At 45.6% G+C, this 258,815-nt stretch overlaps 1 protein-coding gene across 2 annotated transcripts; it reads right to left on the bottom strand.

Annotated features, from left to right (window-relative positions):
• Nucleotides 1–15,504: 15,504 nt before the first annotated feature.
• On the bottom strand, nt 15,505–136,788 carry LOC136358260 (runt-related transcription factor 1-like). 2 transcript variants are annotated; one of them, XM_066314239.1, is made up of 5 exons: nt 136,559–136,788; nt 136,224–136,337; nt 43,228–43,481; nt 37,054–37,210; nt 15,505–15,652 (listed from the first exon to the last, which is right to left on the bottom strand). In XM_066314239.1, the coding sequence occupies exons 2-5, from the start codon at nt 136,276–136,278 to the stop codon at nt 15,540–15,542; spliced, it is 579 nt and encodes a 192-aa protein (XP_066170336.1). In that variant the 5' UTR covers nt 136,279–136,337; nt 136,559–136,788; the 3' UTR covers nt 15,505–15,539. The 2 variants fall into 2 exon arrangements, with proteins under 2 accessions (XP_066170336.1, XP_066170337.1); XM_066314240.1 differs by lacking the exon at nt 136,559–136,788 and having other exon boundaries at nt 136,224–136,507.
• Between the last annotated feature and the right edge of the window lie 122,027 nt (nt 136,789–258,815).

Raw genomic sequence — 258,815 nt, 5'->3', positions numbered from 1 at the left:
TTTCCCGTATTTCCTTTCAAATTTCAATTCTTAAAACTCTTAAATTCATCATATTAAATTGTTAATTATTCAACTATTAAACCCATGAGGTTGGTTTTTTTTTCCCCCCAATTTCCCTCCCCATCCCACCATGGAAAGTGGAGGCTCAGTGTGCTTTAATTACTCCTGGGATTAAACTAAACAGGGGAATTTAATGAAGCTGAGCTTTTGTCCTGATTCTCCCCCTCCTCTGCTTTTTCCCGTGAAAAAGGAAATTTCACACACCAAAGTGGATTATTCCCAGGAAAACTCAGAGCCTTTACCAAAGTAAGGAATGAGTTTAAAGAATCCTGTTTGCTCTTGAGGCACTTGGACCTTCTCAGGGCTGGTTTTTACTCAGGGCTTTGGGTTGGCTCCCGCTTTAGTGAGACAGAAAATCACCCAAAATTCCTATGTCCAGAAAATCAGTGTTGAACATTGTTCTTGCCTCGGGGCTGAAATTAATTGTGATTATTTGTCCATAGTGATGAGAGGAACATGCTCGTATCACTCTGTTTAGTCCAAAAAATTAATAAATTCTTGTAAAAAATGGATTCCTCAGCCACAAAGTGTTCATGGACAGGGCATGGAGCACCCTGGGATTGTGAAAAGTGTCACTGCAGGGCAGAGGTGGAATGAGAGTTGTAAGTTAAGGCCCCCCCAAACCAATTTTGTGTTTCTATTATTAAAATAGAATGCCTATATTATTGCCAAGCTGGGAAATTCTCTAAATATAAATGCTTGCAAATATATATGCTTGCAAACAAGCATCTTTATTTTGCTAACAATTCCTAAACGTGGTTTTCCTGCAGCCCAAATTGTAAAATCCTTTCCCCTGCTCTCCTCTGTCACATCACAAGGACCAGCTCAGTTCAGAGCTCACCAACCACATCTCCAGTGTCCAAAATAATGTCAAAACTGTCTAAAAATGGGCTTAGGCACCCTGCAGGATATCTGGGGTTTCCTCAGTGACAAACAGGATTGCTGTGGGGAGCACAATTAGACAGGCAGAGTTTCAGCAGCAATCACGTCTATTATTATTATTATTATTCTTTTTTTTTGTTTTTTTTTTTTTTTTTTTTTTCCTTTTTTTTCTGTAAGTGCTGTGTTGGGGGGGATGAATCAGGGAAACCTTATAAATATGATTGCTTAGCAAAAAGAATTCTGAAAATATGAAACCTGTAATGGAAATAGAAATGAAAGCTGACTGTGAGTTGTAGGATACTGAGTCTTAGTTCCCATAGAACCTGAAAACAATGGTCCTAGCTGCAGGAGAATCCCTTTGGATTGAACAATCCCTTTCTGCTGGCTGAGGGATCCAAAGGTCAGTGCAGCAAAACAGAAAAAGTCTAAAGAGTAGTTTTTTAGAGTTTAAAATATAACACAGTGTGGTGATATAGTAGTTCTTAACAGGCTTGTGTAGATCCTATAGGATTTTGTGTCTTGTGTTGGTTGGTCACTGAAAATTAGAATATTCATCACAAAAGGAGATAGAATGGATTGTAACAAAGACCTCAGGCTCTTAACTCTCTTAACTCTCTTACCTCTTAACTCTTACTCTTAACTCTCCTCTTATCTCTCCCCCTTCCTCTTCCCCCTGCTCTCGCTCTCTCCTGCTCTCTCCCCCTGCCCGTTGCTCTCTCTCTCCCTTCTCTCTCAGCTCTCCCCCTGCTGTTCTCTCTCCCTCTCTCTTTGGGATCCCCTCCAGCCCAGGCTGGGGGCTGAAGGCAAGGCCCTTTTACCCCTGCAATAAACCCACATGTTCTGGAATATCCAGGTGGGCAGAATTCCTTGTCCCAGCCGTCCATGGATTCGCCTACAGTGCTGGACATCACAAGCCTCATTTTCCAGCCAGAAGGAACATGGTGGCCGACAGGAGATTATCCCAATATTCCCAATGCCCTGCCCTGTAATTAGCAGCAGGAGCAATCAGTGTTGGTGTTGGATAAATGTGGGAATGAGGCTCCATGACCAGGTTGATCCAGAGGAGCTCTGGGACATTGGGAAACTCTCCCAGGGGAATTCTCTCATCCCTTCCCCTTCAGAGCTCACCCTGCCTGCGAAAATCTGCTCCTCACTTGGAACAACTGCAGCTAAAATCATGTTTAAGGTGCAATCCTGTGCTGAGCATTGAAGTTTCCCACCAGTGATCCCGTTTTTTCTGTGATTTCCAGATTCCTGCTCTCCCTGTTTTACCTGGAAAACCCCAGGGAGCTTCTTGCACCTCCTTTGGAAGTTCTGGGATTTTTTTTTTTCCTTGTGTTTTTTAACAGTAGTTGAACAATATTTCGACAAAATACTTTTGTGTAGTTTTTCTTTTTAAAATCATATTTTTAAATAATTATATAAAAATATATAAAAAATAAAATAATTTAAAAATTATTTTAGGATTTTTTTTTTCTTTTTTTAAACATAGATATTTTAGGTAGAGGAAGAGTAGTAAATAGAAGAAATTCTGTCCCAGGATAAACCAGAGCAGTCCAGATTAATCCTCTTGCCTGATATATTCTACAAAATGAACTTCAGTTCACAAATCCCAGAATTTTCAGGGATTCACAATATTTTGACAAAATAGTTTTGCATAGTTTTTCTTTTAAAATAATTTAAAAAATATTTTTAGATTTTTTTTAGTACAGATATTTTGTGCAGAGGAAAATGTGTAAAAAGAAGAAATTCTACTCCAGGATAAACCAGAGCAATCCAGATTAATGCTCTTGCCTGATATATTCTAGCAAATGAACCTCAGCTGACAGAATCTCAGAATTTTCAGGGATTCACATTATTTTGACAAAATATTTTTTGCCTAGCTCTTATTTTTAAAATAATTTAAAAAGTTATTTTAGATTACTTTAAAAAAAAAAAAAAAAAAAAAAAAAAAAAAAAAAAAAAAAAACCAGGTATTTCAGGTAGAGGAAAATGTGTAAAAAGGAGAAATTCTGACCCAGGATAAACCAGAATAATCCAGATTAATCCTCTTGCCTGATATATTCTAGAAAATGAACTTCAGCTCTCGGAATTTTCAGGGATTTACAATATTTTGACAAAATATTTTTGCATCATTTTCATTTTAAAAATAATCTCTAAATTATTTTAATTTTTTTAAAAATACGGATATTTTATGCAGAGGAAAATGTGTAAAAAGGAGAAATTCTGTTCCAGGACAAACCAGAGCAGGTGGGAGAGTCCAGATTAATCCTCTTGTCTCATATATTTTAGCAAATGAACCTGAGCTCACAGAATCCCAGAATTTTCAGGGTGGGAAGGGATTCCTGGAGCTCAGCCAGAGTGACCTGGAGCCCTGAGACACGAACACATCCACGTGGGTTTGGAATATCTCCGGAGATGGAGACTCCACGCCCTCCTTGGCCTCCCAATTTCCGATTCCCTGCTCTAATCTCAGGCTGGGAGCTCTGCCCATCACCACGATGGGTCTCTCCTGCTCTTTCCCTCCTCTTGATGAACACACAAAATCCTCAGGTTTTCTCCCAAGCCCAGAAAAAGCAATCCTGACACGTTTCCGAGCCAGGAATTTTTTTTCCTCCTCTCCCCCAGCTCTTCTAAAGCTCAGCTGTTATCTCCACTCAAACCACAAGTGTTTTGTTTTGGTTTTTTTGTGTAAGATTCACCTGAACTTCTGCTGAATGTGTGCCCCTGTCTCTTGTGGAAGTGTAATTATTCCCTGGAATTCACCCCAGGAATTAGGTCATGGCAGTGAAGTAAAAGTCACGGAGGGTTTGGAGGGGAAGAAGTTGATCACGAAAATTAAACGAGTTTGCAAAGTCACACACAACCTTTGCTTTTTTTTCCCCTTTTCCCCATCTCAGCTTCTGAAACCCCAAGCCCTTGACGATGTTTGAACGAGTCCCAGCTCAAGCCCTGCTTTGCCAAAAGCCTCTTTTGATGGTGTTTTTTTCTGCTTTCCATCTTCCCAAAGTGCCCCAGGAATCTCCTGCAGCCACAGCTGGAGCTGGAGATTTCTCTTGAGGAGAAGGGGCAGAATGAGGCCAAACCAGCCAAGCACCAGCTTGGGGAGAAACCAAGACAAAAAAATATAAAATACAGACACAAAAAATTTGTTTCCCCTCTCCTCTCCAAGGGAAAGCTGATGATTTCAAGGGAAAGCTGGAAACACGTGGAATGCTGGAATATCCTGAGCGAGGAGGGCTCCACAAGGATGATCCAATTCCAGGTTTTGCCCAGACCCCCCAACAATCCCATCCTGGCATCCAAAGGCTCCTGGAGCTCTGGCAGCCTTGGGCTGTGCCCATTCCCTGGGGAGCCTGGGCAGAACCTCTGGGGGAAGAGCCTTGTCCTAAAATCCAACCTGAACCGCTCCTGGCACAGCTCCATCAGGAACTGCAGCCCAGGGAAGCTCTGCCCTCAGTGTCCTCTCCTCCAGCTGGACAAACCCAGTGCCCTCACCCCCTGCAGACCCTTCACCACCTTGGTGGCCTCTTTGGGACCTTCTCCAAGAGCTTTTGATCTTGTGTTGAGACACCTCAAACTGCCCCAGGGCTCGAGGTGGACACTGATACCTCCCTGAGGCACCTCAATCCCCATTTCCCTCCTCACCCTGAGCAGGAGAAGGGCAGGGCTGAGGACATTTGTCACCTCTGCAGTGACTCTGAGCAGGGCAGAGGTTGTACAAACAGCAGAGGAATTGCTCAGGCAGGAACATTTCGTCATGGATATGTCCAGGCAGTGAAAGGTCCCCATCCCTCACCCTCAGACGGGGCTGGACCCAAAGGTCACAAGTCCTGTGCCCAAATTTAGTGCCCAACACCAAATTCAATTTACTCCCTGACTACTGAGCCTCTGAGCACTCGGAGCTCTGCTCCTGCCCAAGGGAAGGGTTTCACTGGGGCTGCTCACCTCCCTGGGATGAGGAGCTTGGCTTTTTTACCAAATCCACGCCTGCTGTTGCCACACTAGAGCTGAAAAGCCCTGCCTTTGCACAGAAATGAGTTTGGCTATTTAAATCTGTCCATTCCTCCTCTGCACTGTGAACCCATAAATTTCAGGTGGCTCTGCCTGGATTTTATTTTAACTTCTGGAACCTTTTTTTTTTTTTTTTTTCTTTTACTTTTTAATTTTTTTTTTAATTATTTTTTTTTCTTCCCTGATTTTTCCTCTGCAGCTGCAGGGGAGATATATAGTGAGCTCTGTGGAGCACTCTGAAAGCAGGCCTCTGAGAAGTTTCCAAAGTGGAATACAAGCAGGTTATTCTTTGCCTTGTTTTCCTTGGCTCGGCCCAGGCGGCGCAGGGTGACTCAAACTGGGATTAACTTTCGAGAGGGAAGTGGTTTTGGTCAAACCCAAACTGTTTGTGGTGAGATTGGGCAGATCCGTGGGGCAGGTAATGAGGAACAGCCCGTGGTGCCAGCTGAAGGGAGGGATCAGACAAACAGAACCCTTAATAATTAAATTAAACGTCGTCTCGTAAATGGTTTTTTGTTGGTTTGGTTTTTTTTTTGTTTTGGTTTATTATTTTTTTTTTTCTTCCTGCAGTTTTATGTGCTGAGGGTTTTATGTGACACAGCCCGGATTTTCTGGACTGGTCAGTCCCACAAGGATGGCCTGGTGGATTTGGGGTTTGAAAGGACTCAAGGTCCAAACCCAAAGGAAGAATAAAAGAACAAAAGGTCAGGCGCTATTAAATACATAAAACTAAAATGTCTCCGTGTTTTGGTTATGACTGGGGAAATTCTTTCGGCTGTCTCCTCCCGTTTTTACACGCTGTTCCTAATCTGTTCCACGATTAAGGAAGGCTGGGAAGATGTTCCCATCCTGCTGTCTCTCTAGGAGGTGTTTAAGGGATTTATGAGGACATCATGTCCTTGTGGGACAGACAACTCCTGCCCTGGTGATTCCTGAGCAGAGCTGAGATTGCCTCTCATGGAATCACGAATGGTTTGGGTTTGGAAGGGACCTTAAAGATCCCAGCATGGGCACGGACATCATCCACTATCCCACGTTACTCCAGTCTGTCCTTGGATGTTGCTTTTTGTCTTCCTATCCCTAATTTTAGGCAAATCAGCTGCACAGGGAGGGAGGGTTTGGGCTCCTGATGGAATCCCCCCAGCAGGAATCCCCCCAGCAGGAATTCACAGCTGGTTTTTTATTGCTGAGTCACCCATGACCCAGCACAAAAGGGATTGTGGGATCATGGAATGATTTGGGGTGGAAGGGATTAAAGATCATCCAGCTCCACCCCTGGATATTTCACAGGGATTCCAAGAGCTGCAGAGAGCAAAGCTCTTCTGAAATGTCCCACGGTGTCTGGAGAGACAAGGAGAGCTGGAATTGTCCTGGGTCACAGCCCCTGTCCTCAGGTGATTTACCACAGAAATGTTCTTTGATGGAAAATCATGGAATGGGTTGGATTGGGAGGGAGCTTCACATCACCCAGTGCCACCCCTGCCATGGCAGGGACACCTCCCACAGGCTGCTCTGCAATGAATTTTTGTTCAGAAATTACTCAGAGAAACCTTTAGGAAGGGCTGGAGAGGCTCTTCCCCAGTCTCTGATTTCAGACAAGTAAAAAAAAGCTGAAAAACAAAAATGCAAAATGTGTGGTGGGAAGATTCCAAAACATAATGAAGAGACAAGGAGAGCTGGGATTTTCCTGGGTCACAGCCCCTGTTCTTGGGTGATTTACCTCAGAAACGTTCTTTGATGGAATCATGGAATGGTTTGGGTTGGGAGGGAGCTTCAAATGATCCAGTGCCACCCCTGCCATGGCAGGGACACCTCCCACTGTCCCAGGTGCTCCAAGCCCCAGTGTCCAGCCTGGCCTTGGGCACTGCCAGGGATCCAGGGGCAGCCACAGCAAATCTGGGAATTCCATCCCAGCCCCTCCTCACCCTGCCAGGGAACAATTCCTGCACAAGATCCCATCCAGCCCCATCCATCATCAGCTTAAAACCCTTCCCTGTGTCCTGCCACTCCATCCCTTGTGAAAAATCCCTCTGCAGCTCTCCTGGAGCCCTTTTAGGCACTGCAAGAACACAATTCTCCCCCAGGAATTCTCTCCCTCCTGCTTTGCTCATCCTCAGAGACAGGATCAGCCCAATCTGAGATTTCTCACGAGAGAAAATGAATTCCCTCGTTGCAATTCCCCAAGAGCAGGGGCACAAATGGAGATGCAGAGCAAAAGTGAAGCTTTTTGTTCATTGTTCACCACGATGAAGCAAAAGCTTGTGGTGTTTTTGTGTGTGCCTGTGAGGGGGGAATGCTCCAGCTGATAATCCAGGGCAGGAAAAGCTGGGAGGAACTGCAGTGCAGGTGGGTTTCAAGAAGCAAAATAGGGACTGGCCACTGAAAATGCTTCCTCCATCCTTTCCCTTACACACGTGGTGTTTTGGGGAGCTCCTAAATAAGGAATCTCCTTAAAACAAAAACAAAAACAAAAAAATAAAAAACAAAAAAAAACAAAAAAAACCAAAAAACAACAACAACAACAAAACCAAAAAATACCAAAAAAACCCCAACAAAAACAAAACCAAAAAAACCAAACCAACAAACAAAAAAAAACCCAAAACAAAACAAAACAAAAAACCTGAGGTTTTCAAAAAAGCCCTGCACTGCCAAAATCTTCTTGAGCAAAGAGAAGTGTCTGAGCTCTCCCATGAGGGGTGGAAGTTTCCCTCCTCCCAGCCCCCTTAGGAGCTGAGGAAAACAGTGTCTTGTCAAATTATTGTTCAACTACTGTTAAAATGCACACAGAAAAATATCCCAGAACTTCCAAAGGAGGTGCAAGAAGCTCCCTGGGGTTTTCCCAGGTAAAACAGGGAGAGCAGGAATCTGGAAATCACAGAAAAAAACGGGATCACTTGGTGGGAAACTTCAATGCTCAGCACAGGATTGTACCTTAAACGTGATTTTAGCTGCAGTTGTTGCAAGTGAGAAGCAGATTTTTGCAGGTGGGGTGAGCTCTGAAGGGGAAGGAATGAGAGAATTCCCCTGGGAGAGTTTCCCAATGTCCCAGAGCTCCTCTGGATCACACCCTGTGTCCCATCACAGAGGGAAGGAAATCTCGGAAGGAAAACTTCTCATCTGCCTGTGCTGAGGGATTGATGCTCCAACAGCTCAGCTTTGGCAGCAAATATCCTTCTGGGAAGGGGAAATGCAAAATAAATCCCTCAACCCCACACAAGGCACCTCCACTGCAGGATCCAGCTCCAAGCCCATCCTTTCCCAGCCCCAGCATCTTCAAACCTCCTGTTCCCTCATGTTTGCCTATTCCAATTGTGGAAAATGTTCTCCTCCCAAAAGATCTTCATCGTGCTCACTGCTTTTGACAGCTACAAAAGCTTTGGAGTGAGTGCAGCCAGCAAGAGAAAGTGAGACCTAGTGAGACACGTTCAAAAATAATCCCCATTCACCTGCTTCTGGTTTGTCACAGCTCAGAGCACTTCCCCCCTGTTTCAGAGCATCAGGAGGGTCACCAAAAGGATTGGACTGAAAATCACCTTAATTCAAATGAGTAGATTGAAAATCACCCGAATTCAAATGATTAGTTTGAAAATCACCTTAATTCAAGAGTGAAAAAAGAGCTGTGTGGGATGAAGTGATTAAGAAAAGGAGTTGAAATAATTTCTATAATTTCTATAATTTCTATAATTTCTACAGGACTGGGCCTTAATTCAAATTATTAGATTGAAAAATCACCTTAATTCAAATGATTAGACTGAAAATCACCTTAATTCAAGAGGGGTGGGAAAAAAAAAAAAAAAAAAAAAAAGGAGCTGTGTGGGATTAAGTGATTAAGAAAAGGAGTTGAAATCATTTCTATAATTTCTATAATTTCTACAGGACTTGGCCCGGCTTAACTCCATTCCTAACCCACAGTGCAGCAGCTCTGGCTTCCCATGTCCTTGTTTTCTCAAGGAAGGAGCTTGTCTTGTCAACTCTTCTGCGTTTCATTTAAAAAAATACTCCAAAACTAATTTGGGGAGCAATTCTATGGGATCTGCTGCACTCCCAGAAAAGCAGTGTTGTCACCAGGTTTCCTGCTCCACGTACTCGACCATTTCATTGAACTAAATAAATTACAAATTCCCCACCTCACATCCCCCAGTCTCAACTCTCCAGCCTCAGTAGAGAGAGGGATAAATGCCAAGGGAAAGAATCCCATTCCATCTGGAAAAAGCTGGGATAGGAGCCTTAAAAACCAACTGAGGTTCAACTTATTGATAAGGACATCAAGGATCCTCACCATCGCTGCTCTGTGCCAGATATTCCTATAAATTTAATAATGCTTTGCATTGGCAGTCGGATAAATTCCATAAATACATCAAGGGGCTACAAAAATGCTGGAGAGGGATTTTCACCATGGCATGGAGTGACAGGGCTTCAAACAGTCAGAGAGCAGGGTTAGGTGGGATATTAGGAAGAGAAGCTTAGGAGAGTGCCATGAAATAACCACATTTCAGTTTTACCTCCACACAAAAAGTCTTGAAACAAATAAATCCTGTCTTTCCTTAATGAGATCCTTTATCTCTTAGAGATTTGTGAGTTTTGTTCAAAATTAAAAAGAGAAAAAGCGGGAGCATGTGTTGGAGAAGAGGTGACTTGACTTTCTTAAAGAATTAATGTCATTGAATGGTTTGGGTGGAGAGGAATTTAAGGATCATCCAATTCCACCCCTGCCATGGCAGGGACAACCTCCCACTGTCCCAGGCTGTGGACACTGTCCCCAACATCCAACCTGGCCTTGGGCACTGCCAGGGGATCCAGGGGAAGCCGCAGAAAATCTGGGAATTCCAGCTCAGCTCCTCCTCACCCTCCCAAGGAGGAAATTTTCCCCAATATCCCATCTAAACCTGTAATTTCTCAGTGTGAAGCCATTCCCTGTGTCCTGTCCCTGCAGCCCTTGGGAATTGTCTCTCTCCAGGTTTCCTGGGGCTCCTTCAGGCCCTGCAAGGCCACCCTGAGCTCAGCCCAAAGCTTCTCCTGTCCAGGCTGAACAATCCCAGCTGTGGCAGCCTTTCCTCCCAGCAGAGCTGCTCCAGCCCTCTGCTCATCCTGGAGCCTCCTCTGGGCTCTCTGCAGCAGCTCCACGTCCTCCCTGGGCTGGGAATTCCTTCATGTCTTTTCTCCTAAGAAACTCTCAGCCCCTGTAACTCCAGGTGAGTGGAAGGATCTGCTAATCCATCAATGAAATTCATAAATTGGATATTTTCCAATTATAAAAAGGGTAATTTTTAATGGTTTCTAAGCTGGTATTTGGTATAGTTCAGCCTCAGTTTCCAAAGTGAGGAACTTGCAGCAGAAAGTGAGCAGGGAATAAAGGCATTAATGTGATTTCGGCCCACTGAAATAACAAAGCATTGCCCATTGTTATTCAGAAATAAGGAAAAATGTTTTCTTGAGAAAGTTTGACTATTATTATTAATAATAATAATAATAATAATAATAATAATAATTATAGGAAAATATTCCTGGGGTTTCCCTAAAAACGACCTCAGGCAGGACAAGATTTCCTTCAGAACAGAACCAGCAGCTTTTTAGGCTCCTTCTCAACTCCTGCTCAGGAATATTTTCCCTCTCTCCCCACCCCTCCGCATCCCACTCTTGAATATTTTATTTTCCCCCAAAATATTTGGGAAAACTCATATCCAACAGGGAATAATCACATTTAATGCCTATTTTAACTTTAGACTGAGGCTAAACCCACATAGTCTTTTTCCTTTCCCATCACTTTCAGGCACCTGGGCCATCAGTGAATTTTTCAGAGTTATGCAGGTTAAAACAATTCAATGAGGAAAAGCAGGAAAAAAATCAGTCAAAAGAAGAAAAAAAATCCCCTAATTTTTCAGCAGATGTACACAGCAGGTCAAATGGCCTAAGGGAAATATTTAATTTAGGACTCAGACTATTTCTACCAAGTTTCCTAACCAAAAGTATTTTCATCGGGAGCGCTACTCTTGATCTGGTTTCTGCTAATGATTTTCCCCGTGGAGTTTGCTCATAAAAACAGAAATTGCTTTATGAATCATAGAATCAGAGAAGCTGGAGAAGAAAATGATGGGTTAGGTCATCCTGCCCTTCTCCCTGACAGTGCAGCAGGATTTCTTTTCAGAAAAAAAAAAAAAAAAATCCATTTTGAAAATAAGCATTTATTCAGAAGTGGGGAATAAAAATGCTCAGTTCAAAAGAGGTTTTAAAAATCCATAATGAAAGCAGGGGAGGAAGAGCCAGGATTTTAAGTGCCTTGGCTCTCTTTACGAGCTGTGACAACTTGAGAAGTTTTCTCTGGGTAGGCACAGACAGGAATCCAGTGGGAAAAAACGACCCCAGAAAATGTGGAATTCCCACAAATGGAGATTTGTCACAATTTGAAGTGCAAATTTAGATGTGCTGCTGGACAAAGACCTGACACTCCAGCAAAGAGGACATGATGAAGGATGGGGACCCTGTGACAGTGTTATTGTCACCTCTTGTCACCTCCACACATGCCAGAGAGCCCAAAAACCTTAGAAAGGCTTTTCCAGAAAGGAAAGGAATTCCAGAAAGATGGGAAACGCCCTTTGGGATCACCCAGTGCCACCACCAGCATCACCCCAATCCATGTCCCCAAGGGCCACCTCCAGACTCCTCTGGGACAATTCCAGTGGCAGGGACTCCATCACTCCCCTGGGCAGCTCATCCCAAGGCCTGACCACTCTGCCGATGGAAAAATTGTTCCTAATCCTTAATCTGGACCTCCAGGGCTCGGTATTTTTGTTATTGGAACCCAGGCTGTCTGAGAACCATCAAAACCATGAAGGAAATGAATCAAAAGCTGTTGTTGGAGTTGGGTTTGGACCTCAGCAGGTTTTTCTCCATCTCTGGAAGACAGCAGGATCTCATTTTGTTCCCACTGCTGTCACAGATCTCCGGGGAATCAGGAGAAAACACATCTTGGCTGTCTGGAATTCCTTCAGCTCAAGTGACTGAGTCATGGATCGAGGGGAATGTTCCCAAATATCCATTACTGAGACTAAAACACTCAAAGCCAGCAGTTTTTTTTGTTCTGATTCCCATCCCAATCCAAGGAGGTCGATATCCTGAATCCCTCCCTGGTTTGACAGGGCCCACCACAGATCCCAACTCTTGTCTCCATCAAAGGAATTTTGGGAAAAGACATCAGAGTTATCGTGGCTGTGGCTCTAATCTGGAAAATCTTGGTGAGAAGCCAAATTTGAGGACTTTGAAGCACATTTTAAAAATGAAAGGAGCAAAATATAATATTGGGAAAGCTGGGAGAGCTTGGGGTCTTCGGCCTGGAGAGGAGAAGGGGCTCCAGGGACATCTCAGAGCCTTCCTGAGGTTGTAAAAAGGAAGGAGAGGGACTTTCTCTGCAGGCAGAGAGTGACAGGAAAAAGGGGGAATGGTTTTATAAAGAGATGTCAAGGTTAGATGAGATCTTGGGCAGGAATTGTTCCCTGGCAGGGTGGGGAGGAGCTGGGCTGGAATTCCCAGATTTGCTGTGGCTGCCCCTGGATCCCTGGCAGTGCCCAAGGCCAGGTTGGACACTGGGGCTTGGAGCAGCCTGGGACAGTGGGAGGTGTCCCTGCCATGGCAGGGGTGGCACTGGGTGATGTGAAGCTCCCTCCCAATCCAACCCATTCCATGATTTTCCATCAAAGAACATTTCTGTGGTAAATCACCCGAGGACAGGGGCTGTGACCCAGGACAATTCCAGCTCTCCTTGTCTCTCCAGACACCGTGGGACATTTCAGAAGAGCTTTGCTCTCTGCAGCTCTTGGAATCCCTGTGAAATATCCAGGGGTGGAGCTGGATGATCTTTAATCCCTTCCACCCCAAACCATTCCATGATCCCACAATCCCTTTTGTGCTGGGTCATGGGTGACTCAGCAATAAAAAAACCCAGCTGTGAATTCCTGCTGGGGGGATTCCTGCTGGGGGGATTCCATCAGGAGCCCAAACCCTCCCTCCCTGTGCAGCTGATTTGCCTAAAATTAGGGATCTGAATTCCAAGGAAGCCTTTGCATGCATTTGGGTCGGGCAGATCCGTGTGCTGCTTCCTTGTGGATCATATCTCCACTTCCTCTTCAAAAACGCACCAGCTCATTAAATATTAACTCTTCTACCAACTGAAGGATTGATTTCCAGCAGAAGCTTTGCCTGCAGGAGGATTTTGTTTCAAGCAGATGCATATTCAAACAAGTGGAGTTTATTCATTGTCTGCAAACCCTGAGCATGCCCAGGTAGCTGCAGATGCAAATCTGGAATTTGCATACACAAATGTCTTTCTTTTTTTTTTTTTTTTTACGTGTGCAGCTGCTGAGGATATTTTTTCAGACGCAATTCGACCACAGTGTAAATAAAAAAAGCCCCAAACAACAAACCGAAGAAAGAAGAATAAATAAATAGGAGCCTTATGCTGACAGAATATTTGTTTCAAGGCCTGTCCTCAAATCCAAAAACGTGTTTTTTAAGTAAAAACATGGATCACGATGCAAATGAGGGGTCCAGAAGAAAACCTGAGTGCTCTAAACTATTTCAGCTGAAGTATGAAGCGCTTCTTTCCTGGTTAAGCAGCCCCAAGCTGTGAGCCTCATTCCCTGGAGGGTCTTTGAGCCCTGCTGCTCTGTTCTCCAGGGACAATTCCACTTAAGCAACATCCAGAACTTCTGCCAAGAGAGTGGGAGGGGTGCAAGCAACTCCTTCCAAGCCTCAATTTACATTTTGATAACAATATGCAAATGCCCCATTGGGGTAGTGACTGAAGCCAAGGATTGCCTCTGGTCACCAAGAGACTCTGGAATTCCCAGCCCAGGGAGGACGTGGAGCTGCTGCAGAGAGCCCAGAGGAGGCTCCAGGATGAGCAGAGGGCTGGAGCAGCTCTGCTGGGAGGAAAGGCTGCCACAGCTGGGATTGTTCAGCCTGGACAGGAGAAGCTTTGGGCTGAGCTCAGGGTGGCCTTGCAGGGCCTGAAGGAGCCCCAGGAAACCTGGAGAGAGACAATTCCCAAGGGCTGCAGGGACAGGACACAGGGAATGGCTTCACACTGAAAAATTACAGGTTTAGGTGGGATGGTGGGAAAAAATTCCTCTCTGGGAGGGTGAGGAGGGGCTGGGCTGGAATTCCCAGATTTGCTGTGGCTGCCCCTGGATCCCTGGCAGTGCCCAAGGCCAGGTTGGACACTGGGCTTGGAGCATCCTTGGAAGGTGTCTGGAGGTGGGAATGAGATGATCTTTAAGATTCCTTCCTTCCCGAAGGAAATCATTCCCTGGTGCTGGGATCTCTCCTCGCACATCTGCTCCACCCTCACTCCATTTCACCCAGACAGAATTGTCTGCTCTCAGTGAACCTGAACAGAACAACTCCCTGTGTGCAGGGCTCAGGAATTCCCTGGGAATATCAAATCCTTCAGCTGCTCCTTGTGCTTTATTCCTTTAAAAAAAGGGAAGGAGAGAGAAAGGAAGGAAAGGAAAGGAAAGGAAGGAAAGGAAAGGAAAGGAAGGAAAGGAAAGGAAAGGAAAGGAAAGGAAAGGAAAGGAAAGGAAAGGAAGGAAAGGAAAGGAAAGGAAAAGTAAAGGAAAGGAAAGGAAAGGAAAGGAAAGGAAAGGAAAGGAAAAGGAAAGGAAAGGAAAGGAAAGGAAAGGAAAGGAAAGGAAAGTTAAGGAAAGGAAAGTAAAGGAAAGGAAAGGAAAGGAAAGGAAAGGAAAGGAAAGGAAGGTAAGGGAAAGGAAGGGAAGGGAAGGGAAGGGAAGGAAAGGAAAGGAAAGGAAAATGAAAGGAAAGGAAAGGAAAAGGAAAGGAAAGAAAGGAAAGGAAAGGAAAGGAAAGGAAAAGGAAAGGAAAAGGAAAGGAAAGGAAAAGGAAAGGAAAGAAAGAAGAAGAAAGATAGAAAGAAAGAGAAATAAAGAAAAAGAATGAAAGAAAGAAAGAAAGAAAGAAATAAAAATAAAGAAAAAAGACAAAGTAAGAAAGAATGAAAGAATGAAAGAAAGAGAAAGAAAGAAAGAAAAAGAAAGAAAAAAGAAAGAGAAAGAAAGGAAGAAAGGAAGAATTGGCTGTCTGTGCAAATAAATGGGTTCTCCCAACCTGTCCACAGGTTCAGGGAGCTCCAGGAAGCAGCAAACCATGGGATTTCTCTTTCATTGCAGAGTGGCTGGGCCTGAAGGGTTTGATCAATGCCATATTGCTTTCCAATGCTTTACAATTCTCTTAACATTGGAAAAGCCAGAAATGATGTGCAAGGTATTCTGTGCCCACCTTTTACCAGCATCCCTCCTGTCAGCTCCTGGCCACGAGCCAAGCCAGGCCTGCCTGGGTGTCTCAGAAATGCAAAGTCACTGGATCACCAGCGAGAAAGAAAACCTTCAGGAAGGCAGGGCTAAAACCATTTTTAAAGCTTAAAAAATGCTAAAAAACCATTAAAAACGTATTTTTTTTTAACATAAAACGCGTTAAAAAAACGTTCCCCGAGTTTCTCCACACGCTGCTGGGTTTGGTGTGGCTGGGGACACACTAGATGAGTGTGTCCCTCTGGAAATTCTCCCCTGAGCTCACTTACTTCGGGGTTCCCGAGGTCCATCCACCGTGATCTTGATGGCTCTGTGGTAGGTGGCCACCTGGGGAGGATTGGTGAAGACTGTGATGGTCAGAGTGAAGCTTTTCCCTGCAACAGGAGAGAAAGAAAATGTGACTGAGCAAAAAAAAAAAAAACCACCCAAAAAACCCCCAAACAACAAAAACAATGCCCTGAGCAAGTGCTGAGAAAAGCAAACTCCTCGTTTCTGGTAGAGCTCGAACACCCTGCAAGGCACTAAAAGGTTTTTCTGGGGTGTAGAAATCCTGGATTCATTCCCCTCCGTGGCAACAGCTCAAAGCTTTCGCGGAAAACAAAATTAATTTCTATTTAAATCATCGACGCTCTGTTTGTATTTAAAAAAAAAAAAGGAGGTTACCCTTAAGAGTCAGGGTTTATCTGATGTTCCTGACTCTGGGCTGTTATCTGTGCTCTCTCCAAAGGGAGGTTGGGAAATCGTGGCTGTCTTCTTTTCCAAAACTGCCACGGGAATTGGAGCAGCAGCACTTGTTAAAATGAAAGAGAAGTGGGTGCTCAGCCCCCCCAGGCAGCTGTAAAATCCCAAACTCCGTGCCTGAGGCCAGCACAGGAGATCAATTCCGTCCTGTGCAGCAGAGCCCTCTGAAAATCATCTGCTGCTGCAAGGCCAGGAAAGAAAGAAATGGAAATAATAATAATAATAATAATAATAATAATAATAATAAACCCCAAAAAACCCAACCAAAAAAAAAAAAAACCAAAAAAACCACAACAAAAAAAGAAAAAAACCACCACCACCACAACAACCAGAAAAAAAACCAACCAACCAACCAAACAAACAAAAAAAACCCCAAAAAAACCCAAAAAACCCCTACAGCTCGTCCACAGAGAAGTAAAACATTTTATGAAGCCACAGCAGAGGGTCAGGCTCAGTTTTTCTATTATTCAGCAAGAAAAACTGCGAGGGCCTTTTCCAGGTTTTTCTGTGCATGGCATGGCTCCGTTTTGGGAAAAGCTCTGCTACCCCTGGATTTACTGCTGGCAGTTTTTGCCAGAACAAAAGCAACATTCTGCATCTTTGCTGAGATCTCAGAGGATGGTGCTGGCCTTGGCAGCAGGGAAAACATTGCCTGGCAGCAGCTTCAGCATCAGAGGACTGAGAGACTGACAGGAATCTCTGTCACCAGCCAGAGACATCAGGGGACATCAGTGGGATAACCAGGAATTGTTGGGAGAAAATTGAGAATTCTTCCTCCCTCTCCCTCGTTTTTACCGCCTGGCTCCAGCCCCAGTGTGGAATTTCTTCCCTTCCACCCCTTTTTACTGTTTGCTTCTATATCTCTATAGTTTTATCTCTATAAATGAGGCTAAATTGAAATAAAAATTGAAATGGAAATATTCGTGGCAATTGCATCCTGCCCTTCACTCAGCCCCCAGAAATTCTCTGCAGCCACTTCAAACCCTGCTCCTGGAAATTGTCCTCATCCCACCCCTGGGAATTCGGGGCTCAGCCTCCCCACCCTGAGGATGAGGAGCTGTGGGAGGTGAAGAGCCTTGGCCAGGATCTCTCAGAGATGGGGAAACTTTGGCTGCTGCAGCTAAACCAGAATTTAAACCAACCCAGTGTCCTCCCACATCCACATCCTGGTTAAAGAAACAATCCAGGAGATGGATGGGATTGTAAATGTCACTTCACATCCCTCTCCCGGGGCATTTGGTGCTGCATCCACCCCAAATGAGGATGGCTGAGCTCCTGACATCCTTTAAATGCAGATTTTCGTGATAAAGCTTTACAGCTTTGTGCATCTTTCCCTGTCGGGGCAACAGGAGAGGCATCAGGAGCAAAGTTTGATCAATTCCGTCCTAAAAAGACTTATCACTTATCAAGGAGGCACCTGGAGATCACAGAATCACAAATTATTCTGTGTTGGGACACACAGGGATCCCCAAATCCAGCTCTCAGGGGAACAGGGATTTTCCTTCTTTCCAAAATATGATTCCCTGTGTCACTAAATGGAACACCTAAACCACTAAAACAGGCAGAGAATGGAAAAATATACTTAATTTCCTGGACTAATCTGCAGTATTTTCATCTTACTCCCAATTTTTGTGACAACTGCTGTGCTATAACACATAATCAATATAATTCAGAGAAACTTCTGGGGAAGTTTCTATGTAGAAAATAAAAGCAGGAGAAAGCCCAAACAACAACAGTGAAATGCAGTAAAAACGTGGCCATAATCCCACTCTCTAAAACCAGAATAAAGAAGAAGAGGGAGAAAATTTAAATTTTAAAAATTTAAAAGTATACTTCATTTACTGGACTAATCTGCAATATTTCCATCTGACTTGCAGTTTTGACACCTGCTGCTCTGCTAGAACACATAACCCATTTATTTCTTTAGAAAGATCTGGAGAAGGTTTTATATGGAAAATAAAAGCAGGAGAAACTCCAAACAACAACAGTGAAATGCAGTAAAAACCTGGCCATAATTCCACTCTCTAAAACCAGAATAAAGAAGGAGAGAAAGAAAATTTAAATTTTAAAAATTTAAAAGTATACTTCATTTACTGGACTAATCTGCAATATTTCCATCTGACTTTCAGGTTTTTGTTGGTTGATTTTTTTGTCAACTGCTCTGCCAGAACACAGTGTCAATTCATTTCTTTAGAAGGCTCTGGAGGAGTTTCTATGCAGAAAATAAATGGAGGAGAAACTCCCACAACATATAGCAAACCATGGCCCTGATTCCAGCCTCTAAAACCAGAATAAAGAAGAAGAGGGAGAAAATTTAAATTTTAAAAATTTAAAAATATACAAATATACTTCATTTACTGGATTAATTTGCAGTATTTCCTTCTGACTTCTAATTTTTGGTGGGTTTTTTTTTTTGTTTTGTTTTTTTGTTTTTTGTTTTGTTTTGTTTTGTTTTTGTTTTTTGGGGTTTTTTTTTGTGTCAACTGCTCTGCTAGAATGCAGTGTCAATTCATTCTTTAGAAGGCTCTGGAGGAGCTTTTACACAGAAAATAAATGCAGGACAAACCCCAACAGCAATGTAGCAAACCATGGCCCTGATTCCAGCTTCTAAATCCAGAATAAAGAAGAAGAGGGAGCTGATTTATTTTTGTTTTAATGATTTTTCCCCAGAACAGACTCGAGTGGGGCAGTGACATGAGCTGTGACACTTGGGTTGCTCCTTGTTGCTCATGAACCACATCCTGCTTAACCACAGCCCCCAAAACCATGAACCTGAGTGTCCCTCACCGACAATTCCCCCTCCTTTTTATCCCCTGCTCCTTCTGCCCCGTCTCCATCCAGATTAAAAGGTTTTATGGCTCCTGAATTATTCACCCTTTTTATGGGGCTGGTTAACCAAAGGTTGGGTTGGAGGGGTTGGGAGGGAAGTGTGGGGTTTATGGGCATTGTTTTGGGGTGGCAGCAGGGCCTGAAACACCCCCTGGGTTTTATGTGGGGTGATTTTATTTCTAGAAACGCCGGCACGATGCCCCCAGAGTGTCTGCACAGAGAGACTGCCCAAATCTGAGCCAGGCAGAGAGGACCTGACCTCGCTGGGGACTGGAAACAGGCATTAAACAGCCCCAAAAAGTCATCCCGAAACTGTGGCCTTGTTTGGATGCCTCCAAAAGTCACCCTGAAAGGGTCACAGCACTCACAGCAAAGCAGCAGCCTGAGCCAACACCAAAATCCAGGAGCCTCTGGGTTCAACATTCCCGTAAATCGATGGAAAACCCACCCAGAAATCAGCTCAGGGATGGAAGTCAATCGTTCTGGGGTTATCCTGGGAGTCTTTGGTGAGGATAAAAGGGGGGTTTGGGGTGCAAGAGCCTCCTCTTTTAGAAAAGATTAGATGTGGCACTTGGTGGTTTAGTTGGGGTTAGGGTTGGGTTGGACTTGATGATCTCAGAGGTCTCTTCCAACCTAATGATTCTGATTCTGGTTCTGGGTCTGATTCTCATTCTCATTCTGATTCAGATTTTGATTCAGATTCTAATTCTGATTCTGGTTCTGATTCTGATTCAGATTCAGATTCTGATTCAGATTCAGACCCCGTTTCTCTCTAGGACTGTCCCTGGTGGTTCCTAATTCTGATGAGCACCAGGATGAAACCCTGCAGAGCTGGGACAGGCCTCTGCCTTTGGAAACCCTTCCCATGGACATCAAGGTCTCAAATTGTGTGAGGGCACAGCTCAGGATTCACTGCTCCCATCAGCCCTTCCCTCCCAGCCAGGGTGGGAAAAATCTCTTGGGAATGTTGGTTGTTGCAGGAGGTGTCAGGTCAGAACCTTCCCAGGAAAAGCAACAGGAATCCTGGCTGAGTTTGGAAATCCTGGGATCATGGCTGAGTTTGGAAATCCTGGAATCCTGGCTGAGTTTGGAAATCCTGGAATCCTGGATGAGTTTGGAAATCCTGGAATCCTGACTGAGTTTGGAAATCCTGGAATCCTGGATGAGTTTGGAAATCCTGGAATCCTGACTGAGTTTGGAAATCCTGGAATCCTGACTAAGTTTGGAAATGTGATCTGGACGCTGTTGTGGGGTTTAGTAGAGACTGGAATCCAAAAGTGCCTTCAAGTGTCAGCTGAAGTCGTGGAATTCCAGAATCCCTGAGGCTGGAAAAGCCTCTCAGGGAGTCCCAGTGCCCACCTTGTCCCCAGCCCAGAGCTCTGAGTGCCACCTCCAGGGATGGGAACTCCACCACCTCAGACGGATCCTGAGTTGTCCCCACATTTATGGGATTGCTCAGGACGTCCCCTGAGATTTGGGCAGGACTGAGACAACTCCAGAAAGTTCAGGGTTCAAGAGGGAACGGCCTCAGGCTGGCCCAGGGGAGGCTCAGCTCGGCCAGCAGCAGGAATTTCCCCATGGAAAGGGTGCTCAGGCCTTGGCACTGCCCAGGGAGCTTTGGAGTCCCCATCCCTGCAGGTGTCCCCTGGAGGTGGCACTCAGAGCTCTGCGCTGGGGACAAGGTGGGCACAGCTGGCCTGGGAGGGATTTTCCAGCCCCAGGGATCCTGGAATTCTGTGATATTGTCCCTTCAATCCAGGCAATTCCACGATTCCACGATCACTCTCCAAGATCAAAGCCTCTGCCTGTGCCCTGCCCTGAAATCCAGGGATTTGAAGCCCCCATTCCATGGAGAGGCTGGAGCAGAACCAGCTCCTCTTCAGGAGCTCCTCAGTGGTCTCCTGCAGGATCTCAGCATCTCCTGAGGGATCTAAGTGTCACCTGAGGGATCTCAGTGGTCTCCTGAGGGACCTCAGTGGTCTCCTGCAGGACCTCAGTGTCTCCTGGAGGATCTCAGTGTCACCTGAGGGACCTCAGTGGTCTCTTGAGGGACCTCAGTGGTCTCCTGAGGGATCTCAGTGTCACCTGAGGGATCTCAGTGGTCTCCTGAGGGATCTCAGCATCTCCTGAGGGATCTCAGTGGTCTCCTGCAGGACCTCAGTGGTCTCCTGCAGGATCTCAGCATCTCCTGAGGGACCTCAGTATCTCCTGAGGGACCTCAGTGATCTCCTGAGGGATCTCAGTGGTCTCCAGAACTGCCCTGAGGAGCTCTAGAGGGAGCAAGAGGCTCTTGAACCGCAGCCCCTGGGAATGTCAGAGAGGAACCGAGGGGAAAACAGGGATCCTGGGTGACACCAGGGTCACATGAAGCTCCTGTGTCCTGCCTGAGTCATCCCCGAGTGGTGTCACCATCAGCTGGGGCTGCAGGGGGGAGGAACAATTCCAATAGAAGTGTTTTCACGGGCAGAGGGAAAAGGGAGGGAGGAAGTGGTTGGGAAAAGGAGCCACAACTTGAACCTCTGGCTTCATTTTGATCCTTTGGAAAAGCCATTCATGGATAAAAGGTCATCCCAGTGGGAACAGGAAGAAAAAATGGAGTGAAACCTGAAATTTGGCTGTGGAGGGGGGAGAAAAAAGCAAAGAGATGAGGTTGGTGTAATAATTGCTTTTTATGGGCTTTGTGCCATTACAGTTGGTTTGGTTGTTGGGGTTTTGTTTGGTTTCTTTTTTTCCTTCTTCTTTAAAAAAATAAATTGTTACACTGAATTATTAAATAAAAAGAAGAGGGAGGGGAAATAAAAAAAGAAGGAAAGAGGCCGAGAATGTCTGTGCTGACAGGGACAAAAAGGTATAAATGGCCAACTCTGAAATGTAAGGCCCAAATGCAACTCAAATGACATTACAGACCTTTTTGTTCTATTAAGGAGAGAATTCCATGTTTCTATTAAGGAGAAAATTCCGTGTTCTAGGCAGAAAGGGGATGATTTTATTTTGGAGGGGTTTTTTATATCCAGCCTCTACCTTTTAGCCCCTTTGCACTGACATTAAACCACATTAAATGCTCGATTTTCCTGCCTCCTCACAGCATCTCCCTGCCTCTCTGCCCAAGCCAGGATTTAAACATCTCCAGGACGCCATCCCCACGTTCCATATCCAAAAATCTGACTAATTTGGGCTGGTTCTTATCTCTGAGCCCTCCAGTAAGTTGAAAAGGGCTGAAATCACTTCATGAACTGACAGCTGCTCATCCCAGTTTTTGCAGGTGTTCAAAAAACCTGCACCAGGCAAAATTCTGTGCTCAGGTGGTGGCTTTTTTTATTTTATTTTATTTTTTGTTTTCTGCAGCCACCCATTCAGGGTTTGGCACAGAAGCAAATTTTGCCTCTTGTGTTTGGTCTGGTGCTGTTTCCAAAACAAAAAAATAAAATAAAATAAAATAAAATAAAATAAAATAAAATAAAATAAAATAAATAAAGCTGCAGCTGGAGCAAAAGGCATCAAGGAAAGAAAAAAAAAAAAAAAAAGAAAAAAGAGCACCTGATTTGTTTACCGGCAGCACCACAGATGCCACTGGATTTAAATATGAAATAAAGCTGTTATTCATCTCAGCTCTACACGGTTTCTAAATTGTCACCAACGGTCCAAACACCCAAATGAGGGTGGTGACCTGAAAAAAAAAAAAACAAATGCACCAGGGAGAACTTTGAGCTTTCCTCCAGGGCCTGAAGGAGCTCCAAAACAGACTTGGGACACGGGCTGGAGGAGCAGGAATGGTCTGAGGTGGAGGAGAGTGGGGTTAGATGGGATTTTGGGGAAGAATTCCTCTCTGTGAGAGTGCAGTGGCCCTGGCAGAGAAAATACAGAAAAATTGTGGCTGTCCCACCCCTGGAAGTGTCCGAGGCCAGCTTGGAGCAGTGGAAAATATTCCTCCTTATGGATGATTTTTAAGGTCTCTCCCAACCCAAACCATTCCATCATTCCAAGATCTGCCCCTGAGGATCAGGAACGGGAGGAAACGGAGCTGGTCCTGGATTTTTATGGATTTTTGATTTTTTTTCTCAGCTTTAAGCACGTGTCCAACTGGAAATTTGGGAGCTACACCCCCTTCTGCTACATCTCCTGCCAAAGCAGCCTGCCTGGGATAAAGCCGACCTTGGGAACATTCCTCAGTGCAGGAAGTTTGCACAGCAGCTCTTTACCCAGAATTAAATCTCCAGAGCTCAGAATCAATCCATGGCTTGTCCTGCATTTCCACGGGGCCAAAAGGGCTCCTGGTGCAAACTGCAACCCCCAGAAATACTGCACTGGGTTGTTTTTTTTTTAATAAAAGTGGAAAAGCACCTTTATTTGACATGTTTGGTGCTGTTTTTTTCCTTTTCCTTTCCTCCCCAGCTCCCAAAACCTGAGTTTTTTTGGTAATAAGGGTGGGAAAAACCAGGAAAAATAAGTTTTTTTGGTAATAAGGGTGGGAAAAACCAGCTCGTTCCTGCAGGGATGTGATTGATCCTGGCTTTTCCCTTTTCCTTTCCTCCCCAGCTCCCAAATCCTGATTTATTTGGCTTTTTCCCCACAATATTTGTGGGAAAGCAGCTCATTCCTGCAGGGACATGGTTGATCCCGGATTTTCCTTTTTCCTTTCCTCCCCAGCTCCCAAATCCTGATTTTTTTAATGAAATAAGTTTGAAAAAGCTGCAAAAACATGACTGGTCCTGGCCTTCCCCTTCTCCTTTCCTTTCCAGCACTGAAATACTGATTTTATTTTATTTTATTTTATTTTATTTTATTTTATTCACAATATTTGTGAGAAAGCAGCTCATTCCTGCAAGGACATGGTTGATCCCAGATCCCCAGCTCCCTGCAGCACTCCAGCCATGCCCTTCACACTCTTTTCCTCCCTTTTCCCCACGTTTTTGGTTTTTTTTCCTGGCTAACAATTCTAAATCTGGGCAGGAAAAGCTGCTGTGAGATTCCCAGAGCAGGCAGGGAGACTGTCAGAAGGTTCATGTCTCGAGGTGGAATCCCTTCCAAATTATTTTAGTGAAGCCCAAATAACAGTGCTCAGCCAAAACACACCAATTATTTGAGTGCTCTGAACCTTGGGCAACACAAGAATTCCATTGAGCAACCCCAATGACATCGCTGAGATCAAGTAATAGAGACATTGTCAAGTTTTTTACCTCCTGTGGGTGATCAGGGAAGTCCCTGTCGCTTTTGGGGGGAGATTTTCCCTGATCATTTGTTTCTTTTTGGAAGTCAAAAAAACACCATCCTGAGCTGCAGGCAATGAAATACTGCCCCAGGCAGATGTGGAAGCTGCTGCTGCTGCTCTCAAATCAGGATTACTCAAGCTCTGAGTTTTGCTGCCAGCTGGGATCTCAATTCCTTAGAGGAGAAAAGATTCCCCCCAAAAAAATAAAAATAAAAAAAAAAAGCTTGGGAGATGCTGCAGGTTCCATGAAAAGAGAAAAAAAATCAGCCCAAACAAGAGGCTGGGGCTGCTAATTGGGACAGCAAGAGCCTGAATCAGGGGAGGATAAAACTCCTCAGAGGAGTTTCAGGTGGATCCCAGGACACTAAAACAGCACAAATATCTTGGGCAACTTCCCTGGAGAGCTCTGGGGCTGCTCCCTGAAATCTCAGCTGCCTCAAGGAGATGGGAGGGAGCTTCTAAAGTCACTTTCCCCCCTTTTTTTCCTCGAGCTACAATTGTCCCAACAATCCAACCTCTTTCCTCAGAGAACCATCCTCCTGATGGGATGAACCCCCCCAGAGTGGCAGAAATGTGTCAGAGCGGATTTAAAACCACATTTCTGCTTCACTGCTGCTTTTTGTCCCTTTAAAACAAAGCAGAATCCTCTCCCTTGCACAAAAGGTTGGGGAACGTTGCGAGGGTGGGACTGAGCTCACCAAAACAGCCACAATTTTTCTGTCTGTGAAAAGTTTTTGGTTTTTCTTTTTTTTTTGGAGGGGAGGGGACAGATGTTTACGCTCAAATGTGACAATTTGTGTGCAGCCAGTTTCACTTCTGCCCTGCTGAGGGGTTTCACTTCCCCCAGGGCTCTGGTGGTGACACCATCCCATGCTGATCCCTGACTGGGGTGGAAAAGGGCAGCCTGGTGGCACCTGATGGACCTCCTGTCCCCTCCAGCAGCTCGGGTTGGATGGGAATTCCTTGGAAAAGTCGGTGGCTGGGGTGTAAAACAGGAGTCTCAGCTGGGTTCCTGCTCTCCCTCCCTCAGGCTGCTGCTCCTGCCACCTTGGTGTGCTTCTCCCTGGGAATGTGCTTGGGCAGAGATGCTCCAAAAGCAAAATTTTTTGGTGTTTGGAAAATATGTGGCATCTCAGCTGCAAGGGCAGGAAATGGTCATGGCCATTGGTCAGGAAGGAGAAAATGAGTGAGAGACTGGGAGAGGAGAGAAATAAGAGGAGAGAAATAAAAGAGGTGGGAAAACAGAGGAGGCTCTGAGGACAAGGTGCCCCTACAACAGAATCCCAGAATGGTTTGGGCTGGAAGGGACATTAAAAACCATCTCAGTGCCTCCCCTGCCATGGCAGGGACACCTCCCACTGTCCCAGGCTGCTCCATCCCCAATGTCCAACCTGGCCTTGGGCACTGCCAGGGATCCAGGGGCAGCCACAGCAAATCTGGGAATTCCAGCCCAACCTCTCCCAAGGAAAAATCCCTACCCAAGATCCCATCTAAAAGTATCACTTTTTCAGTGTGAAGCCATTCCCTGTGTCCTGCCCCTGCAGCCCTTGGGAATTGTCTCTCTCCAGGTTTCCTGGGGCTCCTTCAGGCCCTGCAAGGCCACCCTGAGCTCAGCCCAAAGCTTCTCCTGTCCAGGCTGAACAATCCCAGCTGTGGCAGCCTTTCCTCCCAGCAGAGCTGCTCCAGCCCTCTGCTCATCCTGGAGCCTCCTCTGGGCTCTCTGCAGCAGCTCCACGTCCTCCCTGGGCTGGGAATTCCAGGGCTGGGGCAGCTCTGCAGGTGGCTCTCACCTGAGGGGGCACAGGGACACAAAAGCCACTCAAGGGTGACACCCAGGAGGTGACAAAGTCACGAGTGACCTCTGCCAACCCCAACAACCCCCAGGAATTCCCTGTGTGCTGCTGGCCAGTTCCAGAGTGGGACTCTTTGGAGCTGTGGCAGGAATTTGGCTGCCAGGAGCATCATTTGTGTCTCAGCACCCTGAGGTCCTGTGGGAATCCCAGGGTTTGGGTTTTGTGGATGTGGTTTTGGGTTTTGTGGATGTGTCTGTGCACCAGATTTACACCAACCTCTGCTGGATTGGGTGAGTTTTATCCTCAAAAACAACCCCAGGGACCTGCTGCAGCCGAATTTGTTTTGGGGGGTGAGATGCTGCCTGAGGCTTTAAGCCTGCAGCTCAGGTTTCCAAAACGGAATAAAAGCATTCAATCCATGGAGTGGGGTGTGAGGGAGGGAAGATATTTTAATGGAAAAGCCGAACAGCCTCTACCTGGAAGCGGAGCTGCTGCAATAACCACCATAAAATTCCCAGGAACTTGGGTGGGGACAATAATTACAGGCCAGCAGCAATGAAGGGCTTGAGGTGCCTGGCCCCTGCACAAGTGGCAGCACGAGGAGATCTCAGCCCTTAGAAACAGGAATTATTATTAAAAATATCTGAAGGCTTAAAATAGAGATGCTCAATCACCACGAACATAATGTTTGGACACACATTTCATTAATTAAATGATTAATTTAGAAATTATTCGTTAAATTTTTTTTTAATAAAAAATATTCGTTTAAAATTTTATTTTTTTCCCCCAGAAATGGCTCTAATGGAAATTTCTAATCTTCTAGATATCGAGAATCTAGATTTTAGATTTTCTAATTCTTAATCATGAGAAGCATGATATGATCTAAATCATAGAAGCATCATTAGAAAATTCTAGGTTATTTAAAATCTAGATAATTAGGATCTAAATTTAGAATCTGAATAAATGAAATCGAAATAATTCTAGATTATTTAGAATTTTCTAGTTGTGCTTCTAGGCATGGGCTCCCCAAAACTCAAATTTTGCTTCCGAGCTGGGATCTAAATATCAAGGAATTTTGATTATTTTTTTTTCTTTTTTCTAAGTGCAAAATCATTTTTTTACTTGAAGTAAAGTGCTCGTCTGGAGCAGAGCTTGGGGCTGTTTGTGGAGTGCTCAGAAATGACCTGAGCTCCACAAAGTGCCTCCAGCTCTGCCCACAGACTGTCCTGAGTGCTGTGTCCCTGCTGAGGAGTCCAGGGAAAGGGAAAAAAACCAGGATGAGCAGGTGGAAAGGACCAGCTCAGGATGAAACGGCCCCAGTGCAAAGCTTCTCCCACCTTCTCCCAAAAAATGCCTGGGCATCCTTAAGCCTAATGATAGCCCTGAGCCCAGCTATAACTTCAGACCATTCATCAGCTTTTTTTTTTAATTTTTTTTGAGGTAGAAATTATCCCCCAGACTTTATGGGGATGACAGAGACGTGGAAAAGGTTAAGGCCCAGCTTCACGAGCGGGTTTATCCGTCTGAAGTGGGATTAAGTCCAAAATTCCACCTCTGACCTCTCCCCTTCCCCCAAATCCAGGGGGATTTCTGATGGGGCTTCTCCTGAAAAACACTCCCAAGGTTTTTTGGGTTTTTTTTTTTTGTGGGTGGCCTCAAGCTCAGGCCCTCAGAGGGGTCACTTGGCCTTGACCTGCAGCCTCTGTCCCCTTCCTGTGGTTTGTGAGCTTCTCCAAGGAATGGAGAGAGACAATTCCCGAGGGATGGAGGGACAGGACCCAGGGAATGGCTTCAAAGTTGGATTTGATGGGAGATTGGGAATCAGGAATTGTTCCCTGGCAGGGTGAATTCCCAGATTTGCTGTGGCTGCCCCTGGATCCCTGGCAGTGCCCAAGGCCAGGTTGGACATTGGGCTTGGAGCACCTGGGACAGTGGGAGGTGTCCCTGAACATCCAGGAATAGCACTGGGATGATCCTTAAATTCCCTCCCAACCCAAACCATCCTGGGATTCTCTGGCTGCTTTTCTGCTTGAACCTGTGGGTTCTTCTCCCCTCCAAGCACTTTTCCCATCATTGGCCTGATCCTCAGAGCAGGCAAACCGTGCCACGGCTCTTGTGGTTTTGGGCACATCCCATTCCGAGGCACATTCATGGCTCGGTGCATTGTCCTGGGAATCTGGAAAAATCCCTTGGAGACCTGGTTTTTTCCTCAGTCCCTCTCCCTTCTGCAGTGCCAGGAAAGGGGAATGGTTCAGCCTGGACAGGAGAAGCTTTGGGCTGAGCTCAGGGTGGCCTTGCAGGGCCTGAAGGAGCCCCAGGAAACCTGGAGAGAGACAATTCCCAAGGGCTGAGGGACAGGACACAGGGAATGGCTTCCCAGTGCCCGAGGGCAGGGCTGGATGGGATCTGGGGCAGGAATTGTTCCCTGGCAGGGTGGGGATGTGCTGGGCTGGAATTCCCAGATTTGCTGTGGCTGTCCCTGGATCCCTGGCAGTGCCCAAGGAAACCTGGACACAGTTCTGGGCAACCTGGGATAGGGAATAATGTCCCTGCCTGTGACAGGGGGTTTGGAACGAGTTGATTTTTACAGTCCTTTCCTTCCCAGCCCATTCCATGATTGCACAGCACAGGACTGGGAACAAACCCTCTCCGTGCCCTGAAGGAGCACTGGTGACCCCTGGGCACAGCTGCAGGCCCCAAGGAGCAGGAGTGGTGGGGAAGGATTCCCTGGAAGAGCGAGGAGGAAAGGCAAAGAACATTCCCATCGCCATTGGGGCCATCCCAGCAGTGAGGAATTTCTCCTGAAGCTGATCAATCCCAGCCTGGCCACTCCTCCAGAGGCTCTCTGAGCACTTCAGCTGCCCTGGGATTGTGTCCTCAGATCTGATGTGTTTGGAGCAAGGATTCTCCGTGCTGTCATCCCACTAATGCAGCTCCCACGGATCCCAGAGCTTGGAAAAGCCCCGGGGTCGCTCCGTGGATAACCCAAGGAAGGGGAAAATGAAAATTCTCCCGTTACCAACCTGCAAACTGCCAACTTCCAGCTCTGTGCCCTCAGAGGTGGACAAGGCTCTGTGCACAGAGCCCAGCCTGTGGAAAACCTGTGGCTTTGCCAAAGCTTTTCCCTTCAGTTCTTCCCGAAATTTCAGGGAGTTGATGTGGACACAGAGCTCCAAACATCGCCCTGATGGCACTGAGACACCCAGAACCTCCTTCCTCCCTTACACAGGTTCAGGGGGAAAAGCCAACAGGAATTTAGGATCCTGTTCCTCACATCCCTTTTTCTCTGAATCCCAAACCTGCCCTGGTGCTAAAGGTTTGCACGGAATTCCCACCCTGTGCCCAGGAATATCATCCAGAGAGGGAAGAAAGGGGAAAAAGATAAAGGGAAAAATTATTTGGAAAGGCTGAGAAAACTCTGTAGAAATAATATGGTGGGAAAAACATTGGGGAGCAGGATGGAGGCAAAAAAAAATTGGAGAGACGCAGCATTAAGATAATAAAAAAATAATTTAAAAGTCTATTTTTAATATTTTTTTTCCTCCTTCTAAAGGGGTTTTGGAAGGGAACAGAGACTGTTTGAGCCGGATGAGGGTTTATGCACATGACTGTGCTGGAAAAGACTCTCTTGACAGCGATTGTGAGGCACTGATTTGCAGCATCCTCACTCCTGCTCCAGTTCTCTGGCCAGCCCAAAGCCTAATTTATCTCCCAGCAGGATTTTATTTTGGTGACAAAATAGCTGCTCTTATTGGAGTTGGGCTGTGGGGACACACATGCCCACAAAAATCAGTGTGTTTTGACCAGAACTCCAGGAGTTCTGAAGGGTGGCACCAAAAAAAAACCCCAAAACAAACCAACACAACCAAACAGTAGAATTAAAAACAAATTTGAAAATATAAAATATATAAAGCCAACAAGAAAAAACCAAACGAAAACAAAAAACAAACAAAAAAAAAGCTGCAGGGCAAACAGCTCTCACGAAACTATGTAACCTTTTCATCTAGAGAGGTACTTTGTTTTCCCTAAACAACCTTCTGGGAAGCCCTTTTATCAGAGCAAAAAAAGAGAAAAACCAAAAAAACCCAAAAAAAACTTGGGAAAACGCTCCCAGGGTGGCGCCTGCCTCATCCTCGCCACTGCAAAAAATGTCCAAGCCGAGCTGTGCAGAACCAAAAAATAGATTTATTGTGATTGGACTGAGGGCAGTGGTTCAGCACTTGGCATGGCCACTGTTTACAGCAGGAACGCTCCCGGAGACAGGAAGTTCTCCGAGCCCTCTGCCATTATTTTTCTCCTGTTGACGCGTTCGGAGCGGGAGTTTATTCGCCCTGATGAAATCTTTAGTGCCGTGGCAGAAAGATGGGATTTTTTTTTTTTTTTTTGGGAGCTGGTAGAGCTGCTGCAGCCATGCTCAGCCTCATCCCACGGGGTGGTTTTGGGGAGTCCAGCCCCTGGGAGGAGCAACATCATCCATGGGGTTCATTCCACGATGGGAGATTTGCTGCTCGGAGCAAGCCCAAGGCACCTCAGGCACTGGGAAAGGATTTTCCTTTCCTTTCCTTTCCTTTCCTTTCCTTTCCTTCCTTTCCTTTCCTTTCCTTTCCTTTCCTTTCCTTTCCTTTCCTTTCCTTTCCTTTCCTTTCCTTTCCTTTCCTTTCCTTTCCTTTCCTTTCCTTTCCTTTCCTTTCCTTTCCTTTCCTTTCCTTTCCTTTCCTTTCCTTTCCTTTCCTTTCCTTTCCTTTCCTTTCCTTTCCTTTCCTTTCCTTTCCTTTCCTTTCCTTTCCTTTCCTTTCCTTTCCTTTCCTTTCCTTTCCTTTCCTTTCCTTTCCTTTCCTTTCCTTTCCTTTCTTCTGTTACTTCCCTGCCAAGGTTTCCATCCCTTTGGAGGGCTGGGTTTGCTGCTCAGCCTCATCCCACAGGATATTTTATGGAAGCCCAAGCCCTGCATGGGGAAGCATCATCCATGGGGTTAATTCCTCAATCAGGGATTCCTAAATTCAGCTTTTCCAGAGAAAGCCCAAGGCACCTCAGGCATTGGGAAAGGACTTTTCCCTCTTCTCCTGCAGCTACATCCCTGCTGAGGTTCCCACCCCTTTGGAGGGCTGAGTTTGCTGCTCAGCCTCATGCTGCAAGACGTTTTTTGGGAGTCCAACACCTGCATGGAGCACCATAATCCATGGGGTTGATTCCTCACTCAGGGATTCACAAATCCGGCTGCTCAGAGCAAGCCCAAGGCATCTCAGGCACCACAAAAGGATTTCCCCCTCTTCTCCTGCAGCTGCATCCCTGCTGAGTGAGGTTTCCATCCCTTTGGAGGGCTGAGTTTGCTGCTCAGCCTCATCCTACTGGATGAATTTTGGGAGTTCAACCCCTGTGAGGAGCAGCATCATCCGTGGTTTTGATTCCACATTCAGGAATTCACAAATTTGGCTGCTCAGAGCAAATGTGCCCACAGAACCCTGGGCACTGGGAGAGGCTTTTCCTCTCCCTTCTCCTGCCATTACATCCCTGCCAAGGGCCAGTCTCATCCCACAGGATGGTTTTTGGGAGTCCAACCCCTGCATGGAGCAGCTTCATCCACGGGGAATTCCACAATTGGGGATTCATATCCCTGGCTGCTCAGAGTGGGAACTCTGAGCACTGGGAAAAGCTTCTCTCCTCTTCTCCTGCCACTACATCCCTGCTGAGGTTCCCACCCCTTTGGAGGGCTGGGTTTGCTGCTCAGCCTCATGCTACAAGATGTTTTTTGGGAGTCCAACACCTGCATGGAGCAGCATCATCTGTGGGTTTAATTCCACAATCAGGGATTTCTAAATCCAGCTACTGAGAGCAAGCCCAAGTCCCCTCAAGCACTAGGAAAGGATTTTCCCCTCTTCTTCTCCTGCCATATATCCCTGCTGAGGTCCCCAGCCCTGCTCAGCCTCATCCTACAAGATGTTTTTTGGGACTCCAACACCTGCATGGGGCAGCATCATCCAGGGGTTTAATTTCTCACTCAGGGATTCACAAATCCAGCTACTCAAAGCAAGCCAAAAGCACTTCCAGCACTGGGAAAGGATTTTCCCCTCTTCTGCTCCTATATCGTTGCTAAGGTTTCAATCCCTTTGCAGGGCTGGGTTTTCTGCTCAGCCTCATCCCACAGGATGATTTTTGGGAATCCAACCCATGTGAGGAGCAGCATCATCCATGGGGTTCATTCCACAATTGGAGATTTGCTGCTTGGAGCAAGCCCAAGGCACCTCAGGCACTGGGAAAGGATTTTCCTCTCCTTTCCTTTCCTCTTTCCATTACTTCCCTGCCAAGGTTTCCATCCCCTTGGAGGGCTGGGTTTGCTGCTCAGCCTCATCCCACAGGATATTTTATGGAAGCCCAAGCCCTACATGGGGAAGCATCATCCATGGGGTTAATTCCTCAATCAGGGATTCCTAAATCCAGCTACTCAGAGCAAGCCCAAGGCACCTCAGACATTGGGAAAGGCTTTTCCTCTCCTTTCCTCTCCTCCTTCCATCACTTCCCTGCCAAGGTTTCCATCCCGGTGGAGGGCTGGGTTTGCTGCTCAGCCTCGCTGGGATTGCACAGAAATCTTGGCTCAAATTAATGACGCAACCAAGCCGCCCTAAATGACTTCAAAATAAATTTCTCGCTCCTGGCCTCTGTTTTTTAGGGGGAAATTCACCGTTCAGAACAGAATAGAGGGAGAAGAGTTCATGGAAAAAAGTCATGGAAGATGAGCTTCTAACACACACCGCTTCCTTTCACTGAGCTGTGAAATCATGGAATGATTTGGGATTGGAAAGAAAAATAAATATCGTCCAATTCCCTGGGCAGGGACACCTTCCCGTAGCCCGCGTTGCTCCAGCCTGGTCTTGGACACTTCCAGGGATCCAGGTGCAGCCACAGCACCTCTGGAAGATCCATTCCAGCCCCTCCTCACCCTCACAGGGAAGAATTTCTTCCCAATATCCAAAGAAAATTCCCATTCCCTTGCGCTGGCTGTAACATCCTTCAAATGCCACATCCTTATCAATCCAAACTCCAAATAAATGTATTATTTAAAACTCTATCAACTGAGGTTTTTTCCCAGTTGCTGATGGATTTTCTCCTGTTTTCATCCCATCTGGCAGCACTCTGCTGGTTGTGACTCCAGGATCTGATCCCACGTCCCCTGCAGCATTCCAAAGGCTTGGAGCAGAACCTGGACGCCTGCTTAATACTGGTTTTACGACCCTGCTGAAGGGCAGCATCCTCTGTTTTGCACATACTTTTAGAATTTTGAGTGCATTTTGGTCAAAAAAATAAAATAAAATCAATTTCAACCAAGTGCTCAAATATCGCTGCCTGCAAAGAAGGAGCAAAATTCTGGCTTGGGAAGACCAATAAAAATAATTGGATTTGGAATCCCGGCCAGTAATTTTTTTGGAGTTCGAGTATTTTTGAGATTTTTGCCTTAGAGTGAATTTTTTTTTCCCTGGGAATGATATCCAGAGGGAAGAGTCCTGACGGCAGAAATCGTGCCTGGTGAAATCTCTAATGTTCTACAAAGCTACTACACCTGTTTTGGCTCTCTGGATATTGAAAAACACCACAAAATTTACCCCAATTCCTCTAATCCTGAGGAAACATGGATTTAATTTTCCACCCTTTCCAAGGTGAAGGTTTTAAAACTCTCCTGGAGCTCCAGCTCTCAGGTTTAGATTGAGATCTCCTGCAGCAAGCCAAGACTCTTCTCCATTAGCTACTCTAAGGATAAGCCATTAATAATCATGTTCATCTGGAAAACATGTTTATTTGTTGGGATTTTTTGGAATCTTACATCCTCCGAGGAAGATAGGAGCTGGGATTAATGATTCCATGAGGAAAATATTTCACGTTCCCCAAGCCACGGAGCTTTTCCCTCTCCAACATAACTATTTATTTTTAATTTTAGCCAATAAACTTCTACGGTGTCAGGCTTTTTTTGCATCAGATCCATTTCATCAGAGTGACCTAAACCGGTTCTTTATCCACTAAAAAAATACAGGGATACGTTGCAGCAGGAGCAGTTGGAAGCTTGGAACGCTCACGAAACGGAGGGCGAAAAATCAAGATTAATTTTGTTTTAAGCAGGTAATCAGGCCAAGGGGAGCAGGGGGAGGCTGAGATTGGCTGGAGTTTTAAAAGGACATTTTTCTTCCCGAAATGACTCGGTGGGGCTCCCGAGCCAGACGGGCAGGTTTGCCCAGTAGCATTCTCCAACTGGGCTGAGGAATCGGAGCCTTGGATCCCGGCCAAATCCAATGGAAATCTCTTCGGTTGAGGGGAAAAAAATAAAATAAAAAAAAAAAGCCAAATTGCTTTTACACCACATCTCCAGGTTTTGGGTGACCTGTGATGGTCTCGCTGCTATTTTTGGGTGGGAAGAAAATAAAATGTTTGGGGTTTTTAACTCTAAACAAGGCCGAGCAGCACTCGGGGCAAACTCTGAGTGTTGGGCACGGAACGAGGCTGAAACTTCGGCTGATATTTGGAGCCGAACATTGATGAGGGGAAATCGGCCCCCAGATCAGGGGGATTTGCTGTGACCCTCCCCAAACCAGGAGGAAATCATGGAAAATAATGTTCGATACAGGTTTGTCCTGCTGGATTTCATGGAAGACGTTGAAATTACTTACGAAGAGCGTCAAGAACGCGAATTTCCTGCTCGGAAGGGACAGAGCTGTGGCTGCTGAGGGGATTTTAATGAGGTTTTTATGATCACCACTCAAAACCACTCCTGATTCTCCATCAGGGATTTAAAAGGAGGATTTTAAATCCCCTGAGGGACACAAGGAGGAGCCTCCACCGTGGCCTGAACCAAGGTGAACTCCCAGCCCCTGCTCGCACAACGCCCCTGGCACCGCATTATCACCGGTGGCACTGAGCTGATCCCAGCTCAAATATTCCACGGCAAACAAAGTCGGGGCTCATTTTCCTGCAGCCGAGTATCAAAGGCAGCAGTGCCCTTTGAAGCAGCCACCTTCTGCTGCAGGCTTTGTGCGAAATGCCGCAGAACAGCAGCTCCCGAAAAATCCCGCACGAAGGCAAACAATCCCCGCCTTTGGAAAACAATCCCCTGGCGGAGGAGTAAACAAAAGCATCCATTAGTCACCGCCCCAAAGATGGGCAGGTGAGGATGTTGAACCTGACTAATAGCACGCAGCATTCCCAAATCCCTCCACTTAAAGGATCCTCGGCACCTGAGTCGGGATATCACAGCTGGAATTCCCGGGTTGTTGCCCATGAGCGGCTAAAGGAGCGGGGTAAGGGCTCCCTATTCCCAAGAAATAGGGCCTGCTTTGTCCCAGCTGCTGGATTTTGACCTTGAGGCTCCCCTCAGTTCCCTGTTATGATTTCCAGCCTCATTACCATGGCCAGGAACTGAACTACAGGTTTGTTTTTATGAGCTTCTCCAGCGCTCTGCCAGCTATTCATTTGAATCTTCTAAACAGTCAGCTCTGAATCATAATGCAAATTCCATTTACTGAAAAGGTGGTACCTTTAATATTCCAAATGACCACGTTTTAATGACTGATACTTTTAGACATTACAGCATCTCTCATGTTTTCAGTAAATGGATATAATTTGCTCTGCATTACCCTATTATTATTCCTCGCTGGCATTACAAGGCGACGTTCTCAGCTGCGGGTGTTTTCCATTTGAAGACGGCCCAAACAACAGGATTTGCTGCCTCTGTACCCTCAGCTAAAAAACCCTGCAGGATCCAGGGGGAAAAAAAAAAAAAAAAAAAACAACTGGACGGGGGATTTTATTCCTAAAATGTATTTAGGGCTCCGTCAGGGCCGCACTTTCGCGGCGTTGTGACTGTGTTTGTGTTGGAAGGGTGTCCACGGGTGCTTTTCACTTCAAAGGAGAGGAAAGGCTGTTGTGTATAATCAGGAGAACTTCCTCGCTCTCCAGCCTGACACATCTCCCGTTTGGAATAAAAGCCACAAGTGGGTCAGCTCTGGGACTCTCCTGAAAATCAGGAACCCGTGTGTGGAACCAGGACACAGCTCGGGCGTCTCATGGGAACGGAGGGAGGGGAAGGGGCAGCAATTCCTGACTTCTGAGGGATGCCGGAGCACAAACTGCTCCTAAATGAGGCCTCCTGAAGTTCAGGAGGTGCTGCCCTGTCACTAAATTGGCCTGGAATTACGCTGGAATACCATCATGCCCCATTCCAATTTTAAAGACAAATTAAACAGAAGGAAAATACGTAATAAAGTAAACTACCTTGAGTCCACACTGGAGATGTGACGGATTTTCATCCCTGACCTTAAAAGAGAGAGGCTGCTTCTTCTCCCACAACTCGCTGGCTTCCCTTTGGGAGTTTGACTGAACCTCCCTGAATTCCCCTCACCATTCTGCTGGTTTATTTCAAGTGCTTCTCTTGGAATTGATGGGATTTAGGAGTAAGGGGTGAAGTTTTAAAGGGAATTCTGCTGATTTTTTTTTTTTTTTTTGATGAAACTTTGTGCACCTGCCCACTCACGGGCCACACATCAGGTGCTCTTTGCAGCTTCCTAATATTTTTACATAGTCCCACTCTGATCAACTTCAACTTTTATTTGTTATTTATGCTCCAAAAGCCTTTTTATTTCTGCCAGTAACTAATGGTTATGGCAGAGAGAAATCAGATTTTAAACCACTCAGTCCTGCCTGATTTCTCCTCTCTGTGTCACAGGAGACAACAACTACCGTGACTGTTGAATTTTGAAAGAAAAAAAGGTCAGAGAAAGAGCCTTCAGCAGGTCACAAACCTGTGAAATTTTTAGGTCTGTGTGGTAATTATTTGTATTTTTAACCCTGACTCTTCCTGTTGCAAAGATCAGTTTTTATAGAGAACTCTGGGGAGCCCCGAGATGACCACAACCTGAAAATTCTCCCTTCAAACTGAAAATCTGCCACTTAAACCTAACCACAGGTAATATTTCACTGCCTAAATCACCAAGGGCACCTGCCAGAGTCCAAATGTCACCCTCTGGGCGGCTTCTCACATTTTTTTTTTCCCCCAACGAGATTTCACCGTTTAAAAATCACGAGCGACGCAGAAACACAGAAACGCGGGAACCCACCCAGCTCATCCCGTGGATGGAGCTGCTACATTTCCCAGTGGATAAAAAAATCCCCAACTCCACGTTCAAGGAGCAGGAGATGGAGCTGGAACATGCCCCTCTCATACCTCTGCCGCTCCTGCCCACGAAGCGCAGGTCGTTGAACCGCGCCACCTGGTTCTTCATGGCGGCCGTGGCGTTGCGCAGCTCCGCCGAGTAATTCTCGTCATTCCCGGCCATCACCGTCACCAGGGTCCCGTCGGGGACGTCCCCAAGGGCCACCACCTGCGACAGCAACAGCACAACCCTCAGTTTCTGGAAGGAAACCCCTCATCGTTTCGTGGGAAGGTAAAGCCCAGGGGGGAAGAAAGCGGCGGTGAAAATCTGGGTGGGCCAAGGGGGTGTTGGAGGAGGTGGGAATCGTTCCCGGTTTGCTGGAATGGGAATCTTCTTCTTCCACCCAATGTTGTCCCCTTTGCTGTTCTCTAATCAAGGGATTTTTTTTTTTTTTTTTTTCCATTTTGCTGACAGAATCTGAACTCTGAAATGATAAATTCCAAACGGCGGATTTGTTCCTGCCCTAAGATGTTTTCCCATCCAGATAAAAAAATTCCTCTCCCCAGTTCCTGGAGAACCAAAGGACTTCAGAGAGTGAATTTTAAAACCATCATTACATTTTTAAAACATCGTTATACCATAATTTATATTCTTTAAAATGCATCTTTTTTTTTATTCTTCGTCATGAATTTCTACCGTTTTTAAACCAAATTTTTCCTAATGGTTGGACAGAGATTTTTTCCTTCCTTCGTGCACCTCGGAAACACCCAGCATGGTGTGAAATGAAAAATGCTCTGAGGTGAAAAATACAGAAAATGAGCTTTCCAAAATCTCTGTAATTGTCAATAAATAAATTCAAGTGGCGGCCCTCGATGGTTTGATTTATATCAGGAGCTCTTCACAGAACTGCCCAAGCAGAAATCCAGAGCAAGGCCGTGGAAAATCAGGCCTCATTTAAATGTTTAATCCCAATTTACTGAACAATTCATCTTTTTTTTTCCTTCAGGAGCACAAAGCAAATAATTTTCAGACCTCACTCTCGAGTGGATGGATGGAAATCATGACCTGAGCTAAGGACTTTCCCCTTTTCCCAAAATATTTGTGCTCCTTGGTGCCAGAATCCATCAAACTTTTAGGAACACAGGATTCACTGGGGTTTTTGGTGAGAAACACAAAGATTCCTGAACTTAAATATTCTGTTCACACTGGTTTAATGCTGAAAAACTTAATTTTTCTTGTATCTTTCTTGAATTCCCCGAACAAATTCAACCTGCTGGAATTCCATGGATGTCTGGGATCTCTCCTCGTGCCCTCTGACAAAAATCAGAGCTTGAATCACTTTGTCTGATTTTCTTCAGAGCCCACTGCTGTTCCCCCAATTCTACAGCGCTACCACCACCACAAAAAAACCCAAAAAAACCACGAAAAACAAACCCAGAGATGAAAAACCAGCTTGTTTTTAATTCCTCTTTTGCCCTCTGGAAGAGGAACCAGCCCTGCACTGCGTCCTCTGAGCTGCAGCTCGAGATTTTCCTTCCTCTTAACATTTTCTGACTTCACTCCAGGCAGTTACAATCGGCTGAAGTTCGTCACAGGCTGATTTTATTTCTCTTTTCTGCTCTGTTTGCTCTTTAAAAACAGGAGCAGCAGCTCCTTTACTTGATCCAGCCCTGATTTTGATTCCCCAGCCAAAGCCACCTCCCAAAATATGAGAGAATTCCCCATTTTCAGGTATTTCCCAGTTGTTTTTTTTTTTCCTTCCACAGGAGGCTGAGCTTTTCACTTCTGTCCTCTCCCTTTTCTCACCCCTAACCCTGATTTTCACTTCCACATGCAAAGCTAAAATCTCTGGGTCAAAATTCCCTCTTTACATCTCGATTTCAACTTCCTCTTTCCCTGTTCCTCCCCGGCCCTGATTTTTTTTTGGAGGGGTTTTTGTTCTCCTCTCTGTGCTGTAATTTGGGGGTTTTTTGGGGCCTACTCTCAGCTGGGCTTTTTGGATTTCCCTGATTTTGGCAGAAACAAGGCCCTGCTGGAAGAACACTGGAGCTTGGAAATCGTCACGAAATCCGCGATTCCGCGGCCAGTCCTTAAAAATTCCTGCAAAACCTTGATGCATCCACATCTAACAGAGGGAAAAGAGGGAAAAGAGGGAAAAGGAGAAGCCAGGGCATTACCCTGCCATGCAAATATTGAATTTAAAGGGATTTATGCCAGGATTTTAAGCCTTCATAAAGTTTTTTTTTCACAGATCCAGGGTCAGTTGTCTCTGACTAATTTAAAGCTTTCAAATCCCAACCTTGGTGATAAAAAAGGGGAAGAAAATCTGAAAAAAAAAAAACACCCAAACCCGAGTCAAAAACTGACCCAGCCCAGAAAAGAAACCAGACTTGAAAGTCACAGACAATAGAAACAGAAATACAAATATTGACATTAGAAAAAAGACTAAACAGATAAGCTGGGACTTGTTACTGGAGTTATCAAGGACTTTGTTGTACTTTTTACCTCTAAAAATTTGTATTTCCAGGGGAGCGAGGAGAATGTCAGGCTTGCAGCGCTGTGGGGTATCTAAATTTACTTCTCCTGCACCAATTAATCCAAATTGGCCTCTTAAATTAGGATTTGGATCCTTAACGGCGTTTGGACAATGAATTTACACGGCGCCTTATTGGTTATTGCGAGTTATTTTTTAAAAGTCTTTGAGAATCACTCTTAAATTTAGGAGAAACCAGTGAAAATGGATCGTTTTGGTTTGAGATAATATCCCAATCCCGCAGATTTTTCTTAATGGATTTTGCTAAATGTGAGGAGAACACTCTCTGCCCACCTCTTTTTATTCCAACAATGAATAAAACCAACAAATACTCGACAAAACTCAGCGTTTTTAGTCAGGTGCAAACTAAAATATTGACAGCGGGGGAATGATCTGAACTGATATTGGGGTTTTTTTTCCCCTGGGCCAAACGATCTGAAAACACCCTGATTTTGAGAACAGCTTTGCAAATACTTCACATTTAGCAGAAAACCACCGAGATGTGGTAAATTCTTTTAGGATTTATCTCTCAGGAGAGAGGATTTGGGGGGTTGAAGATGAGGAAAAGCAGCAGGTGCCTCCCAGGCTCTGCTAATGAAAACTTTTCCTAATTTTGGGGGGAGTTGGATTGATTTATTTTTTTTTTTCCTCCTGGCTATTTCCGGGTGAAATTATCCCAGTTTTCCAAACTCCTGAAGAAGCTGCAGAGGGGGAAACGCTGAGGCTGCAGGTGGGGACAGAAAGTGGCTTTGAGCATCCCTGAAACCCCCTGGAATTATATACATATGTATATATATATTTTTTTTTTTTTTTCCTCAGGGAAAATTTCCACATTCCCAGCTCCTGTCCTTTCTCTACCACGCCGGGATGCGACCAGGAAAAAAAAAAAAAATCCAGGAAAAAACCCCCCCGGTATTCCTCTTATCTCCCTTCCCGGCGGGGCGGAGCGCTTTTTTTCCCTCCCGAATTTCTGCCTTCCAGCAGGAAAACTCGGCTAATTACCAGCCCGCTGCGTGGGGAAGAGTGTAATAATTAATCTAAATGTGGGAATTTAGGAAGTGACCCCGTGATCGAGTTCCTCCCTTCGCCCCGCTCTTATCTGCGGAGAACAAGAAGCAGACACAATAAAACTCTTTTTTTCTTTTTTTTTTTTTTTTTCTTTTTTTTTTTTTTTTTTTTCCCTCCCCTAGTCAGCAGCAAATTCCCGATTCTGAGCTGATTCCCTTCTCCCCAAAACAGAGGGAAAACTCGAGTCTGGTGGCCTTCAACACAAAATAAAACAAGCAAAAAAAAAAAAAAAAAAAAAAAAAAAAAAAAAAAAAAAAAAAAAAAAAAAAAAAAAAGTTACGCCGAGGCAGTCGGGAGGGTTTAGCGATGACCGCAAAAAAATAAAATTAAAATAATAATAATAAAAAAAAATAAAGTCTAGGCTTGACAAATCCCGATCCTAAATAGAGCCCCGGGGCTCCCGGGAGCGGCGTGTCCGTGCGGCTCCCGGCTTTTGGAAAAGGAGAACGCCAAGAATTCCCTTTTTTTTTCCTCCCCTCGCTCGGGAGAGAATCTGCGGGAGCAGCGAGAAAAAGCTGCGAGTTCAGAGAGTCAGCGACAGTCCCGGGGCAAAACTACAGCGAGAGACAGGCCAGGAGGGGTGGACTGCAAGGGAAGGATTTTACTCCCAGGGAAGAGGATTTTACTCCAAGGAGGAGGATTTGACCCCAAGAAAGATAATTTTACTCCCAAGGAAGTATGATTTTACTCCAAGTAGGATGATTTTACTCCAGAGGAGGATTTTACTCCAAGGAGGATGATTTTACTCCAAGGGAGGAGGGTTTGACTCCAAGGGAAGATGATTTTACTTTCAGGGAAGGATGATTTTATCCAAGGGAAGAGGATTTTCCTCCAAAGGAGATGATTTTACTCCGAGGGAGATGACTTTACTCCGAGGAGGAGGATTTTTCTCCAAAAGATATGATTTTACTCCAAAGGAGGAGGATTTAACTCCAAGGAAGGAGGATGATTTTACTCCAAGGAAGGATGGTTTTCCCGGGAGCCGGGTAACGGGAGGGGTGACAAGCACCACAAGCATCGCCCGCACCGCCGGGGACGGGAGGAGAGCCGGAATTTTCTCTCCCATTCCCTTCTCCTCATCTTTTCCCGGATTTTATTTGGATTTTAGCAAAGGGACTCTCTGGACACGGTTCTGCCCGGGTTTAGGCCGCGGCTTCTGCTGTCGTTTAAAGGCGGCCAATAAAAGAGGAAATGCGGTTTTTGGGGATGGTGACCGGGTTGTTTTGTGGTGTTCTTCTCCCTCCCGGAGTCCCCCGTGGGTGGCAGAGGGACAGAGGGACAGAGGGACAGAGGGACAGAGGGGACAGAAAGACAGAGGGACAAGGGGACAGCAGGACAGAGGGGACGGGGGGCAGAGGAGCAGAGGGACAGCGGGACACAGGAACAGAGGGACAGAGGAACACGGGGGCAGAGGGACAGAAGGACAGAGGGGACAGCGGGAAGAGGGACAGAGGGACAGAGGGAGAAAGGGACAGAAGGACAGAAGGACAGAGGGACTGAGGAACAGTGGGACAGAGAGAGAGAGGGGCAGAGGGACACGGGGACAGAGGGACAGAGGCGCAGAGGGGCAGAGGGGACAGAGGAACAGAGGGGCACAGGGAGAAAGGGACAGAAGGACAGAGGGACAGAGCGGACAGAGGGACAGAGCGGACAGAGGGACAGTGGGACAGAGGGGACAGAGAGACCTGCCACCACCCTGAGTGACTTCTGGGGGATCCCGCGGCTCCTCCAGTTCCGAGCATCTGCTCCCCAGCGCAGCCAAACTCCGCGGGGCAGGAATTTGGAAATAAAACGCGTTTATTTCTAAATTTTCCGCCTTCCTTTTGAGCAGAGCCGCCTCTCTCTGCCGGAGTTATGAATGGCGAGGAGCTTTTCCCAAACCCTTCACATTCCCCGGCTGCTTCTGCTCCTGCCCCGAGAGCGGCTGGAACGGGACGGACGGAAAGGATGGAGAGAAAGAGGGGAAAAAGGATGGAAAGAAGGAAGGAAAAGGTGGAAGGAAAAGTAAAAGGAGGGAAAGGAAAAGATGGAAAGAAGAGACGGAAGGGATGGAAGGAGGGATAGAAAGGATGGAAAGAAGGAAGGAGAGGATGGGAGGAAGGAGAAAAAAGGATGGAAAGAAGGAAAGGGTGGAAGGGAGGAGGTGAAGGACGGAAGGAGGGAAAGGAAAGGATGGAAGAAGGAATAAGATGGAAGGAAGGAAAGGGTGGAAGGAAGGAGGGAAAGAAAGGAAGGATGGATGGAAGAAAGGAGAGAAGTGATGGAAGGAAAGAAGGAACGATGGAAGGAGGGACAGAAAGCATGGAAGGAAGGAAGGAAGGAGGGAAAGAACGGCAGGAAGGAGGGGAAGGAAAGGATGGAAGGAAGAATGGGTGGCAGAAAAGAGGGTAAGGATGGCAGGAAAGAGGGAAAGGACGGCAGAAAAGAGGGTAAGGATGGCAGAAAAGAGGGAAAGGATGGCAGGAAAGAGGGAAAGGATGGCAGGAAAGAGGGAAAGGATGGCAGGAAAGAGGGAAAGGATGGCAGAAAAGAGGGAAAGGACGGCAGGAGCGCAGCGCGGCCGCAGATCCCCATCCCCGGGACGCGCATCCATCCCCCGATTTCTCGCCCTCCATCCCCTCACCCATCCCATCCCAAACCTTACCTTGAAGGCGATGGGCAGCGTCTTGTTGCAGCGCCAGTGCGTGGGCAGCACGGAGCAGAGGAAATTGGGGCTGTCGGTGCGCACCAGCTCCCCGGGGTGATCCGCCAGGACCTCCACCATGCTGCGGTCGGCTCCTCGCAGTTTCCCGGCCAAAGCGCCGCCGTGCTCGGCTCCGGGCAGCGCCAGAGGCTCGCTCATCTTCCCCGGGCTCAGCGTGGTGGAGGGCGGCGTGAAGCGGCGGCTGGTGCTGGTATCTACGGGGATACGCATCACAACAAGCCTTTAGGGCCACACAACACCTCCGCTGAGTTCCTACAGAGCGCAACTCCTCGGCGAGCCGCTCTCTGGGGACCAACATAAACGGGCGAGGGGTGAAGTTGTTCTTGTCTTCCCCCAGAGTTAATTTTTTGGGGTTTTTTGGGGGGTTTTTTTGTGGGGGGGTTTTGCTGATAGTCTTAACTCTCGGCTTGCTGGCCAGGCGGAACAGATCCCGTTAATCCCATAAAGCGCGAGGGTCGTGCGGGCGCGGCTTTACCCCGGGTGTGGAAAGTGAGAGGGGCTGGAGCTCATCCCCAACTCCCAAGGGGGAAAAAATTATAATAAAATAAAAATAAAAGGAATAAATAGGGAGCCTGCGCTTCCCGGTTTTCTTCCAGGTGATTTCTCTCTCCGGTCCCAAGAGAAACAAAACGCGCCGGAGTCTTCTGGAGACGAAAAAAAAATTTTTTTTTTTTTTTTTTTTTTTTTAAAAAAGGAAAAAAAAGTCGCTCTTTGAGGGAAATTCGGGGTTGTTCTCCGGAGGAGGCGGATCGCGAGCCCGGCTCGCCGAGCAAAGGTCAGCCGGCTACAAGTGGGGATAAATTCACGGCCACGCACTCAGCGCACACGCGCATCTACCGGACTTCATCAAATATTTACAAGAGAATCTGTAGAGAATTTAAACACAACAGGAATCCATTAATGTTCTCCGCGAGATTTTTCCTCTTTTTTTTTTCTTTTTTCTTTTTTTTTTTTTTTTTAAAGCAGCCTTGAAAATGAGCTTCAGTAGTTCGGTGGGAGTCGCTCTAAGAGCGCTCGTGTCGTGACCTTTCAGTCATTCTTGCGCAAAAAGGAAGGGAGAAAAAAAAAATAAAAGGAAAAAAGCTCAGTGCATGGCGTTCAAGCTTCAAATCTCTGTCTTTGGTAAAAAAGCTTTTCATTAATTTAAGGCAAAGTCGCGGCCGATGGGCGAGAGCCGAGCTCAGAGGTCCGACAGCTGCGAACTGGGGGCCGGGGATGTTGGTTAAATTGTGGGTTCTCTCTGCGGTTTTGTGTGTGCAACAGCGCTCTCTCTCTCCCGCTCGCCTCCTGCTCGGCAGTCAAACCCACAGTCTGCAACAACTTCGGCGCTCCTTGCCAATTCTATTTTTTTTTATTTTTTTCGGTATCTCAGACAGTCTTCCTCTAATTCGGCCACAGGAACCGGCTGCTGAACGCTATTGGAACCGCAGCAGGTGGAAGCCCGCTTTGGCAAGCATGGGTTTTTTCTTTTTCTGCTTTTTTTGTTCCTCCTCCCCTCTCGTCCTTGCGGGATGGACCCGCCGCGCTCACCGCCGAAACCCCAAAAAAAATCACCGGCGACCAGGAGAAAAATCAAAATTTGAAAAAAAAAAAAAAACCCACAACAAACCAAAACCAAACCCAACAAAAAAAACCAACAACCCCTCAACTCAGCCAAATCGCTACTTTTAGAACGGGTGGAAAATCTTTCCTTCCGCGGAACGACGAGACGGTTGGAGAAGAAACGAAAGCACCGATGGAGCCCCGAAAGTTGCTGCGGTTTAGAGGAGCAGCTCCGACCTCCAGCTCGTTCCCAGGGCCCGTGGGGGAAGGAGAGAATTCCTGCCGGGATGCGCGGCGGGGAACGCGCCCGGCCGGCGGCCGCCGGGGCTGCCTGGAGGTGGCCGGGAGCGAGTCGGGGCTGCGGAGGCGTGCGGAGGAATGTCATTCCCCCGGTGCTTTGCATACGGGGAGGGCACCGGCCAATCACCGCCTTACCGGGGCGCGGCCGCCCGGCCGGGGGCTCCCGGCATCGCCCAGGCACCAGCGCCGCCGCCTCGGTGGGGACATCGCTGCTCCGTGTCCCCCCGGGGACACACCGCGGTCACCGGGACCCTCCGGCTGTGCTCGCCCGGCTGCTGCTGCCCGTGGCTCACGGAGAGCCCTCGGTGCCCGCAAAGTGCCCGCAAGGTGCCCGCAGACACCGCCCTGCCACATGCCCGCCCTTCTCCGGTGGTCCCCGCTCCTCTCAGGTGGTCCCTACTCCTTTTCCAGTGCCCCCTGCTCCTTTTCCAGTGTCCCCCGCTCCTCTCCGGTGCCCCCCGCTCCTCCCTGGTGGGAGAAGGTCCCGGCGCTCTCGGGTTTTTTGGGGGGCACACCCCGACACGGTCACAGCCGCTTTGGTGTCCCCGCTGTCCCCGAGGGGCGCCCGCAGCCGCTCGGTTTGCTGGGGCGGTGGCGGCGCTCCCAGACAGGGCCATCCCTCCCTGCCTTCCTCCTCCTCTTCCTCCTCCTCCTGCTGCTGCTCTGCACAGACCGGCCGTGGGGACAGCAGCGCCGGGGACAGCTCGGGGACAGCCACACGGCCACCTCGGCTCGCTCCGGGCCCGCGGAGCCGGTAGCGAGGATGCCGGCTGGAGGCGTGGCTGGCGGGATTTTGGGATTTTGGTGGCTTTCTTTCTTTTTATTTTTTGTTCTTGGGTTGCTTTTTATGCTGCTCCGCGAGCCGAGCGCAGAGCGGGAAGGCGGAGACCCCGAGCCGTCCCCGCCGCGATCTCGGCGCTGTATTTGCGCTTCCCTCCGCCAAATGTCATCCGCTTTCCCCGCCGCGTCCCCGCCCCGCCGTCACCGCGTCAGCTCAGGAGGGATGGAGGGATGGAGGGATGGATGGATGGATGGAGGGAGGTATGGATGGAGGGAAGGAGTATGGATGGAGGGATGGAGGGATGGACGGAGGGATGGAGGGATTGATGGAGGGATGGGTGGATGGATGATGGACGGACGGGTGGTTGGATGGATGATGGATGGATGGAGGGATGGACGGATGGACGGATGGAGGGAGGGAGTATGGATGGATGGATGGATGGAGGGATGGAGAGATGATGGATGGATGGATGGAGGGATGGATGGACAGAGGGATGGATGGAGGGATGGACGGAGGGATGGATGGATGGAGGGATGGAGAGATGATGGATGGATGGAGGGATGGATGGACAGAGGGATGGATGGAGGGATGGATGATGGACGGAGGGATGGATGGATGATGGACGGACGGGTGGGTGGATGGATGGATGGATGGATGGATGGATGATGGATGGAGGGATGGATGGATGGATGGACAGACGGACGGACATTGGTGTTCGCGGGGCGTTGCATGCAGTTCCGGCTGCGGCCGCTGGAGGGCGCGCGCCGCCCGCAGGCTGAGCTGCACCGGGAGAGGGATCGGGGAGACCCCGGGATTGGGAATTTGGGGTCGGGATTGGGGATTTGGGGTCGGGATTGGGGATTTGGGGTCGGGATTGGGGATTTGGGGTCAGGATTTGGATTTGAGCGCGGCCTCTGCAGCCTCGGGAGCTGCGCTCACCCCGGCCCCTGCTGCCCCCATTGCGGCTGGGACCTCCCGCACAGCCCGGGACAGAGCCCGGGATTTGGGATTTGGGATTTAGGGCTGGGATTTGGGGCCGAGCGGCTTCTAGAGCCCCGGGAGCTGCTGCCACCTGTCCCCACAGCAGCTGAGACCCTCCCGGGACATCCCCCCGCGCACCCACGGCCCCAGTTGGGTTCGGCTTTACCGGGAGCCGCTGCGGGGAGATGCGGGGACACAATCACTGCCTTTGATACTGCGGGATTTAACGCGATTAAACCTCAAAAAAAACATTAAATCTATAACCAATAAAACCGGCGGGGAGAACTCGGCGCCTGCTGCCGGGACAGGGATGCTCCGAAGGCCCCGAATTCCCGGCAGGAGCGAAGTTTTCCCGCATCCCGCCGGGCTCCGGGTGCTCCCTGTCACTTTGTCCCTTGGCCGAGGGACCCGAGGATGCTCCTCCTGGTCCTGCCCACCCCGGCACTGCTCAAAATGATGGATTTTCGGCTTTTATCCCCTCCCAAAAAAGCTCCAGCCCGCCGCTCTTGCAACAGGTCGCTGTTTTTAAGCCGCCGAGTTTGATGCTTCAACTATTTCACGCCAAGTCTCTAACTTTTTCTAAGTTTAAAAATTTTTTCTTGTTTTTTAAATTTTTTTTGTTTTTTTTTTTTCCTCCCTTGTTTTCCGCTTTCTGGCATGCAACGATCCCGAATTTAAATTGCTTTTCTATTTTAAGGGGGAAAAAAAGAAAAAAAGAGTAATATCCAGGCGAATGGCTGTTACAAACCACAGCTTAAAAAAAAACCAAAAAACCCCATCTGGGCTCTATTAGAGGCTGATAACTTTTCACGGGGCATGGCCGAGATAAGAAAAGTTCTTTTACTGATGCGCGTCCATCTGCGAGAATTAATAAAAAAAAAAAAAAAAAAAAAAAAAAAAAAAAAAAAAAAAAAAAGCGCGTTTAATTGGTGCTTTTTTTTTTCTTTTTTTCTTTTTTAAATCAGGAGGCGGGGAGGATTTCAAATTTAAATTGATGAATGCTTTGAAGCTTTCACTCCCTGCTTTGCATCGCGCCCTAATTCCTTGCAAACACAAAATAAACACCAAATAAACACAAAAATAAACGCTAAATAAACACGAAATACACAAAATAAACGCGCGTGGAGACACCCAGAAAACGCCCCGATTCAGCAGAGACGCAGCAAACCCGCCCTTATTCACATTTTTTTTCCCCCCATAAATTCCCGGCCTTTTTAAGACTTTAATGCGAATTAAAGGCGATAATTTTTTTTCTATTTCTCTGCGCGGGAGCTTTTGCGAAGGAAATCGAGGAGTTAAAGGAGAAAAAAAAGGGCCGGGAGGAGATTTCGGTGCACCTCGAGCTGTTTATTTTACAGCCCCATTAGCACCGCCTTTGGGGTTATTTATTGGTTTTTTTTTTTTTTTTTTAATTCAATGGATTTTTTTTTTTTTTTAATGCCGGTTTTATTCATGATTTTATTTTTGCGTGATGAGGAGAGCAGCTCTGCGCGGTATTGAATTGTCCTCGCCTGCAGGTGCTTTGGAAAAAAAATGGGAATTCAGCAATTTGGGCGTAGGAAACGAGGCGAAGCTGACGCTGCTTCTCCCCAAATTAGGCTTTTTTATTATTATTTTTAGCATCCTTAAATCCCTAAATTTAATACAGGCGCTCGGACGGGGTTTTGGGGATCCTTTTTGGGAACCTGCAATTTCCCAAATTTGTATTTTGACACCGATTTTTCTCCGCTGGGAACAACCCCCGAGGGAATCTCCATCCTCTCCGGAATTCCTCGAGCACAAAATCCCGATATATTTGGGTTTTTTTTTCCCCCAAATCGCAGCTTTGGAAGTGCCAGAGAGGGGCAGCAACAATTTCAGGGTGAATTTTAACAACGCTGGTAAATATTCCCTGGCCGAATTCTTCCATTTTCCCCTGAATTCTTTTAATTTATGCCCCAAAAATCCCCGATCCTAAAAATTTCATTTGTTCCTGAAGCTGCTGGTTCATCGCTAGAAGCAAAACACGCTTAAAATTCCACTATAAATATAATTTTTTTTTAATCAGGTTGTTGAATTTTCTCTGCAAATATTGACTGCATTGGAGCCACTGCCGGAAATGGGGGAAAAAAAAATTCCTATAAATCTAAATTAAATAATTAAAAATCATGAAACATCGCACGGGGAAAACCAACAGATAAATCACGGAAAAGGTGATTTTTGGTGAGGAGACAGAAATAAACCCGAGTTCATTCGAGAATTTAAACTCTAGTGAGGGATTAGTTGGGATCCTGGAAAAAATTCCCAAGGACTTGCAGCCCCTTTAGGACACTCAGGTGATAACTGTGGGTAAAATCCCAAATCTTTTAGGACACTCAGGTGATAACGGTGGGTAAAATCCCAAATCTTTTTGGATCCTCAGGTGATAACTGTGGGTAAAACCCCAAATCCTTTAGGTTCTTCAGGTGATAATTCCTAAAACCCCCATCACTTTTAGGATCAAGTCATAACTGTGGGTATGACATAGGTCAAGTGATAACTGTGGGTAAAACCCCAAATCCTTTAGGATCCTCAGGTGATAATGACTAAAACCCCAAATCCTTTAGGTTTTGATAATGGCTAAAACCCACTGGCTTTTAGGATCCTCAGGTGATAACTGTGGGTAAATCCCCAAATCTTTTAGGATCCTCAGGTGATAATGGCTAAACCCCATCACTTTTAGGATCATCAAGTGATAACTGTGGGTAAAATCCCAAATCTTTTAGGATCCTCAGGTGAAAATGCCTAAAAACTCAAATCTTTTAGGATTTGATAATGGCTAAAACCCACTGGTTTTAGGATCTACAGGTGATAATGGTAGATAAACCCCCAAATCCTTTAGGATTTGGCTAAATCCTTTATGAATGGCTAAAATCCCATTGCTTTTAGGATCCTCAGGTGATAACTGTGAATAAAATCCCAAATTATTTAGGATTTGGCTAAATCCTTTATGAATGGCTAAAAGCCCATTGCTTTTTAGGATCCTCAGGTGATAACTGTGAATAAAATCCCAAATTATTTAGGATTTGGCTAAATCCTTTATGAATGGCTAAAAGCCCATTGCTTTTAGGATCCTCAGGTGATAACTGTGGGTAAAACCCCAAATCCTTTAGGATCTTCAGGTGATAATGCCTAAAACCCCAAATCTTTTAGGATTTGATAGTGGCTAAAACCCATTGGCTTTTAGGATCTACAGGTGATAATGGTGCGTAAAAATCACAAATCCTTTAGAATCCTCAGTGATAACTGGGTAAAACCCGAAAGCTTTTAGGATCCTCAGGTGATAACTGTGGATAAAACCCCAAATCCTTTAGGACACTCAGGTGATAATGGCTAAAACCCCAAATACTTTATAATTTGGCTAAATCCTTTGTGACTGGCTAAAACCCCATCACTTTTAGGATCTTCAAGTGATAACTGTGGGTAAAATCCCAAATCCTTTAGGACATTCAGGTGATAATGGCAAAACTCCCAAATCCTATAGGATCCTCAGGTGATAATGGCTAAAACTCCAAATCCTTTAGGATCCTCAGGTGATAACTGTGGGTAAATCCCCAAATCTTTTAGGATCCTCAGGTGATAATGCCTAAAACGCCATCACTTTTAGGATAGTCAAATGATAACTGTGGGTAAAACCCCAAATCCTTTAGGACACTCAGGTGAAAATGCCTAAAACCCCAAATCTTTTAGGATTTGGCTAAATCCTTTATGAATGGCTAAAACCCTATTGCTTTAGGATCCTTAGGTGATAATGGCTAAAAACCCATCACTTTTAGGATAGTCAAATGATAACTGTGGATAAAACCCCAAATCCTTTAGGATTTGATAATGGCTAAACCCACTGGCTTTTAGGATCTACAGGTGATAGTGGTGAGTAAAAATCCCAAATCCTTTAGGACACTCAGGTGTTAACTGGGTAAAACCCCATCCCTTTTAGGATCCTCAGGTGATAACAGGGGGTAAAACCCCATCACCTTTAGGATTTGATAATGGCCAAAACCCACTGGTTTTTAGGATCTACAGGTGATAATGGTGGGTAAAAATCCCAAATCCTTTTGGATCCTCAGGTGATAATGGCTAAAACCCCATCACTTTTAGGATCTTCAAGTGATAACTGTGGGTAAAACCCCAAATCCTTTAGGATCCTCAGGTGATAATGCCTAAAACCTCAAATCTTTTAGGACACTCAGGTGATAATGGCTAAAACTCCATCACTTTTAAGATCCTCGGGTGATAACTGTGAATAAAATCCCAAATCCTTTAGGATCTACAGGTGATAATGGTAGTTAAAACCCCAAATCCTTTAGGACTCTCAGGTGATAATGGCTAAAACCCCAAATCCTTTATGATTTGGCTAAATCCTTTATGAATGGCTAATACTCCAAATCCTTTAGGACACTCAGGTGATAACTGTAGATAAAATCCCAAATCCTTTAGGATTTGATAATGGCTAAAGCCACTGGCTTTTAGGATCTACAGGTGATAATGGCGGGTAAAACTCCAAATCTTTTAGGATTCTCAGGTGATAAATGGCTAAAACCCCAAATCCTTTATGAATGGCTAAAATCCTATTGCTTTAGGATCCTCAGGTGATAATGCCTAAAACCCCATCACCTTTAGGATTTGATAATGGCTAAACCCACTGGCTTTTAGGATCTACTGGTGATAATGGTGAGTAAAAATCCCAAATCCTTTAGGACACTCAGGTGATAATGGCTAAAACCCCATCCCTTTTAGGATCCTCAGGTGATAACAGGGGGTAAAACCCCATCACCTTTAGGATTTGATAATGGCTAAACCCACTGGCTTTTAGGATCCACAGGTGATAATGGTACATAAAACCCCAAATACTTTAGGACACTCAGGTGATAAAGGCTAAATCCCCATCACTTTTAGGATCATCAAGTGATAACTGTGGGAAAAACCCCAAATCCTTTACGATCTTCAGGTTATAATGGCTCCAAATCCTATTTTGGGATTATTATCTATATTCTTCTTATTATTATTATAGGGGAGTTTAATTATTAATCAGGATCCAAAATATACAAATATTTTTCCCAGTTCTACTTCCTTTTGCCACCCCAATCCCATATTATTATTATTATTATTATTGTTATTGTTATTGTTGTCATTATATTTTTCTAATATTTTATTTTTATAGTATTATAAGATTTTAAAATTTTCAATCAGGATCCAAAATACACAAATATTTTCCCCAGTTCTACTTCCTTTTGCCACTCCAATCCCATTTATTTGTTATATTATTACAATTAATATTATTATTATTATATATAATATATTTTTATAATATTATATCTTGTTTTTATTATCATAGTATTCTAAGATTTTTAAATTATTAATCAGGATCCAAAATATACAAATATTTTTCCCAGTTCTACTTCCTTTGGCCACCTTAATCACAGTTTAACACAGAAATTTTGTTTACAGCTCGATTATTTCAGGGCTCTCCTACAATTAAATAAATCCAGAGATTCCCAGGATTTTGTGGAGGGAAAGATGAGCTTAAAATTCAGGGAGGAAGAAAAAGAATTCCCTTGGTGAGCGGAGAGAATTCCTGGGGATTTCCCAGGGGATGATCCAATCTCAATTTAACACACAAACTTCATTTACAATGGTATTATTTCAGGGTTCTCTCTCAATTTGATTATTTTAAGGGACTCCTGAGTCTTCCAAACCATCCAAATCCTGAATTTTCTTATTTCCCAGGGCAATTTGAGCATCTGGAAGCACCAGAGGATAACTCTGATACCCACAGATGGACAAATTATGGATTTTTAAGGAAGAAATCTCCCTAAGATGGGATCAGAGGAGGGATTTGGGCGCCAGGACGGGATCAGAGGAGATCCCATATCCCAGTGAGGATCCTGAGGAATCTCCCGTCTCTTTTCCAGGGAATTTTTAGGGAATTTTCAAGGAAGTCATCCTCTCTGGTGCCTCATTGTCCCCAAAATCTGATCTTTATCTTGTCCCTGATTCTCTGCTCCCTCAACTCCACCCAGTTTGTGAGAAAACTCTGGAATTTCAGCTTTTCCCATCCCCTTTCCCTGCCCCAAACCCATCCCAACCTCACAGATTATTCCAGAATTATTTTGATTTCTAACACACAACTCCCTGAACACCAACTCCAAACAATGGCCACCAGTTTTCAAAGGGGTTTTTAGGTCAGAATAATCTGAATTATTGCCACAAAATCAAATCTGTGCTCAGCAATATTCCCAAAATATTTGGTTCATTCCCTGCACAAACCACTCCAGCGGAAAACCCTGGAATACTGGATTTATCTCCTGGATTTGCAGTGTCCTGGGCAGGGATTTTATTCCAAAACTCTTCCCAACCTCAGCCAGGGTGGGAAATTCAAGATTACTCCAGAATTATTTTGATTTCCAACACACAAATCCCCAAACACCAACTCCAACCAGGTTAGGAGTTCAAATTCCAACACCCAATTCCCTGTTTTTAAAGGAAATTTCCTCAAAGCTGAGCAGGCTCAGCCTCAGAGCAGATTCCAGGTCCTGTTCTCCAAAATACTGGATTTCTAAAAACTGGATTTCCAAAATCCAGATGCTGCATTTGACACCCACGAGGCAAAATCAATGACAAAGTTCAGTTTAGAATCTTTAAATCTGATTTTCCAACAGTTCATCTGCACAGAGATGAAATTAGGGACTGTAACCACCTCAATTTCAGCTTTTTTTAGCCAGAAAAAAGAATTCTGGCAGGGTTTTTAGGTGGGAAAAATCTGAATTATCACTACAAAATCAAATCTGTGCTCAGAAATATTCCAGAAATATTTGGTTTATTCCCTGCACAAACCACCCCAGCTGACAGCCACAGAATATTGGATTTATCTCCTGTATTTGCAGTGTCCTGGGCAGGGATTTTATTCCAAAACTCTTCCCAACCTCAGCCAAGGTTGGAAATTCAAGTTTATTGCAGAATTATTTTTATTTCTGACACACAAATCCCCGAACACCAACTCCAAACAATGACCACCAGTTTTCAAAGGGGTTTTTAGGTGGGAATAGTCTGAATTATCGCCACAAAATCAAATCTGTGCTCAGAAAAATGACAGAAATATTTGGTTCATTCCCTGCACAAACCACCCCAGCTGACAACCCTGGAATATTGGATTTATCTCCTGGATTTGCAGTGTCCTGGGCAGGGATTTTGCTCCATAACCCTTTCTAACCTCAGCCAGGGTGGGAAATTCAAGATTATTCCAGAACTAATTTTATTTCTAACACACAAGCCCCTGACCACCAACTCCAAACAATGGCCACCAGTTTTCAAAGGGGTTTTTAGGTGGGAAAAATCTGAATTATCGCTACAAAATCAAATCTGTGCTCAGCAATATTCCCAAAATATTTGGCTTATTCCCTGCACAAACCACCCCAGCTGAAAACCCTGGAATATTGGATTTATCTCCTGTATTTGCAGTGTCCTGGGCAGGGATTTTGCTCCAAAACTCTTCCCAACCTCAGCCAAGGTTGGAAATTCAAGTTTATTGCAGAATTATTTTTATTTCTGACACACAAATCCCCAAACACCAACTCCAACCAGGTTAGGAGTTCAAATTCCAACACCAAATTCCCTGTTTTTAAAGGAAATTTCCTCAAAGCTGAGCAGGCTCAGCCTCAGAGCAGATTCCAGGTCCTGTTCTCCAAAATACTGGATTTCTAAAAACTGGATTTCCAAAATCCAGATGCTGCATTTGACACCCACGAGGCAAAATCAATGACAAAGTTCAGTTTAGAATCTTTAAATCTGATTTTCCAACAGTTCATCTGCACAGAGATGAAATTAGGGACTGTAACCACCTCAATTTTAGCTTTTTTTAGCCAGAAAAAAGAATTCTGGCAGGGTTTTTAGGTGGGAAAAATCTGAATTATCACTACAAAATCAAATCTGTGCTCAGAAATATTCCAGAAATATTTGGTTTATTCCCTGCACAAACCACCCCAGCGGAAAACCCTGGAATATTGGATTTATCTCCTGTATTTGCAGTGTCCTGGGCAGGGATTTTATTTCAAAACTCTTCCCAACCTCAGCCAAGGTTGGAAATTCAAGTTTATTGCAGAACTAATTTTATTTCTAACACACAACTCCCTGAACACCAACTCCAAACAATGACCACCAGTTTTCAAAGGGCTTTTTAGGTGGGAAAAAATCTGAATTATCACTACAAAATCAAATCTGTGCTCAGAAAAATGACAGAAACATTTGGTTTATTCCCTGCACAAACCACTCCAGCTGACAGCCACAGAATATTGGATTTATCTCCTGGATCTGCAGTGTCCTGGGCAGGGATTTTGCTCCGAAACCCTTTCCAACCTCAGCCAGGGTGGGAAATTCAAGATTATTTCAGAATTATTTTTATTTCTAACACACAAATCCCCAAACACCAACTCCAACCTCTTCGGGAGTTCAAATTCCAACCCCCAGTTCTTCCTGTTTATCCCAAATTCACGACAGAGGAAAACTTTGGGGATAGAAAAGTGAAAAATGAAAAATGGAGCTAATTGAAAAATGATTTTTAAAGGTTGTTTTATCTTCACCCACAATTTCTGCTGTTAAACTCAACTCCACCACAAAGGGAAACTTTGAGAAAAGAAAATAACGAATTTTTATCAGATACAATAAAGAGATTTTACCAAAGAAAAGAAATTTTGCTTTTCTTCATCATGTACATGGCCCAGGACAGGGAAATGCCAACTCAAAGTTAATTTTTAGGGTTCAGAGATCCCCAAACCCTGCAGGAACCTCCCCAATTCTTGCTGTTTATCCCCACCCCATAACAAAGGAAAACTTTGGGAAAAGAAGAATCTCTACCAAAGAAAATAGAGAATTTTTACCAAAGAAAAGAAATTTTGCTTTTCCTCATCAGGTCCCTGTTCCAGGACTGGGAGATCCCAACCCAAAGAGCTCAAAGATCATTTTTGGGGTTCAGAAATACCCAAACCCTGCAGGAACCCCCCAGTTCTTCCTGTTCATCCCCAATCCACAACAAAGGAAAACTTTGGGGATAGAAAGGTGAAAATTGAAAAACGCAGCTAATTGAAAAATGATTTTTAAAGGTTGTTTTATCTTCACCCACAATTTGGGCTGTTCAGCCCAACTCCACCACAAAGGGAAACTTTGAGAAAAGAAAATAACGAATTTTTATCAGATACAATAAAGAGATTTTACCAAAGAAAAGAAATTTTGCTTTTCTTCATCATGTACATGGCCCAGGACAGGGAAATGCCAACTCAAAGTTAATTTTTAGGGTTCAGAAATACCCAAACCCTGCAGGAACCTCCCCAGTTCTTGCTGTTAATCCCCAATCCATGACAAAGGAAAACTTTGGGAAAAGAAGAATCTCTACCAAAGAAAATAGAGAATTTTTACCAAAGAAAAGAAATTTTGCTTTTCCTCATCAGGTTCAGGACAGGGAAATGCCAACCCCAAATGCCAACTCCAAAACGATTATTGCTGTTTATCCCCACCCCACAACAAAGGAAAACTTTGGGAAAAGAAGAGTCTTTACCAAAGAAAAGAAAGAAGTTTTACCAATGAAAAGAGTTTTCACCAAAGAAAATAAAATATCTTTACCAAAGAAAATAAAGAGGTTTTACCAAAGAAAAGAAATTTTGCTTTTCCTCATCAGGTCCATGGTCCAGGACAGGGAAATGCCAACCCAAAGTGCCCAAAATCCATTTTTAGAGTTCAGAAATACCCAAACCCTGCAGGAACCTCCTCAATTCTTGCTGTTAATTTCCATTTCATGACAAAGGAGAACTTTGAGAAAAGAAAAGAAAGAATTTTCATCACAGAAAATAAAGAATCTTCATCAAAGAAAAGGATTTTTAACCAATGAAAATAAGGAGGTTTTACCAATGAAAATAAAATATCTTTACCAAAGAAAAGAAGGGAGTCTTTACCAAAGAAAATAATTTTTACCAAAGAAAGTGAAGATTGTTTTTACCAAAGAAAATAACCTTTATCTATGAAAACATGGAACATTCATCAAATAAAACAGAGAATTATTACCAAAGAATCCCGAGGCTGCTCTGCCTTTCCTCATCATATACATGGTCCAAGACATGGAAATGCCAACCCAAAATTCATTTTTAGGGTCCAGAGATGCCCAAACCCTACAGGACCCCAGGACCCCCCCCCCCCCAATTCTTGCTGTTTTTCCCCATTTCATGACAAAGGAAAACTTTGAGAAATGAAGGAGCAAATTGGAAAATGGAGCAAATTGAAAAATGACTTTTAGAGGGTTTTTTTCCCCCCCATAATTTTTGCTCTTAATCCCCACTCCACCACAAAGGAAAACTTCGGGAGAAGAAAATTTTAAAGGATCTTTACCAAAGGAAATAAAGAGTTTTTACCAAAGAAAATAAAGAGTTTTTGCCAAAGAAAAGAGATTTTTTTTTTACCAAAGAAAAGAAATGATACTTCTCCTCAAGTACATAGCCCGGGACACGGAAATGCCAACCCAAAATTTATTTTTAGGGTTCAGAGATGCCCAAACCCTACAGGACCCCCACCCAATTCTTGCTGTTAATCCCCATTTCATGACAAAGGAGAACTTTGAGAAAAGAAAAGAAAAAATTTTCATCACAGAAAATAAAGAATCTTCATCAAAGAAAAGATTTTTTACCAATGAAAATAAAGATTTTTTTTACCAATGAAAATAAAATATCTTTACCAAAGAAAATATTTTTTACCAAAAAAACCCCAAATTTTTTTACCAAGGAAAATAACCTTTATCTACGAAAACATGGAACATTCATCAAATAAAACAGAGAATTATTACCAAAGAATCCCGAGGCCGCTCTGCCTTTCCTCATCAGGTACACGGTCCAGGGGAGGGGATTTGCCAGCCCAAAGTTCATTTTTAGGGTTGGGAGATGCCCAAACCCTGCAGGAACCCCCCCAATTCTTGCTGTTAATCCCCACTCCATGAGAAAGGAAAACTTTGGGAAATAAAGGAGCAAATTGAAAAATGGAGCAAATTGAAAAATGACTTTTAGAGAGTTTTTTCCCCCCATAATTTTTGCTCTTAATCCCCACTCCACCACAAAGGAAAACTTCGGGAGAAGAAAATAAAGGATCTTTACCAAAGGAAATAAAGAGGTTTTACCAAAGAAAATAAAGAGGTTTTGCCAAAGAAAAGAGAGATTTTTTTTACCAAAGAAAAGAAATGATACTTCTCCTCATGTACATGGCCCGGGACACGGAAATGCCAACAAAAAATTCATTTTTAGGGTTCAGAGATGCCCAAACCCTACAGGAACCCCCACCCAATTCTTGCTGTTAATCCCCATTTCATGACAAAGGAAAACTTTGAGAAAAGAAAAGAAAGAATCTTCATCAAAGAAAAGAATTTTTAACCAATGAAAATAGGGAGGTTTTACCAATGAAAATAAAGATTTTTTTTTTTTTACCAATGAAAATCAAATATCTTTACCAAAGAAAAGAAGGGAGTCTTTACCAAAGAAAATAATTTTTACCAAAGGAAATAAAGGTAATTTTTACCAAAGAAAATAACCTTTATCTATGAAAACATGGAATATGCATCAAATTAAATAGAGAATTATTACCAAAGAATCCCGAGGCCGCTCTGCCTTTCCTCATCAGGTACACGGTCCAGGGGAGAGAAATGCCAACCCAAAACTCATTTTTAGGGTTCAGAGATGCTCAAACCCTACGGGAATCCCCACCCAATTCTTGCTGTTAATCCTCATTTCATGACAAAGGAGAACTTTGAGAAAAAAAACCAAAAAAAAAAACCAAAAAAAAACCAAAGAAATTTTCTATCAAATATCTTTATCAAAGAAATGAATTTTTACCAATGAAAATAAAGAGGTTTTACCAATGAAAATAAAGATTGTTTTTACCAATGAAAATAAGGAGGTTTTAGCAATGAAAATAAAGATTATTTTTACCCAAGTAAATAACCTTTACCTAAGAAAACATGGAATATTCATCAAATCAAATAGAGAATTATTACCAAAGAATCCCGAGGCCGCTCTGCCTTTCCTCATCAGGTACACGGTCCAGGGGAGGGGATTTGCCAGCCCAAAGTTCATTTTTAGGGTTGGGAGCTGCCCAAACCCTGCAGGAGCCCAGCAGAACTAACCCCGGTCAGGGCAGAGCTTTTCCTTTTCCCTCCTCTCCTCACCCTGGAGATCGTTATTTAACCAGGAGCAAATTGAAAGATGACATCCAGCCATACTTAGGTTGGGTTTTTATTTATTTTTTCCCCCCTTCTCCACTAACCAAACTCACAGGAGATTTCCCATCCTCCCGTTCTCTCTCTCTCCTTGTTTTATTTGCCTCGGGCATTTCTAGATGAGTAATTCTCATTTCAGTTCCTCTGATGATTTTTATTTTTTTTTCCCCTGTTTGGTCCCAGTGGAAGGAGGTGAGGATTTGGAGTTTCAAGTTGGGTTTGGGAGGGAGAAATCTGAATTTTCCCCAGTTTTTTGGCACTTTGGGAGGTTCAGGGATGTCCTTCCAGTAATTAATGCCACGGAAAATTATACTCACAATTGTTTTTAGGCCCTGACAGGGCACTGGGATCATGAAAATATCTTAAATATTTTTAAATAATTCTTGAAACTTTTAAAATTAAATTATTTATTAAAACTATTTAAAAATAGTTTTTAAAAAAGATAAAGAAAAATATTATGTTATATATTATATAATGCATTATATATTGTATGTTATATAATATATATTATGTGTTATATATAATATATTATGAATTCTATTTAGTATATTATGTCTTATATCTAATATATTATCTATCTAATACAATTTATTATCTATCTAATATACTATATAATATATAGTATATTATATATTATGTATTATGTATTATATATTATATACTATGTTTTATATAGTATAACATATAATATATATTATATATTATATATAACACATATTACATATGTTATATAATACATATAAAGCATATATAACATATTGTATATTAATAAAATAGATTATAGCATTATATTATACATTATTTTATTATATTATATGAAAATATATCTAAATAAAATTTTTTAAAAAAATCGAAAATACAATTTAAAAATAAAAATTAAACATATAAATTAAAAATAAAGGGAATATTTTTTTTTTTTTCCCCCCTCAGCCTCATTCCATGGGAATCATTCCAGGGCATGGGAATGTTGAGTGAGGAAATGAATTCCTAAATGTGAGTCAGGATCTACAAAAACTGAAATTCTTCTGTGGGAAAAAAAAAAAAAAAAAGATTCCACCTCTCTAAGCTCTGGGGTTTGAAGGGAATTTCTCCTTCCTGGGTACAAATTCTGTCACATTTTTATGGAATTCAGCAGTTCCATGGGAATTCATGGAGGAACAAACACAGGGAGGAATGGAGGAAGGAAAGGATGGGAAATTCAGATCCCGAAATGTCAACCCAGGAACAATTAAACAATCCAGAAAAAAAATTTAAATCTGAATTTTTTTTTCCCATTTTTTGCCTCCATTTCCAAAGTGCTGCAGGCACTTGAAGAGTGAGAAAAGCTGGAGAATGACCAAAATCCAATTTAAATTTAGATTTCCAGAGCTTCTCCTGCACTTGCTGATCCCTGGAGGATCCCTTCCCTCTCTCTTTTTTATTTTATTTTTATAAAGGAAAGTCAAATTTATTCCCTCATCCCACCTCATCTTTCCTGACCTATTTGTCCTCCGAAATATTTGAGAGATGATCTCAGGGATAAGAAGACACCAAATCGAGGAGGAGAAATTGTTTCTGGGTAATAAAAAAGTTGCCAAATTTGTGGTCGATGTGAGGAGAGAGTCTTGTTATTTTAGGGGTTTTTTTTTGGATGGAAAATCAGATCCCAAAGTGTTAATCCAGAAACAATTAAATAATCCAGAAAAAAAAATTAGAATCTGAATTTTTTTTCCATTTTTTTGCCCAACTTCCAAAGTGCTGCAGGCACTGGAGGAGTGACAAAAGCTGGAGAATGACCAAAATCCAATTTAAATTCAGATTTCCAGAGCATCTCCTGCTGATCCCTGGGGGTTTGGGGAACTATTTTCCTTTGGGGTTTTTTTGGCTTGTGTTTTCCAAAATTCCAGGATTTTTCCAATGAACAAGAAGAGGTGGAGTTTGCACATTTCAGGGATAGAATTTTAAATATGATTTCCTACAAAAAACACTCAAACCTCACTTGCCAAACTTACAGTTCCCTACAAACGCTGGAAAATAGGAGGGGAAAAAAAAATAGTGTTTCAACTTTTCCAGGGAATAACTAAAGCTGGCCCACCCCAAAATAATAATAATAATAATAATAATAATAATAATAATAATAATAATAATAATAATAATAATTAACAACCAAAAGGAAAAGCCTTTTCCAGGAAAACTCAAAAAATTCCACTTTCTGAGGATCCCAAGAAATTCTTTCACCGCGGTGGAAAGAGGAATGCCAAAAAAAATCAGATTTTTTGGGGAAAAACCCACCCAGAAATTCTTTGCTGCTCTGCCAACGAACAGGAAAATAAAACAAAAAAAATCGGAAAATACGAAAGAATTTTTGTTGTTTTGAAGGGGAAAATGAAGGAAAAGAACGGGAAAAGAAGAGAAAAAAAGGCAAAGAAATGAAATAAACCCACCCAAAGTCTCCCCTCTTGGCCAACCCTGGGCTGTGACATTATTTATCTGTCACATTTAAATAATTGGGGTGAAATTTCATCAGCTGCCCCCAAGATGTTTCCTGACCTTTACAAGATCCCCTCTGCTCCAGGGCAGATAAATCCTGAAGCTGCTATCTCCAAAATTCCTGGGTTTTTTTTAATAATTATCAGTTTTCACCTCCTTTTTCCCTTTTGTTATCGATGTGGGGGCACCCTGGGGATATTTGCATGAAGATAAGGGAAAATAAGGAGTGGTGGGGCTGGGAGAGGGAAAAGCAAATTGCAGCCCCCCAGGAGGGATTGAAATTCGTGAAAATAAAGATAATTTATTTTCAAGTTTATTGAAAATAAAGATACTTCGTAAAAATGATGAAATCCATGAAAATTAAAATATCTGGCAGGGAACTCCTTCAATAAAATTCCTGACAGAGAAATCCTTAAATAAAATATCTGAAAGAGAATTTCTGACAGAGAATTCCTTAAATAAAACACCTGACAGAGAATTCCTTAAATAAAATTCCTGACAGAGAATTCCTCAATAAAATACCTGCTAGAGAATTCCTTAAATAAAACACCTGACAGAAAATTCCTTAAATAAAATACCTGACAGAATTCCTTAAATAAAATTCCTGACAGAGAACTCCTTCAATAAAATATCTGACAGAAAATTCCTCAATATCTGACACAGAATTCCTTAAATAAAATTCCTGACAGAGATCTCCTTCAATAAAATACCTGACAGAGAATTCCTTAAATAAAATTGCTGACAGAGAATTCCTTAAATAAAATTCCTGACAGAGAACTCCTTAAATAAAATACCCAAGAGAGAATTCCTTCATAAAATACCTGACAGAGAATTCCTTAAATAAAATACCTGATAGAGAATTGATGAGACTGAAAAAAACCCCATTTTTTTCCCTCGTTTTGTTTGATTATTTTTGGGGTTTTAGGGAAAAAATTATGAGGAAACTGCTTCTAGACTCTCTGTGAGTGCAAAGGTGAACAAAACAAGTGAAATTCCAGCTCAGTTTTGTCACTTTGGATATTCCAAACTCAGCCTGGCACTGGCAGGGACAGAGGGAAGGTTTTGAGAGCTGAAAATTTTGAATTATTCTTATTTTTTTCCCTTTTTTTTACACTTTTTTCCGGCTGAAAAAAATGAATTTTTTCCCAGGTTTTTTTTCCAGGTTTGTTTCAGAATTTTATTTGTGAGCCAATCCTTACTGAAGGAAAACTGACATTTTGGCAGCTTTATCACCTGGTTTTAAACCATTTGCCTGAAAGAAAAAAAAAAAAAAGTGGAAGAAATTGGGAATTTTGTGCCTTTTGATGGGAATTGGAAAAGGGAAAGTGGATTTCACTTGGAGCTTTCCAAAAGAATAAAAACCAGCCATGCTCAAATCAAAAATCAGGATTTTATCTCTTCAAATATTGCAGGGCACATGTCCCAACGATTCCATGCCAATTAAACCTTTTTTTTTCCTGGAATATTCAAGGCAGGAAAGCTGCAAAGTGATGGGGTTCCTATAAAAATCCTTTTTAATTTTTGAATGAACAGGTTTCTTTAATAAAATTCCTCAAAATGAAGGTTTGGGCTCAAAAACCAGCCAAAATAATAGGAATTTAACTTTTCCTTCCAGGAATATTCAAGTCAGGAAAGCTGGGAAGTGATGGGGCTTCTATAAAAACCCTTTTAATGCTTGGATAAATTGAGATTTATTTAATTTAAATATATTTTAATATATTACACTTCTCAAACATGAGAGCTTGGGCTTCTTATTGAAATTTTAATTCCTGTGGGCTCTGATACCCCAAAAACCAGCCCGAAAAAGGTAATTTAATTTTTCCTTCTTGGAATATTCAAGGCAGGAATGCTGGGAAGTGATGAGGTTCCTACAAAAATCCCTTTTAATGCTTGGATAAATAGAGATTTCTTCAATTAAATTTCTAAAATATGAGGGTTTGAACTCCATATAGAAATGCTGGATTTCTGTGGGCTCTGATATCCAAAAAAACCAGCCAAAAATGGGAATTTAACTTTTCCTTCTTGGAATATTCAAGGCAGGAATGCTGGGAAGTGATGGGGTTCCTATAAAAACCTTTTTTAATGCTTGGATAAATCGATATTTATTTCATTTAAATATATTTGAACATATTACACTTCTCAAACATGAGAGTTTGGACTCCTCGTTGAAATGTTAGATTTCTGTGGGTTCTGATATCCCAAAAAAAAAAACAACCAAAAAACAGCCAAAAAAAAAAAAATGGAATTTAATCTGCTATTTCTCTCCATTTCTCTCCCCTCTTCACCTCCAGCCCATCTCCTTTCAGGGACATCACCCAACCAACCAAACCCTGTGAGTTCCACCCCACCAGCATAAACATTTTTTACGCTCCTCTGAGCAAAATTTCTGCTTGTTTTTTTTTTGTCCAAAAACAACCACATCGCTCAGCCCCCCCCAAAAACCCCAAAAACTAAGAGTGAAACAGGATGAGCACACGTCCTGTTTGTGACACGGAGCCCCACCTCCTTTTTGAAACCCTTTTTTTTTGGAGAAGGTCGTTCCTCTGGAAGAACAATTCTGTGCCCAGGGAATTCCCCAGCTCAGGGATGAGGGTGGATTTCCTTGGGGAGATGGGAATTTTTTTGGGGATAAAGTGATATTTCTGTGTGTTTTCACTCTGAAATGCTGGAGCTGGATAAGGTCTCCTGAAGGAAAAGGAGCTCGGTGAGATTTGGGAATGACAGCTGCAATTCCATTGGTCTGGAGCTGCATGTGATGCTCTTAAAAATGAGCAAAAACTTTTTTATTCCCTTTTATTTCTGTCGTGGCCAGTCCTTCCATCACCATCTCCTCCAATAAAGCCTGAGAGTTAGGAAATGTGAAATTCAGGATGTGAAATTTAGGAAATGAGGGAGCTTTGCAACTTGGGAATGCCTCTGAAGACTTGCAAAGCTTCCGACAAAACTCCAATTTCAATTTTTAAATTTCAATTCATTTCTGGGATGTTTTCTGAGCAGACTCTGCTGGAATCAGAGCAGAAAATGACATTTTCTGTCAGCTCAGCTTCCCTCCTGCCCCTGCAGCTGGACCAGCATAGAAAATAACCCAGAAATCAAACTGGAAAAAACAAGCCTGGGAATGGTTTGGGTCGAGAGGGATTTTAAGGATCATCCAATGCCACCCCTGGAAATAAATCCAAACCGAGCCAACCACTGCTCCTGTTTCACAGAAAATTATGGTTTTTTCATTGTTGTTGTTGTTAGAATTTTATTCTTGATTTCATCTTAGAATCATGGAATGGTTTGGGTTGGGAAAAGTCCTTAAAGACAACTGAATTTCAAGTCTGTGCCATGGGTGGGGACAGTTCCCTCTATCTCAGGCGGCTTCAATCCCTGGCCTTGGGCACTGCCAGGGATCCAGGGGCAGCCACAGCTGCTCTGGGAATTCCAGCCCAGCCCTTCCCCACCCTCCCCGGGAGGAATTCCTTCCCAAGACCCCAGCTAACCCTGTTCTGTCCCTATAAAAACTCCCTCTCCCTCCTTTTTAGGCGCTGAGCTAAAATAACCCCACGAATAACCCCACCTGGATTTCAAGAGGCCACCAACATTTCTGTCACCATCCTGGAGCCCTCCCATCTCTGAGTTTTGGGGTTTGATGCAAAGATCCGTGCCCTGCCCGCCTGTGATCCCACAGGAAGTTTTCCTCCTGGATTTAGGCTTTCCCTGTGTTTCAGGTTTCTCGTGTTGTTTATTATTTGATATCTCAGAATTTTCTCTGCTCCCAGCCAAGGTCTGGACAGCAGCTGGGACACGAGGCCACTGCCCACAGATGGGACATTCCCTAACATTTATACAGATAACTACGTGTGGGTTATTTACTATTTTGTGCCAATGCCCAGTGCCCACACTAAAAGTGACATTTCTACTTTGACCCAATCCACTCTGACCACTTTGTGCCATCAACACCCCAAAAGATGGAGGACGAGGAAGAAGGAGAAGTACATGAGGCACCACCCAAATTCTCCCATCTTGTCCCCATTTACCTCTCTTCTATGAACTCTAAAACTACTGAATTTTGTATCGTCTACTGTGCTAAACTACTATTTTCACATCCCAGTGGTTTGTAATTCCTCTCACTGTGTCGGGAGTCTCTCCAATGGATTAAAATCAAACCTGGTGTTTTCCTGGTGCCAAGGTCTCTGACCCCCTGGACCAGCTCCACACCCCCCTGTCCAGGGCTCCAATTCCCTTCCTCGGGTCCCAGGTCATCCAAGGGGATGTCCTGGACTCCAACACCTGTGGATCTGGGATTGGTGCATGTGGCCAGGATGAGGTGAAGGCTGCTGGCCACGGAGGAGGTGAAGCTCTCCCAGCTCCTGCTGGCTGCAGGAATTCCAGGAGCAGGCACATCCCGGCAGAGCTGCAGGGTATTCTCAAATTAAACCCAACACCCCACAAGATAAAAACATTTCCAGTCAAAACCAATCCCTATTTTTCGGGTGAAAAGCTGAAGTTTTTATGAGCTGACTTTTCTTTTTGCCTGGGGCATCCTCAGGGTAGGATTTTTTTCATTAAGCTCCTTGGATGGATTTTTTTTTTCTTTGCCCACTTGGAAGAGAAAAGGATCAAGGTTTGAAATCCAGAGTTTTGCTGGAAGGGTCCAGGTTGGGGTTGGCTGTTTCAAAGGTCTGCTAATTAGCAGTTTATCATCACCTGAGAGGCCAGAAAACACCATCAGAGACAAATATTCATCAGGAATTTGGGTCATTTGATTTCTACCATGCCTGGAAACACCAGAGCCCTGGGAATTCTGAACCCTGCAGAGCCAGAATTCCCACTGAGCACAGAGAGGAAAAATCACAGGTATATCACCAAGTTTTGGAGCAAGCCCCATTCCTAATGCTCCATGTAGCAATTTTCCAGGCTTCAAATGCTGCTGGAATTTTGGTGAGGGGCTTAAAGGCAGGACTGAACCCCCCAGGGATCAAAGCTTAGGGTCTGTGCTGGAGCTGGAGCCTAAACCCACCCAGGGCTGAAATATTTGGGTGCTCAGCTGCTCTTTGCTCCCATTCCAACATTTCCCGAGCTGCTGGCAGAGGGAAGGGAGAAAACTGAGGGTTGTGTTCTCCATCACAGATTTGGGTGCACAAACAACATTGGGCTGAGGAGAGAGAACAAGAAGGATGGGACTGCATCACCTGGGGCTGGAACTGGACAATTCAACCCCAATGTGCAAATGGAACAAAACTTATCAAAGTGGGAGACCTCGTGACTGTTTGTCCATTTTTGTGACTATTTTGTGACCATTTTGTGTCCATTTTGGGTGTAGCCCTGGCCAGGCTCTTGTCCTGCCCAAGGTGTGTCCTTAAAGGCCTTTTAATAAATATCTACTTTATTCTCCAGCTCTGCCCAGTCTCCAGGCATCAGCACCCTCCAGACTTATCTCACTGAAGGTTTCCACCACAAGGAGAAAGCAAATCTGAAATCCCAACCCCAATCCCACCTCAGAACCACCTTCCCTGGTTTCTTCCCCCACAGAGCAACTCTAACAGACCAAGCTACAGGAAAAGCAGGAGGTGATGCCCCAGCCAGGCTGTGTCCACTCAGCAATCCAGGGACAACCCAAATGCCTTGGGAGGGCTGAGCTGGAACAGAGACTGGACAGAGCTGGAGAATAAAGTAGGAATTTATTTAAAAGCCTTTAATGATCCAACTTGCACAGGACAAGAGCCTGGCCAAGGCTACACTCAAGGTGGACCCAAAGTGGTCACAAAATGGACACAAAATGGCTACAAAATGGACCCCCAGTCAGGAGGTCTCACACTTTTATAAGTTTTGTTCCATTTGCACATCGGGGTTGAATTGTCCAGTTCCAGCCCCAGGTGATGCAGTCCCATCCTTCTTGTTCTCTCTCCTCAGCCCACCCTTGTTTGTGCTTTGGGGCCTGAAAACTTGTCCCAGGTGTCCTTGGTGTGCAGCAGGAGAAGGATTTGTTTTGTGTCCCTGCTGTGTGCAGAGCTGAGTGACACTGACTGTGAGCTCAGAGCTGCAGCCCTGGGCTCCACAGAACCTGGGATACAGCAAAGGGAAAACTGAAGGCATCACCCCAAGTGACAATCTCCAACGAGGAGGGCACAAAGACCCGTCAGGGAAGCTGTGGAAGGGCTTTTTCTGTCCCAAGTTCCTTTCCATTACTCCCACCCGGAGAACTGCGCCTCCAGAGAAAGGAGAACCCGTGGAGCCATCCCAGGTCTCTGGTGCTTTGCTTTGGGAGGCAGAATCCTCCCTTTTCCCCCCGCTTTTGGCTCCTGCTCCCTGCCCAACAGCGTTGATTAGGCTCGAGGGCAGGAGCAGCATTTTGCACTTTCTCCCGAGCCGGGGTTTCGACAGCGGAGCGAACTCACCCCGGCTTTTCTTTAATAATTCACAGGGCAGGATTGTGTGGGTACTCTGAACTGCTACTTAAAAGTAATTAATTGATTTTCTGACATATCAGCTAACGACCTATTGCGCTGACGTGAAGTTGGGGGCTCTGCTCTTGGTTGGGCTCAGGAGCCGAGCTGGAAACGCTCCCAATTTATCCTGCTATAAAAGGAAAAGCATTTTCCACCCAGTGTCGTCTCAAACTCTGCTCCACACTCTGCCTCTGACGCTGGCAGGGAAGAGGGTTTCATTGTTGTTTATAGGAGGCTGAGAGGATGTAAATTTAGGACATCCAGGAGGTAACAAAACACAATTCCTGCCAGCAGCACGTGTGGAGAGGGGGAGCTGCGGGAGGATTTTTGTGTGGTCAGAAACTGAGAGAGGTTTGGGGCATCTCCTTTCTCCAAGCTGTAGGAAACCCAGAGATCTTGATGAGCCTGAAGTGGGAGGACAAAGGAACAGAACCCATTTTTCAGTGGGGTTTTTTTTGGTTTTTTTTTACAGCTTTTTTATATTTACAGGAGGTCAGCACTTTTAATAAACGGGTTAAATAAATTATTCTGCTCCAAAAGTTCCAACCAGCAATATTCTCTTATATTCTCTTATAGGCAAGCTACAGAAGATTTCTTTGGTTTTAATGAAATTTAGGAGCCTTTTTATAAACCCCACAATCCCAAATTCACAAATCTCCCGTTTATAGCTCGGGCTTGAAAGCTCTGCCCTGGATAGATGAGGGAAACTTCTGGAAAAATTCCCAATTTTTTTTTTTTTTATAGAGGATATGAATTTACTCGCCTGTGATCTCTGCTTTGATATAGGAAATCCCATCATGGATAACTTAGGAGGTCACATCCCTACTTTTATGTGTTCCAGGATGCTTCACGTGTTGAACACTGCTTGGCTCCTGTTCTCAAAGAGGTTTTTCCTCCTTCCTCCCCTTTCTATGAACCACCACAGAGGAATTATTGAGGAACAGAGCAACTCTCCCCATCTAAAAGCATTTTTAAATTGATATTTTATGTGAAAAAGCTTATAAGGGAGCTGCAGGTGCTTTTGTTGTATTTTCTGCTGCTGCTCCCAGTTCTTTTCCTCCATATTCCACCCCAAAATCCTGCCATTTTTATCAAAATCCTGCCATTTTTATCAAAATCCTGCCATTTTTCACCTCCTGTTTGTCAAGAATATCAGAGCATCTCTTCCCCACCCTCAGCCTCGTCACCAGATCGAGAAAGCTGCTACAGGAAATTAATTTGCCCCAGACCATCCTGTTTATGCAATTACAGAATTAGTTGCCTTCACTTCTGCGTGCAGAGTCTCACACCGTGAAACAACCTCCACCCTCTGACTTATTTGCACACCAATCACTGAGATTTCCTCCTTAAAAAAAAAAAAAAACACACCTTCAACCCCTCTCAGCACCTTATTTTAACTTCTAGAAAACTGAAATGCTTAAAAGCATTTCCAGAGCCAGCACAGAGAATTTTGTGGGGTGTTTATGTTCAGGGAAGAAAAAGAAAAAAAAAAAAAAAGAAAAAAAAAAAGGAGTTTTGAAGAAGAGGAAAGGCCATGAATTATTAAGAGCCCAGGGAAAGTGTCAAGATTTTGCTGAAGTCACGGATTGATTTTCTGACACAACTGTTGGGGAAGATGTGGGAGCAGCCACTTGGATGGAGGTGTCAGATATCCAAGGCACCAGGAGATGGGATTGCTCCTCTCCTCCAGAAAAAGTGGGCAGGAAAAGTGGGGCAAAGGAGGCAACAATTTGGAGGGTGGATGAATAAAAATTAAAGAAATCCTGTTTGGTAGAGCTGGGTAAAATTTTAGGGGCAAAATATTACTTTTTTTTTTTTTTCCTCACTGAAATAATGCAGATTTTGGCCAAATGGCTATTTCATGGGTTTGTGGCTATTATTAAACTTAGAATCAGAAAATGGAATCCAGGAATGCTTTGGGTTGAAGGGATTAAAAAAAAAAAACCTGTGGGCAGGGCCACCTCCCACTGTCCCAGGTGCTCCAAGTGTCCAACCTGGCCTTGGGCACTGCCAGGGATCCAGGGGCAGCCACAGCAAATCTGGGAATTCTATTCCAGCCTCTCCCCACCCTGCCAGGGAACAATTCCTGCCCCAGATCCCATCAAATCCTACTTTGAAGCCATTCCCTGGGGCTGGTGTGGATGAAGCTCTAAACCCAAATGTTGTTGCTCCAACCTAAACCCAAACCCTCTGTGAGCTCGAGGAGAGATTTTCCCCACTCCCCTGAAGGAGCTCTCTTTTCTTATCACCATCAAACAATTCCTTCCCTGCAGCAAACATTATTCTTGCCATAAAAGCAACAAAAGCTGTGAAGCTCCAGCAAAGAAAGTTCTGGAGGAACAGGAATGGGTTTTCCCCTTATGGATTGCCTCAGGATTGAATCCAGGTCTTCCGATTCATGGAATGGTTTGGGGTGGAAGGGATTGTTGGGATTATCCAACCCATCCCAGCCATGGCAGGGACACCTCCCACTGTCCCAGGCTGCTCCAAGCCCAACCTGGCCTTGGGCACTGCCAGGGATCCAGGGGCAGCCACAGCAAATCTGGGCAACCTCTTTTTCCCAATTATGTTTCATGAATTTTGTTCTAGTGAAGGCAATATGTGTGAAGAGGAAGAATTTTTTAATCCAGATGCTCCCAAATCACCTTGACTGCCTTCAGAATCCTGTTAAAGTGCTCCCTGCCGTGAGCTAGTGCAAACCACTGACATAATTTGTCCTGAATTAGAGCAGGAATGATCCCACTTGGCTCCCACTGAGGTCTGTTGCTGCTTTCCTTCCATCTAAAGGGTGTAAAGGAGAAAATTACAGAATCTCAGTGCCACCCCAGTGCCACCAGCATCACCCTAATCCTGTCCCCAAGGGCCACCTCCAGACTGTCCCTCTAAAGCTCACCTGAACTTCATCTCAGCCCTTTGGCTCTGGAGGAACCTGCCCTTGGGATGGGAGGGACCATCCTGGAGACTCCTCACAGCCCTCAAGGGGCTGAGGCTGGGAGCAGATGAATTGGGAGTTGTGGCCCCCTGAACATTTGGGGGATGTGCAGGTGCCTTGGGCTTGGATTCCATGGAATGCCCAAGGTGGGAAGAGCCCCTCAGGATCCCCCAGGGCCACCCCAGTGCCACCAGCATCAGCCCAAGGCCTGTCCCCAAGGGCCACCTCCAGACTGCTCCTGAACACTCCACAGACAGTGACTCCAAACCTCCCTGGGCAGCTCATCCCAAGGCCTGACCACTCTGCCAGGGAAATTTCCTTGCCCAATCTCCCCCCTGAGCCTCCCCTGGTGCCATTGGAGCCATTTCCTCTCCTCCTTTCCCTGCCCCTCCTGGCAGGGACTTGTGCAGAGCCACCAGCTCCCCCCTGAGCCTCCTTTTCTCCAGCCTCAGCCCCTTCCCAGCTCCCTCAGCCCCTCCTGGGGCTCCAGCCCCATTCCCTGCCCTGTTCCCTGCCCTGGAGAGCACCAGGGAGAGGAGAACCAGGCTGGCAGGTGCAGATGGGAAGGTGAAGCCCCACCAGAGCTGGGAACCCCTTTCCCAGCCCAGCCAAACCCTGGGACACCCTTCAGGAAAGTCTCAGGCAGGGATGGCGCTGGAATTTGTGCCAAAAGGGATTTGCAGAGCTGGGAATCAGACCAGGGGTGTCAAACAATGGTGTAAAAATAAAGGTTTTACAAAATTTACCAAAACTGATTTTTTTGCAGCACAGAAACCCCACGGTTCTGATGGCAGACAGAAGTGAGGCAGAGCCTGGCCTTAAAAAGGCCAGGGAAAAAAAAATTAAAACCACGTTGGAAGGATGGATTAATCCCAATTTTACCAAGAATTCTGATGTTTAAAACCAAAGCAATGAGAGATCCCTCAGCACTGAGCAGAAGATGAAGAATCTGGTGCAAAATGTGCCCAACTGGGAGGCTGAATTCCAGTCTCCTGGCTCCTTGTTTTTAGCTGCCTGTGGAGGAGGGTTTTTTTTTTTTGGTGGTCTTTGTCCAGTTCTCAGTGGTTTGGATTTGGATCCCACCACACGTCTGGCTCCTTTCCAGGGGAAAATAAAAAAGAAATCCTTTAACAATTAGGAGAGAGATAACAGGATTTCCTCCTCCAGTTGGGTGGTCTCTTTTAGAGCCCAGACTAAATTAGATCCAGGAGAGGACAGGTATTGCTGAGGCTGCAGCTTGACAGCGCGGAGCTGAAAAATCAGGAGGATGTGTCCCAAATTTTTTAGGAAGATGGAGGCTTGGGGGTTTACAAATGCCTGGAATGGGCTGGAAGGAAGAGGAGAGAGGATTATTCTGACTCTGGGGAAGACACAGGGCTCATTCCCATCCCATTCCTGCCTGGGTTTATTCCCCAATAAAGGTGTAAACTGCACTGTTTACACAGTGAGAGACAGGCAGTGAAGCCCCAGCCCAAAATTTGGGATACAAAAAGGACGTGGAGCTGCTGCAGAGAGCCCAGAGGAGGCTCCAGGATGAGCAGAGGGCTGGAGCAGCTCTGCTGGGAGGAAAGGCTGCCACAGCTGGGATTGTTCAGCCTGGACAGGAGAAGCTTTGGGCTGAGCTCAGGGTGGCCTTGCAGGGCCTGAAGGAGCCCCAGGAAACCTGGAGAGAGACAATTCCCAAGGGCTGCAGGGACAGGACACAGGGAATGGCTTCAGCCTGAGAAATGACAAGTTCAGGTGGGATGTTGGGAAAAAATCCTTCCCTGGCAGGGTGAGGAGGGGCTGGGATGGAATTCCCAGATTTGCTGTGGCTGCCCCTGGATCCCTGGCAGTGCCCAGGTTGGACACTGGGGTTGGAGCACCTGGGACAGTGGGAGGTGGCCCTGCCATGGCAGGGGTGGGAATGAGATGATTTTTAACGTCCCTTCCAGCCAAAACCATTCTGGGATTCTGTTGTAGGACACCCAGTTCTTAGAGGCCTCCTCTTTTTTACATCCTCTTTTATTTCTCTCCTCTCCCAGTCTTTCACTCATTTTCTCCTTCCTGATCAATGGCCATGACCATTTCCTGCCCTTGCAGCTCAGCTGCCACACACTTTAAGGCTCTAAACACCACAAATTTTGCTTTTGGAGCATCTCTGCCCAAGCACATTCCCAGGGAGAAGCACACCAAGGTGTCAGGAGCAGCAGCCTGAGGGAGGGAGAGCAGGAGCCCAGCTGAGACTCCTGTTTTACATCCCAGCCACCAACTTTTTGACAGTGGAGGGTGTCCCTGCCCATGATTTTTAAGGTCCCTTCCAGCCCAAACCATTCCATGATCCCAGGAATGTCAGGAAAAGTGGAGCTTTAAGCACACCCACTGCTGACTGATTATCTTCTGCTTTGATAAAAGCTAAAGGCCAGATAAGTAAAGACCAACATTTTCTGCTCACTTCTTTGTGGTGAAATCCTGAAATCCCGAAGCCACTGAAATCCACACCAAAGCTCTCCCTTTCCTGAGGTGACCCCTGGCATCAGGGATGTGCTGGGGAGTTCAGGATTGCTCCAAGGGACAGAGAACAGCTGGAGTGACCTCTGCAGGTCTCTTCCAGCTTGTTTTCCTCAAATATCCCCAAGTTTTTCATATAAATGCAGCGAGCTGGGCTGGGATCGCTCTGTTGGAGCCCTGATTCCAGGCTGGGATGCTCCATGTGTGTCCCATCCGTGTGTGGCTGCTACTACACGTGTCTCTGGGAGTAACGCACTTGATCTTTCTTTACAACAACTTTTCCCCCCTGCTCATCCCAGAGCGAGTGCTGAACACAGATCCCACGTTTAAAAAAAAAACCCCTCTGTGCTCACTTACTTTACACATTTGTACTCCCTTCCTTCCCCTGAATAATTCCCTTTTTTTTTTTTTTTTCTGTTGTTTTTAACAACCCCTTCCATAAAACGGCTCGGATTAGAGGAGACCCTGGCTAAATTTAGCTTTTATGGGGGGAGAGGAATAAAGCAGAATTAACTGTTTCAAGGGCAAAACCCAAACCACATGAAGGCGCAGAAGTTGTTGGCCAGGAATCTGACAGCAGGGCTTGGTAGCAAAAACGTCTCCTGGGGAACAGATGTTGGGGATTTTCACACCAAAACCAGAAACTCCACGGCTTTGCTGCCTGCAGAACTGACACACCCTGGGTGGGCACCACCAATTTCCAGGTTATCCATGAAAAATGGGAAGGAATTAAAGCCAAACAGCGGCAAAGTGTTATTGACTGATTTTTAAGTTTGGTTGATTTTTTTTTTCCCCCAAGCAAATCCCCGACCTAGAGATGTCTCTCTCAGCCTCCAGGCAGCTTTTAGTGCAGTCTGAATGGTTAATTATTGCCAGCAGTGATGGAAAAGCTGCTCTGGAGCCACTGGAGTCCCCTGGAAGCATCAGGCTGTGTTTGGAGCAGAGCTGGGCACAACTTTCTGTAAATTCTATAAATTCTGCTCAAACAAACTTATTACCCTCCTACCCCTTTGGTTTATAAACTGTTAAGGTGGAGAAAGTAGAAAAACACGCCAAAAAATCAACTCCTTTGGGTGGTTTGGGCTCATTTCTCATCAGGAGAAGGGAAATTCAGCAGCCTGATTTCCAGAGGGGGCTGCAATGAGGGGGTGTAAAATGGAAATGCCTCTTCCAGGCCTGCAGGTCGTGGCTTTTAGGGGCAGCAGCAGAGTGGGAAAAGAAGGAATTGGAACTGGAGCAGCACCTTTGGGTCCCTGGAGCAATGTTTGTGCAGAGCTTGAGTGGGTGGACTCATTATAAAGGGATTTTTTGTCACCAGCACAAGAGAGGGAACGACCTCGAGCTGTGCCAGGGCAGGCTCAGGATGGACATCAGCAGCAATTTTGTCATGGAAATGGAGGTTAAACATTGGAATGGAGTTCCCAGGGAGGGGCCCAGCCCTGGAGGTGTCCAAGGAAGGTCTGGATGTGTCCAAAGGCACTTTGGGACAGATGTCCACCAGTGGAGAGTTCTCCTAGACACTCTTGACCATGACCAAACCTCTCTTGCCCCAGAATTAAACCAGATTAAAAACACCAAACCCTCTGCCAGAGTCTCCGTGAATTTTCTAAGTGGAATCAGAAATCACCACAGAATTAAATGTACCAGAATAAAGAGAAATCAAACCCCTTCTTCCTCTTCTCCATGGATTTTCAAAGTGGATGGAATCAAAGATCACCCCAGAATGAAAACAATCAGAATGAAGAGAAGTCAACCCCCTGGAAGCTTCTCCATGAATTTTCCAGGCAGGTGGAATCAAAAATCATCACAGAATTAAATGTACCAAAATAAAGAGAGATCAAAACCCCTGACAGATTCTGCCTGAATTTTCCAAATGGAGTCAAAAATCACCACAAAATTAAATCCACCAGAATGAAGAGAAACAACCCCCTCTGGAAGTTTCTCCATGAATTTTCCAGGCAGCTAGAATCCAAAAATACCACGAAATTCCATCACCAGAATAAAGACAGATCAAAACCCCTCCCCATAAATTTTCCAAGTGGATGGAATCCGAAATTAAATCCACCAGAATAAAGAGATGGAACTCCCTGACACACTCTGCATGAATTTTCCAAGCAGATGGAATCAGAAATCACCACAGAAGGAAACCCACCAGAATAAAGAGAGATCAAACACCTTCTCCATGAATTTTCCAAGTGGATGGAATCTGAAATTCAATCCACCAGAATAAAGAGAGACCAAACCCCCTGGAAGCTTCTCCATGAATTTTCCAAGCAGATGGAATCAGAAATCAACACGGACTTTCTGCAGCTCCCTCCAAAGAAAGACATCACTCCCTGCCACACACCGAGCTGAGCAGATGTCCCAGCAAGCCCCATCTCACCAAAACATCCCAAAAATCAAAATAAAACCCATCAGGTCCTCCTCCCATGTGTGCACACACCACTTTCACTTGGATCCTCCATTTCCACATCTGCTTCCCTCTCTCCCTCCTCCCACTTCCCCTCTCCATATTATTTCCAACTGGAAAAAAAAACCCCAAAACAATAAATTTGGATTTAAATGTTGCCCCTACCCTGGGCACTGAAGGAAAATGGGAAAGCCAAAAGCAAAGGGAAGATTTGAAGGGAAATCCTAAAACCTTGTAGCATCTTAAAGGAATTCTAAAAATTATCAAGAGGGGCTTTTTATAAGGATAAAGGGTGACAGGACAAGGGGAATGGTTTTAAACTGAGCCAGAGCTAAATGAGATTTTAAGAGGAAATCCTTTCCTCAGAGAGTGGTGAGGAAATGGACAGTTTGCCATGGACTCCTCATTCCTTGAAAACAAACCCTAGGGCAGAATTTAAGTGGAGGATTAATTTAAGGTCGACAGTCCCATGATCAGGGAGTTTTCATGGTTGAGTTACCACTCACATTAATGTTTTAATAATCACATTAATATCTTTATCTGCTCATTTGGACACCTGAAACAGCAAAAGGAGCCAAAGACAAAGACAAATTTGTCTTTGGCAAAAAAGACAAAGGCACAAAGACAATTACCCCCCCCAAAAATCCATGAGAATTCTGTGGAACACAAACCTGGCCCATTTTCCAAAAGGTTTTCCTCATTGTATTACATTTTATAGTGTTAGAGAGCAGGAATTTAACATAAAAAAATGCAAAATTTTTGGGAGGAAAAGGCTTTTTTAGTGTAGGAAGAGAAGCAGGATTTGTTTCTGTACAACTGGAACTCTCTCAGAGCTGTTCCCAGATGTTTTTGGAAAGCTCCTGAGTTGCTCCATTCTCAGCCTTTCTCAAACCTGAATTAAAACGAGGCAAAATTTAGGAATTTGGCCCTCAGTGGTTGAATGAGCCCAGTCTCATTTCAGTGCCTGGTGAAATGATGGAGATTCTTCCTGTAATTATTGAAAAACACCCAGAAAACCACCCAGTCATCGAGCATGGAAAAATCCTGCCTAATTAACGGAATTTGGACAATGCTCTTGGGGGCAGAGTGGGATTTTGGGGGTGTCTGTGCAGGGCCAGGAGCTGGGCTGGATAATCCTTGTGGATCCCTTCCCACTCAGGATATTCCCATAATCTCTTCTGCACTTCTGTTCCTCTCAGGAACCAGCAGATTTTTTTGTTGAATGGAGAGGAAAAACTAAATAAAAGAGTGATTTCTTTTTAGTTTAAGGTCTCATTTCCTCAGCCTGGAATGAATCTGGGCATGTCCATCTCCTTTCCTAAATTAATGAATTAATTAGAAAGAGCTGGCAGTGCTGGAAGTGCATCTTATAATAATTATGTCCCCAAATCTCCTACTGTAAATTCCTGCCGATTTTATTCAGTTTTGCTTCTTCCCACATGTAAATTTATGCAAATTTGCTATTGCTCGACGTCCTCCAAATGTGCAATCCAAGGAAAAACTTAGCCCTAAAAATGTGGGGTTTCCAAACCTCTTCCTGCAAATGGAATTTTAGCAGGATATCCCAAATTAATTTTCCTTTATGTCGCTCTCTTTTCCCAAAGGATCCCAGGGAATCCCAAATAATCCCTAGAAATCCCAAGGAACCCCAAGGGACCTCAAGGAACCTCAAGGAACCCCAGGGAATCCCAAGGAATCCCAAGGAATCCCAAGGGATCCCAAGGAATCTCAAGGGATCCCAAGGAATCTCAAGGAATCCCAAGAAATCCTGAGGAATTTTGTTAGGTGTTTCTGATCCTGGAGGATTTGGAGGCACCTAAAGAGGAGCAGCCACATCTGAGGTAAAATTTGGGAGTTTTTTAAGGTGAAGAGGAGAAATTCCTTGGCAGGTTATAGGGAGAAGTCTGGGGCCACCACGGGGTGTCCCATTCCTAAAATTTATGGATATTTCCAGCTATGGGGTCTGACTGTGGGAACAAAGGACAGGACAAGAGGGAATGGCCTCAGGCTGGGCCAGGGGTGGTTTATGGTGGATATCAGGAAAAATTTCCTCATGGAAAGGGTGGTCAGGCCTTGGCAAGAGCTGCCCAGGGAGGGCTGGAGCGTGCCCATCCCTGGAGGGGCCCAAGGGACACCTGGAGGTGGCCCTCAGTGCTCTGGGCAGGGTGACAAGGTGGGCACCGGGCACAGCTGGGACTGCCTGGCTGGGAGGGCTTTTCCAGCCTCAGGGATTTTGGGATTTTGGGATTCAGATCCACATCCAACCTGGAGGACTCCTCCTTGAGTCTCCACCTCTGCTCGCAGCTGGAATCTTGGAATCCTTCTGAGAAGAAGGAAAAGCAGAACCCAAGGGAAGGATTGGCCCGACCTTGGATGTCTTTGGGATCCTTAACCCCAAATATCTTCCCTCCACTGGATAAATCCATCAGGAGCCCCAAATAATGGGGAGCACCAAAGGAAAGCTGGAATAAAAGCAAAGGGATTCCAGTGGGAGTCGTTTGCACTGAATTTGGAGATGTTGAGGGCATTTTCTTGGCAATTTTGGGAGGGCACTGAGTCCAGTCACCGCCAGTTTGGGGTCTGGGGTGTTGTTGTCACCCTTGGGGACATGGAATGGGCACAGGGCAGGACCCTCCCTCCTTGTAAAATTCCCTCCTGCCTGGAGCCCTGGAACCAGACCAAGGAGATTAAAAGAGTGAAGAGCCACCAGTGCAAAAGTCAATTAATTTAATTTAATTTAATTTATTAAAAACTTCCCATTTTCCTGGCACTGCAGCCCTTTGGAGCTGATCCACAGGCTCAGCCTGACTTCCACACTTCCCTCTTCCCTATTCTTGATGGAGAAACAATTCCTCCCTCCCAGTCCTGCAGCATTTTCAGCCTGAAGGAGCTCCTTTACTTTTATTTTATTTTATTTTATTATATTTTATTTTATTTTATTTTATTTTATTTATTTCATTTCATTTCATTTCATTTCATTTCGATCTATTTTTAATTGATTTAATTTAAATCTTATTTTAAATAAAATTAATGATTATTTATTATTACTATTATTTCTAGCAATATTATACTCTTGGTTTTATTTTTATTTTTTATTATATTTTAATTTTTATTTTATTTTAAGTTTTATCTATTTTATTCTAATTAATTTAAATTGTATTTAAAATCAAATTGATTACTGTTAATTATTATTATTACTATGATTTCTACTCATATTTTAATCTTGATTTTATATTATGTTAATTTTTATTTTTATTTTATTTTATTTCTCCCTCCAATTCGTTTGGGAAAACCCTCTGAGTCTGCTTCTTCCAGACGACTTGGAAAAGAATTATTTTCATTTCCACAGCTGATGTGCCCTTACCTGTATCCTCTCCACGACACAATTTCATAATTGTGTCATATTTATAAAACTATAAATATTTTATTTATTCACTGACTTTACCGCCTTCAGACCATCCCATGCATTTCCCATTAAAATCTGGAGATTTCCCCTAAATGTTTCCAAGCTTTTTTATCTCCCAGCCTTTTAAAATCCCTGCTCCAGCCAGGGGGGGGGACTTTTTTTGTTGCTTACAGTAAAAGCAGAGAATTCTCTTAAATGTCAACCTGCAAAACCCTCAGCGCTTCATCCCCAAAAAACTCCTTTTGAAAGTCACTTAACCCCACCCCAAAGACAAGTGGGATTAATGGCAAAATTCTTGGTTTTTAATGGTCTAAAGAGCTGCTGCTGGTGGTTTTAATTGTTCAGCGTTTGGTTGGGGACAACGATTTTGGGGTGGGTTTAATCCTGAAGATCAGGGATTGGGTCCCAAATGAAAAACATCTGTTGGAAGTTCAGTTTAGGAAGTTAAACCCGGCTCTGTGTCCTACAAAATTCAGCTCAATCCTTTGATTTACTGTTGGGATTTTGAATTATCTGATCCAGTGGTAGAGACCCAAAAAAAAAAAAAAAAGAAAAAAAAAAAAAAAGAAAAAAAGCTTGGAGTTCCTACATCAAAGAAACTCAAATATTTTTATTCATAGGTCTGACCAAGCCTTTGGTGCTCGATTGTTGTTGGGAGGGTTTGTAAAATTTCCTTTCCAAGGCGACAGAATGTGAATTAATGACCACAAGAACCACATTTCAGTCACTTCTCCACGATGGTGTTACCAGACATGAAGCAATTTCACCTCATTTCATTCACTTTCTATTTCACTGAAGAGAAACCCCTCAGTTCTGAAGATTTAAAGTCCAACCAGAGAGTGGAAGTTGAGTTTTAGGGCTTTGTAGGGGAGTGAAAGTTGAATAATCAGGGCTGTTACTACCCTGAAAATGCTGCAGGATTTAATTGCAGTTAATTAACCTGAAATAACTTCTTTTAAAATTTATTCCTTGTAATATTTTATGTATTTTTAATGTATTATGAGGTTTTTTTATGTATTAATATGAATTTCAGGCACGATTTTACTGCTTTTATTTTAAATTCTCTGCCTAATTTTCCACATTTTCCTGCTAAAACCTGAAATGCCACAGGCTCGGTTTAATCCATGGGAATTTTTTTATTCCTGGCACCCAAAACCACCCAGATTTTTTGTTCCCCTGCCTTTCATAATGGAAACACTTCCTCTTTTTTTGCCTCCATCAAAATATATTTCAATGTGAAAAATATATTTTGGGTCCTCACTGAAAATTAGAGATTGGAGGGAATTTTTTGTAGAGGAAAGAAGGACAGAATAAAGAACTGGAGTAAAAGAATAAAGAACTGAAGTAAAAAAAATAAAGAACAGGAGTAAAAAAATATTGGGGGGGAATTAAAAGAAACACTATTCAGGAATTATTCAAAGTAAAAAAAAAATCCTGCCAAAATCTTTTAAAAAATGGGGAATTCTCCTCTAATCACAGCAGAAGAAAAATGCTGATTGCAGCAGGAAAAAAAAACACAAATCAGCCAAATTCCTTCAATTTTCAACTTCAATTTCATGGAAGTTTTCCATTATCCAGCCCATTTTTCCTGTTTGAATCCCTGGGGGGTTTTAGGGACAGAGTTTTAAGGGTAATTAATGGTGCCAAAGCACAAATGTTCCCTCTATTCCTGTCTATTCGATAAACTGTAATATTTATATTATTGTAATAATTATATTGGTATTGTATTTTTGCAACTGAAGAAATTTAAGGCTTGTGATTGCCTCAGTTTGCAAAGTCAGCTTTGCCAATTATCTGCCCCCAGGAATGAAAAATGATAATGATAATGACATAATAATGATGATATAAAGATTTTTAATTAATATTATTATATTAGTATTATTGATAATATTATTAGTTATTATATACAATCTAACACAATATAATATCTAATATCTGACATATAATATCTAACATATAATAACTAATATCAAATATAGAATATATATTTTATATTTTGTATTTTATGCTTATATATGTCATGTGTTATATGTTATATACATAATACGTATTTTATATAGTTATATTTTATATAATATGATATGATATAATATAATATAATATAAGCATTATTACTGGCCCTGACTTCTCCCTATAACTTGCCAGGGATTTTATCTTCTTCACCTTAAAAAACTCCCAAATTCTACCCCAGATGTGGCTGCTCCTATTTCGGTGCCTCCAACACCTCCAAGATCACAAACACTCAACCAAATAACTTGGGATGAGAAGAAAGGCATTAAAAAAAATAAAAAATAAAAAATTGGGTTATTCTCCTAAAATCAAAGGGTTATTCTCCTAAAATTGAAGTCAAGGAATTTTTCCTTTTGCAGAAAGAGGTTTGGAAACCCCACTTGTATGGGGCCAAGCTTTTCCTCGGATTGCACGTTTGGAGGACATCAAGGAACACCAAATTTGCATAAAACTTGCATACGGGAAGAAGCAAAACTGAGCAAAATCGGTGGGAATTTAGAGTAGAAATCTGGGGACAAGACTGATGCTGTTTTACACCACAAGGAGACAAAAACTCTGACTTCAGAAGGCTGAAAATGACTCCTTGATTTTTGGGATGTGTCTCCCTTTTATACTATTTCACACAGACCAATTGGATTGGTGACAAAAGGCAAAACCTCTTCACTGCCATTGGTCAGAGCAGAGGGACATCAAGAAGTCCCTCCTAGGAGAAGAAATTAATAACAAAGTTACAGTTTATAAAAACATTTCTCCTGCTTGCAGAAAATTCCCTGGGAAAGGAATTTCAGAAAACCAAAACACCTCAGGCACGGGACCAGGGCTACACAAGATTATTCTGAGATGCCCTTCCAGCACTTCCAGATTTTTTTAATTTATTCATTCCCAGTGCAGAGCAATGAGGTCCTCCCTGAGCCTCCTTTTCTTGGGGCTGAACCCTTTTCCCAGTTCCCTCAGGAATTCTCCAGCCCTTTCCCAGCTCTGTTCCTATTCCTGCTCGCCCTTTTTCCGGCTCTCATTCCAGCAGCACGGCCTGGAGGAGCAGCACAGGGAATTTGGGATGAGTAACCCAGTGCTGATGACCTTTTCTCTCAGGACCTGGGTTTCCTCTCCCAGTTCTGTTTCCCTCCATCTCCCAGTGCCATTCTGGTGTCACTGGGAATCCAACGAACCAGCTCAGGACCTCTCCCTCTTTCCTTATTAAAATTCTTATCCCTTCTTTTTGAAAAAATATTCTGCTTTAGAATCTCCTGATGCTTGAAAAGGCATCTCCAGGTGAGAGGGAACAGCACAGACCACCCCAGCCCAGCCCTTGGTGGGGACATTTGATCTCCTGCTCCAGCATCAAAGCCTTGCTGTGACATCCAATCCCACTGCTCCACCTGAGCTTCCCACCCTGGGTTCTTTCCCCTTTTCCCTGATATTTTTCTTCTCATTTGCGCCACTTAAAAATGCTCTTCCCAAGGCATAGGTTGGTTTTTGTCCTCCTTTCTTTTCTTTTAAAATGACTGTTAGTCATTTCTTTTTGTATCTATATCTATTTTTATCTATATGTTTATATCTATGCCTCTATATCTATACCTATATATGCATTTATATCTATATCTATGTCTATATATTTCAATAGATATTTATATCTATTTTATATCAGTTTATATCTCTCTATAGATTTATATTTCTTTTTGTATCTATATTTTTTATCTGTAAGTTTATATCTATATCCATATCTATATATCTACATCTATATCTATACATCTATATCTATATCAAATCTATACATGTATATGTATATGTATATGTATATGTATATGTATATGTATATGTATATATCTATTTATATCTATTTTATACCGATTTATATCCCTGTATAGATTCATATTTGGTTTTATATCTATATGTTTCAGTCTATACATCTACATCTAGATATGTACACTTACATCTCTATCTCTATCTCTATCTCTATCTCTATCTCTATCTCTATCTCTACATCTATATCTATATCTGTCTATATCTATTTATATCTATGATTCTATCTATATATCTACATCTATGTTTGTACGTATATCTGTATACATATTTATATCTATTTCATATCAATTTATATCTCTCCATAGATTTATATTTCTTTTTGTATCTTATATTTCTTTATATCTATATATTTATCTATATCTGTATCTTTACACTTATGTTTCTATATCTATATATTTCTATTTACATTTCCATTTATACTTCCATTTATATTTATATTTATACTTATATTTATATTTATATTTGCATTTGCATTTGCATTTGTATTTGCATTTACATTTACATTTACATTTACATTTACATTTACATTTACATTTACATTTACATTTACGTATCTGTATCTATATCTGTGTATGTCCAATGCCAGCCTCCCTTGTCCAGGTTTCCTGGGAAGATCAGGACAAGAAGCTGGATAAGGGCCCACCAGCATCAGCCCAAGGCCTGTCCCCAAGGGCCACCTCCAGACTCCTCCTGAGCACTCCACAGACAGTGACTCCAAACCTCCCTGGGCAGCTCATCCCAAGGCCTGACCACTCTGCCAGGGAAATTTCCTTGCCCAATCTCCCCCCTGAGCCTCCCCTGGTGCCATTGGAGCCATTTCCTCTCCTCCTTTCCCTGCCCCTCCTGGCAGGGAACTTGTGCAGAGCCACCAGCTCCCCCCTGAGCCTCCTTCTCTCCAGCCTCAGCCCCTTTCCCAGCTCCCTCATGTTCTCCCCATGTTCTCCAGCATGGTGGGAGTTGCCCTCCAGAGGTTCCATCCCGATCCCAACAAAATCCCAGTGAGGATCCATCCCTCTGCCTTGGAGCAAACAGTGAGGGGGATCCTAAACCGAGCTTTTGAGACGGGGCTGGTTTTGCCCTCAGGATAGTTTAAGGGAGCTGGAAATGGATCCCCATTTCCCCAGGAGATGAGCACAGTGCCACCACCTCTCCCTCAGCCCCTGGCTACAAAACTGGCCATTTAAAACCACCAAATCCCTCTTTTTCTTGACGGAATTCAAACACTTGGAGGGTTTGGAGGTGGAACTTTCCGGGGTGGAACTTCCCCACTGACCCATCTCTAACTCCAAACGCTGCCGAGCTCGTTGGCCACCTCGAAATAACACGACTTGACTTAAATGGAGGATTTGATGGAAAAAATCAGCATGTGCTGCATATTCAAGAATTAAAACCCTCCTGGCAGCTACTGGGAAAGGAAAAGGTCATTCCCATCCGGCTGAAATCCCTCAAGGCTCCTCCGGGTGCGCTGATGGAGGAGCGTCAGTGACCATGCAAAGATGTGGTCAGGGGCTGACCACCAGCCCTCAGAGCTGCCTGCAGTGTTATCGACAGCTTTATGGCTTCTCCTTGTCGTGGTTAGGGAATGGAAAGCCTTGCCCTAATCAAGTAATTGCATTAAAGCAACTGCTGGGAACATTTGGGTTTTAGATTTGTCGCCTGTCAGGAGCTGTTTCGGTCACATTTCTTTTTGGAGTAAAAGGATGTCTGTCCTCACAAGTCAAAAGTTGGGGCTTGGTGAACTTGGTGAAGTCCAAAGGCCAAGGAGAAGTGTGGGGAATGCTGGAGGAGCTGTGAGAGGAAGGCCAGGGAAGGGAGTTCTGAGGAGGATGAGGCACTAAACAGGGAGAAAGGCAAAGCAAAGAGAGTTCTGGGGAGAATGAAACCCTCACCAGTGAATCTGGAGTAATAATAATAATAATAATAATAATAATGGTAATAATATGAAAACAACCCCAACCACATCAAGTGGTTGCAACTGAAGCCATGAAATTCCTGGGAGATTTTGGACAGTGAGGATACGATTTTTCCTTTTCCTTTTCCTTCCTTTTTCCTTTCTTTCTCCTTTTTCCTTTTCCTTTTTCCTTTTCCCTTTTCCTTTTTTTTTTCTTTTCCTTTTTTTCCTTGGTTGTTCTTTTCCTTTTCCTTTGTCTTTTTCCTTTTCCTTCCCTTTTTTCCCTTTTCCCTTTTCCTTTTCCTTTCCTTTCCCTTTCCCTTTTCCTTTCCCTTTTCCTTTCCCTTTCCCTTTCCCTTTCCCTTTTCCCTATTCTTTTTTTCTTTTTCCTTTTTCCTTTTCCTTTCTTTCCCTTTCTCTCCTTCTCCTTCCTCCTTCTCCTTCTCCTTCTCCTTCTCCTTCTCCTTCTCCTTCTCCTTCTCCTTCTCCTTCTCCTTCTCCTTCTCCTTCTCCTTCTCCTTCTCCTTCTCCTTCTCCTTCTCCTTCTCCTTCTCCTTCTCCTTCTCCTTCTCCTTCTCCTTCTCCTTCTCCCTTTTCTCTTCCCACTGGATGTGATGGGATGTGAAATAACACCAACAAAAACAGGAACAGGAACAGCTTTGGGTGCAAACCAGGCTCCAACAAACTCAGGGAATGTCCAGGACACAGGAAAACCCCTTCCACATCCAGAGGTTTGCCAGTGGATCCACACAGCTGCCACAGCAGGACAGTGACAACATTTAACCCCAATGTTTAAAGCTACAAAAAATCCAGATCACCACAAAGAATCCCTGGAGCTGAGCCTTGTCCTGCCTGCCCAAACTCCAAATAACCCTGCTGAGAGCCCTCGCTCCTGTTCTCACCTGGATGAGTTTGTTTAATCTTCTCCAAACAAAATCAAAAACATTAAAAAAATATTTTGGTGACAACTAAAAAATGCCTCTGAGCCCTTTCCTTATCATTTTTCCCCTCTTATTTAACAACTGCAAAGTTAAACGTTCTTCCTGAGTTCCTCTTTCAGTATTTTGAGGGTGTCTGGCAGCTCTTTAATTTCATTTTTCTGCTCTTGTGTTCCACGCTCTGATGTTTTCTCCTATGAAATTGCCCAGCTGCTGGGATGTGCTTTTTCCAGCCCAAAAATGCAGAATTAAGTATTTAAAGCTGAACTTGGAATGCACGGGGAAAATGCAACTGCTAAAAATATCCCTTCCAATAAGTTTGATTTAGGATGGGTTTTCCACAGTTTTTTCCTTTGATTGGTGGGATTTATTTCTGTTTAGCAGCTAAATTTCAGTTCTGGGGCAAGGAATTATTAGGGATTCTTAATCAAGCAGCCAATTTTGTTTATACAGATTCAAGTTGGGCAACTCCTTCAATAAATACACCAAAAATGCAGCTTTGAGAGCAGGAACAACTACACCCCCCAAATCTCTCCTGGAAAATAGGAAAACCTGGGATTTCCTGGTTATATCCACATTTGTGGTCATTATTCGAGGAGAAACCTACTTTGGTTTTTCACAAACATCAAATCTGTTTCCTGCTTTGAAGAGAATCCCCAAATTTCCAGAGGGCAGATGCGGAGAAAAGACAAGAAGGGGTTTTTGTAGGAAAACGGATCATTTCTACAGCTCTGGACTTTTTTCAAACTGCATTCTGCTTTTAGAAAATTGGAATTTTTTGGGATGGGCTTTAGGCAAGACCAAGATGGGGTCATTGCACCCATCATGGGATGAATGATCCTGGATATTCCCAGGAGAAAATCAAAGTGCTCCCAAAAAACTCCCTCAGATGAGGGGCTGGATTATACTTTTTTCTGACCCAGAGATGGGGTAATGAGAGGCAATTTAAGAACATTTTATTCCGTTTTCGGTCTCATGTGAAGGGTGAGACAGTGCAGATGTCATAACTTATGCCATCACAATTAGAAGCTAAAATATTTCTCAATTACAATACATTGTAAGTGTTTCTTGGCTTATTGTACTATTACTAGCACTGTTATTATAATAATTAATATATAAAAACTTTTTAAAATTTTATTATATATTTGTTATATATTATTTTATCATCCATTATTACTATATAAAACTTTATGTTTATTTATAAATTATATAAATTTATTAAAAATTTATAATTATTTAAAACTATGGGGCAGATCTTTATTTTTGAAATAAATCATTTAATTATGATTCATTGTTTTTTTCATGATTTGAGATGTTAAAATCCCATTTCCCACAATGAGGGAGTGCTCAGCTCTCTCCTTTTTATATTACAGAGACATTTGGTTTGCAAGGAAACTCCAATAATTTGTGTATTTTCGGGAGTCCAAACCTCTGGTGTTGTTAAAAATACCATGAAAGGCATTCCTAGAGGGAAAAAAAATATTAAAAAAAAAAACAATTCCTGGATAATTATTTTTGTTTGGAAGGAGGTGACGATTGCGGGGAATGTTTACCCCACAGTCCAGGTTTAGTAAAACACATTTCTGAGGAAAAATATTCCAGAATTCACTGGCAGGGAAACACAGCAGGATGACAGGCAGGCAGGATTTGGGGAGGGGGAAATAAAAACGAAATTCCACAAACCCAACCCCAGTGCTAACAGCTGATCCCAGCTCCTTCCCCAGCCAGCAGGAGAGAAAGAGAAGATGAAAAGAGGAAAACCTCGGAAAAAGGAAATGAAAAGAGCTTTATTAGTGAGGTTCTTCTCCTGCCTGACCCAATTATCAGATTTTGCATTTAAGTTTAAGACAGCAGATCAAACAAGCAGAGCCACTTTGTACTCGTGCCAGGAGCCCAGATGAGATCTCTCAGGGACTCTCCTGCACGCCAGGAATAAGAAACTCTGCCTCTCCTCGAGTTTTTTTGGGATGTTTTTTGGTCTACATATGGTGCAACGTGCAAAAAACCAGCTCAGTTCTGGACTGGATGGATGGAGACCAGGATTTATGGCACTTTATCAGCTGGGCTGGGATGGGGCAGCAGGAGGAAGAGGAAAATCTAATTATAAGTTTCCCCAAATAAGCTGAAAATAATTGCAGAGAAGGCGGAGAAAGGAATGAGCGGTTTGGGATGTTCAGCTCCAAATTTTCTTGGGAGATTTGGGAAATTTTTTTATTTTTTTCTTTTGGTCAGGGATAGAAATTCACCTCAAACATTTCCAAGGTGAGAATTCTGAGACACCTTCTGAACCCCCCAGGCTTGGGGGGTGTTGAGAACTTGAAATCAAAGAACAAATGGAACAAAAAGCTCTGGGAGAGGAGATGTGATCAACCAAAATTGAAAGAAAAAAAAAAAATTCTGCAAATGGAGTGACCACAATCAACTGGACTGAGGTGAAATCAAGTGCAGTGAAAAGGACTGAAAAATTGCCAGAATCATTCCTGTCGAAATCCCAAAATCAGGCCAGAAAGAAGAATTCCTGTAAGAGACTCTCTGTCTCTCTGGGTAGCAGCTTGGGAGGTTTTAGGGCTGAGGTGGGATTTGGGATTGAATGAGACACGAGATGCCTTGAAAGGGTTTTTCCTTCCCTCATCTTTGCTTTCCAGAGCACTGGAAGCCCCTCTGCCTTTGCTCGGAACTCATTTGTGGGCCATAAAAAAATAATCAGGGTCGCTTTCACTTGTGCAAATAAAAGCAAAGAACAGCAAAGATCCGGGAGTTAACGGGGCCTGAGCACATCCCTTTAAACAAAACCAGAGACCAACTTTCCTGGGAGAGTTTAAACTCGGCTTTTCCACAGAAAAGAGTTTCCTCTCTTGCCTCCTGCGAGAGATGTTCTGGCTGTTAATACCTGCACTCATTTTCCCAGCTGGTCGTGAGCCTTTGGCACCTTTATCCCTGAATATTCGTGGGGTTTTTGATGCATTTCATCACCACCTGTGCTCCTGAGTGCTGCTCCAGCCTTGTTTTTCGGGAGACAACTGCAATGCGTTTATTATCCCCTTTGGGCTGGAGCCACTTCTAATGGACTTTATTATTATCCACCACATTCCTCGGGAGGAAACATCCAGCCCAGACTTGGCTGCCTCGGTCCTAAACTTCTTCCACAGGGAGTTTTTTTTTTTTGGAAAAGGAGGCCAGGACTGTTTTTATCCTCCTGTTTTCCTACCTGTTTTCCCTGCAGCTCAAAGCTGTTTCTCGCTTTTCTCTGTCGTCATTCGGCGGCGAACACGAGCAGAGCCCTTGTTGCTTTTTATAATTTCCCTTCACACAAATATTTAGGGACGACCTAAATATCCTGCTTTGTCCAGATGTGAAGTGGCCACTTGTGAGCCAGATGTTTTTGCATCCCGTTTTCTCCTCCTCTTGGGGACCAAAAAAAGCCTCAGCATGCGTAGAAAAAGAATGGAAGAGAGAGGTCTATAAAATCATAAATACAGGAACAAGAGTGAGGATGAATATTATTCACTCCAGAGCAAAAAAAAATGCCAGGCAACTTTCCTGAAATGACTTTTTCACACGGTTTTTAATTAAATCCTGGAATTTTTTTTTCCCACAGGAGGCTGCAGAGGCCAAACTGGAAATAAATCCAAAGAAGTTTAGACACATTCAATGACTGTGTTGGAGGGAGCCATGGAAGGGAAGCTCTGTTGCTGTCTATAAGAATTTATCAGCAATTCCCAGCTCCCAAACAATCCCAATTCCAAGTCCAGCTTCTCCTGATCATCACACAAGGTAAGGGATTCTTTGGTGTCATGGGATTATTTTGACAAGGAAAGGACAAACCAGAAGGGATGTAGAGGACAGAACAACCTCTCACACAGCAGCAAAGCTCTAAAGAACATTCCTGATCTCCAAGCTCTAAAGAACATTCCTGCTCCTGGAGGCTGAGCTTGGCCAGGGAGGGAAAACCTTAGTTTTCCTTTCAGGAATCCCAAATTCTGCCTTTCCCATGGACTCTTCCCTTGCTGGAACAAAGACACCATCAGGTGACTGCTGGGAAAACCTCTCCTGAGCTGAACGAGCTGGGAGAACTTTGCTCTGGAAGGGGAAATATCTGGAAGGGGAAATATCTGGAGCTGACATTCCCAGCTCCATCCCCTCCCCAGCTGGAAGCAGTGCTGGGAGAAGCTGTGGCACGTGAGGACAACAAATCCATCCCCTAAACCCAACAACAACTCTACAAGGTGTGGGAGGTGCTGCTCCCTTAAAGCTCCGATCCCATCCCACAGGAATGTTCCTTCTCTGTCAGGATGAGTGGCTGATAATTAACAATCCTTAATTAGCAATTTGAATTAGGAACCTTTGCTCTTAAACCTGCTCCATCTTCTTTCCACCTCATCTATAACAGCATCAACACCGACACGGGGCTGGAGAGGGAATAATTTTTCTTGGAAAATGGGAATCATTTTTCTTTGGCTCATCCACAACAGCTCCTTGTGTTGCAGCGTTTTGTGTTTCTTGGTTAAATCCTGCTCATTGTTTGCTCTATTTTTTTCCCTTCCCCCCCCCCCTTTTTTTTTTTTCCCTAAGCCACGTTGGAATAAGGAAACACAAATATATAAAAAGCAGCTGTTGAAATGTAATTAAAGAACAGATGGGGCCTCGTGCCAGGCCTGCTGAGGGAAAGGAGAGCCTGAACCCTCCTCTGGGCACGTCCCAGAGCTGAGATGCAGCTACTGGAAACAATCCCTGATGGTGGAGGGGGAGCGGACAAAGGAGAATCCAGAGGGGGAGCAGGGAAAGGAAGATCCAGAGTGGGAACAGACAGATCCAGGAGGGGAGTAAAGATCCAGAGTAGGAATGAAAACAGATCCCAAGTGGGAAAAAAGATCCCAAATGGGAACAAGGGCAAATCCAGAGTGGGAGCAGAGAAAAGCAGATCCAGAGTGGGAGCAAAGGCAAATCCAGAGAGGGAACACACAAACACAGATCCAGAGTGGGAGCAAGGAAAGGAAGATTCAGAGTGGGAACAGAGAAAAGCAGATCCACAGTGGGAGCAAAGGCAAATCCAGAGTGGAAGCTAGGAAAGAGAGATCCAGACAAGAGACAGATCCACAAGGGGAGCAAAGATCCAGAGTGGGAACAAAGACAGATCCCAAAGGGGAACAGGGCAAATCCAGAGTGGGAACAAAGAAAAGCAGTTCCAGAGTAGGAGCAAAGGCAAATCCAGAGTGGGAACACACAAAGGAAAATCCAGAGTGGGAGCAGAGAAAAACAGATCCAGAGTGGGAGAAAAGGCAAATCCAGAGTGAAAGCTAGGAAAGAAAGATCCAGACAAGAGACAGATCCACAAGGGGAGCAAAGATCCAGAGTGGGAATGAAAACAGATCCCAAATGGGAACAAAGATCCCAAATGGGAACAAGGGCAAATCCAGAGTGGGAGAAGAGAAAAGCTGATCCAGACTGGGAGCAAAGGCAAATCCAGAGAGGGAACACACAAACACAAATCCAGAGTGGGAGCAAGGAAAGGAGGATTCAGAGTGGGAACAGAGAAAAGCAGATCCACAGTGGGAGCAAAGGCAAATCCAGAGTGAAAGCTAGGAAAGAAAGATCCAGACAAGAGACAGATCCACAAGGGGAGCAAAGATCCAGAGTGGGAACAAAGACAGATCCCAAAGGGGAACAAAGATCCCAAAGGGGAACAAGGGCAAATCCAGAGTGGGAACAAAGAAAAGCAGTTCCAGAGTGGGAGCAAAGGCAAATCCAGAGTGGGAACACCCAAAGGAAAATCCAGAATGGGAGCAGAGAAAAGCAGATCCAGAGTGGGAGCAAAAGCAGTTCCAGAGTGGGAGCAAAGGCAAATCCAGAGTGGGAACACACAAAGGAAAATCCAGAGTGGGAGCAGAGAGACGCAGATCCAGAGTGGGAACAAAGGCAAATCCAGAGTGGAAACAGACAAAGGGAAATCCAGAGGGGGAACAGAGGCAGATCCAGAGTGGGAGCAGACAAAAACCTGGAATGGGAACAAAGTGAGGTCCATAGCGGGAATAGAAAAAAGGTAAATTCAGAGTGGGGAAAAAAGAAAAATCCAGAATGGGAACAAAGGCAGATCCAGAGGGGGAATAGACAAAGGCAGATCCAGAGTGGGAATAGAGGCAGATCCAAAGTTGGAACAAAAACAGATCCTGAATAGGAACAAAGGCAGACCCAGAGTGGAAACAAAGAAAAATCCAGAGTGCGAAAAAAGAAAAGTCCAGAGTGGGAATAGACAAGGGATAAATCCAGAGGGGGAAAAGATAGAGGCAGATCCAGAGTGGGAGCAGAGAAAAGAAAATCCAGAGTGGGACTAGAGGCAGATCCAGAATGGGAACACAGAGATCCAGATCCAGAGAGGGAGCAGACAGAGGCAGATCCACAGTGTGCATCAGTCCTGCCATGTGGCTGCCTCAGCTGGATCAAAGGAGAAGTAAATTATATTTTCATTCCTACTAAACAAAGCTGTTTTCTTCCAAACCAAATGTTTAGGAACTGGTTACATAAAGGAAGCCTGAGCCTGCCCTCTCTGTGCTGGTGGATATTTCACAGGGATTCCACAAGCTGCAGAGAGCAGGGAAATGTCCCACGGTGTCTGGAGAGACAAGGAGAGCTGGAATTGTCCTGGGTCACAGCCCCTGTCCTTGGGTGATTTATAACAGAAATGTTCTTTGATGGAAAATTATAGAATGGTTTGGGTTGGGAGGGAGCTTCAAATGATCCAGTGCCACCCCTGCCATGGCAGGGACACCTCCCACTGTCCCAGGTGCTCCAAGCCCCAGTGTCCAACCTGGCCTTGGGCACTGCCAGGGATCCAGGGGCAGCCACAGCAAATCTGGGAATTCCAGCCCAGCCCCTCCTCATCCTCCCAGGGAACAATTCCTGCCCAAGTTCCCATCCAGCCCTGCCCTGGGCACTGGGAAGCCATTCCCTGTGTCCTGTCCCTGCAGCCCTTGGGAATTGTCTCTCTCCAGGTTTCCTGGGGCTCCTTCAGGCCCTGCAAGGCCACCCTGAGCTCAGCCCAAAGCTTCTCCTGTCCAGGCTGAACAATCCCAGCTGTGGCAGCCTTTCCTCCCAGCAGAGCTGCTCCAGCCCTCTGCTCATCCTGGAGCCTCCTCTGGGCTCTCTGCAGCAGCTCCACGTCCTCCCTGGGCTGGGAATTCCAGGGCTGGGGCAGCTCTGCAGGTGGGCTCTCACCTGAGGGGGCACAGGGCACAATCCCAATCCCTTTCCTGATCCCTACACTGGGCTCAGGAGGTTCAGGGCTGGGGCAGGTCCAGCTCTCCCAGAGCTGCTCCATCTGCTCATCCCAACCTGGACTGACTCACGTGCAGCTCCTGGCCCTGCTTAACCCCATGAAATTCCCACTTCCCGAGCTTCTCCATGTCCCTCTGGATGTCCCCACCCCTCAGCAGTGTCACCACAACCCTCACCTTGGTGCTGGCCCTGCCCAGGGAAATGGCCGAGAATTTCCATTTCATTTTTCTAAATATATCCCCCATTTTTTTTCTGTCTGCAAAACAATTCCCTGCAAGCATCCCAAATCCTGCCTTGGCCAAACCAAACCAGTGGTGAGGAAAAACCGAGGCTGAAGCATTTCCAGATGGTTTTGCCTTTCCAGTGGTGCCACACAACCTCTCTTATGTTCTGGAAAACACCACCTGGGCACTTATTTCTTGACAGATTCTCTATTTTCCCCTCACCTGCTGAGTATCCCAAAGTTTTGGCTCCTCCAGCCAATGCCCTAAACTTGAAAAGGTCAAGAAAATTTAAAAAACAAGGAGTTTTCTCCTCCAAACACCTCCAAAAAAGCAGGGCTGAAATATAAAATGTAATCTGGGATTTTATTTCTGGTTCACGTTGTCTTCCAAGCTCACCTCTAATATGCCAGAGGGAACAGTTTTTCTCCTGATGGATGGAAATTTAAGTCTCCTCATAGGAAGGGTTTCCCTTCCAGAGAATGAAAACTTCAGGAAATAAAAAAAAAGGTATCAGACAACACAAAGGAGCAGCATTTTCCAAAGATTTGGCTGGAATAATCACTTTGTTTTACATGGCAAAACCTGTGCTGAGAAGAAAACACCAAGGTGTGGAAAATGCAGAAGCTGGATTTGGTTCTAAGGGTCAATTTTAGGGGCAGGGTTGGAAATCCAGGATTATCCATGTGCTGATAGGTGAAGTCACAAAAATAAAGGGGAATTCGACAGAAATTTCAGGATTAAACGGAGCCTAAACGTTAAACAAGAGGATGTGGCTGTCATCAGAGGGGTGAAAAGTGAACTTTGGTGGGAAACAACAACAATTTATCTTCCTCATTTTAATGGAAGTGTCCTTGCGTGATTGCAGCAGAAATTTTGGTTGGTCTCTCTCCAAACTCCTCATGAAGGGATTGCCCTCATCTGAGAGCTGCAGAAACCCCCCAAATTCCTTCCCAGCCTTTGTTAACTAAAATGTTAAAGTGCTAAAATGGATTTATTCAGACTTCTACCCACGGTTTTTCTCTTTGGATGGGAATTCCCAGTAAATACTGGAGCAAACAAAGAGATAATGTCATTATCTCTTCTGGGCACATGGGAGATGGAGTTGGAGGAAGGGGGATCTTATCAGCTCAGAGTTCAGCCCTGGCTGATTAAACCCAGCCTATCTACGAGTCCAACAGCAGCAGAATTTTGGAGTGGGGTTTTGGGGGATGTCATTTGGGCAGGCAAGAGAAGAAAATCATCCTGGGTTTGCCCTGCCAGGCTGAGCTCTCTGTCCTGCTCAAGAACAAACTTGACTTTCTCTAAGCTGATTGTCCCCTTGAATTCAGCAGGACAAAATAAAGTTAAAGCAGTGCTTGAAGGAGCGCTTTGGTAGGGTTGAGCCCTTTGGAGTCACCAAAACAGCACAAATGGAGAAGAACTCACTTCAAACTAAGATAAACCCACTCCCAACCTCGGCAGGGCCTGGCTGGAGGGATCCCTGAAGGAATAAACCAACCCCAAAACTAAATAAATCCTGGAATTTTTATTTTTTCCCCACAGGAGGCTGCACAGGCCAAATTGGAAATGAATCCAAGGAAGTTCAGACACATCCACAAGGTGTTGGAGGAAGCCAGGGAAGGAAAGCTCTGTTGCTGTCTATAAGAATCCATCAGCAATTCCCAGCCCCCCAAAAAAATCCCAATCCCAAATCCAGATTCTCCTGACCAGCAAGACAAGGGATTCTCAGGTGTCACAGGATGATTTTGACCAGGGAGGGACAATCCAGATGTGACACAGAGGACAAAACAACAATTAATTCTGTATCCTCTGAGCGGCACCAGCCCCACTCAGAGGCCACAAAATCCACAATTATTTCACACCACGAGTGCTGCCCTCCCTCAAAGGCAGCCAGACCTGGAAGCCCCAGGAGAAGCAGGAATTACTGAGAAATTCCCAAGGGTTTGGAGCTCCTGGTTGGTTGTGCCAGAGACACAGGGCTGAAATGAAATTCCTTCCGGCCCAGATGTGCTGGAAGGAGGAGAAGCAGGCAGGAAACTCCACTTTTCCAACAGATTTATTTAGTCCAGACATCGTCCACCCCCTGGGCACAGTTTGGAGAGGCAGGTGAGGACACGGTGACACAATTATTGCTCAGGGACACTGCTCAGGGCCACCAGCACCTCGGGGACACGGCTGGCACCAAGCTCTGCAGGATCCAAGATTCCCTCTGGGAATCCTTATCCAGGTGCAATTCCCTCTTTGTGGGAAGTGGATTTGTAGAGAATCCTCAAAGCCTGACAGAAGGCTCACATAATGTGCATCTGTGTGCAAACCTTGAGACTAAAAATGCCAACTTAGAAAAGCCGTGGAACAGGATGGACATTGCTGAGAGAGAAATAGGACTGGAAACAAGTTGTAAATAAGACTGGATACTTTGGAGAAATAAAACTGTGAAAGGTGCATTGTAGTAGGACCCACGAGGGGTGATTTAGTTGATTTGCTTTAAAGCTTTAACAGCATTGTGTAGCAAAAGCTGATAGGCCAAGAAACGCTTCTAATGGATTGTAATTAAAGAATAGTTCGGCTTCTGATTGTGATGGTGTGGATTGTAACATCTGTATTGTCTCACCCTTCACATGAGACTGAAAATGGAGTAAAAGTTTTAAAACTCCTCCCAGTTGCCCCATCTCTGGGTCAGAAAAGGGACAATCCGACACCTCCTGAGCACAGCAGGACACCCAACTGCGAGCATGAGGTCTGCTAAACCCGACACCCAAATTAAATGTTCCGCTCCTGGCACTTCTCCCAGTCTGGGGAAGGCATGGGAGAGGGAGCAGATCCTGCAGGATCCACATTTCCTGGATTCTCCATCCCTGGAGATGTCCCAGGACAGGTGGGACAGGACAAGAATCAACGTGTGATAGCAGAAATCGTCCCTGCCCATGGCAGAGGGTGGAACAAAATCATCTTTAATGTCCCTTCCAACCCAAACCACTCGGTAATTCCATGCTCCGTGCCCTGGAGCCAGCTGGAATCCTGGGCTGGAATTCCACCCTAATGGAGCACAGACAACGCTCTGCTGCAGCAGCAAGTGCTGACACCATCAGCTGCCACTGGTTTAATTGGATTTTCTCCCGCGACTGCCTGGCTGCTCCTCACGAGGCTCACATGGGATGCAGAACTCAGGATTCACTTTGGACCTTGTGGAAAGGCAGGGCCTTAAATTTTTGGATATTCCCAGCACGAGGCTGAGAAATACCCGTGGAATGAACCAGCTGGGATTAGCAAGGAAGGAGATGGGGGCTTTGACACCTCTGATTAATCTTCCCTTACCAAAACTGTGCTTGTGTGACAGGTTTAGCCACCGCTGAATCACAGATTTTGGGTGGAAAAAGCTGAATTGGAGCTTTTTGGGCTGCAGTCATTGAAAGGAGGGGAAAAAATGCAGGAAGAGGAGGAAAAAGCTCCAAGAACAGGAAAATTTCCAGGCAGCAGCAGAGTTGATTTGCTCTACTGCCTGAGTACAAGGGAGCTCTGTGTGCTGCAGCCCGTGCTGAGATTCCTGCAGGGATCTGTGCACAGGGAGAGGCTGGAAAAGCAGCTTCAGCTTATCACAGCCTCCACCTGGGAACTGGGAAAACCAGGAAAACCAAATCCGGGTCATTATTTATATCTGTATTTATAGTTGTAGTTATAATTACATATTCGTATATTTAGAATATAATTATATAGATTATAATATACAACAATGTAAATATTTATTCCTATTTTAGATATTTTATATTATATATCATATAAAATATAATTTTGTATTTACATATAATTTAGATAATATATAAAATAATATAATATAAATATATATTATATATATTATATTTATATATATTTACATAATCTATTTTATATATTATATATGTTATATAGTATATATATTCTATATTTTATATGACATTTTATGTATGTTTATATAGTGTACATTATATACATTATATATATTATATACTATATACTTATATATAATTTATATATGGGTATATATATATATGGTATATTATCCATATAATATATATGGTATATTATATGGTATATTATATGGTATATTATATATATATGGTATATTATATATATTATATGGTATATTATATATATGGTATATTATCCATATAATATATATAATTTAGTATGCATTTACATATTATATATTATTATGCATTTTATATACTATTTAATATATAATTAATATTATATATTATTATATGTTTATATATTTATTTGATATTTATTTAATATTTACATACTTATATTTTAAATGTATCTATAAAAATGTATAAAATATTTCGATGGGCACGTGGATTTCTCCTCCTGCCCCCAGCACTGTCCCTGTCCCACAAAGCAGCAGCTTTCCCAAGCTGTGTGAAACCCCCAGATTTGTGTCCCGTTATTTTTATCCTGTTTTTTTCCCCCCAGGGAAAACGGGATCGGTGCTGTTGGATGGGAGAAAACGGCATTTTCCTGGTGGGAGAAGCAGGAGAAACGTGGAGATGCTCTCCACGGCCAGAGTCATGGACATACCATGGGAAATCCAACCCCGCAGGAAAAACCATTTTAGGAGAGATGGGATTTATCCTAAAGGATCAACCAACAGCAGCTGAGCCGGGTTTAAAGGCAGAACTGTCCCCAAACTCCCCTGGATGCTCCACCACAGCCAAGCCACCCTCCCTGCTCCTCCTGGAGGTTTGGAATTGCCATTTCAGGGCTGGTTCTCTCCTGCCTGGCTCCTGCTGCACACTCAGGGCTTTGTTCAGGGAGCCACCGCCTAAAGCTGGAATTAAATCCTGAATTAAATCCCTGTAGCCTGCTCCAGAGCCACGTGTCCCTGTGTTTTCAGAGGGCAGGGATATCCCAAAGCAAAGAGGGAAAACAGAACAAAACCAAACCAGCAGCATTAAAACCAACCCTCACCTAAAACCGCTGTTGAATTTTGGGAATAGGGGAGTTGTGAAGAGAGGGAAGGAGGGAAAAGCTGCAGGTTGTGGTTTGGCTGATGGGCTTGGAGGTTATTATCCTGGGAAAATGAGCACATCCAGCAGGACGTGAGACTGCTCAGACAATTCCCCCACATCCCAAACTCCTTCCCAAGCTCCGACCTCCTTCTCCAGGCTCCAGTGAGGAGCAGAAAAGCTGAGCTTGGTTAGCTCAAAGGGGTGATAATTTGGTTTAAGTCCTGGGGTGACTTTGTGATGTTTGTGTCCCCAATTTTCTCTTCTGTTTGTGCTGCATGTGAAATTCTACACCTTGAAAACTGATTCCACTGCTTTAAAACTGGTTCTGAGAGCCAAAAGGAAGAAGAACCACGAGGTTTGTTTTCAAAAACTAGACTGTGTTCATCTAAAGCACAAACAGCAAAACAAAAATCTGCTTCAATTAGTTTTAACTAGTTAAAGCAAAAAAAAGCTCCCTAAACTATTTTTTCTCTTTCTTAAGTGTTTAAACCGACTCTAAACTAAATACCAAAAAAAGCACCAAAAGCTCACACCTGTTACCCACCAAAAGCCAAGACAACACTTTTCCAGCCTCCAAAAAAACAAATAAAAAACTAAACTAAGCTACACCCACAAAAACTTCTTAATTTTGCCATTTCCTCTCCAAACAACAAAACCTTCCATTGTTTCGTATTATCCATTCTCTATGGGTGTAAGCACTTTGTTTATTATATAAATAACTTTTCCCACTTTTCTAGAGAAAGATTTTTTCCAAAGTAATTTTAAAAAAGCCATTTAAATTTACTTAAAAAAAAAAAAAAAAAAAAAAAAAAAAAAAAAAACAAACAAAAAAAAAACCACAAGCATTCAATAGTTTCCTCCAAAATTTACCCTGAACCAAAAGAAATGCAAAATTTACCCTGAACCAAAAAAAACCAAAAAGAATGTGCTCTGGGTTGGGATGAAATGTTTATTTTGGGATGTGGCAGCTCAGGTTGGGAACTGATTCCTTCCAGGACCAGCCCAGGTCCTCACTCCAGGCCTGGCAGGGCTGGGGGATTGCCTTTGGAAATCCCCACGCTGGAGCAGGGAATTCCCACTCCTTTCCTTGGAAAGAAACGAATCTAAACCAGGTTTGGGAGCCTCAGAATGTGCTGGGTGAGGAAAAGCTGAAATTGGGAAAAATCCAATTTTCTGCTGCCCTGAAATCCAACCCAACCTGAGCATTGCTCCTTTTTGGTAGAAACTCAGGATATTTTTGTGGAATCATGAATCATGATTGAATCCTGCAATCATGGAATGGTTTGGGGTGGAAAATCCCTTAAAGATTAATTAATTCTAAGCCTCTACCATGGGCAGGGACACCTCCCACTGTCCCAGGCTGCTCCAAGCCCCAGTGTCCAACCTGGCCTTGGGCACTGCCAGGGATCCAGGGGCAGCCACAGCAAATCTGGGAATTCTATCCCAGCCCCTCCTGACCCTCCCAGGGATGAATTTTTTCCCCAATATCCAAACTAACCCCACAATCTTTTTGTTTGAAGCCATTCCCTGTGTCCTGTCCCTGCAGCCCTTGGGAATTGTCTCTCTCCAGGTTTCCTGGGGCTCCTTCAGGCCCTGCAAGGCCACCCTGAGCTCAGCCCAAAGCTTCTCCTGTCCAGGCTGAACAATCCCAGCTGTGGCAGCCTTTCCTCCCAGCAGAGCTGCTCCAGCCCTCTGCTCATCCTGGAGCCTCCTCTGCTTTGCTCCAACAGTTCAGTCTCAGCCCTCCGTGCCCTGTTTTTCCCTCATTTTTAGGATGTGCTGAATTAAAAACACCTCTGTGTGAGCCAGAGGTCCCAATTTCAGGTGTCTTTGCTCCTTTTTCCAGGTTTATGGGGCAGCCCCCTCCCAATCCTTCTCATTCCTGTGACAATTCCAAGTTTCAGGCACGTCCATGTGGAGAGGGAAAAAGCAGCTCTTGAGGTTTTGGGGTGTTCCTACTCCCAGTCCAGGGCCTCCCCACCCTCCCAGGGAACAATTCCTGCCCAAGATCCCACCTAGCCAACCCTGCCATCTTCCAGCTTAAAATTACTCCCCCTTTTTCTATCCCTCCATTCCCTTCTCCAAAATCCCTCTCCAGAGCCCTCGTAAGCCTCCATTATGATTTGGAATATTCCCACCACACTTTGTATTTTTTTGTTTTCCAGCTTTTTTCTTTTTTTTTCCCTTCACTTTTCTGCAATCAGAGATTGGGGAAGAGCCTCTTCAGCCCTTCCTGAAGGTTTTCCTGGGTCATTTCTTCACAAAAATCCATTGCAGAGCAGCCTGGCAGGGTGGGAGTGTCCCAGTCCATGGCAGGGGTGGCACTGGAGGAGCTTTAATGTCCCTTCTGACCCCAAACCAGGCTGGGATTTCGTTTTATGGTTCCCTGCTGGGTGGGGAGAGCCACTTTTGGATGTACCAGGGGTGACAAAATCCCTCAGGGATCACTGGGGCAGATTTCTGGTGCACAACCAAATCCACATTTCCCTCCGAGTGGCACAAAATCCTCAGAGAAAGCAGCAGCAAACAGGGAGAAACCCCAAGAAAAGAACAGAAAAAAACCCCAAACTCTTCATAAAAGATTTCCTGCTCATCTGTGTGATATAATTTAATAATAACTGAATCCTGAAGTTATTACCATTAATTTTTAGTTATAAATCTCTACAGCAGCACATCTATTCTTTTATTTTTTTTTTTTTAAATTTTTGCTCTCCCAAGCCAGGTCAGCCTGGGAGGTTCCAGCTTTAGCCCTTGGATGGAGCAAGGAAAGCTTTTTTGGACCAGATCTGTGAGGCTGACAAGGAACACAGTGTGCAGGACATGTGCAGGCGCTCGAACAAAAATGCAAATCCAACTCTCCAGTCTCCAGCTTTTCCGGCCGGAAAGAATTGCCAGAAAATAACTCCAGTCAGGGAAAACATAAAAAAAAAAAACAAAAAACAACTCATTTTCTTTTTGGGATAAGTGAGGAGAACATCAGGACACAGATCCTGGATTCTCTCTCCCTGCTCTGGGCATGGAGCTGCTCCAGCCTGCAAGGATTTGAGGAAAAAAAAATTTTAAAAAAAGCGCTCAAATCAGCTGGGAATGGCCCAAATTTTCCAACTTTCTGGCAGAAATATCCCTTTGCCAAACCAGGGTAAGCAAAAAAAAAAGAAAAAAATAAAAATAATAATAATAAAAAAATCCTTGCTGTGTCTTCCTGAAGTACCTGCAGGTTTCAGGGAGCAGATGGAATTTTGGCTGGAGCAGTCGGGGTTCTCATTCCATGTTCTGAGGGCCTTGGGGTTTTTTTATTAATTAATTAACAAAGAAATAGTAATAGCCATGATAATGATAATAAAGATGCTAATGATAATAAAGATGATAATGATAATAAAGAGGATAAAGATCCTTTGGAATGAAATCCCAGGCTGTGGGGATTCTTCCTGCCCTGACAGAGCTGAGCTCAGCCAGGCAGGAGAAGGGAAAAGCCCAGGTGGGGCTCAACAGTCAAAAATCAGGGAATCACCAAATAATTTGGGAAAAAAGGGACCTAAAACCACCTAATTCCACCTCCTGCCCCTGCCAAGGACCTGTTCCACCATCCCAGGTTTTTCCAAGTCCTGTCCAGCCTCAACTTGGACACTTCCAGGGATGGGAACACAGACTCTGCCACACTCAAAGAGGTTGGATTTTTTTTTTTTTTTTTTGGCCCTGAAGGATTTGGGAAAAACCTTTTTTGGGAAATGGATTATTTGGGAATAACCTTTTTATTGGGGGGGATAGATGAGAAGGTAAATTCCAGGAAATCAGAGGAGCCCAGAGCCAGCAGAGAAGGGAGGGATGGAAAAGGAAAATCCCATGGGAGCTTCCACCGTTGGAACCACCAGCAAAGGAACCAAAGGAACATAAATTTGGTTTTCACTGTCCCCAAAAACTCCTGGAAAATCTCAATCCTTCCAAGCCACTGTCCCCAAAAAATCCTGGGAAAACTCAATCTCTCCAAGCTACTGTCCCCAAAATCTCCTGGAAAAACTCAATTTCTCCTAGTCACTGTACCCAAAATCTCCTGGAAAAACTCAGTCCCTCCAAGCCACTGTCCCAAAACAACTCCTGGAAAGAACTGGCCAGAGAGGCAGGAAAATAAATCAGGATGTGCAGCAGCTGTCAGGGACAGGAATCCTTCCCCGCCAGGTCTAATTCAGGAATGAGCCAGTCTGAGCTTGGATATCATGAAAGGACAGAGGTAAACAGCTAAAAGGAGAATTATTTAGGTTGTAAAGACACAGGGAAAAAAAAAAAAAAAAAACAACTTAATTTTGACCTGAAACTTCAGCCAGAATCTCGTGCTGATGTAGCTGGGTAAAAATCTAAACAAATAACGTGAATTTCCTGAACCAAAAGGTGCATCCCAAAGCCTCCTGCTCCTTTTCAGGAAGGAAACTTCATCTGCTCTCATCAAGCAGTGGAGGACCTTTGAGTTTTTTTATGCCAAGCAAATAAACACAGAAACAAACAGGAGGAAAATTGAGATCAGCTGGAGCCTAAAAATCCTTTTTCGGCACAGACGGTTTGGGGGGATGAAATCCATCAGCTCTGCAAAGTCTGCCCTGTGCTACTCACGGAGATCAAGGAGCTCCAGATGATTCCGATTTCTGCCTTCCCTTCAAAAGAAGGAGCCACAAAAAAAAATCCCCAAAAAAATCTTCTGGATTTTTGTAGATGGATGGAATTGGTGGCCCAGACTCCCTGGTTATTAATAACCCCACTGGAATCACCCTGCTGACGAGATTTGGGGATGGTTTGTGAGGTCATAGCACAAAGATACCAACTGGAAATTCCCCCCCCAAAAATTCATTGATAAATTCAAATTAGCTTTAAAATTTTCCTGGTTTAAACACAGCCCAGATTTTCCATAGGAAATCCAATAATGAACTTACAGGGCAGGAATTATTTTGGATTTCAGTTTTCATTTATTCAGTGGACAGCAGGGCGCTGATCTTTGCATCATTTTCCCAATCTGATGCAAATTCATCCCTTAATTCTGATTTTTCCTCTGCCCACAGGATCTGGCCTGAAAAGGGGCTAAAACTAAAAGGATAAGAGAATGAACATAAAATCAGCTGATTTCTAGATCAGCATTCCTCATTAGAGGAGGAAATTTCATGTTTTCAGACTAAGCTTTGTAACAAATGGTTCCTCCAATAGCTGGGAAAATCAAATTGGGTTTGAAAGAACGTGAAAATCAAATGGAATTTAAAGGAACCTGCAAATAAATTTGCATTTGCTCTGCATCTCTTAATATTACAATGCCAAAGGGCCAAGAACGGCCACCAGCCAAATATCAAAACAATAATTTAAAAAAAAAAAGGGGGAAAATACGGTTTTTCCAGAGTGAGGTGATTAATTCCCAGAGTTAATTAGAGAGAGAAATAATATCTCCAGAGGATTGAAAGGGACTTTCCACATAGCCATGGAGTGATAGGAAAAAGAGAAATGGCCCAGTTTGGACATTTTTGGGGATGAAGAAACCACAGCTTCACTGGGAAATCCATTCCAGGGAGGAATTTCTTCCCAATACCCCATTTAATCCTTCATTTAAAGCCATTCCCGCTCATCCCATTTTCCCCCAAGGAAAATTCACTTTTCCAAGCTGATTTTATGGTCGGCACAATTGGGACAGGCAGGATTTAAGGCAGAGGTGCCAAATCCTTTGGGACAAACCCTTTCCCTCCCCACCTGGAAAACTCCTGGGCGATCCCAGCTTTGTGACAACTCCAGCCCAGTCTTGGATGCCCTAAAAACCATGCTCGTTTCCCAGAAATATTTTGGAAAACTCGACGACAAGGCGCTGACAGCTCCCCCCTCATCCCGCCGGGATGCTCCCGGTGATGACAGGAAAAAAAAAACAAAACCCAAAACTAAAAACCAGGGAAAAAAAAAACCAGATCCAAACAAACTGCTCTCTAGGACTGCTGGCAACAATATTTTTTCCCAATTTCCAATGTCACTTTGGAGTTTGTAAACTAAAGCGCTGCAACTGGAACCCAAACAATTCCAAATGTCACTGGCACCGATATTTTTTTCCCAATTTCCAATGTCACTTTGGAATTCGTAAACTAAACCTCCCGAACTGGAACCAAAGCAACTCCAAATGTCACTGGCATCGATATTTTCTCCCAACTTCCAATGTCACTTTGGAGTTTGTAAACTAAACCGTTGCAACTGGAACCAAACCAATTCCAAGGGGAACCCATCCAAAGGGATTTGATGAGGGGACAAAGATTGGATTGGATTCCTGGAAAAAACTCTTCCTGAAAACTGGCGAGTGCGCCCTGCCCGCCTAACCTCGGGATTAGCTGGCTCTGGAGCAGTGGAAGTCAGGCAATTAGGAGGTGATGGAGATAATTAAGCTTTCCTAGAACTGCAGAGGAACTGGCAGCCTCTGGAATTCCAGGAATTTCGCCCTGCAGGGCGGGAGAGGTAGATAAGAGAAGAGACAAAGGATCTGTCAGGGCTTTTTGCCCTTGCCAAAATTCCCTTTTTTTTTTTTTTTTTCCTTTTTTTTAACAGCCAGGCTAAAAATCCATCCCGCTCCAAATCCTGCATTTATTATCCAGGAGTACTTTGGGCCGGATTAAAATTTCGGAGAGGCTCCGGTGACCCCTCCATGAGGTGGGAATTTGACATCCCAAGGATGACGGAGCCTGGAAAAAGTGACGTCCTTGAGCTCAGATTCCCCAACCCCACTGCTGTGTCTGGCTCCAAATTTAGGACGGGCTAAGCCTGAACTAATTTTAGCCCTGTCTTGTCTAAGCCAGTCTAAACTCGGCTCCTTTCTAGCCCGGGAAGGTTGGGAAGGCACTTCCAGAGGGTGATTCAAGCTCCTTATCCCGAAGATTTATCTTGGGATGGGAACAAACCCTATAAGGAGCTGCCTCTCTGCTCCTCTTTTCACCCCACATTAACAGGGAATAAACTGATGGAGTTGGATTTTCCCATAAAATCAGCCTCATCCTCAGTCTTTCTCCCTTTAAAAGTCTCCCTTCCCGGGGTATTTTTGGGAATTTGAAGCTTTCAGGAATCCAACAACATTAATGTCATTACCCAGGGAACAGGGAATAAACTGATGGAGTTGGATTTTCCCATAAAATCAGCCTCATCCTGAATCTCTCTCCCTTTACAAGTCTCCCTTTTCCTGGGCATTTTTTAGGAATTTGAAGTCTGCAGGCAGGTAGGCCCTGAGCATACCTTGTAGATAAGCAGGGCTGGCATAAATTTGAAATATTTATTATTTATAAATATAAAATACATAAAAAAATATAAATATTTTTCCCCAAGAGTTGCATAAACTAATCCAACAACATTAATGTCATGTCCTCACATTACCCAGGGAACAGGGAATAAACTGATGGAATTGGATTTTTCCATAAAAAGAACCTCATCCTTTGCCAGTCTCCTCTTCTGGGGCATTTTTTGGGAATTTGAACTCTCCTGCAAAGCAGACCCAAAGCACAACTTGCAGGATCAACATAAATTTGAGATATTTCCTATTTATCCCACATGGAATTTTTTTTTTTCTTTCTAAGAGCTGCATAAGCTGATCCAACAACATCAATGTCAACATTATTCCAACAGGGAATAAACTGATGGAGCTGGATTTTCCCATAAAAAAGAGCCTCATCTCAAACATCTCATCCTTTACCAGTCTCCTTTTCCTGGGCATTTTTTGGGAATTTGAACTTTCTTGGAAAGCAGACCCAAAGCACAACTTGCAAATAAGCAGGACCAGCATAAATTAGAGATATTTCTTATTTATATTGGAATTTTTTAATCTTATTAATCTTGGAATTTTTAACCTTATTTATTTTGGATTTTTTATCCTTGTTTATTCTTAGATTTTTTTTAAATCTTATTTTCTTGGAATTTTTAATCCTATTTATTTCAGAATTTTTATCTTATTTATCTTTGATTTTTTTTTTCTTATTTACCTTGGATTTTTTCCTTTCCAAGAGCTGCACAAGCTGATCAGCATTATTACCATTATTCATGACTAAAAATATTTATTTTTCTCCTTTTTCTTTTTCCCTAAGCCTTCATTACAAGTGATTACAGCACCAATAAAACGAGAATAAAACCCTTCCATCAGGACTAAATTCTCCTTAAAACTTCCAAAAAGAATCCCTCAAGGTTTTGGATATGAACTTTCCATGAGAGGAATTTTACAGATTCACACAATTCTTTGGGAATTTGTGTGTCCCGAGGATTTTTCCTGCCTGCAAAAGCAGTCCCGGCACTGGAGTTTTAACATGGAATAGAATGAAACCCCCGAGGTGGATCCCGCACAATGCGAAAAGATTAGATAAAGATCTAATTTCGGGAATTCTATCCCTCCATCCCCTTTTAGCCCTGTCGGAGCAGGGAGACAGCTGGAAGTGAAATCACCGGGACACATGGGAGTGAGTCAGGCAGGAGAAAGGGGAACGGGAGACTCCCACAAGCGGGAAAATCTCAGGATGCAGAGGCCAGAGGAATTTATTTCCATTTATTTCCAAGCGCACACAGCTTTGGTGCCTGGAGTGAACGCCAGGGGAAGGAGCTGCCCGTGAGACGTGACTCATCCAGAATTCTCCTTGGAAAAGACAAGGAGAGAAAATAAAACAAAAATTAAAAAAACACAAAATCCCACCCCGTGGAAGAGTTCTGCTGCGTGACATCGCCTCGGGGAGGAGCGGACGTGGAAACGCTCCTCGGTAATTCCAGGGATGGGGAACTGGGGGATGCTGGAGTCCGGGATGATCCTGTTTATGGGATACATGGGGATAACACAGGGCCTGGGTAGATCTTGACACAGAGGAGAAGGAGGAGAAAGAAGGAGAAGGAGAAGGAGAAGGAGAAGGAGAAGGAGAAGGAGAAGGAGAAGGAGAAGGAGAAGGAGAAGGAGAAGGAGAAGGAGAAGGAGAAGGAGAAGGAGAAGGAGGAAAAGGAAAAGGAAAAGGAAAAGGAAAAGGAAAAGGAAAAGGAAAAGGAAAAGGAAAAGGAAAAGGAAAAGGAAAAGGAAAAGGAAAAGGAAAAGGAAAAGGAAGGAGGAGAAGGAGGAGAAGGAGGAGAAGGAGGAGGAGAAGATGACAAAAAAGATGAAGGAGAAAGAGAAGGAGAACAAAAAACAGGAACAAGAGCAAGAACAAGAGCAAGAACAAGAATAGGAAGAAATTGCCCTTTTTTACTTTTTATCATTTTTTATATGCGCAGGAAGAATGCCCTAAACTGCTCAGGGGATTCTACCCCGGCTTTAGAAAAAGATTTCTGTCCTGGAAAATCTGATTTGGAAAAGGAATTGCAAAGGGAAAGCCCCAATCTTTTTCCTGAGAAGATGAGCAGTGTTTCAAAACTGCAGAGCCGGGAGAGATTGTCCTGCCCAAACCAGAGGAACTCACAGGCTTGTCTTGGAATTCCCACTTAACTTTAGCAAGGATTTAGACACAGACTCATGAACACAGCTGGAATTCAAAAAGAAACGCCTCAGGGACAGGTTCCTGAATGCCAGCAAGTTGGAATCTTGGAATTATGGGATGGTTTGGGTTGGAAGAGACCCTAAAGTTCATCTCATCCCATTCCCATGGGCAGGGACACCTCCCACTGTCCCAGGCTGCTCCAAGCCCCAGTGTCCAACCTGGCCTTCGGCACTGCCAGGGATGAGAACTCCACAACCTGGGCAAATCCCAAACCTCTCTGAGCAAATTCCAGCTCGTCCCTCACCTTCTGCTGCCAATCCATGATTTGGGACTTTCTGGACTGGGATGTTCTCCCAGCTCCTGTGGCTGGACATGGCCATGGCCACCACAATCCACCACTGTGGCCTACGGAGGAAATCCCCAGTTTTTGGGCAGAATCTGTGGGATGGGGCATCCTGTGGAGGATCCCACCACATTCCTGGTGGCTTGGAGTGTCCCTCCAGACCTTGGGGACAACCGCGGTCACCAGAGGGCAGGAGGTGACCCCACACACCACCAGTGGTCAGCCCTGCACTGATTCCCTGCACTTTTGCCTCCTGAATCCTTGATCCAGCTCCTGAAATCCAGACTCCTCACGGATTGAGGCTGCAGGGGTGACCCAGACCCAGGAGTTCAGCCATGGAGTGGCCCAGGAACTCATTCCTTTCCTTGTTTTTCCCCAAAATCTCCTTATCTGGAGTGAAAGGTGCTGGAAAGGCACTCTCAGGGCTGAACAAGGGAAAACACCCTGGGCAAGGCCACGGGATGTCCCAAATCTCCATGGTCGATTCCATGGTGACTTTCCATGCATTCAATGGGGTTTTTCAACATCTTTGGGAGGATTTTGGTGAGAACAGAGCAAGCCCAGGTTGGGCTTTATCTCAAATAATTTCTCACCCCTCCAAAACTCACAGTGGGGGCCTTTTTGAACAGGATTGTTTTGCTGTCTGACCTTTTAGCAGGGATAATTCCAACTTGGAAACTCGAACACTGGAGTTTGGCATTTTATCACAGCTCCACATCCCTGTGTAGGGTCCGTTCTTCTCGAAACAGGTTCTCCCCTGCCAAAAATCAGCTGAGGGAAGGAAGATGAAACCCTTCCAGGGTGGTTGGGGTTTCTGTTTCCAGGAACAAACCCAAGGAAAGCCGCAGTGGATATTTGATATTCCGACATCTCCAGGAGAGATGTGGGGATAATCAGATGGACAATCTGGTGGGCTGAGAGGGAGGAGGCTTCTGGGGAAATGGAAGAGGGAGGTCAGAAAAGACACCCAAGAAGTTCCACCTCACTTTGGAGCTCTGGAACCCTCCTGGCTAGGAAAACAGCTCCAGGATTTAAAGGTTCCCTCCCCAGAGCATGAGGCAGCACAAAGGACAATTCTTTGGATTATCATCCATGGACTTAATCCTTGCCATCATCTCCAGGAGAGAGCCTGGGACATTCCTGAAATCACAACCAGGCGTGGGGTACTTCCATATCCTCCATTCCCCTTGGGATTTCATTTGGATGACCAGAAACTTCCAAATCTGGAAGCCAAATTTGGAGCCAAATCTCCTCCAAAAAATACAAATAAACCAAAGGTACAGGAAATTTACTGTAGGTTTGGGTGTGGGTTGGGTTGGGTTTTTTATGTTTTCTTTTTAATTAAAGATGGAGCCTCTGGGTTCATTCTGGGAATTTTTTTTATCGGAAATATTTCCCATCAGCTGCCTTGGAAGGTGCCGTGTTCCGATGGATGTTTGTGGTGTTGGCACAGGGAGACATCAACCATGGCACCAAGGCTTTCCTGTAAAGCAGCATTCTTGTGGCTGGGTGGATTTATTACATGTGAAAGGTGACTCAGGGAAAGCTGTGAAGACTCAGATCCATGAAAAAGAGGGAAAGCCGAAGATTTTTCCCACTCCCAATTCACCAGAATTCACCAGGAGCTGCTCCAGGGGGAAGAGGGAACCCTACAGGACACAGAGAGAGACCAGACCCTGCTGGGACTGCCAGGAAACAGATCCACACCTGGGATAGGAAGGAGCCAACTCATTCCTCATCTCCCTGATCCAGCAGTTTGTGCCTTCCCTTCCTGCCCAGGGAATGGGCACTGCCAGAGCTCCAGGAGCCTTTGGACACCCAGGGATGCCCAGGGGGATTGTTGGGGTGGGACTGGATCTTTGGGGGGGCCCTTCCCACTCAGGATATTCCGTGATCATTCCTCAAACTTTGGCAGGATTGGATTCAAGTGCCTCAGGCTGTTCACACCAACAGTTTCTTAACTTCCTACATGGAATAATTTGGGTTAGAGGGACCTCAAAGGCCATCCATGGGCAGGGACACCTCCCACTGTCCCAGGCTGCTCCAAGCCCCAGTGTCCAACCTGGGCACTGCCAGGGATCCAGGGGCAGCCACAGCAAATCTGGGAATTCCAGCCCAACCTCTCTCAAGGAACAATTCCTGACCAAGATCCCATCTAAACGTATCACTTTTTCAGTCTGAATCCATCCCCTGTGTCCTGTCCCTGCAGCCCTTGGGAATTGTCTCTCTCCAGGTTTCCTGGGGCTCCTTCAGGCCCTGCAAGGCCACCCTGAGCTCAGCCCAAAGCTTCTCCTGTCCAGGCTGAACAATCCCAGCTGTGGCAGCCTTTCCTCCCAGCAGAGCTGCTCCAACCTGGCCTTGGACACTTCCAGGGATGAGCAGGGATTTTCCTCCTTATCCCATGTGGGCTGTCCATTTCCTTGGGAATAATACTGGGAGAATTTCCCCTTCTCCCTGCTGCTGGAAACCCTCAGGAGATCAAGCCAGGCTAATAACCCAGGGATGTTTAATTGGAATTACCACGTGCACAAACCAATGGGCGAAGCCTTGCGGTGGCAGCCCAATTCCATCAGCCTCTCAAGGAAGAATTTTTTTTTCACCCAGATTTAGGGTGCAATAATCTGCTTTTGGGATTCCCTGGATTCAACCCCACTGTTATTATCCCAGAATTCCCATTGCTGCACATCCCCAGAGCTCTCTCTCTCCACGGACAGAGCCAGGGGCAGGAGCTGTGCCTTTGAAGTGGCTCTTACAGGACATTACAAATCCCCTGGAAACTGGCCAAAAGCTCCAGTTTATTTTGAAATGTTTCAGTTTTTGAGTCAAAAGCTTGTCTGCAGTCCTGGAAACACCATTAGGGGTCTGTGTGACTCAATTTATGACTCAGGAAACTGCTGCTTCTGTCTCTCAAAGCAGCACATTTTGAGACCCAGACTTCAGTCAAATTGAAGGCAGATCAAGCTGAATTTTTTTTCCTCCCTCTCTGAGTAATTTAATTTGTCTGCACATCTAAAAAAAATCAAAAAGTTAAAAAAAAAGGGAATAAAATAAAATAAATCTGCACTTTTGTACTAAATGTCCACTGGACACTGAGACAATGGGATTGTTTATCCCATGTCTTGGTTTCTCTTCACACTGCCTGTCTAAAATGGGCATTTTGATGTCTCATTATTCGATATTTTATTTTACATGCCCACAAATCCGAGGTGCAGCTGTGTCCTCGCAGGTCCTGCCTGCAGGGAAGTCCCTTTGGAATGTCCCTTTGGAATGTCCCTTTGGAATGTCCCTTTGGAATGGGGCTCCTGCATCTCCTCAGCACCCTGAGCTGTGAATCCTTCCCCAGACAACCCAGAAAACTCCCTCTGCTACAAGAACTGTGTCGCTGCACAGCCTTCACTTCATGAAACAGGAAAAATTTGGGGATTTTAGGATTATTCTGGGGTTTTTTTTTCCCCAAGTCCTCTCCTTCTTGAGCCAAACTGAAGCACAGCTCACGAGTTTTAATCTTTTTAAGTTCCACCAGCTCTTGACACAGAACTTTCCTCTCCAAACTGGAGATGCGCAGAGTTAAATCCTCATTTTCCTGCCTGCTCCTGCCCTGAGACTCTCCCCAGGCACCACAATGACCCTTTTTTCCCACAAGGGCAGAGTGGTTTCTCATGCTCTGTGCCCTCCTTGGCCAACCCCATGTCCTTGCAAAAAAAGGAAAAAAAAAAAATAAAATAAGGGAGATAAACAAACCCCGGTTTGTTCAGCCAGGGATTGAAGAGGATTCCAGAAAACCCCATCAGTTCTAGGATTTAACTCTCTTGGAGCCCTTTTAGGCACTGGAAGGGCTCTGAGGTCTCCCTGACCCTTCCCAGCTTTTCCAGAGGAGAAAACCAGGCCTGAGAGTCTCATTTTCGTGCTTTCCACACCATCTCACAGCAATACCTAAATTCAATTTACGCTCCCAGATTCTCATCTGTTGCCTATAAAATGAAATTATCTGTGGCTTGATGAAAGCCTTGAGTGGCAAAGCCATTGACTGAGGTCATCTCCACCTGATTCCACCTCATTTGCAGGAAACTTCCCTTAAAACCGGGGTTAGAACCAGCTCTAAGCAAGATTTTCCCTCCTCCCTTTCACTTTAGGCAGTTAACTTTGCCCAAAACTTGGTTTAGAACCAGCTCTAATTAATATTTTCCCTCCTCCCTTTCATTTAAGGCAGTTAACTTGCCCTAAATCCTGGTTTAGAACCAGCTCTAGGCAAGAATTCCTCTCCTCTTTTCACTTCAGGCAGTTAACTTTCCCCAAAAGTGGGTTTAGAACCAGCTTGAAAAAAGATTTTTCTCTCCTCCATTTCAGTTAAGGCAGTTAACTTTGCCTAAAACTTGGTTTAGAACCAGCTCTAATTAATATTTTCCCTCCTCCCTTTCATTTAAGGCAGTTAACTTGCTCTAAATCCTGGTTTAGAACCAGCTCTAGGCAAGAATTTCTCTCCTCCTTTCACTTCAGACACTTAACTTCCCCTAAAACCTGGTTTAGAACCAGCCCTAAGCAAGATTTCCACCCCTTCCTTTCACTTTAGGCAGTTTCTCTTTCTATTTTATTTTATTTCCAGCACAAATCTGCCAAATCCAGAAGAACAGGAGGAGAAACTCCTTCCTTCCCCCTACCCTGGACTGAAATATTTTAGAGAAAGTGCCTTGGGCTCCATTTGTTCTGTGCCTGAAGCGGAATGCAGAGTTTAGGGAAGCCTTGGGGATGTTTTTGGGAGGATGGGGTGATGCTGTGGCTGGAATGAGGAGGAAGGAGAAGCCAATTAAACCCAGGAGGTCGATGAGCTGCTCCCCTAAAGGAGAAGAAAACTGTTGGAAGCAGAGGAAATGAGGCTGTAGTAGGGAAAGCCTTGGCTTTGCTCCACGTGTGGGTTTTGTTTTTCTTTTTTAGGATGATGTTGGAGAGGGTAAGAGAAGCTTTTGGTGAGTTTCCAACACTCTCAGAGCTCTCAGCAGCCCGGGCACGCTCCTCACACCCAAGGAATGCACCTGTGCTGGGAAAAGCTGTCCCAGTTTCCAGCAGGAAAGCTGAGCCCAGCCCCTGCAGCTCCTCTGGCTGCTCCAGCATCATCACCTCCTGTCTGCATCCAGCACGGGATCAGACCCTGGGGAATGAAATCCAGCTGAACTTGTGGAAAATTCTGTTTGGACTGCAAAGCAGGGAATCATCCCTGAGCGGGGAGGGATCCACAAGGAAACACGGAGTGAGACAATTCCCAAGGGCTGGAGGGACACAGAGGACAGGGCTGGGTGGGATCTGGGGCAGGAATTGTTCCCTGGCAGGATGAGGAGAGGCTGGAATAGAATTCCCAGATTTGCTGTGGCTGCCCCTGGATCCCTGGCAGTGCCCAAGGCCAGGTTGGACACTGGGGCTTGGAGCAGCCTGGGACAGTGGGAGGTGTCCTGTGGATGAGCTTTAAGGTTCCTCTAACCCAAATTATTCTATGTGGGAAGTTGAGAAGCTGTTGGTGTGAACAGCCTGAGGCACTTGAATCCAATCCTGCCAAAGTTTGAGGAATGATCACGAAATATCCTGAGTGGGAAGGGCCCCCCCAAAGATCCAGTCCCACCCCAACAATCCCCCTGGGCATCCCTGGGTGTCCAAAGGCTCCTGGAGCTCTGGCAGTGCCCATTCCCTGGGGAGCCTGGGCAGTGCCTGAACCCTCTGGGGGCAGAGCCTGGCCCTAAAATCCCCCCTCAATCCCTCCTGGAACAGCTCCAGCTGCTCTCTGGGTGCTGTCCCTGACCCTGGGGCAGAGATGGAGCTGTCCCTCTGACGAGCTGCAGCCCTTGAAGAGTTTCTCCTCACTCTCCTCTCCTCTAGCTGGACATTCCAAGCACCCTCAGCTGCTCCTCCTCCTCTCCACACTCTTCCCCATATTTTTTTTTCCTCATTTAGATTTTCTCCAACAGTTTAATATCTTTTTAAAATTATTATTTATTTCTTGTGGTGCTCATGACTTGCCCAGACATTGAGGTGAGGCAGCCAGAGGAGGCCAATCCCTCCCTTGCCCAGCTGGAAATAAATCCCATCCTTTTCTCAGTTCTTGCTCTCCCTGTCTCCCAAGGGATTTATGGCTGGAAGCTGCAGAGCCTGAAGCATTTGGTAGTGCCCAGGACAAGGGGATCAGGAAGGCAGAGGAGGAAAGAGGAGGAAAGAGAAGAAAAGAGGAGAAAAGAAAAGAAAATAGGAAGAAAGAGAAGAAAAGAGGAGGAAAGAGTAGGAAAGAGGAGGAAACAGAAAAAAAGAGGAGGAAAAAAAAGAAAAGAGGCGGAAAGAGAAGAAAAGAGGAGAAAAGAGGAGAAAAGAGGAGAAAAGAGGAGAAAAGAGGAGAAAAGAGGAGAAAAGAGGAGAAAAGAGGAGAAAAGAAAAGAAAAGAAAAGAAAAGAAAAGAAAAGAAAAGAAAAGAAAAGAAAAGAAAAGAAAAGAAAAGAAAAGAAAAGAAAATAAAAGAAAAGAAAAGAAAAGAAAAGAAAAGAAAAGAAAAGAAAAGAAAAGAAAAGAAAAGAAAAGAAAAGAAAAGAAAAGAAAAGAGAGGAGGAAAGACAAAAAGAGAGGAGGAAACTCTCCAGCCTCAGCAGCAGCAGATCCCTGCACATCATCCAAGAGTTTCCAACTCTGTGAAAACACCACGAGGGAAAACATCCACTCCAGGCTTTTCCAAACACAGCAACTGCAGCTTCTTGGGAAGTTAGCAAGGGATTTTTTTTTTCTTTTTTTTTTTTTTTTTTTGTTTTGTTTTGTTTTGTTTTGTTTTGTTTTGTTTCTAGCTCCCCTCCTGAGCGCAGAGGGCTGCCCACACCTCAGCTGCTGACTGGAAAAGCAAACACAGACACAAGTGTGAATTAGCCAGCTCCTGATGGGGCAGGACTCAGCCAGACTCTGAGTCAGGCTTTATAAAAAAAAAAAAAAAAATGGAATATTTTGGGGGGGTTTTGAGAAGGAGATTTTAGGCCTGGCCACCAGAGGGTGGACCCTGGATCATCCTTTGCTGTGCCAACAGCACCTGGGGGCTGGCAGGGCTTTGTGTGACAAAATATGGAGAAATTTGGGATCCAGTTAAAGGTTTCATTCAAGGCCATGGGGTTTTTTTGGTTTTTTCTTTTGCTTGTTTGGGGTTTTTTGGTTGGTTTTTTTTTTTTTTTTTTTTTTTTGTTTGTTTGTTTGTTTTGTTTTGTTTTGTTTTGTTTTGTTTTGTGGTTTTTTTGGTTTTATTTTGGGGGTTTTTTTGGGGGGGGGAGAGGTTGGGGTTTTTTGTTTGTTTTGGTTTTTTGGTTGGTTGGTTGGTTTGGTTTGTTTGTATTTTGTTTTTTGCTTGGTGTTTTTTTGGGTGGTTTTTTGGTTGGTTGGTTGGTTTTTGTTTTTTTTTTTTTTCAAACTTTATTTTATTATTTTTTTGTGGCTGCCCCTGGATCCCTGGCAGTGCCCGAGGTTAGAGAACCTGGGACAGTGGATGGTGTCCCTGCCCATGGTTGGAATGGGATGAGCTTTAAATTCCTTTCCACTTCCATTTCCTCAGCACATTCTGGGATCTCACGATTTTTTTGACTCTTTTAACTCTTTTGACTCTCTTTTTGACTCTTTTAAGCTCATCAGTCCTCAGTTCCAAGCCCCAAATCCTCATTTCCAAACTGAAAGCATCCTAATGGAAAAGAGGGAATTCTCTTAGAAATAAGAAATGAGGGTATTCCCTCAGAAATAAGAAATAAGGGAAAATCAGGGTTTTTTTCTCCCCTTGCTCAAAAATCCACCTCCAGGTCTCTCCCAGAGTTCTTCTCCCATAAATCCAGCAATCCCTGTCCCTCCTGGATTCCAGATTTTTTTTTAATATCCTGAGGAAACTCAGCCCAGCCCGACTCCATCTATCCCAGTACCTGCCCTCGACAAGGTAATTCCACAATTAATTAACCAAATGAAAGGCCTCCAGTGATTAAGCACCGTAATTAATGGGTTTGAACAGGACAGGATTAGGGAGCAGGAGAAAATTTGTGTCTATAAAAACTCCCCAGGGAAATCCTGAGCATCCCAGGGAGGGCCAATGTGTAACTTGTCAATTCTCTTTTAAAGAAAACAATTCATAGACACGGAATAAAAAACACGGAATGGAGAAATTCAGGATATTTTTGCAAATGTTCCCAAGTTTATCCAAATCTAAAGAGATTTTAGGATGCTTAAAAGCTCCATTTTTTAGGCCATCGTAATTTCCAATAAATTTTTTGTATGTGTAATTAATTATACACAATATATAAAATATATAATATATAATATATAATATATAATATATAATATATAATATATAATATATAATATATAATGTAGAATATTGAATATTGAATACATAGTATGTTATATGTTATGTTATATATTCTATATTACGTATTATATATTTTAAATTTTGTATTATATAAAATATAAAACATACAATAGATTGATAATAGATAACATATAATATCTATTATATTGTATATATCATGTAATATATTTTATCATATATAATATAATATAATATAATATAATATAATATATATTACATATAATCTATTATATGTTATATATTATATATGATATATTTTACATTCTAAATTTTATAGATTTCATAGGTTATAAATATTATATTGTATATTATATACCTATTTGAACTCCCCATGGAAATTCAGAGCATCACAGGGGGTCCATATTTCCCCAAAAATGAATAATTTCACCTCAAATCAGCTGGGAATGGCCCAAATTTTCTAACTTTATGGCAGGAAAATCTCTTTTCCAAGCCAGGGGAAGCAAAAACTTCCTTGCTGTGTTTTCCTGAAGTCCCTGCAGGTTTCAGGGAGAAGATGTGGGAGCAGATGGAATTTTGGCTGGACCTGCCAGGGCTCTGATTCCGTATTCTGAAGGTCTTGATTTTTTAAAAAAAAAAAAATTGTAATAAATAATGGCAAAATAATAATCATAGTAGTAATGATGCTAATGATGATGATAATAATAATAATAATTAGTTTTTAAATCAAAATATAATATTTTAATTTTTTGTTTTAATTTTTATTTATTTTTCATTATTTCTATTATTTATTTATTTATCTATTTTTAATTTATTTTTTTAAATTTATTTTTTATCATTGTATTGTGGCTAAAATTTGAATTCCTGAGGCCTGGAATCCCTCTGGAGCTGGGCAAGATTCCCTAAATGGATTCAGAAAAGATCTGGAACAAGTCGGCACCAAAACTATTAAAAGTGATGGAAGATGAGCTCCTAAATCCCTTGGGAATCTCAGGAAATGTGAAATTGTTATTGTTTATAACTTCCTACCACACTTTGTTGTTCCTGTATCATGGAATCATGGAATAATTTTGGAGGCAAAGACCTTTCAAATTTAATTCCCTCCCACTGTGCCAGGCTGCTCCAAGCCCCAGTGTCCAACCTGGCCTTGGACATTCCAGGGATCCAGGGGCAGCCACAGCAAATCTGGGAATTCCAGCCCAGCCTCTCCCCACCCTCCCAGGGAACAATTCCTCCCATCTAAAGCTCCCAATTCCAAGAAAAACTGAAGAGTTCAGCTTTGAAATGAACTCCCTGGAAAGGCACAAGAGTGACCTGCTCCCTTTTTTTTCCTTGGGAAACCTGAGAATTCCAGGGAGCAGCTGCCTGTAACAGGAGCCCACGCTCCCTTTTGTGCATGGATCCCAATAAAAAGGGATATTGGATGTCCTCGGGCAGGTGTTACTGGATTAAAGGGGATTAATTCTGATCTGGGTGTTTTTAGCACCACTTAAATCGATATTATTGAGTGTGTAACCTCCTTTACCAGCAAAAGAGGTTTTTTTGGGGGGGGATTTTTTTTTGCAGATGTATTTTATTAAAAACAATATCAGCAGAGTTTTGTTAAAAATAGACATAATTCCAGGAGCTGAAGGAGCTGACAAGAAAGATGGAGAGGGACTATTTCTGGTGGGTAGAGGGACAGGACCTAAGGAATGGCTTCAAATGGAAAGAGGGCAGGGCTGGATGGGATTTTGGGAAGAAATTCCTCCCTGGGAGAGTGGGAAGGGGCTGGGATGGAATTCCCAGAGAAGCTTCTGGATCCCTGGCAGTGCCCAAGGCCAGGTTGGGCTTGGAGCACCTGGGACAGTGGGAGGTGTCCCTGCCATGGCAGGGATGGGTTGGGATAATCCCAACAATTCCTTCCACCCCAAACCATTCCATGAATCTGAAGACCTGGATTTAATCATGAGGAGAAAACCCATTCCTGTTCCTCCAGAACTTTCTGTGCTGGGAGCTTCACGGCTTTTTGTTGCTTTTATGGCAAGAATAATGTTTGCTGCAGGGAAGGAATTGTTTGGTGGTGATAAGAAAAGAGAGCTCCTTCAGGGGAGTGGGGAAAATCTCTCCTCGAGCTCACAGAGGGTTTGGGTTTAGGTAGGAGCAACAACATTTGGGTTTAGAGCTTCATCCCCCTTCACATCTTTTTCTGTCTGCAGATACTGATCCTCCTCTGTGGAAGCTGCATCCCAGAATTTCCAGGGTAGGAAAATTCCAGGTCTGGCCACATCCAGACTCCTGAACACTCCCAGAGACAGTGACTCCACTGTGGGCCACTAATTCCACTTCCTGACTGCTCCTGCTGGGGAAAAAAAATCTCAAATCTCTTTTCAGAACCTCCCCTGGTGCATTTTAGGTCCATTTTTTTGTTGTTTTCATCTTTTCACTTGAGTTGTGATGTCTCAGAGTCTGCAGACAGAAAACTGGATGTGGCCTTTGGGGACAGGGTTTGGGGTGGGATTGGGTGATCCTGGAGCTCTTTTCCCACCCTGGAAATTCTGGGATGCCACAGGGGAGGATCAATATCTGCAGAGGGAAAAAGTTGTGAAGGAGGATGAAGCTCTAAAACCAAATGTTGTTGCTCTTACTTAAAAACAAAACCCTCTGTGACCTCGAGGAAAGATTTTTTGAGATCTTTGCCTCACTGATGGCCCAGAAAGGCTCTTCAGTCTGTGTCACCAATCCTGATCCCCTCCAGAAATGCTCTGAGCGTTTCTGGAAAGCCAGAAATGGGTTAGGCTCAGCCTAAAGACGAGCTTGGGGACATCAGGCTGGCAGGGTGACACGTGTGGGCACAAACTCTCCAAACCCCAAACTGCGGCAGCTCCACGCTCCCAAATCCAATTTTTTTTAATTCAGCAGTGTGAGGAAGGAAGAGAAACAATTCCCGAGAATTCCACAGAAAATCTTTAAAGGGAACATTAAGAACATTTATTTGCAACCTCCCCCAGCATCCAGCCTCACAGGAGGGGAGAGCGCCTTCAGAGAAACCAAATTAACTGGGAAATAAAAAGAAATATTAAAAAAAAAAAAAAAAAAAAAAAAAAGTGAGAGAGAGAAAGAGAGAGAGAAAAGGACAGGAAAGCACCGGGGGAGGGGGAGGAACTGCTGCAAGAGTCAGAGCCTTATCAGCCCCAGGCAGCGGCTGCGGTTTGCTCGCTCTCGCAACCCTCCTGCAACTGCCGCTCGCTTTCCTACAAACAGGATGCCCCAAAGGGGCCAGCAGCTGGCCCAGGGCACAGCCAGCTTTTTGGGGTGTTTTATGCCTCCTTGGAGCCTCTGGTTGGTTTTTTTTTTAGCCCCTCTGGAGGAAAAGTGAGTGCAAGGTGTGCCCCGAGCTCCTTCCTGAGCGAAACGAAAAACAAAAGTCGTGGTTGTGTCAGAGTGGGGGAGAGGCTGAGCTCCTGCTCTGCTCCTTTTTTGGGGTGATTCCACCTTAAATTTGTCCTTGAGGAAGGGGTTGTGCTGGGTTGAAATGCCAAAGGGATATCCCAGAAGGATTGAGGATGCTCCAACTCTGGAGCTGTCCAGGGCCAGGTTGGATGGGGCTCGGAGAGACCTGGAGAGTGAGGCAGGGATGAAATGGGCTTCAAAATCCCTTCCAACCCAACCCATTCCACGATTCCAGGCAGATTTCCATGATTTCTTTGCTGTGCAGTCCCCCCTTGGCTGAATTAATGGAAATGCTGCTAAAAAAGCCAAAGGAGGCACTGGAGGTGTCCAAGCAAAGCCTGGAGGTGGCACTCGGAGCTCTGGGCTGGGGACAAGGTGAGGATCAGGCACAGCTGGGACTCTGTGGTCTCACAGGGCTTTTCCAGCCTCAGGGATTTGGGATTCTGGGATTCTGTCCTCACAGCCTGTGGATTTTGACACCATTTCCACCCTCCTTGTCCCAAATTTTGCAGCTGAAGCTCCTCGAGGAGCACATTCTGCTGCTCTCCAAGGTCACTGGGGCTGTCCCCACAGAGAAACCTGCCCTGCAAACACACCCAGCACCAGCCTGGAATCTTTTACCCAGAAGGGAGATACCAGGAAAACCAAAACAAGCTCTGCCCCTGCTCTGATAATTCCCTGGGCAAAGGTTATTCCCTGTGTTATTCCAGACGTGGAGCCTTTCCCAAACAGCAGCTCTGGCTTTGCAGCAGAGCTCTGCACCCTACAAACATCTCTAGAACTTCTCAGATCAAAGCAGGAGGAAAAAAAAAAAAAAAAAAAAAAAAGTCAGCTCTGGAATTAATTTTTTTTAATGAAGTTTTACTTTTTAATTTTCTGGAAAAAAAAATTAAATGCACAAATGAAAGTCTCCATGTGCCACAAGAAGCTCCTGCTCTGCTGGAGCCTGGCAGGATTTTAGGGAGTCTATCAAGAAAAGAATATCCTGAGACAGAAAGGACTCAGCTTGATGGCCACAAACAGCTTTTAGCATTTTCAGGTTCTCCAGCTGCTCCAAAGTAACTGGAGAATATTTTTCCCCCTGGATTTTCCTTTGTGGATTTTATTTGAACTGGATTGCAGCTGGAGAGGTGCAATATTAGAGCCCTGAAATAATGTGTGGCACTCAGGAAATTTCTGATTAAAACATCAGCTCGAATTCAGTCTGAATTCTGAGGTAAACACGAGATCTTTTGGGAGATAGTTTGGGCTCAGGACCGTAAAACTGAAACTCTCAGAAGGGCTGAACTTACGAGCTGATCATTCTTCATCCGTGAGGACGAGGAATATCCCATTCTCAGGGGGATTTAAGCGTTTCAGGATGGATTTGACTATCTCTGGGTGTCACTGGGGCCAAACTGAGCTGCAGACTCCTCTCCCAGGCTGCTTTTGTGGAGGCAGAGCTTGTGTGATCACTCCTGGTTCCCTCTGGCCCTGCCCCAGCTCCTGTGGTTTGCGGGCCAACTTTACTAAAGTTGATAGAGCAGAAGTGGGCTGAAGTTCCTCTGGCTTTCATGAAACGTGGCTGAGGCTCTGTCAGAGCTCACTCACAGCTGAGGGGAGCTTTTGGATTCCTCCAGAAAGGAAAAACCTTCCATCAGATTAAATCCCTCCGGGGTTTCAGAGACCTCAGGCACAAAGTCCTGCAGTCTGTAGGAAATCAGCTTCCCTGGCTCTGCCCAGGGCAGCATCTCCTGCCTTTTTAACTGCATCAAACCACGCTTGTCTTGAATTCAGGTGATGCTTCAACCTGAAATTTTTACCCTCCAAGGAGAAGACTTTTAGTGGCTTTGCAGGTTTTCAATGAAAGCTTTTTGGAATTTCCCACTCAGAAAAGGCTTAGCTAGAAAAATGACAAATTCTCACGAGAGAAGCGGGAGAGGTTTTCACCACATTGCACAGGCTCTGGGGAAGGTCCACAATTAACAACATTTGGATTCCATGGAATTGGTATCCATGGAGTAATTCATTACAAAAATGCAGTGTAAAAATTAATATCCATGGAGTCACTGCCTGGGGTGTTCAAGGCAATCAATCCATCCCCATCCCAACTGCTTCTCCAGCATCTCCCTCAAAACAAGACCAGCTCAGGGAATGATCCAGCCCTGGGGGCACCTCTGGGTGCTGTGCCCAGCCCGGGCTCCTCAGCCCAGCAGGGACAGGAGCTCCTGGAGCTGAGGAAGGGCCTGGAGCATCTCTGTGCCCAGGAGAGGCTGAGGGAGCTGGGGCTGCTCAGCCTGGAGAGGAGCCCCAGGGAGAGGGGCCTCGGTGTCCCTGGGTGTCACTGAGTGTCCCTGGGTGTCCCCAGGTGTCCCTGGGTGTCTCTGGATGTCCCCTCTCTGTCTCTGGGTGTCCCCGTCTATCCCTGGGTGTCCCCGTGTCTGTCCCCATGTCTGTCTCTGTCTCTCCCTGTGTGTCCCCATGTCTGTCCCTGTGTCTGTCCCCATGTCTGTCCCTGTGTCCCCATGTCTGTCCCTGTGTGTCCCCATGTCTGTCCCTGTGTCCCCATGTCTGTCCCCATGTCTGTCCCTGTGTGTCCCCATGTCTGTCCCTGTGTCCCCATGTCTGTCCTTGTGTCCCCATGTCTGTCCCTGTCTGTCCCCATGTCTGTCCCTGTGTCCCCATGTCTGTCCCATGTCAGTCCCCGTGTCCCCATGTCTGTCCCTGTGTCCCCATGTCTGTCCCCGTGTCCCCATGTCTGTCCCTGTGTCCCCATGCCTGTCCCTGTGTCCCCATGTCTGTCCCTGTGTCCCATGTCTGTCCCTGTGTCCCATGTCTGTCCCTGTGTGCAGGGAGCACAGAGCAGCCCCAGGCTCTGCTCCAGGCCCAGCGATGTCCCCAGAGCCCCGGGCAGGGCTGAGCCCAGCAATTCCCTGAAATCCTGCCCTGCTCTAATCTGGACTGGAACCAACCCTTTTGGCTCAACACCTTCCTCACTATTTTTTTTAATCTACCACATCACAACTTGCATCAGAGAGCTCTGACACAAGCTGCCTCCTGAGTTTCACATCTATTCAAGTGAAAAAAAAAAAAAAGCAACAACGAAGAAACCAGTTTAGAAATAATTCTCTCTCTCTCTTTTTTTTTTTTTTTTTCCCTACCGTCTCCTCCCTCCCACGCCCAGCACACGCCAACTTTCGAGTTTTGGGTTACCAAAATTAATGTTGATGTGGCTGCATCACTGAAATGAACAGGCCCAGGCTCCTTCCCATGCAGGAACCTTCCAGGACAGCCTGGAAAAAGGGAATTAAGATCCCACAGGAAGCTCTGCTGATTCACTGGGATCCATGCACAGTCCTGAACTTGAGATTTTGGGGCAAAAAATCAGGAATTTTGGAGGGGTATTCAGCACTTGTTGACTCAGAACTCTGTGGGAACACAGAAATTAAAGAGGAGGAGTGCACAGCAGCTCCAGGAGAAGCCAATCCTTCCATCCCAGAGAATTTGTGCATTTCCCATCCCTGGAAGTGTCCAGGGGCAGGTTGGATGGGACTTGGAGCAGCCTGGGATAGTGGAGAGCCCTCCGTGGAAAGTGGTTGAAAATGAGATGATTTTTAAGGTCTCTCCAAACCCAACCCAATCCCTGATTCCATGATGCCTCCCTGACTTTCTAAAAAAGCTCCAGGAATCAGGATCAAAGAGAGGAATTCCTTGGGCCGCCTGCATCCCTCTGATCCCAACCACAGCGGGAAGACACCAGGGAAGGAAAGGACAATGATTTAATAACCCAGAACAATGGGAGATTGACTTCAAACACCGAGCTTCCAAAAAAATCCCAAAAAACCCCCACCAAAATCCTGGAAAAATGCCAGTGGATTATTCTGGGAGCAGCAGCTGGGAGGAGTTTTCTCTATTCCTTTATGTTAACTCAAGGGCAAAGGCAGCTCCAAACACCTGTGTCTCAAATATCAGCAGCTGGGCCTCAGATTTCCACCACCCAACCAATTCCCTGAAATCCCGGCAGGGAATATGCCCCATTCCAGCTGGAAAATGCAGCTGGAAAGAGAGGGCAGCAGAGGAAAAGTGGCTTTGCTGTTCAAGGGCTAAATCAGACACACACGATGAGAAACTTCTTCCCCTTCCTGATTTTCTCACCCTCTTTTCTGCACCGAATTCTGGTAAAAAAATTCAAATATTTAATTTAAATATATATAAATACAATATAATTTTTTTCCAGGCAAATCTTTAATCCCCTCATTTTTTTGGGCTTTTTTTGGGGTTTTTTTTGCCTTCATTTTATGATAACTCAAAGCACATTGGGTCTCCAGCTGCAGAAATGCAAACCAGCAGCAAAATTTGCAACCTAAGTCATGAGCTAGAAATGTTTGGGCGAACTGGCTGGTGGCAGTTGTTGCAAAGAGCAGCATTTCCTCCAGACCTCAGTCACGAGGTACTTTGTTTGCTCACCCAAGAAAAAAAAGAGACTTTGCTGCAGGTAATGACATCCTAAAATAGGACAGCTCATGGGTTTTTGGTTGTTTTTTGTTTTTTTTTCTATAGGTTATTTATTTAATTTCTCGTTCTTCTTTGAGCTGCAGTTTTGAATAAGAGAGGCCTTAAATTTTCTGCAGGAAAAAAAAAACCCAAACCAACAAACCCAAAAATTATATTTAAAAAATCCAGCAATGCTTTAAATATTCAAGTTCTTCACCTTAACGAGTGAGGGACTTCAGCCAGAAAACAGGTGAAGGAACAGAGAAAAGATTTTTCCTTGGAAATGAATTGAAATCTGATCACAAATTTCTGGTGAAACATGTTTGGGGGGTTTTTTTGGTGTGGGGTTTTTTTTTGTGTTTTTTGGTTTTGTTTGTTTTTTTGTTTTTGTTTTTGGGTTTTTTTGGTGTTTTGTTTTGTTTTTTCCTCCTCAAAACCTCTGTGTAGGAATTTTTATAAGCCTGAAACTTCAGAGGTTGACCTCGTGTCCAGCCTGGTCCCACACCTGATCCCCTCAGACACTGGATTCTGGAGCATCCCCTGATCCCTCTGCCTGGAAGGGCCTTTCCCAATGAGGAGCTGAGACAAATGAAAAACCTCCAACTGCTTCTGTTTAAAAGGTGCTTTTGATCTCCACCTGGGGTGGTTTGATCAAAGCAGGAACACCCCAAAACCTCTAGAGCTGCTTTTCCCCTCTCCACGTGGGTCACGGATGTGCCCAACACTTGGAGTTGTCACAGGAGGGAAGGATTGGGAGGGGGCTGCCCCAAAAAACCTGGAAAAATGAGCAAAGACACCTGGAATTGGGACGTCTGGCTCACACAGAGGCGTTTTTTGTTCAGCACATCCTAAAAATGGGGAAAAACAGGGCTGGGACTGAACTGTTGGAGCAAACCAGAGGAGGCTCCAGGATGAGCAGAGGGCTGGAGCAGCTCTGCTGGGAGGAAAGGCTGCCACAGCTGGGATTGTTCAGCCTGGACAGGAGAAGCTTTGGGCTGAGCTCAGGGTGGCCTTGCAGGGCCTGAAGGAGCCCCAGGAAACCTGGAGAGAGACAATTCCCAAGGGCTGCAGGGACAGGACACAGGGGATGGCTTCAGACTGAGAAATGACAAGTTTCAGTGGGATGTTGGGAAAAAATCCTTCCTTGGGAGGGTGAGGAGGGACTGGGCTGGAATTCCCAGAGAAGCTCCCAGGATCCCTGGCAGTGCCCAAGGCCAGGTTGGACACCGGGGCTTGGAGCAGCCTGGGACAGTGGGAGGTGTCCCTGCCATGGCAGCGGTGGGATGGGTTGAGCTTTAAGGTCCTTTCCACCCCAAACCCTTCCATGATTCCCTGATGCTGCTCCACAGCAAAAAGATGTTTGAAGAGGAGCTGCTAACCTGGGCCATCAGGGCCACACCTTCTTCTGCAGCACAAGAGTCATCCCAGGTCTCACCCAAAGCCACCAGCCAGGTCTTTCCAGTGGTTTCCCTGACTCTTGGCTCAGATTCCATGTACACAAAACGCTGGGTTGCCTCAACTGCCCCCGTAAAACGTGACCCTAAATCATCTCTCCGTGCCTAGAAATCAGTTTAATGACACAAATTCACTCAGGATGTGACCCTCATGTTGGTGATGTCTCCTATAAATCTAAATGGGATTTATAGAACCATGGAATACCCTGAGTAAAAGGACCCACATGAATCATCCAGTCCCAGCCTGTCTCTGCCCAGAGCCCCAAGATTCCCCCCTGGGCATCCCTGGGTGTCCAAAGGCTCCTGGAGCTCTGGCAGTGCCCATTCCCTGGGAAAGTGGTGACCAAAATGACAAAATTTCCTTTGTAATCACTATAAGAGGAAAAGAAAAGCACCCCAGCATTAAAACTTCTGATTGTTACTCTACAATCTCAATGATTCATCAGTTTTAAACCCCCAAAAGTTTATCCTGTCTCTGGTTTTTAACCTTGGCAAGTCATTCACGTCTGGTTTCCAGGCACGCTGTACATGAAACTCTGCTTCATTTAGAAAATTAAATCATTTTCTCCAGTAAGGGACAGCCAGGAGAAGTTCATGTTCCTATAAGAGACCTGACTCTTGGTTTCAATGTGCAAATTTTTTTTAAGCTTGGTGTGAAAAACGTGTGGGTGTTCAGCCCCATCCAGGATCACTTTTACAGGTTTGATAAAGAGAAAACTCTGCAGGCTGAGGGGTCTCTTTCCTCTCAGAGGTGGCCACAAGGATGGAAAAAGTTGTAGTAGAATTTCTTGGAAAGGGTTTGGAACAATGAAACCACCACAAATTGCAGCAAGTGATTCACAAATAGACACTCAGAAAGGTTTGGGGTGGAAGGATCTTAAAGATCATCCAGTGCCACCCCTGCCATGGCAGGGACACCTCCCACTGTCCCAGGCTGCTCCAACCCCAGTGTCCAGCCTGGCCTTGGGCACTGCCAGGGATCCAGGGGCAGCCACAGCAAATCTGGGAATTCTATCCTAAGAATTTCTCCCTAATATTTAATCTAAACCGCTCTCTCTTAGTTTAAAATTTTGTTAATGAAATCTGAACCTGAGTGTTTCTTCCAGATCTGAATTCTGCTCCATCTGACTCATACAAACCCCAGAGCTCATTTACATGGAGGTCCTGAAAACCAGAAGTGTTTTACAGAAGTCTGATATTATCTGCTAACTGAATTCTGAAATGCAAAGCCCTTCCCATGAAGTGGGTGGAGCTCTAAGATTTGGGGCCCCTCTGGGTGATGTGCACTGGACTTTCAGAGAATTCTGGAATCATCAGGGTGGGAAGGGACCTCCAGGATCCCCCAGGGCCACCCCAGTGCCACCAGCATCAGCCCAGCTCCTGTCCCCAAGGGCCACCTCCAGACTGCTCCTGAACACTCCACAGACAGTGACTCCAAACCTCCCTGGGCAGCTCATCCCAAGGCCTGACCACTCTGCCAGGGAAATTTCCTTGCCCAATCTCCCCCCTGAGCCTCCCCTGGTGCCATTGGAGCCATTTCCTCTCCTCCTTTCCCTGCCCCTCCTGGCAGGGACTTGTGCAGAGCCACCAGCTCCCCCCTGAGCCTCCTTTGCTCCAGGATCAGCCCTTTCCCAGTTCAGCTGCTCCTCCCAGGATGTGTTTTCCAGCCCCTTTTCCCATCTCTGGACACTCTCAAGCCCCTCAATGTCCTTCTGAAGGTGAGGGGAGCCCCATTCTGCCACCCCTGGCTGATGTCAGGATGAGCTGAGTGAGGGCAGGAGATGAACCCTGAGGCTTCCACTACTGATTTTATACAGCCAGGGCAGATTTAAGCCTTTAAACACATTCCTGCAGCCACACTTCCACTTTTTTTGGGGAAAGAAAATGTTTCCTCGAGCCAATCCTTAGGATAAAATCGGGAATAAAGTGTCCATCAGCCAGTCAGGGTGGAGAAGAGGAGGCTCAGGGGGGACCCCACTGCTCTGCACAACTCCCTGACAGGAGGGAGGAGCGATTTGGGAGCTGGGAATTCTCTGGGAGTGTTCAGGAAGAGTCTGGATGTGGCCCTTGGGGCCACGGTTTGGGATAATGTTGGTGCTGGTGATGCTGGGAGTGGATGATCCCAGAGATCTCTTCCCACCCTGATAATCCCAGGATCCTGTGGCTCTCTGAGCCCAGCTCTGGCTGTCCTAGGACAGGTGAACGCCATAAAACCACGTTTAAAAAAAAGAAATAAATGAACTTGTGAGAGCTGTGGGTGATGCTGGGGCTTTGAAGATCCCAGACATTTGTCACAAAGGACACACACACACACTGCGCTTCGCCCTGAACCTGCCAGGGATTTCCCAAACACTCCTTTCCCTTTTAAACACCACCAAAAAAGCCTCTGGAAGGACTGGCTCACAGCTCCTGAGCTGCTGGTTTGATGAAGGTGACATGGCTTGCCCTAAATGCAGCAGCTTGAAACGTTTATAGCCCATCTCATAAAACCTGACAGTTTTCAGGTTTCCTCCCAGTGCTTCCTCAGAAAGATCTGTCACACATAAACCTTTCAACCCTGCAGACAAAACCCAACCCAAACGCAGCTCCCGGGCTTTCCAAAAATCACAGCTACGAGTAGGAAAGGGGATGGCAGAAAACATCCTGCACGACAAAATATTCCTGAGGCCAAACCGAAAAGCCCGAGCCCATCTCGGGAATCAGAAACTCAAACCAAAAACTGCAGGTTGGAAACAGAAATTCCCAAACTGATCAAAGCCAGAGAAAGTGTTCTCAGAGATCTTCACGAAGTGAAACCGCCCAGTTTGACAGAGTTTCACTTGTGGCAGAAGTGGGGAATCCTCCAGACGACACCAAGGGTGAATTGGAACCTCTCCCAGGTGGAGCTGCCCTCACTCCCTGCTTCACACTCAGTACTTCCACACCCTTTTCTTTCTCCTGCTTCGATATTCTGGATAAATCTTTATAGAAAATTCTGCTGGTTTGGACTAAAATCAGTTTTACTCGACTACAGAAATTTAGGGTTGTTATTAAACTTAAGTGGTTGTAAAGCTGGGCTACAGCTGGGATCTCAATGAAAAAAAAAAAAAAAGTCATTTATTTTGGGAATGACATTGGGAATCTGAATAATTCCTCCTCTTTCCATTGGCAGGATGCTCTGAGGCTTCACCTTGCTGTCACCTCCCCTGTGCTGCCTTTCAGAGAGCAAACACCCCTGAACAATTTGGGCAGCTGATTCAAGTTTATACAAATATTACCCAGAGCAGAAAAAAAAAAAAAATGAGGGAAGGCCATGTTTTCTTGTCCTGTGAGGCCACTGAGTCACCCAGCCTGTCCCTCTCTCCATGGCCAATCCCAGATGTCCTGGAGGAAGCCACAAATCATCTGGCAGATGACAGAGCTGCTTCCAGGGGGATCTTTCTCCCTCAGTTTTAACAGGGTTTGGTTTGTGCCCTGAAATGGGGCAGGGAGAGGCAAAGGGAGAACTGAACCCTTCCAAAGGGTTTTTTTTTTAATATATATATATTATATATATATTTATTTTATTTTATTTTATTTTATTTTTTATTCTATTTTATTCTGTTCTATTCTATTTTATTCTATTATATTTTAATTCTATTTTATTTTATGGCGAGGGGGGTTGTTGTAATTTTTGCTGTTTGGTTAGGTTTGGTTTTATGTTTGGTTGGGTTTTTTCCCTCAACCTGGCTGGTATTTATGAAGAAATTGTTCAAGAACTGATGATCTTAAAGGGCTTTTCCAACCTAAACACTTCCATGATCTGGTATGTATGGGCAAATCCAGGAGTTTTTAGGATTCTGTTGAAGCCTTGGATTCAGCTGTGTTTTATGGCAATTTAATGCCACTGGTGCAATTTAATGCCCACTCTGCCTTGCTCTCCATTCCCATTCCTGCCTGGCCCTCTGGGAATCCCAAAGTCAGATATTTCCCCTGATTTTGGGATAAACGACAGAGAAATCTGTTATTTCCTCAGGGTTGTTCCTCCTTGGCTTTTCAAATCCAGTGTTTCTAAACCCAACAGCAGAAATTTCCCTGCCACTCTTGGTTTAGGTTCAGACTCTCCCCTCTCAAATAACAGCATTGCTGAGACATTCTTTATTCTGAGCTCAAATTAAAAAATTACTTCCATAAACTCGCCCCTACCCCTGGTTTTCCTGTGCATTTCAAGATAAACCTTGTTACTTTGGGATTATCAGCAGTCAAACTAAATCTTGATCATCTTCTAGTCACAAAAAAAATGCAGTTTATTTTCTATTTTTACTGCATCCTCTGCCAGCATCGGGGAGATACTTTCATTTTCCACCAGAGAGCCACCTCAGGGCTGGGGTTTGTCCCTCAGGGGGTAAAACACCCAACAAATCTCTAATTAATTAATGGCCAAGTGATAAAGGGCAAAGGCAAAACAATCTGAGGGATGTGCAGACCAAACAGAACTTAAATCCTTTTTAGCCCCGGCACAACACATCCCTGGGCTGAGTGTGGCTGCTCGAAGGCTCTGTGAAATAATTTTGGCACAGGATAAAAATCTCTTGATCTCACCAGAGCAGCGTGTTCAGCTCTGTCAGACTTTTTTTTTTTTTTTTTTGTTGGTTTTTTCTTTTTTTTTTTTTTTTTTAATTCCTGCATGCAGGCCTCGCAACGTTTCTCAAGGCTTTTGAGTGAAAAAAAAATAAAACCAAAAAGAGCTCAGGCTGGGTAAAATCAGACGTTGTGCAAGGTTTTTCTACTTGTAAGCCAAGGGTTTTTTATGAGCTTTAGTTCAATTTCCTATTCACAAGCTGCAGTCGGTGGTTTATAAATGCTGACATGAATTAACTCTTTGGGGCAGGCAGCCTGAACAAAAGGCTTGAAAAATTCTCTCTCCACTGGGACAAAGGAATTGATGCTGCTGGAAAAAGAGAATCGTGGAATGGTTTGGGCTGGAGGGACTTTAGAAATCATCCCATCCCACCCTGCTATGGGCAGGGACACCTCCCACTGTCCCAGGGAGCTCCAAGCCCTGTCCAAACTGGGCTTGGGCACCTCCAGCTTCTCCTGCCCCACCACCACACCCTCCACAACCCTGGAGAAATCCCGTCTGCCAGGGAAAAGTCTTCCCTGAAATGGTGTCAATTCCCAAAGGATCCTCCCAGTCCTGATTTGGACAACTCTGAATCCCAGGTGAGGAGAAGCAGCTTTTCCTGGAGCAAACTTTTACCCTTGGGGGTGTCTCTGAGCTGGTGACAAACAGAGCTGTCAGGAGAACTGAGCAGCAATTTCTCCAGGATTTTGGCTCCATGGGAGGCGCCTTGCCCAGGACAGTGTCACAGAGCCATGGAATGGTTTGGGTTGGGAAGGATTTTAACCCCACCCAGTGCCACCCCTGCCATGGCAGGGACACCTCCCACTGTCCCAGGCTGCTCCAAGCCCAGTGTCCAACCTGGCCTTGGGCACTGCCAGGGGTGAGGAATCCACAATTCTGGAGCTAATGGGAGGGAGCCCCTGATCACTTCAGCCTCCACTCCCACCCAGCACCAGGGACTGGAGGATTTTTCCCGTGGGAATCCCACCACAAGGAAAGTCAGAGCTGCTAATGCTCAGTGAGAAGCAGAGTGCTCAGGGACAGGTGTCCCTCGATCCAGGCAGGGAGGACCTTCAGGGCATGGAAGAGCTCTTCCATTAAATCATCTCAAGACATTCAGGATCACCCAGGGCCACCCCAGCAGCACCAGCATCAGCCCAAACCCTGTCCCCAAGACATCCAGACTCCTCCTGAGCACTTGGGATCTGGGTGCACAGGAGCAGCTGCTCTGCTGCAATGTTGCTGCTTTCCAGAGGGATCCTCCCAGGCTGCCCCAAAATATTCATATCTGGTAAAAACCTGTCTCTGAATATTCCAGTAACTCCACAGCTGAAGGTCACAGACCACATCAGGATGCAGTGTCCTTGATTCCTGGTGGAGAGAGACACCTGGGATGGTCCTTTGTGGCTACAGAAAAATCCCAGAGTCACAGAATCCCAGAATCACCAGGAGACTTCCATGGTCATTCAGCATCAGCCCAAACCTGTCCCCAAGGGCCACCTCCAGACTGTCCCTCTAAAGCTCACCTGAACTTCATCTCAGCCCTTTGGCTCTGGAGGAACCTGCCCTTGGGATGGGAGGGACCATCCTGGAGACTCCTCACAGCCCTCAAGGGGCTGAGGCTGGGAGCAGATGAATTGGGAGTTGTGGCCCCCTGAACATTTGGTGGATGTGCAGGTGCCTTGGGCTTGGATTCCATGGAATGCCCAAGGTGGGAAGAGCCCCTCAGGATCCCCCAGGGCCACCCCAGTGCCACCAGCATCAGCCCAAGGCCTGTCCCCAAGGGCCACCTCCAGACTGCTCCTGAACACTCCACAGACAGTGACTCCAAACCTCCCTGGGCAGCTCATCCCAAGGCCTGACCACTCTGCCAGGGAAATTTCCTTGCCCAATCTCCCCCCTGAGCCTCCCCTGGTGCCACTGGAGCCATTTCCTCTCCTCCTTTCCCTGCCCCTCCTGGCAGGGACTTGTGCAGAGCCACCAGCTCCCCCCTGAGCCTCCTTTTCTTTAGGATCAGCCCCTTTCCCAGTTTAGCTGCTCCTCCCAGGATGTGTTTTCCAGCCCCTTCCCAACTTCACTGCCCTTCCTTGGACTCACCACACTTTAATTTTGCATTTACAAGGCAAGAATCCCTCAATGTCTGGGTGCTCCTTGGCACTGTAGCACTCAGAAGAAATTACCCACAGTGTATTTTTTTTTCTATTTTTCCACGTTATAAAATGGCTGCGCTGGTGTTCATTCCCAGTCAGTAACAAACCATCAAAATGTTGCACCACGGCTGTGATTAATTAAGAAAAAAAAAATCACAAAGGCGAAACCAGGACTAAAACACTTCTCTGCATATTGAAAGTATCAGACCTTGCAGCAAAAATGAGGGAAAAGCGGAAAATATTACGCTTGGTGCTATTTTGAGCTGGATCAAAAGATTAGTTCTGTTTTCTTTGGTAGGCAAAAGTATTTATATACATATATATGTATAATTTTGTAGGCAAATATTATAAACTATAAAATTAGGGGATTTCAAATAGTTACAATATAACAAGCTTAAGAAATGGTAAAACGGGGAATCATCAAATGAGGAATCATAAAACGAGCAATTAAAAATTATAAAATGAGAAATTATACCAATTAATTATATTATAAACATATATTAGAAAATATTATAGTCTAAAATATTAACTTTTTAATTTATAATTAGAATTTATAATAGAATAAAATAAATAAATTCTCTTAAAAATAAAATTTAAAATTATAAAAATTAAAATAAAAATTACCAAAAAATTACGAAAAAACTACCAAAAAATTCCTCATTTTGATGCCCCATCCTGCAAAACTCCTTGGAATGAGTTGGGAATTCCGAGGTTCCAGCCTGAGCCCCTGGGTGAGGAGCTGGTGTGGTGTGATAGAAGCAGGGCCACATCCTCTGTGGTTTGTCCCACACTCCATTAACGTGGCCCAACTTCTCTGCCTCTCCCTGCTGCTCCTTCACCGCTCCCCTCTCTTCTCTTCCCAATTTTCCCCCAGACGAATTATGGATTTCCTCCTCACAGACCTGCTCGGCCTGATAAAGGAGGAATCCAATTTTTTTTTTCCCCTTTCCCTGACGATTTCGGTTGAGGGGAGAAAGCGCAATAAATTTTTGGCGGGAAAAGCAGAACCGAGGCACTTTGGGGACGTTTCTTTGCAAATCCTGTTGAGAAACAGGGTGAGAACGACCCACCCTAGGGATGGTTGTTTTTCTTGCTCCCGAGCCCAAACGTTCCTCTTGCTGTGCCCCAGGAATTTTGAAATTGGAGTTGGTTGGAGTGGAGAAAGGAAGGAACGAAAAGGGAACTGCCAGAAAACCGTTCCACGCTCACACGCAAAACGCTCTTTTGCAATGGTGAAACATTTCGTTTTGCAGCTCAACCAAAGGGTTTGAGGTTTTCTGCAGGTGAGCTGTGTCTTTAAGAGGATTAAAAGCACAAAATCTTTGCTGTTGGCATTGGAACTGGGAATTTCAACCTGGGTCCATGAATACGACACGTTCTGGGCTTCTCACACCAAGGTCACGGATTAAACAAGGAGACACTGCACATTTCTGCTCAAGGATCAGGACAATTCTTAAATGAATGTATCCCTACTACACAGAACTGCAGACACAGAAAACGAGATGATCAGTGGCAGAGGTGAAATCTGCCGTGCTCAACTCAGAAGCAGGAAACTGGATGAAAATGACGTTTTCATTTTGTTCTTACACGGCACCTTTCTATCTATAATTTCTGTGTTTTCTATACGTTTGAAGTTTGAAGCTGAGGTTTTCTGCAGGAAAAAACTCTTTTACCCAAGGTTCTGCAGGAAACCAGGATCTGCACCTGGGCTGCCAAAAGTGAATAGAAAATTTTATAGAAATATAGAAACAAGGAATGATTTAAAGGTGGAAGGAAGCTTAGGGATCATCTCATTCCTCCCCCTGCCATGAGCAAGGACACCTCCCACTATCCCAGGTTAATCCAAGCCTGGTCCAGCCCGGCCCAGAACATTCCAGGTGTTCCTAAGATGCTCAGGTAACTTCCAGCCTAGAACTGCTTGCAGCCCATTCCCCAAAGAAAATGAAATACTGGCGCTGGAGCAACATCAGTGCCAAAAACGAGTAGTAAAGACGAAAATAAACCCCATTCTGGGGTGTTGAGCTGAACCTCTTGCTGGATTAAGCAGCTTTAACGAAACTCCTCCTTTCTCTGGACAAGTCAGCCCTTGGGTTTTCAACCAGCTGCTCTCAAATTTATTTTTTATTTTGTGTTCCTGCCAAGCACACGACCCCTGCTCTCCATCCCGTGCCTCTGGCCCTGCACCAGCACAGCCCCACCAGGTTCCCTCTGTTCTTTATCAGATGCACAAAATTCCCTCAAGAACCCTTCCCGTGCTACAGATTAAACACCCAGCAGTTGCTGAGCTAAAAAAAAAAAAAAAACACCCTACGCAATTAAATTTAAAAAAAAATAAATAAAAGAAAAGCTGACGAGTTGCAGGAAGATCCTGCTTGTTGTTTTAGCCAGTATTGCTTCCTTTCCCTGCCTGGGCTGCTGAGCAGTGTCAGCACTCGAGCACCTCCTGCTCACCCTTCAGCATCTCCCCCACCCAGACAAGAAGGTGCTGGTGACTCACAGGCTTCAGTGCCAGGAAAAAGAGGGAGAAAAACTTTGGATATGAAGGGAAAGGGAGAGGGAAAACCAACGGTTTGAACGGCAGAGCTGGGTAGGATTTGGGCCAGCTGCCCTGTGACACTCAGGAGCTGCTGCCCGTGGTGACACAGCAGCTGGGAGCAGCATTCCACATTCCCCATGATTAATGGGAATAAACTCCTGACTCACAGCAGCGAGGCTGGGGCTGTGAGCAGCTCTCAAGTGCTGCTCCCTGGCCAAGCCTGGGCTGGGACAGGCTCCTTGTCCTTGTCACCCACGTGGGGACAGGACAGGCTGGTGTGGCCAGGGGAAAAGTTCAGCTCCAGGAGTTATTTAGGGAGGTAATTCCCAGGAAGCTGAGAAGTTTCCCGTGCCAGCGCCTGGCTAAGCTGGATGAATAAGCCATGACTAAAAGCATCAGCTCCACAGGGGGTGGTGAGAACACGGAGGAGAGCGTTACAACCTCTTTGGTCACTGCTGACAAAACGCACATTTGCTGGGTGAAGCCCTTCAGTTCCCCCCGGGAGCCCCTCCAGGGCTGCAGCTGCTCCTTCCGAGCCCTCAGAGCATCCTCAGAGCCTCCACTCCATCCCCACCACTCCTTTCCCTGAGCCACGTGAGTCACAGAAAACTTTCTGCAGGTTCCTTTAGGCTTTTTTTCTTTTATTTTTATTTTTCTTTTTCTGAGCCTTAAAACCCCAACCTAAATGCTGCTCTGCTGCTCCCTCCTTGCACCGTCATTTGTCATGGCAGCTGCTCACAAAAATCTCCCCAAAAAATGACCAGAAAGGAGCCTGTGCTGCCACTCTTGTACCTGCAGTAATTCCCAGGAATTCCCCGAGCCCACTGGGATTTAGGGAAGAGCAAATCCACGAGCATGCAATGGTTGTTTGAACAGCTTAAATGAGCCCCTTGTTGCAACCTCTTTAACTGATAAGCAACGAGATGATATTTCTGCCAGCTCAGATATCAACTCCAAGGAAACCGAAGTGGAACAAAAACCCCCCATGTACTACGAGGAAGTGCCCAGATCCTCTCCAAACATGCATTTTCCGAAACGCAGGAAAGCAAAAACATCTACTTAAGAAAATTCTGAATGGCACTTACCTCTCAAGAAGTGCTGGTAAGAAGGAAGTGACTCAAATATGCTGTTCGAAGCCATTGTTTCCTCTTTAAAACTCACTCTCTCTTCACTGGGAGGGAATTTGGGGTTTCTTCCACCTTGGGGAGTGAGAAATGAAGACTGGTCATTGCCACCACCCTCCTCCCAGCCATCCCACACAGCTCCATCGGGAGCGGAGATCGCTGAGCTACTTTTGCTCGAAGAACTCTGAAATTCTTTCTTAAAAAAAAAAAAAAAAAGGAGAGGAGGGGGGAAAGAAGAAGAAAAAAAAAAAAGAAAAAAGAAATACAGCGGCTTGGTTGTGGTTGATGATGCTTACCACCCTCCGAAACCCTGTGGTTTGCAGGCACAACGATTTGCCCTCCCTGCTGACCAATATCCCGGACCCGCTCTTGGGTGACTGCCTCCGTACCCAACTTGTGGTTCTGTGGTTGTTTATGAGGCCCAAAGAAGTGTTTCACACAACCCAAATTACAAATTTAACTGTTCCCCTTTCCAGGACCTGCCTCCATTGGTCCTTTTGCATCACATGACTGGGGTGATGTCGACTTTCTGAATTTTTTTTTTGGGGGGGAGGGAAGGGTTTAGTTGTATTTTTTTTTTTTTTTTAAACTTGCTGAAGTCATGCCCTTCCCACTCCACCTGCCCTCCCCGGGGCTCCAGGCAAGGATGGAGTTGCTGAGGGAGGGAAAAACTGATGATTCACCAGCCCTGATGCTCCAAAAAGGCCTTTGATGAGTTAGTTCAACTCCTCTTGTTTGGTTGTTCGAGGGTTTTTTGGGGTTTTTTTTTTTTAGAAGCTCCTGCTTATTTTGATAGCGACTTCATTGCTGCTTATTCCATAGGAATTCAGACCTGGGTTTGAGGCTGCTGTGAAGGCAGCAGGATGTGGAACTCATCCTGGAAAACATTGGGAATCAGCTGGAGGGAAGACCCCTGCCTGGGGCAAGAGCACTGGAATTAAATTTATTTTTTCAAGAAAATGAGGGGGAAAAAAGGAGGGGGGAGATGAAAAAGTCCCAACATATTTTATTTAAAGAAAATCAGAAAAAAGAGGGAAGAATTAAAAGTCTCAACATCTATTTCTTTTAAGAAAATGAGTAAAAAAGGAGAGATTTAAAAAGTCACAAATTTATTTGGCATCTCTATGATGGCAGCCTCTAAGGAGTGCTGGAAGATCACAGGAAATCTTGGTCTTCCATAGGGTCCAGTCCTATAATCCTTCCTTAGCACAATTCCTGTTCTTCCTTTGTCTTCTCCCTCCCCAAAAGAAAAAGAAGAAAAAGAAATTAAAAATAAAAATCCTAAATCAATAATCAACTGGAAATTTTGTCTCTGGCTGGGACAATGAAGAAGAGAGGAGAAAATTAAATTACTACTGCATGAAGTGAGAATTCTTGGGGGGAACAAAAAAAATTAAAAAGTGCTTAATTCATTTGGATTTTTTTCTTCTTATTGCAACTCTGGAAGCTGAGTCCTTTCACTGCCTGAATTTCTGTTGGAAACACTTCCAGGGCATCCTGGATTCCCTCTGGAGTTAGTGGGAGCTCTGGAGGTTGTATGCATTTAATTTTCCTTTTTAAAATGTCCGTTTGTTGAACCAGAGGCTGAAATAATCCTGGAATGGTTTGGGTCAGAAGGACCTAAAGGATCATCCCATCCCACCCCTGCCATGGCAGGGCCACCTCCCACTGTCCCAGGCTGCTCCAAGCCCCAGTGTCCAGCCTGGCCTTGGGCACTGCCAGGGATCCAGGGGCAGCCACAGCTGCTCTGGGCACCCTGTGCCAGCCCTGCCCACCCTGCCAGGGAACAATTCCTGCCCCAGATCCCATCCAGCCCTGCCCTGGGCACTGGGAAGCCATTCCCTGGCTCCTGTCCCTGCAGCCCTTGTCCCCAGTCCCTCTGCAGCTTTCCTGGAGCCCCTTCAGGCCCTGGCAGGGCTCTGAGCTCTCCCTGGAGCTTCTCCTCTCCAGCCTGAACAGGCCCAAAAAGCCTCTCATGAGGCAAAAGGATTTGGTAATTCCAGCAACACGCCTTACCTGGGAAATTGGGATTTTTTCCCAAATTAACTTCCTGAAAAAAAAAACCAAACCCAGAGCAATTCTGAGCAGCAAGAACAGGGAACTGAGGGCACTTCACTCCCAGCCTTTGAGCTTGGCTCGATCCTGAATTAAAGATTTTTTCCTTTCTTTTTGCTTCCTGGCTCTTCCAGATCCTGCCGCCAACTTTTTGCCTAGATCGGGATAAACCTTTTCCTGCTCTGGAGCTGGATTCCTTCCACTCCCATAAAAACAACCTGACAAGAGTCCACCTGCCAGAGAGCCCGGGGCGCCTGGGCGGGCTCTGGAGCCGGGATGGAGGGATGGGATCCGGGAGGGATCTGGGGGAGATCCGAGAGGGATGCGGGAGAAATCCAGGAGAGATCCCAGGAGGGATGCGGGAAGGATGCGGGAAGGATCCAGGAGAGATCCAGGAGGGATCTAGACAGAATCCGGGCGAGATGCTGGCTGGAAAGAAAGGAAATTCTTCCTCTTAGAAAAGGGAATGAAATCTTGAAATCAGAGAACAAAGTCTAACAAACGCTCTGGAAAAAGGAGATATGATTCAAAACAGTGCGATTGAAAAAATAAAAAAAATAAAAAATAAAAAAAAAAAAAAAGAGAAATTTTCGGAAATGGAGTGATTACAACCAAACATTCGGAGATGAAATGAGGGGCCGTGAAAAGGACCACAGCTTGCCAAAATCATTCCGACAGAAATCCTGAAATCAGGGAAGAAATGTCAATAAAATTCGGGAGGGATCTGGGCGGGAGCTGCAGGACCGGCAGAGGGAGCTCGGGCCGGCGGCACCGAATTTTGGCTTCACTTTCGCCGGCTCCTGGCCCCAAAAAGGCGAATTCAGGGAGCAGAATTCCAGGATTTGGTGGCACATTCACCTAAGGCAAGACAAACGCTCAAAGTTCCAGTTTGGCAGCACGTGAAAGGATCTTTAAATTGGGATATGTTTGGTGTAAAGTGCTGAGCTACCTGTGAGGAAATACCTGCTAAATCCTGACAGGCAGAACAAAGGATTATTATGGGATCATGGAATATCCTGTCACAGCTCCAGCTGCTCCCTGGCTCCTGTCCCTGTCACAGGGGGCAGAGATTGGAGCTGCCTCATCCCTCAGGATTATTATTATTTATTAATTATTATTTATTTTATATTTTATATTTATATTTTATTTTATATTTATTTTATATTTATATTTATTTTATATTTATTATTATTTAGGACTTATTTGAAATGTCATCAGGTTGCAGAGAAGGCAAATGGGAATATTGGAACCAGGCTGCTGCAGGGATGAGTTCTGTGGCAGGATATCAAATCCCTCCATTTCTTACTGTCTGTCCTGGCACCTGGGATAGATCTGAAGGATCTCTGATCCCTGGATGCTCAGAAGACAAAAATCAGAGCCTGGAATCTCTCTTTGGGGCCCTGAATCAGCTAATCCACCCCTGCCCATGGAATCAGATGTTCAGGGTGCTTTCCAACCCAAACCATTCCAAAATTCCCAGATTCTCTGCTCGCTGTTGCATTTATTCCTCTCTTCCTGGCACTCAGCAGGTTGGGGCAGGAATGGGATGGGCTGGGGTGGACAGGCCAGGGCACAGCTGAGGGACAAGGGACAGTTGGGCTGCTTTTGTCACCTCCTGGCTGCGGATGATGATGCAAGGGAAAAGCACGAGTGGCTCCTGTCACTCCAGGCTCGGATTTGCCAACAGGCAGCTGGAAATAGCACATGGAATGGGATTGATTCAAGGTCTGACCACCTTGAGTTCCTGAGGAATGCGTGATTAAGGTCTGAGCACCCTGAATTTTCAAGGAAAAGGCTGAGCCACGTGGGTCTGTGCTACACTCAGGTGTGAGGATGAACCTCTCATCTCCCAGGCCACTTCTGTGTCCACCAGCAAAGCCACGAATCCTGAAAAACTGGGGAAGGGTTGTTGGAAATGCTCCATCCACCACAGGCCCGTGTTGTGCTGGCTGCACCTCAGCTGTTCCTGCAGCCTCCCGATAAATCCGTGTCAAAATGCGCCCTCAGCGTGGCTGGCATAGCTCGGAGGAGAGGGATAAATGGAATTGTTCTCAATTCCGGCCTCAGGGAGGGCATCCAAGGGCTGCTGTGCCACTGCTAATGCCAATCTGAATTTATTTTTTTTAAGCTGTGTTGTAATTCACTGTCTAAACAGGTCTTCGGAAAATCATCTCACTGGGATTTGGGCAGTGTTTGATTTTTAATGAGTGAGATTTGGTCTCCTGTGCTGGGCACCGAGAGGCTCCTCCAGGGCTGTGTCCAGTTGTGGCTCCTGCAGGAGAGCCCTGGAGGGGCTGGAGCGTGCCCAGGGCAGGAGCTGGGGAAGGGGCTGGAGCCCCAGGAGGGGCTGAGGGAGCTGGGAAGGGGCTGAGCCTGGAGAAAAGGAGGCTCAGGGGGGAGCTGGTGGCTCTGCACAAGTCCCTGCCAGGAGGGGACAGCCGGGGGGGTCGGGCTCTGCTCCCAGGGCACAGGGACAGGAGCAGAGGGAACGGCCTCAGGCTGGCCCAGGGGAGGCTCAGCTCGGCCAGCAGCAGGAATTTCCCCATGGAAAGGGTGCTCAGGCCTTGGCACTGCCCAGGGAGCTTTGGAGTGCCCATCCCTGCAGGTGTCCCCTGGAGGTGGGACTCAGGGTAACAGGGTGGGCATTGGGCACAGCTGGGACTCGATGATTTTGGAGATCTTTTCCAACCTCAGGGATTTTGGGATTCTCAAAAGCAACTGAACACAGGTTCTCTCTGTCCCAACTTTCTGTGCTGAAGGGTTTTGGCACAGAGAGAGAAACCTGAGAGAAGTCAGAGCTGAGAGTGTGTGTCCTGCTCCAGACAGAATTTCTATTTTCCATCCACACACTCCTTTGCCTCCTGCTTTTCTGGAAGCCAAAGGGAAAAAAAGCCTCAGGCTTTCATCACCTGCACGAGCCTCCCTCCATCCCACAGTGTCAGAGCACGGTGGCTTCTCAGAACCATGAGGTGGAAGGGTTATGAAAATAATAATTAAAAGAAACAAGGAGGAGAAAATCCACCCTGAGATGGCATTCCAGAGGAACTGGATCTGCCTGGGAATTGAGGCTGTCACTCAACACAGCACAGAAGAGCAGGAAATGTTTTAAAACAACATCCCAAAGTTTCACTCCGGCCGTGTTCAAATAAAATGTTTTGACTTTTCATTTCAAAAAATTGACCCAGATTAAATAACTCAGCTAAAAAAAGGCCTGACCTAAAAGAACTTTTCCTTCTGGTCTTCACGGTTTGCCTCCATCCTAAAAATTCTGCACATTTGGGCCTTGTTCTCCCTAGATACATGAGCTTCTTTATTTATTTCCATTTTATTTCTTTGTTTCTTCCCATTTTATTTATCTATTTATTTCCATTTTGTGTCTTTATTTCCATTCATTTCTTTCTTTCAATTTGGTTTATTTATTTCTAATTTTTTTTCCATTGCATTTATTTATTTTAATTTTATTTCTTGTTTCTTCCCATTTTGTTTATCTATTTATTTCCATTTCATGTCTTTATTTCCATTTATCTATTTATTTATTTATTTCCATTGTATTTATTTATTTCCATTTTATTTCTTTCTTTACTTCCATTGCATTTATTTATTGTCATTTTATTTCTTTATTTGTTTCCATTTTACTCCTTCATTTCCATTTTATTTCTTTATTTTTACTTTCTTTCTTTCTTTCTATTATTTCTTTATTTTCATTTTATTTCTTTATTTCCAATTGGGTGGGGTTTTTTGGGGTGTTTTTAGTAACAGAATTTTCAGGGAGTTTCCTCTTTTTTTTTTTGATGGTGTTTTGAAAAGAGTCAAAGGTTTGTGGTCAGCAGAGGAAAAGGCAGAAAAATGGCAGGGGAAGAACAAAAAAAGGAATACCAAGAAATTCTGGGGAAAGGAAAGGTCTCAAAAATCCAGATAAACACCTAATTATGATTCACTGTAGCAGGCTTCATAAATCTTCTGAATACTGGAATTTTTTGGAATATTTTAAAATTAAAATCAGTGGCTGCCAGGATGGGTTATTCCCTGGAATCAGACACTATCAGAGGTGATTCCCACTGGGAAAACAAAAAACTTCCCACCTCAGTGACCTTTTTCCTCCTTTTTTTTTGTCTCTCCTAATACGTGGCAAATTCCAGAGCCCCACTCCAGATTTTCCACCACTTTTCACTGCCTCAATATCTGCACTGGGATTGTTGGGATTGTTCACAAGTAGAATAAAATTATAAAGGATTTTCCCTGTTATTTTTCCTGGATTTTGGCATCCTGATACGACTCCTGATGTTATAATGAGCTCTTGCCCCACTGTTTATCTTTTAAGGTGTATTTCGGGATATTTTGGAAAGGAATTAATTCTTTCCCTGTTAAAGTGAAAAAAAACCAAGAATTGAAATATATTTTTAGTTAGAAGATACATGAGAACGAGGAGTAATGCAGGGAATTTAGTCCTAAAAATTGCAATCATGGAATCATGGGATGGTTTGGGGTGGAAGGGATTTTAAGGATCATCTAAGGTCCCTCATTTTAAGGTCCCTGCCAAGGCCGGGGACACCATCCATTGTCCCAAGTGCTCCAAATCCCATCCAACCTGGCCTTGGACACTTCCAGGGATCCAGGGGCAGCCACAGCTTCTCTGGGAATTCCATTCCAAGGCCTCCCCACCCTCCCAGGGAACAATTCCTGCCCAAAATCCCATCCATGATTCCATCTGCCACAAACCCCATGATGGGGCCCTGTCAGGGCAATGGCTGAGGGAAAAACTCCATCCCAAACTCCATCCATCTTTTGATTCCAAAGGAATTTGTTTGGGTTTGAAAAGATCTGGGTTTCATGACCTTGAACCCAAAGACAAAATTCCATTCCAGGGCCTCCCCACTCTCCCAGGGAAGAATTCCTTCCCCAAAATCCCATTTAATCCAACTCTTTTTGGCAGTTTGAAGCCGAGGCTCTGAGCAGGGAGAAGGTGCAGATAATCAGGAGCTCATCAGCTCTTCTCCACTTTCCCCTCTTGTTCCACTTTTAGGGCACTTAATAAACCCTCACTGATTAATTAATTTAATTAATTAATTAAAAACCTCACTGGAGTATTGAGAACCTTCCTCTTACCCGGGCAGGAGGAGGAGAGGGAAGTCTCTGGATTGGTGGGATTGTTGAGAAGTTTCCCTGTGAAAAACCTGGGACAGTGGAAGGTTCCCTGCCCCTGGCAGGAGGTGGAATTGGGTGAGTTTAAGGTTTCTTCCAACCCAACCCATTCTGGGATTCCATAAAAATCTACCTTGGTGTCTGGCCAGCAGAGAGAAGAGCAACTCTAAAGGTTCTCCCAAAATGTGGGGGACAAAGTAGGCAGGAACTGCTGTAAAATGCTGGGATTGTGTCTATTAATTTGCTTTTATTTCTTTGTATGAAGTAGGTAATTCCTTTATTCCCTTTCGAGCCAGAGAACAAATTTGCAGTAAGGCTGAACTCAAATTTTTTGAAAAAAAGCTGAAACACAACTGGAGCTCACACAGACACGCAAAATAAAAGATATTCCATCCCTTTAGCTCCATTTTCCTTTTGTCCAGACATTTCTGTGGCCTTCAGCAGAAATCCAGCTGTGCTACGGGAGGCGCATTAAAGGCTAATTAAATCAAATATTCCAATTATCTCCATCAAAGCTGCACAGAAGTGATCAACACCAGATTTCCTCCTGTGTTACTTAAAACTCGGCGCATTTCTGTGCCGTTGGGTAATGCTGCATAATGCACACAATTTCTGTGGGATTGAAATCTCATCCCAAGGACAATGACATCATAGCATAGGGAAAAAAAAAAAACCCTCAAATAGCAATTCCAGAGGGTAGGAGTTATCCAGTTATGTCTTGATAGCATGGCCTGGACAACAGCCCTGGAATTGTGTAAGTTGAGGAATATGTGAGAAACCTCAGTATTCTAAAAAAAAAATTCATTATATATTTATATATTTATATATTTATATATAAATATATTTATAAATGAATATATTTAAATATTTATATAGGAATATATTTAAATATTTATATATTAATTTATTTATATCTGTATTTTATATATAAATAAATATTCTCTATATTTATAATATAGAGAATATAAATATCCATATATTTTATATATTATATGCATATATTTCTAGATTCTATATAAATATGATTGTATGTTTTATATATTATATTTTATATATTGAGATAATAACATATTTATATATTAATATATTTATAGATACATAGATTTATTGATATAGTTGTATGTTTTTATAAATATATATTTGTACTCTTTTTATATTTTTATAATTTAAAATATGAATGCTGTTTCTAATTTTTTTAAAAAAAAACTCAGCTTTATCTGCTCAGTTTCCATCCTTAGGCACTGCTGCACGTTGGTCACAGGTGGGAACAGCTTTCCTGGGAATGCAGCTGTGGGTTTTTCCAGGTTTGTGCTCACTGCCATGTGAGCAGAGCATTTATTTGGGTGCTTTCTGAACCCTTTAAGAAATGATTGCTCCCAACCAACCCAAATCACTCCACGATTCCATTGCCCAACGAGCAGGAAAACCTCTGGATGAGCACCTGGGACAAGCTGGAAGCTGGGATGAGCGCAGCTCTGCTATTCCCTGATTTTTCCTGATGCTGAAACCCCCTGAACCAGCAGGAGGGAGCTGAGTCAGGTTCTTCCTGCTGGAAATCGGCTTTTCCAACTGCAGCTCCGGGCAGGGAAGAGCCATCCCCCTTTTCCAAGCAGCACATTTATAAACATCCAGCAGCCAGTTGTTTTTTTTTTTCTTTTTTTTTTTCCCCCCTTTCTTCCCAGTGATTAAACGGCCATGAAATGTTTTCATTTATTTGGCGCCAGAGTAATCAAAATCAGTCGGAACCGCGGCGATGAAGGGAAGGAAAACAAGGCAAAACAAGGAGGCGTGGGATTGATTGTGCTTCTCCTCCTAGGAGCTGGCAGAACGTCTCTATTGCAGACGAACATCTTCTCCAGCTGGTAATTATTCCCAGTCCTCGTGGCCTCTGTCGATCGGGGATGAGGCTTGCAAAGCTCTGGGATTGCTGTGGGAGCCGTCGGAGCCGGCGTGTGCGTGACTCGGCCGAGGCAGGAGGGAGCTGCTCCCAGTAAAAGCTGGGTGCAGGAGATTTTTCCTGCTTTCATGTCTGCCCCAAGTGCAGATTCCGGGTCAGGCCTCCTGATCTCCAGCATCCGCTTGGAGCTTGGGTGTTTTCCACGACATCCAGATGAAAATATTTCCATTCGAAGCCTTTTAGCGGCTCTGCAGAGGCAGGGGAAAGGGTTGAGCTTGGACAAGGGGAGTTTAGGGAAAAAACACTGATCATAAACAATAAGAAATGCTCCAAGTTTCTCTGTTTTTCAGTTAAAACCCCAACGTTTTGTGTTCACCTCCTCGAAGCCAGACGGATTTGAAGGATGCTGGTTTATTTTGCATTTTCCCTCCGATCTCCCTGGGTTTTCCCAGTGGGCCACAGAGGGCTGCAGATGTGCCTCTTCCTGCTTTTCCACTGGAGCTTCCCAGGGCATTCCCCACTTCCTCCAGGAAAAGGCACAGTCCTGAAGCACTTGGGATCAGCTGGAAGTTCAGGGTTTTCCTCAATTAAAAACCAAACCAACCCAAACCAGAACTCAACCACTGAGGTCAAAACATTAAAACCATTGAGGGCAGCGGTTTTAAAGGGAAGGAGGGCAGGGCTGGATGTGATCCTGGGCAGGAATTCCTCCCTGGCAGGGTGGGCAGGCCCTGGCACAGGGTGCCCAGAGCAGCTGTGGCTGCCCCTGGATCCCTGGCAGTGCCCAAAGCCAGGCTGGACAACCTGGGACAGTGGAAGATGTCCCTGCCCATGGAATGGGATGAGCTTTAAGATCCCTTCCGAGCCAAAACATTCTGGTATTCTGTGGGAGCTGCTCAGGGAAACTGCTGAAGCAGCTGGCAAACCTCCTGTTGTTTTACACCCCAGCCTAACCCGGATGGATAATCCAGGATAATTTCTATGGAAGGACTTTTCCAGCATTATTGGCTCTAGGATTGATGACCATTTGCAGAAAATTGACTTTATGTCCTCTCCAAGGATAAATTAGGCACAATGTGCTCTCCAGAGGCTCTAGACTGGGATATATTTCCTTTTGATGGACTCCTCTTGGCAGACCCGGATTTTGGGGACTCCAAACTCTGTCCCCACAGCTTTCCAAAACTCCTGAGGGTGACAAAGCTGTGGGTCACAGAGCAATGAATCCACTTAATCTGGCCAGCCTGCGAGGCTGAGCTGTTTGCAGAAAACAAAAACTGCCAAATCTAGGTAAATCATCTGTATTAAGGTGCCCAGAATTGAAAAGAGGCTTTAATTTGGTTGGTTAATTAGGTTTTAAAATGTGACTGAAGCTTTTTTTTTTGTGTGTGTGTGACAAAGGAAAAAAAAAGAGTGGGAAACTCAGACTTCTAAACCTGCAGGATTATTCAACACCTTTTCCAGGCCATTTGACAGTAGATAGTCAAGTTCTTTCAGATGTTTATGGACGTAAATTCAGTTTATTTACATTCGTTTTCATCCCTTTTCTTACTAAATAAAGACAGGTTTAAAAAAACCCACAGCAGTAAAAATTAAGATACTGGAAAGATGGCTCCTTTGGAGGGTCAGGCATTCAGACCTGCAGGATTTCAGGATTCTCCAGGACATTTTCAAGCACAGGGACATCTGTTCCATGCTCCCTGTGCTCAGCTGGAGGAATTTTTCTGGATAATTCCCTCACCTGGACAAGGCAGAGCCCAGCTCCTCCAATACCTGCTCCAAAGCTTTGCGCTGCTCAAAAATTGCCTCATCTGCTGGGAGTTTGAGATCTGTGAGTAAACCACATTTATTTCTGGGTACACAGGGCAGAGAAAGCTGAAAAACCTGATCACAGAGTTCTGAAGACTCCAGGAGCAGACTGGGGACAGAAACCCCACCACAAACTCCGCCTGAGACTTGTTTTGAATATCACAGAGCCTTGCACTCTTGTGGTTCTGCTGCTTGATCTGCTCTGCATTTCCTCACAGACCACCCCTCCACCAGCTGCCACCCCCTGGAGCCCTCAGCAAATTCTGGGGAGACCCAAAAGGATTTCTGACCTCCAGAAAATGGTTTAAATTTGGGGAGTTGTGTCTAATCTGCATTTTTTACCACACAGAGGGAAAACAGTGCTGGCTGTGCTGGCTTGAAAGTCTTTTTACTGCTTTGCCTCGGTTCCTCCACAGCAAAATGCTTTTGCTTTGGACAGGAAATCCATTTAAATTCACCTGGAAAGTGCTACTTGTCAAATAATTCCTTTTAAAGGTTATCTATGGGATGTTTTAGTCTGTGGGGGCAGAGTTAACTGCAGCTTGGAGGCCCACAGATCACCCTGGAGGGTGTAAGTAGTTAATTAAAACGGACATTTACAAGCACCTAATTAAAACTGCAACTTGAATATATCCTGTTAGTTTTAGGGACATGAATCCCAGAGTGGTTTGGGTTAGAAGGGATTTTAAGGATCATCCAGTGCCACCCCTGCCATGGCAGGGACACCTCCCACTGTCCCAGGCTGCTCCAACCCCAGTGTCCAACCTGGCCTTGGGCACTGCCAGGGATCCAGGGGCAGCCACAGCTGCTCTGGGAATTCCATCCCAGCCCCTCCCCATCCTCCCAGGGAGGAATTTCATCCCAATATCCCATCCAAATCCACCCTCTGTCAGTTTGTAGCCATTCCCCTGTTCCCTGCCACTCCATGTCCTTGTCCAAAGTCCTCCAGACATCTTCCAGCCTGGGGGATTTCCTCTGGCTGTGTAAAACCCCAAACCATCAGCCCTTAGTTCCAATCTCTGTACTCAGTGTATCCAAACAAAGAGCAGATTATGTGGCCCTGCTGCTTCCCCGGACAACAAATATCACAACAAATACCTAAAAGTTATGAAAATCCCAACAAACATCTTATGCCAACACGAGGACGTGGTTTCCAAGACCAATTCTCTTTCCTGGGATGGATCTGTGAGGGTGACATTGTCCCCTCAGTGTGGCACAGGGGGGCCACCAAGGCCAGGTGTGCTGGCAGGAGTGGGGACATGGCCACCACCACGGCCACCTGCTGCCACCAGCTGTGTGTCCCCAGTGCTCAGGGCCTGCAGGGACACAGAGCAGGGACACAGAGACAAAGTGCACAGCAGGACGCGAGAGTGGCCTCATTGGGACATCACCAGTGCCACACGGGGCTGGAGGGACCCGGACCTGCTGTCACACACGGAGCTGCTGCAGGAGCTGAGGAGGTACATATACAATACGTAATAAAAATTATTTGCTCATTTTTTCATTTAACTTTCTCTTTATTTTTCTATTCTTAAATTATTCTTCTTATTGTTATTCTTCTTCTAACTAGTCTTCTTACTACTCTTCTTCTTTGCGTCTTCTACACATTTTTTCTTATTTTTATACCTACTCCTATTCTTCTTCTTCTTCTACATATCTCTACTTCTTATTCTAATTACTCTTCTTCTTCTTCTTCTTCTTCTTCTTCTTCTTCTTCTTCTATATATTTTTAAATTCTTATCCCTATTCCTATTATGCTTCTTCCTCTAACTATAATTTAATTCTTATTACTATTCTTCTCCTATGAATTCTTAAAAAAGTCTACTACATCTTCTTTGTCTTCATCTTTGTCTTTTTCCTGTTGTCATCTTCTTCGCCTTTGTCTTCATCTTCTCCACTCTCTCTGTCTTCTCCATGTGCTATGTCATCTTCATCTTCTTCATTTTTGTCTTCGTCTCCTTTGCCATTGTCGTGGCGCGGTTGGTGCCGAGAGTCTGTTCCAGGAGCCTCTGCTTTATGCCCAAGGAACGGTGGCTGTACCTTCCAGGCTGGGGCCGGTGTGTGCGGGGCTGGGAAAGGGGGGAGCTTTGGGCTCTTTGGGGGGCATTTTCCAAGCCTCAGTGCCCAGGCGTTTGTGGCTCTGCACGCTTCGGTGTTGCTGGGCTTGCTTGGCTCGGTTTGCCCATCAAAAAGCTTTTCCCTTTCCACGCCTGGAGGAGCTGCAGCAGCAATCTTTCAGCTCCTCCAGCTGACCCGAGCAGCTGCTGCTCCCACAGCAGAGGAGCGGCACCGGCGGGAGCGGGACCGTCCCCTTGTCCTCATCTTCTTCTTCTTCGCTGTCCCGGCCTTGCCCGTCCCTTTCACTCCTCAGGCCGTGGCCTCAGGCAGGGACACCGGAACAGCCCCCGCAGCGCCCGCAGCGCCCGCCTGAAGCGGGAGGGACGTTTCCTGGGGGCAGCCGGCTGCCCGCGGAGGGCCTGGGCTCCCAGCTGGGCAGGCCGGGGGCTGGGGGGGCTGTGCGGGGCAGGCACCCGCCCTTGGCTGCACGGCCCCACTGCCGGGCCCTCGACCCAGGCCTCATGGGGAACAGGCACCGGGAGCCCGACCTCTGCAAAGACTCTCCGTTGGAGGTCTTTGTCTTCCGCGGGCAGCTCCAGGACACTCACTTCGTCCCACTCATCGTCCTCGGGGAGCAAGGCCTTGGTCCCCATGTCGTGCAGGGTCTCGTATTCCCAGTTCTCCAGCACCAGCTCCTCGTGGCTGTCATTTTCCCAGTTGGAGGGTCCTGAGGATCCGCTGCCATTCCCTGTGGAAACATCTCCACCAAAGCTTTCCTCACAGTCGGAAACCTCCTCACAGTCAAAAATGTCTCCTTGGGAATCTATTTGCTCGAGGTATTGTGCCCAGCCCGAGCTGCCTCGGGAGCTGCTGACATCACCATGGGACAGGTCTTGCTCCAAACATTCTTTGGACACTTCCTGGGACAGTGCTGTGTCTCTGGCCGGGAAAGGCCCCAGGTCATCCCTGAAATGCCCGCATTTCATTTCCTCATCACTGTTGGATGTTATCTCCAACAGTGACCCCGCTGCTGCCTCCTCCTCAGCTCTGGACGGGGCAGGAGCTGCCGGCTCAGCTTCCATGGGACTCTGTAGGGAAAGAGAGGCACTGGTTAGGGCAGGCACTGCCTCCGCTGCCCCCTCTGTGCCCTCGGGGCTGGCAGAGCTGGGCCCCTCTGGGGGACAAGGCTCGGGCTCCTTGTCACTCCCTGGGCACAAGGGTCTGTCCCAGAGCTTGGAGCCGATGTCACGGCCCCACTGGGACAGCTCCTGGTGCCCACGTGTTCTTCCCATTGGGACAGCTCTGGGTTACTCACATCTTCACATCGGGGAAGCTCCTGGCCTCCAGCTTCTGCCCCTTGGGACAGCTCCTTGTCACTGGTGTCACTCACTTGGGACAGCTCCTTGTCACTGCTGTCGCTGTCTCGGGAGGATTCCGGCTCACTCCAGTCTTGCCATGGGGAGGTGTAGGAGTGCAGACCTTCATCCCATGGTGAGAGGTCTCGGTACCTCTCATCTTCGCTGTGGAGCGGCTCTTGGGCATCGTCCCATTGGGAATCCTCTGAGAAGCCCCCATCTGTCTCTGGGGACTGCTCAGAGGATGACTCGTCCCCTTCCCATGAAGACTCCTGCTGCCGTCTCCCATCTGCTTCCCTTTGGGGCGTGTCTTGGGATGTCGCAGAGTTTTCCCACTCGCGCACCACTTCGTGTTGCTCACCGGCCCCTTCCCACCGGTACAGCTCCCGGATTGTGACGGTTCCTTCCCGATTACAGATCTCCTCATCGGTCTCACTGCTGTACTGGCAAACCTCCCGAACACGCACACGCACCTGGAGTTGGTACAGCTCTCGGCACCCGCTGGCTCCCCACCGGGAAATTTCCTGGACTGTTTTCACTTGTTCCCATTCATTTGTCACTCGCCTTGTGACGTCTTCTGTCTGGGAAAACTCTCCGTCCATGTTGGTAATCCCAGAATCAGTGAATGTGAAATTGAAAAAAAGGCCTCTCCTCCTCCTCAGTCTGTGCCCGTGGCAGGGCTGACCTGCTCACTACCCCCGACCACTGCCCGCTGGGGACTTCCAGCCGGCTGGGCAAGGGGCTGGGGCACCGGGAGTTGGAGTTGCCTTTGTCCTCGCTGCTGTCACTGTCTGTCGCTATCGGCCTCTATCGCTGTGGGCGTCCAGCGCAGACAGATGCAGGGAGCTGCTTCCTCCTCAGAGAGCGGCTCTGCGGGGACTGGGCTCCCCAGGGCTCTGCGTCCCTTAGATACCCCCAGAGCCAGGGCAGGGCTCCCTGATGTCACAAGGGGCTCTGGCCACCACCATGTCCCGCATCACAAAGGGCCCCGACACCGAGTGCCCCTGTCACAAAGGGCCACCCCCGGCCCCCATCCCCAGCGGAGCAGGCAGGAGCTGGCACGGAGCAGCGCCCGCACTTGTGGCCTGGTGGCCCCTGCTGTGCCCAGAGCCCTGAGGGGCTTTGGCCACGCTCCCACACGGCAGCCCCAGCCCCACGGGGCACAGCCCTGGGTTTGCAGGCTGCGCTGCCCAGCCCACGAGGAATTGGCCGCACGGACGTGCCAGGGACTCGTGGGCAGCGGCTCCATGGGCCGCGGGAGGCCGGGGACCAGGGCTGTCCCTCAGGGCTCTGCCCGGCCCCGGGGCTCCTCACCGCCTTCAGCGACGACACCCGGGGCCACCGAGCGCAGCCTGGGCGCCTTTGCCGGGGCCGGGAAGCTGAGTGGGGCACGGCCAGCAGGAGAGGACGGGGCCATCCCCAGCATCGGCACAATCTTGTAATTATAATATATTGTGTGTTCATGTTGTTATATTATAGTTTGGAATGTAAATATAAAATATGCAATAAATACAAATTATTTTGAAATTTAATTTATTCATTAGATCTCTTCTTCATTTATAGATTTTAATGACTCCTATACACCTTCTTCTGACTATGCTTCTTCTTTTCTTCAGTGTATTTTAAAATGCAAATTCTTATGAATCTTCTTCTTCTATGCATATTTAAATTCACGTTTCTATTCCTATTACTCTTCTATATTTTAAAATTCTTACTCTTATTCTTATTCCTCTTCTTCTTCTACTTCTAGTTACTTTTAAATTCTTATTCTTATTGCTCTTCTTCTATGAATTTTAAAAGAATTCCTCATCTTCTTCTTCTACTTCTTCATCTTCATCATCATCTTCTCCTTTTTCTTCATCCTCATCTTCTTCATCCTCGTCGTCCTCATCTTCATCTTTGTCATCCTCATCGTCTTTGTTGTCCTCGTCTTCGTCATTGTCCTCCTCATTGTCCTTGTTGTCTCTGTCATCTTCGTTGTCCTCATCCTCATTGTTATTGTCATCGTCCTCATCTTCGTCGTCATCAGCTTCACTGTCCTTGTCTTCATCATCGTTTTCATCATCGTCTTCCTCATTGTCCTCATCATCCTCATCGTCTTTGTCCTCGTTGTCTTTGTCCTCCTCCTCCTCATCGTCCTTGTTGTCTTTTTCGTTGTCCTCGTCGTCCACATCTTGTCTTCTTTGTATTCATTCTCTTCTTCATCTCCTTTGTTTTCTTCATCATCTTCTTCCTCTTCTTCGTTGTCTTCCTCTTCCTGTGTGTGTCCCAACTCCCAGGAGTTTTGGCAGCGCCGTGAGCCGCGGTCCTGCAGGGAGGGAGGCTCTGGGAGCAATCCCTGCTCTCGGTGCCCTGACTGTCACTCCTCGGGCCGTGGCCTCAGGCAGGGACACCGGAACAGCCCCCGCAGCGCCCGCAGCGCCCGCCTGAAGCGGGAGGGACGTTTCCTGGGGGCAGCCGGCTGCCCGCGGAGGGCCTGGGCTCCCAGCTGGGCAGGCCGGGGGCTGGGGGGGCTGTGCGGGGCAGGCGACGGGCTCCCTTCCCGCTGGCCTCTGACTGCAGCAGTCCAGCGTTCCCAGGCACCTCGTGCCTCCTGTCGCTGCCTCTGTGCCTGCAGCTCCAGCAGAGCCTTGCTCAGGGCCCCGCTGCTCACGCTGGGGTTGACATACCCCTGAGCCTGGCTGCTGGCTGGAGTGTTGAACAGCGCACGCAGCGAGCTCGGTGTCCCTGGGGTTGTCCTCTCCCCACTGAGGACAGAAGGAGCTGCTGCCTTTTTGCCCCTCACAGAGAGAGGTTTAAGGGGCTCCTCCGCCTCAGCAGCTCTGGTGGGGGCAGCAGCTGCCAGCTCGGTGCCCACGGGACTCCACAGGGCAGGAGAGGCGCCCACATACCTGGAATAGCTGGGTCCCTCCAGGGGATCCTCATCACCCACCAGGCCCGAGGGTCTCTGCCAGATGTTGTCCCGGATGGCAGCTTCCCCTCGGGACACGTCCTGGGCTCCACGGTGCTTCCCTTTGGAAAGCACCTTGTCATCGGAGGCAAAGGGTGACATGGCCTTCACCAGCATTTGCCATTTTGCCTCCACGTTGTGCTGGCGCCGTTTGCGTTGGACCCTTGGTGGGTGTCTGGCAGCTGCGCTCTCCTCTTCCTCAGCACCATATACGTTGGGGAAATTGGCTTCCAGCCAATCCAGCACCTTCTGATGTCTTGAGAGTATTGGTAGATCTGGAAATTCAAGTGGAGAGCTGGAATCCCTCTCCATGCCACCGAGCAGGGCCATCCTTGTCAGCTGTATATCATAATCCCAACGGGAGAGCTCTTCATCCTCATGTTCTTCGCATTGGGAGAGTTCTTCATCCTCGTGCTCTTCCCCTTGGGACATCTCTTTGTCCTCATCCTCTTCCCAGTGGGAGAGCTGTTTGATGTCATTTTGTTCCCACTGGGACATGTCTTCCACGTTGCAATCTTCCCCAAACCTCAGCTGTGTATCAAGTTTCCTGTCTTCTGGGGAAAGCTTCTCGTCCTCATTTGTATCCCCTTGGGACAGCTCATTGTCACTGCTCTTTTCATCTGGGAAGAGCTTGATGGCCTCTCCCAGTTCAGACAGCTCCCAGTCTCTGGTGCTGCCCTCTGGAACAACCTTGATGTCATCTTCCACTTCGGACAGCTCCTCATCTCTTGGGCTGTCCCCTGAAACATCCATGATGTCCTCAGCCACTGGGGACAGCTCTTCTTCATGTGTGCTGTCCCCTGAAGTGACGTCAATATCCTTTTCCACTGAGGACAGCTCATCATAACTCAGGCTGTCCCCTGGAATGACCTCAAGGGCCTCTTCCACAGAGGACAGCTCCGGTTCACTTGTGCTGTCCCGTGCAACCACCTCAATGGCCTCTGAAGCTGGGGACAGCTTCTCGTCACTCCTACTGTCCCCTGAAACCACCTCGATGGCCTTGTGCACTGGGGACAGCTCCTGGTCACTTCTGCTGGCCGCTGAAGTGACCGCAATGGCCTCTTCTACAGGGGACATCTCTAGCTCGGTGTTGCTGTCCCCAGGAGAGAGCTCAATGGCCTCGTCTACTTGGGACAGCTCCATGTCACTGCTGCTGTCCCCTCGGAAGAGCTGGGAAGAGCTTTTCACTGGTGCCACTTCCCTGAGGTTGGGCTCCACGGCACGAGCCCCCGAGGGGATGGGTGGCACAGGCAGCAGCTGCCAGCTCGGGGACACAGGGGCTGTGCCCTCCTGGGCCACCCTGAGCGGGGGCAGGAGCACCCTGGGCACGGGGCTGTAGGGCTGCCCAGGACAGGGGCTGCAGGGCTGCGGCCCCTTCTCCCCTGCGCTCCCCAGCTCAGTGCCCCGGCTCTCAGTGTCCCTGGGGCTCACCAGGCAGGGCAGAGGTGTCAGCCCTCGCAGTGCTGTCAGCGGTGGCAGCGGTGACAGTGCTGGCAGCCTGTCTCCACAGAGGGACAGGGCCTGGCTCCGGCTGCCCTGCGGCGCTGCCTGTGGCTGCCCGACCTGCACCTCTGGGAGCCTCAGGTGTTGGACCGTTTTAGGTCTCACCTTTGGCTGCCCGAGGTGCAGTGGTGGGAGCCTGAGGGGCACGGAGGAGCAGGATGAGGAGGAGGAGGCGTGGGACGGAGACGACTCCCTTGGCAGGGCAAAGATCCTGGCCCTCTCCGTCCACTGGCCTCTCCTATCTGCCTCATTGCTCCCTCTTGGCCTCCTCCGCAGGCTCAGCAGCGGCTCCTGCGCGGGCTGGGAGTTGGGATTCTCCTTCTCCTTGTTCATTTTGAAAACAATTTTTATCGTCCACTCGTGCAGACAGACCCAGGGAGCAGCTTCCTCCTGAGAGCGCAGCTCACCTGGGACTGGGCTCCCCAGGGCTCTGCGTCCCTTAGATACCCCCAGAGCCAGGGCAGGGCTCCCTGATGTCACAAGGGGCTCTGGCCACCACCATGTCCCGCATCACAAAGGGCCTGACACCGGGTGCCCCTGTCACAAAGGGCCACCCCCGGCCCCCATCCCCAGCGGAGCAGGCAGGAGCTGGCACGGAGCAGCGCCCGCACTTGTGGCCTGGTGGCCCCTGCTGTGCCCAGAGCCCTGAGGGGCTTTGGCCACGCTCCCACACGGCAGCCCCAGCCCCACGGGGCACAGCCCTGGGTTTGCAGGCTGCGCTGCCCAGCCCACGAGGAATTGGCCGCACGGACGTGCCAGGGACTCGTGGGCAGCGGCTCCATGGGCCGCGGGAGGCCGGGGACCAGGGCTGTCCCTCAGGGCTCTGCCCGGCCCCGGGGCTCCTCACCGCCTTCAGCGACGACACCCGGGGCCACCGAGCGCAGCCTGGGCGCCTTTGCCGGGGCCGGGGAGCTGAGCGGGGCACGGCCGGCAGGAGAGGATGTCTCTGGCTGCTCTCTCAGCTCGGGCTGCAGCGGAGGAAGCCCTCTCACCTTGCACAAGGTGCTCAGGACAGGCAGCCCTGGTGAGGAGCACAGCCAGCCCGGCTCCAGGGAATGAACTCCGCGGTGTTTTCAGAAGGAATTGCTCCCTGGCAGGGTGGGCCGCCCCTGGCACAGGGTGCCCAGGGAAGCTGTGAGTGCCCCTGGATCCCTGGAAGTGTTCCCAGCTTGGACACCGGGGCTCGGAGCCAGCTGTGATAGTGGAAGATGTCCCTGCCCACATTTCACAAAGCGATGAGGGAGAGATGCATCTGCCCCAAACAATGGGGAAATGAGTATATTTTGCTTTCAGTGCCCCTTGTATTAAAATAATCTTTATGTTCTTGGCTTTTCAGACTGTGTTTGCATTTCTTTGCATTTTGACCATGTTTTCATTTCTTCTCTCTGTCCTACTTTTAGATTTCTCTATCTGTGTGATTCCCTCAAATACAACCCTCTGAGTGAAGGTATTGCCTCAAAAGTAAAGTCTCTGCAGAGGGATTACAGGATGGGCAACTTGTTCCTTTCATGAGGAGTTGGTTCCCATTATCCACAAACTCAGGACAAGCTCCTCATTCCATATTTTGCCTTTGGAAGATCTGTCTTCCAACCAGAAAGATATTTACATTTCAAAATCTTATCTTCTACCAAACACAATTTTATCACTTCTCAGTGGCGGCCAGACACCAAAAATCTGAAATCCCTGCAGCAGAGGAGTGTTCCCATCTCTGTGCCTGCTCCAAGGGTGAATGAACACTTGCCTCTGGAATTTGCTTCCTCCAAGAATTCAGCCGAGGCAGCCTCGGTGGGGCTGGAGGGCACCCTGGTGAGGAGCTTGGCTTTGGCAAGCCCCAGGCTCAGCTTAGCACATTGTTACAGGGAGCCATCCAAAATCAGGGAAGAAAGGAGGCTGTCGAGCCAAAGTGGAAGTGTCTGGGTATTATTATTATTCCCTGGGATTGCCAGGATGTATTTTTAAACCTGGAGAAATGCCCAGAAATGGTCTGTTCTGTGCATCAAAAAGGTCCAACCAGGAATATTCCCGTGTGTGAATAAATACACATTCCTACGTGGATATCCTGTCCTGCTCCCTGCCCAGCTTCTCCAAGAATGGTTAGAAATGAATGAGAAGGAGAAAATTGTTTTGTGTTGTGCCAGTTAATCCATGTTCATTGATCCAAATCCCTGGGATCAGACCTTTTGTACAGAGAATTGTGTTTGGGTTGAAAAGGACCTCAAAGATCATCTAAAGATCCCCAGGGCTGTGGCTGCTTCATCCCTGGAAATGTCCAAGGCCAGGTTGGGCACTGCTTGGAGCACCTTGGGATAGTGGAAGGTGTCCCTGCCTGTGCAGAGGGTGATTTTTAAGTCACTCTCAACCCAAACCAGTCCATGGAAAGAACAGGAGCAATTTGCAGCACGATTTAATTTGTCCTGACTTTCCCCAGGTTCATTTTCAGGGTTCATGTCTCGCTCCAGCTTTCTTTCAATCTCCTTTGCTTGGACAACAGTAGGAGGCAGAGCCCTCAGGTGCCACCTTCTGCCACCCCAGTGTCCCCAGGATGAGGAATAAATGGCAGGATTAGAGAGAAGGAAGCAGCCACCCACATTTTCCAGAGGGAATGGAGGCAGAAAGAGAGGGAATTGCTTTCCCAAGGCTGTCTGGGGAGCCTGGCAGGACTTCTTGCAGTAGTTGTACCCATCCTGCTTGGCTTCCTGCTCCTACCTAAAGCCTCGAATCCATCCATCCATCCCTTGGCTCCATCACCTTTGGAAAAGCTTCCCATGGGATGTGTTCTTATCCTGCCTTTTGTCGTTGCTGCTCCTGCTGCAGTGCTTTGTGTATGAAAAGGATTTTTCCAGCCTCTTTCTCTGCCCAACGAGTTCAGTTGCAACCACAAATCCAACAAAAGGTCTGAATTTCACAACCAAACTGCACCAGAGGAGAAAAGCCTTGTTCAACAGCAGGATGTTTGCCCAGGTGTTTGCATGGTCACCATGCAAATCACCCCCAGCATTTTGCTAGAGGAAATTCTAAATTTCCAGTATGGATTCAAAGCCACGATGCAGCCAAGGGGAAAAAAAAACAAAAACAAAAAAAGAAAGAAAAGGAAGAATAATGGATAAATAGAGTTGTATTTAGTAATTTATAAATCCTTTCAGAAGTGAAGTGAGTATTTGCAGGCTGAACTTGGTGATGGGGCAGGGGCTTCCCTGAATCACTTTTGGGGAGGTGAAGGCCACCCTGACTTATGTGAGCAACATCTTGAGCAGAAGGGACAGCAACAGCAACAAGAATCTGGTTTAATCTGCTCTCCACCCCACTAATTGGAGGTGCAGGAATCTCTTCCAGCTCCCAGAGGAGCCCTGCAAAGCCCTTTGCCTCCTCCTCCCTCTCTCCCTCCCATCCTGTGGCAGCTCCAGCTCCAAAATTTCAGGGGACCCCTTCATCTACAGGAGGCCAAAACTCGAATTTCCCCTCACCCATGGCTTGATCCAGACTTTAATAAGATTCCCTGATTCACAAAACAAGGATTTCTCGTCCTAAAGAAGCTTGAGGGTGGTGTGATGGTAGCAGGAAAATCAGACAGGTGTTTCCAGCCATCCATGGGGAATATTCAACCTCTGCAATTATTCCTTGGGGTCACAGAGTGGATGCTGAACCTGAGAATGGAGGTGCTCCAGAAGGATGAAAATATCCAGAGCTTCTCCATAAAACACATCACAGCCATGGGCAGGTCCTCAGGAGAACAAGGAGCAGGGGAAAAATGGGAAGCAGCTGTACAAGATGGGATAAAACTGTGAGGACGAGAGAGGGAATGGAAGGGAAGGCCAAAATCTTTGTGGCTTCCATTTCCACAGGGTTTGTGGTGGTAACAATTTTCCTTTTCCTACACTTGAAGAGTGGTCTGACACAACAGGGCTGACTGACTTTTCGTCTGGCAGTTTTTTCACACCAGATCCTGCAAACCTCCGTGGCTGGAAGGGATTGAGGGGAGAATTCCCTGTCCAGGCTCCTGTTCCTCCTCCTCGGCTGGATTTGGCTGGTGCTGAGAACTCAGGAGCACATCTGACCAGAGCAGAGAGGACTGGGATGTGATCAAAGGGAGCCACTCTGGGTGGGATCACAGAAAACAGGATAGAAAAAAGTCCTGAGGATTGTTTTGGGTGTAGTAATAATTTTTAAAAAGGGGTTTTGTGTAATAATAACCAGTGAGGATGATGATGGGAGAGGCACCATAGCTCAGGACATTCCCAACTGGCTGAGGCAGTGATGGATTCTTGTGGTCTGGACATGTTCAGGAGGACTTTGGGGCCTGTCCCACCATAAAATGTGCACCAGCTGGACAAATGAAATCCTTATTTCTCTGTGGCTGCTCCTGCTGTGCCTTCCTTCTAACTCCCTCTAACTCCTTTCAAAGTGACCACAATCCGTGGAGATTTCTCCTCCTTTTCTCAGTTTCATCCCGAAGGCACATCACCCTCATGTCCTTCCTCCAGCTCCTTCCAGAGCCAACCCCCAGCTCCTGGAGATGCCTGAGGATGCAGCTCTGTGGATTTTTGACGGCAAAGGAAGCTGTGCCTCGCTGGCATGTCGTACCAGAAATGCCAGGGAGATGTTTTAGGAGATATTTTAGGAGGTATTTGAATATATCCTGCCTCAGATCCCAGTTTTTTTGGCTTGGCACAGGGATCCACTAATCCCAGCCACGTGATTTCTGAGCAGAGCTCAGAGCATGGGCAAAACTGTGGCTGTAAAATTCATAATCCAAGAGGGGAAAAAAACAATCTATGGGAATCCCTGCCATGGCTTTACCCAAACCCCACCTGCCCTCCTTGGACACTGAGTCCTTTGCTGGATGTTCAGGTTGTACCACTGACCTCAAAACTTACTGGAGAAGGTTAAACCCCCCCATTTTTAGGGGATCCTGAACACATTTTCAGGTAAAAAATGAGGATAGCTGGAGGCTGGAGAGTAGTAGAGTGATGTCACCTTGGCTTGGGTGACTCTGCAGCTTCCCCACTCTCCCTGCAGCTGGATTGGGATCTTACTCCACCTCTTTCACCTTCCCCCAGTCAGACTGTATTCCTAAAGCAGATTTTTAAATCAGGAAAATTGGATTCAAGACCTTCCAGGTATAGCTCAGATTAAAAAAAAAAATCCAGGGGCAGGATGTACCTGAAACCTTTCTGAAGCTCAACATTCCAGCAGGGAATTTAAAAATTGAAAATTTTAAATTTACGAAGAGTAACAGGCTCAGGAGGATCCCTGGCAGACTGGGATCAGTGTGGGGGGAGACCAACTCCAAGCTGGGGATGGTTTTCCCCTTCCACAGGCCTCAGAAAAGCTGGAAAAAGAAAGATTTTCAAAGCTCAAGATTTTCAAGGAGAGTTTTTCCCAAAATTGTCAAAGTGAGGTTGTTCCTTTGAGTGGTTGTCTCTGCCCTCATATGAGGTATATCCCAGGGATTGAATTCCCAGGAGCTGAGATGTTAATTAAAATATATTCAGGAAGGTTAAGCCTCTGATTTTTTTTTTTCCCTGGCAGCATCTTTTACATCTCAGGAGGAGAATTCAGCTGCTCAGGAAAATCCTGCAGGAAGTTTTTGGTTTTTTTTTTTTTTTTCCTTGATCCCCCCCTCATGCACCTGCCTCATGAAAATAAGTGTTGAACCCTGGAAGGTTCTCCAGGCCTTTGAGGACTGGGAATTTCACTGCTGGAAGGAAGTTTCACTCCCTGCTGCCCACGTTGGGAAAATGTGGAACCCCCAGCAAACACCATCACCGTGTTCAGCATCGTCCTGGGACATTCCCTGTGCAATTCCCTGCCTCAAAACTCCCTGACAGCTTTTCCTGCTGTTCACTTCCACCTGCCAGGGAAGGCCAGGAGCTGCAGTAAATAAAAACCAGCCCAAATTTTATTTCAAACAACTGCAGGGAGAGGAACAGGGCTAATAAATTGCAGATTGATGAATCCCAGCCTTGACTGGGGAGTTCCATTAAATAAAAGGCACAGTTAAATACTTTAAAAAAAAAATCTGTGCTATCATGAGATGCTGTAACAAAGCATGACCCATTTTTTAATCCATTATTTATTTTGTTACCATGGACATCTTCAACTTCCTCCTGAATAGGCCAAAGCAGGAATTTGCTTTTTCAGACATATCAGAAGGTTTTATTCAGAAAGCATTAAAGCAGAAAGTGCTGCAGCTAAGAGGAGGCTCAACTTTTCAGCTGCTGCACCTGTAAATTTTATGGATCTCTGATTGTCCATCAGGCTGGAGGCTGGATCCCTGGAAAGTCTGGAGAAAAGGAGGCTCAGGGGGGAGCTGGTGGCTCTGCACAAGTCCCTGCCAGGAGGGGCAGGGAAAGGAGGAGAGGAAATGGCTCCAATGGCACCAGGGGAGGCTCAGGGGGGAGATTGGGCAAGGAAATTTCCCTGGCAGAGTGGTCAGGCCTTGGGATGAGCTGCCCAGGGAGGTTTGGAGTCACTGTCTGTGGAGTGTTCAGGAGGAGTCTGGAGGTGGCCCTTGGGGACAGGCCTTGGGCTGATGCTGGTGATGCCTTCCTCCACGAGGAGGAAGCCAGGTCAGGAATAATCACTCCAAGACAGAGAGTAATTAACTGAGTGTCTCAAGGCAGGCTCCGAGTTCCCAGAGCTGTGAACTGAGCATGAAGCAGCTCAGAAATCCTTAAATTTTTCCTGCTCTCCTCCCCAGCTACAAGACTGGATCTGCTAATGAACCATCCCATTAAATAAAAGAGGAGTAATCCAATCTGGGCACTCTGTGCCAGGGCCTGCCCACCCTGCCAGGGAACAATTCCTGCCCCAGATCCCATCCAGCCCTGCCCTGGGCACTGGGAAGCCATTCCCTGGCTCCTGTCCCTGCAGCCCTTGTCCCCAGTCCCTCTGCAGCTCTCCTGGAGCCCCTTCAGGTCCTGGAAGGCCCAGGCTGCCAAAGGAGTTTAAGTCATTAGGAAAAAAATCAAGTGGTGCTGCTGGGGTGGCACTGGACGATCCTGAAGGGCTCTTCCCACCTTGATGATCCTGGAATTGTGTAGAACTAAAATCCTTTCAAAAGGAGCAGCTGCCTGTGACCATCACTGAGCAAGGAACCTCACAAACCTTGCCAGGAGCTCTGGGAACAGCTGCTCCACAGGGATTTCTCTCACTCCAAGTGAGAGAAAACTTGGAGTCTTGAGATGGAGTAAAAGCTTCCCACCAAACAGAATTTTACTCACCTTTATTCCTTTCCCTCCAACAATCTGCAGACAGCTACATTTTGGAAAGCCTTTTTAAGGAGCAAAGAAACACGCGCAGATGGATGCCTTCAATAATTTCCACAGCTCCAGCCTAAAGCTAAAAATCACCTGTTCCCTTTTTTTCCTCCAGTGGTTTTTCCCTTCAAGCCAAGCTTCACAACCGGTGATATCCTACAGTAAGTGACAGAACGAGGTTATTTAATTCCAGCAGCAAGGAAATCCTGTGTTTTATTACTCACCAGAGGCACGTTTTGTGTTCTGCTCTTGGAAGTTCATAATCCTGGGGAAATGTTGCAGGAACCAGGCACTGAACATTCCTGGCCCACTCGTGGAACCTGAGCAAACTGGGATTTACTGGAGCATCCAGGGTGTGATGACAACGTGGTGTCAGGAAAACCTGGATTCCAGGAGCCCCTTGCAGCAGATGTGGAAAGCTTGGACAACACCAGCACTGTTGTCTGGAAAGGAAGGAATGCTGCAGCAGGATGATGATTAGTTTTAAGTTCTCAACTGTTCCTAAAGCTGGGATTTATGAAAGCAAGGGAGGAATCTTCACTCCGAGCAACTCGAGTTTAAGGGAATTGCTCCATAAATTTGCTGGGTTATTTGGGCAGGGTCTGTCTCAGCACACACACCTCTCATTCCTCAGAATCGTGGGATCACCAGGGTTGGAAGAGACCTTCAGAACCCCCTGAGTCTCCTTTCCCTCAGACTAAACCTCAAACATCCCCTCCCAAAATGTGTTTTTTCAGCCCTTTTCCCCTGGTAACCTCAATTTCAGGTGCCTTTTGCCAACTCCGTCTTAAAATGGAGCTTGAAAAGTCTCCCACAGTCGATCTTAGCTCTCTCAGGGTTGGGATTTTTAAATTCTGCCTCCACAATTAGGCCAAGTTTAACCTCCACCAGGAGGAAGCCAGGTCAGGAATAATCACTCCGAGACAGAGAGTAATTAACTGAGAGTCTCAAGGCTGGCCCTGAGTTCCCAGAGCTGGGAACTGAGCATGAAGCAGCTCAGAAATCCTTCAATTTTTCCTGCTCTCCTCCCCAACTACAAGACTGGATCTGCTAATGAACCATCCCATTAAATAAGAGAGGAGTAATCCACTCTTGAGCAGGGCTGGCTGCCAAGGAGTTCAAGTTGTTAGGAAATAAAAAAAAAATAGAAAAAAATCAAGTGGTGCAGCCCTTCAGGCTGTGAATGTGCCAAAACAACAGCAACAACCCCAATCTGTTCTCATGGCCCAGAATATGAACCAGACACAAAGAACTTTCATTAAAAAGCCACATTTTCGGCACGGAGTTTTCCCTGGAGAGAGCGACGTTTCTCGCCTCGTCAGTGGGGATGGATTTTACACTTCATTAAGTGCCTTGATCTTTTCAGCGCGTTAGGCTGGGACACGACGACTTAATCTTGAGTTTGGCTGGATTAATGATTCAAACAAGGCTTTGTGCTCGTGGGTGTCTGCAGGTGCCCACAGACTCCTCGAAAAGTGAAATATTCCATGTTCCTGCCACGGCAGTTGGTTTAAAATAGGTGGGTTTGCACTTTTTTTAGCTGCAGGGTCACAAGGGGACTTTTAAAAGCCCTGAAATCCCTCTGGGATGTTCCCCAGGGTGGGAATCAGTCCCACAGGGAGATCCTTGGAGCTCTAGGAGCTGATGTTGGACTGATGGGAGAGGAGAGCCTGAGACATTCCCAGTTGTTCCCAGGAGAACCTCATGGATTATTCCAGCAATTCCCAGTGCCAGGGGCTGCTCCTTGACATTGGCATTGGAATGTGGTGTCCACCTGGATATGCCAGTGAAATAAAGATGTAGGGAAAAAAGCTGAAGGATCTCAGTGCTGGAAGCACTCAAAGCACCTCAGGCTCAGGGTTTAGGTGAGGAAGGTTTAATTTCACCCAACTTCAGCTTTGTAAAGCGAGAGTCATAGGCCCAGCTCATTCCCTTGACTTCCTGGATGGTGAAGGGTGGGAAGGTGATTCCCAATCTCTGCTCTGGGGCTCCCAATTCAAGAAAAACGTGGATTTGTTGGAATGAGTCCAGGATGCTCTGAGCATACTGATTTCAGGATTTCAATTGGAGTAATTTTGGCAAGTTTGATCCTTTTCCCTGCCCCTCATTTCATCTCAGGCCATTTGGTGCAAATCACACCAGTTCCAAATTTTCTCAGTTTTTTCCATTGCACTGTTTTGGATCATATCTCTTGTCCAGAGCATTTGTTTGACTTGGTTCTCTGATTTCAAGATTTAAATGAGTATTAGTTGGGCAAGCTTCAGTCCATTCCCCTGCACTTCTTGTCATCCCATTCACTTTATTGTGATCGCCTGTTTTCAGATTTTTCCTTATTTTTTGTTTTATATTTCACTTCTTCCAATTCTTCTCCTTTCTCTTTATATACATTTCTTCCCTGACCTTAATTTCAACTTCAAGATTTCAAATGCAGTAATTTTGGCAAATTTGGGCCTTTTCCCTGCCCCTCATTTCATCTCAGGCCATTTGGTGCTAATCACTCCAGTTCCAAATTTTCTCAGTTTTTTCCATGGCACTGTTTTGGATCATATCTCTTGTCCAGAGCTCTTGGTTGACTTTGTTCTCTGATTTCAAGATTTCATTCTTGAATCTTGGGATTTTAATGAGGATTAATTGGGCAAGCTTTGGTCCATGTCCCGGCACTTCTGCTTATCCCATTCACTTTTGTCTTTTTCACTTGATTTTTTCCTTTCTTTTTTTTCCTTTCTTTTTTTTTTTTTTTTCTTTCTTTTTTCCCTAACATTTAATTCCTTCAAATTTTTCTCCTCTCTCTTTATTGACATATCTTCCCTGATTTCAGGGTTTGAATTGGAGTAATTTTGGCAAGTTTTGGTCCTTTTCTTTGTTCAGGCGGCGATGCTGGAGCCCCTCTGCTCTGGAGCCAGGCTGGGAGAGTTGGGAATGTTCCCCTGGAGAGGAGAAGCTCCAGGGAGAGCTCAGAGCCCTGCCAGGGCCTGAAGGGGCTCCAGGAGAGCTGCAGAGGGACTGGGGACAAGGGCTGCAGGGACAGGAGCCAGGGAATGGCTTCAGAGTAGGATTTGATGGGATCTTGGGCAGGAATTGTGGAAAGACACTCCCTGGGACAGTGGAAGGTGTCCCTTCCCATGGCAAGGGTGACACTGAATTATCTTTAAGGTCCCTTCCAATCCAAACTATTCCATGATTCCATGATATTGCCCAGCTAAACAGAACTCCACCATAAAAATGGTTATTTAGAGATTTTTGGAAATCTTTTTTCCAAAAAGGAAAGCTGTCTCTATTTTTCCCTTCCACAACTTTGGCCAGAAATTGTTCCCCAGTAAAGACCAGCAGTAGAATTCCTACATTCTTAATATTAATAAACCATAGAATCACAGGAAGGAGGGTGCTGATTCCTCTTTTAGCAAATGTGACTGTTTACCACTCTTTTTTTTTCCAACAGAATTTAAAAGCAGGGATTCAGGCATCAAATAAACAGGAGGGTCACAAAGCAAATGACAGGAGGGATGGAGAGAGAAGACAGAGGAAACCTTGGAAGTAAAACACAAAACTTCAGCTTGTGACCTGAATTACGGAATTATGGAATATCCTGAGTTTGAAGAGACCCACCAGGATCACCGAATTCCAACTGGATCAGTTGGACTCAAACAAGCAGCAAATTCTTCCCATTTTGCAGGACTTTCTCCTATTTTTTGCCAGCATTTGGAGCTCCAAAACGTGACACGTAAAAGATAAAACTAAATCAGCATTTGCTGTAATTCCTGGCAGTATTCCCAAGACTTTAATCCAGGAGTGATTATTCTGCAGGAATTCTGATGCTTTTATTATGTTCAAGCCAACAGTTGGTTGGAACATCCTCTAAAATGCTGCATCTGCTCCCTGATTCCTCCACCAAGTTATTTGGGATGCAGGAGGAGAAAAACCAACACAAAACACAAAACTATCTGGGATTTTTTTGTTTTGTTTTATTTATTCCCAATTCCTCATCGCCTTGAATGCATTTGAGCACCGTCATTTCCGTCACTTCATCCTCCTCCATCCCTTCACTTGGAATACCTCTGGAAGCCTTTTGTTTGGGGAACACAACTGGGGCACTGAGTCAGAATCCCACAAAGCCCTGGTGGAGCCAGCCTGGGCTGAGCACCTGCTCCGAGACATTTCCTCAGTGGGCGGCCAAAATTCAGGGATGGTTCAAATCCCAAAAACGGAAAATTCCCAATTTCCAAAGGGTGGGGGGGTTTAAAACTGGATGACACCACCTCGATTCTCAGCCCTGTTGGTGTTTGGTGTAAAAGCAGCTCATTTTTGTGGGATTTAGGGAAGAAGAGCAGGAATCTGATCCAAAGTCTTTAGTTCAGCCACGTTTTCATCGTGGTTCTTTTGCTCTCTCCAAGTGTTGTTCCCATACCAGGCTCATACTGGGAAAAAAAGGGAATAACTGTGGTAGTAATTCTGAAATATTTCTCACATCTCTCTCTTTCATCTTGCATATTCTATTATTATTATTACTACTATTGCTATTACATTATTATAATTATTGTTGTTATTATTGTTGTTGTTATTATTGTTATTATTGTCACTATTTTTATTATTATTATTATTATTATTTTAGGGTCTATTATATTTGAAATCCATGAATTTTTCTGTTGCCTGCATATAACAAAAAAAAAGGGAAAAAAGGAAAAAAAAGAAAAAGAAGAAAAAAAAAGAAAAAAATAAAACCTAAAAAAATAAAGAAAAGAAGGGAATAAAACACTTTAAATTGCCAGGGATAGTTGTTATACTCCACAAAAACTCCTTCATAATTAAACCAAAATTCAATATTAAAAATATTCCCGACCACTTAAAAAAGGACATGGAATGAAGATGTGGGAGAACTGATGGAATTTAACCCCAAAATAGCAAAAATAGCCAAAAATCATTGGTCCCAAAATGTGGGCAGGGTGATGGATGGGGGAAAAAGAAATCAAGGCTTGGAATTTTTCCAAGGAAAATTGCAGAGATTCCTCAGCAGGAGGCCAAAGTTCAGCCTGGGAGGAAATCTGAGCTCCTGGTGGCTGAGGGAAGTGCAGAAAAATGCATCAAAATCATCAATGGCAAAAGGATCTCATGGGTTATCCTCGACTGCAGGAGAAATGCAGGATATTCTCTTTAATCCCAAAGATAAATGTGTGCACAAGGGGTTCCAGGGTTGTTAGAACCAAGTGGAAGGCAAAGAGAAAGGAACAGGGATGAAATTCCACATAAAAACTGGGACTTTGAAAGGCAGATGTAAGGATTTTCCTGGAGAAAGGAGGAAAACTGAGCAGAAAATTCCCTTCCAACTAAAGCAGTGAGGCTGCCCTGGGAGCCTTCCCTTGGTGGGATCAGGCTGATACTGAGGTTGTGCTCCAAGATCAGGGAATCCTGGAAGGGTTTGGGCTGGGAGGGACCTTAATAAAGATCTGCCATGGCAGGGACACCTCCCACTGTCCCAGGCTGCTCCAAGCCCCAGTGTCCAACCTGGCCTTGGGCACTGCCAGGGATCCAGGGGCAGCCACAGCAAATCTGGGAATTCCATTCCAGCCCCTCCTCACCCTGCCAGGGAACAATTCCTGCCCAAAATCCCATCCAATCCTACTTTGAAGCCATTCCCTGGCTCCTGTCCCTCTGTCCCTCTGTCCCTTGTCCCCAGTCCCTCTGCAGCTCTCCTGGAGCCCCTTCAGGCCCTGGCAGGGCTCTGAGCTCTCCCTGGAGCCTCTCCTTTCCAGGTGAGCACCCCCAGCCTGGCTCCATAGAAAAGGCTTGGAATAACAGGAATTTTTGAAAGAGCAGTGTGGGATTACATCACCTCTGGGGTGGGCGGCACTGCTGTTTAATAGGTGAGAAATTCTCTTTTTCTGGTTTTCCATGCAGTAAGGAGACAGATGGGATTGGTCAGCAGGCAAATTCCAGAGCCTGCCTATTCCACAGTGGGAACACAAGTTCATCAGTTCACCAGTAGAGTTTCTTTCTTTCTTTTTTCTTCTTTTTCTTTTCTTTCCCAGGGGAACCTTTTTTAACGTGCTAAAAATGTCTCATCGTGGTCAAACACAACCCAGGACCTTCCCTTGAAGTCTCCTGGGGTGTTTGCCTCACCCAACCCATTGGAGATCATGGAATGTGACTCACGTTCGCTCTATCAACATTTTTTATTTTTTTTTTTAATTTCAATTCATTATTGGGGCTTCAGGAGAGGAGAATTTTTGTGGAAAAGGGCAGGGTGAGAGCAGTGTCCAACAGAGCAAAGTTGAACCAGGGCAGGTTCAGATTGGATATCTGGAAATTTTTTTGCCTGGAAGAGTGGTCAGGCATTGGAATGGGAAATTCGGAGTCACTATCAAGGTGGGAAGAGACCTTCAGGATGATCCAATCCCGACTCATTCCAGTGCCACCATCATCCCTGAGGGGAGGAGCATTGGTCATCCCTCATTCCTCTTTGAGAATTCCTGTCATTCCAAGTCTTTGTCCTGGAGCCAGGCTGGGAGAGCTGGGGGTGCTCCCCTGGAGAGGAGAAGCTCCAGGGAGAGCTCAGAGCCCTGCCAGGGGCTGAGGGGCTCCAGGAGAGCTGCAGAGGGACTGGGGACAAGGGCTGCAGGGACAGGAGCCAGGGAATGGCTTCAAAGTAGGATTGGATGGGATCTTGGGCAGGAATTGTTCCCTGAGAGGGTGGGGATGGAATGGAATTCCCAGATTTGCTGTGGCTGCCCCTGGATCCCTGCTCTCGGGGAGGGTTTCCTCACCTGAGGTTTTGGTTGTTTGAAGTCCTTGGCCCTCTAAAAGCCCTGAGTTGTGTTGGTATAAAAAAGCAGAGTCTTCAAGGTCTGTTTCCAAGTTTCTCGTGATGTTTATTATTTGATATCTCAGAATTTTCTCTGCTCCCAGCCGAGGTCCGGACAGCAGCTGGGACACGAGGCGACTGCCCACAGATGGGATGTCCCCTAACATTTATACAGATAATTACGTGTTGGTTATTTACTATTTTATGCCTAGTGTTCACACTGACAGGGTCATTTCTACTTTGCTCCAATCCACTCTAACTACTTTGTGCCATCAGCACCCCAAAAAATTTAGGATGAGGAAGAAGGAGAAGTACATTGAGGTACCACCCAAATTCCACCATTTTGTCCCCCATTTACCTCTCTTCTATGAGCCCTGTGCTAAGCTACTGTTTTCACATCCCGGTGGTTTGCAATTATTCTCTCTGTGTCAGAAACCTCTCCCATGGACTAAAATCAAGCCCGGTGTTTTCCTGGGCTCTGTGCCAAGTTCTCTGAGCCACCTGGACCAGCTCCACACCCCCCTTTGAGTCCAGGGCTCCAATTCCCTTCCATGGGTCCCATGTAATCCAAGGGGATGTCCTGGACTCCAACACCTGGCAGTGCCCAAGGCCAGGTTGGACACTGGGGCTTGGAGCAGCCTGGGACAGTGGAAAGTGTCCCTGCCCATGGCAGGGGTGGGATGGGATGAGCTTTAGGTGTTTTTGAAGTGCCTCTGTTGTCACAATTCACCTTTAAACTTGAATTCTGCAACTAATTTAAAAGAAAAAAAAAAAAAAAAAGAATCCCACCCTTGATTCTTCTAACAGAAAAGAAATTTGGGAATTTTCATTGGATGTGTCTGTGCTCTTCCAACTCGTTTATTTTGACTTGGGTTTATGGAAATCTTAATTTATACATGAAGTAGAGACTTGGAATGGTTTGGGTTGAGAGGGATCTTAAAGATCATCCAATTCCACTCCTGCCATGGCAGGGACACCTTCTACTGTCCCAGGCTGCTCCAAGCTCTATCCAGTCTGACCTTGGGCACTGCCAGGGATCCAGGGGCACCATCAACCTCTCTGAGCAGCCTCTTCATGGTTAGGTGAATCATTTGGGTTCTCTTTTTATAATAAACGACTCAAACTCTTGCTCTGCCAAATAAAAATGAGTCAAATCCAAAGGCCTGGCCAGTCAGAAACATCTCAGATCTGAGATTAATTCAGTGATTACTTTAACGTGAGGTAAAAAAAAAAAAAAATAAAACTCAAGAGAGGCATTTTCAGAGCATGAAAAGATTTCATTTCAGCACTTCTGAAGTGAAACTCCTGAGTCTTCATCTCTTGTTAGTTAAAAAGCTCTTTTTGTTGCTGTTGTTTTAACGGTTGACTTTTCCTTTGTCTCCTACTACAAAGTTCGAGGAACCTGAAAGGAAACATCCCAAACATTTCAGCTGGGTTCCAGGGAATCTTTTTGAGAGAGATCCAAACTCAAACCCTTCGCTCTTTGATTTGCCAGGAGCAAAGACATCTCTGTTTCTTCTTTTTTTTTTTTTTTTTTTCAGTCCTTTCTGTTCCTATCTTTTTTTTTTTCAAAACTCCATCTCCCAGCTCCTCATTCCATCCCCGGGCAGGCGGGAATTGCTGCTCCAGTTCAGGTTTTAAGCTCTTGATTTTGGCTCATGGGATCTGTGCCCTCAAAGGAGCAGGTTTAGAGTGATATAAAACACAATCCAATGAAAAGGAATTAAAATAAATATGAAAATAAAAACACCAACCACGGGGTTTGTTGTTGTTTTGTTGGTTTTGGGTTTTTGGAATTTTTTTTCCCAAAAGCCAGAGTTCCACAGAACTCTTTTTTTCCATCTTTTTGAATCAGGTTTGGGCATGAAATTGCAAACCTTTTTTTTTTTTTTTTCCTCTTAGTTTCATTTTTTTAAATTTATTTTTATAATAATTGGACCACACAGCCTCCTGTCAGCAGAGCTTTTACTGTCACCCTTCAACATCTTGGCCCCTTCATGTCCAGTTCACACTTTGAGGCACTTTGTAAAATTGGTGCCCAAGAAGATTCATTTAATAAATTGAGATTCCCAGCAGTGGCTTTCCCTTCCAGGAAAAAAAAAAAAAAAGTGGATTAAATCACATTGTGACACTTCCAACTGGGAAAGGAAAATCCATGAATTCCCTATTTTCTGTCTTCTATATAAATCTGTATTTACGAACACACCCTGTGAATAATAAAAGGCCTAAATTTGACCACCAATAAATTAAAATTTAATTTAAATACAACGCCGTGCTTTTTGGGCCTGGCACACCCACCTAATTAACATAACGAGAGAAAATATTGATGCTAAATAATGATGCAATTTTGTGTCTGTCCTCACTCCTTTCCAAGGTTCAACCTCCCACCGAGGAGCAGCAGACGATTACCCTGGAAAACCTCTCCAAAAAAACCAAACGCAGCCTGGAAAGCCCAAGAGGCTGAGCAGGGATTGACTTTGGATACAAGTGGGTGGTAGGAACATAAAAGGGATGGCATCAGATTAGAGCTGGGCCTTTGATCTGGGCTCAAAAGCAATAAAAGAGTCATAAAGGACTTTCACTCTGCATCTCAAAGCTCGAGACAGAGCCTTACTAAGCCTCCCAAGTGCCTCGGGGCTGATGTTATCACCTGGGGTTTACCCAACCTAAACCCAGCCCAGAGGTCTGAGGTGCTTTGGCTGAGGCAGCTCAGCCTCATCCAGCTCAGCCTCATCCAGCCCAGCCTCATCCAGCCTCATCTTCATCCAATTTATCCTCATCCAGTTTATCCTAACCCTAATCCTCATCCAGTTTATCTTCCTCCAGCCCATCCTCATCCAGCCTCATCTTCATCCAGCCCATCCTCATCTATCCTATCCTCATCCAGCTCATCCTCATCCAGCCTCATCTTCACCCAGCCCCATCTTCATCCATCCCATCCTCATCCAATTTATCCTCATCCGGTTCATCCTAACCCTAATCCTCATCCAGCTCATCTTCATCTATCCCATCTTCATCCAGTTTATCCTCATCCAGCCCAGCTTCCTCCTTCCTCACAAGGGCCACCATGGTCATGGATTTCTGGTGCTCCATGCCCAGGGACAGCCTAATTTCATGGGATCAGAATCATGGAATTGTTTGGTTTGGAAGGGAACTTAAAGCTCATCCAGTCCTCCAGGGAGACCTCCCACTGTCCCAGGCTGCTCCAAGCCCCAGTGTCCAGCCTGGCCTTGGGCACTGCCAGGGATCCAGGGGCAGGCACAGCAAATCTGGGAATTCCATCCCAGCCCCTCCCCACCCTTCCAGGGAACAATTCCTGCCTGAGATCCCATCCAGCCCTGCTTTCCCTGCTTTGGGCACAGACAGCAACGTTTGTCACTTCTGTTTGTTGGTGTTTGGAGCACTGGAGTCTCCCCTGGTCTTCCACAGCATCATGGAATCCCCAAGGTGGGAAGAGCCCCTCAGGATCCCCCAGGGCCACCCCAGTGCCACCAGCATCAGCCCAAGGCCTGTCCCCAAGGGCCACCTCCAGACTGCTCCTGAACACTCCACAGACAGTGACTCCAAACCTCCCTGGGCAGCTCATCCCAAGGCCTGACCACTCTGCCAGGGAAATTTCCTTGCCCAATCTCCCCCCTGAGCCTCCCCTGGTGCCATTGGAGCCATTTCCTCTCCTCCTTTCCCTGCCCCTCCTGGCAGGGACTTGTGCAGACCAGACATTTCTGTTTCACCCACAGCTTTATTTGGTTTGGTTTGGTGTCCACGCCCTCCTGGGGTTCTTGGTGGGGCTCCGAGGGGCCTGAGTCAGGACTTGTGGGTCTGATCCTGTGCAGAGTTGGAGCCACCACATCCCTGAGGAAGAGCACTCCAGGGACAGGGATGAGGATGCTGCTGTCCCTCCCTCAGGTTCCCAACCCCTCCATCTATCCCTGGATATTCCACAGCCTTTTCTCACCACCCCAGGACCTCCTCATGCTTCAGCTCTGGCCATTTCCACCCCCTGCTGCTCATCCGAGGGTGAAGAATCCATTGGAATCTGTTCTCCTGGACAGCATCCACCAGGTGTTAGATGGGATCTGACCAGGCAGACTGGGACAAGCCTCATCCTCCTCCTGCTCTGTTCCCACTTGCTTTTCCCTGTGGATTTGGGGCTCCCTCATCCCTTTTCAAGGCTCCAAAAATCCAAAAGGCTGGTTCCCTGCTCCAGAATTAGCATAAAGCTCCTTTTTCCCAGAGAGCTCCACTGCTTCTTCCCTCCAGGCTTGATCCAGATGGATTTGGAGCTGTCTGGAGTTTGGAAACCCCTGGCAGGAGCCCAGGTGGCTCCTCAAAGAAGGAAGGAGGGAAGTTTGGGGGAGTCCATGGCCATGGGATGGGGCCGAGTCCACATTCCAGGGGGGTCAAGGGTTCCTTGGGTGGATTCTGAGGATTGGGAAAGGGGCTACAAGGAGAAAAACGGGATGGGATGTGGACTGGGAGCCAGGAGTGATGGGACATGAAGGGTCAGGAGGATGAATTTGTGCCTTAGCTCAGGGAAAAGAGGATTAGTTCCATTAATTTTTAATAATTTCCTGCATTTGATCCTGATGAGAACCAGGAGGGGCTTCAGGAATGGAGAGAACTTCCTTATCCCATCGCTTTCTTTCCCTCATTGGGAATGCATCAGTGCCAATGCCATGGAAACACCTGGAAAACTGTGGTGATGATAAAATAATAATAATAATTATAATGATAATAATAATAATCATAATACAGAAATAGCAAAATAAAGGGAATAGCAACTTCTCCATGGGCCATCATTACAAAAGACCTTTTAATCCCAAGGAATGCCTTCTCAGATTCCATATGGTTTGTTTTCTATTCCATGGAAAATTTTCAAGATTTTGGACATTTTATTATTCTGAATCAGTTAAAAAAAATTAAAACCCACTGATGCCAGAAAAAAATATTTAAATATCAAAGTCTTTTAGACTAAAAAACACCAACACAACCCAAACTAAACCAGATTTCATTTAATGACTTTCAACCATTCTTAAATTTATATTTCAGCTTTTTACAACATTGCTTATACTTATCACAAAATAGAAAGTGTTTGATTAACTCCCACTCCTCAGTTTTCCTTTGTAAGTACAAAAGGATGCATTTAGACCAATCCTGTTTTTTTTTTTTTCAAGGTTACTTCTCTTTCCTGATAGCAAGTACTGAGAATGTGGAATGATGGAATGATGGAATCATGGAATCATGGAATGGTTTGGGTTAGAAGGGATGTTAAATCCCACCCAGTGCCACCCCTGCCATGGCAGGGACACCTCCCACTGTCCCAGGTGCTCCAAGTGTCCAGCCTGGTCTTGGGCACTGCCAGGGATCCAGGGGCAGCCACAGCAAATCTGGGAATTCCAGCCCAGCCTCTCCTCATCCTCCCAGGGATAAATTTTGTCCCAATATCCAAAATAAATCTATTCATGCCAGTTTGAAGCCATTCCGTGTGTCCTGTCCCTGCAGCCCTTGGGAATTGTCTCTCTCCAGGTTTCCTGGGGCTCCTTCAGGCCCTGCAAGGCCACCCTGAGCTCAGCCCAAAGCTTCTCCTGTCCAGGCTGAACAATCCCAGCTGTGGCAGCCTTTCCTCCCAGCAGAGCTGCTCCAGCCCTCTGCTCATCCTGGAGCCTCCTCTGGGCTCTCTGCAGCAGCTCCACGTCCTCCCTGGGCTGGGAATTCCAGGGCTGGGGCAGCTCTGCAGGTGGAATCTCACCTGAGGGGGCACAGGGCACAATCCCAATCCCTTTCCTCATCCCAATCCCTTTCCTCATCCCAATCTCCTTCCTGTTTTTGAATCCATGAAAACCCCAAGCCTGCAGCAAACACACAAACTCCTCACTCCCCATCCACCAGGGATCTCATAAAATGCCTCGGAAATATCAAAATTCAGGTGTCACTTGAGCTGTGCTGTGACAGGAACCCATCTGGCCTCTTACACAAACACACGAAGTCCCCTTTGCATAAAACCCGATATTCAAATAAAAGAATATCCCTTTTACCTAATTTAATCAATTTATTTTTCTGCTCTTGACGTCTTTTTACCACTGTACTGCTTCCCCTTAAACCCCCTCCCCAAAAAGACCCAACCCTTCCTCAAAAGCCTCCCGATTTCCTGTCACCAATCAGGATTTTTTTTTGACAGATTCCCCTGGGGAAAAAAAGAAAAAAGAAAAAAAACAAAAAATCCTGACTCTCCCAGCGTTCACGGTGCCCTCATTTACCTTTTGCATAACAAAAGCTCAGCCTTTAATTGCGAATGGATGTTTTGTGTCGAACCAGGTGTCTCGCAGCGCATTAAAAGTCAGCAAAAAGCCAATTTGCTTTGTTTCAAAACTTTTCGTTTCAATCGCTGCCAAGGCCTGGGGCTAAAAACAAATTCGGGTTTAAGGCAGACAGGGAGGTTTTTAAAGGATTTTTGGTTGGTTTTTTTTTTTGGTATTCATCTCCCCTAATCCTATTGCTCTGGAAGAGATCTGGAGAAGTAAAAGTGTACAATCGTGATTGTGGTAAATTGATCCCACAAATAAAGCAATTTCTGTCCCATTAGGTGAAAAGAGCGATCCGAAACAAATGTCTGGATTTAAAGAAGTTGGAATCTCCTCACGGCAGCAGAGATCCCAAACCTTCCACTTGCTGATGGATTTAATCAGAGTTCAATGAGGATTTTTGCAGTTGTGATCTACACGTTTGGAAATCACCGCCACAAATCCATTCCTGCTCTCCCAAAAACACCCCAAATCCTCGGCAAACTCCTTCCTAAGCTGGGGGATGCACCGAGGGCATTTTGGAGTCCCCACACCTGGAAGGATTTCTGTACATTCCCAATTTTAGCCACTTGAGCATTCCCAGGGAATTGAATTGGGGCTCATCCCACGGGTGAAGCCACTTGAGGGAAAAAACCTTTAACGTGTTCAAGAAGGAAAAATAACGGATGCACAAGAAAAGGTGTGAGCCACTGGGAATTCCAGCCTGGAGCAGGGATCTGAGGCCCTGCAGAGAGAGGAACCCACCTGGAGCAGGTTTGGTGGGAAGGGCTTGGGATTCCATGGGAGAAGGGACCCACGCTGGGGCAGGTCCTAAAGGACTGACCCCATGGAAAAAAGGATCAGTTCCTGAAGGATTGACCCCATGGGAAAAGGGACTTGCTCTGGAGTAGTTCCTGAAGAACTGAGCCCATGGGAAAAGGGATCCATGCTGGAGCAGTTCCTGCAGGAATGACTCCATGGATAAAAGGGATCAGTGCCTGTGGGACTGACCCCATAGAAAAAAGGATTTGCTCTGGAGCACTTCCTGAAGAACTGAGTCTTTGGAAAAAGGGACCCATGCTGGAGCAGTTCCTGTAAGACCCACCCCATGGATAAAAGGATCAGTTCCTGAAGAATTGACCCCTTGGGAAAAGGGATCAGTTCCTGCAGGACTGACTCCATGGATAAAAGGATCAATTCCTGAAGGACTGACCCCATGGGAAAAAGGATCCGCACTGGAGCAGTTCCTGAAGGACTGACCCTATAGAAACAGGGATCAGTTTCTGTACAACTGACCCCATGGAAGTTGGAGCAATTCCTGAAGGACTGACCCCATGGGAAAAGGGATCCACGTTGGAGCAGTTCCTGAAGGACAGATCCCTTGGGAAAAGGGACTTGCTCTGGAGCAGTTCCTGAAGGACTGACTTCATGCAAAAAGGGATCAGTTCCTGCAGGACTGACCTCATGGAAAAGGGAACAGTTCCTGAAGGACTGATCCCTTGGGGAAAAGGATCCACACTGGAGCAGTTCCTGAAGGCCAGATCTCATGGAAAAAGGGATCAATTCCTAAAAGGACTGACTCCATGGGTAAAAGGATTACTTCCTGAGGGACTGACCCCATGGAAGTTGGAGAAGTTTCTGATGGACAGACCCCACAGGAAAAGAGAACATTTCCTGCAGGACTGACCCCATGGAAAAGGGATCAGTTCCTGCAGGACTGACCTCATGGAAAGAGACCCACACTGCCCATAAATCCCATCTCCCTGTGCCGCTGTGTCCTCTACTGTGGGGAGAAGATGGAGATTTGGGAATAAATCTAAGCCCAAAAAGGAGTGAAAGAGATGGGGTGAAGATGTGCTTAAGCTTTTATTTGACTTTTCACACTGCTCTGATTTTGATTGGTGATAAATCAAATTACTTTCCCCAAACCTGGTTTTTCTGGCAGTGATGAGTGACCTCTCCCTGTTTTTATCCTGATCCATGAATTTTTTGTTGGATTTTCTCTCCCCTGTCCAGTTGAGGAGGGGTTTTGGGGTCAAACCATCCCATTTTGCCTTTTTTTTTTTTTTTCCTGCTGACACTGAGAGAACCACCCCCAGTGAATGACTCAGTTGAGTTTATCTCAACATTTCTCACAGGACAAAATCTGTGAACCCAACTGTGGAGAATTCTGAGCTGCAGCTGAGTCATCTGTGGCCTGCACCTCGTTTAAATATCGAGCTCAAGGTGCCACTTTTGTCACCAAACCTGTGACAAAACTCAGGCCTGGTGCTGAATGAATAACTGAAAATAAAACCTCAGGGATTTTCTCCCGAATTGAACACTCATTTCAGTCTGACTTAGTTTGTGACCTGATGGGGGGTTTTTTTTGTTGTTTTTGTTGTTATTCCTTTTTTGGTAACACTTGGAAATTTCAGTTGATGCCTTCAGCTGCAGGACTGAGATTTGCAGCTGGGCATGGTCAGTTTGTCACCCACTCATGGAGCTTTATTCCTGTTTCCTGGCTGGATTAACTCTGGAACAAATCAAAACTGCACTCAGAGAGATCCAAACCATCCCTGTGAGTAGTTTAAGGAACAGCCCAGATGTGAGGCTCTACTTCATTCTATTTTGGATGACCATCAGTGCTGGTCACTGAAAAATCAGATTTTTTTTTTTTTAAAAAAGTGAGGAGGAACTTTCAAACCAGGGAGGAAAAATCCCCTGAATTTCTCCTGGGATTAATTCTTGTGACATGGAATTAAAAGAAGAACAGAGCTCAGAGCCATTCTGGTGAGATACAAGAAATAAAACCCACCTGCCCCAGCAGCGTTGGGATAAATCCTTCACCTCCTGCCTGTTGTTTTGCAAATCCCAGAATCTTTCTCCCTCCAGCTCTTCCCCTGATTATTTCCATCTCCCCCAGAGCCAGTTTTCCAATTTGCTCCCAAGAACCATTCCATGGAAGTATCCAGTGCAATTACAGCCTATTAAATAAGGACTTTAAAAAATGGCATTTAAAAAGGACACACCTCCCATGCCACTGCCTTCTTCAGCTTGAAAATTCAATGTATAGTGGGACTTTTATCACCACATTAAATATGAGATGCACAGACCCTCAAATAAAAGCAGATATTAATTTTTTTTCTGATAACATCTAAAGGATAAGCACTGTAATTTGTTTGATTGAGCAAAAGTTAACTGTAAAAGCTGGTGTCGAATTTGGGTTAATTACAGGATTTAACAACTGTCACATTTAGCTTAAAATAAAAAAGAGATGAAAAAATTATTAAAGGAATTTGATGAATCACGAATAAAATTCATTCTTTAGCTTGATTTTTTTCCCCAATTTTTATCTCAATTGCAGAGTTGGAATAACTCCTGTAAAAACAAAACAAAACAAAACAAAACAAAACAAAAAAACAAAAACAAAACAAAAAAAAAAAAAAATGAAAAGGAGCTTTGAATGTAACAAAATTCCTCTGCAGATTTTTATAAGAATAAGATTAAAAGATTATAAGACTTTTATAAGATTTTTTTAAGAATAAATTTGTGTCGAGTTTTTCTGATTTCAGAGGGAAAAGTCCCTCCCTGTTTCTCAGAGAGGCAGAAATCTCTTCCAAAATAAAATAAAGATGGGAAAACTTGTCCACTTTGGAGGCCTCCAGAATCCTATTCCCAGAGCGGAGCATCCCGAAGCTTTTATTCCTTAAATCCATTTGTTCTGATGATGTCACAAATGTCTCCCAAAAGGGCTGAGTTATTTAATAAAGGGGTTTTTATTTCCTGTTGGATGAGGATGTAGAGGAGTTTTATTGGGATTCTGAGCCTTGTAAAAATCCCAGCTTTTTCCAGACAACTTCTGATCCACCTGGGGGGCCTCGATGTGATTTGGTAAAAATTTTGGCTTCCCCACCAAACCTGATACAAGAATTGTGCAATAAACACAATTTAATGATGGCCTATTACATAAAACCGCCATAATTAACGTGCAATTAATGCGCTGTGGAGTTGTTCCATAAATTAACATTCAGATTACCCCAACCCCACATGGACTATAAAGAAAAGCTGCTCCTGCTGCACACAAAAATGTGTGAAGCAAATAGGAACCACATTTCAAATTTTGAGGCCATATTTCCTGGAGTTCTCCATATGTCTCCTTAATTCCTCTCATGTTTCCATGATTATTTGCATTTCTTTCCTCTTTTTTTTTTTTTTTTTTTTTTCTATTTCAGAACTGGTCCCAGTTCAGCTCTTGTTAGAGACAGAGACAAAACTGAGCTGATGATAAATTTTAATACGATTTTCAGGTTTTTTTGCTGGATTTTCAGCTGTTCGTTTGGGATTTCTCTCCTCTTTGGAGAGAGAGAGAGAGAGATGCTGAAAAAAGAAAATTAAATATCAAAGTAGTTTAGCTGCTTGTGCAGAGATTCATGAAATAAATTTAGGATTAATTGATGAGATTTAAGTATTTGGAAGTGCAAAAAAAAAAATCTCTATTTTAACTGCCAGGGCCCGACAGAATGGGGGGGGGAATGGTCTCCCATTGCCAGAGGGAAGGTTTAGATGGAATATTGGGAAGAAATTCCTCCCTGTGAGGTTGATGAGGGGCTGGGTTGGAATTCCCAGAGAAGCTGTGGCTATCCCTGGATCCCTGGCAGTGCCCAAGACCAGGTTGGACAGAACTTGGAGCAGCCTTGGGAAGGGGTTGGAGCTGGACAATCCTCGATGTCCCTCCCAACCCAAACCATTCCAAGATTCTTTGGAATTAACTGGGGTTTCCCCCCTCCTCAAGCATGGAAATTCCCAATCCTGCATTCATTTCCCAGTAATGTCTCCTGCTTGCTTTGCTCACCAGCTCCTGGGATCGTGTCCACCAGGAATTCTTTGGGTGTGGCAACCTCTAAACTGCTCTCCAAAGGAGAGTTCCCCCTCTGGTTGAGCAGCAGAGGCAATTCCTGACCCCTAAAAGAAGTGGAATTTCAACAGCACAAGAGAGAAGAACTAAAATCCACTCCCCAGCTGTTTATCTTGCAGGTGGAGGAGCTTTAAGGTCCTTTCCACCCCAAACCATCCATGGTTTTATGATTATTCTGTGACAGAGATGGGGTTTTTTTTCAGTGTCAGGTCTAAGCTACGTTAAATTTAATTTTGGAAGGCTCAGAGTCAGAAGAGAACCAGCAACTAGAATAAAACATAGAATCAGGAAAAGCCAGGGAAGAGAATGTAAAATAATAATAATAATAATAATAATAATAATAATAATAATAATAATAATAATAAAAAATAAACACAATTAATGTGTGCACCACATCTTTCCTCCGTTCCTTTGTGTTGCCTCCAGCTCAGGCCCACCCAGAAGAGCCTAAACACTGATTAATGCCTCATTCCTAAAAATAGGATGAGCTGCAGAGAGATTTCCATCCTGCCAGGCCTGCTTCCAGCCCAAGGCACAGGAAAACTCACTGGGCTGGGGGGATCAGCCCAAAATCTGCTTCTTAAAGCAGCAATTTCAATAGGAAACAACAGGAAACAATAGGAAACAACCTGAAATAACATGAAATTGCATGAAATAACATGAAACAAGATGAAACAAGAGAAAACAACCTGAAATAACATGAAACTACAGGAAACAATAGGAAATATTATGAAATAACAGGAAACAACAGGAAATAACATGAAATTATATGAAAAAACACGAAATAACATGAAATTACAGGAAACAATATGAAACTACATGAAATCACATGAAACAGCATGAAATAACATGAAATAACATGGAACAACACGAAACAACAGGAAATAACATGAAACTACAGGAAACATTATGAAATAACATGAAACAACAGGAAATAACATGAAATAATATGAAATAACATGAAATAATATGAAATAACATGAAACAACATGAAATTACATGAAACAATATCAAATAACATGAAACAACATGGAACAACATGAAACAACAGGAAACGTGAAATAACATGAAACTACATGAAACAACATGAAATAACAGGAAACTACAGGAAACAACAGGAAACAACATGAAATAACATGAAACTACATGAAATTACATGAAACAACATGAAACAAGAGAAAACAATCTGAAATAACAGGAAACTACAGGAAACAACAAGAAACAAACAACAGGAAATATTATGAAATAACATGAAACAACAGGAAATAACATGAAATAATATGAAATAACATGAAATAGCCTGAAACAACATGAAACTGCATGAAACAACATGAAACTACATGAAACTATGTGCTGGGGTTTCATTCCTGGAGCCAGATTTTTCCATGCAGAAAAGTGGGAAAGGTGCAAATCCAACCTGGCTGGAAGATCACAACCTGTGACCTCACTGGGGTGTCAGAATGTTCTTTAAACTCGAAGTCAGCCCCTTCTCATCCTCATTTTCTCCCTTTCACAAGGACAGCCACCACCAAGACAATGGATAATTACAGGATTGGGATAATTACAGGATTTAAGAGCTGTCACATTGGACTTGAACAGAATAAAAAGCCCAGATGAAAAAAAAAATCATTAAGAAATCTGGTGAATCATGAAAGAAATTCACTCTTTAATTTGATTTTTTCCCCAATTTTTTTGTCTCAATCGCTGTGAGTGGGGAAAAAAAATCCTTAAAAAAAATCAGTGAAAAGGAGTTTTGAATGTAACAAAATTTCTCTGCAGGTTTTTAAGAATAAATTTGTGTCGAGTCCTCCTGATTTCAGAGGGGAAAGTCCCTCCCTGTTTCTCAGAAAGGCAGAAACCCTCTTCCAAAATAAAATAAAATAAAATAAAATAAAATAAAATAAAATAGAATAAAAAAATAAAATAGAATAGAATAGAATAAAATAAAATAAAATAAAATAAAATAAAATAAAATAAAATAAAATAAAATAAAGGTGGGAAAACTTGTCAAGACAATACCCCACAAAGCATTGGTGTTTCAAGGCACTGAAGAGGGGGAAGGCAAAAGCGGGAGAAGAAAGAGGGAGGGGGCAGGGAGAGGATATTTGGTCTGCTGTTAATTAAAAGCAGCTGATGACATCCACCGATTTGTCTGAGGCACTTCTGAGCTGTTTACACTTGACAGCTGGACATTCTTTCCTGCCTGCACCGTTTGAACTCTGGCCAGTGGCACAATCGTGAAATCTCTGAGAGCGGGGTTTGGAATAAGACAAAATTGACCTTTTTTTTCTCCCAGACAAAAGAAGAGGTAGGGAAGGAATAACTCTAAGTTACATCAGAAAGGTTGGGATTTATTAGGTTGCAAAACAGTGCCTTTGGTCATTTTTTGGGGGCTGGCTGTTAGGAGGTTTTGTTTCTTCATATCTGCTGACAAAAAGAGATTGTCATCCTCTGACCTTTTCCTCCCAGAAGATGTCTGGTTTGGGGAGGGAATCATCCAGAATCATCCCTGTATTCCCTCCCTGGGAGTGGGATGCAGAGGGGCTCACTGGGCTGCTGAACTGGATTATTAGGAGAATAAAAATCCTAAATTAAGGAGAGGGTTAAATATGAGCTCCCTGAATCCAGCTCTCACTCTGCCATCAGCTGAGAGGCTGGAAAATCCTTGTCAAAGCCCAGCACATCCAGAGGTTCTCTCTAAACCCCCTCGTCATCCTCCAAAATCGACAGCTCGTTACGAATCGAAACACTTCCCTAAAAAGGAGAGAGAAAAGAAAATGATCTTTGTCTTCTCCCTGAAGTTTGGACTAAACCACAGAGCTGATTTGACCCAGATATCTCCAGCTGGAGTGCAGGGCTCTGCCTGCCAGCTCTGGGGGGATGATGCTGCTGTTACTCACCAGGGCTGGGGTGCTGATGCTTTTCTGTTTTCTAGGCTGGAGCCCGGGCTGAAATCACACACAGAATAAACAGGAAGGATATATTTAGCTCCTGCAGCTTGCTTGTAGTGGGAAATCTTTATTTTAAAGTTCTGCAGTCATCTCAAAAAAAACCCCAAAATCTTACACAGCTCTCAGGGTTACCCTGGAGCTGGAGGAATTGTCCTGCAGTGGTGCCTCCACTCCACTCCTGGTTTTATTTTATGTGAAGATTGGCTTGAGTTACCAGCTTTGGTTGATTTGTTAATTTAAATCTAAGAATAGACAACTTATAACATTTAAATATTGGAATAAAAATAGGGAGGAAAAAAATCTTAAATTATTTTGTTAGCCAGGTTTAGCAGTACTGATCTGTCCTTCACTGAAGTTAAAAATCCAAGACAGAAATTCCTGCATGGAATACCTCAGTGCCTTCCTCCTCTACCCTTTTTCTGGAAAGACAGACAGCCAAAGATGTGGAAAACCACATTGCAGAGCCCCAAATGTATCCCAGCAATGTCCCAGCAATGCTGGGAAGGCACCAAGGCAGAGCAGAGCAGAGTCCCTGCCCCACAGACCCTCCTGTGGGATTTTCAAAACTGCCCATCATCAGCTTAAAGGAAATTAATTGGAGTTTTTCCCTAATTTACTTTCAGTTTAGACCAAGGACGAATGTCCAAAAAATTTCACTCCTATTTTAAAGCAGCAACTGTTTCTATTATTCAGTCAAGGTGAGATCTTGATGAGGATGAATCAGATTTCTCTGAGGTAAAAGTTCACCAGTTTTTGTGGATCTCCTCTTTTGGTCTCATTTTCCTCAGAATGTTTTTCTGAGAGCCTCAAAAAGCCTCCAGGTGATGGAACACCTGGGAGGCTCCACATTTGCTGTGAAGGATGATTTACATGGAGCACAAGGACTGGGATTTTTCCCAAGCTGGATGGATCCTGGTGCCATCCATGAATTTCTGTTTTATTCCCCTCAGAGTTATCCTGATCCACCTGTAAATTTCCCAACCAAGAGATTTGCATTTATTTCTCTCTCTCATCTTTTTATCTTTCTTCAAGTCTTTCCTTGGACACCTCCAGGGATGGGGATTCCAAACCTCCCTTTCCAATGCCTGAGCAGCCTTCCCATGGGGAAAATTCTCCTTGTCCTTTTTAATCCCTTCTAGTCTGGCTTCACCTTCACCAACTGATTCTCCCTCTTTGAGAAGAAAATCAGGGACATTTTAGAACTAAATCACAATGAATTAACACTAACCCAGAACTGCTCCCAACCAGTGTCATGAAGAACAAATCCAAGGTCAAGGAGCAAGCTCAATTCCATGCTGCCAGCAGGCACCATGTGCCATTCCAGCTGGGAATCTCATCCATGTAAGGGAGTGTGGGTTTCCACCACAGCTATGCCCTGAGCAGGTGGGCCCCATGAGCAGCAGGATGAGTCAGTCCACGTGGGATTCAAGGGGATTCCCTGGATGGCACTGAATCACCCATCACCAACCCCAGGAAAGTGTCCCCACGGTTGGGAACAGACAGTGGAGGCAGCCAAGGGAGGATTTGGGGTCAGCACTCATCTCCTGGGCCACTGCTGAGTCACAGCCTGGGCAGGAGGGATGTCACAGCTGGATGTGCTCAAGGAGAGGAGTAAAATCCAGGATCAGTTCCCAGCTCGGGATGTCCATTTGGAGTTGCTGATTTGATACAATCCTGCACGAGGCCTGTAATGAGCATCAGGAAGGTGTATAAGGTTTCTGAGGGTGTCCAGCTCTTCTCAGAGTGGCTTCGAATAATTCCCAGATGGGTGATCGGGTGTGCTTTGAAAATCAGAAGATTTTAATAAATGGGAAAATAACAAATAATACAAAATCAAAACTGAAGCCGTGCTCAGGTGCAGGAAAGGCCTTAAACCTGCCTAAGGCACCCCAAAAAGCACCAAGCACCTCTGTGCTCTTTCTTATCTACACACCTTGGAGGGCTGACCTGAAATAGGGACTGGACAGAGCTCAGAGAATAAAGTAGATATTTATTGAAAGGCCTTTAGGATCCACCTTGGGCAGGACAAGAGCCTGGTCAGGGATACACCCAAGGTGGACCCAAAATGGTCACAAAATGGACACAAAATGGACACAAAATGGACACAAAATGGACACAAAATGGACACAAAATGGACAAATGGTCACGAGGTCTCACACTTTGATAAGTTTTGGTCCATTTGCACATTGGGGTTGAATTGTCCCGTTCCAGCCCCAGGGGATGCAGTCCCATCCTTCTTGTTCTCTCTCCTCAGCCCGCCCTTGTTTGTGCTTTGGGGCCTGAAAACTTGTCCCAGGTGTCCTTGGTGTGCAGCAGGAGAAGGATTTGTTTTGTGTCCCTGCTGTGTGCAGAGCTGAGTGACACTGACTGTGAGCTCAGAGCTGCAGCCCTGGGCACCACAGAACCTGAAAATATGAAAGCTCAAATTTAAGGCATCATTACAATCAAGGAGGGATAATTTGGGCTTTCTTGTCCAATAGAAACAGCCACAGGCTTTGAGAAGCATTTCCAAATCCCAACATGTGTCCCTATCCAGGCACTGGGCCAACCACGGTGAGAGAAACACAGAAAGTTTAAAGTGCTTTTTTCCTTAAAAGTCAGGGGTAGAGCTGAAACCCCGTTTCCTTCTTTGGAAACTTTTTTGGGGGTGCGGAAATGCAAACTGCAGCACTGATTGTGTTTGTGTTGTCCCTTGTGAAGAGCTCACACAATCAGCAGGGGTGGCCTGGCTCATATAAATTTTTTATTTTTACATTAAAACACTTTTTGAAAAACTTTAAAAATGTTTAGTTAAAAAAAGAGTAAAAAAATAAAGAAATAAATAAGATTTATTATAAACAATTTATTTAATATTTTAAATATTTATTTTCAAGTAAATTTTTAATTTTTTAAGCAAACAAAATAATATTAGTGTATATTTTTAAGTAAACAAATACTTAAAATATTTTTAAGTAAATAAAATTAAGTTACTAATTTTTTTTTAATTAAAATGTGTAAGTATTACACAAGCACCTCTGGTGGGACACATGGACAGGGAATTAGCAGGAAAATGAAAGCCTGGGAGAAGCCCTGGACAAGTCGTGGTTATTCATGAAATCATGGAATGGATTGGGATGGAAAGGATTTTAAAGATCATCCCATGGCAGGGACACCTCCCACTGTCCCAGGCTGCTCCTGGTGGCTGAGGGAAGTGCAGAAAAATGCATCAAAATCATCAATGGCAAAAGGATTTCATGAGTTATCATCGATTTTGGGAGAAATGCAGGATATTCTCTTTAATCCCAAAGTTAATGTGTGCCCAGGTGGTTCCAGGGTTGTTAGAACCAAGTGGAAGGCAAAGAGAAAGGAACAGGGAGGAAATTCCACATAAAAACCAGGACTTTGAAAGGCAGATGTGAGAATTTTCCTGGAGAAAGGAGGAAAACTGAGCAGAAAATTCCCTTCCAACTAAAGCAGTGAGGCTGCCCTGGGAGCCTTCCCTTGGTGGGATCAGGCTGATACTGAGGTTGTGCTCCAAGATCAGGGAATCCTGGAAGGGTTTGGGCTGGGAGGGACCTTAATAAAGATCATCCCATGGGCAGAGACACCTCCCACTGTCCCAGGCTGCTCCAAGCCCCAGTGTCCAACCTGGCCTTGGGCACTGCCAGGGATCCAGGGGCAGCCACAGCAAATCTGGGAATTCCATCCCAGCCCCTCCTCACCCTTCCAGGGAACAATTCCTGCCCAAGATCCCATTTAACCTTTCCTCTTTCAGTTTAAAACCATTCCCCCGTATCCTGTCGCTGTTTATCCCTATTTAAAAATCCAAACAAAATCCCTCTCCCTCCTTTTCTAACCCCCTTAAGGCTCTGTAAGGAGCTCTATGGTCTCCCCAGAGTCATCTCCTCTCCAGGTGTACATTCCCAGCTCTCCCAGTCCATAAATTTACATCCCAGACCAGTTAAACCAACTCAGCTGGGTTTGTTTCCTGCGTTTTCCCAGCAAGGAGAGTGAAAACAAGGAGGGAAACGTCAGGAAGAATTTCATAACTCCCAATATCCCACACATGGAAAGGTGTGGCCTGGGCCAGTGCAGGGACACTTTTGGTGGCCAAATTCCCACCTGGGTTCCACAGGGAATGCTCAGGATGGGCTTCAAACCCACGGGATGTGCTGGGCTCCCAATATTGGGATTTAGTGAATTTTTCCTTTTTCCACCTGCTTTTCTCCTCCTCACATGAATCAGCTCACTTTGGGCTGAGCTGAAATACCCAGTCCAAACCAGAAATGTGGGGAGGTTGTGTTTAATTTTATTAAATCAGCTCCTTTAGGCCTCTGCCAGTTTGCACCAGTGAGGATGTGGTGTGAGCCCTCTAAGAACTTGCTTTCTTCTAAATGCAAACACATTTCCTGCTAAAACCTCACGATCTGAGGGGAAAAAACTCACACGGGATCCCTAAAAATCTCCTGGCTCATCCCGGAAAACCCAGGTTTTAAATATGGAGTATGAAGAAACTAAAAGTCCTTATTTTTAGCTGAGTTAAAATTCCATGTTCCCTGGTTTTAAGAGTATTAGATCAACATCTGTTAGTTTTGCTCCAGTCATCATTTCCAGTGGAAAATTTATTGTTTCGGGGGTTTTTATACCTCATAAAACTTTTATAAAGTTGAGGAACAAAAGCTGATTTTTCAGGCCTCAGTGCTGTTGTATTTTTATATGCAGCAAATACAAAAGCGTATTATTTTTAGAAAGAGGAAGAACTGCGAATACAATCAGAAATCAAATATTTAACCAATTGTTTTACACAACCTTCACCAAGTATCTGTCAATTGATAGCAAATAAAACCAGACACAGACAGAGGGGAAACTCTCATCCTTCACTTCAAAAACTGAGCACATCTTGGAGCCCATACATCCTGAAAAAGGGGCACTGGAGTGTGGATGGAACTGCTGGAAAAGGGTTTTTCTGCTGCGGAGGCAGGATTTGCCCCCTCTCAGCTCGTTCCTAATGCTCCTGAAGTTACTCATGGGCATAAATATTCTGGAGAACGGGGCCTCAGTGAGGAGTTGTGTCCATGTGAGGAAGGAAATGATCCCAAATGGTGCCACCCTCCAGGAGAACATTCCCAGACTGGCTGTCTCCACTGGGGAGCTGTGACCAGCATGGGAGAGGAGCCAAATGTGTGCCCATGGCAGGAGGGCACAGCTCCAAGGGGTTGGGTTCTCCTGGGAAAGCAGCTCCAGAGGAACCCTGGGATGGGGAAAAAAGAACTTTCATGGCTGAACAACAGCTCGCAGAGGGATTAAAACTTCTTTTATTCTGCTCGTGATGCCTGGGGAAGGCTGAGCTGGGACAGAGACTGGACAGAATTTAGAGAATAAATATTTATTAAAAGGCCCTAAAGGACACACCTTGGGCAGGACAAGAGCCTGGCCAGGGCTACACCCAAGGTGGACACAAAATGGACTCAAAATGGCCACAAAATGGACAAAAAACGGACAAAAAATGGACCCAAAATGGACACAAAATGGGCACTAAATGGACAAACAGTCACAAGGTCTCACACTTTGATAAGTTTTGTTCCATTTGCACATTGGGGTTGAATTGTCCAGTTCCAGCCCCAGGTGATGCAGTCCCATCCTTCTTGTTCTCTCTCCTCAGCCCACCCTTGTTTGTGCTTTTGGACCTGAAAACTTGTCCCAGGTGTCCTTGGTGTGCAGCAGGAGAAGGATTTGTTTTGTGTCCCTGCTGTGTGCAGAGCTGAGTGACACTGACTGTGAGCTCAGAGCTGCACCCCTGGGCACCACAGAACCTGGGATACAGCAAAGGAAAAACTCCAGGCATCACTCAATCTGTGTTTGCAAAAACAGGATGGAGGTTCTCCATGTAGACCTTGAGTGGAAATATTGAGAGGCCACAAAAACAAGTAAGGAACACCTGTAGGGATGATTCCAGCTCCGAGATTTCTCCAGGGGTGGAACCTGGAACTTTTAGTCCCTTTCAGGTTTGCTTATCCTCTCCTTTCCCCACCAAACCAGATTTGTCCACATGACCTAACAAGGAAAATGTCAAATCCCAGCACTGAAGGTTAATGCAAAGCTTTTGGAGTTTTTAACACTGAGGAAAAATAATCTCTCCTTTTCCAAATGTGTCAAACCCCAGGCTGGGATTTCTTCAGGAATTTTGAGCAGCATTTTGGATCCCAGGACAAACTCTTGACCTAAAAAAATAACACAGATGTTCATGAGCACTGGTCTTCTCCATGTTGGGAGCTGCCAAAAATCCCAAATCCCAGTTCTTGAGCTGATTCCTGGGGGATGCACTCCAGTTTCCTTCCACTGGAGACGCTTTTCCTGGGAAAACAGCCTTTGCTGGGATGTTTTTGGGAGTCAGGCTGAGGCTGGGTGAGTGTCACAGCTCCCCGTCCTCCCACTCCAGCTGAAAACGCTTCCTGACTCCTCCCAGCTTGAATTTGCCTCTTTTTTTATCTGGTTGATTTGAAGTAAATTGGTGGTGGAGTCATCTAGGAAGTGAAACTGGGCAAATTTCCAGCCTGATCCCTCCACTCCTGATCCTCCTTCCCATTTTTATCTCTGCCAGGGGATCCAGTGGTTCATCCTCGTGGCATTCTGAGCTCGGAAAAGCAAAACAACACTCAGGGCTCCTAAAAACCAGCGAATGTTCAATTGGTTGTGCCAAACAGCAACGCCAAGGGGGGAATTTATTTTCCTGTATTCTCCCAAGGTTTAGGATCCCTGCTGGCACAACTGTCCTTCTGGAGCTGCAATTCCAAGCTGCAGGGATTCAGGATTCCCACGTGGATCCGTGTTGAGGCAATTTTCCATTCCCAGTGGAAATGAAAACCTGATTTTGCTTCCACATGGAAATTCAATATCCAGTTTTTTCCTTAAGGCACTTTGCTGGATTTTACACTGGGAAATATCTTTTACTTTAAAAGGTTGTGGTTTTTTTTGGTTTTTTGGTGTTTTGTTTTATTTCTTAAGCTGAAAATGTCTTGGAAGAGAGGTTGGCTGTGGTGGGAAGCCCCATCCATTGGGGATGGGAGAGGGAAGCAGCACAGTGAGAGGGAACAAAAATCCGAGAGCAAAACCAAACAGAAGCCAGGAATTTTCAGCTCCTGTGGATGTCCATCTATTTTTAGCCCCGAAGGAGGCTGTGTTTTCTTTCCCTCTGCTCTCCTCCTGCTGTGGGATTGCCAGGATCCATCCCAGCACCTGGATTTTCCCGGAGCCTGATGTGTTCTGCCTCCGAGGCAGGACAAATTTGGCAGCTGCTGCATTGGAAGCAGAACAGGAGCAAAGCCGGATACTCCAGACTTCCAGAGGCACCAGAGGGATGTAATTTAGTCCTTTTCCTTAGGATTTTGCTGGCTGCTTTCTTTTGGATATCCAGACAGCAGGAAAAGTGGTTTTTTTTCCCTTTTTATTTTTTTTTTAATCATGATCCTCACATGATCCTGTTGTAATTTGGAGAAAATTTCTCTTTTTCCTTTTTTTTTTTCTTTTTTTTTTTCTTTTTTTTTTCTTTCTGAGGCTGTGAGACAAAAGAAAACTTGGCTGGAGCAAAGTGTTCCGAAAAGGGAAAATAAAGCAGAGGCTGAGGCACCAAAACAGGACTTCCAAATATTTTTCCATTTGCAGAGCAGCAGAGGCAGGAAGGAAGAGCCACATCCTCTCTGAGCCAATGACACAAAAGATCCACAGAAGGAATCAAAACTCATCGGTCTTCTCCTCATAATTATGATTATTAATTATCTAATTTTTTATTTTATATAATTTTATATTGATATAGAATTGGCTGGATCCTCTCTGTCCAAGCCCAGATCAAAGAGAGGTTCCTTGCCCAATATTTAATGCCAACACGAATCATAATAACCACTCTGGACTTCAAACTGGTTCTAAGTTTAAACCTGGACTGCTCAGAAAAATGGTTTTTTACAGATTAATTAAGAGGGCTTAAAAAAAAAATCAATAATTTGGTGCTGCAGCCCCAGATGATCCAATATCAAAGAGAAAATCACTGCTAATTTTGGCATCAGGCTCTCTAAACTCAGGCTTAAATGCTGGAAAAATAAAATCCGTTGTAATCAAAAGCAGAAAAGGAAAAATAAAAATGTCTTTGGAGACTGAGCTCGGGTGGAAATGAAACAAAAAGAGTAAAACGCAAAAGAAAGAAATTCGAAATGGGAAAGTTTGGGGAAAAGTTCCTTCAAATTTGGGTGGTCAAGGTCAAGTGAGGAGAAATCCACAGGAATGTTCCATAAAATTCAGAATTTCCATCAGAATTTTTTTCTATTTAGTGGTTCCCTAAAGAACCAGTGAAGTGCAGCAGTGGGAATTTGTGATCCCAAAGGAAAAACAGAATTCCTGATATGCAAACCTGATCCATCCAAAGAATTCCTGAGGAAAACAGCAAATTCCCTGTCTAATACTGAGGGAACAGAAAACCCTTGGTGTCTTTTGTCCTTCAGTTTATTAAATTGTGTTAATAATGATGAACTCTCAGAGAATAAGCCCATTTCCCTTTAAAAAATGGGATTTAGGATCATGCCCAGAATGTAGCCAGGGCTGCTGAGGTGAGGAACAGCTCTGGGTGTCAAAGGATGGACAATGATCTTTTTACAGGGGCAATTCCCAGACACTGGGGGATACCAGCTGTTCCCTGCAGCAGGACATTTTCCTATGTTTTATTTTCCTTTCTCTTTTAGCTCACTGTCCTAACTGAAAAAGGAGACGAAGGACATGGTCTCAATTCCCAAAGGAATAAAAATTTAAAAAAAAAATTAAAAAAAAAAAAAAAAAAAAAAAAAGGGGTTCAGAGTGTGTCTTCCTGCTTGAACAAGGTGAGTATTTGAAAGACTAAATCGTGGAATATCCTGAGTGGGAGGAATCTGCAGGGATCATGGAATGGTGTCCCTGGCCAGAGCCCCAACAATCCCCTGGGCATCCCTGGGTGTCCAAAGGCTCCTGGAGCTCTGGCAGTGCCCATTCCCTGGGGAGCCTGGGCAGTGCCTGAACCCTCTGGGGGCAGAGCCTGGCCCTAAAATCCACCCTCAATCCCTCCTGGAACAGCTCCAGCCAGGATCCTGTCCCTCGCCCAGGAGCAGAGTTCTGAGCTGTTCCTTTGAGGAGCTGCAGCCTGAAAACCAAATCCTAATTCCCAGGAAAAACAGGCTCCTGTGCTCCAGAGTAGGAGTGGACCCCAGCTTTGTCCCCGAGAGGTTTGGTGGGACTGAAGGTCCCTCAGAGGGTGAGGGTGGAAGGGATGAGTGGCTCCCAGGTGTTCCTGTTCTCCTCTCCTCACTCACTTCACTCCCACACTCAGCTCCTTGCAGCTGACACTGGTGGCAGCTCCAGCTTTGCCTGAGAACTCAGTGAGCCCAGGAGCTCTTCCCATCCCACAGAATTCCTGCTTCAGGGTCCACGCAGATCCCCTTGTCCTGCAGGAGACGCTTCAGAGTATCCCAGTATGGTTTGGGATGGGAGGAACCTTAAAGCCCATCCAGTGTCACCCCTGCCATGGCAGGGACACCTCCCACAGCTCCTGGTGGCTGAGGGAAGTGCAGAAAAATGCATCAAAATCATCAATGGCAAAAGGATTTCATGGGTTATCCTCGACTTTGGGAGAAATGCAGGATATTCTCTTTAATCCCAAAGATAAATGTGTGCCCAAGGGGTTCCAGGGTTGTTAGAACCAAGTGGAAGGCAAAGAGAAAGGAACAGGGAGGAAATTCCATGTAAAAATCAGGACTTTGCAAGGCAGAGATGAGGATTTTCCTGGAGAAAGGAGGAAAACTGAGCAGAAAATTCCCTTCCAGCTAAAGCAGCGAGGCTGCCCTGGGAGCCTTCCCTTGGCGGGATCAGGCTGATACTGAGGTTGTGCTCCAAGATCAGGGAATCCTGGAAGGGTTTGGGCTGGGAGGGACCTTAATAAAGATCTTCCAGTCTTAATAAAGATCTGCCATGGCAGGGACACCTCCCACTGTCCCAGGCTGCTCCAACCCCAGTGTCCAACCTGGCCTTGGGCACTGCCAGGGATCCAGGGGCAGCCACAGCAAATCTGGGAATTCCAGCCCAGCCCCTGCCCACCCTGCCAGGGAACAATTCCTGCCCAAGATCCCATCCAAACCCACTCTCTGTCAGTTTGAAGCCGGTTCCCTTTCTCTTGGCACTCCAATTTTTGATGCAGAATCCCTCTTTGGCTTCCTTGGAACCCCTCCAGCCCCTGGGATTTTGCTGTGAGGTCTCCACACTTCCTTCTCTTCTCCGAGGCTGCCAGAGCTCCAGGAAAATTTGGGTGCTGCTCCCAGGGATGCCCAGGGGCAGGACCAGGGCTTGGACTGGATGATCCTTGTGGGTCCCTTCCCACTCAGGACGTTCCCTGATTCTATTAATGAATTAATTTCTTGGTTTACTTGCTTCTTAGGGGAAAAATTAATTTTTTTTGTTGGGTTTTTTTTTCCCCCCTTGATCTCTTCCTTGATAATGTGGCTGAAGATAAGAGCAGAGGAACATCCCCTCAGCTCCTCAGGGCTCCCACACAATTCCAACTCTTCCTCACCCACTCCCATAGCTTTTTATTATAGGAAAAAAAAAACAACATGAAAAGACAAAAATCAGCCCAGAACAGCAAAATCCTCCCTTTTGACTCAGAGTCTGACTCCTTCTTCCAGAGGGACTTTTCCCAGGATTGTCCACATTGGTCCTTCCCCTCACACCATCCTCCTCCTCCTCCTCCCTGTCAGCTCCTGGGGCTCTCCCAGGGGTGTCACCCCCGGGTTTGGACGTGGTGACCTCATGGAGACGTCAGCCAAGGCCTTCAGCTTCCAATTTGGGATCCAATATAAGGCCAGTGGCTCCCAGGGCAGGAGCAGGAGGGTCGGGAGGGAGGGAAGGGCAGGAGAAGCCTTTGGGGAGAGGAGTTCAGAGAGTTCAGGAAGGCTCACATCAACTTGTAGAGCCACTCCTTATAGTTTTAAATTTTAATTTATTTTCCTTTTTTTTCTTTTTTTTTTCTTTTTTTTTTCTTTTTTTTTTTTTTTTTTCTTTTCCATTTTTTCTCTTTTTTTCCTATTTTTTTTCCACTTTTCACCATTTCCTCACCTTTCCCTCTCTCTCTCCCATCTCAGCTGCTGGTGTGGTGAAGATGTACATCCATGAGGAACCAGAAAAACCCTGTGGAGAAGAGAAGGTTCCAGGGAGATCTCATCCCAGATGGGAGATCCTCATCTCCCAGATGGGAACACTTCCCTCAAAACACAGCTCTGTGATATCCCCATGAATTTCTTGGGAAGCAGAGCTGAAACCCTTTGGAAAATCCCTTTTTTTTTAAAAAAAAATCTTGGAGTATTTTCTGTTCTGTTCTGTCTGTGGGTTCTCTGATTTCCAGATTTCATTCCCTTTCCCAAAAGGAAGACTTTTCTTTTCCAAGGGAATGAAATCTTGGGATTTCAATGAGGATTAATTGGGCAAGCTTTGGTCCATGTCCCTGCACTTCTGCTCATCCCATTCACTTTGATGGTTTTCATTTCATCACTCCAGTTCCAAATTTTCCCATTTTTTTCATCATTAGGATTTAATTTCTGTGGTTTCTACTCCTCTCTCTTTATTTACATTTCTTCCCTGATTTCAGGATTTGAATTGGAGTAATTTTGCCAAATTTGGGTCCTTTTCCCTGCCCCTCATTTCATCTCAGGCCATTTGGTGCAAATCACTCCAGTTCCAAATTTTCTCCTTTTTTTTTTCCATGGCACTGTTTTGGATCATATCTCTTGTCCAGAGCATTTGTTAGACTTCATTCTCTGATTTCAATATTTCATTCCCTTTTCTGAAAGAAAGAATTTCCTTTCCTGAAAAAGAATGAAATACTGGGATTTTAATGAGCAAGAATTCAGTCCATGTCCCTGCACTTCTGCTCATCCCATTCACTTTGATGGTTTTCACTCAGGGTCTGAATTTTTACAATGTTTTTTTTTTTTGTTACATTTCATTTCTTCCAATTCTTCTCCACTCTCTTTCTATGCATTTCTTCCCTGACTTCATGATTTCAATTGGAATAATTATGGCAAGTTTTGCCTTTTCCCTGCCCCTCATTTCATCTCAGGCCATTTGGTGCTAATCACTCCAGTTCCAAATTTTCTCCTTTTTTTTTTCCATGGCACTGTTTTGGATCATATCTCTTGTCCAGAGCTCTTGTTTGACTTGGTTCTCTGATTTCCAGATTTTATTGACTTTCTTGAAAGGAAGAATTTCCTTTCCTGAAAGGGAATGAAATATTGTGATTTCAATGAGGATTAATTGGGCAAGCTTTGATCCATGTCCCTGCACTTCTGCTCATCCCATTCACTTTGATGATTTTCACCTGGGTTCCAAATTTTTCCCTTTTTTTAATCATTAAGATTTAATTTCTGTGGTTTCTCCTCCTCCCTCTTTATTTGCCTTTCTTCCCTGATTTCAGGATTTGAACTGGAGTAATTTTGGCAAATTTGGGTCCTATTCCCTGCCCCTCATTTCATCTCAGGCCATTTGGTGCAAATCACTCCAGTTCCAAATTTTCTCATTTTTTTCCATGGCACTGTTTTGGATCATCTCTTGTCCAGAGCATTTGTTAGACTTCGTTCTCTGATTTCAATATTTCATTCCCTTTTCTGAAAGGAAGAATCCCATCCACTTTTATTGTTTAGACATGCCATTTTTAAATTTAATTTAATTTCATTTAATTTCATTAAAAGGTCCAGCCCTCCCTGTGTGTTTAGGATCACCCTGAGGTGCCCATTCCCAGATATTCCCAAGTTCTCCTCTCCGAGCCATGGAAGATTTGGCCAAGGGGAGAAGCAGCTGCCTGGCAGCTCCCAGCCCCAGACAGAGGCTACATTTTTGTCAGGAGTCCAGAGCCTGTCCAAGAAACTCAGGGAGGAGAAAGGAGAACCTGTTTGCTGTCCCAAAATGGAGCTGCTGGCCTTGGGATGGGAAGCTGAGTCATCCCTCCTGCTCCTCTGGGCTCTCCAGCTGTCGGATTTGCTGCTTCATTTTTATTTTTTTTTTCCATTTCCTTCCCTACCTCCTCTTCCAGGGTCTCAAACATAAAATTTCAGCTTTCTGTGGTGACATCACCAATTCCACAATGCCCAGCACTCCTCAGTTTTGGGAGGGGAGAGGATGATGCCTTCCAGCAATACCCTCATGCCCGTGGGACACATGGAAATATTCACGGAAAAAAAAAACACCTTTAAGCATCCCAAAACCAGCTCTCTCTTCCCCTCCCTCTTTCCCAACAGCTCCTGCTGTTCTAATTAAGAGGTGATTAGAGGCTCCTCTGTGTTCCAAGGGATTTTATCCAGTGGATCCATGATATTCCCATTCCATCAGGCATTTAGGGAAGTGTTGGGAGGCTGAACTTCTTGGCCTTGATGCTGGATGTGACTCATGAGCTGGAGGTGGGCAGGTGACATCACCAGCAAAGGGAAACGAGGATTTCAAGGGTTCAAGGATTTCAGTTGAAAGGAATAAAATATCCAGACACAGAGGATTAGCAGGAAAATTTTGCCTCTGTCAGGAGCAGCGTAGCCCAGAGAGAATAAATTATATCCTTTTGCTTCCTTCAGCCACCGGTTTCTTGTCGGGCTGGAAAAAATCAGAGAAACCAGAGGGAAAAAAAAAAATAAAAAGGGAAAAGAAAAAGAACCCAGCTGGCTTTGACAGAAATGCAGCCATTACCTCAGTGAGCTGCGCAGGAGGGCTTTGAGAGCAGACAAATTCTCTGTGCTCTGTCCCAGATTCCCAGATTTGGATTTCCTTTCCGTGAACACAGGGAGAGACGTGGAGTTAGACAAAACAAAAGTGGTTTGAGGAGCTGAACATGAGCAGCAGCAGGACCTCCCCAGGCACTGAGCTTCTCCTCTTTTGCCTCGTCACAGCCAGAAATCCCAGCTCTGCTTTTTATCCACCTTGCAGGCTTTGAGGGGATGGGAATTCCAGCATTCTCACCCAGCTGACCCTCATGGAAGGAAAGGGGAAGGAGAATCCTTGAAGCCACATCCCTGGAAGGGTTTAGGACCAGGCTTTGAGCGACCTGGGACAGTGCAAGGTGTCCCATGGGAGGGTTTTGGAATGGGATGAGCTTTAAAATCCATCCCAAACCAAAGCATTCCATGATTCCGTGAACTCTGAGCTCACCAGAATCCAGCAGGGACCATCCCTAGGGAGTAACAGAAGGTGTGGAGATCTTCCCCAGGAGCAGCAGGTGGTGAGAAAAACCATAGGAACAATGGGAACAATGGCACCAGGTGAATGCAAAGGAAGTTTTTCACCCTGGAGCATGGCAGCGAAAAGTCTTTGGGAATACCTCATGTTCCTCCTTCAGGAATGGCCTTAAGGTGAAGGAGGGCAGGGCTGGATGGGATATTGGGAAGAAATTCCTTTTTGGGAGGGTTTTGAGGACCTGGCACTGGGTGACCAGAGAAGCTGTGGGTTCCCCACCCTTGTAAATCTCCAATGCCAGGCTGGACGAGGCTGAGAAACCTGAAAGAGTGGAAGGTTTCTAAACCTAAAGACCCTAAAATGTGCTGGAACACAAACCAGGATCTTTCCAGGAAACTTCCTAAGTGTTGTCCCTGGATCCTTGGAGCTCTTTGACAGGAAAATGAGAGGGAATGGTGCCTTGGTTTGGAAAGACAGGTGTCTGCTGAGGAAGGCAGGAGCCTCCCTTGGGATGGAGAATGTAAACCCCCTCCCTCCAAATTACTTCTAATTAATTTTGAAATTAAGGAGCTCTCAGGCAAAGATACGGGAATGGGAATAACAGTTCTTTACTAGGAATATTAAAAAATACAAATGCAATAGTAAAAATAAAAAAGCAACCAAACAAAAAGAAGAAACCTCTGCCAGAGTCAGAGCACAGCCTGAGCCCTGTTGCTGTTCAGGGTGTTGGTGCCAGCCCAGCCCAGTCCTCCTGCAGTGACAGATGTGGTTCTGTTGGAGCAGAGATGATCCTGTCCCAGGGTGGAGTTTCCCTCTGAAGCTCCAGTGGTGCTGAGCTGGGGCTGGTCTCCTCTGGGAATCCAGTGCACACAGGCTGTGCTGGGTTCTGAACCCCAGGGCTGATCCAGGGGGGAATGCTGGGCTCCTCCCCCTGGGTGGAGCCTCTCCCCGTGGGATGATGGGATTGTCTGAGCCCTGCAGTGAGCCTGGATGGCCCATGGACAGCAGATACCCCTGGGGGTGGATGGGTCCTGGGAGGGATAAAGAAACACTTTTAAAACTGGTTTAACAGCTGGTGATAGGACACAAACTTCTGGTCACATCCTGCATTGCAACCCAAGACAAATGATCTGAACTCTGCTCTTTTTGCTGGTTTTGTGCTCACAGACTGTGCCCAGAAGTGCCCACAGACACGAGGGGCAGATCCAGGCACACCAAACTCAACCCAGACCTCGCTCAGAGTGAGCTGCACCTGGAAAATGTCCCCTGGATCTCTGCCCGGGGTGTCCTGTGCAGGTGTCACAGCCCCAGCAGTGAGTGAAGGTGACAAACAGCTACTCAAAGTGACAAAAAAAATCAATTTTGCTGTTGCTTTGCTGCCCAAAACTCAGCCCAATTCCCCATGTTAAAGGAGGAGAAACCAGGGAATGAGCACTCAGGAATATTTGGGGTGTCCTCAGGCCCAGCAGGTGATCATGGGCTCACCGATTTTGGCTCCTCTCCTCTCCTCTCCTCTCCTCTCCTCTCCTCTCCTCTCCTCTCCCTCTCCTCTCCTCTCCTCTCCTCTCCTCTCCTCTCCTCTCCTCTCCTCTCCTCTCCTCTCCTCTCCTCTCCTCTCCTCTCCTCTCCTCTCCTCTCCTCTCCTCTCCTCCTTTTTTCTGTTAATTAATAGCCCTCAAGGGCTTTCTGTAATCACCTGACAAAACAGAAATCAGATGTACTTTTGAAGCTACTTAAAAATATTTTCACTTATATCAATATTTCACTTTATACAAAGCTACTTATAAATATTTCTCTGACTTTTTCTGAGCTCCAGCCTAAAAATGCCTCCCACGAAAGGCCCTTTCAACTTTCTTGTCACCTTTTCCCTCTCTCCACAGCCCAGCCACAGCTGGTGGCAGCCAGAGGAGATTGCTGCAGCTCCTCTCAGCTGAGGTTTGGGGGGAGAAAACACAAATGCACAAAACCCTAAACCTCAAAAAAAAAACACCCCTTGAACACGGTGCAGAGCAAGGGTTGCTGTTCTCATGGGGGGTAATGAGAGGAAAACACTTTTATTGCAGCACTTGTGCAGCTCCTGCCAGAATTTGGAGAAAAAAAGCTCTAAAACTCATTGAAATCTCCATGATTTTTACGGCTGGCACCTGGATTTTTAAGAGATCACCTGCCCAGGTGGAGCTTGGCTTAAAGAGAGCTGATCCAGCTCCTCTGGGCTCCCAAGGAAAGGTGATCCTGCAGAATATTGGAATAGGTTTTTTTTTCCCTCCTGTGTTGTGTATAAAAAATTTATCTCCAAGCTTTGAGCACTGGCCTAACCCATCCTGGCTCTCATTTAATGTTCATATCTCTGTATTTCTGTTTCCCAGCAGATTAGGAATTGGATCTTGGGGAGGAATTCCTTCCTGTGAGGGTGGCGAGGTCCTGGTACAGAGAAACTGTGGCTGCTCCATCCCTGGAAGTGTCCAGAGCAGCTTGGACAGGGATTGGAGCAACCTAGGAGAGTGGGAGGTGAGATGAGTTTTAAGGTCCCTTAAAAAAACATTTTTTAACCATTCCATGACATCTATAACATCACCTTAATTTTTTTTTCAATTAGCCATTTTTATTTTTGATATCACACCAAATATCTGTGATAAGAGTTTGGAACTGACCCTGTTGCCCTCCTCTGCACCTGGGTTCCCTCCCAGGCTGGTTTTGGGGTTGCTGAGGTGTCCTGCAGTGTGGGGAGTTTATCTTCTCTTCCTCTGTTAGGATTAAATGCTCGAGAGGCTCAGTTCGTGTTTGGACTCATCTGTTTATTAATTCTTATCTATATCACAGTCTCACAAACTGTGAGCTCTGGCTAACAAGGCAGAAAATGGCTCTATCTCTAACTCCTTCCAAGGTATTTTAAGCCCAAATTGTCCAATTATGAGATGACACCTCAATTATTTTGACTTTTAACCCAATAACCAACCCCCCCCTGGCCGCAATGGGACTTTTCTATCCAATTACAAAACCCCACCCAGACCATGAAGGAGAAGGTGAAAAAGAAGGACTCAGGCCCTGCCCTAAATCCTCCATCTGCCTTTAGATCTCTATTCCTGTATTCTGAACCCTGAAACTGTGAGTGTTGCCCCCTGTGCTATCCCACACTTCTATTCCAAACCCACACCCCAATCCCAGTGCTGTCACTGCATTTGGGAGCCTTTTCCATGGGCTCAGGTGCAGTGCAGTGTTTGCTGGGGGGGTCAGTGCCTTTTGGCACAGAAAATCAGGAATTCTCCGTGCCCAGGGCTCCAGCAGGACACACCTGCCCTACCTGCTCCCCTCTGACAAGAACCGAAAGCAGCGGCGGCTTCCTGAGCCCTCCCTGCCGAGCACCAAGAAAAGAAACTCTCAGATGTTCCTGGGCAGCAGCTGCACAGCAAAAATAGTCCCTGGCCAGCAGTCCTGGTGCCCTGAGAGCACGGGAAGGTTCTGCTCTCACCAACATGGCCCTCATTTATTGGAAGTGAGCACTGAGCGCTTTTTTCCACCCTCACTAACGAGTGGGAACTGAAACCTCTCGGTGCACAGGTCTGTGTTTGACACCAAAGCTGTTGGCTGGTGATTCAGCCGCTGTGGTGACGGATTCAGGGCCTTAAAGGGCATTTCTTTCCTGCTTGGATGAGAGTTTGTGGCTGTGTTCGGTGATTGGATTTGAAATTTTATTTGGGGATGTTCAGCCTGGAGAGGAGAAGCTCCAAGAGCTGCAGAGGGACAAGGGGACAAGGGCTGGAGGGACAGGACACAGGGAATGGCTTCAAAGTAGGATTTGATGGGATCTTGGGCAGGAATTCCCTGGGAGGGTGAGGAGGGGCTGGGCTGGAATTCCCAGATTTGCTGTGGCTGCCCCTGGATCCCTGGCAGTGCCCAGGTTGGACACTGGGGCTTGGAGCACCTGGGACAGTGGGAGGTGTCCCTGCCATGGCAGGGGTGGGGTGGGATGAGCTTTAAACCCCTTCCATGATTCCATTTGTTGCTGTGCCACACCAGGATTAATTCCCAGACACGTCCTAAACTCCACCTAATTAACACTGAGTTTAACTTGGTCTTGACCACCCAAATTTGAAGGAACTTTTCCTCAAACTTGCCCATTTCAAATTTCTTTCTTTTGTGTTTTACTCTTTTTGTTCCATTTTCACCCGAGCTCAGTCTCCAAAGACCTTTTTATTTTTCCTTTTCTGCTTTTGATTACAACATCCAGCTTTGGGAGGACCTGGGTCTGTCCACCCCAACTTTTGGATCCTGCCCAGAAGAAGGGACAAAACGCGAACTGGGAATTTGGAGAGAGCATCCAGAGCCAACAGGAATTTCCCTGGATGTGTTTTGGAGGTGACTGCATTTCCAACCCTCTGCTTCCCGGATTATTTCCCCCGGCACTGTGACAAGCCCTTAAGACAAAGACAACAACACGTGTAAATCCCCGGAATTTGGAGTGTAAATCCCAGGAATTCCAAGGCTTTGTGAGGGATTCCGATGTCCCAGCAGGAGGCTGCTCACTCCTGTCCATGTTCATCCCAACCCAGCAAAGCTCCACTGTTGCTGTGACATTTCCAGGTGACCTCAGGTGACATTGGGACACATTCCCAGCCCCATCCTGGCTCTTCCTCATCTGGGATATTTGGCCCTTGGGAGGAATATCCAGGCAGTAAAATGTCACTGCTGTCCTTGCAGAACTCTGACTTGCCCTCACTGCTCCACTGTCCCTGTCAGCAGGGAATTTTTTTTTTTCTTTTAGGGTTTCACTCCTCATCACAGCTGTCAGGGCATTGGAGGGCACGGTGAGTGTTGATTTTCCACCCCCAGACGGTGGGAATTGTTCCTTTTCAGCCTCCCACTTGGTGTGGTTGTTTGCCAAGGAAAACCCAGGTGCTGCTGGGGTCTTGTCCAGGATCCAGGCAGGAGCCTTCCCTCTGAGTCAGGAGAAACCCAATCCCCCCAGCACGCCTGCAGTCCAGCCCGGGCTGCAAATTGCTCAGACAAGACATAAAAACGGAGCTCCTGACCACATCTGGTGGTTCAAGATCCCTCAGTGCTCCTTGCAGAGGTAGGAGCAGCAATCCACTGAATTTTCTCCTGCCTGGAGTTTGCTCCTCCTCCGCTCCCGGCTGTTGATGTCATGGTGTCCTGTCTCCAGAAATTTGGGATGGATCTGCTTGGGATTGCAGAAATGTCCTTTTAAGGGTGTTGTTCATCACTCCCCACCTCCCTGTTCCAGGCAAAGCTGAGCCTTTCCTGGATTTCTCAGGCTCTGGGAACAGGAATTGAGTCCAGGAAGTCTCAGCCTGAAGTGATGTCTGGAGCACCAGCCAGAGAATCCCAGAATCCCAGAATTAGTGAAACTGGAAGAGCTCCTCAGGATCCCCCAGGGCCACCCCAGTGCCACCAGCATCAGCCCAAGGCCTGTCCCCAAGGGCCACCTCCAGACTGCTCCTGAACACTCCACAGACAGTGACTCCAAACCTCCCTGGGCAGCTCATCCCAAGGCCTGACCACTCTGCCAGGGAAATTTCCTTGCCCAATCTCCCCCCTGAGCCTCCCCTGGTGCCATTGGAGCCATTTCCTCTCCTCCTTTCCCTGCCCCTCCTGGCAGGGACTTGTGCAGAGCCACCAGCTCCCCCCTGAGCCTCCTCTTCTCCACCCTCAGCCCCTTTCCCAGTTCAGCTGCTCCTCCCAGGATGTTTTCCAGCCCTTTTCCCATCTCCATTCCCTCCTCTGGACACTCCCCAGCCCCTCAGTTCTGTCCCAGTCCCACCTCTGCCCTTCAGCCAAGCATTTCTGGATTATCTCCCTGAGCTGACCCCAAAAGGTGCCAGACTCCATCTCTGGCTGTGTCTCTCCATAGCCCGTGGAGAAATCCTGTGGGTTTTAAGCCATAATCCACCTGGGTATGACAATAAACTCCTGTTTGCCAACAAAGTGAGTGCTGCTCTCCTCAGCAAATGGAGAGAAGCTGGAGGAGATGTCTTGAAAGGACACAAAATCCCACCAGTGACCCAGGGAAAACCTCATCCCGTTTTCCCACTTTAGTCCCTCTTGACCCCACTCCGAAGTGTCACCATGGTGATATTTGCTCTTGGCTCTGTCACTGACCTAAAACCTCAGATATAAAAAGGACTTTTTTAGTTTTTTAGTTTTTAGTTTCTTCTGCAGAAAAAAAAAATGAAAAAAAATAAGAAAAGACAAAAAAGATGCCTTTCCACAGATATTCCCTGTGTCTGGCTACCTCCCCACGAGTTCCAGGAAATTGGTTGGCTGCCACTTCACACAGCTGGGAACATTTTGGAGCAGCAGTAGCTGTGGTGCTGATCCTGGTTGGAATGAGAAGGGTGAGGGATGGGATGGTATGGAATAACAACTGCCTGGTGTTCCCTCAGGAACACTGGGGATGAGCCTTCCCCTTTCCTGAGTGCTGCAGACTGGCTGGGGATGGATAATTCTGCTTCCCAACCCTTTGGAGCATCAAAGAAATCCCAAGGCCTGGATAAAATGTGTCCTACCAGGCTGAGGGTGCAGAACCACCCCAAAAACACCTCCCAGAACTGAGGGAGATGCCTGGAGTTTTCCCTTTGCTGTATCCCAGGTTCTGTGGTGCCCAGGGCTGCAGCTCTGAGCTCACAGTCAGTGTCACTCAGCTCTGCACACAGCAGGGACACAAAACAAATCCTTCTCCTGCTGCACACCAAGGACACCTGGGACAAGTTTTCAGGCCCCAAAGCACAAACAAGGGTGGGCTGAGGAGAGAGAACAAGAAGGATGGGACTGCATCAGCTGGGGCTGGAACTGGACAATTCAACCCCAATGTGCAAATGGACCAAAACTTACAAAAATGTAAGACTTCATGACCAGTCAGCCATTGTGTGTTCATTTTGTGTCCATTTTCTGTCCATTTTGTGACCATTTTGTGTCCACCTTGGGTGTAGCCCTGGCCAGGCTCTTGTCCTGCCCAAAGTGGATCCTTAAAGCCCTTTTAATAAATATCTACTTTATTCTCCAGCTCTGTCCAGTCTGTTCCAGCTCAGCCTTCCCAAGGCATCAGGGGTGTCCAGGGAACTGAACAAAATTAGGATGAAGTGGTGGAGTCACTCCCAGAGAGAAACAGGGAAGAGGGATGAAGGCTGGCAGGGAAGGGAGTTCCAGCCTTGATGGGGCATCCAAGAAAAAAAGAGGTGGAAAGAGATATAAACCCCATTTTTTGATATGGATTGGGATCTCCATAGAGTTCTTGGAACGACAGGAATTGTTCTTGTGGGGAAGTTCAGCTTTCAGAGTAATCCCAGCAGAATCCTTAATCCTTGGGGATGATTTGATTTCCTTAAAAGTGATTATTGGCTTGATTGTGTCAATGCTGGTGATATTTGGGAAGATCTGACTGGAGAAAAAACTGCCTGCAGTGAAATAATTAGGAATGAATTCAGTTCTCTTGGTAAGATTTTTGATTTAAAAAGGGAAAATTTTGACCAAGAAAGGAAATGAGGGATTGAAGCCACCTGGAGTGAGTAGTTCAAAGTCCAGTTTCCTCAAGTCACGGATGCAAGGAAGGGATGGTCCTTTTAGAGCAAATAAAGAAAATTAGGAACAATTAGGGAGCTGATGTGGAATCAAATGGGAAGTTGCAGTTGGAGCTCAGAGGCACAAAATGCAAAGCAGCAAAAAATCCAATGTAACGAAAATCTGGTTTAGATCTTGTGAAGGAAATAAAAAGCAGCAAAAATTAAAAAAAAAAACAAAAAAAAAAAAAAAAAAAAACAAAAAAAAAAAAAAAAAAAAACGGTTTTCAGTTACAGAAATGAAAAGAGAACAAAGAAAGAAGAAGTGAGGATGCTTTGAGGGAGACCTAGAGATCAGAACTGAACAGTGACTCAGGAGCCAGGGAATGCTTTCCCTGGTTTTCCAGAGAGGATGGGAAAGGAGGTGGTAAAAGCAGGAGGATTAACGGGAGGGGAAAGAGCTGGGAATGATGACCCTGAGGTGAGAGCAGAGCTCCAAAAGCTCCCTGCCTCAAAGTGGGTGAACTGGGCACTCTCCATGCCATCCCTGGAAGGATTTTAATGGGAATAGGGATCTTAGTGCTGTCCTAGATCACCTGGAGAGACAAAATCCACAGGGAAAAAAAAAACTTTGTAGCAAAGGATAATATTAATATCCAGAAAAAATGGGATTGCTTAGGGACATTCAGGTTGGAAAGCACGGAAAATTTCCAGCCCTCTGAGGCCTGAGGCTGTGGCACAGGTTCCCAGGAGGAGGAAGTTTCTCAGGGAAGGTGACCAAAGGCTGGGAAGTTTAATTTAAGGAGGCTCAGGGGGGACCTGGTGGCTCTGCACAAGTCCCTGCCAGGAGGGGACAGCTGGGGTGGGGGTCAAAAAAAGGGACAGGATGAGATAAAACAACCTCAGGCTGGCCCAGGGGAGGCTCAGCTCGGCCAGCAGCAGGAATTTCCCCATGGAAAGGGTGCTCAGGCCTTGGCACTGCCCGGGGAGCTTTGGAGTGCCCATCCCTGCAGGTGTCCCCTGGAGGTGGCACTCGGAGCTCTGGGCTGGGGACAAGGTGGGCACAGGGGGGACTGCCTGGGCTGGCAGGGCTTTTCCTGCCTCAATAATTCTGGAATTCTATTTCTGGGCTGGATTCTACCCCCAGGTGCTGTCCTGGGTGAGGAGCTGAGCAGAGGCAGGACTGGAGGCTCCACAGCTGCCTTGGACCTTCACCAGCAAGAGCCCCCTTCCAAAATTTGGGGAACCCTGACTGCATCTGGAATTTCTGCCTCCTTATTCCGCTTTTAACAGCCATGGAAATGAGCCTGAAAGCCTAACAATCGTGTCTGGGATCGAGAGAGAGAGACAGGTATTGTTTAAACCCACATTTTAGCAGCATTAGTAAGCAAGCACAAGGGAAAACCAGTTCTCTGTTGCAATGCTGGAGGATTTTGGCAGGATTTTGGCAGGAGGAATAAATCCTGAAAGCTCTGCTCGTAATTAATCTCTATCTGCAGCTCGGAGCTCTGTCCAGGAGAATTCCCATTGCTCCAGCTGAAGATGCTTCAAAGTCCGTCGCAAAGGAGGCACCAGTGAAAAGTTTTGCTGGTAAGGTCTTTAATTATGGCTTTGTTAAACATTTAATTTATAGATGAAAGAGCAGCTATTGTGAGCCGGGCTGTTAAAATCATCTGCGTTAAGCTGTTAAATAAGCTCCTGGCTTTTTGTTAATTCCTAAATATGTCAAGGAGGTAATTTAATATTGGGGATGTGGAGTGGTTTGGTTTTTTTTGTTGTTTTTTTTTTTTTTTTTTTTTTTTTTTTTTGTCCCTGTCTCCCTCCTTAAGTTGGAGTTAATTGGATGGGTGCTGCAGTGGAGCAGAAATGGTGCCAGGCATTAAAAACTCAGCATTTCAGGGCAAGACTTCAGGTTTAAATTCAGAGACATCACAAAGAGGCAACTTAAAAACAAGGAGCATCCTTGGCCCTTTGGATCTGCTTTGATATTCAGGATGTGAGATGGTTTTCAACAGAGCCACGAGGGTTTCTTGGGGACAAGCCCTGGGGAGAAGGATTTGGGAGTTCTCGTGGGTGAAAAGCTGGACAGGAGCCACCAGTGAGGGTTGGGAGCCCTGAAATCCATCAGCATCCTGGGCTGCACCCAAGGAGAGAGCAGCAGGAGAGGGATTGGGATGAGGAAAGGGATTGGGATTGTGTCCCTGTGCCCCCTCAGGTGAGAGCCACCTGCAGAGCTGCCCCTGCCCTGGAATTCCCAGCACAGGGAGGACGTGGAGCTGCTGCAGAGAGCCCAGAGGAGGCTCCAGGATGAGCAGAGGGCTGGAGCAGCTCTGCTGGGAGGAAAGGCTGCCACAGCTGGGATTGTTCAGCCTGGACAGGAGAAGCTTTGGGCTGAGCTCAGGGTGGCCTTGCAGGGCCTGAAGGAGCCCCAGGAAACCTGGAGAGAGACAATTCCCAAGGGCTGCAGGGACAGGACACAGGGAATGGCTCCACACTGAAAAAGTGATATGTTTAGATGGGATATTGGGCAGAAATTGTTCCTTGGGATGGGCTGGGCTGGAATTCCCAGATTTGCTGTGGCTGCCCCTGGATCCCTGGCAGTGCCCAAGGCCAGGCTGGACACTGGGCTTGGAGCAGCCTGGGACAGTGGGAGGTGTCCCTGCCATGGCAGGAGGTAGGAATGGGATGATCCCATTTTTTTAATCCCCTTTAAGATCCCTTCCACCCCAAGCATTCCATGATTTACCATGTGTGTGGAGCCTCATCCTGCCAACAACGACCCGAGAGCAGCAGGAGAACATCTCCCTGTGGAGACCTCCAAGTTCCCAAAGGGGCTGTGCCCGTGGCCAGGCTTGGTCACGAATTCATTTCAATTCAGGATTAAAAATTCTGCTCATCAGGCAAGAAAGGAGAGACTCCAATTAAGTTCCTACCTCGTTAAGCAAAGCCAGAGCAAAGAGTCCAGAAATTACCCGTGGACAATCTGCCCCAACCACGGTTTGTAAACAGCTGACAAATGCACCTTCATTAATTCAGAACTTGCTCCCAGACTTTTTCAGAGCACAAAACGAAGCCACACTCGCACAACAAATTATTCCCTGCAAATGATTCACCAGCTTTAGGAATTACCTAATCCTCGAGCTCTCTTTCCAAACAGTGGATGGATTTGTCTGGATTGATTTTAGTCCCGGGATCTTAAATTATTTTCCATTTTTTTAAAATCCTTTATTCGGTTTCTCTTCCATTTTTCTTGCCTGTTACCTTATCCTGATGAGGATTTTTGCCTTCCTGGTTTAGCCCCAGCCAGTGAAATCCGTGTTAATTGTCATTTTGTGTTTGCTGAAGTGACTTTGTGGCTCCTGGGTGCCACACTCCCGTCACTGGTTCACCTCAACCCTCTTCATTTGCATTCTAAACCCTCATGGTCTGGGCAGAAATTCTTTGTCACCAGCAGTGTGACCTTTCAGCCACTTGTCACCACCAGCTCACACCCTTGGAGCCAAGTTTTCCCCCTAAATGCCACAAAACTGCCCTCTGGTCACTTCCCATTCCCTCGGGGTGGGGAAAAATTCTCTTTTGGGATGGATTTAGTGGTTTTGAGGTGCTGTCAGTGGCCGCTCCTGGAGGAATTTGGTGACCATAGGTGATTTATCCCTGATTTCTCAGCCTCCACGGAGCCAATCCCATCATGGATCCTGCTGGAGTGACCCTGCAGGGAAGTGGGGACAGGGACAGAGGCTGCAGGGACAGGAGGTGGCTTCTGTCCCTTCTCTGCAAATTGTGGGAGCAGGAAAAGTGAGGAACCATCCCCCAAAATAAATGTCATTACCAGCCCTGCTTTCCACAAGATCCCAGGATCTTCTTTGAGTTGGAAAAGACTCGCCAGGATCATCAAAATCCAACAATGCAGGAGCACCACACTAAAATCTGGGCATGGTCCATGATCCTTGGATTTCTAAGTGGCAATTATCTAATTATCTAATGGAAAACTTGTGACCATCTTAAAAAATCTTTATTTATTAGTTAATTTCATTTTGAGTGGAAAACCTTTTCTTATATTCAGTTTATAAATGGAGAGGGGAAACGTCTGACGACCGAAATGTTGAAGTGGCATCGAGTTCCTCTCAAATTATCAATAATCTGTGGGCCTGGAACAGAAAGATTCTGTTGTTCTGCTATTTCTACAGCCGTGCAACACAAACTGCAGGCAGGAGAAGTGGGTGACGGTTTAGCTGTAACCACATCTTCTCTAAATTGGTGACACAAGCCAGGGGCCTAAAAATAAACCTCGTTGTGGTTTGGCTTTCAGAGCCAGAGCACAGTTGAGAGGTTTGGGGCATGTGAGGGACAAAAAAAAAAAATTAAAATAACCTGTTTTTCCAAAAATAAGAGAAAAACCCTCGTGGTGTGAGCTCTTTGAGCCCAAATGTAGCCATGAATGGGAACAACCATCAGTGAAACACTCAGAAATTGATGGATTCCCAGGATGGTTTCGGTTGGAAGGGATCTTAAAATGATCCCATTCCATGGGCAGGGACACCTCCCACTGTCCCAGGCTGCTCCAAGCCCCAGTGTCCAACCTGGCCTTGGGCACTGCCAGGGATCCAGGGGCAGCCACAGCTGCTCTGGGGGAGCTCCTGGAAGCCAAAGCATCAAGCACAGGTTGAAGAGCAGAGAAAAAAATTCCTCCAGAAGAGCTGTGAGGACCAAAGGGGGTCCTTCCTCAGGTGGGCACCGACCCCGAACCACCACGAGTCATTTCCTGAGGGGTTTTGCTCAGTCAGGCTTTGAATTTTTCCACCTGGCAGAGTGGTCAGGCCTTGGGATGAGCTGCCCAGGGAGGTTTGGAGTCACTGTCTGTGGAGTGTTCAGGAGGAGTCTGGAGGTGGCCCTTGGGGACAGGCCTTGGGCTGATGCTGGTGGCACTGGGGTGGCCCTGGGGGATCCTGAGGGGCTCTTCCCACCTTGGGCATTCCATGGAATCCAAGCCCAAGGCACCTGCACATCCACCAAATGTTCAGGGGGCCACAACTCCCAATTCATCTGCTCCCAGCCTCAGCCCCTTGAGGGCTGTGAGGAGTCTCCAGGATGGTCCCTCCCATCCCAAGGGCAGGTTCCTCCAGAGCCAAAGGGCTGAGATGAAGTTCAGGTGAGCTTTAGAGGGACAGTCTGGAGGTGGCCCTTGGGGACGGGCCTTGGGCTGATGCTGGTGGCACTGGGGTGGCCCTGGGGGATCCTGAGGGGCTCTTCCCACCTTGATGATCCTGGGATTTGTTTTCTTGTGCCAACAGCTGACACTCAAATCATTTCCTGCCTGATGTAATGAGTTTTTGAGCAGGGCAGGTGTGGAGAATTGTTGCATTCTTCCCTCAGGATCGGTGTGGAGTAGGGAATCAAAGAACACAAAACCCAAGAGTAATTCCAACATAATCCATCTCGAAGAGTCACACCCCAAACTGTGTGGTGACACCGAACTCAGACAGGGGGATTCCTGAAAATGTAGGAAGTGGTTGAGAGAAATGCCGAAAAAAAAAGGGGAAATTCAATTCCTCAGAGTCAGCAGGAGGAATGAGACCAGCCCTGCACAACCCAGGAGAGCAGCTGCAGAAGGTGTGGGGCTAAACTGGAACAGGAGGAATGCACAAAAAAAAAATGGAACAACACACCTGGGATTAAATGGCAGAGCTAAGAGGCTTTTTAAAGGTTATTAAAACTTGGCCAGAATGCACCAAAAAATGGGAATTTGTATCCAGTGCAGAAGAAACAGCAGAACCACACACAGGTAAGTTCTGAAAGTGGAAATGAGAGGAATGAGCTGAGGGGGTGAAGAAAGCAAGCAAATTAAAGTCTTAAATAACAAGTCCCACATAAAAACATATTTTTTGTGTGTCCAGGAGGTGAATCCCAGCAATAAACACTGGCTCTGGCTGTTTTGGGGGGTTTCAATGCCTCAGCTCAGGATTATAAAAACACCAGAGGGAAGATTTTTCTTCACCAGTGAATTCAGGGTGAAATATCTGTCTCAGACACCAAAGGTGATGCTTCACCTGAGTTTTTCCACGAAGGAAAGAGTGACCCAAGGAACCTGAGGTGTCTCAGCAGTGACACTGTGGGTGAGCTGCTTCTCCTGCAGCTCATGAAATCACACCTAAAACCAAGATTTAGTCAGCCAACCCTGAAAATAATAATTAAAAAAAAAACATAACAAAATATTTCCATTCCTCCATTAGACAAGTGGAGTTCTCAGGGCCCTCACCTTGAAAATCATTCAGCTAAAAGGGGATTAATTTTTAGACAAATTAGTTAATTTAAAAAAAAAAATGTGTGAATTGGGAGGGGAACTTCATCAACTCCATATCCACTTGAGCACTCCCCAACTGCCACGGGATGGGAAGGAAGTTCCCATCCAGGCAGATAATGCCAGAAATAACCACGACAGGATCTGGAGAATTTCCTATGAATTTCTGGCTGTCCTGAGATACAGGGCAGAGCCAACAGACCCTGCTGCTCTAACCCAGGCTCTGAAATGCCACTGGGGGCTCCTCTCCCCAATAAAACTGGGGATGTGCAGTGAGATCATGGGTGTCTCTGCAATGCTGCTGCTTCTCTCGCCCCAAAAAGCACAAATTTTGGGCAAATTATGAAGTTGTCTGAGGTCTGACTGAGACATCTCCAGTGTTTGCTGGAAAACTCCCTCTGTCCCTGCTGGAGGCTCCAGCTGAGGTTTCAGAGATGTTCTGTGACCATTATTTTGTTGTACTGGACAATTTGCTGGATTTTCCTCTGAGCTGCTCGATCAAAATAAAACTCAGCATGATAAAAAATTGCTGGATTTTTTTAATTCTGTGTTTATCCACCGTGGAAATCCTGTTTGCTGACCTTTGACATGACCCAGTCCAGAAAGCCAAACACATCCTGGGCCACTGCTGGAGCCCTGGGCACTGAGAATTCCAGATTTTCTGTGCCAAAAGGCACTGACCCCCCCCCAGCAAACTCTGCATTTCACCTGAGCCCATGGAAAAGGCTCCCAAAAATGGAGTGACAGCACTGGGATTGGGGTGTGGGCTTGGAATAGAAGTGTGGGACAGCACAGGGGGCAAAACTCACAGTTTCAGGGTTCAGAATACAGGAATATAGATCTAAAGCCAGATGGAGGATTTAGGGCAGGGGCTGAGTCCTTCTTTTTCACCTTCTCCTTCATGGTCTGGGTGGTGTTTTGTAATTTATTTATTATTAATATAATTACATTAATATATATAAAATATAGAAATTATTTGTAATTTATTTAATCTATTTTGTAACTGGATAGAAAAATCTGCATTGCGGGCCAGGGATGGTTGGTTATTGGGTTAAAAGCCAAAATAATTTAGGTGTCCTTTGTTAATTGGACAGTTCATCCTTAAAAGGTTTTGTAGAGAGAGAGATGGGGCCATTTTTTTACTTTGTTAGCTTCAAGTGCTGTAGCACTCACGGTTTGTGAGACTGTAACATGGACAAGAATTAATAAACTCTGAGTCTGAACACGAAATACCAGCTTGAGTATTTAATCCTGACCCAGGAAAAAAGAAGATAAAAAGCGACAGGTGACGCTGAGAGAGGTGATTTCCTCCCTTTGCTCTGCTCTCCACCTGCAGAGCTGCCTCCAGCTCTGGTGACTCCAAAACAAGATGGACCTGGAGCTGCTGGAGTCATTCCAGAGGGCCGTGGAGGTGATCAGAGAGAGGGAACAGCTCTGCTGGGAAAACAGCCTGGAGAAGTGCCTGGAAGGAGCCCACAGGAAAGATGGAGATGTTTTACAAGGGCTTGGAATGACAATGGGGCCTTCAGTTTTCCCTTTGCTGTATCCCAGGTTCTGTGGTGCCCAGGGCTGCAGCTCTGAGCTCACAGTCAGTGTCACTCAGCTCTGCACACAGCAGGGACACAAAACAAATCCTTCTCCTGCTGCACACCAAGGACACCTGGGACAAGTTTTCAGGCCCCAAAGCACAAACAAGGGTGGGCTGAGGAGAGAGAACAAGAAGGATGGGACTGCATCACCTGGGGCTGGAACTGGACAATTCAACCCCAATGTGCAAATGGAACAAAACTTATAAAAATATAAGAATAAGACTTTCTGACCATTTGCCCATTTTGTGACCATTTTGTGACCACTTTGGGTCCATTTTGTGACCACTTTGTGTCCACCTTGGGTGTAGCCCTGGCCAGGTTCTTCTCCTGCCCAAAGTGGATCCTTTAAGACCTTTTAATAAATACCGACTTTATTCTCCAGCTCTGTCCAATCTCTGTTCCAGCTCAGCCTTCCCAAGGCATCAACAGGACAAGGAATAATGGCTTTAAACTGGAAGAGGAAAAATTTAGACGTGATATTAGGAAGGAAGAATTCCTGGCACAGGGTGCCCAGAGCAGCTGTGGCTGCCCCTGGATCCCTGGCAGTGCCCAAGGCCAGGTTGGACACTGGGGCTTGGAGCAGCCTGGGACAGTGGGAGGGGGATGGAAATAAATTATCTTTAAGGTCTCTTCCAACCATCACTGAGCTCTCTGTGGGCGTTAATTCACTGTTTACAGCACCCAGGCCACATCAATCTGTTCACCACTGAGAACTGTGGCAAATAAAACCCCCTAGACAGAGACGGCATCCCAAATTCCATCCAAGAGATGGAATTGGAGGCTCAGATCCCACCAACCTGGACTTCGACTGCTTGTGGCTCCTTTCTAAAATCTGAATTTAACTTCCAGCTCAGCTCTGGGGGGGTTTTTTCCACACTCAGGACTAAGCAGGACCACACTGCAGAGGTGAAAGCAATCAGGGCACACTTCACTTTTCCAGACCCCGGGATGAAGAATCCTTAAATTTGCAGCTGGCTGAGCTTCAGAATCCCTGGTTTGGTCCTCGAGTGACAAACCAAACCTTGGTTTGGCCTTCTCATCCCATTATTATGTGAAAAATTGAAGATGATTTTTTTATTTTCTCCCTGGAGAATCTCAGATTCTCCCCAAGGTTTTCCCAGCTAATTTGTTGGATCTTATCACCAATTATGGGATGGGGGACTGAGAGGTGTTCCATGAGGTTTTTTTATTTCATTATCAGTGTCAGTGAAGGTAAAGACATAAAAGATGGTAAAACTCCCGCTGTAATAACAGAAACCAAAGTTCTCTTTGTTCCAATACCTTTAAAATATTTTTTTAGCCAATAGATTTATGCTAAAAGCTTACAAGCACCTACTTAACCCAATCACTAAACACACCACCCGCACCTTACAGCACACAAAAGCTGCTTGGTTTTTTTGGGGGGGTTTTTTGTTTGTTTGTTTGTTTGTGGGGTTTTTTGTTGTGTTGTTTTTTTTTTTTTCCAGCTCAGAAACTTTTTGTGCTCTAAATATTTTCAGGGCCTTAAAATTCAGCTCTGTCTCAAACCTCTGTGTGAGCTTATTGCAATGCTGTGAAAATCCTCTGCTTTTCCAGTCCCCACACTGATCCATCCACCCAAAATCGAGCTGCTGCTCTGCTCTGCTCAGGGAAGCGATCTCTGAAACATCTGAAACACTTCTGCCAATCCCCTGCCAAGCTGCAGAGATTTTAAAAAAGCTCAACCTTCTTTTAAAAGCGCTGCCTGGAGAGGGAATTCCCAGCTGAGCTTTTTTTCCTGTTTTCCCACCTCAGCTTGCTCTCCAAGCACATCCCTCCCCTCAGCCCCACATGGACACGATGCCCTGGACCAGCCTCTGCTTTTCTCACCGAGCCATGTTGCCCTAATTAAGAGCTCCTCGGCAGTCCCCAGCCAGTTAATTGTGTCATTAGGGGCAGTTTTGACACGAGGAGCAGCTCGTGGCTGGAGGATGGAGCTGGCTCCAGCTCGGAGCATCTCCCGGCGGAGCCGCGGCGCGCGGCAGTAATTGGTGTCCAGAGGATGCTCAGCTGCCAACAGGGATTTGTTTGGCCTCGTGAATAAAAAATTCCAAGCTGCCACAGCTCCTCTGTTGCGTGGTGAGTCCTGTTTTTATCCCCGGGAGGGATGAGATGGGTTTGTCCCCTCTGTCGCTTTGGTTGGCTTGGCGGCTGTGACATTTCGCTGTGCCGGAGCAGAGGAGAGGCACAGCCGGGTCCTGGTGCCTCCCTAAAATCCCTAAAATCCAACCCCAACCCTGTCCTCCTTCAGCTGGAGGTTGCACAAATCCTCCCTGCTCCCCATGGAGGATTTGGGGACGTGGATGTGGGAAGGGATGGATCAAAAACGCACCTGGTTTGGGATTCCCCTGTGAGTTTGGTGATGCTGCTGCTGGTGGTGCATGTCTTGGGTTGGGGAGGAGAATTCCTCTGTTTGGGGGGTCAGAGTGGGAATTTCACAGAATTCACTGAATTTCCCAGAGATCTGGATCAGGCAGAATGGATCCTCTCCTTGGAGGCAGTACTCCAGCAGCTTTTCTGCTCAAACACTCTTGGTTCAGGCAGCTGTGGTACAAAACCCCTGTTCTTACACACAGAATGGGCCCAGGAGAGTGAAGGAGGGAGAAAACTGTGCAGGCTCTTCAGAGGACAAGAAATAACAAATCCTTTCACCATGAAATTAGCAGAGAAAAAGTTAGTTCATGTGCATAGGTTAAGAAAAACGTAGGAGAGCACAGCAGAATTTTAGACCTTTGAGTCCTGCAATGTCCTGAGCTGGGAGGGATCCACAAGGATTATCCAAATCCAGCTCCTGTCCCTGCCCAGAGCCCCAACAATCCCCCTGGGCATCCCTGGGTGTCCAAAGGCTCCTGGAGCTCTGGCAGTGCCCATTCCCTGGGGAGCCTGGGCAGTGCCTGAACCCTCTGGGGGCAGAGCCTGGCCCTAAAATCCCCCCTCAATCCCTCCTGGAACAGCTCCAGCCTCTCCCTGGATGCTGTTGGGTCACAGGGAGCAGAGATGGAGCTGTCCCTGGAGAACTCTGCCCTCGGTCTCTACTCCAGCTGGACATTCCAGGTGTCCTCTCCTCGTGTGGCCCCTCCAGACCCTTCTCCATCCTCCTGTCCCTCCTGTGGACACTCTTGAAGAGCTTCTTGTGTTTCTTGTATCGAGACATTCCAAACTGTGGGACAATCCTCTCTCCTGTTCCTGCACAGGGATGTCCCTGCTGCCTCCAGGGCTCTGCTCACTCCCACCCAACTTGTCACCAGCCACCAACCCCTTTTCCCTTTCCCCTCCTCTGCTCTCCAGCCTCTCCTTTGCAACTCCACATTTTAATTTCCATCCCTGCCAGAATCGTCACCTTTGCCAAAAACCAACATTTTTCTTCCATTTCGACCCAACCCTGACTCCCTCTTGAGGCCCTGGAGCCTGAATTGGCCCTTTTGTGGTTTGAGATTTGGCAAAAAAAGAATAAGATAAGAGCATTACATCTCCTGCCCCGGGGAGGCACAAATGGGAATATTTGAGAATTAAACCTTGGCGTGGATCCAAGGTTTTTCCAAGCCTCACCAGGGGAGAAGCACATCCCAAGCAAAAGCCCTTCCCTGGGCATGATTTATGGGCCTGTTAAACCACAATGTGTCGTAATGATTCTTTAGGAACATCAGGGAAGGGAAAAAAAAAGAAAAAAAGAAGAAGGAAGAGTTTGGACTTCTTGAAATCAATAGATCTATGAGAAGATAAATACAAGTTTAAAAGGGGGTGTTCATTTAGTGGCATTAATAGACCAATAGTCTGATCATCCCCCTCCTTGTGCACCTTGTGGGCTTGTGGGATAATCTTATCTTCAAGACACTACATGGAAAATCATATATTTGATGAGCACTAAATTATATTTAAAAAAAAAAAAAAAAAAAACAAATTATCAGTTTTGCTTTTAAAAATATTCTGTATGTTAATATAGAAAAAAAAATTCTTATCTCTTCATACATCAGCCAGAAGTCAGAAAAAAAAATTAGCAATTATTTCCCAGGGGGAAAAAAAAGTCATAAACAGAAATATAAGAATTATCCCAACTGCACGAACTGAAGTTGGGTTGTTTCATTGGAGCTGAAACCAGAGGAGACAAATCAGAAAACTGATGTTCAGCCTCTGAATCTGGTCAAAAGAAGTGCAATTAGACGCTGATGAAATATTTGAGGCTCTGCAGTGACGGCTCAGAGATGTTTCCCAACTCCAAGAGAATGGATTGCTGCTTCTCCCAGGGTGAGGAAAAGATTCCCCGTGGGCAGGATGTGTTGAAAAATCCTTGTGCTGTCGAAACAGTGGGTTTGGAAATCTTGAAATCCCAAGGAAGGGCTGAGCTGGGATGTGGGAGCAGTGGGCAGAGCCTGCAGGATCCTGAAGGAATAACGGAAAACTTCCCAAGGAAGGAATATGCAAGATTCCATGGCAGGATGTGTTGAAAAATCCTTGTGCTGTCGAAACAGGGGGTTTGGAAATCTTGAAATCCCAAGGAATGGCTGAGTTGGGAGCAGTGGGCACGATCCTGAAGGAATAAAGGAAAACTTCCCAAGGATTTCCAAGGGGCTTTGCTGCAGGCAGGGCTGGGATGCAGGGAGCAATCGCTCTGGATCTCAGTGTTGTTCCCTGCAAAACATTGGAGTTGGGAAAAGGATGGAAAAGGGTGAAAAAGGATGGAAAAGGATGAAAAAGGATGGAAAAGGATTAAAAAATGAAAAAGGATGACTGCTGGAATTTTTGTGCCCGGTTTTCCAAGTGTTTTTTGTTTGCAGGGAGGAAGCAGCTCTGATTGTTGGCCCCTCAGGCAGTGGGGAAGGAAATTCTTCACCTCCTTGTGCCAGAGTTGCCAGGCAAGGACTCAAATCCAGAGTTCCTGATCCTGAAATCTCCTTATCCGGAGATCTCCTTTCTGCTGCTCAGGCTTTAGGAGAAAACCTCTGTGTTAGAGGGCCACAAAGTGGTTTTGGGGTGGGAACAGGAGGGAGAGGTGGAGCATGGCAGGGAGAAGAGGGAGACAAATTGGAAAAACAAAAAAAAAAGCCCCCAGGGCCCAACCACCACTGCAATCCTGGTGTATCCCTTGATCCAGGAGGTCTTTTCCCACAAAAAGCTCCATCAAAGGCAGCACAATTCCTGCCACGAGATGATGTTTCCACAAACAGGTGCCTCCATCCCTTAAAATCCAAGAGGCACCTCTTCCACCTTCCCCCATGAAGCATTAATCTTCATCTCTTCCTGCTCGTTGAGAATTTTATCATGACACCTTCTTGTTCTTAGAAACATTTCACTTTCTTCCCTGGAAAGAAAAGTGGGAAACACCCACAGAAACCCAGAAGGAAGCTGACTAATTATTCCTGGGAAACAATGAGATTACAGAGATCGTAAACTTTTTCATCTCATCTCTCACTTGCTGTCACCTCCCATCACGAGTAGCAAAACCACCAACGGATCAAAAAATTACTCATGGCCTTTCTTTAATTAATGGGAATCACCTCTAATAACCAGCTGGAAAATCCCAGATAATGAGGGAGGTGCAAGAAGAGATTTGGCACTTGCTCCTCAGCCAGTGTGAATCAGCAGAGCCCGAATTTTCCCCAGGAACAGGAACTCCTCAGAGGCCCCCTCTGGGTGCTGGGGTGATGGCAGAGGAGCTGTGCCAGGCTGTGGCAGGAAAAGGGATCTGGTGTCCCCAAATCCTGCTCCCAAATGGGGAGCGGGGAATGACAGGATGAGGGGGAACAGCCCCCAGCTGAAGGAGGGCAGGGTTAGGTGGGATTTTGGGAAGGAATTTCTCCCTGGGAGGGTGGGGAGGTGCTGGGAAAAGCTCAGAGAGGTTGTTGATTCTCCTGGAATTGTCCAGTCTGGATGAGGCTTGGAGCAGCCTGGGGCAGTGGAAGGTGTCCCTGCCCATGGGATTATCTTCAAACTCCAGATTATCTTCAAACTCCAACCCCAAACATTGCAGAATTCCAAGATCCTCAGTGTGTCCCACGTTTCTCCTCCCCTCAGCAGAGCAAACACCTCACCTCAGGTGAGGAAACACCAGGTTAAAGCTGGGGCTGTGCTGCTCAGCCAGGGTGGGGAAGGAGGAGGAATCACCTTTCCAGGAAGGAGAAGAGCTCCAAAACCCTCTCGTGAGTCACCTCAGCTCCTCTTTGCTGCCCTTCCTGGCACAGGGAGCAGCTGCCAGCTCATTTTACACTCCCAAGGCAGAGCTCAAAGCTCCCAGGGCCAACTTGTGTGGACTTGAACCTCCCAGGACCCCGCTGACATTCCAAGCAGACGGCAGCTGCTGCTGCTCACACTCATCATCTACAGGAAAAACACAAAAAACCAAACCAAACCAAACCAAACCAAAAACAAAAACAAACAAACAAAAAAAAAAAACCCCGAAAAAATACCAAAAAAACCCAAAAAAACCCCAAAACCAAAACAAAACAAAACAAAAAAAAACCAACCAAACAAAAAAAACCCCACCTCCTCTTAAAAATTCCATTGCAAACTGAGCCCATGGATCAGAGCCCAGCCTGTCCTCACAGAACCATGGAATGATTTGGGTTGGGATGGATCTTAAAATTCATCCTGCCCCATGAGCAGGGACCTTCCACTAGGCTGGGTTGACTCCAAGCCCTGCCCAGCCTTGGCCTTGGACATTTTCAGGGCTTCCTCCAAGAATCCCTGTGGAATTTGGGGGCTGCAGGCAGCTTTTCCTCACCTCTCTGCCCATATTTTCTCCTCACAGAGTTCCAACAACCAAGGAATTGCTGCCCTGGCAGGGAGGTGGCACCTGCCTTGGGTGGGATCAGAGGGATGAAGAGATTCCATGGATAAGAGCTGCAGGGAAAGCTGAGATTCAGGGCTCAGCTTTGCTGCTGCTTTCCCACCGTCAGCAAAGAAACAACAACAATAACAAAACAAAAAAAAAAAAAAAAAAAAAAGCCCCAAAGCTCAGCCTGAGGTTCCCTCCAGAGCTTTTCTGAAATGGATGTTGAGCACCACAAAAACCCACCCTGGCTGCAGCTCTCAGTTTTTCACTTTCTTCTGTTTTCTCCCCTCTTTCTCAGAAACGCAGATGCAAGAAAATTGCCCACAAAAAAACCCAAAACAGTGAAAAACAGTTTTTTTTGAAGCCAGCAAAGGAGGGTTGGGGGGAACAGGTGCAAGCTGGAGGAGGAGAAGATGAATATGTGACTCTGAGCCTGGTTTTCCTTTTTTTTTCTTTTTAATATATAAATTTCTGTCATTTTTCTACCTTATTATATTTAATATAAATATTAAGACAAATTTAATTATAAATCTTTCTAAAATACAATTCTTTAGCACCAAATGCTCAACTTAGCAGCATTATTCTTTCCTCTTCATCATTTTCCAAGCATTGCCTGCATTATTTGCACAACATTCAAACACACTCGTGGAGAGGTAAAAAAAAATTGGAGAAGTGTTCCCAAAGTGAGAACTGGGAGACGGGCATGGAAGAACATTTGGTTGGGTTCTAGTAGGGACCAAAGAGGAGAAGGAGGCAGAAATTCTCTTCCTGATGGGCACCTGGACATGAGGAAGGTGAGATATTAGAAAAAAATAATTTCCTGTGAGGTTGGGGTGGGGCTGGGCTGGAATTCCCAGATTTGCTGTGGCTGCCACTGGATCCCTGGCAGTGCCCAAGGCCAGGTTGGACACTGGGGCTTGGAGCACCTGGGACAGTGGGAGGTGTCCCTGCCATGGCAGGGGTGGCACTGGATAAACTTTAAGGTCCCTCCCAACCCAAAATATTCCATGATTCCATAATTCCAAAATATTCCATGATTCCAAAATTTCTTTTCCTGGGCTCTGGCACTGACTGTGCACACCGCAGGAGGAGAGCAGATAATTCCACCAGAATTCCCCAAGTTTTCCTTCCCAGTGGAAAACCAGAAAGATCAATGGCTTCGTGAACGTTCCAAACCAATCATAAAACATCTGGGAGATAAGCATTGCCTTCAGAGTCTCCATCTGAATTTCCAAGGGATAAGGGAACTGTGCTGAGGGAGGCCTGAGTTAAATCATCTCACTGGAATAAATCTGGCTGGTAAAGTTGCCTGTAGGGAATATAAAAACTGTTAGAAAAGAGTTGTTCATCCTCTTCGTAAAATTCGTAAAATTCTTCATTAAAAAATTCTTCGTAAAATTCTTTGTAAAAAAAGAGGGTTGCACGTGGTCAGGGTTTTCCAACACATTCCCCTCGAAGGTCAGCAGGGAAGAGAAATAAAAACCCAGGTGATAAAACAGAGTGGGAATAGTGCCTGACTGGGGCAGCAAACACATCCCACAGCTGCACCAGGATTCACCTGGAATTACCAACCCAGCTGGCAGTGAGAAAGCCTGGAAAGGGTCCAGTGAGCTGCACCAACCTGTTCCTCTGCCCCACAGTTCTTCCTGCAGCTCTTCCCACAAAGCCAGAGCTGCCTGCTGTTTATTTATCCAACTCACATTGAGGGAGGGTCAGTTCCCTGATCAGCTTCAGCAGGAAAATGCTGAACTCCAGAGAGAAAGAGAGAAAGAGAGAAAGAAAGAGAGAAAGAAAGAGAGAAAGAAAAAAGAAAGAAAGAAAGAAAGAAAGAAAGAAAGAAAGAAAGAAAGAAAGAAAGAAAGAAGAAAGGAAAGAAAGAAAGAAAGAAAGAAAGAAAGAAAGAAAGAAAGAAAGAAAGAAAGAAAGAAAGAAAGAAAGAAAGAAAGAAAGAAAGAAAGAAAGAAAGAAAGAAAGAAAGAAAGAAAGAAAGAAAAGAAAGAATTGAATGGCTTTCAAATACTGAGGATATTTTTGAGAACACCTCCCACTGTCCCAGGTGCTCCAAGCCCCAGTGTCCAGCCTGGCCTTGGGCACTGCCAGGGATCCAGGGGCAGCCACAGCTGCTCTGGGCACCCTGTGCCAGCCCTGCCCACCCTGCCAGGGAACAATTCCTGCCCCAGATCCCATCCAGCCCTGCCCTGGGCACTGGGAAGCCATTCCCCCTCATCTTCTCATTCCAGTTCCAGACAAGATTCCTTCTCCAAGTTTCTTGTAACTCCTTTATACCTTGAAAAGGCTTTTTTTGGGTTGCAATGCAGGATGTAACCAGCAGTTTGTGTCCTATCACCAGCTGTAAAACCAGTTACAAAAGTGTTTCTTTATCCCTACCAGCACCCATCCTCCCCCAGGGGTATCTGCTGTCCATGGGCCATCCAGGCTCACTGCAGGGCTCAGACAATTCCATCATCCCACGGGGAGAGGCTCCACCCAGGGGGAGGAGCCCAGCATTCCCCCCTGGATCAGCCCTGGGGTTCAGAGCCCAGCACAGCCTGTGTGCACTGGATTCCCAGAGGAGAGCAGCCCCAGCTCAGCACCACTGGAGCTTCAGAGGGAAACTCCACCCTGGGACAGGATCATCTCTGCTCCAACAGAACCACATCTGTCACTGCAGGAGGACTGGGCTGGGCTGGCACCAACACCCTGAACAGCAACAGGGCTCAGGCTGTGCTCTGACTCTGGCAGTGGTTTCTTTTATTTTGGTTGTTTTTTGTACTACTGCATTTTTATTTTTAATTTTTTTTTAATTTTTACTTCTTAATTTTTTAAAATTTATTTTTTATTTTAATTTCCCTAGTAAAGAGCTGTTATTCCATATCTTTGCCTGAGAGCCCCTTAATTTCAAAATGATGATAATTTGAGGGAGGGGATTTACATTCTCCATTCCGAGGGAGGCTCCTACCTTCCTCAGCAGACACCTGTCTTTCCAAACCAGGACAGGGCTCTGAGGTCCCCACACAACTTCCACTTCTCCAGCCCCAGCTCTCCCTGCCTGGCTCCTTGGAGAAGGTGCCTCAGCTCCCCTAGGAACTTCCTGGTCCTCAAACAGGTAGGGAAGACTTTCTCTGGAGGTTTTGTAAACTCTGTTCTCAGAAAAGTGCCAAAAAGTCCTGGAGCAATCACACCCAGACACTTGGAATTTGTGGCCACAGAGGAGAAACGTAGAATTGATGCATAAAATGTATTCATTCATGAAGCAGAGAGAAATGCCCCTTTGGAAGAGGAACATACTTTTTTAAGGATCCTAAGTTTTTAAATCCACTGAGAGCTTAAATTATATCCATAAATTTACAGCCTCCACCATAAATTTACAGCCTCCATGCTGTTCATCCCCAGGAAAATCCCATATTTATTATGGAATTATGTGTGAGGGAGAAGGGGGAAGGTGCAGCAGCTTCTCATCCATCATCCATCTATCCCTCCATCCATCCCTCCATCCATCCCTCCATCCATCCATCCATCCATCCATCCATCCATCCATCCATCCATCCTCCATCCCTCCATCCATCCATCCCTCCACCCCTCCATCCATCCATCCCTCCATCCATCCCTCCATCCACCCCACCCATCTGCTTTGCCCAGCCCAGTTTCCCCATTATATATTGACATAATTTAAATTTCTCCACCCACCTCGTTCCCATCCCAGCTTTCTGTGTCCCTGAGGAAGGTTTGGTTTTAATTCGGATCTCCCACCATGAGGAGATTTTCTTCAAAGGCTCTGAGGATGTATTTTTGTTCTCTCCCGTTTCCAGTTCTCATTAACAGTTCTTAACGCTCATCCTTTTAAAAAACCTTCTGGCAGCAGGACACAGGAACTGAGGGAAAGGACCAGGAGAGGGAGGAAATATTTATTATTTGGGATATGAAACATGGGTGGTTTGGGATGGGTGAAGACAACCTGAATCTCTCCGCTTATCCCAAAATGGTAGCTGCTCAAACTTTGATTCCAAACCGATGGATTGGATTATATAAGGAGTATTAAGCTTTTTTTTCCTGCAGTTTTTTGAGGAATCATTCCCTCTGCCTCGGTAGAGGAGAACAAACAATGCAGTGACAGAAAAGGAAAACCCAAAGCTGGCATTTCTGGGAGCACAAAGAAGAGCAAAGAGAGCAACTTTTTATTGAACTTCACAAACTGATCCACTTGGGTTTAAAAAAAGCTTTTTAGAGGCCCAAATCTCATTAACAAGAGTTCCAGAAATCCCTTACGAGCAGTGATGAGATGTAGGAAGACGCTGTGAGTTTAAATAGGTGGGAACTGCCCCCTTTTATTGCTCAGGCAAACCTTGTATTCCAACTCGCAATATCATCCTGTCCTAAATAAAATCCACATGGGATCTGCAGCTGGAAGCTTGAGGGCAGAGCTTTGAAGGCTATGAAAAGCTTCCCGTTCTTATTTCAGATATTTACACTGAGCACAACAGGCCTGGTGTTCTCTGGGAGCTGTGGGGCTGGAAATGCAGCACAGGGAGAGGTTTGTCCTGGAGCTGGGAGGGAGCTCTGAGCCTCCAGAGTGCGTGTGGACAAGGACACAGCACCAGGGAAGGTGTGGAGTGGGATGATGTCAGATTATATCTTTTTCTGACCCAGAGATGAGGCAACTGAGAGGTGTTTTAAAAACTTGTACTCCATTTTCAGTTTCTTGTGAAGGCTGAGACGGTACAGATGTTACAGTCCACACCATCACAATCAGAAGGCAAACTATTTCTTAATTACAATACATTATAATTCTCTACAAATGTATTTCCCCACGGGATGAGGAGGTTTAGTGGGGTGAGTTCATGAGCCTGAGTCAGGAGAGGAGACTTGTAAGAATTTCAGGATCATCAAGGTGGGAAGAGCCCCTCAGGATCCCCCAGGGCCACCCCAGTGCCACCAGCATCAGCCCAAGGCCTGTCCCCAAGGGCCACCTCCAGACTGCTCCTGAACACTCCACAGACAGTGACTCCAAACCTCCCTGGGCAGCTCATCCCAAGGCCTGACCACTCTGCCAGGGAAATTTCCTTGCCCAATCTCCCCCCTGAGCCTCCCCTAGTGCCATTGGGGCCATTTCCTCTCCTCCTTTCCCTGCCCCTCCTGGCAGGGACTTGTGCAGAGCCACCAGCTCCCCCCTGAGCCTCATTTTCTCCTGAGTGGCTTCATCCATACTCCAACAGGTCCTAGGAAAAACTGAAGGGAAATATCTGAGGCCAGATGTGCCATTTTAAGGCCTTATTTTCAACCAGCTGTGCAGTTAAAGCACATGTGAGTGTTCACTTTAAGGGGAAGCCTAAAAGTCACCTGCTGCTCACACTGCAGTGCCCCAAAATCCAGTGTCCCAAAATCCAGTGCCCCAAACTCCAGCAGGTTCCCTCCCCTCCATCAGAACCACATCCCAAAAAACCTCTGCTCCAGCTGTTGAGGGAGAGAACTGCCCAGCCCATGTGAGGCTGCTCTGGAAGGATGTTTGCAGACATGGAAAAGGAACGTTCCCAAAATGGTTTCCTGTTGGAATTCTTGGCTCTTTTTTATTTTTGCTTCAAGGTCAGGGTGAAAAAACCTCAGGAGTCATTGTTTTTGAAGCCTCACTCTGAAATTTATAATTTTTATCTATTACAAACTCAGGAGATGTGAGCTCTCTTTAACAGGCTGAGAAAGAGAGTTAAAATGGTGTCTGTTCAAGGCTATTCAAGTCTCAATTATCTAATAAACATCTAATTATCTGTTTTATTTGGGTTTCTAATTCAATTACGATCACCTGAAACTCACAATGTGGACATCTTTGGCTGAATTAGAGAAAACTACCTAGATGAAGAAGAAGAAATAAGAAGGAGTAAAAAGACAATTAAGCTATACTCAAAGTTCCCTATCTTGGCTCAAAATCTAAGTTTTCTCTTTGTGAGATTACACGATGTCATTCAAACTACACCCCCATGATCTCAGTGCTATCACTCATTTTTTTGAAGGCCTCAGGTCAAATGCAGTGCTTCCCTGAAGAGTCCAAAATTCTCAGCAGCTGGAGTTCGCCTGTTTTCCTGCTGCTGGAACCTTTCCCTGCGGATCCCTGTGCTGGATCTTGGTCACATCCCCTGATCGCTGTGGTTGGAGATTCTGTGCTCTGTGGTTCAGCCAGCCCAGCCTCAGTAGCTGTGGATTCTGTGGTTTAACTCCCTTAATCTTCTTTCTGTCTTGGCTTGGCACTAATTGGTGCTTTACTGCTTTCTTTGATTTTTCACCTGCCCTGAGCAGCTCAGGAGGGTTTAGGTTGGATACTGGGGGGAAATTCCTCATGGAAAGGTCTGGCAAATGTTGGACCAGGCTGCCCAGGGAAATCCTTGACCCATTATCCCTGGAGGGATGTGAAACCTTCCATTTAAACCACTTAAAAATGTGAAAGTGGCACTTTTATGGTGGGGGGCTGGTTGGACCCGATGATCTTGGAGGGTTTGTCCAACTACATCATAAATTTACAGGATGGCCTGGATTGGGAAGGACCTTAAAATCATCCAGTTCCAGCCCTCAGATGTAGAAGAAGCAGCTCCACAAAGTCCAGCTCATCCCAGGCTTCCTGATATTCAATTTGGGAATGTTTGGTGAAGGAAATGGAGGTGAAATCTCCCTTCTGCAGAGATTAAAGACACAGCGATAGTCCTGAGCTTGTACAAACAGACTGAGGTGAACAAATACTCTTGTGCCTTTTAAAAGTAACAGGTCACAGACCAGCTAGGAGCTTTATTTCTCTTTCCAGCAGGGAAAAGCACAGCTTTGAACTGGACTGTTATCCCTGTACAGCATTTAAAGGCTCATTATCCTCAAATCTCTGATATTTATGCAGCGTGGACCTCCTGATGTTGGTTAAAACGATGCCCTTTGGCTCCTGGAGGAATTTTCCTGCTCTGAGCAGTTTTCCTACCCTGTTTTTTTCCAGAGAGGAGCCTCTCACATCATCCTCAGGCAGCCACAGGAGCCTGTTTGTAGCTCCCAGCTGCCCTGCATTCCTCACCTCACCAGGATTAAGCCTTTCCAAAGACTCTCCTAAATCCAAGCCTGGATTTCTGTGCTCAGGTTGAGTGCTGAGGTGTTGGAAACTGGGTTGGTTTGTAAGTGCTGCATAATCCAAGGAAAACTGTGATCCCAAGGCAAAGCCGAGAGTTGGATCAGATCCATCCCCAGCACCAGGATGGAAACATGGAATATTTTGGATTGCCACAGAGAATCATGGAATGGGTCAGGTGAGGTTACCTTCTCACCTGAGACACATTCCACTGTCCCAGATTGCTCCAAGCCCTGTCCAAGCTGGCCTTGGACACTTCCAGGGATGGGAAATCCATGAGAAAAGGGCTGGAGGCTCAGTGCCAGGGGTTATTAAAGGCCTGTGGAAAACACAACTCCTGATATGAATGTTGACACAATTTTCTCACTCTCCTGGCAGTGCCCGAAGTGTCAGAGGTGCTTTGGCACACCAAAAAAAGTTGTATCTTTGCCATGTTAAAAATCCCAGAATTATCAAGGTGAGAAGGGACCTGCAGGATCCCCCAGGGCCACCCCAGTGCCACCAGCATCAGCCCAAGGCCTGTCCCCAAGGGCCACCTCCAGACTGCTCCTGAACACTCCACAGACAGTGACTCCAAACCTCCCTGGGCAGCTCATCCCAAGGCCTGACCACTCTGCCAGGGAAATTTCCTTGCCCAATCTCCCCCCTGAGCCTCCCCTGGTGCCATTGGAGCCATTTCCTCTCCTCCTTTCCCTGCCCCTCCTGGCAGGGACTTGTGCAGAGCCACCAGCTCCCCCCTGAGCCTCCTTTGCTCCAGGCTCAGCCCCTTTCCCAGTTCAGCTGCTCCTCCCAGGATGTGTTTTCCAGCCCCTTTATTTACTCCCTTAGACTTTGTTTTATTTTGGAGTTTGAATGCTCTGCAAAGCCAAAATTCCTGAAACTGAGAGGCTGTTTTTAAAAGTGCCTGAAAGATGTTGAGGTAAAACTCTAAAATAGACAGAGCTTTTTACAGCTGGCTTAGAACCAGTGAGATTCTGTTCCTCATTCTACCACTGAGTTTAAATAATGAAGATGAACCCCTACGCAGGGTTTGGACCCACTGAACCACAACCACTTTTGAAGAGAAAAAAAAAAAAAAAAAAAAAGACTAAGATGTAACTTTGCTGATTATGGTCGAAAATTTGTAAATCTTCTGGGGAAGAATCTGGCCATGTTTGCAGGGAGCTCAGCACAGCAAATCCCCAATTCTGCTGCCACAAAAACATCAAACCACCAGAGCAAGGGGTGGCAGAGCCTCCCTCTGCTCTTTCTGCAGCACCCCGGGGTGGGGAGAGGGGAAAGAGGAGAAGAAAGAGCTTTGTTTTCACCTTTGTTTTGTTTGTGCCTGGCAAACAGTTTAAAACAAAACCCCCTGATCTGGATGTGACCTCCTCGTTTCTCACCCAGCTGCACGCTGGGTTTGCATTTTCATTTCGCAGCTTCACCAGGCAGCGAAGAGCCAAGAGTGCAGCTAATTAATCCAAACGCAGATTTGGCGTTTTAAAAGGTGATTTTTTGCGAGTTACTTGGGCTGTGCAGAGTGGATGGCGTGCGAGGCTTGTTGTCTGAGGCACCCTTCTGTGCCACATCAAAGCCTTCACCCCAGCGCTGAAATTCTCTCCTGACACCTCTCAGCTCAGCACTTGCCCTTTGTTGTTGCTCTTCACCAGCCAAAGGATGCCCCCGTGGTGTTTGTGCAGGAGATGGGATGGTGAGCTCAACTGCTGGCTGTGAAAAGTGGATTTTTCTAGGCCCCAGTTGCGTTAAAAGAGCCGAAGTTATTGAAGTTATTTAGGGTTTTTCGCTGCCTCGGTGCCAAATTTGGTTTCCCAGCTTTTGCCACGGGGCTCCAGCTTGGAAAAACTTCTGAGGAAGCTTAACTTGAACATCAGGAGTCATCAGTGTCCCAAGCACCATCACACAGAGCCTTGCCTGGATCGTAAAATCAGAGTCTTGGTGTGATTTTGCTTAAGAGGCACCTTAAAGATCATCCAGATCCAGATCCAAGCCCCTGCCATGGGCAGGGACACCTTCCACTATCCCAGGTTGCTCCAAGCCCTCTCCAACCTGGGCCAAGACCAACACCAACACCGAGTTTTTCCCCACTCAGCCAATTTTTAGCGTTTTATCTCCAGCATTATTCCTCTTCCATCCATGGAAATGATGATTTTTTTCTCAACCGCTGGATTCTCCTAATAATTTAGCCATTGTCCAGACCAGCACAGGCAGTTCCATGGAAGGATTTTCACTCCATGGTGGGGGTCAGGGATCCCAGGCTGGGACAATGACAGCACCAGGCAGGCAAAGGGAGCTTCCCTCAGCCTCCAGGAGGTCACAAAAAATCTGGAATGTTGGCTCCCACCCACCTGGATGCAGCCAGGACCCTGCCTGTGTCTTCCCTCAGCCTTTGCAGGATTCCTGGGATGCCTTCAGTTCTCTCTTTGCTGTATCCCAGGTTCTGTGGTGCCCAGGGCTGCAGCTCTGAGCTCACAGTCAGTGTCACTCAGCTCTGCACACAGCAGGGACACAAAACAAATCCTTCTCCTGCTGCACACCAAGGACACCTGGGACAAGTTTTCAGGCCCCAAAGCACAAACAAGGGTGGGCTGAGGAGAGAGAACAAGAAGGATGGGACTGCATCACCTGGGGCTGGAACTGGACAATTCAACCCCAATGTGCAAATGGACCAAAACTTACAAAAATATAAGACTTCATGACCAGTCAGCCATTGTGTGTCCATTTTGTGTCCATTTTCTGTCCATTTTGTGTCCATTTTGTGACCATTTTGTGTCCACCTTGGGTGTAGCCCTGGCCAGGCTCTTGTCCTGCCCAAGGTGGATCCTTAAAGCCCTTTTAATAAATCTATACTTTATTCTCCAGCTCTGCCCAGTCTCTGTTCCAGCTCACCCTTCCCAGGGATGTCACCTGAGCCCTGGGATGTCACCTGTCCCCATTCCAGGTGGGATTTCAGCCCTGTTCCCAGCTTGTCTCAGATGTCAGACCCTCAGCTGGGTTCCTGGTCCCCACCTACCTCCAATTCCTTGCCCTGTCTTTAGCTGCTTCCTCCATCCTGACCAAGACCTTCCCAGGCTTCCAGGAAATCCAGGAGCCACCACAAACCATCACTGCTGCCTCTGAATCTTCCAGAATAAAGAGAAAAATCAACAGACCCTTGCTAGCAGCACTTGGTGGCCGAGCACAAATGAGCTCTGAGGACGTTTCCTGGAGGGTTTTGAACCATTCTGAACCATTTTTTTGAACCATTCCTGCATTTTTTGAACCATTTTTGAACCTTGCCTGCCTCATCCTCACTTCCCAGTGATTCCAGGTCATGTAAGAAGGGCCCTGGTGCTGAATTAATGAAAAAAAAAAAACTTTATTTAAATCCCTCAGGAGGTGCCTGGGAAGTGGCACCAGACTGCAGCAGCTGGTGGCTCCCCGGGCCAACAAGTGACACAGCACTAAAGAGTTTCAAATTCTCATCTCATCTGTCCCTGAAGCCCTGGAATAGGAGGTGACAGCCAGGATGGTGCAAGGCCTCACTTTTGTCCCAGTTCTCGAGTGTCCACTGTTGCAGTCAAAAAAGAAAAACACTAAGGAAAAGCTCCTTTGCCAGAATTTTTTGTTGTTGTTGTTTTTTTGGGTTTTTTTTGAAATATGAGGCAGAACTGCAAAGCCAGATGGACTGGATTTATTTTAGAGAGTTAAAAATACTGTTAAAAATCAGAGATCACAGTCCAGAAACAGGAGTTTTGCCCTTCATGAATTTGCTGGAAAGGGATCACTCATTCAAGGATTCCAGTTAGGAAAAATTCAATATACACTTTTTAAAAAAAGAAAAAAACCTCTATTTAGGACAACACTGAAATATAAAATTATGTGGACCTGAATTAAACACACACAAATGATTTTCTGCTTCTGCTTCTGCACAATCCATGAAAATCTTAAGTGGGATGTTGGGAAAGAATTGTTCCCTGGAAGAGAATTCCCAGATTTGCTTTTGAATTTCCCTAGATCCCTGGCAGTGCCCAAGGCCAGGTTGGACACTGGGGCTTGGAGCAGCCTGGGACAGTGGGAGGTGTCCTTGGAGGACTGGATGACCCCTAAAATCCCTTCCATCCCAACCCATTCTATGATTTTGTGAACCTCACCATGGCTAAAACAACCCAGTCCCTGTTTTCTCCGTGGCTCTGCTTTGGAAAGCACAAGGGATTCATCTGGGCAGAGCAAACACCGCCCCAGTTGCTCACGTGTTTGTTTTATTTTTTTTTCTCCCCACAGGAAATTTCCCCCTCCAACCTCCACAAACACGAAACCAGGAAACCTCAGCGTTATTCTAACGAGCTCCTGGGAAAATCTGGAATAAAGCTGAGGCCAGGTGGACCAAAGGAAAGTGCTGAGGTTGGAGGCTGGGCTCAGAGCCCAAAGCAAACCCAGTTGTTTCCCTCGTGAGCCGTGACTCAGAGCGGTGACACCGAGGACAGCACGTCCAGGAGGGCTCTGGGACAGATGAAATGCTGAATAAGATCCTTAATAAAGCACAGCATTCCCATGGAACCCACTGGAATTCCCACTGTGGGTGGCTGTGTCCCAGCCGCTCGTCCAAAAGGGCTGGAGGAGAGCCAGGGGAGGTGCCAGGTGGATGTTCTCAGGGTTCATCCTTCTGGAATTAATGTTCTTTCAGTGGATTTGGTTTGTAAGGGAGTGTGGAGGGGCAGCTGAGAGACTGGGCAAGGAAATTTCCCTGGCAGAGTGGTCAGGCCTTGGGATGAGCTGCCCAGGGAGGTTTGGAGTCACTGTCTGTGGAGTGTTCAGGAGCAGTCTGGAGGTGGCCCTTGGGGACAGGCCTTGGGCTGATGCTGGTGGCACTGGGGTGGCCCTGGGGGATCCTGAGGGGCTCTTCCCACCTTGGGCATTCCATGGAATCCAAGCCCAAGGCACCTGCACATCCACCAAATGTTCAGGGGGCCACAACTCCCAATTCATCTGCTCCCAGCCTCAGCCCCTTGAGGGCTGTGAGGAGTCTCCAGGATGGTCCCTCCCATCCCAAGGGCAGGTTCCTCCAGAGCCAAAGGGCTGAGATGAAGTTCAGGTGAGCTTTAGAGGGACAGTCTGGAGGTGGCCCTTGGGGACAGGAGCTGGGCTGATGCTGGTGGCACTGGGGTGGCACTGGAGGGGCTCTTCCCACCTTTGATAATTCCCACACTAATTTTTCAAGGAGAGACAATTCCTCAGCATGTTTGTTACAAATCCAAGTGATCCACATGATCATTAATCTGTGGGCACCCCCTTTTCCGGGGTTTTTACACGGAATAACCCCACAATTCTCTCCTCCTGCTCTCCAAAAAACCACATTGGTCCAAATCCCACTCCCAGACCCCCACAAACAAACAAACCCACAAAGAAAATTCTGGGTTTCCCACAGTGATTTCTTCCAGCATTTGAGTGCACAAAGCATTGGGTAGCTTTGGAAATCAGCAAGGATAAGGAATTCCAACGGGGAAAAAGAAATACAAAGGATCCAGAAAAAGTTAAGAATTCATTTGATTTGACATTTACACATTTTAAAATCTATTAAATCACTTTGTCTCACTCAAACGACAGGAAGAGCGGGTGGGAAGAGACAGAAATCAAAATAATAACATGAAAATAAATAAAGCACATATATTATATATATTTTAAAATATAATACAATAAAAGTAAATAAAGCATATAAAATAAAAGTAAATAAAGCATATAAAATATATTTTATATATTAAAAATATAATAAAAATAAATAAATAAAACAAAAATAAAATAAAATATAATAAAACAAAATTTAAATAAAATAAAATAAAATAAAATAACATAGGAGATTCCCAAAGCAGCTGCCAGTTGTGATTCCCAGATTTCACAGAATATTTTTTACCTTGGGATCATGAATACAATGGAACCATTCAACACAACTGGGGACAAGTGGAGGAGCCAGGAAGTGAATTTTCCCTGGAGAAGCAGCTCCATCACCCAGGTGCTTTTTGGGACAGAGAGAGGAACAGGCAGGAATTCCTCACCCCAGCCCCACATCCAGTGGGATGGGGGAATCAGGAGAGATAAACATCCTCATCCAGACCCTTGAGGTGGTTTTTAGGGAAAGACTCCATGGGATTCCAGTGACCCAGAGCATTTCTACCAACTCCACGGTTTTGGGAGCTGGGACTGAAAATTCCAGAGGGGGAAGATCCCATGGAACCAGGCAGCTCCCTAGTGGCTGCAGGGATGTGGATGTTGGAGGATTTTCCAAGCTAAGCTTAGCACTAAGCTGAGCTCAAGTTTTACCCCAAATCTGGGGTTTTTTTTGGCATTATCACCCAGCTGAAAGTGCTGGGCTCCTTCCATCCCTTTCTGCTCCAGTCTCAGCCCTACAGAGGCTCCTTCAGGGAGGCTCCAGCATTTCTGGAGGAGGATAAGGAGAAATCTCTGGAAAGGCTGGGATCTGCTGCCTGCCACCCTCCTGGAGCCAAAGTGCAGAAATCTGCAGGATAAAACTGGTGGTACCACCTGGACCTCAGCACTTGGGAGATAAGAACCCTCTTCTGAGTTTCTTTTCTTTCTATTTTCTTTTTAATTGAGTTTTTATTCAGTGTTCATTAAATCCCTTAACTCTGGGAGCTACTCATCAAATAAAACAATTTACAAACGATGAGCAAGAGCTTTAAACAATTTACTTGCTCTTTTTATTTTTTTTTTTCCCTCTCTTAATGTGCCTTCAGTAGATCTCGTTTAACCCCTTTAATTTTTTTCTGCTTCAGGAATTTGTGCTGCTGGGGTTGGGTCAGCACAGGAGGAAAACCTGGGAGACTCCCCTCGAATTCCCTGCCTCGTGTCAGGCTTTTAAGGTTCTTTCTCCACTTTCATCCCTTGTATTTTGGATATACACAGGTTTGTTTAGGTCTTAAAAACCGACATGAAGGCTCCCAAACCCAAAATAAAAACGCCCAAAGAGTCTGAATCCAACACACCAGGGAAAGTTTTGGTGATGGAGCTCCAGGGTTTGAAATTCGAAGGAGAATCCACCCAAATTTGAAGGAGAATCTGTGATTCCTGCAGGGATTGATTTCTCACAGACAAATCCTCATTCCCATTCAATTCCCACTGGGGAAAAAGACCCTGTGGGGATTTCAAGGTGCACCCAAATTGTTGTGGGGCTGCTCCACCACCTCCATCCTCATGGGATGTGCGACACAAACCTTTTCCCATTTTTTTTCCCCCCTCCGTTTTCTTTACATCCCAGCAGCCAGAAAAGAAGGAATGGGCTGATGAGCTTCGTTAATTGGCTCGAAAAAATCAAAGTGCAAACTGATTTTTGGGCATTGAAGGCAGCCAGGTTTAGTAAGACTCTAACAAATATGTGTTATGTTAGAAAGAGGAGACTCCCAGGCGCCAGGAGTGAAACATTATCCTCCTCAGACAAAGTCCCAGACAAAGATCTTTATCTGGGAATGATATATGGGATATAGTTTGGAGATGACTCCACATAATACCTTTATTAGTGTCGAAGTTGAACAACTTAAAAGGGAAAGAAGGAGGAGGGGGGAGAGAAAAAAAAATCATATTTCTCCTTTGTTGCTCGCCCAAATAAGGGCAGGAAGCTTCCGATGGGGCTGGGTTTGGAAAGAAAAAAAAAAATATAAAATAAAACATAATTAGGTTCAAATAGCACCAATATTTGTGGTGGTGAGGGGGGGGATGGATGAAGCAACTGGAGGATTGAGGAGCCAAAACTTGCTCGGGGTTGCTGCTGATGCAACTCCTCTGGAAGCAGCACAGATCTGCCTGTCGTGTCCCTGGATTTGTCAGAGAGGGAATCAGGACAGGCCAAGATGAGAAATTCAGATTAATCTGAGGATACTTTGCCATTCCTCATCAGAATTCCTCCGGATAAAGCTGATGGGGATTGATTTTCAGGAAGCTCATTGTGCTCTGAAATCAAGGATAAAAAACCATTTTTTAAAGCAAGATACCAGTCCAAAGCTGGGAAATTCCTTGGAGTTTTCAAATTTTTTAGGAGCAATGGCTTGAGGATGGGCAAACTTCCATTCACTTTAAAACTCAGATTATTTTCCTTTTTTTTTTTTTTTTTTTTTATTAAAAAAAAGCTTGGAATGACATGCACAGAGAGGTGGTGGAGTCACCATCTCTGGAAACATTCAGGAAAAATCTGGATGTGACCCTTTGGGACATGGTTTTGGGCTGCTGATGGTGGCACTGGATGACCCTGAAGGTCTCCTCCAGTCCTTAGGATTTGGGATTCCCAAGCTCCAGCACTTCAATGTCTTTTTTTTTTGAAGTGAGGGGTCCAGAGCTGAGGTGTGACCTCACCAGTGCTGAGACCTCATGGAGACTTTGGAGACCTCAGAAAGCACAAAGTCCTAATAGGCCTGGTCACTCTGCTCTTAAAAAAAAAAAAAACCCTCAAAGACATGGAAAAAGTATGGAAAAAGTTCCTTAAGGTTTAGGATCACGTTGAGGCCTCTCTGGACTAATGGAAAAGAGAGTGAAAAACCTTCCCAGGTGGCCTGGCCAGACCAAACCACTGCTGTCAGCTCTCCAAAGGGGCAGGTCCAGGCAGGGCTCCTCCAGGTGCTTCTCCAAGTTGTTTTTTTGGGATGAGAATCCTCACACATTTTCAGTGGGAACACAGGAAAGGGCCCTGCTGGTTGGGAACCCCGTCTATGGGCGGATGGTGCAGATAAAAACGAGGTAGGATGGCTCTAAAAGCTGCTTTTTGAACCTCTCAGCCCTCAAAATCCACCTGTGGGATATTTGGAGATGGAGGCAGGGTTTGGTGATGGGGACACAGCTCCTGGCCCTGCTGGCCCTGGGATTTGGGATAAATCACTTCAGCCTTTCCCTCCTGGACAGAGACACTAAAACATTGAAGCCCGCATTTCACGGGTCAAGGAGCCCAGTGTGAAATGGAGCAAATTGATCTGAGAGAACAAACGTCATCCTCCAGCCTCTGCAGGCACTGAGCTGTGATCCCCAAAATACCTCATCCTCTCTGATTTTCTGCAGAAAAACCCCACAGGTTCTTCACTGCACAGCTCAGAAAAGTGTGTTTGGGAAGTGGGAAGAGCTGAGGTGCAGCTCTGCTGGGAGGGGAGTGGCAGGAGGGCTGGGCAGCTGAAGGCGTGGCCAACTCACTCCTTTTTCCCAAATTTTTCCCAATTTTTCCCCAATTTATTCCAATTTTCCCAATTTTTCCCAATTTTTTCCCCATTTTCCCAATTTTTCCTAATTTTCCCTTTTTTTTTTCCCCAATTTTCCCCATTTTTCCCAAAATTCCCCCCATTTTTCCCAAAATTTCCCCCATTTTTCCCGATTTTTTTTCCCATTTTTCCCAATTTTTCCCAATTTTTTCTCAATTTTTTACCAATTTTGCCAAGCTGGGAAAAGAAAAACAAAATAAAAAAAATTAAAATTACAAACAAACAAACAAAACAGGAAAAAATAGAAAAGAAAAAAGAAACAAAAAAGCTCTGGTCAGATATGGCAAAGCCCTAAAAGAGAAACAAAAGAAATCACAAGAAGAAACTTGTGCCAAGAGTAAAAACCTGACCTGAAAAATTCCTCAGGCCCAGAGAATCTCCCGGAGCATCACCAGGTGAGGTGGCAAGAGGTGACAAAACAACTGGGAAGCTTCTTGTCCCTTTTCTCTCCCTGAGAATTTCAGCCCGGAAATTTTAGAGGAATTTAAAGGCATTTTCCTCAAAATGTGGCGCTGCTGAAAAATTCCCTGGGAGATCCACTATCTCCCAGCTCAATCAGACTTGGCTTTACACTGGGATGAGCAGCAAGAAAAGAACTTTTAATGTTCAAGTGACAAACTTATTTCCTGGAGAAATCCCCTTTTTTTTTTCTTTTGTCCTGGGAAAATGAAGGGCTGAGGGAACCCTCACCTATTCCCAGTCACTGCTGAGGAGCCTTTGGATGCATAAATATTAAATTTGTTAATGATGGAAGACAAAAAAAAAAAAAAAAGGGAGGCTGGAAAAGGTCTTGATGGATTTATTCGTTTGCCAGGCCATGAGAAAAAGGCTTGGATCCCTCTCCTGAGAATTTTGGGTCTTGCTGGAGTTTTTAAACCCCAGTTCCACGTAATTCAGCGGGAAGAGGGGTGGTGTGGAAGCTCTGCTCACTCAGGATTCCACCTGCAAAGCACCAAACACAAGGAATCCTCTTCCTTGGGTAATTCTGGTGCCTTTACATTGCTGGAAAACTCCTTTTGTTTTCTAGGAATCTGTGATTCCATGGATTTGTTCAGCTCTCTGTCCCAAACTCAGAGTGGAAATTAAGGAAAAAATCTCTCTCTGTTCACTCCCAGCTGATTCACTTGGAGCGCGAATTTCCCGGGAAGTGGCAGGGACAGCTGTGCCAGGAGCTTGGCTCCGCTTCCTGCCACATTCCCACAAATCTCAGGGCAAAAATCCACGGCACAGCTGCTCCAGGATGCTGCCACTGCTGGTTACTCATCTCTCCTCCTGTCAGGAAAGTCAATTTTTCCTGGGATGCCGCTGAAAGGACCAGGAATGTGAGAACTGCTGGAAGCCTGGGCACTGAGAATTCCAGATTTTCTGTGCCAAAAGGCGCTGACCCCCAGCAAACTCTGCATCTGACCTGAGCCCGGGGAAAAGGCTCCCAAATGCAGTGACAGCACTGGGATTGTGGCTGTGGCCTTGGAATAGAAGTGTGGGATAGCACAGGGTGTAAAACTCACAGTTTCAGGGTTCAGAATACAGGAATAGAGCTCTAAAGGCAGATGGAGGATTTAGGGCAGGGGCTGAGTCCTTCTTTTTCACCTTCTCCTTCATGGTCTGGGTGGGGTTTTGTAATTTATTATTAATATAATTACATTAATAAATATAATCTATATATATTAATTATTTGTAATTTATTTAATTTATTTTTTAATTGGATAGCAAAATCTGCATTGCGGGCCAGGGGTGGTTGGTTATTGGGTTAAAAGTTAAAATAATTTAGGTGTCATTTCCTAATTGGACAGTTTATCCTTAAAAGGCCTTGTAGAGAGAGATGGGGACATTTTTTAGTTTGTTAGAAGCTTGAAGTGCTGTAGCACTCACGGTTTGTGGGACTGTAACATAGGTAAGAATTAATTAACATCTGAGTCCAAACAAGAAATAATGTCTGGAGTATTTAATCCCAACTCTAGAAAAAGGAGAGAAAAAGTAACAAGAACCCGGGCAAAACCTCAGCCCCCGCAGCCTGGAGACAAAACCATTCCCAGAGGAAACCAGGAGCTCCCACCTGAGAGGGGAAATGAAGCCCTGCAATAAAAATATAACCCAAATATTCCATAACTGGGGGTGACGCAGTGATGCCAGCCCTCAGCAGCTCTGAGCCCCTGACCTGCCAAAGCTGTCAGAATTCCTGGAATACCTGTGGGATGCTTTAGGAGTCAGGTCCTGACACGTTTATCCCGCCCGTGGTTTGGTTGGTACAGAGGGATTTGTGTGAGGTAGGGGATTTGTGAGCAGCCAGGAGGGGACAGGGACCACACATCCCATGGGCCTGGCAGCTATCCCAGAGTGAAATCCCGCTGGATTTCTTCATCCTGGGGAAGATTTCAGACTCAGGAAACTGAGAAAGAACCCAGAAACGAGGTGAGACCCTGTGAGAAGTGAGGGCAGGCAGGGATTGTCCCTCTGTGCCACCTCCAGGGCTGTGTCCAGTTGTGGCTCCTGCAGGAGAGCCCTGGAGGGGCTGGAGCGTGTCCAGGGCAGGAGCTGGGGAAGGGGCTGGAGCCCCAGGAGGGGCTGAGGGAGCTGGGAAGGGGCTGAGCCTGGAGAAAAGGAGGCTCAGGGGGGACCTGGTGGCTCTGCACAGCTCTCACAGAATCACTGGGTTGGAAGAGACCAAGATCAAATCCATCCCAGCCCCAACACCTCAATAAACCTTGACCCCAGTGCCACATCCAGTTTAAACACATCCAGGGATGGTGACTCCACCACCTCCTCAGGCAGACCATTCCAGAACTTTTCCACTCTTTCCTGTAAAAAACTTTTTCCTGGTATCCAACCCATATTTCCCGTGGAGCAGCCTGAGGCTGTGTCCTCTGGTTCTGTCAACGCTGCCTGGAGAGAGACCAACCCCACCTGAGCACAGCCACCTGCCAGGGAGCTGTGGAGACTGACAAGGTCACCCCTGAGTCTCCTTTTTTCCAGGATAAACAGCCCCAGCTCCTGACAGGAGCAGAGGGAACGGCCTCAGGCTGGCCCAGGGGAGGCTCAGCTCGGCCAGCAGCAGGAATTTCCCCATGGAAAGGGTGCTCAGGCCTTGGCACTGCCCAGGGAGCTTTGGAGTGCCCATCCCTGCGGGTGTCCAAGGAAGGCGTGGATGTTGTTGGTTTTTATCTTCTCTTTTTTCATGTTAGAGATGTTAGAGCCAAGATTAATGCTCAGGAGTCACAGTTTTGTGTTTGGACTCGGTGTTTATTATTTCTTATCTATAGCACAGCCTCACAAGTTGTGAGGTCTAACAAATAAGGCAGAAAACGGAGGTGTCTCTAACTCTTTCCGAGGTTATTTAAGCACTATTTACCCAATATCAAGATGACACCGATATTATTTATACTCTTAACCCAATAATTGACCACCCAAGGTCCACCATGTGGGCCTTTATCACCCAATTAAAGCAAAACACCCAAACCCATGAAGAAAAAGGTGAAGAAGAAGGACTTGAACAAGGCCCTAAATCCTCCATATTGCCCCTATATACTAAAGCCCCAAATTCTATGGTTTCCACCCTGTGAGATCACACAACACCATTCCAACCCCACACCCCAATCCCAGTGCTGTCACTCCATTCTGGGAGCCTTTTCCATGGCCTCAAGTCAAATGTGGTGTTTGCCTGAGGGTTGGAGTCCAGGACATCCCCTTGGATGAGCTGGGACCCGAGGAAGGGAATTTGAGCCCTGGACTCAAAGGGGGGTGTGGAGCTGGTCCAGGGGATCAGAGACCTTGGCACAGAGCCCAGGAAAATGCCAGGTTTGATTTTAATCCATGAGAGAGGAATTGCAACCCACCGGGATGTGAAAGCAGTGGTTTAGCACTATAGGAGATACAAAATTCAGTAGTTTTAGGGTTCATAGAATAGAAGTAAATGGGGACAAGATGGTGGAATTTGGGTGGTACCTCATGGACTTCTCCTTCTTCCTCATCCTCCATCTTTTGGGGCGGTGATGGCACAAAGTAGTTAGAGTTGACTGGGTCAAAGTACAAACAACACCTTTAATGTGGGCACTGGCACAAAATAGTAAATAACTGACACGTAGTTATCTGTATAAATGTTAGGGGACATCCCATCTGTGGGGCAGTCGCCTCGTGTCCCAGCTGCTGTCCAGACCTCGGCTGGGAGCAGAGAAAATTTTGAGATACCAAATAATAAACACCACGAGAAACCTGAAAACAAACCTTGAGGACTCTGCTTTTTTACACGGACACAACTCGGGGCTTTTAGAGGGCCAAGGACTTTAAACCACCTAAATCTCAGGTGAGGAAACCCCCCCCGAGAGGTCAGCGCCTATTACAACAGAAAACCTGAAATTTTCAGCCTCCGGGGTCCCAAGAGGATGTGACACTCAGAGCTCTGGGCTGGGGACAAGGTGGGGACAGGCACAGCTGAGACTCCATGGTTTTGGAGATCTTCCCCAACCTCAGGGATCCTGGGATTTTGGGATTATTTGTCCCTATACTTGCCACATCTGCTGATGGAGTCATTTCTCCCTTGTGACAAATCTTTGCTCTTCACTCCTGCTCTCAAGCTCCAAACCTCATCTTGTTCCAATAGACAGAACCCAACCACAACCTTCCTATTTATTATTTTTTATTTTTTTTTAAGACATTAGAATATCAAATTAACTTGGAGGGATTCCCAAAACTTTGTGGCTGAGGGACAACATGGCAAGAACTTGAAATTTTGAGGGAATTTTGAAGATCATTCAGATTTCCCCTCCACTTGGATTTGGTCTCCTGAAGCTGCAGCAATAAAGAAAGAGAGGACCTGAGCTGAGATGGTTCAGTGGCACACAAGAGATGGGTAAAACAACAGCAGAGAGTGAGCAGCCACAGGATTGCTCCAATCCATGCTGAAATTTCCATAAGAATCGGGGCAAAATTGACTTTTTAATGCTCCAAAGTGAATTCTATATTTTTTTAAAGAAATATTATGACTCTCTGGATACTCCAAGCAATTCTTAAGAATAAAACTCATGCTACTTGTGGGCAGCTGGATTTTTTTTTTTTTTTGGTGGAAGAGCCCAGCAAAAGCTCTGCCCTGAAGTTCTCACAATTTACTTCTGCTTAAATTTTTTAATTTTTTTTTTTTTGTCCACTTCGGGAAGGTTTTCCCCAGAATGCAGAAGCACGGCTGCCGCTGGAGATGTGCCGTGGCTGAGCCGCTTTTAGAGCCAAATGAAGGAACTTCAAGTTTTATTTTTGTCTCACCAGGGCATTACAGGGAAGGAACTGCTGTCAAAGTCCTCCCGGGGCTGTGAAACTCATGAGAAAACCCAGGGGAGTTTGAAAAGCTGAGCCTGAAATCACAACTTCCCATTTAATGCACGTGAAGAAAAGGAAGCAGAGCAGGGCACCAGCTCGTGTCATCCAACCTTCAGCAGCACCAGGATCTGCTGCGGGCACGGAAAAACCACCAGGGACTTCTCTGGGGAGGCTGGACTCAGCTGTGGTTGAAAGATGAGCAAAAGGCAATGACACGAAATAGGAAAGAAGTGGGAGATGTTTGGTTGGTGGTTTTGGTCTCAAGGTAAAAGCAATCCAAGAACTGGTTTGGGTTTTGTTTTTGTTTTTTTTTTAAATTATTATTATTTCAATAAAAATTGAAAGTTTCAAAGAAAGAAAATGATTTTATTGAAAGCATGAAATAAATAAATAAATAAATAAATAATATGAACTTATTTATTTAAATAAATAAAATAAATAAATAAATAAAATAATTTTATTTGAATGACGTAAAGAATTCAATGTATTTTTTAAAATGTTTATTTAAAAAATATTTAAAATTTGAAATTTAAATATAATTAAATTTTTATTTAATTTTTACTTTGTTTTAATTTTTAATAATTGACCATTTAAATTAAATAAGAGATTTTTATTTCAATAAATATAAATAAAAATTAAATTTAAGTTTTATTTTAAAATTAAAATTTAAGTATCATTTTAATTTTATCTAAATATTTTTATTTTGAAATTATTTTATTTTGAAATAATTTTAAATGCAATTTTTAAATTTAAAATCAATAAATTTTTAAATAAAGTAAAAATTTAAAATTAAAATTAAAATTAAAATTTTATTTTTTATTAAAAAATCAAATTTTAAAAACAAAAAAATCAAATTTAAAATAAATATAATAGTTTTTATTTAAAGAAAAATTTTATTTAAATAAAATCACTTTCCCAAGATTTATTTCCTGTTGGGATGTTCAAGTAAAGCACAGAGGTCTGGATATCCATGAAGAAATGAGAAATTTCCAGAGCCCTTCCCTCTTCTGTTTTTTCCCTCACAGAAGGATGGGAAAAAAAATTATTCTAATAAATCCCAGAATTGTTGGGGTTGAAAATGATCTTAAAGGTCACCCAGTTCCAACCCTCTGCCCTGGGCATTCTTTTATCTTTTCCTTTAAAAATCCTGGATTAGATTCCTCTCCTCAACTTCTTCCTCTTCTTCACATTTTTTATCCTTTCTGCATTTTTTTTATGCTTTTTTGATGCCTTTTCCTCCTCAGTTCTTTCCATTTGCTGCTCTGAGGTTTTTTTTTTTCTTCCTTCACTGGAGGGATTTGAATTTGAAGGATTGAATGTGAAGGATTACAGGGATTTGGTTTTTTCCATCATATCCTATTTTATTCCAGCCTGGAACCAACACCCAGAGAGACAGAGCTGGAATGGTTCTGGAATATTTCCCACTTGCCAAATTCTGGGAGTTTGAGTCCAAATTTGCTCTGATTTCCATCAGAATCCAGTGCAGGCTCCAGCTGGAATCAGAACCATCTGCTCTTCCCGAATTACGGATTTAATAATCTCCCTAACTCCTCCTAATAAAAATAAAATAAAATAAAATATTTTTTAAAAGCCCCTGGAAAGTGCTGACTCAGCAGCAGGAGAAGGAGGGAAGGGGGAATCCTAAAGGATCCAGGGACACAGACAGAAGGAATTTGGTTGTGTTTAACAAGAAAATGCAATTAGGAAACATTTCCCGACGTCTGATGGAGTTCCTGAGGGAAACTCCTGCAGTGCTGATGTCAATCATCAGCCTCCAGGGGTCTGGAAGTTCCCCAAAAAAAGTGTTGGATTTGCTGTAGGGATGGGAGATGCCATCCCCTGGGATCCTGTGAGGACATCCCAGTGATGCCACTGTGACACTCCACTTTCATTGTGTGTTTTGGAATTGATGGAAATGCTCAAAATAATCTGATAAAAGTTTTAGGGGGGTGAAATTAATAAGGAAAAAAAAAACAACCAGTGTTTCTTTTACATTGAAAATTTGTCTTATCTCCATAAACCCTCAGAAAACTCGGAACATTTAGAACCTGATTTTCTTCTCTCTCTCTTTTTTTTTTTTTTTTTTTTTTTTTGATGCTCTCTCTGGCTGAGGTGAAACACAACTGGGGAGATGTCTCCTCTTCCTGAAAATGGCTGGGATTGTCCATTTATATAGATGTCCATTTATTGTATATATACAATATATATTGTATATCTATATTCCTGTATTCTGAAACCTTAAACTGTGAGTGTTGCACCCTGTGCTATTCCACACTTCTATTCCAACCCCACACCCCAATCCCAGTGCTGTCACTCCATTTGGGAGCCTTTTCCCCGGGCTCAGCTCACTGCAGTGTTTGCTGTGGGGTCAGTGCCTTTTGGCACAGAAAATCTGGAATTCTCAGTGCCCAGGGCTCCTTGGAAAAGGCTCCCAAAAATGGAGTGACAGCGCTGGGATTGTGCCTGTGGGCTTGGAGTAGAAGTGTGGGATAGCACAGGATGCAACACTCACAGTGTACAGGTTCAAAATATAGCCATATATATATATATATATATAAAGCAAAATGGAGGATTTAGGGTGTAGGTTAAGTCCTTCTTTTTCACCTTCTTTTTCATGGATCTGGATGAGATTTTGTAACTGGATAGAAAAGTCTCCACATTGTGGGCCAGGAGTGGTTGGTTATCGGGTTAAAAGTCAAAATAATTGGGGTGTCATGTCATAACTGGACAATTTGGGCTAAAAAGACCTCGTAGAGAAATAGAGACAGAGTCATTTTTCACTTTGTTATCCAGAGCTCACAGCTTGTGAGACTGTGACATAGATAAGGATTAATAAACACCTGAGTCCAAACACAAAATCCATCTCTTGAGCATTTAATCCCAGCTCTAACAGAAAAGAGAATAAAAAACCCACACGTGGCAAACTCCTGGATCTTCCCGTGGTGGCTGTTGTTTTCCAGATGGCCAGATTCCCGTTTTTTGGCACCTCAGGACGATCCTGGTGGACGTTTGCCCGTGCCACAGCCAGAGCTGTCACCTGTGAGGTGTTTTGTGTCACAAATATCCCCAACACGAGGGAAAAGGAGAAACTGAGTTTCGTGTTCTGGAGAGAACAGAAAAACGGGGTGGAGGAAAATAATTCCCTTCCAGCCCCCATCTTTTTAGCTTTTTAATCCCTTCCTTCATTTCCAAACTTCTCTTATCCTTTTTAAAATGGTTTTATCAGCCCAGAAGTTGAAGTGCTGAGGTCTCTGTGTGATCCCAAGGGAATCTTTCATGGGAAAAGCCTGCTGGTGACCCCAGCAGGTGAGGGACACCTGAACCCTTCACCTCCCAACCTTCAGAAACTGAATTCACTGAATTTTGCTTCTGGAAAAGCTGGGAATATCTGACAGGCTGGGAGAGCTGGGAATATTCACCTGGAGAAGGGAAGAATCCCAGGAGGCCTGAGTGCCCCTTCCAGGGTTCCAAAAAGAAGGGGAAAAGACTTTTTTTTTTTTTTAATGGGTGAAGAGTGGCAGGATGAGGGAGAATACTGAAAGAGAGCAGGGTTAGGTGGGATATTGGGAAGGAATTGTTCCCTGAGAGGACAGGGGTTGTTCCCTGCCCCTGAATCCCTGGAAGTGTCCAAAGTCAGGTTGGAGCACCTGGGACAGTGGAAAGTGTCCCTGCTCATGGCAGGGGTGGCACCGAATGGTCTTTGAAGTCCCTCCCAGCCCAAAGCATTCCATAATTCCATGATTTCTGTGCTTGACAAAGCCATTTTTAGTCCCAAAGTTCATTTCCATTGACCAGCCCCTGGCTGATAATGGCACAGATGCCAAAAGCCACCTAGAGATGAAAAATCATCCCCAGATCCCCCCAAAGTACTTTCTCCAAATAAACAAATTCACTCAGAACTTAAAAAAAAATTAATAATTTTGGCAATTTTGGGTCGCCCACCACTGATTTCCACGTTCCTGCTCCTCTCTCAGGAATTTTTAACCCTCAGCCCCTCAGTTTTTAGGCCCGGGGAGTCCAGTGAGGCTTCAATGACTTCATTTTCTGGAGGTTAAAAAGGTTCTTGTAAATGACTGCTCCAAATAACTGGAAAGCCAGTTAAAACAACTGGATAACAGATGGCGAAGGAAAGTGCTTTCCTGTAAAGTGTTGCAGAGGAGAAGCTCATTTACAAGAAGCAATTACACAAACATCCCCAAGCATCCAAGATCCCATAAAAGGCTTGCTGAGGTGCAAGCACATTTTCAAGGGAGGATTTTTTTTTTTGTGCTGGAGCAAAAATCAGATTTTTCTTTAAATTTTCCTCCCATATATATTTTTTTTTTTTAGGTTTTTTTAATCCCTTCCTTCGTTCCCAAATATTTCTTATCCTGCCCAGAGATGCATTTTTTTTCCCAACAATTTTTTTTATTAATAAAAAAAGACGTGTTTCCTTTTAATCCTTCATTCCTTTAATTCCTCTTCCCTCTGGGGTGAAGGATCACTTCAAGACCAAGCAAGACAATTCCTGTCTTGTGGACAATAAATAGTTTTAACAAATCGAACCAAGAGAGTAACAACTCATTTTTCTTCAGGATCACGACAGAAGCCAGGAGCTGCCTCGTGCTGACATTTAGGAAACTAAACTTAGATTTAGGCTTTACCTTTCCAAGCCCTTTTCATCCCCCATCTAATCCGTTTTTTACGGATAATGGGAACGTGACTTTCTCTCTGGATCTTGACACGGTGATGAGTCAATAAGACCAAAGCCTTTGGAGGTGTGCAGACCAATGGATTGGGAGAAAACCATTCCTCAACTTGGAGAAGGTGGAGAATGAGCAGCTCCTGCTCCCCTGAAGGAGCTTAAAGTCCAGAGGTTTTGCTGGGATTTTGGAGGAAAGGCTGAGCAAAGACCTGCTCCCAGAATTTCATCTTCATTAGGCTACCTGACACATCAAAGCCACAATTTCCCTGCTACTTCATAGGCAGCTGGCGTGTGATCCTAAAAAAACACATCAGGATTGAGCATCCATCATTTCCTCGGAGAGGGGAGGGAGGGTGGAATGACCTCATCCTAATTAAAGGGTCTTCACTAATCCTGCACGTTCCAGATGTTGGGTTTGTGCCTCTCCATCAGCACTCAGCCTCCTCGTTAAATCTCCGGTTAATTGAGGGTCAAGCACTTCATCCAGAAAATTGCGGGATGAAAGAAAAGAGCGGGATGATGACGTGGATCATCAGAGTTTGGCTTGTGGAGGGTTTTTGTCAAGAATGAGGAAAAGCTGTGGCTCACAGGCTCTGGGATTGCTGAGGGTGATGTCAGAGCTGGGGACGTGTTTTAGGGTGATGCTGCTGGTGCTGGGCTGATGGTGGGACTGGAGGATCCTGAAGGGCTCCTCCAGCTTTGGTGATTCCAGGATTATGGGAGGATTTTCTCCCACAGCATCCCAGGAACTCTGCAGACAGCCCCATTCCAAGCTGTCTCTGCTGCAGCGGGGGTGTTGATGGCTGGGGTTGAAATCCTGGTTTCAAACTGGGATCACTGGGCAGCAGAGGAGGGAAAATGCTCTGGATAATGACTGGGAGAGTGACTTCCCACGGGGAAAAGGGACAAGTGTCCACCTCCACCAGCAACACAAAACTCTTCTCATGGAAAACTCCAGCTCAGCCCCAAGGGGTGTAATCCACAGAGTCATGGAATCACCAGGGTGGGAAGGAACGTTCAGGATCTCCCAGTGCCACCAGGCCTGTCCCCAAGGGCCACCTCCAGACTGTCCCTCTAAAGCTCACCTGAACTTCATCTCAGCCCTTTGGCTCTGGAGGAACCTGCCCTTGGGATGGGAGGGACCATCCTGGAGACTCCTCACAGCCCTCAAGGGGCTGAGGCTGGGAGCAGATGAATTGGGAGTTGTGGCCCCCTGAACATTTGGTGGATGTGCAGGTGCCTTGGGCTTGGATTCCATGGAATGCCCAAGGTGGGAAGAGCCCCTCAGGATCCCCCAGGGCCACCCCAGTGCCACCAGCATCAGCCCAAGGCCTGTCCCCAAGGGCCACCTCCAGACTCCTCCTGAGCACTCCACAGACAGTGACTCCAAACCTCCCTGGGCAGCTCATCCCAAGGCCTGACCACTCTGCCAGGGAAATTTCCTTGCCCAATCTCCCCCCTGAGCCTCCCCTGGTGCCATTGGAGCCATTTCCTCTCCTCCTTTCCCTGCCCCTCCTGGCAGGGACTTGTGCAGAGCCACCAGCTCCCCCCTGAGCCTCCTTTTCTCCAGGCTCAGCCCCTTTCCAGCTCCCTCAGCCCCTCCTGGGGCTCCAGCCCCATTCCCTGCCCTGGCCATTCTCCACCCCATTTGGACATGGCTGATCCATCCCAAAAGGACACAAGGAGCATGAGGGGGACTCTGCTGGATGTGCTGCCATCCCAACATCTCTCCAGGAGCATGGAATGTGTCATCCCTGCCTCTCCTTGCTGGACACCAGGGGCAGCTCCCTGAGGCTCAGCTGTCCCCAGGAGTGTCCCCAGTGCTGGAGCCGTTCCCTCCTCACTTGCCAAAAAATGAGTTGTTTCCTCCTCATCTGTCACAACGCCCGGCTTTTGTGGGAAGCGCTGCCGTTCCCAGGTGCCCGATGACAACCTCTGGAATCATCTGCCTTTGACAGAGAGGGGTTTGTGTTTGGGCTGAGGGCAGGGAGAGAGCCTGGCTACTGACTAATCCGAAAGCAGGGAACCAAATTTAGCACAGTTGTTCACAGCACAAGGATTTTTGGCAGGCTGCTCCTGCGGCGAGAGCAGCTGTTCACATTTTCTCACCCACCTACACAGCCAGGACAGCCAGAGTTGCTTTTTTAATTTTTTTTTTAACAGAATGAATTGTATTCATTTGTGAAAGGAGTTTTGCTGGAATCTGCTGCCTTCAGCAGCTGGAATTTGATAGGAAACCCCTCTTAAAGGAACACAAGGCAGTTATGAGGGGTTTTGAATTGGGAAAGAGTTTTCCAGCCTTGGCTTCCATGGACAAGTTTCAAGTAAGTCTTTAAAGAGGAGCTTTTCAAGGACATCTTTGTGCTTTGACTGTTTGGAAATTTGGTTTGGGAGTTGCTTCACTCACCCCTCCCTTCTCCCAACCTGATGTCCCTGAGGAACAGACACTGAGGAATTCAAGCATTCCCCAAAAAACTGGCTGCTCCCTACCCAGGAGTGGGAAAAAGGTCTCCAGCTCAGCATCTCCTTCCTTTTATTTTTTTATTCTTCAGGCCAAGAGCTGGTCTGGATCAGGGCCACAATTTGGGGAAGTGGTGGAGTCCTCTGTCTCCTTTTGGTCTCCTCAGAGGCTCCTGCATTGTCCAAAGTGTTCCCCAAATGTTCCAGGGGGGGAAGAGTCTGAGGGTAGGGATGAACTCATGTCCTCCGTGGGGATGTTCTGATTTCCCAACTATGTCTGTGAAGCAGCACAATAATTTTCCAGGCTCGAGCGTTTCCCTTAAAAAAAGATTTCAGATCAGTGGCCAAGACATCAGGGAAAGCATTCCCAGCCTGCTCCAGCATCCAAAGGCAGCTCTGGCACGGCTGGATCGCCTCACCTGCTGCTCCAGACACACAGATCATCATCCCACTGCCCTCTGCTTCCACCTCCATGCTCCCTAAAACCTGGGATGAGATCAGCTGGGCTTAGAATTCACTCTGGTTCACCCCACAGCCCATGGAACACTGCAGGGACACCAGGGGAAATGGAGTTCTAAGTATTTGTCACTTCTTGAGGTAAAGGATTACTCTGCTCCATGAGAAAGCTTCACAAGGAGTTCCTTGGGCAAATCAGGAGCACAGGCTGCCTTCTTCAGGAATTCCTTTATTTCCTAAACACTGAGCACAGGAAGGGTCAAATCTCACACAGAATTTATTTCCAGAGCGAATTCTGAACTGATTTGTTGAAGATCATCCAAGAAGGAACCTGCTCATGCACAGGGAGCAAAAATGGAGCCACCACCATCCAAACCCAGCAGGAAAAGGAGATTTTCAATAGGACAGAATCTGCTCCCTGTGCAATTCCTGCCTTGCATCTTGCAGGCTGACATTGCTGACTTAAATGGGGAACAGGGAAATCAAAGATTGTCAGAATGAGTGCAAACATTAAAGCTTAAATTAAAGTTCAACTGGGGGCCTCATGGCTCTGCACAGGTCCCTGCCAGGAGGGGCAGGGAAAGGAGGAGAGGAAATGGCTCCAATGGCACCAGGGGAGGCTCAGGGGGGAGATTGGGCAAGGAAATTTCCCTGGCAGAGTGGTCAGGCCTTGGGATGAGCTGCCCAGGGAGGTTTGGAGTCACTGTCTGTGGAGTGTTCAGGAGGAGTCTGGAGGTGGCCCTTGGGGACAGGCCTTGGGCTGATGCTGGTGGCACTGGGGTGGCCCTGGGGGATCCTGAGGGGCTCTTCCCACCTTGGTGATTGCAGAAATCATGGAATCATGATCCTGTGAAACCAGGGGCAATGGGAGTGAACAGATTTTTGTTGCACCACATTCAGTTGTCCACATCTAAACTCGGCTCCAGGCTGGAGCACAGCCAGTGCTGCTGAGCCCCATCCCCTCCCCAGCCTGAGCCTCTGGAATATTGACCAGAGCTTCTTTCCTTGGCTCTGGGTGTGGAGAGACCTTCCCACAAAACGTTCCTGTCATGCCCAGAACTCGGGGTGGGAGTTTCCCTGGCATGAGGTTTGGTCCTGGTCATGAACAAAGCTTGGACATTCTCAACTCTTGACCCCTCCTGGTTTCAGGAGTGGAAACATTCCCATGGATCTTGCAGATGTCCAGGGAAATGACACATTTTTCCAGCCCTGTCTTCCTTGGAGATGTTGCCAGTTCTAATAACAAAGAGTTTTGCTGATGTTTAAAAAAAAATAAAAGGGGAGATTTGTTTTTTTCTACTTCCAAAATCTGCAGAGGCAACTCCTGGTTTAGAACCACGTCACCCCACTCCTCTTCTATGTCAGTGTGGGAAGCATGGACAAAAATGTCTTTATTTTTCTCCCCTGTCATGGTCTGACGACCTTCCCACATCTTTGGGGTGTTGCTCATATTCCTCCCTGGAAAAGCAGCCCAGGAACCTCCAGCTGACCTCAGAGCAGCAGCAGCTGACTCATGGTGAGAGCACTCACAGCTCCGGGGCTGCTCCTCCATGCAGGGAAGGATGAAAAGCCAACCCCACAGTCATCCTGCAACCTCCTCCAGGGAGGAAAAGGCACCTGGGGATGTGTTTCCTGACAAAACTCAGCTGACGTGGGGTGGGAGGGCAGGGATGGGAGAATTCCCCCAAGCCCTGTTTGCCTTGGCCTGGGAGCGCTGAGGGAAAACATTCCTCAGCTGACATCACTTCCCATCCCTGCCATGGAGGTGCTGCTGATGCCACCAACATCAGCTCCAAACGGGAAATATTCCAAGTTTTCCATTCCATGGTGCCAATTCCTAAACCCTCGTGGTGCCTTAAAGCCAGAACTGGGTCCAACAAAAGGCTGAAACTCATGGAATAGGTTGGCTTGGAAGAGACCTTTAAAAATCATCTTTTTCCAGTGTCTCCCCCTGGATATGACCCTTGGTGAGGCCGAGTTGAGGCAGAAGAGAAAAAGCCTTAACTTCCACTGGAAAACTGGGAATTTGGAGATTTTATTTCCCTGTTTCTGCAGTCAGTTTTTTTGGTAAGAAGGACCTACTGCAGCCATTCCTGCCTGCAGCCTTCCAGGACAAAACCTGCAGGACACAGAATAAAGTTGTTCCGTAATAAAAAATAAAATCTGAGGGCAACACTCTCTCTTTGCCCTGGGCTTATCCCTATGGAATGTGGCTGTGGTTGGGGATCAGGAAAAAAAAAATCAGGAAGTGAGAGCAGCCTCAGGCCTATGAATTAGTGAAGAGTCAAAATTTGGGATGTTGAATTTCCCTGGAATCTTTGTGCAGCAAGCCTTTATGCATCCAGAGTCTTCCTCAATATTGGTACAGCTTTTAAAATAACTTTTTTTTTTTTTGGAAGTGAATATAAAGAGGAGAAGCAGCCCAGAATGACCATCTCTGAGAATATTAAACCAGATGTTTTAACAGGAAGATCCTCACCAAAGGCAATATTTTTTTTTTGCAAACACTTGAGAAAAGCAGCTCCTCTTAGAAAGCCTCTTAAACAGAATTAATTCCTGAGCAAGGTAGCAGCGAGAGAGAGCTGTGGCTTTCTTCCCCTGTGGAGGAATATTTTTTTTTATTGTTGGAGGCTCCTTAAAGAAGGCCTGGGTCTGTCTGGCTGTTAATTGTGGAGTTGTCTAGACAGTGATGATATTATTACCAAGCTATGCACAGCTCCTCACTCTGTCACTGTTTCCAGAGCTGCCTACACAAATTGCTTCACTGTTGACATGTGCAAGAGCTCCCCAGATATTTATTTTTCTCATTTAGAGGAGATACAGCGAGGCTTTGAAAACCATTATGCACCGAACCATCGCTAATGTTGGAAATGTCTCGTGGGCTCGAGCTGGGGGGAGAAGAAAAGGAGGGAGGAAAGGCACATCGTGGGTAGGGTGGGATGGGGCTGATCTGGGATAAACCAGAAAAAAGAAAAAAAAAAAAACAGGGAGATTGGGATAGACCAGAAACAAAAAACAAAAAACAAACAAACAAAACAAAAACAAAAAAGCAAAAACAAAACAAAACAAAAACAAAAAAGCCCACAAAAAAAAAAAAAACCCAAAAAAAACCACCCTGAGAAATTTGGATAAACCAGAAAAGAAAAAAAAAAAAAAAAAAAAAAAAAAAAAGAAATTGGGATATTTGGGTGTGGAGGACAGCGGGATCTGCTTCAAACCTCGCTTGTCCCAGGGTTATATTCATCATGGGCTGGCCAGAAAAGTAAATGTAAAATACCCTCTGAGACCTTAAAAAAGGACTTTTTGAGTGTGTGACCACTCAGGGTGGTTTTCAGAGGGAAAAAAAAAAAAATGATGGAATTACTGGAATAATCCCATGGGGCAGAAATGTGACATTGGGAAGGCTGAAAAGGAACAAGGACACCTCACACAGGACTGAGAGATAATCCAGGATCCCCAGGGATCAGCTCTGGGATCCTGAGATCCTCCTCCCCTCCCATCCTTGTCCCTCCCATCCCAAACCTCAGTTCAGATCCCAAGATTTCCTGAGACACCCTACAAAAGGAAGGAATGTCCTGAAAAAGACAGCAGAGTCTGCAGGAGTTGTGTCTTCACAGCTCCACAGAGGTGTAATTAATATAATTCATGCAGCTTTGTCCCACAGGATTAAGGACATAAGGATTTTATATATATATAATATATTATATATATATATATATATATATATATATATAAAATATATATTTAATATAATATATTTATTATCTATAATATAATAAAATAATATCTATTAATACATAATAAATCTAGTTATATAGAAACAATTTATCAATTTTAATATAATATCTATTACTCTTTATATAAAATATATAAATAATTTATTTAATTATTAAAAATAAATAAAGCAAATTTATTTATTTATGATAAAATACCTTAATCACAGTTATTTCCCACACAACACAGGTAGATAAAACTACAGGTACAGTTCACAATTTTAAAGCAATTAGAATTAAATTAGGAAAAAAATAATTATTACGTAGAGCGTGATGTAAATCACCCAGAGCAAGGAGAGGGGGAAAATCTCATTCAGCCTTCAGGAGTGACCTCAAGTGGTGTCCCCACTCCAGGGAGGAATCTCCGCACAATCCTGAAGAAAAATTACATTGGGAGACCCTCCAGGTAAAATATGGGATTGGATTTTTTTATGGGATAAAGTGTCAGTCAGCTGTCCCAGCTGTGCCAGCTCAGCTCTAGATAAGTTATCAGTATTTTCCCTTTAGATAAGTTATCACTACTTTCCTTTGCTGGATCATTTATCAGGTGCCCTGTCTGTCAAATCCTCCCCCGTTCCAATTTTTATCAGGAAGTCGAATTTTGGGGTTGGTGAGTCAGGCTGGTTCCAGCTTGGGATTTGTTCCCAAGCCCAAAATCAGCCATTGGCCACTGACAGCTTTGCAAATTTGGGGCTGTTGGAGTTGTTTTATCCCAGCTCCAGGCAGAGCATCTTCCCCCAGCTTTGGATCATCATTCCTGAGCACCCTCATCCTGGGGAAGGTCTGAGAGGAGGGAATCTGCCCTCAGTCCACAGCAGCACCATCAGAAACATCGTCACATTCCCAAACCTGCGCTGCTTCACTCCCTGGGGTGACAGGAAGGGCTGGGGACCTCAAACCTGGTCCTCGTAGCAGCACCTGCAAATCCCAATGGACAGAATCACAGAATCCTGGAATCATCAAGGTGGGAAGAGCCCCTCAGGATCCCCCAGGGCCACCCCAGTGCCACCAGCATCAGCCCAAGGCCTGTCCCCAAGGGCCACCTCCAGACTCCTCCTGAACACTCCACAGACAGTGACTCCAAACCTCCCTGGGCAGCTCATCCCAAGGCCTGACCACTCTGCCAGGGAAATTTCCTTGCCCAATCTCCCCCCTGAGCCTCCCCTGGTGCCATTGGAGCCATTTCCTCTCCTCCTTTCCCTGCCCCTCCTGGCAGGGACTTGTGCAGAGCCACCAGCTCCCTCCTGAGCCTCCTTTGCTCCTGAGTGGCTTCATCCATACTCCAACAGGTCCTAGGAAAAACTGAAGGGAATTATCTAAGGCCAGATGTGCCATTTTAAGATGTGCCTGAACCTCCTTTTCTCCAGGCTGAAATTCTTTCCCAGTTCATCTGCTTTTCCCAGGATGTTTTCCAGCCCTTTTCCCATCTCCATTGCCCTTTGGACATGCTCCAACCCCTCAAGGCCATTTTGAAGCAAAGCCCCCAAAACCAAACCCAGGGTTTGAGCTGTGACCTCCAGTGCCCAGCTCAGGGGACAATCCCTGCTCCTGCTGCCCACCCCATCCCTGACCCCAGCCCAGTGACCTCCTTGGCCAAAATCTGGGCTGCACAGGTGGGGCCATGTGGGGTTTCTCCTCTTTGACAACTTTAAATCCTGCAGCAGAGGCTGAGGGAGCCATTCCTGCCTGATGAGGTGCCAAGAGCTGCAGTCCCCATGTCACCCAGGGCTGCAGTGGCAGTGTCACCACACTGTGACACCGCAGTTGGCAGGCAGGAACTTCTCCAGCTGCCTCCATTTGTCCTTTCATCATTCCTAAATCTCCAGGGAAGGAGCAGCTTCCCCCAGGAGTGAGATAGAACAGGGCAGGAGCTGAGGCAGATTTTTGTCCTGAGGATTTGCTGGCACTCCAAATATACCAGTGGAAAGGATTTTTTTTTTTTTAATTATTTTCCCAAACAGAATTAGACCTGAAGGTTCAGGAGGATTCGCTCACCCATTTTGGTTCCTGGTCCCCACAAGAGCATGAAGTCACATCCTGTCCACAAATCAGGACCTTGAAGCTGTGGTTAGAAAACTGAATCATAATCTCCATTTCAATCACATTTTCCCTATTTTTATGTGGGATTTTTTTTCCCCCTCTGCCTGCTTTCATTTCCCTTTTTTCCCTTTGCTATTTCCCTCTCCCCTCCAGGATGCAAAGGGCTGTTACTCGACACTGAAGCCACGTGTGCTGTTCCCAAAACAGAACCTGGAGGGATTTGTGACACGGATTTGATGGGAACAACAGCCACAGACGGTGACTCCCCTTTCCCCCTTTCCCAGCCCCCCCAAAAATCCCAGTTTGATGCTGACCAAAGCTGAAAGCACGGCTGGAGGGAGCTGCAACAAGACGCTGAGTCATGAATTTTCCTGAACTGCGGAGAAGTTTGGGATTACATCATCGTTGGAGGGAAGTACATGAAATTTAGACTCGGTGTCTGTGTGGCCTCATGGCTCCGGGCCTGGGATCTGGTTTCTGGCTGGATGGTGGGGCTGGAGGAGAGGATTTGCTGCTCAGTTCACCCTCAAATCCTTTCCTTCCCTGGGGTTTTGCCTTCCAAACCCCTGTCCCCCATGGATGATGGGGATGGGGCTCCCAGGAGGAGCCTTTCAAACTTTCCCAATCCCGATTTTCCCAAATCATCCAGGCAGGGAAATCACTGGTGTTACCTCATCTCCCTGGGGTAAAACCGTGCCACGTTTCCAAAAGGAGCCTTTGCACCTCTCTGTACCTGAGCAGCTCAGGTGTCAACTCCAACGAGCCACTTTTTACCTGAAATAAGGGAATTTTTTCCATGTGTTTGATGTCTTCGTGTGGCTGAACAAAGGAGGAAGGAGTTCCTCAGGGAGGAAATCCCAATGGAAGGAGTCAAAGGTCCCTCAGCCCAGTTGGCTCCTGACCCAGCCTGAGCAATTCCTGCCTTTAGAGGAACCACAGGAAAAAAATAAATTAAAGAAGGCATCAAAATGTGAAAAGTTTCAGTACCTTCTCAACTCATTCATGTTTCTCTAGACTCCTCTCATTTAGAATCCCAGAATTAAAGTTGGAAAAGCCCTCCTAGCTCAGGCAGTCCCCCCTGTGCCCACCTTGTCCCCAGCCCAGAGCTCTGAGTGCCACCTCCAGGGGACACCTGCAGGGATGGGCACTCCAAAGCTCCCTGGGCAGTGCCAAGGTCTCAGCACCCTTTCCATGATTTCAACCTGGCAGCCTCAAGGAAACAAAACCAAAAAATTTCTTGCCACCAATTTCATCCAAAACCTGACAGTTTCTTACTTTAATGCATCGGGAATGATTTGTGTTGGGGAATATTTCCTGCTATTCTTCGTTTGGAAGCTGCACAAAGTCAGTGAGGATTTGTGTTCTGAATCTGTCAGTGTTCCCTTTTTGTTTGGTTGGGGTTTTTTTGTATTACTGCATTTTAATTTTAATTTTCCTAGTAAAGAACTGTTATTCCTATTCCCATAGCTTTGCCTGAGAGCCCCTTAATTGCAAAATTATAACTATGAGGGAGTGGGTTTATATTTTCCATTTTCAGGAAGGCTCCTGCCCTCCTTAGCAGACACCTGTCTTTCCAAACCAAGACCTATGCACAACAATCCTGAGGAGTTTTTTACCCAGAAGCAATGCTGCTCCTCATTTCACTTTTTAGTTCAATTCCCACACAAGTCAATAAATTCCTTTTCCAAAAGTGGAGCTGCCTCTGCCACATCCCAGGGAGTTCTATCTGCCCCACAGAAGCTTTTGAAAGAGTTCTACCTCCCAAATGAGACCTGAGAGCCATGTCAACATTTTCTGTGCATTATCTGTGGATTTTAGACAGGTCTCACCTCAGTCTGAGATCCCAAAGCTCATCCCAAGTTCCCTGGATGGGGCTGGAACTGGGATCTTTTTAACCCAGAAGCAATGCTGCTCCTCAGTTCACTTTTTTTTTATATCAATTCCCTCACACAACTGAGTCAATAAATCCCTTTTCAGCCCAGAAATCAGAGCTGCCTCTGCCACATCCCAGGAGTTTGATCTTTGCCCCACAGAAGATTATGAAAGAGTTCTACCTCCAAATGAAACCCAAAATCCATGTCAACATTTTCTGTGCATCATCCATGGATTTTAGGCAGGTCTCATCTCAGTTTGACATCTCAAAGCTCATCCCAAGTTCCCTGGATGGGGCTGGAAATGGGATTTTTTTACCCAGAAGCAACATTGCTCCTCAGTTCACTTTTTATTCTAATTCCTTCACACAACTGAGTCAATAAATCCTAGAAATCAGAGCTGCCTCTGTCACATCCCAGGGAGTTTTGTCTGCCCCACAGAAGCTTTTGAATGAGTTCTACCTCCCAAATGAAACCCAAAATCCATGTCAACATTTTCTGTGCATTATCTGTGGGTTTTAGGCTGGTCTCACCTCAGTTTGAGATCCCAAAGCTCATCCCAAGTTCCCTGGATGGGGCTGGAACTGGATATTTTTACCCAGAAGCAACATTGCTTCTCAGTTCACTTTTTATTCTAATTCCTTCACACAACTGAGTCAATAAATCCCAGAAATCAGAGCTGCCTCTGCCACATCCCAGGAGTTTGGTCTTTGCCCACAGAAGCTTTTGAAAGAGTTCCACCTCCAAATGAAACCCAAAAGCCATGTCAACATTTTCCCTGCTGCCAAAACCGGAGAGGAAAAGTGAAATGCACACCTTTCTTTGCTTTTTCCTGCTGTTCCTCGTCAAAATATTCCATGTTCACGTTCTTTATTTGTGGTGGTTTTTTTTCTGCTGGAGAGCACCACTGTGATTTTTCCATTGCTGCTATCCTTGGGGTTATCTGGAGGAAACACACCAGTAAATTTATAATAATTAGGGAATCACAGAATTATCAAGGCTGGAGGAGATCTTGAGCATCATCCAGTCTGACCAACACCAAAATCCCCAAAGGTCGCATCCAGACACCTCTGGAACACTTCCAGACTCCACCACCTCCCTGGGGAGCTCATTCCAATGACCTGACCACTCCTGCAGGGAATTTTTTTTCCCCTCCAATATCCAATATGAACCTCCCCTGGTTCAACTTGAAGCCCATTTCTTCTTGACTGGAGTTTTGTCCTGCCAGGAATAAAAACAGATGAGCAAAACTTGGAGTTGCCCCCAGGAATTCTGCTCCTTGGGTTTGTCCAACTTGGGAAAAATTAGAAAAATATCCCCCTGATGCTGTTTTTCATCCCTGTGGATTTCTGCTGTCCCACAGCAGTTGGTGGTGGTCTCTTGGAATTGCAGCACAGGCTGTGTTTCCCCCAGAATTCCTCAATTTTCTTCCATTTGGGGTTCTCCCAAGTGGAAAATTTAAATTTTTACTCACTAAAAGTTGCTCAAATATCCCCCTGATGCTGTTTTTCATCCCTGTGGATTTCTGCTGTCCCACGGCAGTTGGTGGTGGTCTCTTGGAATTGCAGCACGGGCTGTGTTTCCCCCAGAATTCCCCAATTTTCTTCCATTTGGGGTTCTCCCAAGTGGAAAATTTAACTCTTTACTGGCTAAAAGCCGTCCATTTTGGTGAAGTGGAGCCCTAAATTTACAAGATTAAAGCTACAGAAACCAGAGCCAGGGCGTTGCACAACATCTCTTCTCAGCGAGGTGTTTATTTACTAAAAATAGAAATATTACCTCAGGAAAACATTCCCTGGCCGGATGAGGTTCTCATTTCCAGCACTCCACATGCTGCCTGCACGTGCCAAGGGGATGGACTTTTACCCCTGCAGAAGAAGGGATAAAACTCTGTGGTCTCACCCACGGGATGGGGAATTGTCAGTGACTCGGGTGAAAAGCCACCACCTCAGGGAAGGAGAGATCTGCTGGGCCTCCTCATCCTCCTCTGCTGGAGCCCTGGGCACTGAGAATTCCAGATTTTCTGTGCCAAAAGGCACTGACCCCCCCCCAGCAAACACTGCATTTCACCTGAGCCCGTGGAAAAGGCTCCCAAATGCAGTGACAGCACTGGGATTGTGGCTGTGGGCTTGGAATAGAAGTGTGGGATGGAAAACTCACAGTTTGAGGGTTCAGAATACAGGAATATAGATCTAAAGGCAGATGGAGGATTTAGGGCAGGGGCTGAGTCCTTCTTTTTCACCTTCTCCTTCATGGTCTGGGTGGGGTTTTGTAATTGGATAGAAAAGTCCCATTGCGGCCAGGGGGG

Source organism: Sylvia atricapilla, chromosome 2, assembly GCF_009819655.1.
Source record: "Sylvia atricapilla isolate bSylAtr1 chromosome 2, bSylAtr1.pri, whole genome shotgun sequence".
NCBI classification, from domain to species: Eukaryota; Metazoa; Chordata; class Aves; order Passeriformes; family Sylviidae; genus Sylvia; species Sylvia atricapilla.
This window is presented reverse-complemented; position numbering and strand designations above follow the sequence as displayed.

Excerpts from the sequence above, each read along its gene's own strand:
- LOC136358260 (XM_066314239.1), bottom strand. The coding sequence starts at position 136,278 with ATGGCTTCGAACAGCATATTTGAGTCACTTCCTTCTTACCAGCACTTC. Across the intron at positions 43,482-136,223 it reads TTACCAGCACTTCTTGAGAG|ATACCAGCACCAGCCGCCGC; the intron begins GTAAGTGCCATT and ends GTATCCCCGTAG. Across the intron at positions 37,211-43,227 it reads CGCTGCCCATCGCCTTCAAG|GTGGTGGCCCTTGGGGACGT; the intron begins GTAAGGTTTGGG and ends TTGCTGTCGCAG.